The 283,596-nt window shown below is 32.8% G+C and overlaps 3 protein-coding genes across 11 annotated transcripts; all 3 read left to right on the forward strand.

Moving 5' to 3' along the window:
- The first annotated feature begins 5,668 nt into the window (after nucleotides 1–5,668).
- Nucleotides 5,669–177,393, forward strand: LOC143244846 (receptor-type tyrosine-protein phosphatase S-like). 8 transcript variants are annotated; one of them, XM_076490246.1, is made up of 46 exons: nucleotides 5,669–5,838; nucleotides 7,848–7,987; nucleotides 23,808–23,985; nucleotides 24,778–25,032; nucleotides 35,550–35,681; nucleotides 36,378–36,530; nucleotides 37,793–37,933; nucleotides 39,304–39,474; nucleotides 50,292–50,426; nucleotides 52,247–52,384; nucleotides 65,116–65,244; nucleotides 66,229–66,340; nucleotides 77,846–78,006; nucleotides 79,946–80,073; nucleotides 80,566–80,752; nucleotides 82,458–82,534; nucleotides 83,274–83,502; nucleotides 83,843–84,051; nucleotides 85,950–86,061; nucleotides 92,684–92,899; nucleotides 98,678–98,800; nucleotides 99,488–99,741; nucleotides 103,480–103,549; nucleotides 104,629–104,735; nucleotides 105,598–105,802; nucleotides 107,134–107,230; nucleotides 113,431–113,689; nucleotides 119,233–119,281; nucleotides 119,431–119,569; nucleotides 120,598–120,758; nucleotides 121,480–121,607; nucleotides 121,779–121,866; nucleotides 122,156–122,232; nucleotides 131,559–131,595; nucleotides 137,606–137,703; nucleotides 138,141–138,257; nucleotides 142,717–142,865; nucleotides 143,149–143,284; nucleotides 155,548–155,697; nucleotides 156,105–156,204; nucleotides 158,814–158,890; nucleotides 160,309–160,449; nucleotides 161,520–161,645; nucleotides 162,537–162,694; nucleotides 165,747–165,882; nucleotides 174,864–177,393. In XM_076490246.1, the coding sequence occupies exons 1-46, from the start codon at nucleotides 5,772–5,774 to the stop codon at nucleotides 174,945–174,947; spliced, it is 6,336 nt and encodes a 2,111-aa protein (XP_076346361.1). In that variant the 5' UTR covers nucleotides 5,669–5,771; the 3' UTR covers nucleotides 174,948–177,393. The 8 variants fall into 8 exon arrangements, 6 of the variants coding, with proteins under 6 accessions (XP_076346361.1, XP_076346362.1, XP_076346365.1 ...); XM_076490247.1 differs by having other exon boundaries at nucleotides 120,601–120,758; XM_076490250.1 differs by lacking the exon at nucleotides 92,684–92,899.
- Nucleotides 177,394–194,409: 17,016 nt separating this feature from the next.
- On the forward strand, nucleotides 194,410–196,935 carry LOC143244844 (U3 small nucleolar RNA-associated protein 6 homolog). The gene is given in 3 exon segments (XM_076490242.1): nucleotides 194,410–195,070; nucleotides 195,072–195,278; nucleotides 195,280–196,935. Coding segments are annotated over 3 exon segments (1,803 nt in total). The 5' UTR covers nucleotides 194,410–194,614; the 3' UTR covers nucleotides 196,420–196,935.
- A 7,504-nt stretch (nucleotides 196,936–204,439) lies between these two features.
- On the forward strand, nucleotides 204,440–270,426 carry LOC143244845 (low-density lipoprotein receptor-like). 2 transcript variants are annotated; one of them, XM_076490244.1, is made up of 21 exons: nucleotides 204,440–204,736; nucleotides 208,038–208,148; nucleotides 212,927–213,049; nucleotides 217,084–217,209; nucleotides 227,070–227,186; nucleotides 228,529–228,774; nucleotides 241,432–241,551; nucleotides 242,125–242,253; nucleotides 246,281–246,400; nucleotides 246,506–246,634; nucleotides 249,515–249,686; nucleotides 252,632–252,850; nucleotides 257,443–257,561; nucleotides 257,786–257,925; nucleotides 258,283–258,424; nucleotides 258,630–258,776; nucleotides 259,384–259,452; nucleotides 263,032–263,157; nucleotides 265,232–265,431; nucleotides 266,001–266,141; nucleotides 267,341–270,426. In XM_076490244.1, the coding sequence occupies exons 1-21, from the start codon at nucleotides 204,640–204,642 to the stop codon at nucleotides 267,383–267,385; spliced, it is 2,838 nt and encodes a 945-aa protein (XP_076346359.1). In that variant the 5' UTR covers nucleotides 204,440–204,639; the 3' UTR covers nucleotides 267,386–270,426. The 2 variants fall into 2 exon arrangements, with proteins under 2 accessions (XP_076346359.1, XP_076346360.1); XM_076490245.1 differs by lacking the exon at nucleotides 259,384–259,452.
- The last annotated feature ends 13,170 nt before the right edge of the window (nucleotides 270,427–283,596 follow it).

The raw sequence follows: 283,596 nt of genomic DNA on the forward strand, positions 1-283,596 counted from the left end.
ACAAGCATAGGTATTTAAAATAAAAAAAAAACTTTGAGAATGGTTTGGTGGAAGATAATTTCTATTTTATTCTCTTAATAAATATTGAATTTTATAATTATCTCAAATATTCTCAATTGGTATTGGTACTTTGAAGTTTGCTGAGTTAGTACACATATATTTAAGAGAGACACACACAATCTATAGAATATTATTCTTGTACATTAGTCCTTTTAAGTCATCCCAATGTGTTTCAATTTTAAGGTTTGCTACGTTAAAACTAAAGTTAACATATTATGTATTGACAATCATTAAATTTCAACACATGCTCTTAATGCATTTGAAAAACAGAATATCTATCAATACCATCTTTTGTTTTCATTGTACATGTTGTTTTCTACCAATCAGGTTTTAAACAGAACATAACTTTGGCGTGATTCGCTGAGTTGTTTCCCTATAAGTCTGGCCACCTTGGGAGTACATGAAGCTAACCTATAAAGTGAAGAAAGTTAATATAGAAAATATTTACTTTAATGGATTATTATGAAATTATGCACATTATATGCAAACACACTCATATGCTTTACAGTATATTTAAACCTTTTTTTTTTTTTTTCTGAAGGTATCATCTTCTAACTTTATGTCAAACTCTTCAAATTCTTTTTCCACTTGCCATTTGGCATTGGCAAAGCAAGGCTGTATGTTGCTATTGATTGGCCAGAATGTGGTCCAACTTCATCAGCACTTTTACAGAAGGTCTATTCATGAAAAGACCTGTTTGACAACCCTGCACAACAATTTTTTTAAAAGTTTTGCTGATTGTGACAGATACCTGGTGGGTATGCACAAATATAGTTTTGGTTTTGCTTCATCATGAAGGAACTCTGAGAAATAGACAGTTAACTGTTTACCGGCAATAACGTTTTTAAATGCGTTTATGTTTCTAATATGCTATTAAGTTTAACATAATTAAAAGTGTTTTGCTCCTGATTTTCGTTTGTATTCAATGTCCGTTACATCACGTTGCAGAGTTCAACAGTAGTCAGCAAGCATTAACGGATTACAGTTGCCCTGATATCGTTTTTCCATTGTAGCAATGTCCTGGTGAAACTGAATATTTCGATGAAACAATACGTGATGGACAAATTTGGATGTGATTTTCGTGATCAGCAGCCAAAAATCTATCAGGAACACCCAACAATGTTCAAGAAGCAAAAACTTTGTTGTGCAGTGTAATTTGTCAAATAATATTTGATAGTGTTAAAACTACACACTATTGGCACAAATACAAAATTTTAATAGTAAATTACTGCTTATAAAATAAATGCAAACTGTACTGAATGTTTACACTCTTTATGTTTTTGCAACCTGTAGTTTTGATGAAGTTTGGACAATGACTTTTGATGGGTTGAGATCAAAGCCTGTTGGTTGGGTACATATAGTCTCTTTGTAGGCTGAGAATGAGGGCTGCTAGTGGGGTGTCATAGTAGCAGATGAGGTAACAAAAACTGGAAGCAAGACCAGCTGCACTTTCTTTACAGTCAATTCACCATCTGAAATGCACAATGAAAACACAAATGTTGGTAATGCTGTAGTTCAACTTACACATTTCATCATATTTGCTATATTTTAAATCACTATTGTGATTTATTCATTCTATAGAATTTAGAAATGACTTAAGAATTCATTCAGATGTTTTACTTTACATTATTAGTATTACACTCTACTTATAAATTACATTAGTATGATACCATGCAAAAAATTATATATTTTGCTTATTAAATTGATTCAAAAATTCAACAAAAATTCCCATATCAAAAACACACAAAAACATTTTGTTTCTGTATGCATTTCATATTACTGGTAAGTTTCAAAAATATTTATTAAAAAATCTTAGATGGATAAAACTAATAAATACATACTCATTTGGTTAACTGAGAATGAAATTTTAAATTTTACATACGAGAGTGGAAAACAACAGTCTAAAGACATTGAATATTTGGATAAAGCTTCAAAAATTAGGAAATGGAAACTACAGAAATTTAGAAATAACTGCAATACAGATATTTTTACTTAATTCTTTTTACAATAAATCAAGTGAAGTAAATAATAATGACTCACCATGGTTCATCTGTACAAACACCATTAGTTTGTTAGAAGTGAGGTGGTTGAAGTTTTAAGTACCGCTTTGGCCCAATTGAGCTTGTGGTCATTATGCCATTTGCTTTTGTACAATATCACATTAAGTTTGAAAAACCCATGACCGATGTAACCATAAAATTTAATGATCATATTCGTATGCCAAAATTCCAAGTGATCATCAATAACCAAACTCAACCATCGCTGTTTTATAATCTTATTTGATAACTTCTTCTATTCTAGCTGTGTATATAGTAAGTAACACATGGCCTGCACTATATAAATTTGTTAAAACTCACCAGCTATAGATTAAGGAGTTATTGTAAGTCAGTACCAATGGTTTGTTACAGAATATTTTTCAATAGATTGGAAAGAGAATGTCAAAATGTATTTTCAATTAATTATCTTTAGTTATCCAACTATATTATAATCTTGCAATGACTTTAAAAAACCTTATTTTGAAATTCAACTTGATAGTACTGAAACAGCAGAATAACAGCTTATTTCAGTTGTTTTATCAGTTCAAACAGTAAAGGTTACAATACAGCAATTAGTAGTTTCCTTAGACATCTATCAATATCTGGAAAATAATAATTTCTGTTAATTTTTACTCTCTCAATCACATCTTCATCTTCTTTCTCTCCAATGTAAGTTCACCTTGGTCTCAGAAATTACTTTCCCACAATCACAGTTTAAAACCTTACAGTAAGTGCAAAATCGAATAAAAAATAAGCACATTCAAAACATACTCCACAAAATATATCATAGTAGATGGCACTCAAAATGCAGCATGGAGACTTACTCTGTGGTTACTACATTACGCTTTATCAAAGTTTATTTCATTTCTGAAACATCCATTTACTCATAACATATGGCTTTAACATATAGATGTATAGACGATCCAATTAATTTGAATAGTTACAATATTGATAAACGTAGTTTTAATAAACATCCTACTTAATTAGAGATAGAAAACAGTACAGTATGTGATACTAAAACGTCTTAAATTGATTTGGACACAAAAATAGTTGTTTTGTTACTATAGGTATATTTTAATAAATCATAAAAATTTAAAAAAATTTTCATTACTTACTGGTAATTTTATTTTTATGTAATAATTTCACAGTTACCTAAAACTGTAGAATTTGTAACAAACTAGAATATTTTTATTTTCCCTTATGTACTATTAGCTATAAGTCTAATATATGTTTCTTGCCAAAATAGTTTATTCAAAATTTTAATAATTTAAAGAACATATTATAGCATGTTTAAAAACTGTTCCAAATTAAAACATAAATGAAGCTTTCCATTACATTGTAAAGAGTAAATTTTATGGAAACTAAGAATTGAAGTATACTTGATGTATAGATTAGCTAACTAAAGAAATCTACCTGCAAGCAGAGCTGTGAGATTAAATCTCATCCATTTTCAATTTTTACTTCATCATAAAAAAATCCTAATTTCATTGAATGATGCACCATCCTTGACAGTTGTGATGCTAAATCACTTCAAATAAAATTTCACCACTATGTAAATTTTAAACTTTACAAGCTGGTTAGCATGTCTCAAGAATCCTGCCAAATTCTGTCTTTTATATCAAAAGAGATTAAAAAATTGAAACTTTTGACAAATAATGTGCAATATTGGGAGCATCTACCCTTGTCTTATCTTGGTTTTCATTTGTTTTAGAAACTTTTTTGGATGGCTGATGTAATTACTCAGAACTGGTTATACGTATGAGCATACTGGCTGTGGAAGAGGTTGTATGATTTTTTTATACAATTACAACAGTTAATTCCTGTTTTCTTTTCAAGTTCATCTCATTATGGTTTTAGTTCAAGCATCTGAGGGCTAAATTAACAGCTTCAAAATATAGATTTTTCTATGTCAATTCAGTATTTTAATTTTAATAATCTATTTGTCTCTTTCAGTAAGAGTAGCTATCATCTCAAAATTTCTATACAAAGAGAGTGACAGTTTTCAATAAGGGTATATTTTGAACTTCAGAACTTGAAGATATTCTTAATTTTAAATATTAATTTTGTTTGACATGTAAGATTTGAAATTACTGATTACAACTGAGATATGGAGTATCCCTGATACTTTGTGGATCCTACTTTTGGAAATGTCTTTTATACTAATAAACATTTCACTATCCTACTCTGTATTTCCTATCTATCTTTCTGTATATATTTAATGTTTAAGTATAGCATAGTTTCTTAATATCATAAAATTCTCTAAGGTAAAAATATGCTCTTTTATTGGGTTTTCTTTCCTTTAGATATTAAATGAAACTTTGTTTATTTTATCTTTTTGCATATATACACACATACTTATGCAAATACAGAAAAAGAAAATGCAAACACTTGAAACCATTTTCACATTAAAAATAAACTGTTAGAATTAAATAACATGCACAACAATGTTTTGATTCATTTTTTCGCATATGCATGTTTTATACTTATAGGTACTGAGTTCAAACTAATTATAGTGCTTTTGAGAAGTGCTAAATGTTTCTCATACTGGTGTAAATTCACAAGAATAAATAAATTGTTGGTTACAAAGTGGTGAAGAAAATGTGAAACAACAGATATTATTAGTTTGGTAAGGGAGTTACAGGAAACTGTACCCTTATATAGGATTAACTGTGATGACTTAGCAGAAGTCAAATTTAATTTTTAGTCTTAGGTACATCACAATTCTTTGTCATTTTTATTTCTAACTGCTTCTGCTTGTTATAATTTTACACAACCATTGTCATTTCTTAATGTATACCAAACTGTGCTATAGTTTATATTACTTACTTTTTATTATTTACTTAAATACATCTGCTTTTAAAAGCATATGAAAAATAACCATCAACAAAACAAGTTAGAAGCATATACATATATCCATTTCATTGTATAAAAGACATCTTATAAGTTCTACATCTTTTCTCAAAATTATTTTATTTAATGTGAAATCATAATATAGCATAGGAAGGTTTAAAGTGCAGTGGAGAATTATTTTGACAAAAAATGTCTTTTTTGCTCTCATTTTAAAAATCTTTAGTTTGATTTAACAAGAGTCTGAGCATAAGAGACTTAAACCTTAGTATTTTTGGCAAAATATTTAAAATACTATGTTCATTTTATCATGAAGACGTAATCTTTGTATGAAAAACATTTTACTAAATAATTGTTTATTTTTTATACTTTTTCCTTCCTCTAATTATCAACTTCTAAGACTTGTAAAAATTATATATTTAATAAAAATCAACTTATGCTTTTGTAATACTCTTTTTTAATTACCCACAAGTATAGATAAGACAAAATTTTGTTTTTTTCTGTAGTAGTTAAATTCTTTGAGTTGAACTCCAAACTATCAAATATTTGCAGTATATGAAGAAAATGCATAAGGTTTGTTGACACTGTTAAGTGTTTTCAGATTATCAGTTTCTAAACAGTTAGTGTCTAACATTGTGATTTCCTGTCCTAAACATAGATCTTAGTATAACTAGCCAACAGGAAGTTAGTAGTTTCTACTTCCAGGATGTGGTTGGTGCCCTTAAAGACTCCTTTACAAAGATTAATCTACATTTGTTGTTCTATGTTTGTATTGAATGCTTTGACTTTATCAGTTCAACACAAGCTTGAACGTTTGTTTAAGAAACAATGTTACAAAGTGTACAACTTTTTTCATTATGTTTATGTTTTGTGTTATTTCCTACTTTTATTTCTGGTAAGTATACTAGTTATAGAAGCTTTTAACTAGTGTAGGTTATTCTGATTCAAAAGTAGTATTATAATTCATATTTCGTTAGTAAAAGTAATCTGTTATTAGTAAGTTTTTTATTTCGTACAAGAAAGCATTTTCAGGTAATTTCTGATATTCTTTTTTTTTCTACTTCTTCTATATGTAAATTATTGCTGTAAATATAAGGCTAAATTTCTAAATGTGTATTGTATGTTCAGTTAAGAAGAGTTAAAAGGATGGTAGACAGATGAGTTCAAGGAACAAAGTTTATCTTACAATGCCAAGGCAAGTGAAAGACATGGAATTAGGTACATTAGGAAGCACTGAAGTAGAACTGTTTCATATCTTATAACTTTCTAAATTCTTTTAGTAAACCCAAAATTATCAAAGTGACTTACAATGAATAACTTTCAAATGTTCTCAGTTCTAGCTCTGATTATTAGCCACTTAAATAACAGCACTAACCAGAGATTAGATGACATTATGTTGTATAAGATTTAATGCCTGAAGACTTTTAGAAAGGAGATAAATAGTTAGGATTACATCAGACACCTCTCATGACCCTCTTGAATAGCATTTTCATGTAAACTATAAAGTAGTATTCATGACTTGAACCATTTTAAATTTGTATTTTTTTGAAATGTTGCAAGCTCTAAGAGTTTAAATTCTAAATCTGTTAGAAAAGAGAATATTTATATAACAATATGTATGTATAACACAATATTCAGTTAAACCAAAAGAAAATACACATTGAAATAAAAGTGGGATTTTTAACAAAATGTTTCTGATTCCATAATAATGTTGAGTTCAGTTAAAATAAGTTTGAAACTGTGTAAAATAGTTACAATTTTTTTATTTAAAATTACATTAAAGTGCTATAAATATATTCAGTGTAATTAAATGTTTTTTATTAATTTGTTATTGACTCTTTCTTTTCTAGACTAAGTGTAAAATAAAATGAGATTATTGTAATGTTCATGTCATTGGTATCATATTTCACACCCACGTCATCAAAATATGTAATGTAAATATAAATTTGGAAGGATTTTATCAACTATGTAATATTTTTGCTGACTAAAAATGTATTGTACCTCAATTAATTTTTTGGAAGTTGTTTTAAAAGTAGAACAAAATTTAGTATTGAATTATTTTTCTTTACATAGTTAGAAAAGTTTAAAAGATTAACAATGAATTAATTCAGTCGTCTCTTGAAATTAAACATAAAACATTCGCTTAAAAACATTCTAAAAAGAAAATATTAAAAGTTATATCAATAAAGCTTGTATCATTTTAGGTTATAAATTTCACTGTATGATTACATAACTCACAAAAACTTTCAATAAAATCAAAATTTCGGAATAGTAAAGTGAAATGAGTTGTTATAACTGCTTTAAGATTTTAAAAATTCACCCTTTATTTTCATTTTATCATTGTGCATGGAGTAGCATTATATAATGAAGCACAGTCACACATTAATATAAAATAAAAAATAAAATAAAAGTTTACATCCACTGTTATAGGAACAAGAAGTTTTGACACTTGTTGCCTTATACTGACTTCTTGTTTGAACAATAGAAAATGTAAACTTTATTTTATATTACTCTATACAGTATTGTGTATTTACTTGCTATAAAACTGTAATATGCTTTGAAAGTTAAACCTTATTATATGTACTTTTAAGAAACAAAAGTTTTATGTAGTAGTTGAATACGTGTTTTTGAATTTCTTTATTAATAGACAACTGTTATTTATATAACCACAAGTTATGTTTTTATGATATTTCGTATCAAAGATTGTGCATTTTAAAAATATTTTAGTAAGTCATCAGTTGAATTGAGATTACTATAACTCAAATAATTATGGTTTAATTCTCTATTTTGATTATTTGTTAAAGATTTTGTTTAGAAAATATTACTGATTTTTGCCTGTAATTTTTTAAAACATCATTAATAAATATCTATTTTTGAAGACATTTGTTCATTTTTTTTCATTAGGACAGTTTGATGCAAATTTTACCTTGCGAAATGTATGGGGACGACTTCCATTTGAGCCTTCTCGTTCATTGATTCAGTGCACGAGTAGTAGTGGACAGCCAGAAAAGATAAAGTTTTCAAGAACCATAGATGTTGGAGAGGTAATTGTTTCAAAGCTAGTTTAGGCCTGGCATGGCCTAGCGCGTTAAGGCGTGCGCTTCGTAATTTGAGGGTCGCGGGTTCGCGCCCGAGTCGCGCCAAACATGCTCGCCCTCCCAGCCGTGGGGGCGTTATAATGTGACGGTCAATCCCACTATTCGTTGGTAAAAGAGTAGCCCAAGAGTTGGCGGTGGGTGGTGATGACTAGCTGCCTTCCCTCTAGTCTTACACTGCTAAATTAGGGACGGCTAGCACAGATAGCCCTCGAGTAGCTTTGTGCGAAATTTCAAAACAAACAAACAAACAAAGCTAGTTTTTATATTTAGTTTTAATAGTAATTTACGTTATTATATTATTTTATGTTAGTTGTAACATCATCACTACCAAATAAAGAATTTCAAAAATTATCCTTAACTATTCATAATAGTTTTTAAAAATATGTATAAGAGTATTTCATTTCTTCTTAAACGTCCATAAGGTGATGAAATACATTTATTCTGGTTAATGTTTTTCACAGAAATGTAATGAAAAATAAGCTTTTGATATGTTATTTTCCCCCATCACAAATACTTTTTCATTGATTTGTATATATTTGTCCAATGTATATATATGCACATTTTCTGTTGCCACTAGCCTTGATACTTCCATCTACTCAAGTGTGTATTCATGTGAGATATATACATGCTATCATGCAAAATCTCGTATAGCAATCCTCCATCAACTTCCATGTGACACAACTTCTATTATTATTAGTGCCTTCTGTTCTGTGCAGACTTTTATCACTTCTTTATTGTCGATGTGACTGACAGGATTTTTTTTCCATTCATGTTTTCAAACTGACTTTTTATTCATTGATTAAGTTTACTGTTTTTTATTTAGCTGTTTATTACTTTACACTTTACATTTTCGAAATTTTACAGTTTTACAAATTATGTTTGGAGAGCAATTTGTATTCTTCTCTTTCTTTACAAAGGCATTTGTCACATATTTGGATCCTATGGAGTGGTGAGTGTTGCCTGACCAGGTATACCTATTCTTATATGTACACTGTATCATCTGTGTATCAAATACAACCACCAGTGAGGTGGGGTGTTCTGCAAGACTACTTATAGACATTCCTTGAGGTATGTTGCTTCATAAATATATTTATATCACATTGTACACTCATGACTAAAGCAGATGGAGATTGTTGCCTATCCCTGACGGTCCATTTACTGTAGGTCACTTGATTAATCTGCTTTTTAAAATTAGGTCACTGTGTCTGCTGAAGAGTTACTTCTAACTATCCAACTTGCTCTTTATTTCATTCTTCTAGTATTTTATTCTCCACTTAATTGCCCTTGGTAATATCTGTCATGTGGCACTCCCCAGCTGTGTCATTATGCTCTCTTTCTTAGTACTGTGTATAATAACCTCATTCAGATAATATCACCAATTGTTTTAAACAAAGCAGTCACTAAAGGGTTTCTATGAACATTTATGATACTTTGAGCATTATTAATTTTCGTTTGGTAAGCTGGTATACAGCACGAATACCTGGACTATTATTTCCAGCACAGAAGCAAATCAGGTCTCTTGTATCCCACATTTGATATACAGTGTGACTTAACAAATGGGGGGAGTCATCCTCAGTTGAGACCATCAGAGATCTTATTCGTGGTGATACAGATAGAGACATATATTTGGTTTGGTGGTATTCATTCAGAGGGATCTGAGGGTACAATCGTGAGTGATCCAAGACATTCTGAAAAAGATGTAGATTTACTTTTTCCTGCATCTTTCTTTATTCTGTTGATTTTTCAAGGAGGCCATTTTGAAATTAACTGTCTCAGGTTCTTTTTCTTCAGTTGTTCCATTGAGTGTATAGTATTTTGTGTATTTCCCCAGTTGTTTTTGAGTTTGCATCTTCCTTAATGGCTGAAGTTGTGGGAGCAAAAAGTTAGTTCTCCTTCCATCCATTGACGTTGTATAGTATGCAGAGAGGTTTACTGCTCAGTTATGTGAAGATACAGTGATGCCTTGTCTTCTATTGTTGTCACAATTACATGATTTAGCCTACCACCATCAGGTTGAAGCATATCATGATTCTCAAAGAATACATCTGCTCCTGTAATTGCGGCATTCTAGAGTAGAATCTACAGCTAATCTGAATAAATTTTAATTTTATAGGATTCGTCTCATTCTACAGTGCTGACGTATTTATTATCTATTTAAACTTTCTCGGAAGATTTCACAATTCCAAAATTAATTGATGACAAGTTGTAATATGCATATTGGTTTGATTGTCAGCTTGTACATTAATCTTTGTTGTCATTCATGTCTCAACTTTCTTTGGTCCATGGAAGAATCATAGTTCTATCCTTATTCAAGGATCCTCACATTACTCCTTGATCCACTGGTACGTAAAATAGATTCTGTTCACATTCTAAGGTTCCTCCACTCAGTCAGAATACCACTAATGGTGTTTATGGCTATTATCTGCCTTTAGGATCTGAGAGGGTTCAGATCCGAGAATTCCTGGATGTGTCGTAAGCTAGCCACAGATATTTGGGTACCACGAGTCCTTGAGTCAGGATAATTCATTCAGCTCACATCTTCATAACTATTATTTACCAAACATTTTGATATTTACACCTCTTGCAGATACTCAGATTTTGGAATTTCATTCTGGGGTTATCAGATTTTTTAGTCTGAGAACAGTGGATAGAGTCGTGCCAGTTCTTCGTGGGTTTTACTCCCATCTCTTTGTTGTGCTCAATTAGACAGATCATTGATATTTTCCACATATATATCAATTCCTAAATTCTCAAAGGTTCACAAGTAAGTCATTTCTCACTTTGAGTTAACATTTATTTTCTAAGATCGTAGATGTCCATGTTTGATTTTGCCAACTCCTATCCAAATATTTCATATTGTTTTTATCCCATCACAATTGGTGTTTTGTGCACATGGGTCAGGTGATGCAGTTTAGGGCTCTGACCTTTGGACTAGCATCAGAACCATATGCGTACTTCCAAACTGTATGAATTTATTCTCATCACTTCATTTCATAGGCCTGTGCACACATCATTCCATGGATGAATGGTTACTGCTGTCATCATCTTGTTAATTTTCAAAATGCCACAACCCAATTCTACTTTCAGAAACAACAAGTCAAGTTTCATTGTAAAAGCTGACATATTATTCTTGCTCCAACACAATATATCATCTGTCTGATATCTTTTTTCATCATGTATATCAGTGAGGCTCAGCAAACTCCCATCTAGCTCCAAGCTATGGAATAGTATGCCTGAATCTTACTCACCACTCCTTCTCCCACTGAACAAATCATTCTTTCTCTTCTGGGAATGTGGGCACTACTCGGATCCATTATGCCTTTGGCATTATAGAACAAGAGATCCTTTTAATAGTCTTGATGCAACCAAGGTATCATAAACATCAATTCACTGGATTCTCCGGTCCTTTATTTGAGACCTTTCTCTTCGATATTGAGGGGTGATCAGATCAGAACAATACCAAGATAGGGGTTCTTCTACCACCACCTCATCAAGAGATCTATCTCTTTACATATGTCTCTCTTTAGCAATGGGATGCTAAAGATTCATCTAAAGATGCTAATTCATCTGATCAATATTTCTCACTTCCATGGCTGATTGATCTCGATCAATTGTTATTTTCAGCAAAGTTCTTGAAGTGCTATGTTCCCGTACTGGTGCCTTTAAAGATGCTAGACAATGTCTTTTTATTCATTGAGATCTTTCAGCTTTCTAGGATTTATCCATTGACGAGGTGGGTACAAAATTGGCTTATATTGCTTATATTTGGCTTTCTCTGAAGGCGAGGAGTCTTCTGTGAGTCATGTCTCATCAAGTTCGTCAGATTTGTATGTTCTTAAAGGCCTAGTTGAATAACACATTGAAGCACATTATGCAGGCTGGTATGTGGACCTCCCCCAATTCTTTTATCTCACATTATTTGCATTATCTGGCAGTATCTCCCTCTGAGAGTTTTCAACTGCATCTGTAGTCATTTTAGCCACATCTGCTACATTATACAGAAAGGTTAGTTTTCATTGTTTTTTTTCCTCTTCCTTACTTTCCAGAATCACATAACTGATTTTCACAGGATCCCATTCTGTAGCAAGTATTGCCCAAGCTGATTACTTTTATTAAACCAATTTTGCAATAGCAACCACTACTTCAATATACTTTACCTAAGCTGCAACAGAATCAGTAGAAATGAGGTATTTTATAAGACCACTTAGACACTGACTGGGTATTGTTATTATACTTTGTTGGACAGTCACCCATGAGTTAAACATAAAGATATTCTGAGATGCCTGCTGATTATTGAATAAATCAGGGTCTGTTTTCTTTTAAAAACTGATGAGCCCTGGTTCACTTGTGACACTGTTTTCAGAGCTTTTTTATTCGTGACTCTCCATTGCATATTATCCCCAGATCATATGAGTCCTTACCACACTAAGTTTCCTGTCACTGGGGTGGTGAACAAAAGTTACTCCTCCAATTTTAAAGAAAAGGACGAAGTTATGAGCCCTTCTATCCGAAGCCCTGGATTTTTTTCAGGTTTTGTAAGAGAGGAACTAGTTTATGTGAGAACCTACTCATAATAATGGCTCAGATTTGGCTCTTGGGTTGGGCTTAGTGTGGCCATTCTTTTTTATCACTACTGTTTCAGTGCATTGCTTTTAGAGGATGGTCCATTGTCTCCTCTTAATTCTAAAGGCAGACTGATCACATCCTAGGTTCTTAATTGAATACAGTTTTCTTCACATCCTTCCCATGATTCTGGAGAAAATTGGAATATACCTTGCCCACTCAGCCGATGAAGGAAGTTGTGTGTTCATCGTTCCAGTGGGTATGAATTCTGTTTCCTCAGATTGAATAAAGCATATAGGATTCTGTCATTCCAAGTTTGGGGTTGTTGTCTTTCGTACTTTTTCAGAATGAGAGTAGGTTTGTCAACTTTAATGTTGCTCACCTTTTCGTCCTGATTTTGGTGGCTTGAAACACGTCTACCTATGACTACAAGTTTGGATCTAGTCATAAGCATATAATGCACTGTAGTCCAACTGCCTTAGCCATTACTGTAGGATATAAGGACCATGGCATTATAACGTTATTCCCAAGCGGTGAAACCTTTATTATCTCATTGGGGTCTGCCCAGTAGTGATAATAAATAATGTAAAAGTTTACCTACAATGCATGAATTAAGTTCCAGGTAAAGAGCGTACATGTTCTGGATGTAGTGCAGTTCCCCACTAAAGTACTAATTTCTAGATTATGATATGCCCACGATCCATACGGAGCTTTCTATATGGAGAGCACTTTTTATCTTATCGATATGGATTATAGCTGTAGTGTGAGAAAAGATAAATATGTTTTAGTAGTCAGCATTTTCGTAAATCGAAAATGTACTCTAATAATGCTTATTTCCTCTCACACTCTCCCACCCTTCCTTCCCACTACAAACTGGTGTTAGAGACTGCAGGTTGAGTTAGTCTCCATAAAGTTTTAACATTATCTGAATGAGGTACTTATATACAGCAACAGAATAGTGAGTGCATCGAAGCTCGTGGAAAATGTTATATGATGTATATCGCCATGGGCATTTAAGTGGAGTAAAAAAGACTGAAGCAAGCAAGAAAAATACAGGAAAGTGACTAGGTGGGCAAAAAAAAAACCTGACAGTAACGTAATATCTGTAGTGTGAGAAGAGGTGCCATTGGACATACATTCTTGATTTAAGAAAATGTTAATTTTGTGATGAATTTACTGATACATATTTATTTTAATATAGATAATTGTTTTAGATAAATATATATTTAGAAATACGTGTAACTTATATTGCTAAATGTGTATTTCAAAATTCCCACCTATTCCCCAAATTTGTAGAAGATTCTCGAGTGCAAGAATCAACAATATATCTTTTACAAAAGCACTAGTGTATCGTTTGGCTAAATGAAACTTCTAGACCCTTCCCTTAACGTTTATAAACCGACGCGCCGAGAAACAGTTTATAATGTTGGTTTCCTACAGTTGGTGTAATATGAACCTAGGAAGCTACAACTGTGATTAATACTTATTAATAGGAAAATTACAGATATTTGACCAGGTTTATTTATAGATTTCGAACGTTACAAAACATTCAACTTCAGTGAATTCATATTGGACATCAATATTTGAATGAAAATATTACATAACTTCAGTGGTGAAAAGTCAGCCAGTAAATGGCGTGAAACCAGCTGTGTCTTAAGTTTGGTTTGAATTTCGTACAAAGCAATACGAGGGCTATCTGCGTTAGCCGTCCCTAATTTAGCAGTGTACCACTAGAAGGAAGGCAGCTAGTCATCATCACCCACTGCCAATTCTTGGGCTACTCTTTTACCAACGAATAGTGGGATTGATCACAACATTATAACGCACTCACGGCTGATAGGGCTAGCCTGTTTAGTGTGACGGAGATTTGAACCCGCGACCCTCAGAATATGAGTTGAGTGCCTTAACCACCTGTCCATGCCAGGCCGTCTCTTTTAACTGAATTGTATCTACGCTAACTTGAAATTAATTCGGTCATTGTAAACCCTCATTAATATATCAAGGATGTTCCAGAACAGAAAGAGGACTTAATATTACTTGTAAGTTTGTAAACTCTTTGTATGTAAATCCTTGTTTGTATTAGTTATTTATAGCACTTGGTATTATAAACTGTATTATTATTTGTATTAAGAAAAAATGTAGATATCAATCTCGTTTGGCGAGCATCGTAAATTTCATACATCTCTATTTTTAATTAACTTTTGAATTAAAATTTAACTCAGCTTCATGCTATTTGAAGTCATAATACGTAAAATAATAAATGGAAGGATCGTCTGAGATAAATTATAATATATAACAACTTTCATGTAGTAACTCTTTAAGATGTGGAATATTGCTTAAACTGTCATTAGCAAAATTAAAAAAGAAATAAGATTTCATATCCCGCCATCTCACAATCACCAGAAATAACGCATCTTTTACCACTCCTGAAAGGCTGTAATCCCATTCTTATCTTACTTTTAACGTATTAAAAATATTAGTGTTAATTTTTACTTTTTCATCCAAATTTTGCATATACCCTTTTCAATTTCTTAATGTCATGTGTGATAAACTCTTTTGATTTTCTATATTCAGAAATAATCTGCTTAAGGTAGCTAATACTTGAGCCTTTAAGTCTTTGTATATGCCACTAGCATCGCGCTTTTTTCACCTAAAATGCATATTATCATATGAATTGTATTAGTGTATGATGTATTCATCATGTGACAATAGCCCTCCACTAATAGGATAGCAATGCATTCTCAATGTGCAGTAGATCCCCACAACTACTTGCACTCGAAATTAACTTCATTCTTATCCTTCTCACTGTTTTTAACTAATATGTTTCTTTAAGTTTAAACTAATTAGTTTCATGAGATTTGCATAATCTGTTATTACATATTATAATTTATCTGTGAACGTTTCTTAGATTTCTTGATTCTCTTCCTGTTGACAATAATTTTAATTCTCCAAATCTTTTTGTGAAATTTATTATGAAGGTTTCTATCTTATTTTCCCTTTCTTCTGTGTCTGTTGATTCCTTCTGTTCCTTGCTAAATTACACTTATCCTCACGATTGTTTGGTTTTTGTCCTTCTCCGAGCAAATAAACCCATGTTAATTTGTTGCTGGGTCAGCTTTACTCCTACTCTCAAATGTCTCGTCCTCTGTTACTCTACGATTTCTTTGTCACAATTTATGACCATTCCTGTTTTCTTTTCTTGGATTTCCAATTCTCAGGGTCTTTTCTAACTACTTGAAGGACTTAGTCCATGTCCAGTAACACACTATAGGGCTCAGTTTCCCTTTTTTTTTTTTTTTTTTTTTCGTACTGATCTCCTTCAAGTTTCTATTCTCTCTTCATATTCTATTGAAGCCGTATACCCTGATCCTGTTAATTTTTTTCTATGAATAGCCAGTCCTTTTCAGTACCTTGGCTAGGGTTTCATCTTCTGTCTTGCTCCTACTTGATTGGTTCCTCTCTTTTGGGAACCTTCTGGCTTTTTGTTTTCATCATGAAATCTTCAGGGTTGTTTTTAGCACCTAGGAGATTATAAAAAGCTGTCAAACACTATATGTCTTTCTCCTACTTAATTTTTTTCTTGTCTCGTAAAACCTCACTAGTCCACTCTTTGCCTATCTTCTCCTCCAGAATTCTTACACTATGATTCTGATACTTTTTCTAGGAATCTATAATCAGTCCTTTTTAGTATCTTACCCATGGTTTCACATTCTTCCTTGACCTTACTTAGTTGATTTATCTGTTGTTGAAACCTTATGGACATGATGCTCTTCTTGTTGTCCTTACTTTTAACCTCTTTGGCCTCTGTTTGGCTTCTTTCCTTCACCATTAAGTCCTAACCACCACTCATCCCATTACTTCTTAGTTTCTCATTTCTCACAACCTTACTAGCCTACTTCTGTTCTTCGACCCTGTTAAGTATTTTACATGTTTTTCGATCCTCTTTTGTTTCTCACTTCACTCCTTGCTAGTATGGGTTGGCTAGTTAAGATTTCAAAGTCATTCCAAACTAAGACACAATACTTGATTCACTTTGAATTATTTTTTTATGTCTGACTTAGTTGGACTTAGCTTTGCCAAATTCTTCTTGGAACATTAAGTTTCTAGCTACCATGATTCTTGTCACTCCTTTACATTCTACACAAGAAGTTCTATCCCTTCTGGAACTCTTGTATTTCTAATACATTTTGTTCATCTAGGCTGATCTCAATGACATTTCTTCAATGTACATTAAGTGACCAGTGTAACATCTCTAATAATTCTCTGTCCACACTTTTGATGCTGCCAGTTTATCTTCTGGAGGATATTTAATAGTTGATTGATTGTGCCAAAACTATAATAAGCATTCCTATGCTGGTCCCATACAAATTTCCGTCACATCTCCACTGCATCTTTTATGAATTGGGGTACAACTCTATGATACTACATGGCCTTGGGAATTTAGCCTTCTATGAAACATACATTACACATTAATGTACTGTAACTCTTGGTTACCCATAGAGTATGTTCAAATTTTCTACTTCATCTTTCAGATCATATGGTTACAATTCACCCCAGCAATTCTACAGTCACTTCCTATAATAATTGTTGTGATGTGACATGCTCCAAAGGCCTTTGCTTATCTACATTGATCTTTCTGTTTTCGGACCCATTCATAACAAGATCGTCCAAGAGCTTGTCATATCTCAGGGATTTTGAGCTTGACTCTCCACCTGAGCAAGCTATTTTATATGCAGTAGTTACTTCATTGTATTTGACCTTGCTGTGCATACCAATGATCAGTACCTTTGTCCCTACTCTCAATGCCAAACTCATCTTCTTTTTATCACTGATACTTCATCCTGTGGATACTTTCAGCTAAGACTAGTTTAATTTTTTTCTGTATGTGTCTTGGCATTAGTTTGCAAAACTCCTTCTCTGGTCCTCTTGGTTGCGTCTGTTTTTGGGTCAGTACTGATTCCCTTTTCAGCAATTACCATCTAGGACACTTCTGCCTTCATCTTGGTCATTTTTGCTCCAACTTCATACATTTCTCCTTTGTCCAGGAGTGTTTTCCCTTTATATCCATACCTGAGATTTGTTCAGTCCCTTGATCACAAGTTAAATTATTCTGGTAAGGAAACCTTCCTTTATCCCTTTCATGTTGCTCATCTGTTCTCTCTGTTTTAATTTTTGTGTGAGAATATCAACAAAAGTGGTGTGTTTTGCACTGTTGGTCCATTCACCACTTTATCACCAAGACATTCTACTGGTACCCGTATTTCGCTTTTAATATATGTTCATTCAACCCAAATTTGTCAGTTCTTTCCACTGCAAACTAATAGACAGCCTTTTAAACTACATTTTATTCTTTTGCTACAATGTCTAGCATGGTCGTGTGGTTAGGATGTTCAATTGGCATTCTCAAAGTCGTTGGTTTAAATTTTCATTCTACCAAACACAGGAGCATTATAAGTTGCTGGTGAATCCCACTTTTCATTGGTGAAGAGTAGCACAAGTGTTGATGATGGGTGGTAATGACTGACTGCTGTCTGGTCCCTCTAGTCTTTCACTGCTAAAGTAGGTATGGCTAGTGCAGATAGCTTTGTATAAAATTCCAATCAATCCAAATCCTTTACTATATTTCAATCTTTTCTTTCTTACGCTTTGTTTTTGACCTCTTAAATGCATTTTCCTCCTCATTTGGTTATTTTGATCAACTGAAACCTTGATTTGATTCTACATGCGCATACTCAGGCCCTGTTTGAGCCCTTGGCCACTTACTCTTTGTAAATATCTCATTTAAAAACTATTACTATTTCGTTTTTGCTTTTGATTGTCGCAGATCTAATATTTATGCATACTATACCTCCCATACTTTGTTTCACATATTTTACATGAGTTTAGTCCCTGGCTGCTCGTTTCTTTCTGAAACCTGAGTGGCTCAGAAGGAAAACTTAACATTTTCTCCCATATCTCTTACATTAGTCTTGACTCTCTGTGATTGTTCTTACCCTGACTGATTTTTAATTCCAGTTTAAACAGTTAGGTGTACTTAGCATGCACAGTCAATTTCATGGTTTCATCAATCAGTTTTATTGGTACTATTTTTTCCTCATGCATCTCTCATTCTCTGTGCTTACCAGATAGATTCATTAGCTCACCTGGATTGTCTGTCCCTTCCTGGATGGAGATGATCATCAGATGTATCATACATCATCACACCATATCCACACTTTACCCACTCCCGAGCCTTGCACTTTCAGTGACCCTTGGACAAAATAATTTAAGTTTGAATACGGACTACGTGCAACACTTTTGTCGTCATTCTCCAGTCTATTCAATATCTTTAACAGGTAAATTCCTTTTTTATTTCCTTATCTGTTCCTCCATTTATACCTTGGAACCTACCCAGTGACTGGTGTTGCCTCTCAGGATATATCTAATTCCCTAAATCCACATGGAGTAAAGAGTAACAGAAAATATTAAGTTAATTTGCCCTGGTTTCTAAAGTGTCCACAATTCTTAAATTTTATCAATCCCACATTACATGAGTCAACATAGTTTTTTTAACTTATAGTCACCCTCTCTATGTATCTTCTATTCCGACTGACTGACAGGCATTGTTGGGCTTCTTAAGTCACATTAGGTCTATCCAACAGTCTTGGCTGAGGCTATTTAGCAGATATTTTCAAGTTACTGTTACTTAATTTAAAGGTAGCAAGAGACTTACCTCGGGAGGTTAGCAGAATCAACATAACTGGTCACTTTCAACCTTAAGACATCATGTAACCTATCATTGAAGAATACTACTATTAACATTCTTGCACAAAACACAGCATTATCGCTATGTCACGCAAAAACATTTAAGTGTTATTTCAAGAGAAAGAATGAAAACGAATTAAAGAAGCTAGAACAAAACCAACTTAATAACTCTTGTCTCCATGTTATATGAAAACTGAACATACACCAAAATAAATGAAACTTTTAAACAATCTATATAAATAATACTTTTGTATTTGTATCTCTGGAGTTTTTGTCACAAACTTGTCGATCAAATGCTAAAAAGTTCATGTCGTTAAAAAGGTCTTTGTCTGAAGAGTCTAGATTGCACATTCGCCTTTCAATTCATAATATACCTTACCAATATTTTGCTAAGTCAAACTTTTAACGCAATGAGTATGCTACACTATACACGATGGTCCAATATCCTTGTCATCACGTGTTACGACTGGCTTCAATTTCAACTGTAGTTTTTTTTATTTGCAAAGTATTTCACACAAACAACATTTAATTTACGTGTAATTTCTCACAAAAAGTGAACATTACTCAAATTACAATTGTTATGGACTTTCTAGACTTATTTAGTTCTAAAATATGCATACTCAGTTTACTCAAAACTATATCTTTACCACTAGTATGGATATTAAAACTTTAATTAAAATACAGAACAACGTTTCGACCTTCTTTGGTCATCTATATCACTTTGTGAACATGCATTCAGACATTTTTGCTTATCCAGCTAAGTTAACCTTCAGTACAACTTGGCATTTATTTTACTTTGTAATAATTTAGTTTAGGTACACTTAATAATTTTCTATAAACATCTTTTAGCTACCTTTTTCCCTGATATGTGTTTTATTCTGTTTTTTGTGAGTTACTTTGTTTAAACTCATAAAACTGTGTCATACACCGTGTGCTCATAATTGTTTCATACTTTGTACGCTTTCATAAATGTTATTGATTTACTATTTACGTCTATTTTTATTAAATAAAATTACGTTTGTGTGAGGTTGTTTGTTTGACTGCTTACTTTGTTTCTTAATGGACCATGTTTTATTGATCTATCAAATAATACCTGCAAGAAAGCATTAATTTAAATGAAGTGCGTGAAAATGATAGAATAAGGAAAAATTAATGTGAAGGGCATAAAAACGCTTTTAAGGATTACAGCAGTATTAAAAGGAGATAGAAAACGTATAGTATTTTCATACACCACAGGAAAAAAGAATATAATAAATAGAGTTAGATTATTTTTTCACAACTTTCATAATCTTTTCTTGTTGTTGTTGTTATTACTTACAGATGTTCATGTAAGGCATTTTAATGACTTGGGTACTATCTCTTTTCTTCTCTTTATAATGTATGTTATATTATTTGTTTTCTTGTTCAACTGTCTTCAAGTTGTCTAGAAAAAATTTCTGTCCTTTCTAGTGTCTCACTGCATTTCTATAACTTTACGACTGACATTCATGCAAATACAGTGATCTCAATAAGTCAGGAAAGAATCCCAGAAATTAATAAAGAACCTTTAATTATATTTTAGCTAGAATAACTTAAATAACTAATCTCCAGGTCTCTAAAGTTAATGTAAACTTTGTATATGATGACGTTTTGAAAGTCTATTGCTGTTTATTTTCAGGTCAGTGTATGTATGGTGCTGTTTGTCTTTATAATATTCTGGTGAATTGCGAAGAGTGTGTTATGTTTCATTGTTTTATTCATGTTTCTGAGTGTGGGAGAAATTCCTTGAAGATTCAACAAATGGTAGCTGCAGGTTACTCACCTCTAATCCAGATTCTGTGTTTAGTGAAGGTTTTATTGTACTATTGTAAAATGATTCTTTAATATTTCATGTATTCCAAAATTTTTTGTGTCGTTTGTTCAATATTTTTTATCAGTTTATTTTGTGTCCAGTTGACATTGTGTGTTCTGCAATGACAGAATTTTATGTTTTAATTAGTGTTGTAATGCATTACATTCGTTTATTCTAGGCACGCACGAGTCTTCTCATCATTTCTGCAATCTTTGTTTCATTGCAAGAACATGGAATTTCATAACTGACGTCATTTTGTTTCTCATTTATGAATGTCTCACCAGAATGGATCTTGATGTCTTGAAAGATTTCTATTGGCCGTTTGTGTTGAATTTCTTGGGCGATGCATTTGAGTTTTTTACTGAAATTTTGCAGTTATGGGAGGTAAATCAAAGTATTCAAAGAAATGAATGCTGCATAAGATGGATTGTTTGTTTGTTTTTGAATCTTGCGCAAAGCTACTCGAGGGCTATCTGCGCTATCCGTCCCTAATTTAGCATTGTAAGACTAGAGGGAAGGCAGCTAGTCATCACCACCCACCGCCAACTCTTGGGCTACTCTTTTACCAATGAATAGTGGGATTGATCATCACTTTATAACGTCTCCACATCGGAAAGGGTGAGCATGTTTGATGTGACAGAGATTCAAACCCGCGACCCTCAGATTACGAGTCGAACGCCATAACTACTTGGCCCTGCCAGGCCTCATATGAAACAACAAGCAAAGTTAAACATCATTTTAAAGTTTTCTTTTGATATTTATCACACAGGCTCTCTTCTTCATATATAAATGTCATCAAACACATGTTGTGTTATACGAAATGACTGCTTTTGTAATTGTGGGCTACATCTTTGCCAACATGTAAGGTAACAAAACTTTAATTGTAATCTCATAAATCAATATTGCTTTATATAATGGTAGCTTATTATGTTTTTTTTTTTTGAAATTATGTACTTATGCGTGTAGATATATATATAATATATATATGTGTGTGTTTGTGTATTTTAGAAAGGAGTTCTATACATTCACTGTCACATTAAATTCATTCGTTTGTTTTCATATATCCTTTTAAAAATATGTTTTGTAAAAGTATAAAATAAAATGGATGTAAAATGTTTAATTTACTTGTCTGTTTGTTTTTTGAATTTCGCACAAAGCTACTCGAGGGCTATCTGCGCTAGCCGTCCCTAATTTAGCAGTGTAAGACTAGAGGGAAGGCAGCTAGTCATCACCACCCACCGCCAACTCTTGGGCTACTCTTTTACCAACGAATAGTGGGATTGACCGTCACATTATAACATCCCACGGCTGAAAGGGCGAGCATGTTTGGCGGGCGCGATGAGGATGCGAACCCGCGACCCTCAGATTACGAGTCGCACGCCTTAACACGCTTGGCCATGCCGGGCCTTACTTGTCTGTACATATCTATATGAATCGGTGAATTCGAAAGGGGGCCCAAGTCCACAATTTTTCAAAATTGAAATATTATATGTTTAATGATCTTTAAGAGACAAGCTATCTAATTGTGTGCATAAAGATCCGAAGTTCACAATAATGTATTGACTATTCACAGCATTTAAAATGCATTGAGTGTAAGAGGGGCCCAACTCCGGGACTTGGGCCTCTCTTGCATGTATTTAGCTTAATGCCGTAGGTGGCAGCTCTAGTCATCCAGGATGGCAGCGCCCATGCAGCATGAGTTCGATTCAGGTTATGAAGAGATTAGGCAGAAAAGAAATCGTAATGAACAAGAATGGGTCAGAAACAAGCAAAAAAGATTACGTGCTGATGGCAAAGAATGATATGCTTGATATCCCACCTTGGTTAGTTTTATAAAAGGTCAGTCAGAAAGGATGGAGAGAAGTACACAGTCAGCAAATACAAGGTGTTCAGATTCAGTGCAGATTTCAGAAACGACACTGAAATTTCCGAAAATATGTCTGCTCAGGTCACAACCAGATTCTTCCTTTTAAAGCCCACGGTCAGGATTGTTACATACCCAGAAGAGCCACTCTACAGTGAGCAACTTGGTGTACAGACAGCAAAAGTAAAGGATGTTCAAAAATTTGCAAAATATCTTTCACCAGTGGCTCAGCAGTTCCTCAGTAAGTTAACAGTTTGTGATACTAAGGGTGAAGATGAGTCTGACTTTGAAGATTAGATACCATTAGAATGATGTATCTCATTGATAACCTGTCCCCTTTCAGAATGAAAAACTCATTTTACTGGCAGTTATCATGTATCAGAACAATAGTTTGGATATAAACTGATCTTAAGAATTGTTAAAAATATGACAGAATAAGAAATAAAGATATCCTCAGATGAGAAATATGTGGTATGTCCATTCTCTTCAGATTTTACTTCTGTTTAATTCAAGAAAGGCCCAAGTCCAGAGACTTTAGTTTTCCAACCCTCTGAAATTAAAAGAGTGAAGTGTTTCATATTATAGCATTTGTAAGCTATAAACTGGTGCTATATCTGGGTAAAGTATGAATCAGTTGGCATAGCCTCCCTTTAAGATATGCAATTAAGTTGATTTCCTACAAAAACATATTTCTTGGACTTGGGGCCCCTCTTGAATTCACCGATTCATATATTTAATTGGTTTTCAAATGTTTTGGTTTGTAGGGTCTCAAGTTACCAAAATATAGTCAACAGTTTCTTCAAGGTGCCCCTGTATATTCTCGTATACTTTTCATGCCCAGTGGAGATGCATTATCAAGATTTGGAGCTTATGACTGTGAAGTTACAAGTGGGGGAGTAACAACGAAAATTACAACATTGAAATTACCTCCTGAGCGTATTGGTGAGCAAAAATAACCCAGTTAGGCTTGTGTATTTATAATACTACAAAAACAAAAAATAATAAATAAACTGAAGTAAATAGAATGAATTTTTCATTACTAATACAACATATTCCTGGTAAAGCTATTCAGCAGAAGAAATGTGTAAGAACATAATAATCCACTGGGAAATTATATGTATAAGTATAATAAAATAATTATTTAAACTTTTGATACATGTATGTAATCATATATGATTTGTATTTTTTAAATTGTTTATTTATTTTGGCCATCCATAATCAAACATTGTGAAAATTAATATATACTGTGTTTAATGTGACAACCACTAAAGGCATCAACTTACTATGATTCAATATAAAGTTTATTTTATTTTTGTTAACATCTCATACATCAAGTATTTTTAGTGAGTATTAATGTCATATTGACTTAATTATTAAAACATGTATACATACATATTTTGTGAAAGTGTGTAATTGAGTTAAAGGAAGAAAATTAATTTTAATAAGGCCTGTAGTCAGATGGTTTTTACTTTTTCTTGATTAAAAGAGCTTAAATGAGAAACTTTTCAACACACACTCTACAGTATGCCAAGAAGTGTTTCTAGGTGTAATATTGTATGCCTAAACTAACATTTCAATAGACTGATAAGTTCTGTAGGCCAAGAACTAAATGGAATTAAATGCCAAAATACTTGTAGTTTTGGTTTCTTAATATTAAAATAAATTAAAATTTGTCAAAAGATGAATTTCATAGCAAATCTTTAAACAGTTTGTAAGGAATAATATGCTCAACAGCTGAATTTGAGCCAGAGGAGACATACCTTGTAGTAAATCAAGGTGAAGAAGTGCATCTCATTATGAAAGAAATGAAACCTTTCAACCTATCCATAAGATGGCGTTTTAATGGGGGTGACATTATTGAAAAATGGAATGACCAACTGAAAATCACAATTCCAGCTGCCTCACTTGCTGATGCTGGAATTTATGAATGTTATTATGAAGGCAGAAGAAATGAGTTTCTTCATGGAATTTTACGACTTATCGTTCGAGGTAATTGTTTGTCTTATAAATGGTTTCATAATTTTACAGTTCATGAAACTGAACTTTAAATTGAAGTGTTTCTCCTTAGGTTCAGTTCATTAACTTAAAAGTTAATGAGTTACACTTAATCTTATTCTTTTCCAAATATATCTTCATGTGTACTAAACAAAAGAACCTAATAAAATTTATATTGGATTCACTTTTGCAAATTTTAATCACAGTCAATACCAATCAAATGAGATAATGCAACAAACATCTTGATCAAGTAATCAATCTATTGTGCAAGAACTTAGTTCTTTTCTTTGGACACAAAAGGTATCACAGGTACTTGTACAAATTAGCATAAGTTGAAAGTTTTCTACCCCATCCTAGTTGTAACAGTTGGTAACATATATAGCTAAGGCTTTTTTCAGGTCAAACTGATTTCCTTTAGAGCAATAACAAGATATTCTATAGGTTAATTGTTGCAAAGTAATTTTTAGTTCTCTGAATACCCGAGTTTGTAAGAATTAAATTAAAAGACAATGTAAGATACAAAATTACAATTTTTATAATAGCATAAACACAGTGTGAATACTTGCTTTATCCAATGGATCATTGTTTGTATGCTTCTCCCATATTTTTATCAGACATACTTCAGTCACTTAAAATTGAACTAATCCTGCACTGTAAAGCCATATTAACTTCACTTTCTTAATTTTCATGACTACAATATGCACACTGTTCACTGCAATTGCATAAACTATAGATGGAGTGTTCTGCAAAATTATTTGTATGTTATTTGATATATTTGATTCATAAATATATTTGTTCTGGAATAAACTAACCCATGAACTTCGTGACTGAAGCAGAAGGGGATAGTTGCCCATCTTTGCCATTCCATAAATTGAATAAATCAGGTTTGATAAGTTTTTCATAATAGAGTTTCATGGTCATCCATTGCACTATCTTTGGTGTGGACATTTCCATGGACTCTCCACCATGTTTTTCCCCCTTTTTCTTCCAGTAGAGTGTAAGAACTCTCATCATTTTCAGTTCCAAGCCACTGCAGTGGTGGAAGGGTGGCATCTTCCTGAATGTGATAGTATTGTAAGATATAAACAATAATTAATTAATTTAAGTAAGAGTAGGGTGATAGTGGTCTGCTAGTGTAAATGATGATATGTCCTCCAATCTGATGCTTCATCTCTGTATGCTTCATCATGTTTAATTTTTTAAAAACTGTTTACAAAAATGCAAGTATGCACTAATGCATGATAAATACTCTTTAAGAAAAAATTACGTTTCAATTTCACTTTACAAAAAATATTACCAAAGATATCTACCACATAATTTTCACAGGAAATCAAAGATTCTGTAACACACGTCCCCAGGTGGGACAGGGGAAAGTCTTCAGATTTACAACACTAGAATCAGAGGTTTGATACCCCTTGGTTAGCACAGCAGACAGCCCAATTTTGTTTTGGTTTAAGAAAACACAAACACTTTTTAAGACACATTTATAACCATGTTATAATGAGAAAATAAAATATTTTTTAAGAGAAAATAATAATTATAATACAGAAATAACCACACATCAAAAAAAAAATATTTTTCAGTGCTAGGTATGAAATAAAAGAAAACAGAATTCTTTAATGTTGAAGGAATTAAAACTAAAATTAACAACACAAGACAGATTATGTAGAATGATGTTCCACTGATATATTTACAAGTATGTGTGTTTGGAAAATAAATACTTAAACAGTCAAGCAAAGTAAAATGAAAAGAAAAGCTGTGAGATTTGGGTGCTCATTATAGTATTTTACCTGTGGATTCTTTCACTTTATGCAGTGTCTGGGCTTGTTTTGTTCATTATGTGATAAATATTAAAATGTATTAAGGAGTTTTTTCTGAAAGTTCCCAAAAAGTATTTTTAGTTTTTAAAAGGGTTGTACAACCTGACAATGCTTTTTTGTGGATGAACATTTTATTGAGCATAAAAGTTCATGTAAAATTGGAAAAATTGATACTTACAGTGGACTTAATAGGTTGTGACTATACTAGTTAGTTTAGATAATTTGGTTAGGCTTTTACAACTTTCTATTAATAATTTATCTACTATACTACTAATTAAGTTAAATTAGTGCTTTACTACTATAAGGCTGGAATGCAAACCTCAGAAGGTAAGTTTATCCTCTCTCCAAGTGGTACTACCTTATTTCATTGTTGTTGTTTTTTCTATCCTTTTATTTTGGAGAGAAGTCACTTTCCCATATCTCACTCTCCTATCTTATATTTTTATATTATTTTTTTAATGAATTTCTTTGTTTCAAACTGGCAAATGGAGGTTAAAACTAATATATAGGGTATCATCACCATAATGTAGTTCGTGCTTCCACAGTCATCTCCAAAGCATAGGTCAAGGGCACATTTTATATCCCACATTATTGCTTGTACCCTTGGGATCCTTTTATTTATGCAACATTGTTAATTTCATTTTGTTTCATTTTTGTTTGGGCTTGTTTTTTTTTTATATACATATACACACACACACACACTAAAGGAAATAGCAAAAATAAAATAAAATAAAAATGCATCGTACAGAATATTAACACACAGTTTTTTATTCACCATTTAAACAAATTACATCACCAAATGAAGGCATATTTCATTTTTATTTTCACTTATAAAGTACAAAAAATATTAAAGTCTGACTATATAAGAATGATCTAATTGTCTCCCAACCTACAGCTTTTTATTTTTGACTTTCTTGTCTTATAAAACTTTCTTGATTACTTCCTAGTATTTACAAGATGAATTCAGTAAATCACACCAATAGGTTCACTTCCAAAAACTTATGTATCAGTGCAGGACACTTTCTGTGGTCTGTCAAGTTCCCAGTGTAGATCTACCATAAACATTTTTCCTCCACATCTTTATTTTTCCTCACTTACTGCAGCATTAGATGAAACTGCTATTATAGAGCTTATTACCAGTATAATATTTTTCTTTACAATCTCATATTCAGCTGTTGTAAAGCCAAAAGACCAGTACATTTGATTAGTACTTAAGGGTACTTCTTATCGTTAATGAACAATATGTATTATTTTATGACACTTAAAGTAGACTTAAAGTTTTGGGCATATTATTCAAGAAAATGGCATCTTTGGTCTTACATAGCAAAAGTCCAGATTGTAGATATAATGAATGTAAAAAGTCTTTTTATGGGGCAGTTTTTGGGGTTCATTGTAACATAAGTTACAAATAGAATTTATTTAATTTCAGGTTATGCAATCATGGGTTAATCACACAAGCCACCAACTCAAAGAACTTACTTTTGAAGTAAAGAAATTTACTTGTAGACTGGTTAACTTAATCACAAAAATTACTTTAATGAAAACATTCAGGTACTTCTTCAAAGTTTCCAAACCTATCTTGAAATAACTTTACATCAAAATTATTGAATTGATCATTTTGAACACTAACTTGCTCATTAATAAGACCCTCTGGAATATTTATTAAAAATTGGATTCTAGTGATCAAAATATCAACTAAGTTTATATATTTTTATTTAAATATTAAAAACTCTTCTGTTTACATTCTATCGATGTAATTAGATCTTCAGATGAAAATATTCTTATTTTTGTGAACACCATGCATCATTTATTAAGTACAATGTTGTACAAGATAGGTATAGCAATAATCATTTACAAGAAATTTGTTTGATGAATCTTTGTTTTTCCTTTGGAGAACAGCCATTCTGATATTTCACAGGTAATCTTTGCAGTTCAGAAACAGTTGGAGATCTATCACTTTACCGAAAATCATGACATTTTACATTAGATAATTGATATAATTGCAATTTCTAGTGCTATGCATTAAAGTAAATATCTTTTATCTCTCTTCCACCGGATATACAACCTACACTTTGAACAAAATATTCCAAACTATTTCATTCATCCATAACACACCATCAACAGTCCAGTTTTTGTACTTTTTAGCAAATTTCAGTCTCTTGACAAAACTTAGAAATTAATGTAGTTTTTTTTAACTGCTACATGACCAATTATTCCATTTTCACTTAGTTTTCTTGATACATTTTATCTGAAAATTTTTCTCTTCTTTAGTACATAGTTATTTATCACATGCTTGAGATCAGTGGCAGTCTTCCTTCTATCCTGAAGGCTACATAAATGAAGATACTTAACATTGGTATAATTGAGTTTAGATGTTTTGCCTCTTCCTTTCATATTTTCAGATTTATCTGTGCTGGTTTAATAATCTTGGATGTACTTGACAGTGTTTGTGGAGCATATCAAGTATGCAGCAATTTGTTGGAGAGTCTAGTCAGCATCATGTAAAGCTTTTATGTAAACACATTGCTCTACTGACAATTCTCAATGCTTTTTTTGGGCTGTAGCATGACAAGAAAACCTAATATATGGTGTTAAACACTATTTTTATCTATGTTTATTTATGAAATGCTATTAAAATTATTTATTCTAGCATATATATGCTCACTCATTGCTAGCTTCTTTCCAAGATACTGCATGTGGTACCATGACAATTATTTTAGACCATAAATTTGACCAGTACATTCATTCAAGCAGGACTCTTATGATATGCCCTTGGTACAAGTACATGATAATTCTAAAGAATGATAAGTATTCTCACCCTGGCTTATTTAGTTATCAGTAGGGATTGGTGAAGCATTGCCATAATGTTGAAATATACATTCTGTAATGGTATGAAATAATTTGACTCATAAAATAGAAAGAATGACAAAATATTCTGCTCTACTAACACTGTTGTACAGTACTGTAGATCATTTATTAAATACATTGTTAGACTAGATGGGTATAGTAATGACCATTTACAAGGAGTTTACATGATGAATATTCCATTTTTCTTTGGAGAACAGCCATACCAGTATTTCACAGGGGAGTCTTAGTAATTCAGGAACAGTTGGAGATCTGTTTTTTGTGTGTGTGTGTGTGTGTGTGTGATTAACCACAAAGATATGCAATGGGCTATCTGTGTTCTGCCCACCTTAGGTATCCAAACCCAGTTTCTAGTGTTATAAGTCCATAGATATACAATAGTGCCACTGAGGAGCTGAATATCTGTATCCTTACCCAAAATAATTGCATTTTACATCAAATAATTGTTATGATTGCAATTTCTAAACACATTCCAGTTGCTAAATTCTACACATGATTCTTTCTGTGTCATTGGTACTTTCACAGACTTCTGTCAAATCAAGATCATAAATGCTTATAGATTGATATGACTCATGAGCAACAGGGTTATTTCTTCTTAGCCATTTGCTGGTGTTTGTGGAGTCATTAAAGCCCTTTAACTCATAATGTATGAATACAAACCACTTAACTTCAGTCTTCTCACATATCTTTCACTTGTTGCTTCCCATTACAAATTATGTTATTTGTTTCTCATAAACATTATTTCCTCATTATAACCATGATGCTAAATATCATAAACATTCTCTCTTTTATCAACTAAATCATGACTGTTAGGCACTTATATAAAGAACTGTTAGTTTCTGTTTCTTATCTTGCAGACTAATATGTCCATCTAATTGAATTATATAAACCTCATTTCTCTCTTTTATTCCATATTTGGTAAACTTGTTGACCTAACAGTTTCCCAACCACATTTGTTTCTAAATTGGTTCTTATGTTGTTTCTGATGTCCAGTGAATTTACTTCAAATTTTATTAAACAAATTGTTGTATTCATTGGTGTTTTTACTAAAATTTGAGTTTCTATAATTTCCAAAACACTCATTATTCAGTGAATGTTTTAGTAAGATCAGATGAATTCTAATTCTTCAGAAGGTCAACCAGGTATGTATGTTGAGAAAGCAACATAACTGCTTGCTTACAATTATTAACTTTGTCTGAAAACTACTTTTAAAGAAACCAAAATAATTGAAGAACAGGCTTAGTGAAGCAACATATCTATGGGCTTCATGTTTACTCCTGAACTATTTGCATGTAGAGGACATATCCCTATTGCCTGTGAATTTCCCTGCTGAGTCTCCATTCAATCAATACCCATAGTTGTGCTGCACCTTTCAATCTTGTGACAATGACCAACACAGTTTATCTTTCAACCCAAAATTATTTCCTTCACTACCATCTCATTGTGTTGTAAACAGTGTCAGATTCCAGTAAGAAAAGGATGGGTTTGAAACTTTAGACTGGTTTCCATACCAATAAGATGAATGTTAGAACCACTAATATTTTCCTCATCTTTTCATTGAATATTTCTCCAAATACAAGTTTAGTATTAGCTAAATGCGACCTACAAAGTTTATTTCACAGGTGTTATTTGCTGCCTTCCTTGGTAGGTAGACATTATATTCTTCAACTGATCAGGCTAAGATTATCTTTCAGTCTGTTTAAATTCAATATTCCCTATTTTACAGGTAATGCCAGGCTTACCCAGAGTGACTAACTCTACTGCATGACTGTTCATTTTCATTCAAGCAGAGGAGATACTGTAATCTCAAGATAACACTTAATTCAAAACTGAAAAATACTGCTGTTTACTGAAATAGTGTTAATAAAATAAATACAAAATTATGCACTTTTAGAATATTGCAGTCTGCATTATTGAGAAAAAAAATAATAAATACTATAGTGAGATAAAAATAACTGTTATATTCATAAATATTTTTCCTGTATTCCCCTTTTCAGCCTCATGCTTGCTTACATAAACACTCCCAGTGCAGACCTCACAACTGTTGAAGGAAGAAAAATGCAAAATACCCTTAAATAAAAAAAAACAAAACACTATGCCAATCACATTGAAATACTCTTCAACAAAGAACAAAATACAATATTACAAAAATACCCTTAAACAAAGAAAATACATAAATTCAAATAAACTCTTTAACATAAATGCAAGCTTTTACTACTTATGTAAAACTTTCAACAATGAAACTACAATTTAAATAAGTTTTGAAATGATTTTCTTCAAGAGCTTATAGCCTAACTCTTACCACACTATGAAGAAACAAATTAAAATATCATGTATAAGCATCACCATACAAATCTTTAACAGCTATTAACATCAAACAAAACTATAGCTTCACAAATGCAAAAATGCATGTTAAAAGGCATCACAAAATATAAATCATACAACCATATTAAATAAAATCCCCTTTACAAAATATAGCAAATAAATGCACTAAGAGCTCTTAATCCTACCTTTTGTACACTGGTGAGAGTGCCATTCAACATGGTGTTATGTATTTGATGTCAGAATTATCAACCATTCATTTTACTCAACATTTATGATTTAGTGACAGTTCCTGATAGAGAAAAGTAAACACCAGGTACACTGTACAGGGATGCTAAATAATTTGTAGATATGCAGTTTAGAGGTTGTAATGTGCAAACTTTATGACAGACAAAAGTATTTTTACTTTTCACATAAACATTATCTTGCACTCCAGATTGTCAAAGTTTGATTCAGGCTGATTTTGTCAATTCACTAACATATCTTGAGTACAAACATGTTTGTAACACTTGATTTTTTGTGTACAACAGACTCGTACATTTTATTAAAAGCTTTTCATATTTCATGTCAATACACTTAGTAAATTCAGAGTTAAAGTCAACTCTAATATACATTTGGTCAATGAAGTAAAGCATTAAATGAACAGGAAACACTAAATAAACTCTTACAATGAGGAAAGTAAAATGAACAGGAGAAACTCTAACAGCTTATTTAAACAGGCACATATGGGGTCCCTTTTTTTAAAAACAGGACATATCCGAGATATATGTACAGAATATAGTAAAAGATACATTTAAGAGTAAATATAAAGCCTTGAGTGGCAAAATGGTAAAATGAAACAAAAGACATGCCCTCAACATAAATAACTGATATAGCTTCAAGATGTGAAATACAAAATAGAAAATATTTAAATAGAGATGAAATATGACTGATATAATAAACATATAAAAGAAATTTTAAACACTCTTTACCACATACATATTGAAAATACAAGCAGAGACAACAAATTTTACAGCTAAAACTTTCTGACATTAATCTTGTCATACATAAAACAAAAATATGACCTTTTATCATTGCTCATTTTAAGTTTGCAATACATATGTAAAGGATAACTAACAAATTAACATGAAGAAGAAGGATATTTCTCTTTGATAAAAACAACAATAAAAACTCATGAATGTAAATGGTACCATATTTTATTGTTTCTGTTCTTTGTTTGAGTTTCATTCTGCATTGTAAAATTATCATTAGTAAAATTAAAAAAGAAAAAATCATCATCCTTTAACTCTAGTCTTTGAACTACAGGGGAATTTTGAACAGAAAATATCTGTGCAAGCTGGAGATTCCTTCACAGGGCCTCGTTTTGGCCATAGTAAACCCCATAATTGATGGACTCCTGGGGTACATCATATTTTGGTTAGGACATGACTGTCAATATCAACCATAAACTCTTGGAGGCTTTGGCATACAAGATAACTGAACATCACAGGCCAATCAAAGACAAAATAGCCAGAAGCATTATGTAGCAATCTCAGCTTGAAATAAGCAAGATTGGTGAATTCTAATTAGTCAAAAGGTCAACTAGTTATGTAGATTGAAATAGGTTAATAACCACCTGGTTACAGCCATTGTTTCTCTTTTTAAATACCTACAGCTGAGTAATGTGAGGGTTACCTTTGTCAAGTGTCTTTCTTGTGAGGGATTGCATATGCTTATGCTCTAATCTCCCATAGAACTTTTAGGTCCACAAGCTCTTTGGTTCTAAACTTCTGCAATACATTATAGCAGTGCTGCTTTCTATTACCTTTCCCAAGACAACTAACGACACATTAAAATTGGAATCTATGTACATATCCTGACTCAGATTAGGCAATTCCACCCCTTCTGACCATAGGAACCCTCTAAAACCTTCATTGGTCTGTAATTGCAGTTAACTTCATATTATGCTTTCTAATTTATATCAAAAAGTGAAATTTTCAAATTCTGTACTATAAAGGGACTTCTGTCTGTACATTTTTTTGTGGAGTAAATTACCCTATGGTCATCATGAAACTGTTCAGAGTTTAAAGGTGTGTACCAGATGGATTCAAAAACTCACTCATAAAAATTAATAAATGAATGAACAGATACACAAGTTATATCATATATTGAAAATAATTACACTAATATGAAGAAGCTAGTCAGTTGTGGTGAATTTCTAGCAAATTTTATGCCAATGCTTAGTAGACCTGCCATCCCTGTGAAACCAACAAAAAAGTCACATATGGCATAGACAGGGACATTTTCTACTTACTAGTACATTGCAAGAGTTGTAGGCAAGGACTGTTTCAAGATGCTATTGTTTTTTCCTGGGAATTGCTATTTATGTTAATCCACCATATTTAAAGAATAATTTTAAGTTTGCTAATGTCATAAAAATTAATGAGAAGCATTGATTTATTATGTAGTGTTTTCACTAGACTGAAAAAAACATATTAATGCAAAAACATTTTGATTATATTATGCTTATGCAGCTACTTTCTAACTCAGCCAAAATGTGTTTTGTTTTTAATATTAAAATATATGAAATTAGTCTCTTTATAAAAGCATAGTGGTAATGCTTGAAAGATATTTGAATGAAAGAATGGATAAAAATGAACTATTTTTTTTTCAATTACTCAAAATTGAAAATAAAGGTAAAGGTTCAGATGTGGTAAAATTTAGCTATAAATTATGTGACTTTTATGCATAAGTTCTTTTCAACTAGGTAAGGAACAAGGTAGATAAAGTTAATTATATTTATTTTTGAAGTTAAATATCTGTTTCCCTCTAATGAAGGAATAAAACTGCAATACCCATGGGAAAGGTATTTCTTTTATATGCATTATATTTTCACATAGTTGTGAATACTATCTATAAAACTAATGTTTTGTATTTTATGATGCTATTTTTTTGCATCATTACTGCTATGAATTCAGAACAATATGTTAAATACATGTATATGTAATATTTAACACTTTTATGTAAGAGTTTGGTATGCTGTATTCTTACGAACATGTGTTTCTTCAAATTGCTTCTGTTCCTCTGAAATCTAAAAATAACATTAAAATAATGTTATGCAGTAAACATTTTTTTACTTGTAAAATCACTAGTTTTTCATGAAGTAAAAATATGAAATGAAAGTGTGTGTGTTTTCTTGTAGCAAAGCCACTTTGGGCTATCTGCTAAGTCCACTGAGGGGAAATGAGAGTAATCTATTAATATTTCCCTGAAACAAATAAAATAATTTCTTAACAGTCTCCCATGCTGTCTCAGTATAATACATGAATCAATATTTTTGTAATGAGCCATAATTAGGTAAAGTTCTACAGATAATATTTTTGTTTAGCTAACAAAGGAATTATTCTCTTACCTTGTATTGTTTTGGTTAACATTGTATTTTTAATAAAATATTTTGAGATACTTAATTTATGCATAGTATATTAGCAACTTGAGAAAAAATTCTCAAATAAACTTGACATTCAGGATGTCAAGCAGGGAAATATGGTCAACTCTGTGATCAGGATTGTCCTGTATGCTATAATGGTGGAATTTGTCATGACTTGTGGGGAGCATGTGTTTGTCCACCAGGATTCACAGGATTACACTGTGAAAAAGGTAAGTTCATATAATTTTTGTTTTTCAAATTTATGTGAATATTTCTTTCTGTCCTTTCTTGTTATATCACTAATTACATTGACAAAAGAGCCATATTAATTTGTTTCAATACCAAACTCCAGATTTGGATTTGTTTATATACGTATGGCAGGCAAAATTTATTTTCCATCACTTTTAGGTTATTGTGTAAAGTAAATTAAATGTGGTCAAAACAGAGACTACAAATGGGAAATATATTTAGTAATAAAGATCTGTTTATGAGTTAGATATCACTTTGTTATATGCAATTTAGTAGAGCAAAGTATAATACATTTTCTGAATTGTAACATAAAATATAATTTCTCACAAGCATATTAGTGTAAAAGAAAAGATTATTTTCCAACAATTCAGTCACAAAAGGGAAATTTGTTTAAAAATAAGAACATAAGAATTAGAATTACTTATAAAGGGAAAGACATTTTCAACTCATGTTAACTGCTTTACTTAATCATGTCCTCATTTATTTTAATGAAATATTGTAAACTAATTTTTTATACACTTTTGCATTCAATATGTATGTCTTTCAATATTATAAAATCTGTGAATTTTGTTTTGTGACAGTACATATATTCTCCTAGTTAGACTGATATATTAAAATTAGCTGACAATTTGAGTGACAAATCTTGTTAATCTCAGTTGTTCCTATTATTATTATAGCTTGTGGTGGTAATCGCTTTGGAGCTGATTGCACCAAGATTTGCTCACAAGTCGCAGATGTAGACAGTGGTTGTGCCATTCATCTCTTCTGCAAACCAGATCCATATGGTTGTTCTTGTGCTCCTGGCTACAAGGGGCCTAAATGTGCAATAGGTATTCAATCTGATACATTTACTTCATTGCTCCATTATTTCTTGATAAAAAAAACAAAAAACTCCCATATTTCCTGATGCACTTATATATAGTTTGTAATATCAGTGATAAAAATGGCTTCCTGCTGCTAGTCTGTGTGGCAGGATGTGTTGTTTCCTGCATGATGTTTTGGGATGATTTCTTTTTATGTTTTAAAATGTTATTCAATACATACATCTACATAAATGATTCAAGATTTTTTTTTCAACAATAATTATAAAGGTGCATAATAATAACACACAAGTTACATTTGTGGTTTTAATTTTTTTGTCTACATCTCAAAGTATTTTTGGGTTATTACATTATGGCATTGTGAAAGAGAAACCTCATTATGGGAACTTATACCCATTTTGTTATTTTTTGCTAGGCAGATATGGTTTACTTGCATGATGTAGCTACTATAATGAATAATTTATTGGACAAATGTACATTGAAAATCTAGAATTTTCTCAAAGTTATGTTTTCATAAAATAATTTACTAGTGATTTTATATTCTTAGGATATTGTATTTGACTTGTTTTATTAATATTTTGATTTTTAAACTTTTTTGTATCTCCATAATCAAATATTTGTATAATGCAATTTAAACAGAAGTTATGTGATGTAATACTTCAAATGTGAAACTTATGCCAACTTTAAAGTTCCATTTTGTTTTGCATATGTAACTGATGTAAATTGTTATTGTGGGCATATAATTGTGCATGTTTAAATCTAATATCACGAAAATTGTCATTTACTTGGCACTTTATATTGCTTAACACTTGTTAAATTATTAACTGCTTAAAGGACTGAATCATAAATAACAACCATAGTTTTCAAAATATAAATGTTTTTGATTTTTTATTCCAGAAAAGCAAAACAAATGAAAAATTATGTACTAGTAGGATAGAATGGATTAGTGAGAATAATAAGTGAAGTAGATTCTTCATTTATGTAAGATTTATAAAACATTAATAATGTAATTTCACATCATACTGAACTTTTTACTTTGTTAAAAAAATTTGTTTTTTATTGTGAGCATTTAGCAAGTTAACTGTATGGAGCCTTTAAAAAGCAACTGAAAATTGAATGCAACAGTTATTTCCTTCCTTAAATAGTTTTGTAGTGATAACTATATGACAGTATAAACAACATGTGCCATCTGTTGTTCAAGAGTTAAAAATTGATGATGTATATTTTCTTTAAAAAATCCTTATTAATAGTCAAGATTTATTATTTTTTAGAATGTAAACCTGGTTGGTATGGAGCAGACTGTAAGCAGCCATGCCATTGTGCTAGTGGATCAAAAGCTTGTAATCGTATAACAGGAGAGTGTAATGGTGGCTGTGACCATGGTTGGATTGGTGAATCATGTCAGATACGAGGTATAACTAGTTATTTATTAGGATTGCTAAAATGCTCTTTCAAAATGTGATAAAAAATGTTGAATCCAGCTATTTTTTCTCATAAGTAGTAAATTATTTTCTACCCACAAGTCTATTAATATATATCTAGAATTGAAGAATGTTTATTTAAAAGCATTTTTAAAGTTATCAGTATAAAACATTCATTTTGTAAAATGAATTTAATTACTGTATATACACATTTTCAAATCTAGGATCAGTTTTTGTGATAAAATATAAACGTATAAACAAACTTGGCTGACAGTTCTTTTGAGCTTCTTTGATTTAATTCATACAATTACTTAAGTAGTCTAATATGATGGGAAAAAAAGGTTTTTTTGAGCAAAAATACTCTACAATTCCTGATATTTTCACTATATGGCAATTAACTGAAATCGTATTTCTTACACTTGTTATTTTATCAATACTTTGTATCTAATGTTTTAGTATTTTGTGAATTCAGCATGTAATTTTCTGTAGATTTATGGGTTTTTTTGTATCATTTCATTTTAGTTTATGAGTTTAACTTTGTAATGTTAGGCCACTCTGTGATTTTTTCTGTTTTTTTTATATGTCACACTTGTTTTTTATAACTGGTTTATAAATGCTGTCCTTTTGTTTTTTTCACTGACCTCTGTCTATGTTGTTTTATTATTATAAGGCTATTTCACATATATGACACTGTTTACTCTTTTAATGATCAATCCATAATCATCCATTATCAATGGACTATTAAACAAGAATAACAGTTGATCATTTTTGTGGCACTTAGTATTTTTTTAAAATATATTATTTCTTATTATTAGTACTTTTTATTAGTCCTTTGAGAACATTCTGTCTCTCTCACTTCTTTTCCTAGAGATTTCAAGCAATGAACTTAGCTTGTTGACAGTGCTTTCTTTGGTTATCCTTACCTACTGCTTCTGCTCTTGGTTAGTGGGTAATCTTTTGGAATCCATCATATCCCTTTTCAGTTTACAAATCTTATTAATATTCCATGTGTTTTTCGATTCTATGGATGATCTTTTTATAATATTATTTTAACCCATAGTTATTTTTGTTTGGGACAATATTTTGAAAAGCTATTGGATTTTCTTTTACTTTGTAATGTTATAACTGCTGCTTTTGCATATTTACTTTTATTAACCAATGGCTCATTTTGTGTTCACTCTACTTTGTTATTCCTTTGTTTTTCTGTGTATAGTACTTTGTTAACTTTTTTGATTTTATAAGTAATATTTTCTGGGAAGTAGAAGGATATATCCAGTAAAAATTTAAATATTTGTTTATGTAATGGTTAATAACTATATCAGGTTTTGAAACTAAAATCTGGAACTCATATATTATTATAGATCCATCAGTACCTTTTCTTCCAAACAACACAAATATTAGTTGTCCTGTTGGAAAGTTTGGAAAAACGTGTGACCAAAAATGCCACTGCAAAGATGGTGTAACTTGTGATAGCTTAACTGGTACTTGTCCTGGGAAGTGTGAAAATGGATGGTCAGGAACTTCTTGTGATGGTATGAAACAATATTTGATATAATCTATAAAGTAAAAAGTTGGTCAGATGTTTTATTCATTTAATGCCCAAGTATTTTTTAGTGAAAAGTAACAGCAGAAAACCTTTTCTGGAATAATATTTTTCACATGCACAAAGGTTTATTGCTCTGGAATAAATAATGGTTTCTGTTTTAAAAAATGACTATACAGTAGTACAAAGGACAGTCAGAGAAATGTGATTTTTCTATAAAAAGAAGTACAAGTTGAAATAATCAATTGTTTTTATATCAGAATGGTCATTCACAGTTGTAATGAAATATTATTCATGGGATATTACTGTTATTGTAAATGGTGAATGGCATTATTAACATTTAAAATGTCATATAGTATGCTTTCAGCAATACCTTTCATGAATTCTTGTTGAAAACGTTTTTTGAAGTCCAAACACTTTCTTACTGAATTGGCATTAGTCTTCACTAATTAAGTTGTTATCCTTTGATGTTTGTGATTTTGTAAAAGCAAAAAAGAAAAAATATTATAATATACTTTGAAAACAACTCTCTATCTGTTTATAATGTTAAGTAGAAGTCCTAGCAGACCTCTGGTGCTACTGTGAAGAAATCCAGTGTTTACTAGTTCAAATTTATAATAGATTTGCCAGATGTAAGAATTGTGAAGATAATCCATGGTTTCAACTTTTTCAGAGTGTTCATAATCGTCAAGGATCAGTGTGAGGATTCCATCTACGGTTATGTCGCTTTTGAAGAATGTAAACTCTTTTTACAGTTGTGTAGTCTATAGCTTCAATTATGTGGTTGTGATGATTTTTGCATGTTCTTTCTAAGAGTGAACAAACTTCAGAGGAACTCCTGCCTGTGGTTTTAATCAGTGTGATTGTGTTGATTAAAAAACTATTACTTTGTGCTTTATTGGTATTACTGTGTTTATTAATGGAGGCATACATACTATAAAAAAGCTCCATTTTTTTACTTCGTCCATAAATTTTTTATCCCTAGAGAATGAATGTACTGTACAAGGTCTCGTATTAATGGTTTCATAAGTTTTTTTTTTTTTTGGTGAGAAAATTAATATATACTAGGAGGTTTCTTGTTTCTAGTTTTACCAGTATAACTATTACTTTCAGAGAAGGAGCATATTTTTGAAGAGCCCCAGACTCTGGGTTCATTTGCCCTCTAGTGGCTCAGCAGTATGTCTGCAGACTTACAACGCTAAAAACCGGGTTTCAATACCTGTGGTGGGCAGAGCACAGATAGCCCATTGTGTAGTTTTGTGCTTAATTCAAAACAACAACATCTGGGTTCATTTATTTCACTAAATTCCTGCTTGGTCCCAATTAATATGAAACTAGGAATGATTATGAAGGATTACTCTTTCTTTCCTTATTTTGTGGCTTTCTTTTTCTTGTGCATATTACATACTAGTATAAATTTTACAATCCTTGTATCTGGGACTGGAAATCCATGACTGTACACACTTGACTCTTTACATCTTATAACACTACACTGTCTGTATGTACAAACACATGATGTTACAAGTGTTTGAATAACAATGTATAAGAAACAACTATTATTTTAAACTTCAAGGGTTAATCACACAACATTTTGTGATTGACTTTAACTGCATGTCACTCTTGGTATGTCTCAGTAACTTGACTTTGAAATACTAGACTAGTTACAGTCCACCTATATTTGCACCTTTCCAAATTTGTAGATGCCTGCCAAACTCCAAAGAAAGGCTTTTATTCTGCAAAATGTTGTGTTGTATGTTTTGAATTCATTTTTATTTATTTCTTTTTTAACGCTTACTGCTCTGGTATTGAAAAATTCCAATACCATATGTTACCTTTTCTCACATATGCTGCATATGCAAAAATATTGTTTGCAGGCCACAAATCTTTTACTCCCACGTACCCCACAGTTATCATAGTTCATCTGTGTTTCGCATGCAAGTTGTCATTTTCACTCCACCAATAAGAATGTGGCACACTCTGCTGATGCATTTGACTCTCTCTATTCAATTCAGGCAAAGTATCACTTCTTATTAGGCAGTTCTGTAGTCTAGAAGTGTTTTGATTTTACTCTTATCACACATTTTTATTTTTTAAATTTCTCATACAAAATGTAAAGAGCATTTATATTATTTGCTACTGTTTTGTTTTTTAAAGTTTTCAGTGATAACCTCCCAAGGTTATTCTTATTTTTTAATTGTGTAATTTTTCCACTTTTCATCATTTGAAATGAATAATAAAGTTAAGCTCATCACTTTGAAAGTTCTACCATTTGCAATCAGTACAATTACACAGTCTTCTGGTAGGGGCAACTCAACTTAGGAATTTTTGGCCTTAATTGATAGAGAGATTGAACATTATTTGTGTCATCTTCTTCTCCTGATAGTGCTTAACTTCCACTTGAACCTGCTGAATTTTGACAGTCTATTTCCTTCTTTTAATTATGCTGCACATTTCCTGGGCAATCAGCTTGGCCCCAATTCAACCTATTTACCTCCTCTTGGATCTAAACATCCACCTACATGTTTGCCATGTATGGTGACCCGTGAAGGGGATGAGAGAATCCTGGTGGTTGAGGGGTCTAACCCCAGCACATCACTTTGGCCTTGAATTCCTCTAGACAGGCTGCCTTGGGTCAATCGGCTGATCCACTTGGGCTAGGATCATCCAAGTACCACTGTTGGATGTTCTCAACAGGTGTTGTGAACATTGTATCTGATGCTGGTGTTTGGGTATAGTGCTCACGAAACCCTGGCGTTGCTGCAGTGTCTTTGTATGGCATTGTAGTGCATCCTCTCATAGGGCTTCATGGTGGATGGGGTCAGTGGGCACTAAAATATTCCTTTTTTTATTATGGATCCTCCAAATAAAAACTTAAATGAAATAGTGAAAAACAGTCCATAGGTAAATGACCACCTTTTGAAGATTCTGAGCATCAATCTTCATTATCTGTAACACCTGTACCTCATTTTCTTATACTACATTCTCTTTCAGACAAACCTTTAGGGCAGATGTCTCCCTTCTTCATTCAGAAGGGACTAGAGGGACTTGTTGGCTCTCCAAATTCAGTATAGAAGCTTTGCTCTGGTGTCATATTGGTAGAAACATCTACATCTCAACACAGTGAACTCTTCTTGCATTCAAAGACGATTGGGGATATACCTATTGAGGTTATGCCTCATGCTACTTTCAATTTATCAAGAAAAGTTATTGTTGAGACGGACTTGAAGAACATCCCCAAGTCAGAGATTCTTGCTGGTTTCTCCACCCAAAGTGTTTCTGCAGTGAGGCATATCTCAACTCACAAAGATGGAATTATGCTTCCGACCAGTACCCTCATTCTGACATTTACATCACCACGTTCACCTGACACCATCAAGGCAGGTTATCTTAATTGCAGGATATGATTATAAATTCCAAACCCTCTAAGATATTTCCAGTGTTGACTGTTCAGTCACTCGAAGACATCATATCGTGGTTCCTTGATGTTTGCTCATTGCGATGGCATGGACTGATGCCTACAAGGGTGAAACAGAACCTTGTTACATCAATTACGATGGCTCTCACTTGTCCTACTTTTGGTCTTGCCCTAAATAGTTGGAAGAAAGAGTTGCAGCATTTGAAAATGATTAAAAACATTACTTAGCCTGAGGCTTGGAAATTGCTGTACACCACTTCATCTCAGACATATGCTGCTGCACTACATTTCATTATTACAGTGGGAGTGTAGATGGATCTCTCTGTACCTCCAAAAGAATCATTCTCAAACCCAATGGAAAGGTTAATCCATGGTTAAAAAGTGATGAATCAACTTCAACACCCATCTCTGTCCCTAACATACATTCCAGCAAATCCCAAGATCCACTTTCTTTGGTTCTGGATACAGACATTTCCTCAGGTACATCTTCTTCCACCCCAAGATGCAAAATGATCATTCATTCACAACTACAGTCACTGGAATCCTCTTCCAACAGCAAAGACCTACCCAATTGACTCAGGGCAGGATCCATGGAGGTTGACAAACCTCTCTTGAATAAAGACAGTAAAGAAAAATACATGGTCATAAACAGAATGGCTCTCCACCCAATTTGCCTATACACAAATAAAATTGGTGATTTTGATACAATGGAACTGTCAAGGTTTACATTCTAATCAGGATGACACCAAAGCACTGATTCCTTCCCACCGTCCTGTATGTCTTTTCTTACAAGAAACATTTCTGAAACCTGCAAATACAGTCACCTTTCAGCAGTTTTCTTTGTACAGAAATGACAGGCTGTGTGACGGATGAGTGTATGGAAGGGTGGCATTGTTGGTTGACTAGCATGTGCTTACCCTGTCTTTACCATTCGACACACCCTTGTTTCCGTGTTTCCTTGGGTCATACCATCACTGTTTGTTCTTTCTACCTGTTGTCTGGAGAAACCTCTGATCAATTAGACCTTGATACTCTTGTTAAATAGTTGCCATCTCCCTTTATAATCTTGGGGGACTTTAATGGACATCATCACCTCTGGGGAAGTGCTGATATTGATAGGAGGGGTTGCTCCATAGAGCTTATGCTCTCTGATCACAATCTTTCTCTTTTCAATAGCAGTTCTTATACTTAATTTCATGCACATGGTCAGTCCTTTACTGCTATTGATCTCTCAGTTTGCTCCCCTTCACTATTCTCCCACTTTTATGGTGGTTTGACAATAATCCATGAGGCAGTGATCAATTTTCTGTAATTTTGAGAAAGACAAGCCATGGTTGATGCCACCTGACCTGCATGCCCTGGTGGAAGCTGGATCAAGCAAACTGGCCCTCTTTCACTGCTCTTGCAGAACTTTATCCTGCTATCGTCTATAAGCCATCAATAGACAACTGTGTGGCAGCAGTAACTGACTGTATTATACAAGCAGCTGCTCAATGTATTCCTAAAACCTCAACACATTTTCCATGATATCCTTGTCTGTGGTGGAATTGTACCTGCAACATGGCATGGAAGACTCAAAAATGGCCCTGGGATACTTTTCATAAGTTACCCACACTCTCTCATCACATTTCTTTCCAGCAGACCTGTCCACATGCTCGGTAGGTAAGATGTCAAAGCCAGAAGGAATCTTGGATTAAATTCACAACCAGCATATCTTCTACTACCAGTTCCAAAGTCGTATGGGACAAGATTCAAAAGGTCAGTGGGCAATATAATTTTCTACCAACTCAATCTTGCTGTCTGATGGCCATGAAGTAGCTGATACACAGAGCAACACCAATACTCTAGATGAAAGTATTTGCTGGGTATCTAGCACTTCTGCTTCTTCCTCCACCTTCTTAGCCATCAATACTTGTGCAAAGTGATCACCTCTTTCCTTTTGAGCTGATTGTCTCTGTGACTATGATCGTCCCTTTACACTGCTGGAACTCAAACTGGCCCTTCATCAGTTTAGCAGTACATTAGTTGGACCTGATGATGTGCACTTTGAAATGCTGCACCATCTATCTCCTCCTTCTCTTGTTATTCTTCTGATTGTTTTTAACCATTTCTGGAAGGAGAATGTTTTTCCTGATGCCTGGTACTGGGCTATTGTCCCACATTTCTCTAAGCCTGGGAAGGATCCCAAGATTCCTTCAAACTATCGTCCAATTGCTTTGACGAGCTATCTCTGTAAGACCTTAGAGATGATGGTTAATACTCATTTTGTTTGGTTCCTCGAATCAAATAACCTCCTTTTGCCTACTCGGTGTGGGTTCTTATGACAGCACTCCACCATGGACCACCTGATTCGACTTGAAACGTCAATCAGAGAAGCCTTTCTCAAACAACAACATCTATCAATATTCTTTGACATTGAGAAGGCTTATGATACAACATGGAGGTATGGTATTTTGCAGGACCTCCCTGTGTATGGGTTTGCCTATTTTTATTAACATTTTTTAATGGACAGGCAATTCCAAGTTTGTGTGGGTTCAACACTTTCCCGTTTTTTGCACAGGAACTTGGAGTCCCTCAGGGCTGTGTCACACTTTTCATAATAAGGATTAATGCTGTCACTGAACAACTCCCTCTTAATGTTGCAAACGGGCTCTATGTCAACAACTTTGACATCTTATGTCAGTCATCGAACATGAGGTATATTGATTGGTAGCTTCAAACTTCCCTCAATATTTTACTGAAGTGGACCACAGCAAATGGCTTTAATTTCTCTCTCTTTAAAACCATTTGCATGCACTTTTGCCACCAACAGGGTATTCATCCTGATCCTGAACTCCATATTGGTGAAGTTGTGTTGCCTGTGGTCCCTGAACAAAGTTTCTGTGACTTATCTTTGACTGTAAGCTGCCCTTTATACCACACATAAAGCAGCTGTGGGTCAAATATACAAGAGCATTGAACATTCTTCATGTCCTCTCTTCCACCACTTGGGGAGTGGATCGGTGTTCTGTGATAAAGATATATCATGCACTTATTTGATCAAAACTCGACAAGGATTAGTGGTCTATGGCTTTGCCAGGACCTTGGCCTTAAAGATGCTGGACCCCATTCATCATCGAGGACTTTGGCTCTTTCCACACTTACCCAACTCAGAGCTTATACATAGAATCTCATGAACCTTCTTTGCACCTCTGCATCCCACATGGGCTAGTGTTTTCCTTCCTTGGTGGGCCATACATTTTCAGAATAGATGGTCTGCCATTGCTCCTTTTGGCCTTCGTATCCAGACGCAGTTGGATGAACTAAGTCTGTCCTTGGATAATACTGTTGTATTCACTGGTCAGCCCATCCCACCATGGCTTCTTACAGTCCCCAAATGTGACCTATCTTTAAGTCGTCTGGTTACATGCAGAATTCTCTGTACAGCTTCTGTGTTCACTGCTGAACTGTACGCCATTTCTCTTGCACTGAATCACATAGAAGCTAAGTAGTACTCAAATTGCACTATTTATACTGACTCACTTAGTTCTCTACTGGCCCTGTAACTGCCTCTCGTTAGCTCACACCCTGTTCTTGCTGATGTTTAAAACTGACTGGCCCATTCCATCCAGTTTTCTGGATACAGGGCCATACTGGTATTTGCGGGAAAAAGTTCACCGACACCACAGCTAAATTTATCTGCTCTGGCACTATCACTGCTATGCCTGTTCCATACATGGACTATGGTCTTGTATTCAAGGCTCAGCTCTGTGCCTGCTGGCAGTTGACTTAGAGTGAGCAATGTGAAAACAAGCTTTTTCAAATAAAACCCTTTATTGGACTATGGCTGTGTTGCTTCCGTTAGAATCAGAAAGAGGAAGTTGTTCTAACGAGACTATGCATTGGTCACAGTTTTTTAACTCATTGTTTTCTTCATGTGACTAACTCTGCTGTTTGAACTACCCATTAATCATCCTGGCAAATTATAAGTAAAATTTTGTTACAGGTCTTTTGAAACTTTTATTACTTTACTTTTGAAAATGGCCATAATGTCAAATAACTCAGAACCAGGACTGGAAAGGCCAACTTCAGGTGACTGAGAGTAGTTTTTGAACATACCTATTAGTCTTCCTGGCAAGTTATGATAATTACAATTTTTTCTACAGAAAGTCCTTTTCAACTTGTATTAATGTAATTTTTATCTTACTGCTGTAGACTAGATGTAATAATCGGTTTTAATGCTATTTATGTTTTTTTTAATTAAAAAATTAGACATTGTTTTGTTTTACCTTAATTTCCTTTTATGAATTTTGCTACTTTTACTTTAATTTTAACTTTTTACCAAATGTTTGGCACAGAGAGCATAGATGCTTTGCACCATAAACCAATTAACCAACCAACCAATCAGTTTCTGGATATTTTACATTTTACATTGTAGCCCTTTCTCACTCTAAGGTAGGCTTGTTATCTGGAATTGTAAATAACCAAGGTAGACATCTCAAATGCATACCTATGTATTCCTGTTTCTCCTTGATGCAAATGTTGTCTTTTTATCCATCATGTGTATCAGTTTTGCACCCAACCCTTTGGGCTTGCTTTGATTCCATATGTCTTTTGTTGAATGGTCAAAGGTTCTGCCCAACTTATGTATGCTTTAATGATGTCCTTGCACCACTACATTGATGACAGACTTCTGTTGGCTTATTCCAAAATTGAGTCTTCAGACCACAACTATCTCCTTCTATCACAAACTGTTCAAATGAGGTGTATTATCATGTTGGAGAAATCTTTACTATTCCCTACCCAATATCTTGTCCAACTGAGGGTATTTTTAAACTCCTACCTCAGTCAGACCAAACCTTCTCCCTCTTTTACTCCATTTAATGAAACTTTTAGTTCTCTGTACCTTTGGTGCTGCCTCTTTCATTGCTTTGTGGATGTGAACTTCAGTGGAAGCACTTGTCACCTTTGGATCAGACACATATATGGTCTCTTTAGTAGGTTCTGCATGACCTGTAAAATACTGCTAAGAATTCCTAGAAACCTCCCATAACCCATCCTTTTTCCCTTGTCAGTCATAGGTGTTAGTGGTTGAATAATACCCACACATTGTTGGGTGTACCACTTCTTTCTCCTTGCCTTGGCTTGCATCTCTTTATTGATGCTTTTTTACATGGTTTGAGACATAAATGGATGAGCAGGAGGTTTCCTACCATATTCACACCTTAGAACTTTTGTCTGTACAATGGCCTATGGATCATTCTATTTCTATAATCAGGAATTGACATTTTGACAATCATACAATGATAACTTATACCAACCACCCAGGTAGCACCTTTACTCCTTCCCTTTCAGTAAAACTTTGTATCTACTTTTTTTAGCCTACATGCTTGTGATAAGTATTCTGGCACATCATCTTCTGGATGGTTTGAACTTCAGGCAGACCATCTTTCCAGACTGGACAAAATTTATTCCATGGAGTGGTCCATTGATCCTCAGATTTTGCAGTGGTTGGGCTCACAGTGGGGTAGTCCTAATCTGTATGTATTTGCCATTTTCCTTAGTTCCAAGCTACTTCTTCTTTTATTTGATTTCAGGTTTCTCATACACAAGCCCTAGCTGGCAATGCACTTAGCCATGATTGGACTGACTGATACCTTTATGATTTACCATACAACCTAATTTCTTTCCAAGGCAATTTTGATCATCCATGCTAATCTGTGTCAGGATCTTTTGATTGATCCTTAATGACCAGCACAACCTTGGGTCCTTGACTACATCAACTCCATACTGCCCCTCTTTTGCCATTTCCTCTTACACCTCTACATCAAACTTGGTCACTTGTATTTTATCCCAACATTTCTACCCTCTGTTTTCACATCTGACTTTTGTCAGGTCTTTGGCGAGGAAATCTGAATTTTCTTGGCAGGTCACATCCTTTTAAGCTTGTTCCATTCAAGTTTCTAAATGGCAGTTTCACAAGATAAATAGGATAACTTATGTCATTGGTAATGAGATAGGATTTTTCCCCTTCTCGACTCATCATTCCTCTTATTACAGATTTTCTCACTTGGCTGTTTGACCATGGGACTTCAATCTCATCCATCATATGTATTGAGCAACGTTATCACACACCTTCCATTTCCCTTAGTCCCATTTAGTGCTTACCTCCTCTACCTTCTCCATGTTTTTGTGTTCCTTCTAGATTTGTAGAACTCCTCATCAAGTGATCATTCCATATGGAGATCTCAGTATGGTTCTGCACTGCCTTACTCTACCTTTGTTTGATCCTCTGTCCTCCTGTTGTTTGTTTCATTTGTCCCTTATGACCTACTTGATATTCCTATTAATCTATGAGCATCATTACACTAATATATTTGTCATCAATGTCTCACAAATTCTGTATCATTCCACATATGTTCTTCTTTATCTAGATCAGTTTTTTCATCCCCAAACCTTAGTAGCTCATGGAGATAATTCTTCTTTCTCACCAATTCTCCTTCCTTCCATCTTGCAACTTTATTCCCAGTCTCATCCAGCACTTATCAACTGGATGTGTCTTTGGTTTTTTCCTGGTGACTTTCCTTTGTCATACATCAAAGAAAATTCTTCAATTGGCATATGCAAATATTACTCATACATTCATTTCCCACTATCTGCATGGGATGGTTACATTTTACACCTGTTGCCATTCTTCAAACTTTGGTGAGACTGTAACTGGGTGAGTTATCTTTGTTACATACGTTTTTAATTTCTTTTAGGGGCATGTTTTTTTTTTCTTTTTTTTGTCAAGGTTTCACTCTGTAATCAAGCATTACCCATCCATATATACTTAATATATCATAGATTTGTGCAGTGCAGCTTTCTTCTGGATGCTTCTTTTTATCCCTTGCATCAGAAGTTATAACTTTTCTATGTTGAAAATACATTTTTGATTAGAATGTACCTCTATTCACACTTCCCACCTGTCTTCCCCATTAAAAACTAGTGCTTCTTTTCCCACCTGAGCTCAAAGTGATAGTTTGGTAGAATCAAACAGAGAAAGGTACCTGCATCTGTAGTATGTGTCTCACTCCTATTAGTAAAATTGTTGCATAATGATTTGCATTCATGACCCAGCTAAACTACAGTAATGATGGGGTATGTGGAAGTGCAAGGCTTGTGGCATGAGAAATAAATTTGTATATAGTTGGAAGCACTGAATGAGTGGAAGCAAGTAACTGGTGGAAATGTATTTTGAGTATAGGAAAATTATAACATCGAGAAACTTAGGATAATTCTTTATCTACTTTTTCTTGATATTTTTTTTCCTATATCCATTGATTATGTAGTTAATTCAGCAAGAATATAGCAATGTGTTTTAGAAAAATGGAAAAATTAAACTCGCCTAAGGGTATTTTATATTGTAACAGAATGTGTGGAAGGGCAATTTGGTGAAAACTGTGAGAACACATGTCATTGTGAAGGAGGACACATAAACTGTGACAAGAATGGCTTTTGTATTCAAGGTTGTGTAGCTGGTTGGACAGGATTTACTTGTCAGCAAAGTAAGTAACTGATCAATAGAAAATGTCATATTCATATGTATATGGTAAAGAAGAGCTTAAAAAGTAATCTTTCTTATAATAATAAGTGAAAATAGGAATCAAATCTATGAAAGCACCTTTTTTATAACTATAAGTAGTCAGGACTTCATAACGTTTAAAATTTACTCAACTAACAGAAAATATTTATTCATGAAAACTAATAGTAAATTATTTCAAAGATATTTTAGTTTTTGAGTTCAATAATGTTGGAAATTTTTAGTATATTTAGTGGACTATACATAAGGCTACAAGTATTTTTTAAATATTTTACATTTAAATGGTTTAGTCCAGATTTATTTTAAAAATCAATTATACACTGATTTAATTGCCTGCATATTCTCTTTTGTAGACTTTTACTACTGAACTTTTTCAATAAATTATTGAAATACAGAACAATTTAATATGATGTTGAAGACAGTTTAGCAAATACTTAAATGCCACAAAAAACTGTATGAGACTTCATGCTCTGGTACTGAACAAAAGGCCTCATTGTCAGTGACTTAAAACCTACAAAGCATAGTTCAAATACTAATGATACTTTATTATTTCAAGAAATTTATAGTGGATTACATGGGAATGAGTGGTATATAACTGCCTACTGTTTTATTGTGAATTTTTAATATGTTCATTATCTTAAAAAGGTTTTATAAACAGTTTATCAAATCCATCAGAGGTATTGACATGCACAATTTATATGATAGATTTGGTATTATACACCATCTAAATGTATTAACTGTGCACAGTATTTCTGACATATTTTATATTATATGTTATATGAATATATTAACAGTGTACTGTAGTTTTGATAGATTTAATATCATAGAAAATCTAAAGGTATAAACAATGTACAGTAGTTCTGACAGATTTGATTTTATACATCAACTAAATGTATTAGCTGTGCACAGTGTTCTAACAAATTTGATATTATACACTATCTAAACACATTAACAAAGTACAGTATTTCTGACAGATCTGATATTATATACCATCTACTTGTATTAACAGTGCACAATACTTCTCTTAAGAAACAGTATTTCAACTGCAAAAAAGCAATTATTTTGAAGATATACTACTCTAATTTTCTCAATTAAAATTTTGATTTCACTGATAAGGTATATTTTAGTCAAAAAATGATATTTTATGATCATATATATATTGTGAATTTCTTTTCATTCACACTAAAAGTAAATTTGAAAAGTAAATCTGTGATGACAAGGTCTAATGCTTTTTTAATTAGTTATATTTGCTGTTGTAGCCTGCAGTTTTACCTATTCAAGTCTATCAGCACATTTTGGGTTGCCAGTTTAAAGTAGAACAGTTAGGCCTCTTATAATAGTGATTACAATAGCAATCTGTAACGTTTGTGTAATTATTAAATACGTAGTCTAGTATATAACATGGGAAAATGATTTAGGTACAAACTCTAACATTATTCATATACCTAAGTTATTTTAGATTACTTTATTGGGGATGGAAAATAACTTTAAAATTCCAAAAATGTTATTTCATTTTGCACAGTTTGTCTGCTTAACACTAATATATCACATTTGCCAACATTTATAGTCTGTTATACATTAGAAATTTACATTATACTATAAGCATTCTGGCAATAGTAAAGCTATTTTACATAAGACTTTTGAATGGCTTGTATCTATAATTGTTTGTGTAAAAAGTTGTATTTCTGTTTTGTAAAGCAAAATAATGTGTTTATGTTCTATAACTTTAGAATTAGAATATCAAACAATGACTGTTTTAACTTCCATGTACATTTGACTTTTAAGAATGCAACCAAGGTTGGTTTGGACAAAACTGTGCTTACTCTTGCCATTGTAAAGAAGGTGTTAAAGTTTGTGATGTGATTACTGGAAATTGTGAAGGTGACTGTGAAGCAGGATACATGGGAGAAAACTGCCAAACCTGTGAGTATGATCTGACACAGTTAAAAGTACTTTTTTCTACTTTATTGAGCATATGCATGCATGTAGTTAGTAACATTCTTGTAAACCATATGCACAAAATCCAGAAACCTGTGTTAATCTTTTTTGGCTAAGCAAATGATTACATACCATAATGATTGCTAAGTAAGTAGATACTGGTACTGTTGGCATGCCATTCCTGGAGTGAAGTCATACTAATTTCAATAGTGATACAGAAATTTGTACAAGTTAGTAAGTTGAAGGCTTATCTCCATTAGAAAAGTATAACAACATCATTGGATAGACAATCTATGATTATTGGATACTGCAATTGAAATTTGAACTGACTTGAAAGTTTGGAATCATTATATTTCTTGCTGCTCTCTTTGTCTTTTTCAACTTAAGTAGCTAGACTTTTCAAATATGAACATTTAAGTCAGTTAATATTTGTTAAACAAAATTATTGAGCTGCACTATTTTTTTGTATAAATAAATATTTTTGTTTTATCCATTTGATTGTGTTTCCTTTTTCTTCTGCTCTATTTTTTGCTTAACATTTCCTCCATGTGTATTGTGTTTACAATTTTTTTGCTATTCGTCTCATGTACTTGACTATCACATTCACACATATAATAAAGTGCAAACTGACTTTTAAATAGTTATCAATAAGATAAATACTGAAAAACATATCAACATAATTATATTAAAAAGCCATTGCATTTTAAACAGAAAAGCAACTAAAGAAATCTGCATTTTTTCTTTGCAGAGAATGGGTTGTCAGTTTATTTTTACTTTCAAATAAGTACAATCTGAGAGTTACATATTGTTATATTATTATGAAAATGATAATGTAAAAGCTGTATGAACTATGCTTGAAGTTTGTTTTGATGACATATTTGACAGAAATCCAGCATAATTATGTTTTAAAGATTAATGTAATCAACAAATGAAGAAAAAAGTTGGAGTAAGGGTTTGAAGGAAGAACATCCAGAACTTGATTAGTTCAAAAGCATGATTAGTATTGAATACATAATGAACTAATGAGTGATTAATATAATTAATATTCATTTTCATAAAATTCTGATGTGTAGGTTTAACCCTTAAGAAAAAAATACATCTGTTTAAAATTGCTGAAAGTAAGGACTTGATTCATGTATTAATACTGCAGTTTAAGCTGTATAAAGTACTGTTTTGAATAAATTTAATGGTTTTATATAAGTATAAACTAAGTGATAAGCATGAATACCCAATGAGGTATGTGATGAATATCATTTTTGCTGAATACTTTATTTAATGTGAATTTTTCTTAAGAAATAAAGTCCCTATGTACTAATGTGTAAAAGCATTTTATACATGAGTTTTGGGGAGAAAGAGACTCCTTTCTTAGGCTTGCAAATGTATTTTATTCTCAAGGGATAACTATTTGCGAAAACAACAGTACAGATTGAATTGGTAGAGATACAATCACAAAAATCATGTCAGAAATAATCTAAACTTAGAACACATCAAACTTATTATTTTGATATGGGAGTCATAACTGTAATTCTGTAACCAATCATTCTTAAGTAATTGATGTTGGTTAAATAAATAATGAAAAATGCATATCATAACTTTTGAGCTGGGATAATTTAGTTTAAGTTAAACGTTTCTTGAATTATCATCTGGCTGCAATTGAGTAACTGAGTAAATGACAAAAACTAATTTATATCGTAGTATTAAAATAAATTTGATGTAGTATATATTATTAAACTCTCAATTTTTAAAAGAAGGAATTAACAAATTTTAATCTAAAAACATAGTATATAAATAGTATTATTGTAACCCTTTCATAACTTCAAAATTGATGTATTTTTATCCAGGTAAATTCATATAAACTTTTCAAAATTGTATTACAGATATCTGTATTTAGCTAAATGTTAAACAAAAACTGGATGCACCGAACTTTTTTATTACTTAATTTGTATTATAAAGCTAATATGCATAGTAGGAGTCAGCCCAAGTCAGGAACTTACTTTTTAAGTACTATATATTAAGTAAGTGAACACAGGGGTGTGTTGAGCTAAGGATTCTTCTACAGTAGGTGTCTGTGATGTTAAATTAAAAAATGTGAATGAAACGTATGCAATTCATTGTTTTCAAAATAATTAGTTCTGTTCTTCTTGTCAAAGATCCACTTAGGTTTGTTCAGTTGCTTCAGAATTTAGTTGACAAGCCAAACTACTTTTTTCTGTTTTCATCTATAGTTTACTTACATTGTCATTGAGTTACCATGGTAGTATCCTGTACTTGAAAAATTGTCTGCTCCTGTTTTGTATTTCCAAAAATTGTCTGCTTTTTCTCAAAGTCTACTCAGGCTGGTTCAATTGCTTTAGAATACTCTTTGATGAAACAACATACTCTTCTTATTTCTCACAAAATTGTTAATCTCACTGTAACATATCAACTGTTAGGCCTTTCACTCCCACAACATTTAACTTTGCATTTTAACTTTTTCCTTACTTTACTCTCTTCTGCTTTTTTTTTCATCTGCTTGCCACTGTTTGAACATTTATTGCTTAGGCCTTCTAGAAATATCTATATCTTTGACATCAATTGATTGCAAATAGCATTTGATAGCTATTTGATGAATTATAAACACAATGTACAATTCCTTCCATTTGCATAACCAAACATGTAATAACTATTGCCTTTAAAACAATTTCATTTAATTATTTTGTAACAAAAAATTAAACAATTTTGAAATATTCACTTTATACAAAGACTATTTTCAATTTGCATACTATGTCTTCTTATATAGTCTAGACCAACATTTACATTTTCTTTGTCTGTCTCTCCTAGCATGTGTCTCTAATAGGGCTTCTTCATCACAGGATCCTTTGTCTTCATCTTGATCTTGTGTTGCCTGAGATATGTCTTTCCTAACGTATCTGTTTGCTGACTCAATAGATTTTGTTCCTCTCTCTTCTACTTAGCCATTAGTTTTTCACTTAGGTTGATGTCTTTGTATGTCTCTTTTATTTCTTTTTTGTAATGAATCTGACCAGTTGTCGTGATTCTATTTCATCTGGTATCAGGATCAATAATGATAGTCACTCTTTTCTTGTTTCTCACCAGCACTACCTTTGTAAATAGCTCCACCTACTTTATGATGAGATTTCTGCTGTTGCTTGCTGTTAATGAACTTACCCTCCTTTTCAATGTGTTTCATTTTATAACAAACATTGCATCCACCCACGTGTTTGTCATACTTGGCAACCCATAAAGTGGAGGAGAGGATCCTGGTGGTTGAGAGGTCCAACAATAACACACAACTTTGGCCTTGAATTCCTGAAGATGGGCAGTCTTTGGGTGGCCCCCTTGGGTCAGTCAGTTAGTCCACTTGGGCTATGGTTAACCAAGTACCAGTGTTAAACATTCTCAATGGGTGTTGTAGACATCATGTCTGATGCTGGTGTTTGGGTATAGTGCTCATGAAACCTTGGCATTGTTGCAGTGTCCTTGTTTGACATTGTAGTGCATTTCTTCATCTGGCTCCATGGTAGGTGGGGTCAGTGGGCACTGAAATATTCCTTTTTTTATTAAGGATTCTCCAGATAAAATTTTAAATAAAATAGTGAAAAACAATCCTTAGATAAATGACCACATCTTGAGGATTCTGAGCATCAATCTTCAACATCTGTAACACCTGTTCCTCATTTTCTTATACTACATTCTCTTTCAGACAAACCATTAAGGCAGATGTCTCCCTTTTTCATTCAGAAGGAACTAGAGGGACTTGCTGGCTCTCCAAAGTCAGTATAGAAGATTTGCTCTGATGACATATTGGTAGAAACATCCACATCTCAACACAGTGAGCTCTTCTTGCATTCAAAGATGATTGGGGATATACCTACTGAGGTTATGCCTCATGTTACTTTGAATTTATCATGATAAGTTATTGTTGAGAGGGATTTGAAGAATATCACCGAGTCAGAGGTTATCGCTGGTTTCTCCACCCAAGGAGGTTTTGCAGTGAAGTGTATATCCACTCGCAAAGATGGAATTATGGTGCCGATCAATGTTCTCATTCTGCATTTACATCACCACATCCACTTGCCACCATCAAGGCAGATTATCTTAATTGTAGGATATGGCTATGCATTCAAAACCCTCCCAGATATTTTCACTGTTGACTGTTTGGTCACTTGAAGACTTCATGATGTGGTTTCTTGATATGTGCTTATTGCAATAGCATGGACCACAATGCCTATAAGTGTGAAACAAACCTTCATTGCATCAATTGCAATGGTTCTCACCCATCCTACTTTTGTTCTTGCCCAAAATAGTTGAAAGAAAAAGAGGTGCAGAGTGTGAAAATGATTCAAAACATTACTTAATATGAGGCTTGAAAGTTGCTTTACTACTTTCCACTACTACAGTGGGAGTGCAGACAGATTTTTCTGTACCTCCAAAAGTATCGTTCTCAAACCAAATGAAGAGTCTTTTGACTTCCATGGTTAAAAAAGTTAATGAATCAACTTCAACACCCATTTCTGACCCTTACATACATTCCAGCAAATCCCAAGTTCCACTTCCTTTGGTTCTGGGCACAGGCACTACCTCAGATACATCTTTTTCTAAGAGGCAAAATGATTATTCGTTCATGTCCTCAGTCATTGAAATCCTCCTCCAACAGCAAAGACCTACCCAATTGACCCAGGGCAGGATCCCTGGAGGTCAATAAACTTCCCTTGAATACAAACAGTAAATAAAAAAGACTTTGTCATAAACAGAAGGGTTCTCCACCCAATTCGCCTACACATAAATAGAAATTTCCATCTTCATACAATGGTTTATGTTCTAATCTTGATGATAACAAATCACTGATTACTTCTCACCATCCTGTATGTCTTTCCTTACAAGAAACATTTCTGAAACCTGCCAATACAGTCACCTTTTATCAGTTTTCTTTGTACAGAAATTACAGGCTGTGTGATGGATTAGTGGCACTGTTGGTTGATCAGCATGTGCTTACCCTGTCTTTGCCACTCGACACACCCTTGGAGGTAATAGCTATCCCTATTTACTTTGGTCATACCATTGCTGTTTGTTCTCTCTACCTGTTGCCTGGAGAGACCTATGATCAATCAGACTTTGATGCTCTTATTGAACAGTTACCTTCTCCATTTTGTAATACTGGGGTACTTTAATGGACATCATCCCCTCTGGGGAAATGCTGATATTGATAGGAGGGTCTCTCTGTAGAGTGTATGTTCTCTGATCACAACCTCTTTTCAATACTGGTTCTTCTGCTTATTTTCTTGCACCTAATCTGTCCTTGACTGCTATTGATCTCTCAGTTTGCTCCCCTTTACTATTCTCCCATCCTTCTTGGAGGGTTGAAAATAATCCACGAGGCAGTGATCATTTTCCTGTAATTTTGATAGAGACTGGCCATGGTCAATGCCACCCGACTCGTGTGCCCCAGTTTAAGCTAGATCAAGCAAACTGGCCCTCTTTCACTGCTCTTGAAAAAGTTGTAAGTCATCAATAGAGGACTGTGTGGCAGCAGCAACTGATTGTATTATACAAGTAGCTGCTCAATTTATTCCTAAAACCTCAACACGTTTTCCACGATAACCTCATCCATGGTGGAATCTTGCATGCCACATGGCATGGAAGGCTCACAAACAGGCCTGGGATACGTTTTGTAGGTATCCCACACTCTCGCATCACATCACTATCCAGCAGGCCTGTGCACATGAACTCTTGACAGAAGAACTCTTGGATTAAGTTCATAACTGCCATATCTTCTACCACCAGTTCCAAAGTCATATTGGACAAGATTCGAAAGGTCAGTGGGCAATATAATTCTGTCCCTCTTTTGATCTTGCTGTCTGATGACCAAGAAATAGCTTATACCCAGAGCATCACCAATAGTCCAGGTGAAAGCTTTTGCTGGGTATCAAGCACTTCTGCTTCTTCCTCCACCTTCGTAGCCATCAAGACTCAGGCAGAGCAATCACCTCTTTCCTTTTGAGCTGATTGTCTCTATGACTATAATTGTCCCTTTACACTGGTGGAACTCAAACTGGCCCTTCATCAGTCTGGCAGTACATCAGTTGTACCTGATGATGTACTCCATGAAATGCTGCACCACCCATCTCCTGCTTCTATTGCTATTCTTCTGATTGTTTTTAACCAGATCTGGCAGGAGAATGTTTTCCTGATGCCTGGTACTGGGCCATTGTCCTACATTTCTCTAAGCCTGTGAAGAATCCCAAGACTCCTTCAAACTATCGTCCAACTGCTTTGACGAGCTATCTCTGTAATACCTTAGAAAGGATGGTTAATGCTCATCTTGTTTGGTTCCTCAAATCAAACAACCTTCTTTTGTCCACCCAGTGTGGGTTCTGATGACAGTGCTCCACCTGATTTGACTTGAAACATCAATCAGAGAAACTTTTCTCAAAGAATAACATCTTGTATCAATATTCTTTGATATTGAGAAGGCTTATGATACAACATGGAGGTAAGGCATTTTGCAAGACCTCCACGTATATGGGTTACATGGCCATTTGCCCATTATTATTATAATTTTTTAAGAAACAGGAAATTCCAAGTTCATGTGGGTTTGACACTTTCCCGTTCTTTTCTACAGGAACTTGGAGTTTTTCAGGGCTGTGTTTTGAGTGTCACACTTTTCAGTGTAAAGATTAATGCCATTACTAAACAACTCCCTCTTACTATTGCAAATAATGTGCTCTATGTCAATGACTTTCACATCTCATGTCAGTCCTCGAACATGATGTATATTGAGCAGCAGTTTCAAACTGCCCTCAGTCTTTTACTGAAGTGGACCACATCAAACAGCTTTAACTTCTCTCTCTCTAAAACTGTTTACATGCACTTTTGCCTCCAACAGGGTATTCACCCTGATCCTGAACTCTGTATCAGTAAAGTTGTGCTGCCTGTGGTCCCTGGAACAAAGTTCTTGGGGCTTATCTTTGACTGTAAGCTGACCTTTATACCACACATCAAACAGCTATGGGTCAAATGTACAAGAGCACTGAACATCCTTTGTGTCCTTTCTCCCAACATTTAGGGAGTGGATCGATGTTTTATGCTAAAGATATATCTTGCTTTTATTTGATTGAAAATCGACTATGGATCACTGGTCTGTGGCTCTACCATGACATCAGCCAACAAGAGCACTGAACATCCTTCGTGTCCTTTCTATCCACTCCCTAAATGCTGGTATATCCTCAATCATCTAAATACTAAGGATATATCGTGCTCTTATTTGATTGAAACTCGACTATGGATCACTGGTCTGTGGCTCTACCAGGACCTCAGCCGTAAAGATGCTGGACCCCATTTATCATCAAGGACCTTGGCTCTGCACCAGGGCTTTCTGCACTTCTCCAGTTTGCAACTGTTTTTACTATATGCTTCAAAACTTCATTCCTTACCAGAGCATCCCACCTATGGTTGTGTCTTTTTTTCCTCGGTGGGCCATATGTTTTTAGAACAATCTGCCATTGCTTTTTTGGCCTACAAATCCCAGTGCAGTTGGATGAATTGGGTCTGTCCTTGGATAACATTGCTGTATATACTGGTCAACCCATCCCACCATGGCTTCTTACAGTCCTCAAATATGACCTATTTTTATGTCATCTGAGTAAAACAAACACTCTTGATTGGAAATACTGTCTGTTATTTGCTGAACATCTTTCAAACCATCCTTACATTCCTAATTATACAGATGGTGTGAAATCAGGTGACTGTGTAGGCTCTTACATGGTTTGTTGTGGCTAGGTGGTTGTGTGCAGAATCACCTCAACAGCTTCTGTGTTCACTGCTGAACTGTATGCCATTTCTCTTGCCCTGGATCAGAAAGAAGCGAAGCAGTACTCAAACTGCACTATTTATGGTGACTCGCTTATTTCTCTACTGGCCCTGGAATTGCTTCATGTTACTTCACACCTTGTTCTTTCCGATATTCAAAATTGACTGGCCCATTTCTCTGTAACATCTACTTCTATCCAGTTTTTCTGTATATTGAGCCACATTGGTATTCGCGAGAACAAACTTGTTAACATTGCAATTAAATCTATCTGCTCTGGCACTGTCACGACTGTGCCTGTTCCATACATGCACTATGGTCCTGTATTCAAGGCTTGGCTCTGTGCCATTTGACAGTCGACTTGGAGTGAGTAATGTGAAAACTAGCATTTCCAAATAAAACCGTCTATTGGACTTTGGCTGTTTTGCTTCCATAAGAATCAGAAAGAGGAAGTTGTTCTAACCAGACTATGCATTGGTCACAGTTTTTTAACTCATAAAATGCCAAATCAATCAACCAACCAAACATAGCATCTCTTCAGTCTGTTAACCTACTATCACCTTTGCTAAGCTCTTGCTTCTGATTAACTATCACTGGTATTGAATTTAACTGATTATTTTTGAAAGGGTCAGTTATACTCTATCCATGGGCATTTATATACTGTTTTGCCAACTTGGCCATCTCCTCTAATTATTTTGGTTCTCTCTCCATCAGGAAATAGTATCATGTCTCTTGAACACGTGATCATAACTGTTCTCATACCAGTTGGTCTAACAGTCCTTCAAAACTATTGTCACATTTGGCCACATCAGTTCATTTTGTGAACTACTGCTGTAGACGTGCTACAAACTCAAGTACAGTATCTCCAGGTTCAGGGTTGACCTCTCTGAACTTCCAAGGAAACCTTCTTCAATAAGTTCATATCATTTCAGTAAAGCCACTTGTAATTTGTCATAATCCATGGCATCTTCTGATATCATGCCTGCATGTACTTGTAGGTCTTTTCCTGTGAGGTAAGACAGACTGATCACTGACCTTCATCCAAGTTCTGACTTGGGGTGAATATTTCATATCTCTTCAGGAAAGTATCCACGTCATCTCTTTTTTTCATCATATTTTGGCAGGTTGGATCAGTTAGCCCTGACTCCATTGTCATTCTTGGGTTCTTTATCCTTCAGTTGGATGTATTTCAATCATAGTTTATGCTCTTATTCTCTATGGTCTCTCCCCTCTGCCTTTTTTCTTCTTCTTCTTTTTCAATTTGTGCTCTTATTCTTTCTGTCTTTCTATTTCCAGTCTTTCCTTTCTTTTTGTTTTCTTCTCTTTCTTTTCTTTCTCTTTTCATTGTATAATAGTGTCTGTAGCTTACCAACTGTCAGGAACTTTTACTTTTAAAGTAGTATAAATTAAGTAAATATATTGGTGTGATTGCCTGAGTTTTCTTCTACAATAAGTGTGTGTAACTTGTTGGTGTCAAATTCAACAAAATAAATTAAGACCACACACTCCACTTGTTTTCATAATAATATAAACTGTTCAAAAAAATTAAAGGAACAAGTATGTTTTCTTATATAATTTATCTCATTGTTTCAAATGTGATAATATTTGTATTTTTTTAGATAAATTGCCTCATTTCAGTTCCATCTGTACCCATTTTTTAATGTGTAATGAACGGTAAAACATAGAGAAATAAATTTTTTTAAAATGACCAATATCACCAAAACTGATATCTCATATGAAACAATGCATTAAACAGTTTACATGCATTTATTCAAGAAATATTTGAAACATTCAATATCTGGTGTGACCTCCATGGGTTGTGACACACTCCTGACATTGACTTGGCACACTTTGAATCAGTCTATTGATGTTATCTTGGGGTATGGCAGCCCACTCATCTATCAGGGCTTGTTAGAGTTCCTGTACATTCTTAGGAGGGTGCTGACATTCAATAACGTGCCTTGACAACATATCCCAACAATGTTCAATCAAATTTAAATCTCGAGATCTGGTGGGCCACTCAAAAGTCTCTACTCCTTTCTCGTTAAGAAAGTCCATACATAGTCTGACGACATGGGCTCATGCATTAACTTGTATGAGAATGAATCCATTGCTGACAGCACCAGCAAAAGGCCTCACAATAAGTTCCAGAATTTCATCTCTATATCATCTTGCATTCAGAGCACCCCTGCCCAGTATGAGTAAGCCTGTGTGGCTACCCAAACATATGCCTGCCCAGACTATCACAGAATCTCCTCCATAAGAGTCGACTTGCACAATGTTACAGGCAGAAAATCACTCTCCTTGGTATCTCTACACTCTTGCACGCCCATCATCATGAGACACAGTGAACCTGCTCTCGTCTGTCCTCAGCACGGTGGCCCATTGACAAAGTTTCAAGTCCAGGTGCTGATGAGCAAACTCCAACCTGGCTGCATGGTGTCGTGCTGTTAGAATAATGCATCTTGCAGGCCATCAGGCCTTAAGGCGTCCTTTGTGCAGATGATTGTGAACTGTTTGGGTTGATACACAAGTTCCAGCGATCGAGGCGTAGCTAACCTGTCCCGCAGAGCAGTAGTCATGATGTAGTGATCCTCTCTAGCTGTTGTGTAGCAATGACGACTTTGACCTGGTCTCCTGCCATAAGAGTTTGTTTCCTAGCAGCATCGCCAAAATCGATTGATGAAGCTAGTTGACACGCTGTGCCACCCTCCTTTTGGTCTGGCCATCCTCCAGCATCTGGACTGCCCTAGCCACTCTTTTCTCTGTCAAATAGTGCCTGACTGCTTAGGTACACAAGATGAATGTACACACTGACAAAACAAGCAGTAAAAGATCCATGTTGGTGTTTGTTTCAAGAATTAACGAGGAATGCATAGTTTCACATAACAGCCTTATATAGTTGTATTCTCCTGTAGTGAGGTGAGTTTTGTTTGAGTTGCTTCAAATTTCACTCTAAAGCTTAAAATATACACTTGTAAATGAATGGATATGTTTTTCATTCATAAATTTAGTTATGACAAAAATATACTGAAATGTGTACTTCTTTCTTTAATTTTTATGAGCAATATATATATAATCAGATCAAGTTAAATGTATGTAAAAATTCCTTACATTACGGATGCCATAGTTTTATCTTGAACACTATATAGTTTTTTCTTTCTTGTCAAAAATCCACTTAGGCCCATTCAGTTGCTTTAGAATTCATTTGATAAGCCAAACTATCCATGTATAGCTCACTTACATTGTCATAGATTTACAAAGGCTATATCTTTTTCATGTGTCCATTAAATGTGTGCCTTTTTTGAAAGTCCACTTAGGTTGTTTGAATTACTTTAGAACACCCTTTGATAAGACAACTTATTATTCTTATCTTTTACAAAATTGTTAATCTTTCTCTGGCATACCAACCGTTAGTGCTTTCACTCTCATGACAATTAACATTGTGTTTGAACTTCTCTTTTCCTTGACTTTACTCTCTTCTGCTCTTTTTTTTTTTCTTTGTCTACTTGTCACTAATTATACATCTATTACTTAATCCTTCTGGAAATCTCTGTATCATCAACATCAATAGATTTAAGTCTTCAAGTTGAGATAGATTTATTCAAAATATTTTTATGCATATTCTGCAAATAACTTTGTTTATTCATTAAAAATTGTATTTAAGAATGTATAATCTGCATACTTTGATAAATTTCTTTTATGTTTGTAGCACGAGAAACAGAAATAGATGTATTGGTGTTCCCATTGTGGGAAAGTATATATAGCTTTCAAACTAATATTAGATGAGTCGATAAAAAGTATCCATTCTATAGAATGATGTTTATTACCTAATAATTCCATTTGTGCATCAACATGTGTAGAGAAACATGAAGTATCTTACTTTCTGTAGTGAGAAACAATACTTTGATTGCAATTTTGGAAATTAAAACTGTTGTACCTGGAGCTAATAAATTATATTGCTGTAAAAAGAGCTAAGAAGTTTCCCTTGTTGCTTTGATAGAGACAATTCATGAACCAAATCATGTGACTCTTCTAGTGTGATCAGATGAGCAGTTTATATTGAGGTACCATAGTAATGGAAGTACTAGATGAAGAGGGTGAAATGATTTGTTGTCTCTTTTGTAAGGCAACTCATCTGTTTCTAAGTTCATTGGAAGACCATCCCTCTGAGGTACTTGTTTAATTACAGATATGACATCTGGATGTTTAATGTATTGTTTTCTTTAGTCTGAATATCCAAAAATCACAATCAGTTTGGCTCACACCATATCATAGAAACTGCAAATTGCTTTTGCTCTCTTCCTGTTTAGCCACTGTATCAAGCCAGATGTGCAAATTCTACAACACACAAGCTGAGTTCGATATTCTTCTTGGTCACCAGTTTTACACCTAAAATAATGGTAGTAAGCTACCTTTATCTTACATGTGATGTTTAACTTTTCTGAAGCTGTAATATATTTTTAACAACTGTGCCAGAAACTGTGGATGATTTCTGCAATTTCAGACTACTTGAACTGGATGTACCCAACATTTTAAATGATTTCTTGAAAAATATTAAAGAATTTAAAGGATACAGAATTAGAGTTTAAGATTTTAAAAAAACAAAGTTTTGTAGAATTTTATTATATTGCAGTTATGATGCAAGGAGTAGAGTTGCAACTGAGAAGCAATACTGTCATTTTTTCACAGTAACGGAAGAAAGACATTTTACCTCCAAAAATATGAAAGATATATTAGTATATTTTGTATTTATAATAATTATATTTTTTTGAATAACTAGGTGTTTAAGCAAGTAATTGGAGTTCCAATAGGAACTAACTACTTGTATAACAAATTTATATCAATGTATTTGCATATTTATCTGAGAAGAAGCATCCCTTATCATTGGAAATTCCTTTTGTTGTAGTTTGTCCTAATACTCACTATGGTGTCAATTGTAATAAATCCTGTGCATGCAAGAATGGTGGCTACTGTAATCGAATTGATGGAAGCTGTGTATGTGAGGGGCAATGGAAAGGAAGCACATGCACAGAAAGTAAGTTGTTTTATAGTTCTTGGCATTTAAATTAAAAGGACTTATAAGAATGAGCTATTATCATTAGAGCTCTGAATCACAAAAAGGTGGTAAGGAATAATTAAAACACAAATTTAGTAACCTATTTTCTAAGATTATGTGGTAATTATTTCAATATACCAGTTAATGTTTTTTTCTATACAATGTATAAAAGTACTTAATTCAGATTTCAAGTGAATGTATCAACAGTTTAAAAAAATAAAATACTTGTTAATTAGAATATCAACTCTTATTTTGAAAGTGTGGGCATTTACTTCATTTAAATAATAAACTTTTGGTTCCTTTGATGTAGTATTCAGGGAAAGTCTGTCAGTGATGTTGAGAATGAAGCTGAAGATTTATAGTAATAAAAATAGTTACTTTGAAGTATTAGTGATTGCTCTTATTTTTGTTTTATCTATAAATCACAAGTTTCAAGACTTATCAATGTGAAAAAAGTACAAATAGATAAGCTACAGATATATGATAAGTAAAAAAACATTTCTTGTACCTCAAACTATATTCTTTAGAGTACTGTTTGATTCATATCATTTATAGATGTTTGATTTCATACCTGTCTGATATTTGCACATGTAAACAATATTATAAATGGCAAGTTTTTTTTTCTTTTTGTTGTATGTATTATTGCTGTATAAAACAATGCAGTATTAATTCCATTTCTCTTTATTTTTATTAAACATCTCAAACTATAAAAATAACTTTAAATGAGAAAAAAGTGTAACAAACTGCCTAAATAGCTTGTTTGATATAACAGTAATGTTTTTGTGAACTAGGTTATGCTTCTAAATGTGCATATGACACTGTGTTTACATATGAATAATAACCCCAAAAGTTATTTTCTCATTTATATCTGTGCAATTTTTTGTTACTGACAAGTTTCCTTTCCATAAAAATAAATAATATAGTAATTGTATAACTAACAATAAATATCTGATTCTGTCGTAGAGAGCCCACAGATTGTTGCAGCTCCAAATGAGGAAGTAAACACTGGGCAACCAAAATCTATTTCTTGCACAGCTGAAGCTATTCCTCCTCCATCTATTCAAATCACATCAAGGTAAGTGTCACATACACGCACACATCATGATCAAATTTTTACTGTAGGACTTTGAATGAACTGTACTTATAACTTTTCATATTGCTTTTCAATAGAATGTGGTATAAATAAGAACAGAATAAGCAGTTATAATCAGGTGAGAAAACAGTTGCATTAAAAATGTCAAAAAGAAACAATTATATTTTATAAATATACCAAGATGCATAGATTTTATTAGTATCAGTTCTTAATAATTTAGTTAAATCAAATAGTTTGAAATACTATGGTATTTACAGGTAAAAATTGATTCCCCCATATTAGATATGTATGGCTGTTTGAGCTAATGTGAGTATTATGATATAGACGGTTTAAGTATATTCAACATGTTAACCAAGTTATTTTTAGAATTGATAGTTTATAGCATGCGTGTTAATATAACTGTGTATGAATCATGTTGTGTAGTTGAATTGTTGTGATGCATCATAATATCTAATAGAATGTGGAATGTTTGAAACTGCTGTCACATGTAGATGTGTGTATACATGTATGTATATGTGTCTATATATATATATACACACACACATGGGCTGAATAATTTTCAGTTTAGCAATATAGAACAATATAGTGGTGATTTTTAATGCAAATTATCAAAATTTTTCTTATAACCGAGTACAGAAGAATAATTTGTCTTGTAAATTCTGTTCTAAAGTAACTGAACCAGACTGTGTGAACTTTGATGAAAACGTTACATTCAAAGTGTAGCTACATTTATTATCAATGTATTTCAAAAGCTTGGCATCAAAATATAGTTTATAATTAAAATTGTTATAGTATATAACTTTACTTTCTTAACTTTAAAATCAAAGTTTTAACTAGATTCACAGTCTCTAACCCTCAGGGGTACATAACTTTATAGCATTGTGATTTAATTTTCATATATAGATTTTTTTTCTCCAAATTATTTAACCAGCTAGAAACACATGGTAAAAGATACTGATAAGCCAGGTTATAGCTTTTCAACCTCTTCTTTCTTTAATGAGAAATAACTGTATTTGTTTAACACATAATAACATGTTCTTCTGTACTCGGTTATAAGAAAAATTTTGATAATTTGCATTAAAAATCACCACTATATTGTTCTATATTGCTAAACTGAAAATTATTCAGCCCATGTGTGTGTGTATATATATATATAGACACATATACATACATGTATACACACATACACACATCTACATGTGACAGCAGTTTCAAACATTCCACATTCTATTAGATATTATGATGCAACAATACTCAATTAAAGCAATGAAAACATTCTGAGTAGAATGAAAAGATCTGAGTAGCATGATGTTGAATCACAACAATTCAACTACACAACATGATTCATACACAGTTATATTAACACGCATGCTATAACACAGAAGAATAATTTGTCTTGTAAATTCTGTTCTAAAGTAACTGAACCAGACTGTGTGAACTTTGATGAAAACGTTACATTCAAAGTGTAGCTACATTTATTATCAATGTATTTCAAAAGCTTGGCATCAAAATATAGTTTATAATTAAAATTGTTATAGTATATAACTTTACTTTCTTAACTTTAAAATCAAAGTTTTAACTAGATTCTCAGTCTCTAACTCTCAGGGGTACATAACTTTATAGCATTGTGATTTAATTTTCATATATAGATTTTTTTTCTCCAAATTATTTAACCAGCTAGAAACACATGGTAAAAGATACTGATAAGCCAGGTTATAGCTTTTCAACCTCTTCTTTCTTTAATGAGAAATTACTGTATTTGTTTAACACATAATAACATGTTCTTCTGATACTCCCAGTTCCTAAAGGAATTTCTATAATTCTCCCTGGCATTTGGATATGTTCATAACCTATAGAAAGAGCAAATTGTACACTGCATAAATCTCAGGATTATATGTTGTCTTTGTGTCTTAAAAGTCAGTTAATTTGCCATCAGAGCTTCATACATTTGGACCATAGACCTAGCTCCATGGAGAGAAATCAACAAAATAATAACCTACTTATAAGCTAGTTAGAAAGCCAGATAACTAATAGTAATTTTTGTACAATCAAATCTAGTAAATTATATTCTTTTTAATTTTCTAAAATTCATATTTGACACATTTATATTATGTTTTGACACTCAACACAGAAAAACACAAGTTATAAAAGCAGGTCATTCAAGATCAAAACTGAAGTGTTTGTTTTTTATGTACATTTTTTATTTTTTGTAATTAAAATGAAAAAATTAATTTCTTACTAAGTAAGATAAGAAAATTTAAAACAACAAATAAACCATTCTTTAATCATCTTTTTTCAAGTAATGCATGAACAAGGTACACAGTTTAGACTTACATCAGTTTGTTTACTCTACTATCCCACCTGATGATTTACTGCTTCTTACAATAGGTAGAAACAGTACAAAGAGTAATTAAAATGAAAACAGTTGTTGAAAGTTATGAAATATAAAGCTCTTAAGATACATAATTGTAACTGTCTGTAATAATTTGCAGTCATTGGATCTGTTTGTTTACTTTGCTATCCAACCTTGTGATTTAGTACTTGTTATAATAGCTAGAAACAGTAAAAAGAGCAATAAAAATGAAAACAGTTGTTGGCAGTATAGAAATATAAAGCTCTTAAGATAAATAATTGTAAATGTCTGTCATAATCTGCAGTCATTCCAATAAAATGTAATATTTTTGAATTTATTTCATAGTTTACAGCTTTTGCCACAATCATTGTTTGGGTAGAAAAAAAACAGGTAATCTATAAAATTTTACAGAACTTACGATATTAATTTAGAAATTTCTAGAGGCTGTGCAAAAGAAATATGACACTATGCTCAGATTGACTTAGTGAAAGTTTCATAAATTCACAAACTGATCCTTGGTGAAGATATTTTAATACAAAATCTGACTTTCTGTACAACAGACATGCAATGTCTAATAAAATCTTGCCACATTTTGTGAAAGTTGTTAAAGTTATAAAATCTAAAGCTCTTAAGATAAATAATTGTAATTCTCTGTTATATTCAGTGTTATATTATGTACAGTTTCATGGTTGCAAGGTTGGTCAAAAAGACCACACCTGCACTAGTATTTAATGGATTGATATAGATCTTCTTTGGTTGTAAATTCGCTAATAAAAAACTGTGGGGGAGGTATAAACCTTTATTATACAGACCTTTGACCAACACCACATTGAGACTTCCTAAACCAGTGGTTTCCAACCTTTTTTATGCCCTGCACCCCTAAACAATTTTAATATGTTCTTGCACCCCTTACAGTAATTATTTAAGAATAAAGGTGAAGGTGGCCAAAACAAATGTTATCTCGCACCCACTGTCCTAAACGATGGGGTTATATTTTAGTAGGCAAACTCAATGATTCTGAACTTGGAGGAATAGTTGGTCTCTGGTCCAGGGCAGTAGAATAATGAATTACTATCAGCAACTTATGAACTTTGTCAGCCCCAGGCTTCTTCACGATCCATAGTCATGCAGTATATCTTCTAGGTCAGAGAGGGTCATGACTGTTCCACGGTTCACCTTTGTATGACTTGATGTTCACTTGTAAGGCACCTGTTGTTGAATTTCGTCCAGTGGTACCTCCAGTTTCTTTATCACCTTTTCTTGGATGGTTTTAACCAGACCTGGGATTAGATTAAGTTGACTACTAAAGGCCTGGAATATGCAGACTGTCCTATTCAGTTTAAGACTCACCAAACACCAAAACATATTGAGGACTCTCAGTGATCCATACTTCCCTCATTTTGAGGTTGATCCTTCAAAAAAGAACTTGTATATTTTATTTTACAGAAACCCTTGAACCAATTCTAGCAATACATTACATTTATTAACAAAACTCCATGAATAATGACAACAAAAACCGTAATTATCTTATGTATTGAGTGAGGGACAATGTAATTATTATTATATCTTTTTAGTTGAGTAGATAATTCAGTAATTAAAGCACTTGTCTTTAACACTGATAACCCAGGTTCAATTCTGAGATTTTAAACATTTTTATCAGCACTTTTCAGGCTTTGGTTGCATTATAAGCATGACAGCAAAATACTATTTTGAATAAAGAGTTGGCAATGGTTTCTATGATTCTTTTGCCTTCACTCTGGTAAGTACTGTTAAATTAGAGACAGAAGAAGATAAATCAATTTACAAAGAAAACAAATAACTGAATTTTAAACCATTTTATTTTTTAATTAACAATGATAACAGTAACATATGCAAATAACAGTTACATCTATAATGATGAACAACATACAAAATTAGGTTGCAAATTCAAAGTTTCTGATATGGTACATTACTTTCCCTCACATAAATAGTGATTTTCGTTCATTGTTTATAATAAAGCTGCTCTATATGTTCAAAATTCCTTTTGTATGCTACAAGCCTTGAGCTTCCACATATCCTAAAATCAACATGGCTTATTTAATTATACTAAACTTATACTACTTTGGTAATGTTATTGTCAACACATGACATACATTTACTTAGATTTGTACCCTACTTCTTGTTAGGGTTTTTAAATTAACGTTTAGTGATATATTTTTGTTCTACAGTGTTAGCTTAGGCTTAACATGTGTCATTGTAATTTTAAGCTTACGTGCCATTCGTCTCATTAGTAAATCATAAATTAGGTTAAATATATTGTTCCTTCAACAAATCCCATCTACTTATTTTTGTTATTGTCAATATACACTTAATCAGTTTTACAATATAATGACTTTTTCATTTTTGCAGTTAATTATATTTTATAATTCTTCCAGTTATTTTCATTTTTAAAGATCCTGGGCCCAGGGTCTGCCCAAACTTCTCCCACTATTGCATGCTTTCCTTCTCAAATTGCCAAATGTGCTTGTAATGACACCTATTTTGAAACTTTTCCTCCATTTGATTATGAACTGGCTTTCCCCAGCCTATACTCTAGAGTCTGCTAGGCTTATCTCAGATTTTATACATGTTTCACAGTTAATCTCCAGTGGTGTATTTATGTAAGGGCTATAGGGGGCTCAGCATCAAGGTACATAGTCTTAATGGGAGTCTATTGATAATTTTATTATATGTAAAATTACATGGGATGTAGTGCTCACAAAACCTTAAATTACCACTGCCCTCCCTCTTTTTCTAAACATTTTTTTTATGCTGTGCCTTTTTGTGTCTCTTTTGAGAGAGAGTGTTGGCATGCCTCACCCTCAATTGGCTTTGGTTCATTTTGCCTTAGCTTACCAACAGACAGATTGTTTCTTTGTTTGATTTTTGCTTGCTTCTCTGCACTTCAAATCTCTGTTGCTTTTATGAGGGTAGTATCTGTTAATCCTATCCCTTTCTCCCTGGTCAAATTTTTCAGCCTTCATCTTACTCTGTCACCTCTCCTATTGAAATTGGCCACCATACACATCTTTTTCTGGGGTATTCCATTTAAGCTTTAATACTTTTGTGATATACCTTCCTCCTCCTTCCCCACATGTTGAGGCTATTGCCGACTTTGGCTCTCTTCCAACTAATGTGACTTCTTTGCTTTTTTGGGTCTTCTGAAGTAGGATGCTGTTTTGTACCAAGTTTGTTTCACTTTCACATCTAATTGAGACTTTATAGGTGGCTCTTTATCTCTGCTGGTCCATTTTGAGAGGGGTGTTACTCCTGTAACTTCAGCATCATTTGGAATATCTGTATTACTACATTTTATTTTTTATTTTTTTGGTTACTTGTTTGTCTGTCTCTTTACCCATTGCATTCTTTATTCATATTCCATGTCTGGCATATTTCCATCATTTACTTCATACATTTTAGATTTTCTCCATTAGTAAAGTATTCTCAATGCTGTTTGGAGCTCTATGATTGATATGCTAACCTAAATCACTTCTTGTTCTTTCCCTTTTTTACTGCATTGTATTTTATTACACTCTGAGGGTTTAATCTCCAGGACTGAGGATGTTCACAATCAGCTCTTCCATTTTTCATCACTTGTGGCACTGTCTTTAGTTTGTTCACCATGGAGTTGGGTACTAGATTCGTGCCTTGCCATTCAAACTTATTTCAGAACTGTATGTCTTTGTCTTCAGCTCCTCATCCATTTTCTTGACTGGTGATGCACTTAGACAGGATTTGTACATCTTTATACCTCTATTTATGTTTTCAGACTGTTATATTTATGGGGTAATTTCATTCATTCCTGTCACTCTGTGACAGGTCTTTCTGATTGCTTTTTTTTGGCCAACACAGATCTGGTTTTCGGAGCTGCTTCAATACATTCTCTTTTTGTTCTTGAGTGATTTTCCCTACCCTCCACTTTAGTGGTTAGTGGGCATGTTCTTATTGTTTCCTTCCCTTTCCCACTTATTGATCCCAGTCAGATATGATTGGTCTTTTATGTCCCATATCAGATCTGGGTTGTTTTATTACCTTCAAAGCTTCTTTCTGTTGGTTAATTTTCTTGTTACTTTATTCCCTGGCATCATTCTGCTATTTGTGACTCTTTACTTCCTCCCTTACCCTTTGGATTCAGATTTTGATTCAATTGGCCTTTTGTTTAATATCTCTTTTTCTCCCCATAATCAATTCCTGATATCTTCATTCTGATCAGGCACTATCCCTTTTACATGCATCTCACACTCATTGTATGTTGGAGGTACTTCTTTTATCAAGCACTGGGACTACTCTTCATATATATGTTTATCTCTGATCTTCTGCTTCCAGTAGCTGCTTTCTCTTCACCTGGATACCATCTTTCACCTTCCACCATCCTTTACTCTTCATTGAGACTGGAATTGGGCAAGATACCATTTTCTCTATGTACCTTGTATTGTTCAGGTGCATGTTCCTTTTTTCTTTATGGATCCTGTTCTGTGGTGAGTGGTGCCTGTCAATTTATACTTCAACTAGTCAAATCTGCAATGTAAGGCAAAAAAGACTTAGCAGTTTTAATTTCCATGGTTATTAAATGAACTATGCTGAGATGGAATGTTCCATAAGATTGCTTATACATTTTTGTTGCAATGTATTTGTTTTGTTCCTTTGCCCATTCTGGATCATACTAACCCATGGACTTTGTGGGTAAAGCACAAGGAAATAGCTAACCATCCCTACCATTCCATAGATTAAATAAATCAGGAGTGATCTACTTTTCAAAACAGTGTTTTTCATGGTCTCCCATTGCACAGTTTCTAGTGTTGATATTACTCTGGATTATCCACCACATTATCTCCATTTTCCTTCCAGTGGAGTATGGAAATTCTTACTTTTCAGTTCCAAGCTACTGCAATGGTGTATCATGAGGTATTCTCCTGAATGTGATAATGATGTATGATACAGAAAATGATAAAACCATTCAGTTGAGAGTATGGCAGCAGTGTTCTGCTGGTGTAGATGGCAAGATACCCCCCACTCTAATGCTCCATCTCTATATGGGTTTATCTGATGTAGTAGCTTTGGATAAAGTCTTCAAAATTGCAATTCACCCTTTTGATTGGAATTTCTCATCCTACTCTTAGAGTGGCTGTGTTTTGGGTTCATAGTTGAACTAATCAACACAAATCTTCATACATGTGTGGCAAGTGTCTCTGTTTCTTTATTCATTTATACTCTTGTTCCCTCCACCCATGTTGTGGATCATGATGATGGAATTACAGGTTAATACAGTTCTTCCTCTTATGTTATCCATTGATAACTTTCTTATTCCATGGATGTTGGATTTGTGTTCAGTGTGATAGTTTACATTACAGAGGCATATTTACTATACTGATCATCTAGATGTCAGGCTTCCCATATCAGTCAAACAATTTATTACATTGTTATCATATGCTCTATTCATAGATCAAGGGAAGGAGGCTCCTTCCAGTCTAATGAACTTGAGATGAAAGCAGCATGACATTCTTTTCTGTCTCCACATGGATGTCAGTTCCTAATGATTGGATTTTGAATCGTAGTTTACTCACCTATGGTATGATCCTCATCCTACTCCCACATAATGTCAGTTCATGGCAGCTAGGTGTTGGATGCAGTTGACTTGCTGTGTATGGTTCATTTTGCTCTAATCACTTTACACCTAGAAGCACTCCTATTACTCTCACCCATATTGACATACTTGGTTGGATTAAAATTCCAAAATTGTGTGATTTTTTATTTCTGTCCAACCATTGTTCTCTCCCATTTGGATTTGCTCCTTCCAATTTCTGCCCATGTGTGTGACACCCCTTTCCATACTTGGCAAAATAGCTGGTACAAAAGTAGTCTAGTTTCCCACATATTATTCACTACTGTGAGGATCTACTCTTTTTGATGCTTCTTTCTTTTCCTTGCATTAGTCCTTCCACCTATTCAATGTGAGATTCTAGCTACTTATGCAAAAAGATGTAACATGCCATATTGGAAGTTATAATATTCCCAGACTGAAAATGTAATTCCAATAGATACTTACTTCCTTTCACACCATTCCTCCTCACTGAGAATTGGTGCTTCCATTTTTCTGTCAAACATCAGTGATAGTTCAGTATGATAGAATGTGCAGAATTGTATGCATCAGAAAGGTGTATCATGCTCCTATTGGTGGAAGGCTGCCATATGATTATTTGCACGTGAGATGCACTTGAACCATATTGATGTTAGTGTACATAGGAGCTCAAAACTTATACTATATGAAAACAATTTTGCGTAAAGAGGGAAGCACATAATGAGAATATTTATTTATGGAAGTAAATACCAATTGGAAATTCATTTTTAGCATAGGAAAATTATAACATTCAACACTGTGTTATGAAGAATTTTTGTATACTAAAACAAGATCACACTTTGGTAAAAAAAATTCAAATTTTTACCATTAAAATTAAACATCTTTGAATATTCAGACAGACAGACAAAATAAATTTCAATCCAATCACATTAATGTTGTGTACTACTGTTTTAATTTTACAAAGTTATAGGTCATATTTTGATTACACATGACATCACATTTATTATAAAATTTGTTGTGACATTAGTTTCTTATGATGCCAGTATAGCACAGTGCTGTTATATAATAAGTCTGAGTAAATTTTCATAGGAACTTCTGATGAAAGGGCAAAAAAGATGAATTTTTCATTCCCATGATCTAATGGATCAATGGAACATATGGATTTACTATGGTATAATAATTCCTGCAGATTTCCTTTAAATATATATACAGTTGTGCTGCAAACATTCTTCTGGCTTTAATAATTTTAATACATCCTACTAGAACTTCATTCATTGATAGCTGAGTTAAATTCTCTTTTTTAATCAAAATTATTACTCTATATTGAAAAAAAATTGTGCAATGAAATTTAATACTTTAAGTGACTTAAAAGAGCAAACATGGAACTGGCTTATTAAAATCATTCTACAAGCATTTGCACTTAAATGATGAATTGATACTCACCAGTACATTATATTCTTGTATCTTATATTACCAAATTCTGAACAAACTGTATTTTTCACAACTTTTGAAAAACATTACTCATTCAACACTTTATCAACATGTGATTTCAAAAGTACGTTCCACAGTAATCTCGTCTTTTCCTTTAGTCAAGAAGAAGAATGGATCTGTCATTAAGATTGTTTATAATTAGTTTTTAGAAACAGTTCTGTTTTAAAAATTTGTTTTTAGGCATGAATTATGAGGTAGTAAATTGAAAAAAAACCTTCAATATTTGATGTTCATTTTAGTACTTGAACTGTGTCTTTTCAACTTCATGCAAGTTCCAGTTTAAGACCAACTTGATGAAGAAAACAGATCAAAGGAAATACTTGCTGAAGGAATTCTTTAAATTCTTCACTCAACATTTGAAACCTTTTCATAAATGTAATAGTAAATTATTTAAATTTGATTACTTGTGCAACACAACACTACCTATCACATTACTTAATGCATTACTCAATACCACTTTTTAATACAGATAAACAGTAATCACCTAATGATCTATCTTTAAGATAACACAATGTTTAGAGATTTTCTGTAAAAGTTTAAAAGGAGGTAAGTCAGTCTTCTTAAATAACTTAGCTTTCACAGTAAAATTCAATAGTGGAAATCTTTGATAAAGAAATTAGCAACAGAAGTGAGATTATGAGATAAATCATAAAAGATCTTATAATGTTATGTAAACTTCTCTGAAAGTTAAACTTATTTGTCAAAAAAATTGCACTGAAGAAAATATCTCTAAGTTTATACTTTTCATGGCAGAAGAAACACACACAGCAGAAAACTAGAAGTAATCTCCCTATATACATGCTGAAAGCATCATTGCTGACCTTGACTAATTCAAGTTGTAAAAAAGCTTTTGACATTAGAATTAATTCTTTGCCTTAAATTAATTCACAGGTGTCAAGGCATACTGGCATGATATTATGAAAAGTATATTTACCAAACTTGCAAAACAACTTAAATTAAAGGCAAGTGAAAATAGTGAATTTTAAAATACAGTTGACATCCAAAGGTGTTTTTAATGGTGTCAGTCTAAATACTTCAGATGCAAGGGTAATTGTTGTCTTCCGTGAGCAGTTTGGAAGTAAAAGCTATACACCAATGTTGATAAAAAAAAGTGGACGTGTTCCTACAAAGTATGCTGAGTGAATAATAATGAGATAACAGATGTTGATTTGAAGACAAACCTGTATGAAACTATAGGGGTCATGTTTTACATAATCAAATTATGATACAATAAATAAATGTAATCCAAGTAAAACAATACTTATTAAAGATACAATGAAATGCTTACAAGTTCTCCACAAACAAGTATTTCCAAATAAAACTTTATAAGCAGCTTTAGTTGTTATTTCTTTTTATCAGAAATAAGTATAAGATAACTGCATTTAAAAATCTCTCAATGCAAAAATCTGATGTTAAAGCAAATTTCAATTATATATACATAGTTAAATTTAACCATGAATGTTGTATACAATATACTTAGTAATGAAATAGTGAACTGGTGTCAAAAGGTGTCTGTTATTCCTGGTATATTAGTTTGTGGGAGTGGTTTGAAATACACAGACTGAGGTAAGGTGATATGTAGGTGCTAATCATAGTTGAGTAGAATGCCACTTTAAATTAGAGAGGCTAGTGCAGATAGGCAAACAAATTTTAGGCAAATTTTCTTTTTAGTGGTACTCCCATAATGAATCTCCTTCATCATAAACTTTACTCATACACATAATACTTTGCTATTTTGTGGATAACAGTATTAAACATATTAATATACTTTAGGTAATAAAGTTTTATATATGACCATGAATTATATTCATAAATATAATTTAACAATTTATGAAATTAAGTAAAACAATCACATATATGTGTGATTATTCTAATCACATAAACACTAAATAGATGTTCCTTGCTTGTTTTACTATCATTGTGTATAGGGTATAAACTGTACAGTGTGAATACATGCCATACGTATCAAATTCCAGTACATCAATCTTTATTTAAAACATTGTGCAGCTGATATATATATATATATATATAATCTTTTCTTTTATAGTAAAGTACGTGATATAAACTCTAAAATTCATAAACTGGCTAAGAATCAATATAAAGCAGTTACCACAGTCACTGCAACAGAAGCTGGTAATGTGGAATTTTTCTGCATTGCACGAAATGGTCATGGATTCACCAAAACATCCTTCACCTTGCACGTTATTGGTGAGTCTTTGTTTCTTACTTTAATGCATCATTTGTCATACTTTAAGGTAAATATTTGGTTAATTGTCTAAATTTTTGAAACATGTTAACACATTAAGTATATCTTATGAGCTACTTATTTACTTGTATTGAAGACTTACTAAAAACTAAATAAAATATTCTCTTTCACCTATGGAATTAATTTTCAAAGTTTTAATATTGTGTAAAATATGCTATGGTTATTTTTTGATAGATTGTTCAGAGAGAGTATTCATGATGAGACTATGGTAAATGGATAGCAACTGCCTGTGGTAGAAATACAAGTGTAGAGGATTACATTTCAAAAGTCTTCTGCTTTTATTTTCAGGGCAGTGTGTGCTGACTAGAAGACTTAGTAGTTATTTTAGGTTTATTAGAAAATCTTGGGGTGCTGAGAAATTAATGTCATTTCTCTTCATCCCCTTTTCTGGCTTTTGATAGTTTTGATAAGTTAACAGTGGTTTTTCTAGACAGTTCATTTTTTTGTGGTTCAAGCATGGAGAAAAGTGGAATTCAGATTCCCAGTAAGATGCAACATGCTGCAATGTCTTTATAAAATCTTGAATCTACCCAACCAAATATAATATGATTAGCCTCTCAACTCCTTGTTTAAACCCCAGTTGTTACTTGTACAAAGAAAGCAATTCGATGCCATTACAAACACACTTCTTAACCCTAGTAAACAAATACTACAACAAAGGTCCAAAAATAGAAACAACCTATTCACCAAACTTGGCAATGTTGCAAAAAATAAAAAAACTCGTGGACCACATTCATTTCTACCTTAAATTACATTGCATCACAAAACAGACAACACTCACTTTCAACAACCACCTTGAGCATTTTACCTTGTGTCTTTCTCTCCTCTCCTTATTTTTTTTTTACAACACTGACCAGAATGATCAATGGACCAAATTTATTCATGAATAATTATATGTATTGCATCTAATTCATTCAAGTTGTGGTTATGTTATTTAATTCAGTAATATGTTTAATATGTTCAATGTTTAAGAACTGTGTAGTTTATATTTTATGTTTATGAACTGTATAGACAGAGTATATTGTACATTTTGTATGTGTGTAAAGTTAATTACAGAGCAAATGATTGTTGGGAAAACTGTTACATGTAACTGACCTTTGTGATACAATGAATTCTGATTTTGGTCTTGCACTTTTTCTGGGATAAGGTGCACTGTCATACTTAATGTGGAATGGAACTCTGCTGTTCAGGTCTACTGCTCATGACTAGTTGTTCAATCATCAAGATAGTAGCTCCAAAACATCACTTGTGAAATCACCATCAAGAAAACAACTGCCCTTCTGGCCTCCCTCTGCTTTTTCTCATGCTTAAACGTTGGTTAAACCACCTGTCCAGAGAAAACACTATTAACCTGTTAAAATTATCAAAAGCCAAAAAGGTGGCAAAGAGACATAACATTAATTACTGAGCACCTCCAGGTTTTCTAATAAATCTAAAATAACTCACAAGTCTTCTAGCATGCACTGACTTGAAGACAGATGGTGGAAGACTTTTGAAACTTTGTTGTCTATATTTGTGTTTCTACAACAGGCAGTTGCTGTCAATTCACCTTTGTTTCATCATGCTATGGGCAATTCTTTATCCACTTAAGATTCTGGTGCTTTTAATGAGGTTGATTTTAACATATTCAAATATCACACAGCAATAAAAGTAGTTTACCTATTTGTAGCTTAATTCGTTTAGGAGATACACTTTTATCCAGTAATAAAATAGTTAAATCTTTTATCAGTTAAATGTTTCCAAACCAAAAATGTTCAGAAAGATAAAGATCACATGAAAATTAGAGTCCTACCTGGCAATAAAATTGTAATGGGTAAGATATTTCAGAAATTTCCACTGTGGTTAAAAATTTTCATTTTTTTATTTCATTAATCATTCCAGATCCTCCTGTGTTGAGGGAGCGACCAAAAATACTTGGTGTGAATTCCACATCAGTAACTGTAGGTTGGCATCCATGGGAATATGAAAAAGATGAGGGTGGAAAAAAATCTGATAGAGTTAATTATATGGTACAGATATTAGATTCTTGTACTTAAGATGAAACTGTTTTTTGTTTTTTAAATCAGGTGAACTTTAAAATAAAAATAATGTTAAACTAAGTGATACAGTTTTGAAATTTTTGAATATGAAGAATTATTTATGTATGCAAGAACCACAGTGTAATGTAAATTTAGTTTTTTAATGCACCTAGTAATATTGTTCTATCAATTTAGTGCTTTGTTAAGTAAGTCTGCATTGTTTTTGTATATAGTATTAGACCGATTCAGTGAAACCATAATAAAACACATATAAGTGGATATATTACTTTCAATCCTTCTTTTTCCAATTTAAATGAAATTTGTTTTTGAAATAAAAAATGTTTTGAGAGGTAAATAGTTACTACAAAGATGAATAGCCTGTATTCTATTATCTGACTGTATTATTTTACTCAGTTAATTACACACTACAGATATCAATTTTTGTAATGGTTAATTGCTTTTTATTTGTACATGCTTATTTAGGTAGTTTATCATGAGAAGAAAGATATTCAGTGGCAGGAAACAGACATCTGGCAATCAGGATTAAGCTCCACCATTCCAAACTTGCTGCCTGACACAGAGTATGAAGTGGCCATTAGATGCCAGAGAGTAGGACATGGGGGGGAAGGGAAACCTGGCCCGAGTTTTTCTATTCATACACTGTGTGGAAGTAATTATTATGCAGAAATTGTGCTTAATAATACTAGATTAATAAGCAATTGAAGCTTTTAGCTAACTAACATTGTAATTCATAAACACAGCTTATGTTACTGCCCCCAAAGTTTTATTACGTCTTGCACAACTGCTGTGGGAATTCCTGTGCATGCCACAAGACTTCAACAAACTCCCATCCATACACATGTCTGCATGTACTATGCCAACCAATGATGTAATCATCATAGTTCTATGGCTCTTCACCAGTGGGAGTGCAAAATGACTTTCATGCATGGTAGCTTCTACAAGCACTAACACATTCTTTTCTCAGCACTACTTGTGTTCAGACATTTGATATTTCCTGTTCCTTTTTAACTGTCTGGCCCCTTAATTGTTTGCCCATTGTTCTTTAGTACTTTTATTGCTAATGCTGTAGTCATGCTATATACACTCATATGTTACCCACCTTTGTAACACGTTCCCACTGTTATTGGATTTACCCAATATCTTTTACAGTAAATTGCTGTGATTTAGATATAATATATGAATGAATAAATAACAACAAGGTGAGGAAGAGTAGTTCCTGCTTATGAAGGCTGAAAATCTCCCATTAGATGTTGCTTCACTAGGCAATCTCTGGTTTTGAGGAAGATAAATCCTATGGGCTTTCCCTTTTTGTCACTATTTTGTAAAGGAACAAATATTTATAATTGATATTGGCTCCACCACCATTTTCTACATGGAATACTAGTTCTTAGTGGTGCAGTTTAGTGAGTAGCATTTTCCTTACCTGAAAATGTATTTCAGATAAACACTTACCTTTCTGCACCACCTTTCCCCTTTCTCCTCTCTTCTGGTGTGTTTTTTTGCCTTGTCAAGAATGAACCAATGATTATGTACTAGTTTTCATGGAGATTATTGCATATGGAAGTCGTTGTTTTCCTATTAATGGAAGGCCACAACAATATGACAGTTGTGACATAGGGTGGTACAATACATTGAGGGATGGAAGTTTGTTCAAGACTTGTTGCATGCAAAGGAAATTCCATAGCAATTTCATGAGAAGTAATAATTTTTAGTGGTGCAGAAAGCTAAGTATCTATCTGTAATACATTTTAAGTAAAGAAAAATGTTAACTTTTGTATACTCCATTTTCATTTTGACATTTTATCCTTTTTGTAGTACTGTATTCATTCAATTTAATTGAAATAACACACTCAGATCTCAAACTTTTATCCTGCTACATCTTATAACTACTCCACTCCTTTTGATTTTCATGGCAATGTTTTTTGACACATCCTATTGTGTTAGTGAAAATAATTATACTACAAGAGTAGTGATCAGTTTAGACTCATCAATGAAAGTCTATTTGTGTCTTAAGTTTCTTACTGCTTTGATACTTTTAGTCTTTCACCTGTGTAAAATTTATCAATAATGTGAAAGGTACCTGCTAACAAAAGTAAATTTTTAGTTAATATTAGGCATAATTTACAGACAAGGTGTTATATATTTTAGTATCCTTCCAAAAAAATTCAAAATCATATTTCTGTAATATGATTTAAATAATCCCCAACAGAAACAATATATACTAACTTATTTACTGAAGAAGCTAGATTATAATTTTAAAATAGATGTTTGAAGCTGAATTTCTTTCATAAAATTATATTCTAGGTGTTTAAACTTGTTTTTTAGTTAACATAAATTTGTTGTTGTTTTTTGAGAACCAACTTCCAAAGGAATTCCACATGACTTTCTAGCTGTGGCGGTGAATGCTACATCTATTCAACTTACTTGGAAGGTAGGTACTGAAAACATGTGGAAGATATAAAGATAAGCACTTTTGTGACAGAAGAAAACTCTTAATAAGTAAATAATTAAATTCTAGTAGACAAGAAGATACATTTATTTAGAGGATAATTGAATTTAAATGGAATATATGTTAATTTTGTATGGTTGAGTGAATATAGAAAATATAGACATTGTCATTATATGGGAAAAATGTAGTAATTAGAGGTATTAAGGTATCATACTTCATATTGTTTTTAATTAGAATTACCAACTGTTATCTTAACCTCAGTTAATTTGAAATATTGGTAAGAATTGCCACTTTTTATTTGTTTATATTTTAGTTTAGTTTTATCTTCATAGTTATGTTTTCATTAATTATTTATTAAAAAGTTTTAATTATTTATTTATTTATTGACAGTTTTCTTATTCAAATAAGATAGTATTGTCATTATAATCTGAAAAAATAAAGTGTTAGATTCGCTTACCTTTTATTAATTATTAAGACATTAACATAATTTAACTTTTATTTAATCACTCAATAGCTAATTAATTATTAAGACATTAACATAATTTAACTTTTATTTAATCACTCAATAGCTAATATGTTAAGTCTAAATTAAAATGATGTAATTTTAATTGTGACAGCATTTTCAGAAAAGAGCAAACTGATATTCATTATGTGGACAAATATTTGAATATCTGAGGTTGTAAGGAGCATAATCATAATAACACTGTTTTGTCATACTTAGCACCCAATGCTGTCAGAACTACAGTGCCGTCTGTTAGCTTATCGACTGCGGTTCTGGAAGACATTAGATAATGTTTCAATGCAACATGCTGAGATAGCTAGCTCTGTAGAAAGATATGTGATTACTGACCTTGCAGCTTCAACAAACTACACATTTCAGCTATATCCACTTACTTCCATTGGTTTAGGTTTTTATTATGCTTCTGTGAATATTACCACACCAGAAGCAGGTAATTCTAAACTTAATGAATGGCTTTAGTGTCTAGTTTTTTAAAAAAATGTTATTATTCTTTGCTATTTTCTAACTGTGTTTCAGAACTCTATAGTAGAATTTCATATATACACCAAATGGTTAACTTTTCAAATGATAATATTTAAGAGTAAAAATATGACTTAAGTAACTAAATCAATCCCATAATTACAGAAGAAGCTTTATTCTCATTAGGACATAATAAATAAAATAAAACATAAATCCTCATACGGTGTGTTCAGTCTTTAGTTTCAAATTAGGTTGCTCTTTATTATATAAATTTTAAATAAATTTGTGATTCATTATTTCAATTTTTTTAGTTCCAGGTCCTGTTCAAAATCTTATGTACCATCATTTATTTAATCCACACAACCTATTATTAACGTGGGATGCCCCATTTGAAAATACTGGTTCTCTTAAAATTTATTCAGTCAAGTATGGTGTTACAAATATTAAAAGCTGTGGAAATTCTTCATTAGAAGCAACTGATCCAGGTGTTTTTACAGCTCTCATAACTAAAGAAAAACAGGTATTATTGCTGAAAGACCATTTAAAAGTAGTATTTTGTCTGATTTGTTTTAATTCTTTTTTACAGAAAGGTGATTGTTAATCTAGTTCAGTATCTTTATATAAAATGTTAAAAATAATGTTTTTTTAGCAATTTTTAACAAAATCCTTGAAAGAAACATATTTTAAGGTTGGTAGTTTTTCTAAATTTTCAAACATTTCTTAATACATTTATAATCAGAATAAAATCTTTGATGAAAATAAGAGATATAAAAGAGATGAATTGTATTAAGAACAAAGATTTTGCTGGTATGAAGATGGTAGATCAAGAAATGTTGCTCAATGTTAAAAGGAGGAAATAGAAATCAAGATTTAAATAAAATTATGATTTCTTCAGGAATGAAAAACATATTATAACTGAACTCTGACTTCCGAAGCTAAGCTTAAGCATGGCCAGGTGGTTAAGGCATTCGACTCATAATCCGAGGGTCGCAGGTTCGAATCCTCGTTACACCAAACATCCTCTCCTTTTCAGCCATGAGGGTGTTATAATGTGATGGTCAATCCCATTATTCATTGGTAAAAGAGTAGCCCAAGAGTTGGACGTGGGTGGTGATGACTAGCTTCCTTTCCTCTAGTCTTACAATGCTAAATTAGAAATGGCTAGTGTAGATAGCCCTCGTGTAGCTTTGCACAAAATTCAAAACCAAATCAAACTAAGCTTAATAGCACATTGTAAAATGAATGACTTTGGATATTTACTTTCTGAAAAACAAACAATTGCTCCAACACCAAAGGTAAAAGGCAGTAAAAATATTTGATGAATTTTAAATGCTTTATTTTATGATACTTCAATGACTTTTTAAAAATTTTGAAATTATTGCTTAAAATATTTTTTTGTCGTATACCATAAACTAAAAGCTGTAAAAGGTCAATGAATATCAAGTGGATCATTATGTTTTTATATGTTATCTCATTTGTATAAATCTTACAGTATTTTTTTGTAATTTATTTCTTGCAGTTCTCTTTTAACCTTTGTACACAGAATATTTTAATATGTGTGTGTGTGTGTGTGTATAATGATTTTATATTGTTTTCTATTGACAAAATTTAGGTAATTTCTTTAAGTTTTGGAAAAAAAAATTGCCTTATTTACCAAATTAAAATTAAAAAGTTTTTCAGTATTAGGATGATAAGGTCTTATTTTTTCATATTATCCTTAAATTTTCTGTTCAGTTAACAGAATATGCACATGCTCAGGTCATTGGTCCAACCTGTTAAATGTAGTTTCAAATTTACTATGTACATTAACATAATGTGGCAAGGTTTTAATAAAATGTACAAATTTGTTTTACCCTTCCTTCCCCAAGAAAATCAGAAGAGTTACAAAGGTATTTTTACTCAGTATATGTCTGTGAATTAATTATGTTTTTTTTACTCAGTTTTTATATTTGTGATTACCATTACAGTTTTTAATTTCTATAAAATAACATTTAAAAAAAATTTCATGCATATTCCCCTAGAATGCCCTAGAATAACTTTGTTATTTAATATCTATTTATTTATTTATATTTTTTGTATGCAGAGTAATACTTATATATTGACACCTTATTTCTAGTGTTAACATTTGCAAACGTTTGAATTGTCAAGTTCACTTAGACTTTTTCATTATGACACCAAAATTTGTTTCAAAACTGAACAATATTAGATATTTATATAATTTTTTCTTACAAATTTTGAAGTCACATTATACTATTGGCTGTCAAAATTTGTAATTATGCAATTTGTGGAAAATAGAAAACTATTAATGTATGTATGTGTGTGCATTTTTCTGTGTCATTATGTTTTCTATATATACAGGATAAAATAAATTTCATCTTATTATATTTATCTAAGGAATGATTCTGATTCTGTGCATAGATAACCCTGAGGGGGCTCCTCCCCTACTCCAAGTATTATATAACAGTCTCTGCTAGTACATCAGCTGGATTTGGAGATATACAAGAATTATATGCTGACACAAAAGAAGCAGGTTAGTATAACTCTCTGTATCAATTTTCATAGTGATGCGAGTATATGATCTTTTCCCTTACATTTGTACATTTTGCATGGTCTGTCCATAAAATGGCCCATATAAACAGTGTTCTGACTCTTGTTGAGTTTGTTGTATCCCAACTGGCCTGAAGAGTTCTGAATTCTGAGAAATGTGTTAATGGTAACAATTTTAGAAAAATATGATGGTTGGAATACTATTATTATACAATCTTTTAATTCTTAAGATTGGTAAATGATTAGATAAAGAATTAGTGTTTCATAATGTAATAGGCCTGATACTTTTATTGTCACAATTGTTTCATTATATTACCATATATCAGTAATTAACAAATATTAGTCAGGAAATGAATATTATCTCTAGAAAATTGGAATATAATTTGTCCATTTAAGGATTGATTAAATACTTGATAATATTTCTATAACATAAACAAAATGAGTTACTAAGAAATATTGTCTATAAGGTCCTTATTTTATACGATCACTCACCTCTGTATGCATAAAGTTACTTCCTTCTTGAAGTTATGCTAATCTGCCTTAAAGAGTTGTATGCCTTCTCCCTCCTGAAATCTCCCACTTAAATTTCACATAAAACGTGAATTTGTGCCACTGCATGATGACATATCATGAAGTAATTCCTTTTACCAATAGCAGTATGGCACTCTTCTTTATGGAAATGCTCCCTCTGCATTCACACATGAAAATCCTTGTTCTTTTCCTTGGCACATAGTCGAATTAAGATGTTTCTCATTCCAGAGACTTGTCAGTGTTCAATTCTAGCAAGTGTTTTTGTTGTCTTCAACTTACAAATGAGTGGATTTACAAGTTAATGTGAATTCTTTTTATAATGAAGTGAGTGAAAATAATACATACAATCACCAATTTTCTAACAATTGACAAAGTTCTTTATTTGTGAAGGACATAAAAGTCATCTAATGTATTGTGGGGTCCATATTGCCACCAGGACACTCTTCTTCTATACAAATCTCTTCCCAAGAATTTCATACTGAAGTCGAGGAGGATGAAATTAAGCATCACAGATTATGAGTATCTTTTTTCACCTATTTGCTCTACTTTGGGTTCCTCCATGCCTTTAGAAGAATGAACTTAGTCCCTTTCAGGCTTCCAAGAACTTATTATTCAAGTATATACCATTTTTTTCACTTTCTTTCTTTACTTAAAGAATCTTCCAATCTACTCTTAAACAACCCTTCACCTTCATTTTTAGAACAAATTTGTTCTTGGAAACATCATGCTATGCCTGATAGATACCTCTCTTTTTGCTTACAGTTATTCCCTTTCATTGCCTGTCCCACCCCTGTGGCTTAGCACTATGTCTGTGAACTCACACTGCTAGAAAATGGGTTTTGATACTCGTGGTAGGCAAAGAACAGATAGCCCATTGTGTAGTTTTATGCTTAATTCCAAACAAACAAAACTTGCCTGGACTCCCAGCCTTTGTAGTCTTTTGTGTTGGACTGAGGAGCAGACTTTTTGTCAGTCACTTTCCATATTCATGTATTTCATACTATCTCTGCACATGTAGCCTCCTCCAACTTTTCTTTTTTCACTTGATGACATTGTTGTTGAGACCTTTTCAGTAGATATACCATATTTTTCCATGTCCATTTGTCCTCCTCCTTCATTTTGCTCCCTTTCTTAATTATAAAGTCTTTGGCAGGGTCCGTGATTGTCTGTAATCTCGAGCTGAAACTGCTCATCAGTGAGCTTCCCTTTCATCTGTAGTTTCATATTCATCCCAATCTCATTCCTCCATTCCTATCCTCCCAACCTCATCCAGCCTTTCCTATCATTCTTTTCCAGTATCTCAGCCTTCCACTCAACATCTCTTCTGTAGTACTAGCCACTGGTGGGTATCAGGTCAGTTTAGACCTTATAAGAACCTGTATATCCCAGTTTGGTCACTTGTGATCTCATTCAAGACCTAACTCAAGATATTACTTCTCTCTTTTCTACCAACCCCTAATCTTTCATCTTTATTTAGATCCAGTCTGTCTTCAATGTCTGGATAGTACAGTCTCAGATCTGTTGGAGAAGCAAGCTATAGAGCAAGTTCAAGATCTTTCTCCCTGCTATTATTCACACTTCTTTATTGTCCATCAATAAACTGGGTACTAGTGCCTAATCATTGATCTCTCTTCCACCAACTATTTTTTTATTGTTCATCACACTTAAAAGGATAAATTTGCTGGTCATTCCAATCATGCCAATAAATGATCATGGAAGATGTGGTGAATGCATTTCCCCATTTTCCATATATCGCTGTCTCTATGAGGATCAAGTCTATCAGTTTCAGTCCTTTCATTTTGCAATTTATTAGCCACATATGTTTTCAGTCACATTATGTGGGCTTTTGCTCTTCTGCATGAATGGTTAGCTTCTCCTCTCTTTCTCTTAAGATGAATCCTCAGATGAAACTTCCCTTCTTCTTTATGAAGATGCCAATTTGATATGAGTGGTTAAGATTTCCAAATCCTTTCCAACCTAATATATTATTGATCTTAGGAAACTTTGGAAATCTCACATCATTTGTGCCCAACCTTCTCCTCTATGCTTAAAGGATCTTGAGAATCTAGTCACCAAAGTCTAAGCCCCTCCTTCTCCATTTGTGTGGAAGATTTTAATCTTTTTAATCTTTCCTTTCTACTCCTTCATTTCCCACTCCTGTTGCTCTTCCACTGACTCAACATATCAATGTAAATGATGGGCTTATTACTACTGTTCTTTCCTCAATTGTTTCCCCCTTTATCTACCATATATATGTGTTTATTGACCTGAACAGGAACTGGGCTGTTTGTTGCTAATACTCTCAGTATTATTCTTCTCCTCCTTGCTTCAGGTCATTGTTGTTTTGATAATTATGCCACTTACTCTTCCTGGGATCATTTTCTCCTCTATTCTTACCATTCCTTCCTGCCTAAAACTTCAGCTACTAGAGAAAGTGGTCCCACTTTTTATTCAGTTTCTCTTTCCTTTATATAACAACTAATAAACAACTAGTCTGAGTCTCTCCACACCAGATTTGTCTACTGATACATTCTCTAGCAGCTCACTATCATTGACTACTAGAATAGATTATCTGGACTGACATGTAGACTACCCCCCCCCCACGTCTTTCTTGCGCACTCTCTTCAAAATTTGGTTTCTTCAGTTGACTTTAACCCTTCAACAGGGGAGTGGAATCTACTAGGTGACTAGTGTTGCCTCTCAGAGTACACTTACCCAAAACTTGCATCAAACTGGGATAACAGAAAGTGCTTGTTTAATCTGCCATGGCTCAGTTAGTGTCCTCTGCAAGATGGGGTATTCCACAAGACCACTGGAGTTTTATGTGTGGTAATTCTATGGTCCATTCCAGATTGTATCTATTCCATGAACTATCATGAAAAAAGCCAGTACTAGAATTGTGTATCTTCCTGCTTCTCTGGCTAGTGCTTACTAGCTTTTCAGAATAGGGTTTTGCTATTAACGACTGCATTGACTCCAATAAAAGACTTTCTTGAATGTGCCAAATAGGAAATCAGGCACGTTCTCTGGATTTCTCCTATGGAAATTCTGTCCTTCTCTTTAAGTGGGACACAGTTACCTGCCACTGGGGTGATGGACCATGAAGAATCCTCACCAGTTGGACTAGAAAATGATTTCCTCACATTTGAGAAGTGAGGCAGGAGTGTTTCCAGTGTGCAATGTGGATCACCCGAATTCCTATAGATAAATCACAATCTCCAAGTGGAAATATATTCTCAAGATGGCTGGCATGGGTACTAAAACTTTAATTAAAATAAAGTACAGAATAACATTTTGACATTCTTTGGTCATCTTCAGGCTAACAAACTACAAATCTGCAAGTGGATTTTGGATACACATCACTAGCTCTTGCTTATATCTCGATCATGGTTACTACTCCTGCAATGGCATGGGCAAAGAGTTTACCTTGTATTAGATGAGTTATATTATGGGTTTAACCCTATGAAGCACCTGCTACAGGGTATCATACCTCATGGGCTACCTGAGTTTGACTCTTGCTAAAGGGAGGCCCAACAAGGTAAATTTAATGTTGGTCCCTCCCCCATCTCAATGTGGAAATCTAGCTTTCTGTATAGGGAGATGAGTGACTATATTGGAAATTAATATTTTTCTTAATTCAAAAAATATTTCTCATAAACACCTCTGTAGGTGTTCTCATCCATAATTCTCACTTTTGCAGTGCACCTTTATTTGCTTTCTCTTCAAGGATTTAATATTACTTCATACAAGAATGTAGAGGAAGCACTTGTACAAGGTGTATCACATTCTTATTGGGGTAGGGTGTTGTTGTATAATACATCATCACACAGTAGTGCAAATTCACGTGCTTCACATGAAATGTAAGTAAGAGTTTTGACAAGGGTGATGGCATACAAGTCTTTCAAGTAGATTAGCATGACTTCAAGAGGAAAATAACTTTCTGTGTATAGTGATGTGTATCTATCAGAAATATATTTTTAATTAACAAATGTATTAAATTCAGTTTAAAATAAATTAGTTAAATATTTACTGTTGATATTTTCAAAGCAATATTAGTATAATTTTCTAAAGATACACTTAGCATACAGCTACTTGATCTTTGAAATAAAGATTTGATGGCATTGTTTGTGCAGGGATATATATGTTTGTTTTGGTATAAAAATGAGACATAAATTAGTGTAAAAATATATAGAAGAAAATTCTACTTATGAAGAAAATATAAAAAAAAATATGACTGGCTAATAACACTATGTAATAAAATCAGTGATGATGAGAAAACCCACTTGTAGAGAAAATTATATATATAAAAACGGCTGGTTTGGGTTGAGAAAGTTTTTTATGTAGAGGAGCGAACTCTACATAAAAAATTTTCTCAACCCAAACTAGCCATTTTTACATATATAACTATGTCACAAAATTTTACTTTTTCTTATTACTAGGCAGAAAGTGTTATTTCCCAATTGCTTGTGCCTAAAGTAAATGGAAAAGACCTATTTTTCTCTTCAAACTTTGCTTATGTGACCTGGGTAATGAAATTTTCAAATTTACCCATTTTCCAGAATATTCCAGCTAGATTCAGTGTTGAATAGCTGACAGAGAATTTTCTTGAACTTACAAGAATTTTCAAGAATGTTGTAGAACTTACAAGAATTTTCAAGAATGTGGTAGAACTTACAAGAATTTTCAAGAACCTTTTAGAATTTTCTAGAACTTTCCATAGTAATATATATATACAGGGGCTCACCAATCACCACTTCAGTTTAGTTCTAGCTGCCTAAGTGAATACATAGATTTATCCAAGGAGGTTTTACCAAGTTTCCCTGTTATCTTTGTCTTTAGGACAGCAGGGACACTGCAGAGCACTACAACAGGAAGCACTGGCCGCAACAGACCGAGTTCTCTGTGAGAAGGCACAATGTCAAGTGTAAGCTACTGGTGGACCTCCAGAAGGTGTCGTTTCCACTATTGCACATAAAATTGAGTCTTATGAAACAGTTTGTCACAGCTATTGATAAAGAGTCTGCATCCTTCAAGTACCTTTGAGACTTCTTCCCTAAGCTGTCTGAGGCAAAGGTCAAAGCTGGTTTTTTCATTGGACCACAAATAAAGAAGATCTTAGAGTGCACAGAATTCCCCAAGAAGCTCAGTAGGAAGGGAAAAAAGGCTTGGAACAGCTTTGTCACAGTGGTTTGAGGCTTCTTGGGCAATCACAAGGCCAAAAATTATGCAGAACTGGTTGAGACTCTGAAGAACTACAACAAAATGATCTGCAGGATGTGCTTAAAAGTCCATATCCTTGACCCTCATCTTAATAAATTCAAAATGAACATGGGAGCATACTCAGAGGAGCAAGATGAGTGCTTCCACCAAGATATACAGGACTTTGAATGCCGCTACCAAGGAGTGTATAATGAAAACATGATGGGAGACTATATTTGGGGGCTGATATGTGAAAGTGAATTATATTACAGTTGCAAATCTTGAAAAACTACTCACTTCTAAACATTTTTGTACAACTTTAGTATAAATACATGTAAATCTTGATTCATATGTTGTTTTATTCAGACCTCATGCAAATGAAAATGTGCAAATTTGCCTGTTTTTACATAGAAAATAGGTTAATTTCTAAATTTCATTATCTAAGTCACAAAAGCAAAGTTTGAAGGGAATAATGGCCATTTTCTGTACTTTTACAACATAAGCAATTAAGAAATAACACATACTATCCAGAAACAAAATGTGTGTTATATAGTGTAATCAAAGTGGTGATCTGTTAAATCAAAATAAATGGAGAGAATTTAATGGTAAAAATAAACTGTATTGAAAAACAAGGTAAGTGAAAGGAACAGTTCTTGATAAAAGAAAGAAGAAATAATTTTACTTGCAGATGTTGAGAAAAATACTGAAACAAAGATGAAACCCCTGAAACATGTTCTGGCTCTTTGGAGAACAGTAACAAATATGTTTTAAAATGCCAAAACGCTCTTTACATTTCACTTTCTCTGATCAGTAGTATATGGAAATGTAAAGAATACTTTCTTATATTTTTGGTTTTATTTGTATTTTAAAAACAGTGCCAACTGGTGTTCCTCAGAATGTTCATGCTATAACAGTAGGTAAAACTGTATTAGAGTTCCACTGGGATTCAATTCAATGTGATAAATCCAATGGAAAGATTATTAGCTATGAATATGCTCTTCAACATGTCACTCACTTCAGAATAAACAAAACTAGAAAGAAAAGAAAAGCACTGAATGGAAAGTGGGCTGTGCCAGTAACTAAAACAAATGGTAAGACATATGTCTGCTTGCTTTAAACAGGAAAAAGACACTTTAATATTGTTGCTAGGTGATATTCCTTCATTTTCTATAAATAAGAAGTGAAGGAATATACTTTACATGTCTTTTCAACTGCCATTTTTTAGTTCTCTTTTGAATTATTTTATCTATGATGTTAATTCACACCCAATTAAGATTAACTGTAATATTATTCTCATGATAAAACAAAATGACTATCACTGGATGGTACTGAGATCCTTGATAAGCATTTGTGGTAATATATAATTCAGTTTGTCACTTTATGTAAATGAGTTCAGCTGATGTTTTGTCAAGAACATAAAATGTGGCAAGTTGTACTGTAATTTCATCATTTGATAGCAAATAAAAGAAAATTTAAGACTGATAAGTCAGACACTTGAGAGCATGAAGTTTTACATCAGATATTACTTGACCTATGAAAGTTCCAAGTTATAATTAAACATTGAGTTTGAAAGTGGTGTGTTATCAAATACATTTTATAATAAACTATAAAATTAAGTGTTTCTCTTGTTCTTTTTCCTATCTTTTTAGGTGAAGATTATATAGTTGAGTTAGAAATTTGGTGTTCACTTATTTGTAAATGTCTGAGCTAGGTATTTTCAAATTGTGAACATATTCTGTGAAACTTCAAGTAAATACTTTGTTTCCTTTTAAGTATCCTGGTATTAGCATTTTGGTAACCTTTACTGTAGAATACAAGATTTCTTACACCAAAACACTAATTTATTTGTTGTTGGATCATTAACTAACTATTCAGTAATTTTAGTGTATCAGTAAGATATGATGAACTAAACAGTCTGTTTAAGCAGTTTTCAGGAGTTAAATATTAAAAAAATCTTAAAATACTGTACACTCAAATTAACAAAGATTTCTAGAAATTATATATGTGAGAGCATTTAGTTTCACAGTTTTTCTTTAATTGCTGAACCTAATTTTAATTGCATTTTGTCAGAATCTCATAAGTATAATATATTCTTCATATAAATATTTGGAATTTCAAATAGCTTTGCCAAGCATTGGTATAAGTTATATATGAGTAATTACAAATGTGTTTAAAAAACTTTGCAGTTTGTTTCATTTCCCAGCAGAATCATTTGTCAGAAATTAAAAGCAATACCCAAAAAGAATTAGTCTTTTATCTGAGCCCAAAATAATAATAATGTTATATTTTGTACATGGATGTTTAAAATTACTGATTCTTTTTTATTACCTTTTATGAAGGTACACCCATAAACTATCGTGCTTCAACCTATCTCTATATCATCCACCAGCGTGTGGGATTTCTAAAAAAAAAATCATTTCTAAACTGAAGTAGAATTTGTTAAATCAGTTTTATATGTGAATAAATCTCAAAGAACAATTCTTATTGATTTTATAGAATAATGGAAAATGATTTTTTTTATTTCCTTAAATCTTTTTTCTCTAGTACCCCCAAATGTGCTAGGATAGTATGCACTAAAATGAGTTATGTGGACAAGTTTTTGAGTCTTTTATGAAACCTTGGTTTATTAGTCTTGGAATTGTTATAAGAAAATAAATAGCTAAAGCTGAAAGTTTTGTCTCAAACACTGATGACTTATGCGTACAGATTTAAAACTTCATGCTTTAAAGTTACCTGTAGATAGATAACTCGTGTACAGAAAGAAGAAATTGTCTGTGTTTTTTCAAGGTACAAAACAAAATGAATCTTTAAAAGTTTTTTTTAAGAGCTCTAATAAATATAAAACCTGGAAAAATTAATTATTAGGTTGTTTAAATCATTATTCAATATAAGAATATGCTTTCTAACTCTTCATACCTTTAAAGATTTCAATGTAAGGTTTAAAAAACCAAATGTTCTTTTTTTTAATAAGTTCTGTCACATCATATTAATTTTTTATTTTTATATTACTTCTCATATATTGTATGATTACTTGTATAATACACTCTTGCCATTATCCTTAGTCTAACCCCATTAGAAATAGACCAGAGTTCAAGGAATATGTGTAAATGTTTAAAATATTTAAATACTCAAATGGTCAAACTTGTATAATACATAGTTAAAATACCAATCCATAGTTATAAAAGGCACTCCACATGTTGTTCACTTCATCATCAGAAGTGTGAAAGATAAATGCTGTGCAAATATAAATACAAAAATCCACAGCTATTAGTTTACAAATTTCAAAAAGATCACACTCTCTACTTATTTTCAGAGTTCTTAATTCCTTATTCTTACTTAAGATTAAACTATTTTTATTGTGTTTCATTATTTCTATGGTTTCTCTGATATTTCTAGTTGTTATATTATGGTTGAGCCAGAATAAGAGTTTTTTCTCACTGAATGAGACAGCGTGTGTAATTTGCATGTCCAACTTGTGCCAAGTTTTCACACTTGTTTTTAACATCTCTCCTATGTTCATTTACTCTAAGTCACTAAATTTTAAATTTCTTCTCATTTGACCAATTTATACACTACTACATTCACATTTAATTTTATAGGTACATGTTTTCTACATTAAAATAATTTCATCTTTAGTATTTCTTACTATCCCAGTACTGTATTTATATAAGCACCTCATTTAGATAATGTTATCACCACTTTTCCACTACAAACATGCTCTAATGGATTTCCCAGTCCTACTATTATCCAGTACTTTGACAATTTTCTGTGTTAGCTGATATTACAAAAAAACAGGAAGGTCACTGTTATTCATAGTGAGATGGACAAATATATTTGGTTCTTTGATATTTTTCTGGGGTCTCTGAAGCTAAAATTTAGGGAAAACCTCAACATTCTGATGAGAAATTTAGTGCACCTTCTTTTAATTTGTTGGCTTTTCAGTCCCCCTGTAGAACACTGGTGAATCTCCAAACTTACGGTACTTAAGTCCAGGGTTTGATTTCCTACAATGGACACAATAGATAGCCAAATGTTGCTTTATTCTAACAAAAACAAACTTCATTGACCGAATATGATTCAACGGTAATCAACACAGCCTTTAAATGGCATAATAAAACAAAATGGAAGCTGCCTTGGGATCAACTGTCTTTGGTTTGATTTCTTCTTTTCGTTCATGAAGAGGGTGATGTTTGGATTCTTTCCCTGGTTGCTTTTGAGGCTGTACCTTGCTTGATGACCAAAGGCTCTGTGGGAACGATTTTTAGTTTTTTCTATATCCACAGACATTGTACTTTATGCAGGGAAACTACCTTCTCAATTACATGAATGGACAGTTATGCTTTATTTGAGGCAGTTGTTGTTATTTTGTGATTTAGCCCACTATCACCAAGTGGAAGCATTTTCTGACTCTCAGGTAATACATTTACTCCTCAAATTTCAAGGTTCTAAGGCAGAGTTTGTAGTTAACCTGAATAGATCAATGTTTCCTGTTGGGATAGGGTAAATCTACAGACTTACTACTCTAAGATTTAACATTTTGTTTCCCTTTTACTTCACTTTTTCAGAAGATACTCAGGATTATCAACTTATTTGATGATGAGGTGGAATAATTATCAGCATGCATTTTGATTCAATTGTTGGCTTCTACATTCATCTCTAGTGTTGTTGGCATCTTGAATTTTATTGGCTCATACAGAGATCACAGTTCTTTTCCCTATTCATGGATTCAAACACAGAACATAAATTTCTCAGTAAACTGGTACCCTGAATAGATTCTGTCTGTATTCAAGAGTTCTGCTGCTCAGTCACATCACCACTAGCATCATCATTGATTATTGTACACCTTCAGGATCTGTGGTGACTAGGCTCTGAGAATTTCTGGACTTGTGGCAACCTTAAACCCAGATCCACGAGCTTTATAGGCCTCCGAGTCAGGATTATTCATTCATTTCACATCTTCAACACTATTACCCACCCAACTTGTAGGGTTTCCTTCTTCCACAGATTCATTTAGTTTAGAATGTAGTTCTAGGTCTACCAGATTTTGGTTGGTCTGGAGGTAGTGAGAGAGTCATGCAACTTCTTTCAACATTTTATTTCCATTTGTTGTGGGGCTCAAGAAGACAGGAGATTGGTGGCCAGTCACCAGTCTTTCTTATCTATATCAATATGTGGATTCTTCAAGGTTCCTGTGTTACTCATTCCTCAGTCTAAGTTGATATATTTTACTGGAATTGTGAATGTCCAAATTTCTCAGCTCCTATCTGCACATTGCCATAGTGGTGGTGTTCCACTACTATCAACATTTTTATCGTTATCTTGTGAGCACGCCACTCCATAAATGGCTGGTTACTGCTGGCACCATCTTGTCAATTGTCAGGACATTACATCCTGATTCTGCTTTCTGAAACAACCAAGGTAAGGTTCATTTTCAGGGCTGAGATGTCTATTATTGCTCCAATTCAGTATGTCATCAGTCTGGATATTTTTTTATTTTTTATCTTGTTTCTCAGTTGCACATAGCTGACATTGATCTAGTTCCACTCTATGGAACAGGATGCATGATTTTTACCTTTCCATCTCCCACTGAACAGATGATTCTTTCTCTTCTGGGAATGTGGGCACTACTTGTATCCCTCATTAATTTGAGATGAGAGCACAAGAGGTATTTTTAGTGGACTTTGTTACCAAGGGATCATAAACATCAATTCACTTGATTCCCCAAGTTCTTATTTGGGATCAATATATTCTTTAATATCAAGGGGTTGTTAAATTGGGACACTACTAATATATAGGTTTGTTTATTGCTGCTTCATTTACAGTTCCATCTCTTCATGAGTACCTTGCTTCAGGAATGGGGTGCATATATTAACAGTTAGGAATTACATGGTCTATGCATGGTTGGTGAGGCATCTCCACAATGTTTTTGCCCTTCTTGTTCTTCAAAAGGAAATGACTCATGGTCTTGACATATGAAGGAAAAAAATTGTCAGGCTTCACTCTAATAATTTCATTGTCGTGTTTTGTGTTTTTCATTGAAAAAGCACTTGGTCCATGTCTCCTTGTTTTTGAATCTCGGATCTTCTTTCTACTGGCAGTTTCTTCTCCAGCACCTCAACTTTGGGCTTTGGCAATGGATACACCATGGTACATTGATTAAGTTCAAAGTGAGGAGCATACCTGTTCTGTGAAGTTTCCCCACTAGGTTGCCAGTCTTTGATTAACACATCTATGATCTATGTAAATGCTTTACATATAGATAATGCCTTCACTAGCCCCTTCACCTTATCAAAGTATGTTTCTAAAGTTATCATTTTTTAAAAATCTAAAATGTATTTCCAGTAATACTTACCTCTCTCTCACTCTCTTGCCCTTCCTCCATCCTAAGAGCCAATGTTGTAGACTGGGATTGCATCAGTCTTGAAAAAGTAATAACATTATCTGAATTGGACATTTATATATAGTGCCAGGACAGAGTATCAAGGGCAGTTAAGTGAGGTATAAAAGATTGAAGCAAATGGAAAAGCAAAGCAAACCAATGCTAGATGAGCAAAGGAAGAAACACTGGCAGTCGAGTAATTGCTCTAAATGTGAGTGGAGGTATTATTGGAAATACATTTTGATTTTAAGAACATTTAAATTTCAAACCTAGAAGGGAGATAAGAGACTGAAGATCTAGCTATGAGTTCTCCATTTTAATTGTGTATTGTACAATGTTGGTCTTTTGAGTTTTCTAATACTACATTTGAAATGTTAAAATTTCTAGCATAAACTGTAATATAATCCAAAATGAATATTTAAATTCTGGCATTATTTCTTTATCCCCTTCATGAAGTATTTTTTGATATTTACATAAATATTTTCTTCAGGAACGACTGTACTTTTGACTGGTCTTATCCCATTCCAATCATATGCTTTCATTGTTCGAGGATGTACAATATCTGGTCCTGGTCCCTTCTCCAAGAAAATACTTGAGAAAACTGCAGAAGATGGTAACTTTACAGACCTTTATATAAAAAAAATCTACCACACTGTTTGTCAATGAATAGGATATTCTTTAGTCATTAATTTTTTGGTTGATGAATAAGATGCTTTCCAGTTATCATGTTTATTATCACAATACTTGGTCTGTGTAAAATGTGCTCTGACAATTATCATGGTGTCTAGATCAGAGATTCCCAACCTTTTGGCACTTGCAATTTGAAAATGTAATTGATGAAATAAAATTAATGTTATCCCAAGCTACTTCTAACAAGGCTATGCGACTCCCCTGCCAATGCTACGAGACTCCCCTGGGGTCGACCCACCAGTTGGGAACACCTGGTCTAGATGATAGAAATATCCAGATAATATATAAACTTTTCTTGCAGTTACTAATTAATGTCTAGACAGTGCATAATCTCCTGTAGCATCTGGAGAAATATAAGAGAGTTCCAGTGTTTTATAGTGGCCAAGTATAATTTCAGGTATCCCTAGTATTTTTTTTTAGTTATTTATTTTTAAGTCTAACATTACAGTTTGATGTTACACATTATACACTAAGTGTTTTAAGTTAGAATTATATTTTAATGTTGTTTTAATTGCATGAATTATATTATAAACTTTTTATTATAACTCAATTCTATTTTATTGTTGTTATACTTTGAAATTACACCTATAACATTTATATTCTGTTTCAGTACCACCAGCTCCATCATTGTCAATCATGGCAAAAAGTAATCAGGATATAACATTGAAGTTAATACCACCTAACCCATCACATGGAGTGATTCTACAATATACGTTGGCATACTGGCTAGCAGAAAATAAATCTTTTGACACAAACTTTATCCTAATAAACAACACAGACAAGAAAGATGATGAGAGTGACTCTGGAAGCATTAAAACATATTTGCTACAGAAGTTGTTACCCTACACTCAGTATTCAATGAAAGTGAGTAAGAATTTTTTGTAGAATTAGAAAATAATCTGATGTTTAGTTAAACCTCATAACTTGTGTTGCTTTTGTCACATTCATTATTTCTTAAAATAAGAATATCTAAAACTTAACAATGGAATGTCAAAATTCCCATCTGTTTACTTATAATTGATTATATATATATGTAATTGTCAAATTATAAGTCTAGTATTTTAGGTACAATAACCACCTTGACTATTAATGTACTAGTTTTGATCAGTTACAACTCATAACATTATCTACATGAAGCTTAACCCATTGACTCCTGATTCCCACATAAGGTATGGTCCACCTCCAGCAGTTGAATGCAAGTATGCTGTATATACTATTATGGCTTGCTAAAATTCCAGGTACATTTAGAGTAGTCACAGTGAATGGGTTAAATGTCTTCTGTGCATAATGTTATACAAATGAAGCTAACATTATCTTCCACTCATAACAGTATCTACATGAATCTAACAATGTCTTCTGCTCACACCACTACATACATGAACTCACATTGTGTTCAGCTAATAACAGTAAATGCATGAAGCTAACAATGTTTTCCATTTATAATAGTATCTAAATTAATCAAACAACATCCTCTGCTCTTAGCAGCATGTTCATGAAGCTAACAGTGTCTTCTGTTGATAACAGTACATACATGAAGTTAACAGTATCTTTTTATACAAGTGTAACTGCTATCTTAATGTACAGGATTGTGCAAAATTATATTTCTTATTTTAAAATTTAATTATTAACTAAGAAAATACAAACATGCAATTTTCAACATCTTATATCCCAACTCAAACAGTTTTTATTGACACATCAGTATACTTCTACCTGTGCACCATTACTGGCTTTCAGCAGCTTTAATGAATAATTAATTTCTGTTCATGTTTGGTACAACTTGTCCACAGTTATCCTGGTCTTTAGCTCTAAGATGTTTGCTATTAGTATACAATATGCAATATCCTTAACATGTCACATTACTTCTTTCCTGTACTGGTGTCTATAATTATGCTCACCACAAAACCAAATGATGCTTTGAATCTTTTTTTTTTTTTTTATGATTGCCATTTTACAGGATAACACTATTTACTAGAGTGAAAACAAAACATTACAGTATAAACTCTTTAGTTGGGGTATCAGATGTTGAGAACTGCATGGTTGTATTTCCTTAGTTTTTTAATTATTAAATATTAAAATAGGAAAGATAATTTTGGAATTATAAAATATACCTTGGCAGTTAAGAAAATACATTTTAAATTGTAATATGTGGAATATGCTTTTATATGACTCTCAAAAGAAAGGCTTTTTATAAATAACTGCAGTTATAAAATGACAACTTTCTTTAAATAACTGCAAAGTTATTTTGGAGAAACTGTTTGGCCTTTCACTGCTAAAATTGCTTGTGAAAACTGTAAACAAGCTTTAATGTATGATGGTAACATATATGATTCAAAGTATGTGACAGTATACATATGTTTTATTATTCATCACTAAATTTGCATGTCAATTTTGGAAAAAACTTAACCAAGTAGTAGTCGAACTTGTATATCCAGAGCCAGTTCTGGGACATTTAAAGTTATATGTCACTGTAGATGTGTTTTAACTTTTAAATTCCATCTTTATATTTGAAAAAAAAATATCATACTATGTTCATTCTCAAGTTTAAAAAAAAATCTCAAATCAGCTTGCAAACATAGTTGGTTACACAATAGATTGTTTGCATTTAATATATTTTGCCTGTATATGATAATATTATAGATGTTTGTTTTAGAACAAAGAACTTTATTTGTTTAAGGTTTTTAACCGTATGCCCCCCCTCCACTGGCACAGCAGTATGTCTGTAGACTTACCATTGTAAGCTTTTTATGTAACTACAAACAACTGCCATTAACCTTACACAAACAGTCATGCATATAATGTTGTTGATTGTGTTATGTTAGGGTCTGGCCAGGTGATTAGGGTGTATGACACTCAAATTATGGGTTGTGGGTTTGAATCTCCTTTCCAAATGTGTTCACCCTTTCAGCCATGGAGTGTTTTAACATGACACTGTCAACCTCACTGTTTGTTAGTAAAAGATTGCTATATAGTGATGGTCAATCCCACTATTCATTGGTAAAAGAGTATCCTAAGAGTTGGTGGTGGATGGTGATGACTAGCTGCCTTCCCTATAGTCTAAATTTGGGATGACTAGCTCAGACAGATTTTGTATAGCTTTGTGCAAAATTCCAAACAAAACAAAACAATTTCATTATTTGTAAAATCATCTTTATTTAGAAACATTTTAATATTTAATTCTGTAGTAAAATATTCATACATGCTAGTTATTACATAAGCATGATGACTGAATATTTTAATCATATTTACTTCAAACAATTCTAGAATCCAGCTGTTAATATTAAAATATATATTGAAAATGTTTTTCTGATGATACATCTCACATTTGCTATATATAAACTCAAATGTCTTTTTTGCTCTCTCTATGGGTCCATTCCTTATTCATAACTACATTTTCAAAGCACCAAACTTAAGATACAGATACAACTTTGTGCAGGAAGTTACACAGACTATGTCACTCCTCCCTCTCAGAGGCTGTTTTGAGGCCACAAATTGAGGTCAAAGAGACCATTATAGCAATTTTTGGCAAACTGGTCTCAAGTTGAAAAGGCTGGATGGATTTTTTGGTAATGTGTGATCAAAATGGCTCTCATTTATGTTTCTTCTATGTGAGAACTTCTAATCATTTTATCTATGATCAATTATGTGTTAAAATGATATAAAATCTTAATGGAGCATTCATTTGTTCTCTTTCCATCCCTCTCTGTTTCTTCTACACATATATACCTATTCTCTAACTCACCTTAACTGAAAAAGACGTGCTTTCTCTTAAACATATGCACATACTCCCTCAACTGAAATAGGCTTGCTTCAGCCTTGTCTTTGGTATTATTTGAGTGTACTTCCAAGAATCAGCTATATGATAACTTTACAAAAAATTATTTTAAGCAAATTTTTACTTGCATTCTATTGCAAAGAGAAAAGAATATATCACTTCTTCATTAAATGAAACAATAATAAAGTCTGAGTATGCTGTAAACAACACTTGACTGCAGAGCATAATGATGGACACCAAAAGGTAGGTAATTTTGTTTCAGAAATTGAAATGTCATGTGAAACAAATGTAAAAAGCAGGAGCAATGTACCTGGTTTTGCTTTGATTAAAATGGCATTAGCAAGTTTTTATTTTTTGCACATTTTTATTTTTATTTTAATCAAATTATTGAATGAGGTAAAAAACACATTGATTTTTTTTTTTTTTGCAATAAATCATTATTAATATAGTGCATTTATTCAAGATTTAAAGCTATTTTCATTGAAGCAGTATGTATACCTGAAACTCAATAGACAATTACTTATTATAATGGCATAGGAAAAAATTTGAAAAATATGGTGCTAACCTTAATTCCATTGCAGTTTTACCAGTTAGAAAGTGTATTCTGGTATCACATGGAAATTGAAAATCCACAATGGCAAATTATAGTAATTTCAAAAAAAGATGCCTTGGAATTATTGCTATCTGATCATCATAACCTTTACTTTAAGTACTTATTTTTGCTTGTAATTGTAATAATCTATGTTTAAAATGTATTGCTAAAATTGAAATTGTTAGTAATTTTATAAACATAGGTTAATTCATCTTTTTTCTATTTTTGTCTTGTGCAGGCTCGGTGTTCTTCTAGGCTAGGCTGGGGAGAGTGGAGTAAAGTTGTTACTGTTTCTACTGAAGAGAGTTGTAAGATTGAACTTTTACCTTTTGGCAGCTCCTTAAATATGTAGTTTAAATTACTTCCTGTTAATGTTTCGTAGTGACAAAAAATAATAATTTATGCAAAAGAACATGAAGTATTTTAATAAACTAACATCAAAAATATTGTTAAAAAGTCAAAATATTATAAATATAATATCCTAAGCTTGGGAAACATGAAACAATTAATCATAGACCAGAAAAAATAAAACTTCACTTATTCATGAGGAAGTTTTCTCTGCAGAAAGTGTTCAAAACCATTATACTTGCTTATTGTGAACTGTAACATATGATTGATTGTTTTGTTTTGTATTTTATTGCAGTTTATCAGCTGCTTTACTCAGAATTTTGTAATTGATCACTGGTTACATCTATCTTGTAGTTCCTAAACTGGTTTTTTGTTGTTTTTTTTAACATCTCATCAACTGATGTGTATTGCTATAGTTCAACAATTAATCAAATTTATTTGTTTTAATACTTCATTAACCATTTTACTGTGCTTTTTTAATATAATTTATTTACTTAATAATTGATTGTGTTTTTGTTCATAAATTTGGTATGTGTATCTGTGGTTTAAGGTTATTGACTGGTTTATTTACATTTTTGTTGCAGTTTTCAGTTTTTTCATTGTGTGTCTGTAACATTTTGATTATTTATTGCTATATAACTTTTCAGAATTTGTAGTGCGTACTGAATGATGTTAATGTTTTTGCAGTAACCTTAGAAAAAAAATATTTACTCTCCAGATAATAAAAAAATAAACATTTTTGGCCCTGAAACTTTTTATTATAGCCAATGCTTCACCATTATGGCTTTATCAGGACTAGTTGTGCAAAAAATGTTTAATGTAAAAATACACTTTAAGTTATTAAACTTATTAGCAATGTATTTTATATTAGTAACATAATGTTATTATCTGGAAAATACAAGTAATTTTCTTTCCTAATTTTATTGCCAGAATAACTTTTCATTCATTCTTTATTACTCCCAGTTCATCAAGTTGCAAGTTATTTTTGATTTTTAATTCATTTTCTGATGTGCATTTTATGTATGTCTACATATTTCAGTGCCTGGACCTCCCACTTTCATTCATCTGTTATCTAGGACAAACAACAGCTTAAAAATTGGATGGTCACCACCTGATAATCCTAATGGAGTCATTGTCTTGTATCATGTGAGTTTAATTATTTTTTAGTAACTGAGATAGAGATATGCAAAACTAATAATTCCAACATTAATACTCAGAGTTTATTTATAAAACAGTACTAAGTCTGGTTTTCTTGTATGGCTAACTTTGCAATTTATATTACTGGCATCTAAATTTCACTTGTAACATGTTGAAACCAATTATTAACCATTTACAGTTATCTTGTAAAATTTTGATACCTCTAATTTAGTTTAACTTGACATCTACAGCTGACTAGAAGAATGCTTCTATGTAGGGCAGATTTGTAAGAAGCATTTAACTAAGGAGTGCTTCTGAATTGTTGCCTCTTGAAGCTTACTTGTACGAGTTAGTTTACTAGTAAGCTACTGCTATTTATAGTTTAATTGTAGTGTTCTGTCATTTTAATATAATGAAGTAACTCAGTTTGTACCATTGAAAGTTTAATTTTGAAGTATTATCACTACTAATTTTCTTATAAACTTGTACAACTTTCAATGAAACGTGAGGTTTTGTCACTTACAATGAGGTGATTTGAGTAATTGTTTCAGTTGTGATATACTTATAAACTACTGTCTGTTCTAGGTAACCAATAAAATAATAATGTAGTCTTTAAAGGTTCAGTCACATGCAATATATTTGTGAGCAAGTGTCATATAGAATATTATTGTGACATGTTACTGCTAAGCATACAGATTATTTAGAACTTAATACTTTGTTGCTACTACATAAATACTTCTAATGTGTTAAAATGAAAAATATTTAAGTTTTCTTTGTTTATTCATTTACTATTTTTTGTGTTCCCTTATCCAAGATTTTCATTATTTTGTAATTTTGCATCTTAAAACTGATCTCTATATTGTCTGGATAGGTGAAGTATCAATCATTATCTACAGCTGATCCTCTGTATGAAGTAAAGGGGTCATTAGCTGGGTCCTCCAATGTTAGTTTTACAACAAGATCATTTGACCTTACTGGCCTTCATCACAGCACAGAATATCGGTTTCAGATTTGGGCTGTAACTCAAGTTGGTTTTGGAAAGAAAGCTGAAGCTGTTTATTGGACAGAATTTGATGGTAACATATTTCTTAAGATATTATAATAATAATAATACATATTATGAGACAAAAATACTAACATGGAGAGTAACTTTATTGCATTATGGTCAATATAAAAAGTGAAGTGACATGTCACAAACACATCTTTGTGTTTACACAGCCACATTTTAACTTCAAAATGTATATATTTACCATATAAATGATTAGCAGGTTCTTCAAATCATTTCTATTTTAAACATGGTGCCTGAAGATAATTATCTGACAAATCAATAAAGCTATTTGTTGTGGCTAGTTTTAAACTACTTAGACAAAAACAAATTTTGACAATTTTTGTAAATTTATATTATCTCTATCTATTTATTATTTTGGTTTCTAAGCAATAGGTGATTCAATTGCACAGTGGTTTGTCTGACTATTTTTAGCAAATACATGTAGACTTAATTGTTCTATATCTATAGAATAATTTTCCCATATACATATAAATGTCTGTTTAGGGTTTTCTGCAAGCCAACTTTGTAGCTAACTTGTTAGAAGTTACTTGGTCTCATGGTTAAGATACTTGACTGCAATCTGCAGATCATAAGTTTGAATCCCATTACCAAACATGCTCACCCTTTCATCTATGTGGGACATTATTGTGTGACTTTTAATATCACTATATGACTAGAATAGTCCAAGAGTTGGTGGTGGGTGTTGTTGACTACCTGCCTTTCCTCTAGTCTAGCACTTCTAAATTAAGAATAAATAATGCCATTAGCCCTTGAGCAGTTTTGTGCAAAGTTAAAAACAAATTTATATTATAGAATAACATTGTCTAGGTTTAGTTAACTTTAAGTACATGTTCATCTTCTGTAAGAACTTCAGCTCTGATATCTATGTAGTGTCTTTATAATTGTTTGTTTACACAGTCATATACATGCATGAGTCAGCATTATTATGTACATATTTAAGTGTAGTACCTGAAATGATTAATATTTATAATAAAGTAATTGACACAAATACGAATACAATTCTCTTTCTTGGCCATTTCTTTCATAAATTATCATCACATATGTCACATATAAACTTATTGTATTGTTTTGTTCTTATAAAAATATTAAAATTGAAAAGTTACAACTATACATTTCTTTATGGTAGTTTAGATTTTAGTAGCATCAATCTAGTGACAAAATGTCTTTTTAACTTTGAAAAATAATAATCTGTACTCTTGTTTTCTATAGACATTATTATATTTGAAGATAAAAAAAATTTGTACTTCTGTGCATCTGTAAGGTTAAATTTGTGGTTTTAATGCAGAGTTTACAGGCATTTATATATTTATATGTTGTTATGTTTTTACCTCTGGACAGAAATGGATGCTCCACCAAATCCTATTGTTCTGAAAGAGCATGTGACTGATAGTACTGTGTCTATTGAATTCACACCTTCAGATCATACTGGAGTAAGGTACGAAATGAAATATTCTGAGAATTAGAGTGTATCAAAACTCTAACATTTTCATTAATTTACTGTTTTTTAAGAAAAAAATATATATACAAGTTTTTATCTGGAATTGACAAATCAAAGTCAGGAAAGTGACATTCCCTTTCTTCTCTTTGTTAAAGTTCATTAATAAAATAATGTAATATATTTGTATTAAAGTCTAAATTATTCCTCACTTTTGTACATATGCTCGTAGATTCCATTCAGTTGTACAAATAACAACAAAATAACATTATTTTAAAAACTTCAGCAACAATTCTATAAGGAAAATAAAGATTATTGCAATATTCCTTACACTTTTGTGAGAGTGTAGCTGCTTCCTCTGTGTGTATACAAACAGAAACAGAAGATGAAATATATTATTTTAAAATGATTTTGAATATATAAATCAGCAAGTCACACGAAAACTACAATAATATCAATTTGTGGTTGAATAGCATGTATCAGAATTACATTTTGACATTGCTTGGGATTTCATAAATAGTCATGTCATAAACACATTATTTATTTAATCTCTCTGATGCAGGATATTTATACAATTAGATCACAAAGGTGAGTCCTTATCAGAGATTTAGAATTTCTATAATGGGAATATCTCTTTTACTTTATGGCATTAGAAAATAGAGTAATATGGATGGATTTGGAGTACCAAGACCTTCCTGAAAGAGATCTAAAACAAGTCAGACTTTAGTAGGAAGATTGTGTCATTTTATAATAGGTAAGCATTCATAAACATAATACTTACTGGCAAAATCTCTCAGCTTATCTGACACTACAGTACACAGAACGTAATCATGAAGGATCTCCATTTGGAAAAATGACACAAGTTTTTTCTTATCTGGAAAATTAAATGGGTCCTCTTGCTGTTCCATATGAAGACATAACAGTCATTTCATTGGATATTTATGTGATCAGACTGTTGAAACAGGCATTGGAAAACAGTTGTCCTTATATACTAGCTAGCTTATGGAAAACATGCAGAGAGGAGACAAGGGTTTGTTTTGAAGTGACAGCCTCATGTGATTGAGCCTTTTTGCAATGGAACTACAGTGCAGGGCTATGTTGAAGATACATGGTCATCAAATAGAGCATGACCATATGTGGTGACATGGACTGCAACAATATAAAAACTCCAAAATTGTTTTAATATAAAATACTATGTGTGTGTGTGTGTGTGTGTGTAGCATAACTGGTGTTGGAACAGCTGTTTGTGTTATACAGGGTGGTTGAAAGTTTTGTTGTCCATTCTTAAATCTTTTCTGTGAATATTATATTTAACTTGCAGCATCAAAACTTGTTGGTTCTTTGTCATGCATAAGAACTATTCACTTCTGAACAGATAAAAAAATTTTGAAATAATCGTCATACTGCTCTTGACCAATTGACATTTAGACCACCCTATATACTAAACGTGTAAATATCTGTGATGTAATTTGTGCTATTGTAACTGAATTCTTTGTATATTGCATATACGTGTATTTCTAAAGTATTGGTAATATGAATATATTCAATCTTACTTTAATTCTCTGTTACACATAAATACATACTGTAGTATTGCTAACATTCATCCTCTATGCATTGCACATAAATATTTATGTACAGCAAATGCTAGAACTATTGCATGCTTTATACATATAAATACACACATGCACACAGTGCTCTAAGTGGAGAGTGATGCAGAAATATACATACCCCTACTTCTCTAATTTGACATTTTGTGTACTCCTACTTCTTGTGCATCTTAAGAACTAAGAATTCCAAACAATGAAAAACACTACCACCATTTTATGCCTAAGTGTATTTCTACTTCTGAAATCCCAATTCAAGCACTACATATGCATGTCTGTTGTCTGCAAATATTTTTTATCTTTTATTCCATACTCTAAAAACACATATATTTAACATAGTAAGATAGTGTTTAAATTTGGATGCAGTACCAAACCAGAACCAATAAATTTTAAATGTGAAATTAGCTGTACCCTACATGTTATTTATAGTCACATAACTTTTATCAAGGATGTTATTTGTTGTTCTTTGAAATAGTTGTGACTGTGCTCAACGTCACTGAGCATGAGATTACTCTATAATCTTAATGTAAAGTAGAGTTACTTCTGGATTCTTGTAATTCATTTTGTCAAAATAATTTGACATGTCAGATCAGTTTTCACACTTTCAGAGAGATTTTTTGCAAGCATGGAGAATGTCAAGAATGACCTGTGCTGTGCTTTGCTGCATCTTCTGTCTTTAATTGTCTGTATTTTTTGTGCACTGACCAGTCTTTTAATAACAGTAAGATGGAATTTTTTATACAGGCTAGTCTTGTTTTATTTCAATAACCAAATCCTCAATTTTTTTTATTGCAGTAATCATATACTCCCAAATTCTATAGTCTATCCTGAAATACACCTCTACATGGCAGCTGTTGTATGGTGTTGTCAGTCTTTAGAATTGTGGTGGAATATAGAGAATGTGTTATGATTGGTTGGTTTATCCCTATTTGTGATTGGTGGAGAGACATCCTGTAGATTAAACCAATGGTAGTCACAGGTTGCTTACCTCTAATCCAGAATATCTCTTTAGTGAATGTTTTATTGTATTAATGTAAAATGATTCTTCCAAAATTTGTCTGTGTCAATGATTTTCTCAATTTATTTATGTTCTTTTAATATTGTTGCATGTCTTCTTCCCTTTCTCTAGTGTTTGTTTTGTTGCAGAAACGTGGAACTTCATAAATGACATTTTTCTGTTTCTCCTTGGTAGGTTTCTGTGGTTTATCACTAGAATGAATCTTAATTTCTTCTATGAATTCCACCAGATGTCTATGTTAAAATTCTTGGCTATGCATTTGAGTTTATCAATGAAATTTTCCAAGTAGGGAAGGTAAATGGGAGAAGTGATAGTGTTTTCCTTATCTTTTTTTCTGTTATGGTCTTCTTGTTAGTGTTTTTATGAAAGAAGATATATAACCATTCTATTTAAAACACACTATTATGCTTTGGCCTTCTGTTTCAATGTTTTGTTGCAAATGCTTTCTACTCTTTTGTTTAGGCATTGGATTATACCATGTTTTATCAAAGTATGTTAAGAGTTAGTCTGTTTTTACTGTTGCTCTATTTAGGGCTACCCTGTCAAATACTTTTCTCTCTACCACTTCCAGAATGACTCTTTTTCTATGGTTATTTCCCTCCCTTTCTAATATTTACATATGGTCTATCTTCCGTGTTCATTTGTTCTGTCAGTTTGGGATCTCAGTGTTGTCCTTCATGCCCTGTCAAGTTTTCCCTTTGAACCCTTTGCAATATATTCCCAATACCATTTCCCTTAAGACCTATTTCTTTCAATTCTGGCATAAGATTGTTCTTGTTCAAATATATATGTTATTAATGTTTCCTGCATCCTTTATCATATCTTATATGTTACTGGTTGACCAGGAAGGTTGTTAGGCCTCTTCTCCTATTTCCTTCCCTGTTCTCACATTCACATCTTGATTGTTTACTTAGTCCAGTTCATTATCTGCTCTGTTATATAGCCTGCACTTCTTCCTTATTGTGGTTCTTTTTTCCATCTCTTTATTCCATATAATTACTCTGTTTCCTATTATCTTTTTCACTTATTATGCTTACTCATTGAGTTCATCAATTCACATCAATGGTGTATTATGATGTAGCCATAAATGGTCATCATCTCCATTGTGTTTGTTTACACCATATTTGTAATCTGTGCCATTAGCTGCATGTAACCTCCATGTTTTGGAAGAGATCATTCAGGCTGATATTTGAACAACTCCCAATATATTTGTCACTTTATCTGCACAACACAGATATCTCTTCTTCCTGTGGTGATTCTACACAAGTCTCTTCGCCTTTACGAGGCAGGTTTTTCCTGTATGCTGAATATTATATCTTGGCACTAAATCTATATACTTCCATAATATTTACTGTGGAGATGGGGTGTTTCTGTAAGACCACTGGCTGCATATCTGGTGGTGTGTGTGTGTGTATATATATATATTTTATTTTTCTTATTACTTTATTATATGCAAAGAACCAACACTTATGGGCTTCATAAATAAAGCAGATGGGGATTTTTGCCCATCCCTACTGATTTGTGATTCTTTTTCTGCTTTACAAAATAGAGAATTGCAAACACCTGTTATCCTGTCTCCAGTGTGTCATTCCTCCAGCTTCCCCAATACTTGCTACTTCAGGTTCTCAGTCTTTGGAGTCGTGGGTCATGGATGTTTCCTCTGGAGTGGGATTTATATGATAAAACAAATTTAATAGTCGTATGTATTCACTTTACAAGAAGTTATTGCTGTTATATTTCATATTATACAATGTCATAATATACTGAATCCAAAGCATTTCTCCCAGATTTATTTTTGCCCACGTAGACTGCATTTTGATTATGAAATAATAATTGTATGCATGGGATTTCAACTGGATGTCTATTGCAAAAATGAAATGCATTTGACACACTTAATAATATCACAAGGTGGTTCCTCTGTATGTTTTTGCCTGGGCATACCTCACTTAATCTCTAAATAATTCATATACTATATATGAAGCAAACAATTTTTTATGCAAGGTGCTTCAACTGGATGTTTTATCCTCACATGGACCACACTTGTCACATTACATCATATCACAAGGTGCTTCTCCCAAATGTTTTTTGTCTGGGCAAACCACACTTGTAATCTCTCAAAATATTTTATATTCAAGGAATCAGTCAGTCATATGCAAGATGCTTGAACTTAATGTTTTCTACCTGAATGGACAGCACTTGACATACTCCATAATTTTACAAGGCATTTTCCCCAGATGATTTTGCCCAGGCTGATCACACTTGTGAATCACACAATCTGTCATACAATATATGAAATGAAAAACACTATGCCAGGTGCTTTCACTGGATATTTTCTACTCAGATGGACTGCACTTGACATAATCTGATGCATACAAAGGTGCTTACCCCAAATGTGTTGCCCAGACTAGCTGACTCAACTTTTTTTTAAATAAATCCAAGGTGCTTCAACTGAGTGTATTTTGCTAAAGCATACTGCACTTGTTGATCTTACAATCTTATGCAAGATACTTCTACTGTGGATTTTGACCTGATGGATTATACATGGCATAATACGATGTATTTCAAGGTGTTTCCCTGGATATTTTTTATATGGATGGACTACACTTGGTCTATTCATATACACTTATGATTCTTTTGGCCCTAACCACATATCCTGATTTCAGGCACCTTATTCAAATCTAACTACGACTCTTTTATGTGCTCAGACTTGCTACATTTGTGGACATCTCATGTACCATCTGTTGTACACAGGTGGAATCTGTATTACATGGCATGGTACCTGTCTATTAAGTTCCACCCAATGTGCCTTATTTTGTTTGCTACTGGTCAAAGAACGTACCTGTTCCAAAAGTAGTGCAATAGCACACAGGTATGCTTCCTTTTATAATTTTGTTGCACATCTGTTTTCACAGTGGTTTTTCTTTGCTTGTTTGATTAGGTTCATACCTTCACTAGCCACTCCACCTTTGCAACGTGAGTTTGAGCTTTAGGCGAGAGGAAGTAGTACTGTTTTGGAAGTTAACATTTTCTTACAGTGACAATGTATTTCTGAAAGTACTTACCTACTCTCATCCACTTCCTACCCTCCCTCCCCATGGATTTGCTGGTAATTCTGGTCTGCCAATTTTTTGAAAGTGAGAATTGTACAGCACTGTTATAGGTGGCACATTATGATTGGTGAAGGATAGTTACATGATCAGCACATGTTGCTACAATGGTGCAAACAAAAGTGAAAAGGTATAAAAGACAGGTACACTGTTGAAAACTTTTAGCAGTGCTTAGAGGGTAAACAAGGTCAAAGTGTCTTTGGGTGGCTAGAGGTAAGTTCCTATCAGACATACATTTTCAATGTTAGAAAATGTTAACAAATATATATATACCTCGAGGACAGATGTCTCAGGTATACCAGTTTGTTTGGTAATAGGTAAAACAGAATACAGTAAAATTTGACAGTGAAATTAAAATTGCATAATATTGCTTGTTTGCTAGAAAGTTTTTAAAATCTTGTATATATTGTTTTGTTTTTTCAAACTGAAATAATCAATTTTAAAAATAAAATATTGGATTTTACTTGACAGAAAATATCAGATAATTGTTGAGGCAGCTCACAATACAGCTGGTGTGGATGAGATTAAACTCATGGGCTATAAAGGAAGTGTGGAAAATAACATTCCTTATTATATAACAGCAGAGCTGGATGCTTTTGAAGTTTCAAAACATGCCAAGTATAATTTTATTGTGGGTGATGGAAAAACCTATGGTGGGTTTACTAATGTAGCACTGAAGACTGGTGAAAGATACAACATCAGAATACGTACAATTGTCCAGTTTGAAATGGTAATTTTTCTAAAAGCTGTTTTAATTTAGTCATTTTTTTATAGTGTAACATATTCAGGAATTTGATGTCAAATAAATTGTACTAAAATTGTATGTAACTTCATCCTTGTTATTATCATATTGTTAAAATCATAAAGTGTAAAAGTTAATAAAAAATGACTTTACTTCCAAGTTATGTTTAAAAGTATTTTCAGTGTTTTACTTTATGGATACTGTAGTTTGGTACGTTGTGAATTAGATTTTGATTAAATTAGTTTTTTTTACAGATAACATAATTAACAATAATTTCAAGTTTGTACTTTTTGTAATTAAAAACATTTGGAATATTTAAAATATTTGAACAACAAGAACTTCCATCATCAGTCTTTTGAAAAAGAAATTAAAATTGTCTGATCATAAATTGTAGTACCCATAAGTCCTACAAAAATATGGTTCAAAGCTTTGTTCTTCCACAAAACACTCTATAAATTAAAATTAAATATTTAATTAATTATAGTATTTTTTAGTGAATTTGCCATTCGTTATGCTACTCATCAAATACAAGATTGTCGAAGAAGTTTGATTGAATGAAAGGCAACTGCCTCTTCTTGAAACACAAGAATAGAGGATGATGATTCCAAAGTATTCTACCTTTCTTCTTGAATACAGTATGTGTATTGTGTTTTCAGTCTATATAGCATTCTGGTAGATTGTAGAGGGCATGTTATGACTGATTGGTTTATCCTTGTTTTTGATTGGTGGAAAGACTTCCTTCAGATTCAACCAATGGTGGCCACAGGTTTCTTACCTCTAATTCAGAATCTTTTTTTTAGTGAAGGTTTTTTGTATTAATGTAAAATGATTCTTTAATTTTTAATGTCTTTTAAAATTTGCCTGTGTCAATGATTTTCTCAGCATATTTTGTGTCCAGTTGACATAGTGTGTTCTGCAGTAACAGAATTTTGTGTTTTAATTAGTCTTGTAGTGTTTTTAATGTTATTTTATTATTGTCATGAGTAATCTTCCCCTCTCTCCAGTGTAATTTTCATTGCAGGAATATGGAACTTGATATATGACATTTTTATGTTTCTCCTTGGTAGGTTTCTGTGGTTTTTCACTACACATTTAATGTATCTTAAATTCTTCTAAGATTTCCACTAGATGTCTGTGTTGAAATTCTTACTGTGCATTTGAATTTTTCAATGAAATTTTGCAGGTTGGGAAGGTAAATGGTAGTAATTGTAGTGTTTTCCTTGTTTTGTTTTTTACCCTGTTATGTTTTTCAGGGAGCTTTTGATTGAGGAGGAAGTGTTATCATTCTATTTAAAGCACTCTACAATCTTTTGATGTTCTTTTTCAATGGATGTTTTATTGCAAATTTTTTCTACTCTCTTGGTAAGGCACTAGATTATATTATGTTTTCTCAAGGTTGGATGGTAGTACTGGAAGTGTAGGTAGGTTTTCTGTATACAATTGTAATGATTTTTCTCTTTTTCTGCTGGAAAAGAAACAGAAACCTACCAATGAGAAACACAAAAATGTCATTTATGAGTTTCCATGTTCCTGCAAATACACATACATTGGAGAAATGCAAAGAAGACTCAAGACAAGAATAAAATAACATAAAAGCACTAGAAAACTTGTGAAAACACAAAATTCAGTCATTGAAGAACATGCTATCTCAACTGGACACAAAACAAACTGGAAAAAGACTATAATAATTTTTGAAGACAAGAAAAATTAAAGAATCCTTTTATATTGACACAATTAAACCTTCACCAACAGAGATTCTGCATTAAAGGTTAGTAACCTGTGACTACCATTAGTTGAATCTCCAGGAAGTCTTTCCACCAATCAAACACAGGGATAAACAAACCAATTATAACATGATCTCCACAACACACTAGATTACTAGAGACTGACAACACCATACACACTCTGACCTGAAGATGAAAGCCAGGAGACTTTTGAAACATAATTATCTACACTTATGTTTCTACAACAAGCAGTTGCTGTTCATTCAACCAAGTTTCATCATGAATACCCTGTCCAAACAATCTATCAAAAATATTGTGGATATTTTCATTAACAAGATCTGTGCAAGATATGTGCAGCATGTAGGATATATTCAACATAACAATAACAACATTTACAATGTTAATAACTGTTGTAACTCATAAATATTAAGCTTAAAATATTTTTAAGACTACATTATTTATCCAGATGTTTAGAAGTTTTCAAAAATAAAAAAAACTGTAGTATTTCAACTACATTTTTGCTAGTATCATAGTTGATGACATTTTTTTGCTCAAGACAGAGCTCATTAGGCCAACTAGGACACAAAAAACAGTATGGTCAAAAAGTTACTTATATAAGTCATTTGTTACATCATCATCATTCTAATATGAATGTCTTTTCTAAGCTGGCAACACGTGACTGTTAGTAATTTACACTTGTCATAAGATGTTAGTATTAGGCTTACTCTATTTTTAATAGAGTAATATATTAATATTAATATATTAGGTTGAGGAATAATTCGTGAGCATTTTTAAATAATTTCATTCAAGCATTACATGCAAGACTATACAATACTTCAATGCATGAACACATTACACCCAAAACATTTATTATGATACTTTATTTCATGTAATACCTAGGTATATAGTATGCATTGTTTTAAACGAAATTGCAAGAAATTAAATGCGAAAAGCAGATGGTGTCGAAAATGCTCGATTTTGTCCACTTGACATTCCATTTAATGAGCTGAAAATGAAAGCAAAAATTAAAGACATATGAAAATCAAACACACCATCTATTAGAGCAAAAAATTATCTACCAAATGACATGAAATATTTTGCGAAAGCGTTTCATTTATGAATATATTTTGTTAACTTGAAAAAACGCTCACGAATTATTCCTCAACCCAATGTATATATAATATACATCTTTTAATATATACACTATATAATATATATCTTTTAATATATACACTATATAATATATATCTTTTAATATATACACTATATAATATATATCTTTTAATATATACACTATATGTATATGTATAATGATATTTCAATCACATTATATCTACTATATTCATTGCTATTAGGCCAGATAGGACACAACAAACAGTAGTATTTATAAAACCATTTTCATAAGTCATTTATTACAACAGCAATTCGTATAGTGTTTTTATTAATACCTTACAACTTATAAGTGTGCTTCACCAGCTTAAAAATCATAAACAACTTAGGTATAGAAGCAAGTTTATAATTTACTCCAGGTAGAATTGTGTAATATCAAATTAAATATATGTATATGTATCACTGTGTATATGTTTATAGACAGTTTATTTACATAAAAAAACTATTTGTCATTCATTCCAGCAAGTTATAGGACACTTAATTGAAAATTGTTTTTGTTCTAGACTTTCTGTTTTAACTTTTCTGGGAAAGGCAAATGCAGAGGCAGATTAAGGAGAGTGCTATAAGAGCTATAGCCCCAGTTCTGAGATTAAAAAAAGGCCCGTTATGAAGTTTAGTTTTTTGTATCATAGTCTCAGTCACAATTATAATAGGCCAGAGATAAAAATTTAGCCTAAATCCTCTCTGACCCCTAATCCAGCCCTGGGCAAGTGCCAGAGCCAGGATGTATGTATCATTAATGTTAAGTGACAGGGTAGTCATTATTATTATGGTTCTTAACTTATCAAATTGTAATGCAAGCATTCACCTACTCTTCACAACATTTTGCCACTAGGTGAGTTGACAAATTTGTACATAAAATAGATTAAATTACTGTTTTGTACATACAGGTAGATTGTACTGTAATGTAGAAAATAAATTTTAATTTATCTATATTTCTACTTCAGTCTTAAGTAACACATGTAGCATGAACAAAAGGGTCCAGCAGAGGATGATGCACCCAGTGCAAATTACAAGGGCCCATGCCTCTAGGGGGCATTGGTTCAAGCAAATATTTTCTACATATACAATTAAAAATAAATCCTCCTTCACTCTCTTTTTTCAAAATAAGGTATTTGTATGTTGATGCTGCATTTTGGTGAGTCTTTCAAGGAGAAAAATAACATATACAATTGAAGAGAAGTAAGAGAGAAAAAGGGGCCAAAAATCAGGGAAAGCACCAGGGCCCAGTATTTTATTCCCAGGCCTCAATGAACAAAACTTGATATTGTTTTGTTTACTCTTGCACTAACAATAATGTTCTATATGATCCAGTTATGTCTGTGGTAAAATAGGAGAAAATTGGCAAAAGTTTGTGATGTAACATGTCAACATCCTTAGTGACACTATTAAAATTTTAATCAAAGTCAGTATGGCTGCCTCTTAGCTTCTGGAAAAATGAAGTTAGTTATTCATATTAGTGAAACTGTAACTTATTGTATCTTAAGCATATGCTGTAACAAATTATATATTTATAAAATTTTGTGTTGAAGTCCAATAATCACTTCTGAGAACATCTTTTACAAATCAAAAATAACAACAAGGACTATCCTTCATTCTGTATTTTAAGTCTCAGTATTTTTAAAGACAATGAAAGAAATATCTATTTTATACTTAGATAAGTTTCCATATAACCTGTGAATATAATTATCAATATTATTTTTCTTCAAATCTTTTAAGATTTCACATTTTTTTCTTTATAAAATTCTAAGTTTATTACTGACAAATAGTTGTATATATATATATATATATATATATATATGTAGGATATTAACTAGTATACAAAGGTGATAAGAAATTCATAGACATGAAAATTCTAAAACAGTTAACAACTGGGATCAACATTGCTTATTAATTACTTAGTTCTACTAGTATGCTGGCTTTTTTATTCAATTCATTATTGTTTTATAGTCCTGATTCAATCACCTATTGACAATTAACATATCTAGTAGTATTAGAACTATTTATTCATTTACAACTAACTGGAGTACCCATACCTTGGATGGAAGTTATGTGAATTAATAATTAATGAAAGGTTGCTTCCCTTATATGTAATACAATATTTGGTGAAGATCCATCAACAGGGGGCATAGTAGTATTAAAACCTGCAAAATTGCCCCAAGAAAACAGCAAAACTGAAACTTCATATGTATTTCCCCACAGACCTAATTAACGTCCATTTTTGGTGAAGATCCATACACACCCTGCAAAGTATTTATGTGGACATACAACAGAAAATACTTTTATATAAATTTGTGGGGTATACTAGAGGGATTTACTCATTTTGATTAAAAATTTAGAAAACACTACCTTTATACTTCATGTATATATTTAATCAACACTTTGTCTTTGTGACATCATCTGGAGTAATATATACAACTTCAAGGTTAAGATTATTCTTTCTGAATCTTTTATCATAATACATTTATGTAGATAATGTGTGTGTGTGTATACAACTTTATATTTTGTATTTGTATTTTGTATTCTATCTAAATTCATATTTTTTTTTTTCTAAATAGAGACATCAGCAGTAGTTTCCTCTCACAGATTGAAACATTTATTAAAGTTTAAAATTATAAATAATTATGTGTTTCACAGGAAGAAAAGTCAAGATCAGCTATATCATTTCCAGAGTCCTCAATTGAAGGTTAGTTTTTCTTTCTTTTTTGCAGTTAAATATCAACTCCATGTATAATATATCAAATATGTCTTTTAATATCACATATATTAACGTATAAAATTCAAATGTCTGTTTTTCAATTATCCTTTTATTATTTTCTCTTTTTTTCTCATTAGTTGGAAGAACTGAAGTACTAGAAAACCATCCTCAAATCCTTGGAGTTTCTATGCTTCATTTTATCTTCATAATTTTAGGAGTTTTTGTTGTGTTAACAATTCTTTTGCTGTTTCTTGGGCTTTTTTTTAGTAAACGCAAGTGAGTCACTTTATAATTTCCCAAATTCTAGTTACTTCATTGTGACTTTTTCTCACCTATAAAATATTATGTTCTTATTTCACATTAAACTTCTGTATTATTTAGCAGTAAAGCCAAAAGTTTCGAGAAAATGCAGATTTAGGATTCTAAACTAAAGACTAAGTTAAGTTGAACAAGAAAAACATAAAATAAACTAATCAAATACACATTTAGTTTGAAACACAATAATTTAACAAATACAGTGCTCTTTTACCCAAACTCTTTGGGTTACTCATTTTTGAATATTCTAGCTGCTGGGGTTGAGAAGAACATTGAAAAACTGCTATAAAAGACCAAAATTAAAAGTAAAATCATGAACTAAAACTGTGGAGATATCTGACTTAAATACTGTAACAAAAGAAGAAAGATCAAGTATCATAAAAGTACACACATTATATATTTTAACCAAAATATGTATGCACTTTTAAGCCAAGCCAGATGTTTAAGTTCCTGTATTTTATTTGTTTGAATAGGACACCTTTGAAGAATTCCATACTGAAATACACATGCTAGCTTGAGAACTAAGAGCAAAGGTTGCAATAAGTAACATTTACCTTTACAAAAGGATAAGCACATATACAGCTATAAGATATCCAATCAATAAGAATGTCATAAATCTTTCCAGAAATTGCATGGAAATATTTAAAAAATAAATACTATGTGAATATACCTAAATAAAGATGTATTTAATAGTAGTTATGGAAATGTAAAAGTAATGACTATTTCAGTCATTATACTTCTAGGGTTTTTCAACATATTATTTGATAAGACTTTTGAGAGCTTTTGTAATTACTAAGAATCTAGTGTTTTAAAACCTATGAAATCTAGTGTGGTATGGAATTATAATTAACAGCTCTAAAAACATTTTAAATAATTTGCTTGCTTTAATGTTTTTCAGTGTTTTTCAAAATACTCATTATAAATGTGTAATCAACTATGTATAATTTTCTTTTCAAAATATCACAACATGTGAAAAAATCTTGTCTTAGTAGGAAAAGTGCACAATGTCAAGAAACCACTAATGGCTTCACTAATCCTGGAATATCAGATACAGGGACCTGGTCTGTAGCTTATAAGGTATCTGAAGGTGAAGCATCAGACAGCCCTGTAGTGGAAACTTCCCAAGCTATAATACTTCGAAAAGGAAATGGTAAGTGTTTTAAAAAAGTGTTATTGTGTTATTGTAACACATATTTTATTGTAAAAAAGAAGAATGTAGGTAACTTGAACCATATTTTTATACTTCATATACAAAAATACAAAGAAATATCATAAATATATGTTTATGTAAACTTTGTTGAAAATTTACTTTTTATGTTTAATTGATCAGTAGTGGCATTTGTTTGCATTATTTTTTTTAGTTTCATAAAAGATTTATGATGTAAAAGCTTCTTACACAAGAATTACAATTTATTGTAAGTGCCTGAAGTTGAGAATTTAAAATATTTTGCTTGAGTCCACATGATAGATATTCTTACTGAACTGTTTTATCCCATGTATCATGGTGTTTTTAGCCAGTTTGAAATATTAAATTTAGGTGGGAAAAATCCTACATGTTACTCAATACTTCAATCTAGAAATCAAATTTGTAAAAACATTAATTTTATAACTTCAAGTCTCAAACATAACTTGTAACCTGAATTTTTATTAAATAAGCAACTGTTAGTTAATATAAATTATTATGAAAGTCTTGATGTGTTTGTACATATACATATTAGTTAGATTCAGATATACCCATTATATATGGTAGTATGCATAAGTGTAGTTAGTTATGAACATATGATGCATATTAAGCATCAAATAATGTTTGTTTTATTGGCATAAAACTATAGCTTAAAATCTAACACACTTTATTGTATTTTTATAAAAAGGACCATTTGCAAAACATGATAGAAGAAAGTTTCTCCACAGCCCTACTTCAGTTCGGGTACAAAAACTACCAGACTACATCTTTAACAAAAATATCAGAGTCACTTCAGGCTTTTCTGATGAGTTTCATGTATGTACTGCTTTGACTACTAAACTTCTTAATACTTGATTGAAAAAAAACACAAAAAACAAGCAAATATATAATGTTGCAGAATATATCTTTATATCTGTAACATTTGAATGAATAAGTTTTATGGTGGCTTCTAACATTTTAAGAATTCAAACCTTTGGTGTTTTTTAGTCACTTTTAGAGGGACAAACATCACAATGGACTGAAGCAAAAAAGGCTGAAAATATAAAAAAGAATCGGTATGGCAACCTTCTTCCATGTAAGTAAATTTGTTTGAATATAATTTTCTGTTAGAACACAGGAAACATGCTTTTATTAAGGAAGTTATTAGCAGTTGAGCTGTATTATTTATGTGTCTTTGTCCCTAGTGACACAGCAATAAGTGTTATAAGTCTGGAGGCTTATAACAATAAAAACTAGGTCTTGATGGGCATGGGGAGCACAACATATTCTGCTGGACTGCTTTGTGTATAACAACAAACATGCAAAAAATATGTATATTTCTTTTGCTTATTTTATCTTATAACACCAAATTTTATTATTTACAGATGATCATAGTCGAGTTATACTGGAGCCATTACCAGGGGTGTCTTCATCTGACTACATTAATGCAAGTTACATTGATGTAAGTTCATATATATATATATTAAATTAACTAGAATCTGCTATAATAGTGTGTGAGTACATATGTTTATGAACTTTTTAAAAGGTATTACTAAACTGTTTGCTGTATAACTTATGTTCAACAAATTTAACCTAGGAATTGGGTGTAGAATGTGCCATAGAATTCTTCAAAATGATTTTAAAATTATAGTCCACAGTAATTTATGTATACAATTTTGGTTGTATGCAAATTGCATGATACTTCTTCTCATGCATATAAACTATATACATTTTTATCGTGTAAACCTCAAAGGTGGTAATCAGAATATCTTTAATTATTATGTATTTTTCCTTGTTGAATAATTCTTTATCATATGGTGTTATGTACAGTCATGGAGTAAAATATAAATGAAATCAGTGAATTAAAAAAGTAAAAATGGTGTAGTAATAACAGAAAACATTTTTGTTGTAAATCCAAATCTACTTATAATTTATATTAATTCTTCAAACTAGTTATGTGTGTTGGAAGTGAAATTACACATCACTTGTAAAAGAAAGCAGTTCATAATTTTGATTTAGAAGTGTTTGTCTTAAATTATATAATAAATTTAGTGTCTAATTTTACAAAACTAGCCAGTTCCTTAGCATTATTTAAGGATGTATTGATTTGTAGTTCTCTATGCATCACTTAATAATTGGCAGGTTTAAATACACCAATCCTATAATAACAGCATCTCAGTGCAGATAGAAACAGTTGTTGATTATTATAAATGATCATGTCTAGCCCTATTTATTTAATTGAAGTACAGATTCAGTTCTTATCTAACAGTTACAAACTTAAATTCAATGTAATACTCTGTATTTGCATAACTTAAGTAGGTAAATAACATAGTTGTTTGCTGATCAAATTGATTGACATGCTTATGTTTAAGGAAATGTAAACACGAGAATTAGTTTAATACTTGGGTTTTCTTATATTTAACATTTATCTAACATTAATTATTCATTTTTTAAAGATAACTGACTTTATCCAGTTAAAAACTGGCATCTTTATATTTACAAATAAACATTCAAATACTAAGAAACCATAACTGAATCTGTTCATTGATGTAGAAATAAACATTTGTGGCTACATAACTAGATCTAGTTAGATCTACCTAAAACATCTCCATATATTTGTCTAGTTAAGGACAGAGATAGTAAGTAACTGACTGGTTGTGGTTTAATGGGTGTATATATTAGTGTTATTAAAGTCATGATAATTTAAGGATAAACCTAACGCATAGTCATTCAAGTTTCACAGGAACTGGAGATTCGTGGATCAAATGCTTGGAAAGACAAGTGTAGCAATTCGTTAAAGATGAGATGAAAGAGACAAAACTTAGTATGAAGTTGAAATGATAACGAAATGCTTTATTAAGCTATAAAAATAACACCTTAGGCTGAATTTAATACATAACCTCAAGTGTATTTATGGTGTTTCAAATTAAAATTTAATATTTTTTTGAATGCAGATATAAAATATATATAATACTTATTTTTGCCTGTCCTTAAATGCAGGAATACTTCATTTCAATGGATATAAACTACTTTAGTGGACATTTTGTAGAACAACCTATTAAAAACTTATGAAAGTTTTTCAAAAGGTCTATCATTAGAATAAAATTATAAGTTAATTTATTTGATACTGTTAAGTATGTTAAAATTTATAAAGTTTAACCATAAGCTAACATAAACTAAAAAGCATATACAAATTACAATTTTACTTTTTATTAAATATAAATTGTACTTGATACAGGCATAATTAATTTAGGCCTAAAACAAGTGGTCTTATAGATTTTGATGTCTGTAATTAGTATTCTTTTGTATTATTCTAGAAATCTTGTATTTAAAGATATACTGTTGCAATGAAGATACTAATCTGACTGCAAATATTTTGTAGGTCTCCACTAGTATTTGCATTATACAGTCCTCTTCTCTCTCTTCTTAAGTTTGTCCTCATGCCATCTATAAAATCAAAGTTGTAAAATAAATCCATTTATGATATAAAAGTATGATATCAAGTAAATTCTAAGTCATACAAAACAAACGCAAATGAAACATTTAAATTGAAATATTTACAGATTAATGGTGTATATAAAAAATAACTGGCAAAAATATTCTTTGTTTACAGATAACTATGATGTGAAAATATGAATTACATAAATCAAGGTATAAAACAAAACCTCTTGTAACTTTATAGGTTGAAGTGGTAAAATAAAATAGCAACAATATCAAAATTAAAAACTACTAAACATAAAACATCTTTACAAGTAGAATTAAGCATTAAATGGTAAAGTTTTCAAATAAAATAATAACAAAAAATGAAAATTGAACTCTTTTAACCAAAATGAAATAAAAAGTTTAAAACCCTGTAATCAAAATGAGGAAGTTATTTTTGGGCATTAATGATTCAGATGATTTTTCTACATAGGTATGCTTTAACATTGAAGAAGTCAATCAATAATCCAAGAATCATGCTCAGAATCCAAGAGGCTGTATTTCTTATAAAAACATGCATTTTTCGTAATACACAATGCAATATTTCATACGTGATTCTATGAGAATCAAGTAGGGGACAATCACAACGGGAAATGAATTGCTAGTTACTTACTATGTAACACCACCACTTCCATTGGTTATAGGTTTGTGATAGTGCCCAATACAATATGTTACCTCCCTTACAGAGCTTCCATCTATATGCAAAATGTTTTTCACACACCACAAACTTTGAAATTTCAACCTACTACACAATCCACATTGTTCACAATATTTTCACATGTAAATCGTCACAGGACAACCTTCGTCAAATAGGAGTGTGAAATAGCCTCCTGACACATGTGGCTCCGTCTATTCCATTCTACCTGTTACTTCTTATTAAGTAGACATGTTTCACATTGTGCTGTTTTTCATGCAATAATTTCTTTAATTTTATGTACTAGTACCTTTAATATTTTTTTGTGCAGTTTTTGTCTATATAATTTCATTTTGAGTTTCTGAAGTTCACATCGTGACTTCCAAATACTATTTCTAATGCTTTGTAAATAAAATTTTAAAAATATTTTTATGTTTATTTTACCAGTTTGCCTATAATGTAATGTTTTTTTCTTTTACTTAGTGTTTTCCTTCCAGGGGAGATGTCCCTTTAGGTTAGCACCTGCTAAGCAAATTCTGCATTTTACAGCCAATAATAAGACTTACTGGTGACTGTCATCTCCTGCCTAGTGACTTAGGTTGTATAGTTAGTAACTAGGAGTTGACACTATACGGTATTGAATCTAATCATCCTGTAAACTGTAATTCTACAGGACTTGTTGCTGATGATTCATGCATTTCAACCTATGTTCAGTCCCATCTGGAGTTGATATTATATGGGCCACTCCCAGCATCTCTTCAAGACCCACCTCAATAGGGCTGGGTTCCAGTATGCTGACATTGTCAAGGGTAACTTGGTGAGCATTATATGGGAAATCCCACTAAAGGTTTCTTTGGGGAGGGGAATGGTTGATCTCAGCAGTCTCAATGTATATCCATAACCAATAAAACACACTGTTGAGATAGAGTGTTCCACAAGATTGTTCATAGATTTTCCTCACAATGTATTTGCTTCATAAATATGCCTGTTACAGACTATATTAGCCCATGTACTTTTGTGGGTAAAGCAGAAGAGGATAGCTGCTCATCCTTGCTGTTTCTTAGAATGAGTAGTAATCTAATTTTCAAAATGGAATTTTTATGGTAACCCATTGCACTGCCTCTGGTGTCAGCATTCTTCTGAACTATCTCTTCCATGTTGTTTCACTGGAATGTGAGAGTGTTTAGCACTTTCCAGTTCCAATCCACTGGGATGGAAGACCATATAGACGTCTTTCTAAATGTTGTCGGCTTCATTCAGTAGGGAATATGATGTGGTGTTTTGCCAGTGTAGATGGTCATGATCCTCCAGTTATACACCCATCTCCATACACTAAGTCCCAGAAATTGTTATGTCCAGCTTCTGTAAAATTCTATCTTTATGTTGAGATTGTGCATATTTTTCAGAAGTGGTTCACTTCTGTGTGGTGGGATACAGAGGTTGACATTACAGTTAAGCTCCTGTGCAGTCCTGGAGGATGATGTTGCTTTTGAGTATGACCATTAATTTACATTTCATTTCTTCTTTTGGGATCTCTCATCCTACCATCACCTCGATGTCAGTTCCCAATGAGTGGTTTTAGATGACAGTTTTAACAACCACCATAAATCCTCACACATGTTTAGGTTGTGATTCCTAATCCTACCAAGATTCCTGGGAGTTGATGTTGCACTCTGGCTTCTGTGCAGTCCTATTCAGAGGATGAGGTTGCATATATGTTACAAAAGCAAACCAATGCTCTGAGGTGGGTCCCAAATGTTGATTTTGTGCTCCAGCTTCTTTTTCGTCCCATCCATTGGCTTGTGTTGTGCATCTTTTTAACAGACATTCCACCTCTGTGTGATGGGTTCCAGAGGTTGAGGTTGTGAATGTATGTGCTACAACTTCTGTGCAGTTCTGTCTGGAGGTTTATGTTGCATGAGATAAATTTGTTTCTCTTGCACACCATCTCAAGAGAGGTCACCGTTGTACTGCATGGAAAATATTCACTTGGTTTTGGATTTGATGAACTGTTGCATATGGATGTTAGGTTTTCAGATTACTGGTTATGATTGTAGATTTCCATGCGTGTACTTTATTTTGTAGATCAGTATAGAAATAGTCTCTTTTATTCTACTCAACTTGAGATGAAGATGATGTATTCCTTTCTTCTACTATGAATACTATGGGATAAAAGTATACTTAATGTTGTCTAGTTTTGGACTGGAGTTGACCTACAAGGTATGGTCTGAGACACCTTAGCTACTGTACACCATGGGGCATATCCAGTTTAATTTTCCTCAATTTCCTATTTGTGAATGGTGATCCTAAATTCATTTGTGAGTTCTGGGTTCAAACCTGTCCAGTTTTCTCTCTTTTTTTGGATATGCTCCTCCTGTTTTATACCAATATATATGGCACATTTTATCACTCATAGCAAAGAATATATGTGGTACAGAAATAGTAGAGCCTTACGTGTATATATCTCTCCAAATAGGGTGTTCCCACTTCATTGGCGTTTTTCAGAAAATTTGAAAAACTACTCATCTATAACCTGTGCATCAGTCCATCCACTGGATCAATGTCAGACTCCAGCTATATCTGTGAGATAAGATAAAATACTGTATCAGATGTTTTACTTTTTGTACATTGAAAACTTATTTCTCATGGGTGCTTCCTTCTTCTCACACTTCCCAATATTACTTTAAGATTAGGCAGAATCGATTAGAGCCAGATCTATGTGTCACAAGGCTGTGTTTCACTCCTGTATATGGAGGATTGTCATGTGATGATTTACTTGCTAAGACACTGTGAATCATGTTGCTTTTGGGCTTGGTGGGAATATCAGTGCTTGTGGCATGCAAAAACATTTTTGCATATAGACATGAGCACTGAACAAAAATACCTATATCTGTGGGAAAAGTTAAGAAACTATTTGAAATAAATTTTCAGTGTAGGAACATTATATCTTGCTGAAGATAAACTTCACACTAGGGATGTAATATAAAACTTAACATATATCATGAGGTTATCAGATTGATTTACACTACAGTTATTTCAATTCATATTGCTCTAAGATTAAGACACTTAAAAATATCAGCATCATTCCAATATCTGGTATAGTTCTTTTGGTACACTTATTCCCCCTATTTCTATCATTTATCTTTCTCCATTAAAGTAAGCTGCTGGATAGCCACCCATCTCATTGTCTGTACCTATCTGTGATGGCAACAATATATCACTGTTCTGCAGTGTTCTCTACCAGGATCTAAGCCATCCTACAAGTGACACAGATGGTGTTGAATTGTTGATGGCCCTATAATAGTTCTATTTCAATTTTGCTCTCACTGGAATTAATAACTAAGATGAATGAAATATCTCCATAGGATAAATTAATTAAGACTGGAGAATCATCCACAATATATTGTAGTGTCTGAAACTACCTTGTATAGTTTCAGTTCATTTAAAAACGAGATTCCATTTTACTTAATGCTGAAAACAGTATTACTACGGTTTAAAAATTGTCCATTAAATGTATACAGTACGACATAAGGCTAGAAAGCTTCAGACTTCTTTCTTATGCATTGGTTTGAGCTAGTTTATAATGGCTCATATTTTAGCAGAATCTTTAGACATTTCATCTCTATGTATGATATATTTGAGAATCTCTGTGGCGTTTGTATTAGGTGAACTTGATACAAACACTAAAATACCACAATTAGATTTCCAAATGTGGTGTGAAATGTAAAACCAAAAACCACAATTTCATCAGCATATATTAGATGTCATTCATACTGTAAATCATGTAATAAAATTTTCATCAATTGCTATAAATTAGCTGCACATTATAGAGGCCACATGGCATGATGCAAAATTCATAAAATCTAAAATCAGTTTTATCTCTACTTCCAGCATCTAGTTACATTTTCCATTGGTGATAAGTGATATCTGGTGAAGTCTATATACAACCTTGGTGTACCATCATTCTTTCATATAATTACTGTTCATGATAACAAAGAACTTTGAAGACTGAGAGGGCTTGGCAATGCTTTGTAGTTAGATTCATGGATTCAAATCTTGTCACCAAACAAGTTCACTCTTTCAATTTCAATCATTGGAATATGATATTATAATGAGACAATCAATCTCATTTTTCATTAGTAAAAGAGTAGCCTAAGAGTCGAAGGTGGGTGATGTTTAGTAGATGCTATTCTCTTAGTTCATCACTTTTGAATTAAAGGTAGCTAACACAGATAGTTTTCAAGTAACTATGCACGAAATTCAACAAACAAACAAAATGACAGTTGAGAGATTATGCCCTTTATCATCCAAGCTCTCTCAGCACTGGCTGTACCCTTAGTACTTCTATTAAATCTCCATATGCCAGTTGCTTTATAACTGTTGTTGTTTGTTATTAAGGACAAAGCTACATAAAGGGTTATCTGTGCTCTGCTTATCACAGGTATTGAAAACCAATTTCCTGCAGTATAAGTCTGCAGACATACCACTGTGCTACTGGGGGGATGCTTTATACAATTCACATTTCTAGTATTTATATGATAGTGGGTATTATTTGTTCTTTCCTAGCATATGTTACAAAAAATATATTAGCAAAATTCATCAGTAATGCTCCAAAGTTCTGTTAATGTTCTATTTGTTTATTATCTGCACAACCTTTGATCAGAAGCCTTAAATGTATTGGAACTGTGTATTTGTTTATTGCTGTAATACATCACTACCTTCCATATGCCATAAATATTATAATTCCACTTTGTATCTCTTCTGCTTGTTTATTCTAATAACAAACCATAACCAGAATGGGTCTTGCTCTTGGTGATACAACAATCTAAACAAGTTTATTTGGTTTAAAGCAAGTTCCAGCAGTTTTGGTTGCTAATTTAACCTTTGGACTTTCTTAATAGTTCACTTCATTCATCTGTAATTGAATCATTTTTCCTATAAGTTATAGGGCTTATAACTTGTTACTTATTCTTACAGGTGAACTGTGAGAATGTTAACATTGTAATATATATTACATACTCATGTAGACCCATAGGTTTGTGCATATTTCGTTCACATTGCTGCATTACACGTGCTACACAGGCTTTATACTAGCAGGCAACATCTATAGGAAAGCTGAACCTAAAAGTATGAATACTTGAACGAGTAACTGCTGTTATAGCTTTCACTATATTTAGTAATGGTACCAACACTGAGGTGGATTAAAGCTCCTCCATTCATTTCATGACAGACTCATTACCATTTGTAACGAGACACATCTGTAGATGTTGAAAGGAATGTTAGCTTATACAATGGTGACTGATAAACCATGAGATCAGTTAGAATTCTAATGATGTTTGCATCAACTACAAATTCTACCTTGTGTTTGTATAATTTTGCAAGCCTCACTCATCACTATAGCTGTCATACCAGTCACTACCTTTTTCTTTTATATCAGCAATTACACATGATATAGGGCTTACATTTTACATTTATAGAATTGACAGCATTTATGCTCTGTCATCTTTCCTGAGCCTGTTTATGATTATTCTGTGGACTTGGATTCCTATGTCAACCCAGAGAGAGAATAACTTAAACCAGAAAAGATTTTATTGTCCACAGATATTTATTCTGCTCATTTCATGAATTTAGATACCTCTCCATCCTCATTGTTGGCAGAATTGGCATAGCAAATTCTATCCAATGTAAACTTAATGCTGAAATGTACTCCCCATTAAAAACGTTTTTTTTTGCTTTTTTTTATGAAAAAAACCATTTGTATGATATATTTTATCTTTTCATGGAGTATCAATTTCTATAAACATTCTTAGAAAGAAATCTCTCTTGATTGCTGGATTTAGTTTGTTTAGTTTTTATAAGATACACTTTACAAGAAGTAACACCTACACTTGACAATGTTGGAATAAAAAAATTAAACTGATGCGTCTAATTTAAGGTACTTTTCAATAACAATGGGAAATTGCATATTCTTTAAATTTGTTTCTCTGTTAATTTTTCACATTTATAGTTTAGTAAACTATTATTTTAAGATCAAATTAAGAATAACTTTTGTCACAATTTAATTTTGGAAAAATAATCAGATATATAAACTTGAAGATTGTTCTGTGATAGATTTTTCTGGTAGAGTATTCATAACACATATATAGGAATGGATGGCAACTGCCTATCCTAAAAGAAAAAACATGTAGAGAGCCACATATAGAAATTTTTCCATCTGTCCTCTTCAAGTTCTGAAGATGAAGGACTTTTGAAACATCATCCTGTACACATGAGTTTGTGTTTGTTTTTTTTGCAATGAGCAGTTGCTAACCATTTCCAATATACTCATCTTAAAGATTGTTGTTTTAATGCACAGCATATGTACACATCTCTTCATAATTCTTCCTAATTTTTATACACTGTTTTGTGTTACTTGTTTTATTTTGTACACCTTCACTGCATTATTTCATAACTTTACAATGTAGCATTTCTGTTCGTGATTTTGAAATTTCATACTTATGTTACTTATTGTGTAACATAGTATTTGTAACCTTTTATAAAAAATGTAATACACTTGAAATATCATATTACATGAATATCAAAGACTATAAAATACACAAGAATTAAAGTGTTAGTAATATTTGCTTGTTTTTGCCTATCTTTTTTTAACTGAAAATTTTTTTGTGTATTTTCAGGGTTACAATAGAATGAAAGAGTATATTGCAACACAAGGTATTATCATAACCATGTATATATGACTTAAAGATATGCTTTGAAATTTATTGTCTGTGTATATGAAAAAAACTTGAATTTATATCAGTAAGACTGTGAAAAGACTCATTTGCATGTAAAGAAATGATCTGCACATTTGCTATTTGACTAGGTGTGTTGATACTAATAAATTTCAGATAATTTGTTTGTATGTGTATGTGTATCAAATGGTATAAATAAGCTTTAAAGGTAGGGAAATAATCCACATCTGTATTTTTATTTTAATGACTTTAAAATATAAAACAAAAATATATTAATAAATTGCATATACTAAACTAAAAAATAAATATATCCATTTTGTGTTTAAAAATATTTAGAAGAATGTAAGTATATGAAACTATTTAAAAATACAATAATAAAACAAACGGCTTTCCTTTTTCATGAATGAAATATACATCTTGGAACTTTGAGGCTCACAATAAAAAGTATTTTGGGGTATACATCATAAGATTATTTTTAAACTTTGTCTTACAGAATTTAATGGAGGATACTAAACAGTTTGGTATGTGTGTCTGAATTATTTTTGGTAATAGTGTGAGGAATTTATTTTTTTATTTCATAACAGGTTTAATAGTTAATTCTTCCTTCTCTATTTGAAATTTCCATATAGTGAATAAAATGATTTATTAACAAGCAAATAGGATCTAACAAGCATGCTAATTTATCTTTTGAAAGATATTACCAAAATGTTCATTATAAAAAGAAAAAAAAAAAGATATTAAATATTAATTCCAAGCTGGTACTTACCTTTCTTACAAGATTAGTTATTCTTATTCAGTGCTGCACTCTATATGAGAAGTTTTCTGATCACATGCCAAAAGCCTTCTGCTTCACCCCCATATTAGAATTGAAAGGTTCCAACATACTTATCATGTAAATAATCATGCATCACTTTTTCACCATTAAGAGCTCACATGACTTTTTCTATATTCCCTTACTTAACCATCACTTCTTGTTTGGTAATTTTAGAACTCAGATGTGCTCTTTTATTTCTTTAATGCTGCATGTTTGACTTTGTTTTCCTTATAAAGTGGTTATTTTTCAACTTGAATTATTCAACCAGTTTCTAATATCTACATTTATCAATTAATTCAAGGTATTTTATTTCTACACTCAAGTTTGGTGAAACCTTTCTCTGCAATGCATTCCCAAGTTAACCTTACCACTTTGGTTGGGGGATACACCAAAAACTAGTGTTTTTCTTGAGCCTCAGAAATGGGCAATCCAATTATGAATCTATCTGCTTTTAGATGTTGGGAGATCAAATGTTACATGGTCCAAGTTTTCTTCTCAGACTTTGCAAAGGCTTCTACTGACACTGCAGAACCTTTACTAGTTGACAAGGACTTTAATTATATTTTCCCACCTCCATAGTTTGCAAATCATTTCCATTCCCAACCTGAGGAGTTTCCTAGGAGTAATTTGTTCTAAATGGATTTTATGTTTCAGGTTTGTAATGTTCCATCCCTGTCACCTTTTATTCACCTCTCTCTTCTTTATTACATGAACATTATTCCATTGGCTTCACATTTACATGAGAGGATTAGCATTGCATACTCACTAAGTACTTTTAACTGTTTGTCTTTTCATAATATTGTGCTATCTATTCCATTCTAGATCAATAGTTTTTAGGCAACTTGTTACCTATTTGGGGTGCAACTCATGAATAATGTGTGTAATATACTTGCTTCTTACACTTACCAGCTTCTTATGGTATCGTCAACTTTAGTTCACATCTCATCTGGTATGAATTGCATGATTTCATTTCTATTAGGATCTTATCAGTCATGATACTATGTTGGTTCAAGCCCATTGGCACACCAACATTCCACCATTACAAATTTAGTTGCCTGTTTGTTTCTGTCACAGCCACTATTGCCTCCAATTCCCATTTCTTTCCCCACCTCTTATTTCTCCTTTCTCCATCCTTCCTGAGATCCTGTAACTTACCAGCATTTGTCAGATGCAGTTTGAGAATTCCTTTTATAGTTGGCAATTGAACCTGTTCCTCATACTTGAAGAAGTTTTCATTCATACCTTTTCATTTCCCCCATGTAAAGTAAGAATTAGCAACCAGGTTTCAATTTGTCTTGCCTCATATGCTTCATTTCACTATTTCAGTGTACCATTCTGTATTTTCTCATTCTGAGATGGGCATTTTCTCCTGGGAAGTGGTTAGCTTAACTGTATGTGTCTAGCATTTACCTACATATATTAATATCACCACAGTCTTGTCTTATATTTGGTATGTCCATCTTGGAATGGCTTCACAGTTTTGGGCCCTTCTCTAGGTCTTGCCTCGGCATGTTTTGTAAAATTGTCCAGGCTTTTGCATATCTGAGACTGCAATTTATAATTATTAAGCAGACAGACAGCTCGCTTATTTAAGCTCATTCCAAACAGGAATTGGCCAGTCACACTCAGCAGCTCTTTTCTGTGACTGAAAGCTTGATGGCAGGAGGCTGGTTGGTCACATTGGAGAATTCCTTCCTCAGAAACATTTATATCACTGTTCTTACAATTCTGCACATACATTGGCATTATGTCATTTCCTTCTTTTTACTGGCATTGTTTGGGAATTGTTCCTGTAGACATTTATATGGCAGTGGTACATACCACCCACCAAGGGTTCACCTAGTCCAGTGATTTATATTTCTGAACATTGCATTTGCCATTATTGCATGTAATGTGCAGAATATTTTGCACCCCAAATGGATATATCCAACAGAGTGGGTATTAAATCCCCTCCTTTTCAGGGATCTTTACCATCAGTGTGGTTCTCCTTATGAGGATGCCTTTACTATGGTCCTCTACACCAACTTGTCTCTGCTTTGGTGGCCTATACTTCATCCACTGGCTCAGATATTCAGTGCCTTCAGCTTGAATTGATCACATAAGTAAATATACCCTTCATTGGGTGATTTCTATTGTCCACTCCACTCCTCATTGAGTCTATCTGATTACTTTTACTTGGCTAAATCAATCTTGATTTCTAAAGTTACAATAACTGTTCCTCCACCTCTCCCTTGACAAGTTCCCTTTCTCTCTCTTCTTTATCAACCTCAATCATATGTCCTACATTCAAATCTTTGCTTTGTGCTTCCTCATACCTGGACTTCATCTGGACCTTCATGAAACAGTCTGATTTCCCATGTTGAGTCACATCCTTGTTAGCTAGTTCTAGCTGTCTATCTTCCATAGAAGTTAATCAATGCAGGTGAAAAGTATTCCACAATTGGTCTACTATCATGTGACTCACACTGATTATGTGGTAAAAATTTTCATTTGGCTCTTTGACTAAAGGCCTTTGGTCTCCTCTCATTCCTGACATCAGGCTTCCTGCTGGTACAGCAGTAAGTCTACAGACTTACAATGGTAAAATCGAGGGTTCAATTCCCCTTAGTGAACTCAGCAGATAGCCCAATGTGGCTTTGCTATAAGAAAACACACACATTCCAGCCCCATCACACCAAAGATGCTTGCCCTTTCAGATGTGAAGCATATAATGTGATGGTCAATCCCACTATTCATTGGTAAAAGAGTAACCTAAGAGTTGGTGGGTGGTGATGACTAGCTGCCTTCACTCTAATCTTAGACTGCTATATTAGGAGTGGCTAGTGCAGATAGTCCTCGCATAGCTTTGCATGAATTTGAAAAGAAATAAACCCTCCCTGGCATCCTAGTTTCATTCATATAGTTCAACATTCCCTTACTTTACCTCTGTAACCACTTCCATGTTTCCCATACAACATATTTCCTTCTGTTACTGAGAGATGTCAAATATCAGATTTATTTACCATTGGCATTTCACATAATCTTTATCTCCCTACTTGTATTCTCTTTTATCTGAATCATTTCTTTCTCCCAACGACCTCAGCATCTTGAAGAGGCTGTTCCTCTTTTTTCTATATCTATTCTTTCCATTTCCCATTTTTACCTACAACTGGATTGGCTTATGTGTCCAGTTAGGGATCTTCATTCTTCTGTAACCTGCATTGCTACTTTCTGATTTTTCACCTTCTACCTATACCAACTGGGTCTACCTTGTGGCACGATTGGCCTATTCTTCTCTACCTTCTTCCTCCTAGCTTTTGTTCTAGTGTCTTTCCATCAGATATGACACCTCATTCTTTTCTTTTATCCTTGTCTTTATTATCTGGTGGTGGACATTCTGCAATTTGGCATATGGACCATTTCCACCATGTTAATCTCATACTATTTCTGCCATATCATCGTTTCTTCTGTCAGGGTTTTATCTGAAAGATATTTTAGTACCTAACCAGGTATTTTTTAAATCCACATTGTACAGCCCATGTTTACTTGCACTTTATTTTCCATGGCTTTTCAATGCTCACTGTTGAGCTCAGTTGTTTTACAAGATTACTTGTATGTGAATAACCTCACAATTTTTGCTTCACAAATTTTCCCATTCTGTACCATACCACTCATGAACTTCAGTGGTAAAGCAGAATGAGGATAGCTGCTTATCCATGCCAGGCCTTAATTGAATAAATTGGTATGGTCTGCTTTTCAAAACATGTTTTCATGAAAACCTATTGCATTGTCTCAGGTGATAAGGATTCCTCTGAACTACAGAGCTGCTGTGGTGGTTGACCATGGAGGCAATCTCTGTAATAAGTTTCACACAGAGATTGCTATGACCATTTAGTGCCAAAAAGGCAATGGTTTTCTGCAGGTGTAGATGATGTTATATTTTTCTATTTGCAATAATCAATATACAATGGATTGAAACCTCTTTGACTGGGATCTTTCATTTTACCCTTCCATGGATGTCATTATTCCATGGGCTGATTTTAAATTCAGAGTGAACCAATCAACATAAGTCCTCACAGTTTTTGGGTTATCTATCATCCTCCCTCAATTTCCTTCTTCTGTGTTGTGGGTCACAACAGTAGTACATGGGATTTTTCTGGTTCTGTCCTTGGTTATTCCTTGTTCTCTCTTGTTACAGAGATGTTATTACTATTTGAATGATTCTGGACTGTTTCACGTTTGGAGGAGATGATTGCATGCAATAGACATCTTTTTGATACCAAATATAAAGTTCCGGGATCAAGATAGTCTTTGTGTCATACCTAGTAATCAGAGCAGTAGTTAAATCCCTAATACTTCGTTTTGAAATGAAGATGGTATGATTTTTATCATACCCTTGCTTAGATGTAAATACGCTATAAGGAGTTTTTGAGTGTAGTTGATTTATCAACTACAGTGGCCACCCTATGCTCAGGTGCACATCTTTGTTTATCCATTTTCTTACTGGTGGTTTGAGTTACAATATCTTTCTTTGGTTAGGATCACCTTCCTACCACATGCTCTCCCACTCACATGTGCTTCACTCATTTTCTGCCCTGATATCTTGCAATTTTCTTCATATATAGGCAAAGAGTGATGTAGTTCTCCTCTTCTGATATTCAGATCTGAATCCCATTTTCAGACATGTTCTTTGGACACTTTCAGAGAGTACTTCTGTCATTCCCTTGCATTGGTCCCTCTTCCTTCTAAATGCAAGATTGTAGCTAAACTTGTTAGAGGGGATATGTACTGTGTTAAAAGTTATAATTTTCCTATACTGAAAAAATATTTATGATAGGTGCTTGCCACTCTTCCTCCCCATTTTACTCTGTTGCTTATGTCTTCTGACAAACGTCAAAGTGATGGTTTATTTGAAGAATATAGAGGGAGTCACATGAGGAAGTGATGCATGATGATTTAATGAGAGACAAACTGGAATATTTCAATTATTATAGGGAGAGCAGAAGGCTTGTGTCATGCACTTAGAAAAGATTTACATATATATGACAGCATTAAACAAGAATAGCTAATCTTGTAGGAAGAGGTAAGAAAATATATTTCCATTATAGGAAAATTAACGTTTTAGTAAAAGAAAATTTAATCAAAGGTAAAAAACTATATTAAACAACTGCAAAATAATTTATTTTATGAATTTTAGGTCCAAAGGAAAATACATTCTTAGACTTCTGGAGGATGGTATGGCAAGAAAATTCTTCTGTAATCGTCATGGTGACTGGTTTAGTAGAAAATGGAAAAGTATGCCATTCTGTATTAATATTTAACCCAAACGTCACCTATAAACCACCATATTATTCACAGTCAATATGATTTACTCTGGATATTAATAAATGTTCTTCAATGCAGAATATATTGATAGCTTGCTTTTTTGTGTTTAATAATCATGAAATATCATTTATGTAACTGTAAGTTAGACATATGGATACAATCTTAAAAACTAGCCATAAGAAAGAATAAAGTTATTAAAATGCAACTAAAGTTACCAATAACTTAAAACCTAGGATTAAATGTGATTTTATAACAAAATACATATTATTCTTTTGTTTATCAGCCATAAATATTATAATAAAATCTTAATGTTGTAAAGTTTAAAAATTAAAATGTAACTATTTGGTAATTATTATTACTATAACTCAGCAGGAAGTATTTACACCTTGATGATTTTTATTTCACAGCGAAAGTGTGCTAAGTATTGGCCCGAAGATAGTATTCAGTATGGAGATTTACAAGTGCTGTTAATCCATACTGAGACATGCATGGACTTTATTATACGTACCTTCTTATTGAGAAAGGTATGTTTTTGTTTATAACCATAATCATTGTATAGAAAAGTTTATATGCATTGTTAGTTTAAAGGAAAAAATTACAATCACAGTACTGTTTAATTCACAAACAATTTTATACAGCAAGCTTAATCAAAACAATTATCCTATGTATTTAGAGAAGTCAAATATCCTAACAAGAAAAGATAGATTTTAAAATCTGATTAAGAAAATTACTAGGGAATTACTTAAATCTTAAGATTTAGTATTGTCTTATTATATATCAAGTTTCAGAAGCAAAGGTGACATTGTTTGATTCATATTTAATTTGGGACACACCTTGTGTATTCACATCTTTTCTTTTATGTGGAGTACTTTCTTGCTAACAGCACTCGCCAAGAGTTTGAAGTGATTTGATGTGACAGTTTTATCACAGTCTTGGAAACAATGGCAAAGAATGGCACTTGGATAATATACTGTATTTTGTGCATGCTCTTTCATTCTAGACCTAAAAGATTGGATTATGTGGAATATTTTTCAAATTTTGGACAGTTAATACAGAAAGTAAAATGTAGTTCAATAGATGAAGAAAATGTTGTATTTGATAATATAGATACTGATATTTCAGTTTATGCTCTTTCAGAATACTATATTATTTAATCGAGTGAAAGCTCAAAACAATTTATCTAAAGAATTTTTAGTTTTAAAATATCTTAGTTTGCTTGATGATTTAGTTATTCATAAAATTGATAAAGATAATGGTATAATAATTTTGAATACAGATGATTATGCACATAAAGCTTTAACTATTTTAAATAACACCAAATTTAAGAGATTAGAATCTGATTCTACAGTAAGAAAACAAAGATGTCTACAGAATTATTGTTAAAAATTAAAAATGGTTTATTATCAGAAGTTACCTTTAATGAAAATAAATCGGTTGGTTCTCATAATAGAATATTTTATGAGTAATATAAAATACTTAAATTAATTTGCCATGTTAGAGTAGTCTGTCAAGTATAGTATTTCCAGTTATAAATTGGCTTTTCTTTTTTTAGTGGGTATTTGTTAATCTTATGTAGTCAAAGAATTTATGGTTACTTATAGTTACGAGTTACCCAAAGATGTGTATGAAGCAATTTTTACAAACCTGTCTATATTACCAATCTAAACACTGAGTCTTTATGTACAAATTTATGTTAAATTAGGTTATTGAGTTAAGTAGTAATCTGATGTTTTAAGGGGTTAATTAAATTTGTATTTAATAAATTATTATAATTTTTCACCAGTAATTTAATATTCTTTTTAATGTTTATCGTTATGAACACTTCATAGGGTGTCTACAGGCTCAAGAGTTGCATTAGATTTTTTTAGACACAAAGATAGTTCAGTTAGGTAAACGTTTTGAAACTTTTATCATAAATCAACATTTACTAGACAATATATTTCCATTTTGATAGTTTTTTTACCTTCTGAATTTAAGAAGAATCTAATTCATAATTTAATTTATCAGGATCATAATATAATTAGCTCTTTTCTACACAAAAATGAACCTGTGGGTACATAGGCTGCATCCTGAATTAAATGTATGTGAAGTATATTTTATCTTTTACATCCATTTATGTTGAATAAAACTACTATATAAATTTCTGAAGTGAAATTATACCGCTTTATAGCTATTCATAGACTTTTTGTTTTTAGTTATAATGCATGAAACACATCAGGTGTTTCATTTACTTTTATTAGTTTAGTGAAATAATCATTTAATTTAATCATGACTTAATTTTTTTGTACACTTTCATACTGTTTTATCCACACATTTTTATCTGTATGTGTATATATATATATATATACATTTTTATCCATGCATATATACATACACTGCTGTCCAAAATCTTAAGGCCAATGAATATAAAGAGAAAATATGCATTTTGCATTGTTAGACTTAACCACTTATTTGAGTAGAGCTTTGAAAGATGAAAATAAGAAAAGGGAAAAATAAAATAAAAACTTTTCAGCATTTAATAAGGAAAATGTGAACACTATTAAATCAGCCTAAATATTAGTTAGTCAAAAGTTTAAGACCATACAAAAAAGAAGTCCTAAACAGGATAGGAAATGCCCAACAAGAGGTCTCAGTAGCGAGTTGCACGGCCGTCATTGCAAATAACTTCAAATATTCACTTTGGCATGTCCAATATAAGCATTTGCAAAAGGCTGTCTGGAATGATCCAAGTGGTGAAGATGGCTTCACGAAGATCGTGCATTGTTTGGAATTGACATCCATTTCTATAGACTTCCCTTGCCATCCACCCCCAAATATTTTCAATGGGGTTCATTTTTGGCAAACACGCTGGATGGTCCAAAAGAATCGCGTTATTTGCTATGAAAAAGTCCTTTCTCCTGCAGGCATTGTGGATTGCAGCATTGTTTTGCTGAAAGATCCAGTCATTTCCACACAAGCGAGGTCCTTCAGTCAGTAAGGATGCTATTTCCAACATGCCAATGTAGCCAGTTGCTGTTTGATGCCACTGTATAACTTGAAGCTCCATTGTTTCATGGAAGGAGAAAGTGCCCCAGATCATGATAGAATATCCTCCACTGTGTCATTTGGAAAATGTCTCCAGTGGGATGTCCTTATCATGCCAGTAACGTTGGAAGCCATCTGGACCGTCCAGGTTAAATTTTTTCTCATCAGAGAACAAAACCTTCATCCACTTTTCTACATCCCATGTTTGGTGCTTCTCAGCAAAGTTTAACTGAGCTGTTTCATGATATGGAAGGAGGCTTGGCCTTTGAAGACATTCATGGTATTTAAAGCCTTTCTTTTGTAGATGCCATCTTATTGTTCTTGAGCTGCATTCTGCATCCGTAAAGGCCTTAATCTGGTTCGACGATTGGCTGCTGTCTTGCCGGACAACTTGTCGAATCCTCCTGCTCAACGCCAGCAAAATTTTCTTGGGCCGACCACTTGCAATTCTCATTCCATATCCCTTGGGGTCTTTTAAGAAATTTACAACAGTAGTTTTACTATGCCCAATCTCACCAGCGATGGCATGTTGAGAGAGACCTTGATTTTGCAGTTCAACAATTCTGCCATGTTCAAACTCTGTCAACATTTTGGCATTTGCCATGATTTTACCCAATGTAACGCAGAAGATATCAGTGGGAGATGTTGACAACGCTAATGCTTGAACACAAATTACTAAACTTCGTTATGTGTTTACCAATTAACACTTCATTTCAGTATGGTCTTAAACTTTTGACCAGCTAGTATTTAAGCTAATTTCATAGTGTCCACATTTTCCCTATTAAATGCTACAAAAGTTTGTTTTTTATTTTCCATTTTCTTATTTTCATCTTTTGAAGCTCTACTCAAATAAGTGGTTGAGTCTAAACATGCAAAATGCATATTTTTTCTTTATGTTCATTGGCCTTAAGATTTTGACCAGCAGTGTACATATAACATGCTGATGAACATCTTTAAAAGTAGGTAAGCTTATTTTTGAACTAGTCACACACTTTCAAGATTAGACTCCATTCAGTATTTCTGGACATTTTTTGCTTTTTTCTTAAACTTGTAGTAATATGTTCTATAATAATACTAGGTATATAGAAGTTATAAGTGCCTATAGATGCTGTTTAAAATGTTTGATAATCATGATAGTCATGTGTTGTGAGTAATGAATGTACTCTGAGGAAGTTTGCCCTATTTCACAAGCACATATAGTAATTGACACTTTCAGCATTAACCACTGTTTATTTGGTATAGATATTTCTAGTATCCAGAAAAAGAAAAGACTTTATATTGTTCAATGAATTTATCAGTTGGTTGAATTTAAGTGTTTATATTCAATTCAATAAATAAGGCATTTTGTTTAACTACAAATTTGTGTAGTCTCTTTCCTCATTTCATTTGGATCAAATTTCAGTTTAACATCTTGAATACATTTTTTGTTAAACTTTAATTAAAATGGGTGCTGTAGGAAGTACCGATGCATCTGTAAATACCACATTATTAAAAAATGAACTAACTCTGTTTTAGGACTGCATCATGACTAATGACTAAAAATTGAAAAACTTGCATTAATGGTAATTTTGTCTCAGTTAATTACCACTACTGGTTAATTATAAAACTTTAATAAAGAATGATGACTCCACACTATCACGACTAGTGTGGCAAGCCATAATAAAGTTTTTACACCTACAAATGCTTTATATTTTAAAATAACCAGTGAGTAAGTTATTTTGATATGAATTCTACAATGTATCAAAAAAATATTAAAGTTTGTCGATAATATTGTTAATGAAGGTGCACACTTTGATATTGTTCTTGTTACTTAATTTTGAAATTATTTCTAATTTTTAGTAGCTAATGAAATTCTTTTTGCCTTCTCTTTTGAATATTTTAATTATAGCTTCTCAAAACAGTTGTAAATATATATATAGATTAATTGATTCTGAAGTACAGAGCAGTTATTGTTTATAGGAAAGAGAAACACGTAGGATTCATCATTATCAATTTTTAGACTGGCCTGATCAGAGGGTTCCTGCAAATGCTTCATCTCTCTTGATGCTTCATAGAAGAATCCAAACTGATAATCCTGAAAACAAAAATCCAGTTATTGTTCACTGTAGGTAAGTTTATCATAATTTTCATTTGATTAGATCAATTTTTTTTTGTTAAAAGTGGCATTTTGAAAGATAGTTTTATTGGGAAATAGGGTATATAGTCTTTATCCTGATATTGAATAGAATTTGAATATCAATAAACTACATTAGAAATTATTTATGTCAAAATGCACAGCTTTTATTTACTCTCCTGAAATCAGTTATTTTATAACATCTTATGCAACTAATACTTGAGTACATTATTGAAAGTAGAAAAATGTTTTGAAATTTTTTTATACTTGCATTTTAGTGCAGGTGTAGGAAGATCTGGAACTTTTATAGCTATTGATGCATTACGTAGCCAAGCTGATCGAGAAGGCCGGGTAGATGTATTCAGTTTTGTCAATAAAATGAGAATGCAACGAATAAACATGGTTCCAACTTTGGTAAGCATGTAGGAACATTGCTGACTTTATTCTTTATTATTTTTTGTCTTCTTGTGTTTTTGCTTTTTTTTATTGAGTCAAAATATGCATTCACCATTGAAATATTTAATACTTTTTTGTTGTAATTGTGTATTAATTGCATTTATGTGTTATGATATCCACAATCTAGTATTTGTATCTGCATACATTGTTTCTTAGAAATAGTTCATAGGATGTAAATTGGAGAACATCTGGGTGCACATGATCATTTCCAAAATCCATTTTATGTAATAGAATAATTATTTTTTGTTTCTAAATTTCAAAAAGTAAACTTCATATGAATTAGACAAGAATTATAAGCCATAGCTTGGTCAACTGAATCAATTGGAGACACTGATCAAATGAGGAAACCTTTTTAAGGTAATTTTCCAAATGTTCAAGATAAGCATGTTTCTTTTAGAAAAAGCATGGTAGCTACAAGAAAAAAAACAAACAGGATAGCTCTCAAAAGCTATAACAGATAAAATTAAAGCATTATAAATTTAACTGTAAATTGACTACTCTGCCAGGAGATTTGAAAAATAATAGAAAATCAAGAAAATTGGTCAAATTGGAAATTAAGAAATAAAAAATTTATATGAAGAAAACGTTGGCTGAAAATGCAAAAATTAGCAATAAGGACTTCTCTAAGGGCAAACAAATTGTTAGAATGATAGAAAGCTTTTAAAATGTGGTGCAGGAAGGCTCATATCTAATAATTATGAGATGGCTAATTTATCAAATTATAGTTTTTCGTCAGTTCTTACTAATGAAGAAGCATGTTCCTTATAGAAAACAAAAATGGTGGCTGCACATAAATTGAGTACATATGATTGTATATTTGTTAAAAAATTGTTGCTGTCTGATCAACTATACTCTTCAAAAAAAGAAATGCAAAAGGCAAAATTTGAGACATATTGTTAACAAGTTTATTCCGGGTAGTTCTGTATGACATGTGTGAAACTTTGCACATTCACTGCTGAACATCCAAAGTCTGCAAAGGTGAAGTCCACGCTCACTAGTTGAAGTTTAACGTCACTCAACGTCAATAACGAGTATGCCCCCCGTGAGCATCAATAACTGCTTGGCATCTCCTGCCCATGGAAGCAATGAGATGACGAATCACATTCTGTGGAATGGCTGTCCACTCAGCCTGCAAAGCTGCTGCAAGCTGAGGTAGAGTCTGCGGTTGAGGTTGTCGTCATCGCAGACGTCGGTCCAACTCGTCCCAAAGATGTTCGATGGGGTTTAAATCTGGTGATCTGGAGGGCCAGGGAAGAACGTTGATGTTGTAGTGTCTCAAGAAGACAGTGGTGAGTCGGGCTGTGTGAGGACGGGTGTTGTCATGTTGAAAAACATCGTTGACGTTCACCATGATGGGTTGCACATGGGGCATAAGAATCTCGTTGACGGTTGCATACAGTCTGATCGGAAATCCTACGCAGCCCTGGTATGGTTGAGGCAGTAGACTTCGCAGTGGTGGTCCTATCCCGAAGGTGACTTAACCGGATGTAGCGATCTTGTGCGGGCGTGGTCACACGAGGTCTGCCAGATCGTGGATGGTCACAAGTTGATCCATGTTGTTGGTGACGATTCCATAGCCTTGTGATGGTGCTTGGGTGGACATTCACAGCTCTGGCAACATCTGGTCGAGATTCGCCTGCTTCCAAGCGACCAATGGCGTTGTTGCGTTGTGCTTCAATCAGTCTTGGCGTAACTGTGTTGCGTGTCGGTAGCTTAACACTGAGCTATGGATTACATAAAGTTTACATTAGTCTTAACTTGTTAAGAAAATATGGTGACTTTGAGGAATGATTAATCTTGTAGGTAAGATAGTATTTTACTGTGAATTTTGGAGGAGGTTAAAAATAAGAAATATGAGCCACTTGCTTTTGCATTTTGAAAGTACTTGAATAATGAACAATTGCTAAAAAGTACTTGTTTTTTCAGTGAAGATGATAAAATTTATCTCATTAATTAGACCTATTAGTCTTTCAACAGCAGTGGAAAAAAAAATTAAATGTTTGATAAAAATGCTTGCAAAGTAATTTAATGAAGTAAACACTTCTGATGGATAGTCAGAATAATTTCAGTGTGGTTGAACTAATTTTGCTTCACTAATCTTTTATCATTCTTTGAAAATGTTTCTGCTTATTTAGCTGAGATTATGGATGTGGATTTGGTGTACCTGAATTTTCAGAAAGCATTTGACAAGCTACTTCATAAAAGATTTCTTAAAACAATCTTTGTAGGTGTTTGGGATTGGTTGGTTTATTTGATAGAAAATGGAATGGATGGAAAAATATAGAAAGTTGTTATAAATATAGTTTAGTCAGATTAGAATAATATCTCAGACATAGTACCTAAGATCTTAGTGTTAGGACTTTACTTTGTATTCGTTTATATGAAGAGATGGTCAATAAATTATTTTAAATCCTACTTCCCTAACATTACCAAGAACATCTTAAGAGACTGATCAACTAGAACACCAAGATGCACACCTTCCATGGCATTTTAGGGTTATTCCTATCAAAAGTAAATTCATAATTGAAATTATGGTACTCCTCTTCTTATAATCAAAAACCATCTGCCATTTGTAGTTTAACTTACAAAATAATCAAAATCATTTTGTTAAGCCATATTTGGTATATTTTTGCTAGTTTTGGACTCCTTGTCTTAAGAAGAATTGTAGGAAAGTGTTCAGGAGAGTGCTACTAGAATAATACCTGTGATCTAAAGGTTGTATGTCATACAAGGACACGTTAAGATCTCTTAAACTGTTTCCTCTTAAAAAAAATACAATTATAGGGGACCTGATTGAGGCATTTAATATTGTATAGGAAAATGATAGCATTTGTGCATCATATTTTTTCATAATTAAAGGTGAGAATGTTAGGGTAGAAGTCATGTTCAGCTAATCCAGCATTATTTCCAAGGCATACTCACCTCTCTTGCACTTATAGCTAATCTAATACTCGACTATGAGGGCTTCATCTAATGCTCATTTGAGCACAAGTCTTATTTTTTCTCCTTTGTTCTAGTCATTTATACCCCACTTAATTGTTCCTCATGAAATTTGCCTCATGACACTCTCCACCTACATCAATGTGCTTTCTATCTTGGAACTGTATATAAAATACCTCATTCAGATAACTATCACATTTTTCTCAAAAAGGAATCACTAACAGGTTTCTCAGTACTTCAGTTGTTTGGAGATACTTTGAACATTCTCTGTGTTAGCTAATTGATTTTTCTAAAAAAGAAATATTCCAAATTGGAAACTGCTTTATAGTATGAATTTATGGATTATTATTTCTGGTACTGAGACAAAGCAGATCTTTCCTATCCCACCTCTGATATCTAATGTTGTACAACAGTCGGAGAGGGGGAAAGAGTGACTATTGGTTGTGACTATCAGTTGTTGTATTCGTAGTAAGATAGAAACAAATAATCAGTTCTTCTGTGTTCCTCTGGGAGGTTCTGAGGTTGAAATTGAGAGTTATACTTGACTTTTTTTTGCCTTCTTTAAGTCTGTTGGCTTTTCATTCCCCCTAAGGGAGAGTTGTGAATTTGTAAACTGAGGTTCAGGGTTCAATTCCCTATGGTGGACATGGTAGAGTTCCCAAAATTGCTTTGCTCTAAAAGACAAATCAATGGTAATCAAAACAGTCTTCAACTGACATATGAAAACAAAAAGGAAGCCACTTTGGGATAAGTTGCCTTTTATTTGTTTCCTTCTACTTGTTGATTGATAGCCTTTCATTGAGTGCTTTTGAGCCTGCACCTTATTTCATTGTTTGTTAGTACTTAAGCACAAAGCTACACATTGGTTATCACTGCTTTACCCTTCACAGGTATCAAAACTCTGAAAGTCCATAGAATAATGCTTGCTACTAGTGGTTGCACCTTACTCAATGAGTAACAGGTCTGGAGGCAAATTTTTGTTTTCTCTCCATCCACAGACATTGTGGTTTATGCTGGACAATTTAATTCTCAGTTACAAGAAGAGATGGTTATGCCTTATTTGACATAGTTGTTGCAACTTTGCGATTTAATGTGCCACCTCCAGGTGGAAGTATTTTCTGGCTCAAGTAATATATTTTTTCCTTAAAGTCTGGGGTTATAAAGCACAATTTGTAGATAACCTGAATATATCAATGTTCCCTTATGGGACAGGGTAAGTCTACAAACTTAGTTGTAAATTCCAACATTTTGTTTTTTTCTAATGTTAACTTTGTTGAAAGTCTCAGGATCACTAATTGATAATGAGCTGTAACCATTGTTAACATGTGCATTGGTTCAATTATCAACTTCTACATTCATCCCTATTTTTGTTGGCATTCTAATTTTATGGTCTCTTGCAGGTCTTCCACTCATTTTTGTAGGTCCTGACCCCCCACACACACACAATAGCCTGTTGATACACTGGTATCTAGAACAAATTCTGTCTGTATCCAAGGGTTCTGCTGTTTAGTAGGATCACCACCAGCAGCACCAATGATTAATGTATACCTTCAAGGGTTGTGGGACTCAGCTCCAAGAATTTTTGGATGTATGGTCACCTTAACCATGGATCACGGATCATTACAGGTTCTTGAATCGGGGTTAATCATTCAGTTCACATCTTCACCACAATTATCCACCCAACCTGTAGAGTTTCTATCACCCAAAAGTTCTTTAGGGCTGTCAGAGTTTAATTGATCTATGGTAGTCAGTGAGTTACACTGTTAGGTCAAAGAAAACAGAGGGTTGGTGTCCAGTCATCGATCTTTCTCTCTTATATCAGTGCCTAGATTCTCCAGAGATTGTAAGTTAATCATTCCTTGGTCTGACTTGACATTTTTTTACAGTGATTGTGGATATCTACATTCATTATAGTCAGCTTCTATCTATAAACTGTCACGGTGGTGACATCCCACTACTATCAGCACTTTTTGTGCAAAAAGATCAGGTGCTATAGTTCTGGATTTTTACTTTTGGACTTGAATTGACTTATTAGGAGTCCTGACATATTGTACATGTTTTTTCTAGTCATCTCTATTCCATATCATTGTGCATACATCATTCCACAGACAGTTGATAACTACTGCCACCATCTCATCAGTTGTCAGAATACCACATCCTGATTCCACTTTCAGAAGAGAAAAACAAAACAAAGCAGTCTTCATTCTCAGAGCTTCAATTCAATATTTCATTAGTTTGTATACTTTTTTATTTTTTATCTTATCTCCCAGTCAGATGCAATTGACAACAATCTGATTCCATGCTATGGACTGGAAACACAGCTCTTACTCACCCAACCTTTTCCTACTTTCTTTTCATGGAACGTTGGTATTATTTGAATATCTCATGCCTTTAGGATGAGAGCACAAGAGATCTTTTTAATGGTATTTATGTGGCCATGGGATCATAAACATCAAGTTGATAGATTCCCCAGTTTCCTTAAGCAGGATCATTCTTTCATCTCAAGGGGTTAATAAATTGGGACACAAATATATGGGTTCTTTTATCACCATCTCATCCACAATTCCATCTCCTCATGAACTCCTTGCTTCAGGAATGGGGTGTATATAACAGTCAGGAATTCCAGGGCCTGTGCACAGATAACACTTCCCTACACAATGTTTTAGTCCTTCTTGCTCTTCAAAAGGCAATGCCTTACAGTTTGGGCTTATTGAGGGGAAAATTGTCAGACATCACTCTGATAATTCTGTTATGGTGTCTTGTGTTTCAACTCAAAAAGGCACTTGGTTGAGGGCTCCTTGTTTTCAAATGTTGGACCTCAGTTTTTTGGACCACTCTTATCTTATCACCATACTAGCTTGCCATGTTCCACAGGTGATGCCTGTAGTAGCAGATCAATTGTCATATCCTAAATACATTCTCCCAACAAAATAGATACTGCATCACAAGTTTCTTTTTTAATTGGCTATCACTTTGAAACTCTGATTGAGCATCCAACTAAGACAATTTTGTCTACAGTACAATTTGGTGAGGTACCTTTGAGTTTTGGCAATGGATGGATTCTATCAAGGCAAAACTGGACTACAACTTAAGGTCTTCCTTCCAATTCATATGTTACCCAGGGTACTAAATATGATTTGTTTCAATTTATTGTGGATCCTGTTGCTTGCACCAGTTTGACAGCTACACCATAGTTTCTGCTTCTGTGGTGCCTTCCAGAGTGTCCACTTCTTACTGTTTTTCCTAGGCCATCTCTGTGATGGCAGACATAATACACCTGGCCCACTAGAAGTAAAAGCTTCAAGCATAGAGGTTCTGCAGTCTTTCACATGGCATCAGGGTTTAATTTACAAGGTTGCCATGTATTTGTCTCAATCTTTTCTTAGTCTTGTAATGAACACTTACCAGTGAAAATGATACAGATATCAGCAATGGTGTTTTGAGAGGAGATTGAACCTACTTCAGTCAACGGTGCCAACTATAACTTTTTTTTTTTTTACCAGGTTCTTTCATAAGGGATTTTGCATTTTCCACGATCATCCTGTATGAGGTAGCTTTATCAGCTACCATTCAACACTTATAACAAATTCCAGACTCCTCAAGTCATCTTGAGTCATTCATCACAAATGACCATTCCAGTTACTTAACTATTAAGTATAGTAAGGCTACATGCATGCCCTTTCCCAACATCTGTTTGTGACCTGATTCTCATATCCCATTTATCATCTTTATCTGAAGATTTATTTTTCATTGCTTCTGACCTACAAACACTGCTGATCAGAGTGGTTTGCATTGTTTTGTACACAAATAACTTCCTCATTCTATCTGTGTCTTCCAACCATGACACTATCAGACAGGTATAGGGATAAATCCTTTTCACCAATTCATCTAATCACTATTTCTCTCTTCTATGTTCTATCAGCTTTCAATTATTGTCATGTTTAGTTAGGGTCTTGAAGGTTTTATTTCCTATGCTAATGCCTTTAGAGATGCTAGACAATGACTGAGTTCTTCTTGAAGATAAAGAATTTTCTGTAAGTCATGTCAAATCAGGTTTATCACATTTATTTATTCTTAATAGCCTGATTGAAATACACAATGGAGGACACTATGCAGACATGTTTGTGGACCTCTTCCATACTTTTATCCCATATTTGTTGGATTTTCTGTCATTATCCTCATCTGAGGGTTTCCACCTACACCCTGTAGCTATTTAACTGCATGCACTACATTATGCAAAAGAGTGAGTATTTTGTTTGCTACTTTTTAGGCTCCCCTACTTTGTCACAGCATCCCCGTCTGTGATAAATGTTGCCAAGGAAGATGTGCTTTTATCAAACCAATTCTACACTAGCAACCACTAATTCAAGGTATTATAAATGCAGGTTGTAACAGGTTCTGTAGAAATGAGGTGTTCGATAACACCACCTGGAGGCTGACTGGGTAGCATTGCTGGACTACCTCTCCTGAAATATCATGAGTAAAGCATAAGAGGATCCTGACCATCCCTGCTGATCATTGAATTGAATGAACCAGAGTCAGTTTATCTTTAAAAATGTAGAGAACTTGGTTCACCTATTGCATTGTTTTGAAAACACTTGTTTCTGAGGGCTCCTCAACATGCATTTACCTCCTAGAATCTACTAGTAGAGCTAGGGAGCTCTTACCACACCTAGTTTTCAGTCATTGTCACTCTTGAAGAAGAGGGTGAAATTGTAGTCCTTCCTATTCAGATTTCAAGGTCAGCTATCCAGTTGGATTTATTGTGGCCATTCTTATTGATCAATATTGGTTCAGTATATTGTTTATGAAGGAGGATTCATTGTCTCCTTGTAATGCCAAATTCAGAGTGACACCACCCTTGGTCCTTGGTTGAACACAGATGTTCCATGTTTTTCTCATAATTTTGGGGGCAAGTGGAAATTAATTTGCTCACACAGTTGGTAAGTAAGGATGAGGTCTCATAATTCAAGATCAAATGAGTTCTGTTTCCTCAGGTTAAGCAAGACATGCACATTCCCATCTTTCTGAGCCTGGATTATTGCTTTTGTCACTTCTTCATGTTGAAGAGAATATTTGTCAACTTTAGTGTTGCTTACCTTTTTGTCATGATTCTGATGACTTGAAATACATCACTCTGGCTTCACATTGGGATTTATTTGTAAGTGCCCCCCAGTGGCACAGTGGTATGTCTGCAGACTTACAATGCTAGAAACTGGGTTTCAATACTCGTGGTGGGCAGAGCCAGATAGCCCATTGTGTATTTTTGTGCTTAATTACAAACAAACAAACTATTCATAAGTATATATGCATATGTATAGATTGTGTTCCAATTGCCCTAGCCACCAGTGTGTGATATAAGAACCATGGCCCTATAATTCCAATTCTGGTTAGTGGAATCTTGACTTTCTAGTTGGAGCATGGCCAATAGTGATGAAATATCATGTAAAATTCCACTCACAATACATGATCTAAGTTCCAGGTGAAAAACATATCTGACTTAATGTAGTGCAGTTTACCCATTAGAGTGCTACTCTTCTCTTGACACACCGTGATTTATGCATGAATTTTCTGTTTCAATAGTACCTTCATCTTATCAATGTATGTGTTGGAAGTTAACATTTTCTCAAATTGAAAATGTGTTTCTTATAATGCTTACCTCCTTTCATGCTCCCTTCTTCTCCACTAAAATCCAGTGTTATAGATAAGGATTGAATCAGTCTTAAAAATGTTAGTGTTGAGTGAGATATTTATATACAGTGACGGGATAGAGGGCACACTGATGTAAGCAGAGAGTATCATGTGAGAAATATAGAGGTAAGTATTATTGGAAATACATTTTTCAGTTTATCAAAATTTTAACTTTTATTACAGGGTTGCTGGCCTTTAGAATAGTTCATATTCAGCTGTAGTGGATGAAGTTAATTTAAGAGTTTAAGATGATGCTTTATAAATATTTCAGTAGTAAGGATTGAATTTCATTGTTTTATTTTGAATTTAATTTGATGGATAACTATTGGATAACCTAGTTAGACCAAAAGATCCTTTCTTTATCCTTATATATGTATGTATGTATGTGTGTGTGTGTGTGTAATATTATTTATTTATCACAGCATGCTGAATGTGTACAATTTTGTAATTTTGGTCAACCTTTTATCATTAATTTTTTATCTAAACTTAAGCCAGTTTGATGAAAAGTAAATGAAAGATAGTAAGCTCAATTCATACATATTGAATTGTGGCATAATATTTTCAAGGATTAATTGAAGTTTCTTTTGTTTTATTAATGAAAACATAACAGCTTTTTAATAATTTCTAAAACTACAAGTTTTTATGTATTGTATGGTAATTTTTAGATTATTGTAAATCTGTTACGCTTTTTTGACAATCACATGAACACCAATTTTTTAACAAATTTGGCAACTTACTATTTGTGTTTTCTGTCATACAGAATCTCAAGATGAGAATAGTTTATTAGTGTTTTGATCTGTTTTCTACCTAGTGAGAGAAAAAAGAACTTATTTCTTCTTCTAGAGTCTCTATCTATCTATGTTTTAGTACTTAACTATTCACATAATTTACTAAAGTGCAATAAAACTGCCTCCTGTGTAGGCGATTGTCTACTGTGAGAAACAGTAATTTTATCTTTTTTGAAACTTCAAGGATTATACCTAAATTGAATTGAACAATCTGTGTGAAAAAAGTTTTAAAATTATTTAATTCTTACCTTATGTATTTTTACAAAAGACAACAGGGTATCCTATTTGACTTAAACTTGTGTACTATTAATATATAGTATGAACAGGAAACATTTTTTTTGGATTAATTAATAATTTACTTATGTTTTGATAGTAGAAATTTTGGTGCAGTATTTGACCAATAAACTCCTTCTAAATTCAATTGAACGATTTAAAGAGGTTCAATTGTAATGTGCAGTTCTATCATGATTCTAATTTAGGCTTTCTCTAGTCCTTCGAACACGAATGCACAAGCTAAGTAAATCATATATTCTAAAGAGACCTGGCATGGGTATTAAAATTTTAATTAAACTAAAGTACAGAAAAATTTTTTGAACTTCTTAGGTTATCTCAGGTTAACAAATATACTCTTCAAAAAAAAAAATGCAAAAGGCAACATTTGAGACATATTGTTAACAAGTTTATTCCGAGTAGTTCTGTATGACATGTGTGAAACTTTGCACATTCACTGCTGAACATCCAAAGTCTGCAAAGGCGAAGTCCACGTTCACTATGTGAAGTTTAACATCACTCAACGTCAATAACGAGTATGTCCCCTGTGAGCATCAATAACTGCTTGGCATCTCCTGCCCATGGAAGTGATGAGATGACGAATCCCATCCCGTGGAATGGCTGTCCACTCAACCTGCAAAGCTGCTGCAAGCTGAGGTAGAGTCTGCGGTTGAGGTTGTCGTCGTCGCAGATGTCGGTCCAACTCGTCCCAAAGATGTTCGATGGGGTTTAAATCTGGTGATCTGGAGGGCCAGGGAAGAACGTTGATGTTGTTGTGTCTCAAGAAGACAGTGGTGAGTTGGGTTGTGTGAGGACGGGTGTTGTCATGTTGAAAAACGTCGTTGACATTCACCATGATGGGTTGCACATGGGGCCTAAGAATCTTATCAACAGTTGCGTACGGTCTGATCAGAAATCCTACGCAGCCCTGGTATGCTTGAGGCAGTAGACTTCGCAGTGGTGGTCCTATCCCGAAGGTGACTTAACCAGATGTAGCGATCTTGTGCGGGCTTGGTCACACGAGGTCTGCCAGATCGTGGATGGTCACAAGTTGATCCATTTGTTGGTGACGATTCCATAGCCTTGTGATGGTGCTTGGGTGGACATTCACAGCTCTGGCAACATCTGATCGAGATTCCCCTGCTTCCAAGTGACCAATGGCGTTGTTGCGTTGTGCTTCAATCAGTCTTGGCGTAACTGTGTTGCGTGTCGGTGGCTTAACACTGAGCTATGGAAACCGTGAACCCGTCACTTTTATAGGGATTTTGCACATGTTGCACTTGCAGAACATGCAAATCTCTCAAACAAATTTATTGGACATGCATGCATTTTGGCGAAAAATCCAATGTTTTCCTCCGTTTTCAAAGTGCACAACTTTTATTGTCATTTTGGTCTGACAGTCAGTGCCTTCACAAGTGTAACATCACATACTCTGAGCTTGTAACGTTATTACATATATTTCTCTTTAAAATAACAAAAATATACCTTTTGCATTTCTTTTTTTGAAGAGTATATGTTAATTAAATCATTGACAACATCTAATATTAAGAATTTTCTGTAACTTTGTACTGTCTGTATATATTATACTGTTCTCCAGTATATTCAATTCTCTTTCTACACCAATGACATGCATAATAATTTTCTTCTCTATTTACAGTTTTATTAACATTGCTGCATGTAACAGTTTTTGGGACATTCATTTAAGAAATTTCAGGATTTTCAAGTTCTTATAACAGCAAAATTAAATATAAGGTCATTCATATGTAACTACATATTTTGGCCAAACTTAAAATATATTATTCATATAATTAACTAAAGGGCACTTTAAAAAGAATATCATTTTGACGTTATCACAAAACACACAAAATATAATTTTGAGATGCAACAGTAAAACAGTGCAGTATTATGGGAGAAATAAATTAGAAAATCAAGTAAATATTCAGAATTTATCTGAAGCTTCTGTCTTTTTTTTTTACCTTTTTTTTAACAAACTAACCAACCACTCTTCTTATGCTTTAATTGATTCTTCAAACTAGTAGTAGACTTTAATGCAAGTGAATGAATACCAGGAAAAGAACTACAGCCAATAGAAGTATTAATTTTTCTTGGAAAAGATTTTAAGTTCTTGGCACATGGAAAATTCACTCTCAAGCACTGTATAAACAGCTTACACAACCACACTGAATATACTATATAAGTTGTTCACAAAATAATCAACAATGAAAAAGTTAAATACCAAAACAATAATAAATGAATAGTCTTCTTTAAATTAACTTATGGCCTTAAGAGAATTATCTCAGTGCTAGAAGCTCATATAATAAATTTGTAATCTTAAAATTAAGACAAAGTTAATGTTGAAAACCACATTTAATATGAATTAATTATGAACTAAATTTTCAGGATTTTGAAGAACATTGTGTGTTAGTTGAACAACTAGTGAGGTACATAACTGCACCATTATTTGGGTATTTCCAAGTTATTCTTTTTTGTTTTTTTAAGAGGCTAAAAGGTTGTATATTGTTGCTTTTCTAGGAACAGTATATTTTCATTTATGAAGCTATTTCTGATGCCTTTCTGTGTGGCAATACAGTGGTAATGGCTGATCAACTTCACACTTACCTGCAACATATATTTTTTCCTCAGCTCAGCACTCAGATGTCTGAGTTGGAGCAGCAATTTGAGGTATCACTTGAACTGTATGATGTCTTTAGATTCTGTAAATAGTTTTATAAATTGCTAAAAGTTATAAGTTATTGAGATTTTTAATAATGATATTTTTTCCATTAGCCTCTTACCTAAATTTTTATGTAGCTTTTAAAATACTGTTAGCATAAGTAACTAGAAGAATTAAGCTGGGTATATTATGCAAAACAAAATAAGTACAATTGTTCCAAAATTTGTGATCTAAATTGTATTTTTATTCATCTTTATGCTCTCTCATAAAATATTTGACTGTTTTTCAATCCATGTGTAAGACTCCACATTCACAGTAATTATACCTATTCTCTTTGGGATTCAGAAATATTCTTTTCAGATGTCTGAGTAGTGTTATGATCCATGAATGTTTAATTACTGTACGTTATTTTTAGACTTTGTCTAAAATCCAGCGAAAGACAAGCATGAGTCAGTGCTCTGATGCTTTGAATGATATCAATATTTTGAAAAACAGAGATCCAACAATAGTTCCTTGTAAGTTATAGTTATTATTTTTAACTTCATAATAAAACATTTCAGTAAAGCTTACCTACTCCTAAATGATAAATCTCAGCAGTCTAATTTTAAAATGAATAAAAATATTCATGAAAATAAATAACTACCATAAAGAGAAATAGGTTTAAACTTATAATCTAAGTTCAAAGTTAATGCATGGCTTTTGTTAGTGTATTTTACTTGATGTAGATATTGTTTGTAAAATTTTCAAAAAAATATTTGTTTTTTAATACATTGTAGTTAGCAACCAGTAATGTGTATATGTGTGTGTGTAATTTGTTATTTTAACTTCAAACAAGCTGAAACAAAAACAAATTAAACAAAATATGCTGCATCAACTGAAAAGATCCCAGGGTGCAAACTACAATTTGGGATTATAAAATGTACCCCAGGTTTTGGAGGTGACTACGGAAGTATAACCCACATAGCAGTGGAGATACACCATCTATCAGTCTTAACCTCCATTCACCAGTCTCACATAAGAAATAAACAATAGCAATAGATATAGAATTAGAAATAGAAATTAGGAGAGCGAGATGTGGGTGCTCAAGTCCACAACATCCCACATCTATATTGCTTTTCACTGCCTGCAGATAGTTTTGGGAAGGTTACTGCTCTCCCACGCAAAGAATTAATTGAAATAAAAATAAAAAAGAAATAAATGAGGTACTACAGTTTGGGAGTAAGATGAAAATTTATCTCTTGATGTTAGCATTAAGCCCCCAATATAGTAGAAAGGCACTAACTGACAGCACAGCAAATGAACTATACCAGCATGAAGCATACCATCCAGCTGTCCAAACTAGTATAGCTCCAACCACCACCCATTCATCAAGTCTACTGTAACTACCATGTTCTAAACAAGGTGTACATCTGCATAAAGTAGTGCCAAGCTACTAAATGATTTTATTCTTAACTAAAAATAATTAGAAATTTTAAGTAAAATTTCTCTAATTTTTTATTTCTTTAGATTTATTTAATATGTCCTTGTATTTGCTACAGAATAATTTTATTTAAAGTTTCTTTATTAAATCCATTAACTATTATTTTTGTATCAGTATTTCAACATTACTGATAAAATATTGTAATTTATTACAAATTTTACAATATCTGAATAATTGCAAAGTTATACTGCTTATAACAGAAGGATATGGTACATTACTATTGAAACAGGGTTAGCCATAAATTGGAAAGGTAAAATATTTCCTATTATCAAAAATATTTTACATTGATATCCTTATCAATTATTTTAATTTCTAAATCTAAATAATGTATCAGATATTGAAGTATTTTCTATTTTTAATTCTATTGGATAAATAGTGTTATAACATTATTTCAGGAATATTTATACTAATTAAATCTTCTATATATCTGTAAGTTAAGGTAAAAATATCTGGATTTGTATAGTTTTCAATAAATATATTTTCATAATAGTAAAGATATAAATTAGCTATACAAGTAGAATTGTTAGCTCCCTTTGAAGCTTCTATTACTTGTTTAAAAACCTGTTTGTTGAAAAATATATAATTTTTATAAAAACAGAAATTTAATATATCTTTTATGTTTTTGGAACTAAATTTTCCTTTTTCCAGTTCTGTAAAAGGGTAACAAAACTATTCTATTAATGAATTATTATTAACACTTACATTTTTTATTTTATCAAGTAAAATATTGAGTGCTTTATTTAATAATATAGCCAGTTGTTTGATAATTCTTTTTATTGCATTGGAAATAAATCTAAATTTAATTGGAGATTTATGTAGTTTGGGAGTAGCATAAAGAAACAGTAAATCTACATAAGAATTTCATTTAGAATAAAGTTTATTATAAGCTTTAACGAAATTATTAATTACTGTACCTTTGGATTGGTTAACAAGTTTAAATATTTGTGTGCTGTTTATTTTTTTATCATAATAAATGCATAAAAAGTTTTACAAATGATACCATTGTTACAGTTAGCCTTATCAGTGGGAAGTACAACATATTTTTCTTGCAATTCTTAAAACTTATTTGTTAATTGATGAAATGATAAATTTATATGGTTTTTCTTTAATTTTATATAGGGTAATTTTATTTTTTATATTTCTGTATATGTACACACACATATATTTATAAATATGCATTTTTACAGCAGAAAAATTGTGGTCTTTTAATGCAGTTTTTCAGTGAAGTATCACTTAGCACTATCTTAGATTATTGGCTGTAATTATAATAAGCTGTTTAATAGAGGATATCATATTTAACTGACCTATTTAAAATTCAGTATTTGAAATACTTCTTTTCAAAAATTAATTATCGACTGTTATACAAGTTTTAAATGTATAAAGGAAACCATCTTCTGCATTTGAGTAATATACAGGGTTTATATGTTATAAGCATGGTTGTGTGAAATTTTATTCTGGAGAAAATTTGTATTTCAAAAAACTTGTATATGAACTGTTTAAAAGCTTAACTTTATGAAGTTTCATCAATAATTTTTAAAGCATTTCTTGTGAAGTTTGGTTTTCTTTATTAATCCTGTCTAAATATTTTGTTTGAAACTTGTTTAACTTGCAAGAATGTACAAACTTTGTTTATCTGTTTCATAGCAAATAGAGCACGCATCCAGTTGCTAACTCCAGTAGCAGAATCAAAGAGTGATTATATCAATGCTATTACTGTAGATGTAAGTTTCACCATTTGATTAAGACATATGTATAAAAAACATATAAAATTAACAGCTTACATACAGATATCTACTTCTGTAATATACTGAAATAGTGTTTGATGTTGTTAATGTAAATTTACAAAATTTCCATAACTTAAATAATTAAAATTATTAATATGTAAAAAATAGTCATATCATCATGATGTTATTTTTTTAACTGAGTATTACCTAATATTGTGATTATATATATACTTTTTATATAGCATATACCTAACCTGTAACAGTATTATTAAAACAATGATAGTAAATGATTTATGTGTTGTTCATTAGTTGTAAGCTGAAATTATAATATAGAGAGTATAAGCAGTAAATCATGGTATCTGTAATATACCATTATACAAAATTAAAACCATAATTTGTGCATGTATGTTACTTTGGCATATATAGATGTAAAGAAATCAAATTATATTTACTGATACTTATTGCCACATATCAGTAAAAAATTTTTTATATGTTAAGAATGAATTACAGATCCTATTTCATACAGTGTATTTACATTTACAACTGATATTCGTTTTTAAACCAGGGTGTTGTCTGCAATATTTCTTCAGATATAAAGATTGCATTTCTTCATTGAAAGTATCAAATGTAACTTATTAATTTACTTGTTCTTGTTGCAAGCAAGGTTATTTACATTATACTACCAGAAAGCTGCTAATTTAAATAAAAGAATATGTAAATTTAAGAACATCAAATAAATAAGTTGTATTGGAGCATGTCTTAGATTAGTCTGATGTAAGTATCTGTTCAAATTATCTTAAGATTTTAATAAACTTCCATGATGAACAGTCTATATATAAATAGAGCATACTGATTCATAAGCTGAGGCCAAAAATGAATCACGCTAATTCGGATTATAAATTGCATGTTGTTTAATAACATTATAGAAAGTTTTCTCTATTTACAACTATTCATGAAAATGTTTTGTAATACATAACTTTTTATTTAATATATTTGTCTCTGTGGTTGTTTAAATTAAACAATGAATTAATATTAACATTTTTCATCATGAGCATGAAAATAAGGCATTATAGAAGTATATGTTTGTACTATGAACATGGCTTATTTATCATGAAAATGCTTACTGTATGTGTAAAATGCAATTATAGTTACGCTATTGTGAAAAAGTAATATAAAAGTAAAAAAAATTATATTATAATGAAACATATAATAGACAATATGATCAAGGAAGAAGGACTTAAGGAAACTGAAACATTTAATATACTACAAAACATGCAATTTTGTAATTTGTTAGTTGTAACATGAATCAGTTATATAGTTCTTTAACATGTTTTCATCTAAGCCAATGAATATTTAACATAGTGAGTTTATTTTTGCTACAGTCAGTTTGTACATAACTTTTAATTTGTTTTTAGGGTTACAAGTGCAAAAATGCCTTTATTGTCACTCAGATGCCTCTTAAACAAACTGTTGTGGACTTCTGGCGATTGATTTATGATATGCAATCTTCAGTTATTGTAATGTTAAATGATCTTAGTAGAATTGAAAATACTATGGTAAGTAACACATATCAGTAGTGTATGTATGTTTATGTGTGTGTGTGTGAGAGAGAGACTAAATATCATTTGGGAATGATATTCTGAGCTGGTAAACAGTTTATGACGATGAATTATTGTGTTAATAAACAGATCTTGAAAATATATCCATATATGTTGTTTTTCTATGTGTGCAGTCAGTTCCTGAGCATGAGCTTCTCTCATTTCTGAGCAAGTTGTTTATGTATTTATGTGTTTGAGTAACTAGTTGTTAATGTTTTGAACATTGTTTGTACATAATGTTAATATGTGTGCATATGCACTTCTTAGGATATATTATTATTGTGTTTGTAACAATTAACTGTTTTGATTATTCCTTTGTACCTGAGTAAATAGTCCTGTATATTTAGGTTAAATCTCTTTGTTTTCATGGAAGACCTATAAATAATAAAAAAGATTTGACAGTTACAAAGTATGATTCTCAAAGAGATTAGTAGGCTGTGAAATTTTACTCTTCAATTAAATGTAGATATCATCGAAATTATTTGTGATCCGTGATTACGAGAAAACCCACTTGCTTTCTCTACCCATACCAGCTGTTTTAAATGTATAATCTAAATTATTTACTCTTTGTACTTACAACTCTAAATAAGTTGCTGAAAGGTAAGGAAGGACAGATTTAAGAGAAATTTCCATATTTGTGGATTGTATTTTAACTAATAAAATACATCAGTTAACAGTTAGGATTTTTTTTTAATATTGTAGAGTTACAACTGTAAATTTGTGCATTAGCACTTGATTATTCAAACTAAAATGTTCTATTTTTTACAACAGTTATTTGACTTATTCTTTTAAAAATGTAAAAATATTTTTGTAGCATTACAGTTTTGTTCAATAATTATTTTACCTTTTGACAGACTATTAAATTGGTATCTATTTGCTAATTAGGTATACATGTGTATACTTATGGGAATTAACAAACTTCACACATTATTTAGTTTAGACCTTTAAAGATACAACTGTATTATGTATATATATATATGTATGGTTTGCTTCAAAAGCCTTGTTTTTTAACCATTTTTACTAAGTAGAACATTGGACAGTATTGGCCTAGTGAAGGTTGTGCAACGTATGGACCATTTGAAGTCCAAATTGTTGCATTTGAAGATCATGGTACACTTATAGTGCGAATTATGAAACTAATCAACCTCAACCAGGTAACCTTGAATCTAGTATTTAATCGATAGTTATATTATAGTGTATTCATTGTTATTACTAAACTTCACAAATAACATTAATTATAATTTTGCCAAGCTAAATCATTTAAAAAATCCTTGATTTGCTTTTATACAATTGTCATTTTACGTGTATTGTATAATTCTTGTGCATTTTATTATTATGTATTGTTAATCTTTCCTACTTGTGTAAAGGAAAAAAGTTTGCAATGGATACTAAAAAAAAATGTGATGACGTGTTGTGATTCTACAATGTCAAATAATTGTCTCTGTTTCTATTCTGCATTATTATGATTAATGTAGATTTTTCTTCATAGTAAATAATTATAAATAATTGTTTACTTTAGGCTTTGTTTCTACAATAAGCTGGTACTAATTTGTGGGCATGATTCAACAGAAAATGGCAACTAATGCTATTGAACAAATATCTTTTTAACAGATTAATAGCAAAGAAATCTCAGAAAAAGAACATTTTGTAAAATATTATGTTTAATATATTACAGACTGTATTTTAAATAAGAACACACAAATTAGCAATACAGTAAGTTAAAACTTTCTTCATAAAAAAAATCCAGTTAAATGTTCATTTAAGCAATAAAAAACTGCATTACTGTACCCAGATTTGATTACATTAGAGTTATGACAGAACTCCTCCTTCAAACTTATTAACTGGGTTGATATTAAACAAAATATAAATGACTTGAAAGAGGGTTATAAAATGGATTATTAAAGTGACCATGTTGTTTATTATATGAACACTCTCAGGTGAAATTAATTTTGTAGTGTGTGTTCTGAGTGTACAGGGCTGTTTCAGTTTTATCTTTAATTTTATTATCATATAAAGTTGTATTCTAATGTTTGGGTTCTTTTCAGCCTGATGACAATCCACAGAAAGTCATTCAACTTCAATATATGGATTGGGATCAGGAAGAAGTATTGCCAACTAGCACTACATCAGTGTTGGCATTGTTAAATCAAGTTGAAAGATGGTACCGACGTACATCTGGTGGACCAATTGCTATACACTGCATGTAGGTTTTCTTCTATATTCAAGGTGGAATTTTTTACACATATAATATTCTGTTTAATCTTTGGTCAAGGTATGTCTTTCAAAACATTCAGTATTCTTTACATGTTCACAAGAGAGATCAGTAGTTGTTGTTTTTCTCAATAGCTTTAGTGAATATTTAGAAAAGGGTGGCCAAATGTTTAAATGTTGGAGAATACGAGATATGAAAATTCAGAGGAAAATCAGATAAAATTGTGCACCCCATACATAATGTCACTATAAACTCTTGTTTCAAATAAACTATGTTATTAGTAACTGCAAACTTAAGAACCAACATAGAAATACATAGTAATTTAGATTTTAAGTGAGATTGACTATTTCCAATATTCTTTTACTTTCCTACAATGCAAAATAATAGGCTAGGTTAAGATTCACTGTTGCAATGCCAAACTGTCCTTCTCCAGTCACTGTATCAGAAGTTCACTCATGAGTTCTAACCACAATTGAATTTCTTTAACAATCTATAAATCCACTATTGCCTCAGCTTTCTTTCTTTAAAGTTATGTTCCATCTTTTCTCACTATACATGCAAAATATTTGATTTAAGGTTGAAAAAAAATGCACTTTTTCAAGTGTTAAAATGTAATCTCGATACAATACATACCTCTTCTCGCACAATAAGCCTTCTCAATGTTCCACTGCTCTTTAATGTAATAATTTTTTTTTCTCACTTGATGAACTAGCCTTTATATCCCTTGAATTTAAGCTGCCCATTTACTATGAATAGAACATGTGATAGCCATTCACAAAAAAGAGCATGACACACTCTCCTAAAGCAGCTGGCTCCCTCTGTATTGGCACAACATATGTTGGTTGAGTTTCTCACTTGGTTTCAGTTTTCAGATTTTGTTTCTTTTTTTCCCACCATTTCATAGTTTGTTTGTCTTTGATATTTGTATGAATAATTTTATATTACAATTTCTTCTATTTGGGATGTTACAACCTTTCATTACTATTTTCTCACAACTTCTTGGGAATTCTGAATTTGCAATTTACCATAATTACCACCATGGCTTCTGAAGTTAATGATAACACATGCACACCTGTTACTCACACCTTGGGGTCAAAATTACCTGAAGGGTAGGTGCAAGTCGTAGTTCCTTGGAAGAATATGGACTATTCTCTTTGTCATTCATTCCCAACACTATCTCGCTGTATCATTCTCTGATAGATAGCATCTACCTTCTTTTGTGATTTTCTTCTTGTAATTTCAGCTATACCTTCTTGGTAATTCAAGTTACAAGTTGTTTCTTTTCTTTGCTTCTACAAAGCTTAGGGAACTTCATCTGCCTTGTAATACAGGTTGTGCAATGTACAATTCCCTATTCCTAGAGTTGAGCAGGCATTCCTTATCCTCCTCATAATGCCAGTTGCATGATGTTTATTCCATGCTCTTATGGTTGGGTTGTGGTGGTTATTTTTCTGCTCATAATACCAGGTACAGGATGATTACCTATTCTTGCAGTTGAGTTGAAACTCATTACAGTCCCATAAGTTTGGGTTCAGTTTGTTCTACTTCCTATATCCCACAGTTGATTTTAAAGTTTGTCTGGTGAATGTTTTTTGCATACTTCCTCTTCATAATTCCAGTTGCTTGCAGTATAACATTCGGTTTACTAACAGGAGGTGGTTGGTATATATATTATTCATGGTCCACTTGCTCTGACCACTATACACTGTTCATAATGATTTCAATTGTACATGAGGCCCTCCACCTTGTAATACGGAGAATGGGATGTTAAACGTGTTCTGTATAGTTGAGGTTGAGTAGATACCTAGCAATATCTAAATGAATACCTACATCTTCATAATTCTGAAACCTGGCTGTTAGATTTCCATTTGTCAATGTGCATTTGGAATTACCTCTGTGTCCAATTACTTGTGATTCTTATACTACCAAAATCAGATTTCCAGTCACATTTCTGAGGTTGAAGATGGAGAGAGATTCATACTGATTTGTATTTACACTAGATACATTGTTTATGAGGTCTTTCTTTTACCCACTTCAGGCCTTGATGCCACCAGTTTCTCAACACTACACTCCTTTGAGGATGAAGAACATACCTGTTCCAGTAGTGGTGCAGCCCTTATGTAAACTTCTATTCAAATACAGAACACATCTAATTGATTTTCTATGGATGCTTTGTGAAAAGCTCTCTTATTTTACTTTACACCTGTTCCTCCACCTTCTAAGTGTGGTATTCTAGTTATTTTGTGAGAAGGGATATGTATTATATTGGAAGTTATAATTTTCTTGCACTGAGAATGGATTTCTGATAAATACTTACCTCCTCTCAAACACTGTTCTCATCCCTCTTTCAGTGTTCTTCTAATTCTTGCAGGCCTAATGTCAAAAGTGACATTCATTTTAACTAGTACAGTGTGTGTCATGCTCCAATTGTTGAAGGATTGTCTATGCATGATAAATGAACAGCTCAAACTAGTGTATCAACAAGAAAAAATTATTTCCATTGTGTTAAAGGGTAGTGGAAGATCAAGAAGATTTATTTTGTAAAAAGAAATATCTGTGTAAGAAAATGATAACATTTGCTTTTTTTATATTGTGTTATGTTTCTAATTTTACTTGTTATCTAGATAATTTAATGTTGTATAAGTAGACATGTATCTAGGGAAGGGGAGTCCAGAGTTCTTGACTTTCACCACATTTTTCACAAAATTAGTAGTTATTCTTTGATGGATTAGCAGTCCATGGTCTACAGAGGATCTGGAAACCTTCAATTTTAAAATACATTAACAACTAATTTTGTGTGACAATACATACTGAAAGCTATCCCCCATATGTCTGTCTTAGATTTGAATACCATTAGTCTTTAGGCAACTCCCATCTAATCCCACAAGTTTTTTTTAATTTTTTGTGAAAAACACCATTTTATTTATAGTAACTTGACTTCATGACTCTTACTATGTATTTCCTTTTGTTGTGCTCTGTTATAGTGAATTAAAATTATCAGTTATGTATAAATGATGATAAGATCTCATTTTATTACTACCAGGAATGGTGCTAGTAGGTGTGGCTTGTTTTGTGCCACGAGCTGTATTTGTGATCAAATAAAAACAGAGCACCTCATGGACATTTTCCAAGTAGTCAAGTGGATTCGCAATAATCGACCAGAATTTATTTACTGTTTGGTAACTATTTCACATATGTTTCTTCTTATAACAGTTAATAATAATAATAGTTGAAAACATTTTTTTTCTGCATTGAGTATTTTTTCCTCGATATACTTAACTAAAATAAATTTTGATACTCTGTCTATTCAAACAAATGGACTGTTGATTCTGTATCTTTCACAAACAAAATATGAGTGTGATGTAACAAGTAAACATAAAAGAATGAAAGAATTTAACTTTTTTTTTTCCAGTGCTGTGATAACTTGTGTATAGTTTCCTAAATAATTGACTAATTAGCTTCTGCTATACATTGCACTCCAAATATGTTCCATTATTAGGTTTTGGTATTAGGATAAATCACATTCACTGAGTTGTAAGTTAGCAATTTATTAATCATCTTCTTAAATGGTACAACCTCCTCTCACCAAAAACAATCTTGATCCAGGTTTATCCTCTAAGCATTGCTAAAACATTTTAATAAACAGCACACCAGTTTATACTTCATTTTTGCACCATTTCAAGATGTATTGGTCATGTGTGATTATTCTCTACCAATTATAATGTTCCATCTATATTAGTGCAACTAGCTCCCTTTACTAATCAAGCAAAATCCTCACTTTCAAGAATTGGCATTCTATTGTATAGACATGTGTTTTAACTCATTCTCCATGTGGCTACAAAATTTTGACTGTGCTTTATCACAAATGTATATCAGTTTCAACTTTAAGTTTTGACTTCTTGTATTTGATTCCCATTTTTCTACTCATTCGTCAATCTGCACTTGTTCATTTCTGTATCTTATGCAAGGTATTTTCACTGGATGTTTTCTCCAATGGACTAAACTTGGTATAATTTGAGTATCTCAAGGTGTTTCCTCTGGATCTGGATGTTTTTTTTGTCCAGGCAGACAACACTTGTCGATCTTGTAAACCTATGCAAGGTGTTTCCACTGGATGTGTTTGCCCAGATAGACTGCATTTGGCCTATTCATTTACAATTTACAGCCCTAGACACATATATCACATTATCAGGCACATCACAATTCCTAACTATCACTATGTCCTATGCTAATGCTAGCTACATATGTGTACAAATATGAGCTATCTGTTGACAACAGGCTGATTCTGAATTACCTCACAAGTTTTCAACAGACAAATTCAAAGTGCTTCCTCTGGATTTGTTGCTTACAATATCATAGACAAGGCATTTCCAATGTATGTTTTACCCGGTTGGACAGCATTTGACATGCTCCTGTTTTCCAAGATTCTACCTTTGGTGCATTTTTATTTGAATCTGTTGTTGATTACACACAGGATTTTTCCCCGTATAATGCTCTATCACTTCATAGTTAAAGCACTTCTTCAGAATGGACGTGTACATCTTTTTTAAGGCTATGGTGCCTGCCTACTTCATTCTACTCCATATGTATTACTGTGTTAATTACTTGGTGAAAAGCGTACTTGTTCCAGAAGTAGTGCTATACCCCACAGATGTGCCCTCTTTTGTTATTATGGCACACCTGTTCTTTTAAAGCAGTTGTTCTCCACTTAATTGAATTGTGTTGTGCCTTCACTGGTCCCTCCACCTTTGCAACATGGGATTTTTGCTTTGAGTTGAGAGGGGGTAGTACCATTTCAGAAAGTAACATTTTTCTTACTCTGAAAATGTATTTCTGATTGTTACTTACCTTTACTCACTTACTTTCCACCCTTCGTCCCTAATTCTAAAAGTGAGGATTATAATGGAATAGTAGTGTGAGCTCACTATGCTAGTATAGATGGAACAGTATGATTAGCAGAGGGTAGTCACATGATCAACACTTATTCTGAAATAGTGCAGAAGTGAAGAGGTTAAAAAACTGGTGCACTGTAACAAAAAATTTTTAGCAGTGAAGTTGAGAATACACACAGTGGTTAAGATATCTGACCTCTATCACAGTTTTAACTATAAGTGGGCTAGAATTCTTGTACAATAGGTGTCTGTGACTTTTTGGTGATAAACTCAAACAATAAATGGACAGCATAAGATCTGATTGTTTTTAAAATATGTTCAAAACAAGAAAAAACATGGATAAAGATTAGTTACACTACAGAAAATAATAGTTTTATCAAAAATTCTAAAGCTCTTTTTCTTGTCAATGGTTCACACAGGCTGATTCAATTAACCCCTTAAATGTGGAGTTTTATGAAATAAATTATTAACCAATCAAAATTTAGTAATCAATTGAGTGCATTCTGCAGGCTGTTGATCAAAAGAAATTAAAACTAACCATATGGTATATCCTGCAATTGCTTGTTAGCTTACAGTTGCACCATATGATATGTTTCAGAGCTAAGGGGTTAACTTAATTCCTAAATAACTTGATACAATAGTCAAAAGTTGTAAACTAACTACAAGAAGGTGACCATAATTGTTTTGGAAACAATTTGGAAAAAGGGTCTGTTTTTGAAGTAGGACTGATACATGCTGATTTGGTTTATAGAAATGATCCCTTTATCATGGTGAAAGAGAATCAATATTAAGTTTTTGAAGGACAAATTTAAACCCTTTACTGAGAATGCACAATTTTCTTGTATGTTGTTACCATTAACAACAAAGTTTATCCAATTTTCATTTTTGATTTCAATTGTTTCCATGAATTTGCATTCAAAATTTGTATCATTCTCAAATTATATGTGTTATTAGTCTGAATTTGAGGTTTAATGTCCCATACTATGATAATCCTATAACAGGCAATAATGCATTTACCACAATTTTCCAGAGAATGGGGTTGACTTTATCTGAAAGTACAAGCCTCAGTTCACTGGATGTTAGTCTGAGGTTCAATTGGTGATTTCATCTTGTTTACCTGAACATGTTTCTGGACAAAATTTGAAATTGATTTTTTCTGGCAACTTACTTTATTCATCACATTCTGCACTCATTCAGGATAGTTCACCTCCCACTCCCTTTTTGCAATTGGTTAATCAGGTTTGTTGTGTTTTGATATCTCTCATGTAGCCTATGATTCCTTCCCTTTTTATTGGGTGATATTCCATTATCTAATTTTTGTTTTTCTTCTTTCATCAACATAAGTGTTCTTTCTCAGAGGTTGGATGTTGGCATACCTGGACCTCCTTGTTTGTTCGATCATCAAGCCTTGGATCCTGATGTTTCAGTCCACTTTAACTAAGCTTATTTTTCAAGTTTCTTATCCTGTCCTCTCTTTTACATTACCTTTCCTCCTTCCAGTTATTATCTGAAACCTTTCATCAGTCTTTTGAAGCCTTTACAAATAAGCTCAGAACACTTCTTTGGTTTGCCATGGTTCATTTATTGTTTTCTACTCTGTCTCTCAATACCTGGCTACTGTGTTGTTGTAGAGTGATGCAATACTTGAGGGAGTGCATATTCCCGACAGGATTTCTATCAAGGCCTCTTTCTTTGTGAAACCATGTATGGGAGTCATCCAGAATCTGTGGAATTATGGATCAATGTGGCAAGGTTACATTCTTCCTTATCTTCTCTGGTCACACATTTGTCTTATCCCTCCCAGGACTCTTCTGCTTAGTCTCCCACCATAGACCCTTACTTTCTTTCAGACATTCCTGCCCCTATCCTCATTTTTCCTTCACAATAGAACCCCACAAACTGCTGAGACCAGAATTCTACACTTTTCAGCTTTGTTGGGCTAATTCATGACAGAATTATGGGTTTTACAAGTTCTGTTGAATGTTTTTCTGATCTCTACCACCTCTTTGAGATATTTTCTTTCTCAGTTGGTTTACCAAAGCTGTTCAAGACCTTCTGCACAAAGAAGCTTTCATGTAAATGTACCCCTCTCAACCAGAATTTTATTCCCATCACTTCATGTTCCCAAAGAAGAGAAGATTGATAACCAGTTATTGATATGTCCCAGTTGAATTCCTTTCTGGACTCCCTCTCAATTCACTAGAAAGTCCTATTTTTCAGTGTTTTTCCTAGGGCTTTTGATGATCGAATTGTGATGGATGCCTTTCTTCTCATTCCTATTGCTCTTGAATCATGTTTGTTTGTTTTTTTGGTCCATCCCTGAGGTTTGGATGCTCCAGTTCAGGGCACTACTATTTGGTCTGTCATCAGCTCCTTATGTGTTTTATCAAGTGGTATGCATATTTTCTCATCACCTTTACTTGTTGAGTATTTGCACTCCTTACTCCATTAAAGACTAGCTCCTGCTTGCCTTTTATATTACCAGCCGAAGGTCACACATGTTTACCTTTACAAGAAGCATCAAGGGTGGGTTTTCTGATCAAGTTGAAGAAGTCCATTCTTACCCCATAGAATACTATATTCATTTGGAGGTTTTTCTTCAATTTCACCATCAGTGAGGTTTACCTTTCTCCTGTTTCCCTCAGGGATATGGAATAAGCAGTCACAACAGCCCTCACTTTATATTCTGTCCTAGATGGCTCAAGAGGTTCTCTCTCTTTTGGTGATGTGGGTTTCCTTAGAAGCTCTTATTCTCTTGGGTCCCCCACTAGTACAGCGGTAAGTCTACGGATTTACAACACTAAAATCAGAGGTTCAATTCCTCTCGGTGGACTTGGCAGATAGTCTGAGGTGGCTTTGCTAATTGAAAACACATACACACATTCTCTTGGACTTAACTTATGTGCATTCACTATATGGGTGATTCTTGGTCAGTGGAACTTTCCATGGATCCTTTTGATCCATTATATTACTCTTACTTCCAAGATCGGGGCTGACCTTTCTTGGTGGCTCAACATGGATGACACCATGATAGGGGTTCCATTTCCTTCATCTTGTTCAGATTTACCTCTGTTAATGGACACATCTTTGTCAGGTCGGGGACTTTCCTCAACTCTTGAGAAGTTTCTAATCTGTGGTCTGTCAGTGAGCCTGCCCTCCATATCAGCATTAACTGTTGGCAGGTTGTCTGCCTTTTACCCATTTTATTCCTCTTCTGTGGGAGAGGGAGGTTATGGTCTGCTCTGACAATTCCAGTGCCACAATTATATCATCAAGCAAGATGATACTAAAATCAGATCTCTGTGATTTCAGACTCTAGATATTCTTTTCTGGACCAATGGCCACCACATGATGGTTTTAGCTTGCTACAATCCTGGTACTATGAACCTGATTGTCAGTTGGTTATCTTGTCCCAACCATATACCCCTCATAAACTGGTCCTTTCATCCACAGGTCTTTTGTTGGGTGTGTTCTTGCCTGGAAACACTTCATATTGATCCATATAATGCGTGCTTGAATCTCAAATAACAAACTTCCTTCTTTTTGGTCTCTCATTCCACACCCATTAGCTTTGGGAGTGGATACATTCAGTTAGGATCAAAAATGTCTTTACATCTATGCTTACCCTCCAATTCGACTCCAGTCCAGAGTTGTATCCCTTATCCAGACCATTCTTTGTTTAGTCCTGCTTGTTGTTCTGTGCAGTTGTGATTCCCTCTGCTTTGGCCCTTAACTTGCACCACATCCACTGCTTTTACCCCTGTCCTTGTTTTCTTATTAATCAACCTCAGTCAGATATAGTTCATCCAGATTTCACAGTTGGCTTTTGTCAGGATCATTACCTCAGCCAACAGTCTGACTACTCACATTATCTTTTTCCTTTTCCAAACCATCAAACCTTTTATAACCACTTACCAAAGATGTTGGTCTAGCTTCTGCCTTTGGCCTTTTGGCCATGGCTTTCATCCTTCTATTCCTTATCTTTTCCAACTCCTTACCTGATTGTTTGAGAAGAGCATGTCTATTTTGAAAATGTATAGTTATTGGACAGTTATGTCAAACACCTTTCATTCCTTTCATCTTTTTTGACTTCCATGTTCCTTTGGTTTGCTGGCTTGTGATCTTAACATAGTCCTTTATGTCCTTTACAGTTCTTTCTATATTGCCCTCTGCCCTGACTGGTCTGTCCTCCCTAAGACCTGTGCTGACCTGGAATGTGATTTGAGTTTCTCACCCATTTCCTTACCTTCATTTTCTTATACTCCCATTCCAACCTGGATAGGCTTCTTTCTTTGCTCCTTAATATACATATTGTCTTTTTTTCATGGTTTACATTCTTTACTTTTTATTCCCTGGAACTTCTCAGTTTTCTGTGATCTATCATCTGTTACTTTCACTGATGGAATATTTGAACATTTCCATAGTAAGTAGCTATCTACATGATGTTTATTTGCAACAAATTCATCATCTAACAGTATCTTTGGCTGCTCACATTCACCTTCCTTTTGAGGAGATTATTCAGGTTGAAATGTAGACTACTCCCAATATCTTCATTGCTCATTATCTGCACAATCCCACTGTATCTTCTTCTGGCAGATACTGACTTCCTCCTGTGAAAATTTTAAAAATGTCTATTTGCCTTTGGCTTTCATATATATATTTTCTTTTCAGCATCCTTAATCTTTGATTCAACAATGAAGATATCATTCTGTGACAAATGTTTCTTTGTCGGGTATGCTTTGCCACAAACATGCACTAGTTTTGAGTTGCAGTATAACAGTCACTGTAGAAATGGAATGTTCCTGTAAAACCAATAGTTGCTTGTCTACTGGTGTATATATCTGTAATAGATATAAATCTATTTCTATCTTTGCTTGACCATCACTCTTGAAGTTCAGGAGTAAAGCAGAATGGGATATTTGCCTATTAATGCAATGCTTCAATCAAATAAATTGGGGTTGGTGTGCTTTTGAAAATATGGAATTGCATTGGACAGTCTCCAGTGTGGTGTTTCTCCCCACCACATTTTCCTTCCCTTTTTTCTTATATTGCAGCATGGAAGTCTTTACCAGTTCCCAGTTGCTTGGGTGTTGGACCATGGAAAATTCTGAATGAATATAGATATTTACAGGTAGTTCTTGATTTACAAGAATTGGTCTCATAAATCAAATGCTATTTCCCATAGGTTATACATGATGCATGCAATCCCAGTGGGAATGTCATTAGTCAAGCCTTGATATACTGCCTATGCTCACTTAGTCAACATAATATATTTAAAAATACATCAACTCCAGTGTGAAGCATGATAAATTGAATTTAATTACTTTGTCGTATGACCAAACAAATCCTGCGACTATCTGGCTACTGCACAGATAACTGCAACATTATTCTCATTGTAACATCACTTCAGCTATTGTGCATTGCACTGTCACAGATATTATTGTAATAAAGCATTTGCATTAGCTAAACCTTCAATCACATATTGAGCAAATGCTTCTGCTTGTATCATTACAAGACACAAATTGCTCAAAAATTGTTAATTTGAATTCACAATCTTGTAAATCAAAAAATGGTATTCTTCCATCAATCTTGTTAATCCAAAAATACATAAAACAAATTTGTGTAAATTGAGAATTACCTGTAATTTACAATACATACCCATTATTATCCATTTAGCAAAAAGTTGCTAAAGCTGGTTTTCTTCCTTCCATTTTCCCTGAATGCATTTTTGCATGTGGACAGCAATAGACAAAATACATTGGTGGGACTAGATCCAGCCCATGTGGAATTCTCCTCATAATTCTGGATTCAGGGTGACAATATCCTGTTCCTAGGGCATAGTGCTGTAGATGTCTTTTCTTATTAAATCCAGTTTCAGGAGATTCCTTCTCTGTTTTTGTAGTTAAGTTTGGAAGACTTCATCTGCCTCGTAATACCAGCAACAGGATGTCCATGCTCATTTCCTACAGTTGGGCAATTTGTTCCATTTCCTTTTTGTAGTACAAGATACAGGATATTTCTGCCCTGCATTTGTGGATGAGTAAGTTATTATTTTGCCCATAATAGTGGCTACAGCTTTATTTTGTTCTTAAGGTTGAGGCAAACCATGACCCCATGGTTCCAGGTTTAGTTTGTTGCACTTCTCACTCATACAGTAGTTTTGGGAGCTTGTCTAGTAATAACTGGAAGTACACTTCTATTTCATAATTCTAGTTGCTTGATGTATGACACTGTTTACTTTCTTGTTACTGCATTTTTTCCATCCTCGGCCTTTTGATGCCAAGGGAGAGTTATGGAACCTTATCTCTTTTGTTCAGGCTGGGAATATACCCGCCTAATCTTATTTATATATTGATAGAGCTTGCATCTCTCAGAAAGGGTTCTGCTTTTGGAAGTATTTTCCTTTTCTACACATTTTGTATTTAATTCCCTAGTTCCTGGGAAAAGAGAATACCTGTTCCAGAAATAGTGCAGTACACCATAAGTGTGCTTCATTTTCATCTCCAAACACACCCATTCATTCTGGGCAGTTGCTTTCCACTTTGATATTTGTGCACCTTCACCAGTCCTTCCTTTTTTGCAATATTGGACTCTAGCTTTATGTGAGAGGGGATAAGATTTTACTGGAAAATAATATTTTTTACACTGAAAATGTATATCTGGTGTTCTTATTTTGGTATCTGCTAATTCTCAAAAGTGATGATTGAGCTGGGATGTCAGGGGGAGCTAGTTACATAATATGTATATGTTTAGAAATGGCATGAAACTGATGGGGTATAAAGACTGGTACACTGATTTCAAAATTTTTAGCACTACTTAGAGGTAGACAAGGATCAAAATAGCTTTGTGAGGTTGGAAGAGATAAGTGCTTATTGGAAATATGGAAATGCATTCAGTGTAAGAAAATGTTAACTTTAATTACCCAGCTCTAGTTACCATTTACCTCTAAGGTTATCAGTACTTTTGAAAATACCGTAATGTGTCTATAAAACTATGTGTACTCAAACAATAAATACTGGGAATACAAATAATATTTCATAATTAGGTACATGTTAGTATTAAGGCCAGATGTTTGTATATCATTGAATAAAAAGCAAGTTTTTGAAGAGGGATGGTGCTTAAAACAATGATCAGATAATTAATATTAACCACTAACACTACTTTTATATTCTAAGTTTATTCATTGTTTTTATTTCAGTTCTTTCATTATTATTATTATTCGATATAGAACATTTTAATGTTTACTATATTGCTATGTTTATTTCCAGGAACAGTACAAGTTTTGCTATGAAGTTGCCTTAGAACTGGTGGACTCATTTTCTGTATGTGGAAACTTACAACGTTCTACTTAGATACAGAAGCTTTTTTGAAAGTAAAAATGATTAGAAAACAGTCATTAAAATACTTTGTATTTCTTGTCATCAAGTTACTATAGCGAAAATTCAGAATTTACTTCACTTGTAAAATTTGGGTTTTCCAACTCCACCATTAATTCATTGGTTATTTCAATGCCCTGTTATTTTACCTTGTATGTTAATAAATATATTTAGCTCAAGTTTCTGTTTTGATATAAATAATTCTTGAAACAAGTGATTATTGATATCAAAAACATGAAGTATTATTTCATTTTTTTAAGCATGGCTTTAGTTTTTCAGCTAGAATAAGTCTCTTAACATTAAATGCAGGGCCATTTTGCTAATATGAAAAATAATGAGGCAATATTTCATGTTTATTCAGTAATCTAAGTGAAGGAAACCAAAATCCATGTGTTTCACACAAACTATGAAACTCAGGTGTGAATATTACCTCCTAGAATCCTAATAATTTCTTTTTTAACAAATTGCATGAAATCACTTGTTGTAGAACTTCTCATTCATTTTACTATGTTAAGCATCATGATTTGAAGTATGAATCACATAATGCTATGTTTTACTATTTTAATAGATTAGATTTTTTGTCAACTGTTTCATATACCTATTTGGTGCTTCATCAGGAAACTTCCAGATGAATAGTTTTGTATGAATAATTGAGTTCAGTTTTCTTAATAAATGCTAGTGTGATATCATGCATCAAATTTTATTATTTAAAAAAAACAGTTATAAGAACTGCTGTCTCCAGAAATGTTTCTTTTGTATTTTTGGAGAATAGTTGTTATTTCTATCCTCAAATACTTTTAAGGGAAATTAATTTTTGATAATTGTCATATATTTGTGTATATATTTTACTGGTGCCTAATGTTCTCCATTTTCACTTACTATGAAAACAAATATCTAAATACCTTTGTCAGGAGATTCACGTATAACTATTGTTTAATCAATAAACTGTGACCAAAGTAGTGAAAGCACAATAAATGAAAGGTAAAAAGAAAACATTTAAATATATAATTTGGTTTTTAATTTGCTTCTGAGCTTATTTGTAAAATTGCTTTTCACTTACATATATATATATATATGTGTGTGTGTGTGTGTGTGTGTGTGTGTGTGTGTTTAGATTTAAAATCAAATAAATATGTAATTTGGAGAAGTATTAGTGGTGCATGTGTGCCTGTTTTATTAACTTTTAAAGGTTTTCTCTGAAACCTTATTTATTTCTGATTGCATTTTCTTCACGTTATTAATGAATAAAAGTACTACAAATATGCTTTAGTGTTGAACCACTTTATGTATTACAAATAAAACCAGTACAATGTTAAATTATGCAAACATGAAAATCAGCATTAATTTTTAATAATCATACTACCAAATAGATCCTGTATTCATTTCATTTGAAAACAGGCTAAACTTTCCTTGAAGTATGTTTTGAGAAAGCTACTGTTGTTTTTTTTTTACAATTTTACCATGTATAAAGTTCTATTGTATGAAACCAGTCATAGTTTGGATTAATTATGCATATATTATGTTGTGTAACATTCATTTACTTTCTAAGTTATTAAAATGTACCATCATTAGCTTTCAAATTGTGATATTTATGTATTTTAAACCATATTAAACATAAATGAAAAATCCTTGTAACCAAACATGGACAAACAGGCCGTAGTTAGAATTCAGAATTTATACCAATTTTTCTAAATATTGTGTGCTGTGCTTAGAATGTAATATGCTACTGAACTGAAATATTAATTTCATTTTATATTTTTCTGTACAGAGAATGTTATGATTACTTAGTTAAGTGTTTCTTATGAGCTAGAAGTGCTTGTCATGTGATATTTCTCTCCTGAATGGAAAACAAAAACGTTATTTTGGAAAAGTGTTCAAAGGTTGTGGGTATAGAATAAGTATGGACTGTTTGTTTTGATAGCAGTTTCTCAGGCTAGTTGTAAGAACAAGTTCAATAAATCATTCTGTGTATTTGTTGCTAATATTTAATTACTAGTTAAGATATGTCCCTCAAGATTGCATAATGAATCACTTTGTTTTTGTCTAACTACAGAATTAATTTACTAATGGTCAACATTCTAGTGAAATATTACATCAGTTGTTTTATTTTGTATCAATATTCACTATAAAAATAGGTAAATTATTACTTGCTGGTATCATCATGACTTTGGATCCCATTCATAAAAGTATCTTAAATTTTCTTTCAGTTTCAGTAAAATGTTACCGATAAATAATTCATATTATCAATGTCATCAGAGCTTGATGTGTTGCCACTAATACTTAAGTGATGAACTTTTGTTAGACATATGATTGGATTACATGTTAATTATAGAAACATAATATGTTTAATCAATATTTTTACAGTAGAGAAAAAATTTGTAATTCATGAATAATCAAATAAATTAGAGTTTATCCAAAATTATTCAGTGAGTGTTTAGTTTTTAATTTTGGTGATTGGAAGATGCTAAATATTGATTTGTAGAAAGTATTCACATAAACACTGAAATAAACAAGCACCTTGTAGTTCTCAAAGTATGTAGAATCTTTTTTTTTTAAGGTTGTCTAAGATGTGTCTGAAATATTGTTTTTGAGCAATAACTAGAATTCTGTCCTAGATTTGGATAGCAGTATAGAAATAGGTATATTTTCACAAGGGGCACCAGAGCATTGCCACTTCAAAATTGATATGTGACTATAAACAACAACACATCTTCTAATTGTATCCCTGTTACTATAACATCTTAATTTGTTACATCTCTTTACAAGCTAATTTCTGTGTTTTAAAATAAAAAAGTGCAACTAAAGCAGTGATTCTGTGACATGTTGTATTTACCGTTCTGTATTTCCACTCACATATATGGTCAGTTCAAATGACAGCAGTAGGCCACTCTTTTTTTTTTATTATTTGTGGCAAACACAGAGCATGTTTGAATGACAAATTTAGTCACCCATTTCTTGATGTGTGGTAAATAGAGAACATGCTTCAATATTCATGGTCAGTCATGTAATAAGATGAACATTTAGAAACACATAAGACCTAAATTCATATTTAGTAAAATTTATTAACCTTCATAGTTCTGAATATGTATATTTAATGTGGAGATGGTCATCTTACCTGTATATTTGCTTCCAAGCTAAAAATACCAGAAAACCAAAATTATTGTCTAAAATTCTGTAGTCACCACAATGCATAGTTACTTCTTGCTTGACTGTGAGTCATCTTCAGTAAGAAAAATGAGTGTTCTATCTCTTTTCAGACCATTGAGAAAACTGCATAAACTAGTCTAAACCACATACATGTATATACTGTGTGGAATATATATAATGCTAGGAAAGTAAAACTTCATGCAGAAAAATGAAATATAATAATTGATTTTGTTTGCATAAATTTTGTTCACAATATTTATTATTTTTGAAGCCTGTTATATAGTAAAATATAGAAAGTTAAGTTTAAAACTTATTTGCTCTAATGTAGAACATACTACGTGTAGATAGGCATTGACCTTTTCCACCATATGATCAGGTGATATCTTGACTTGAAAACTTTATCACCCTTATTTTTTGCCAGAATGACCAACAGTGATGTAGGTAATACATGTGTCCCAAGAAGAATAGCATTGAAGAACTTTGTATATAATAATATATCAGTAGGGATTTGTAGATTTCTGAAAGCTTTTAACCTTGAGTATATGTGCTTTCTTTAACACACACGCATTTGTTGTTTTTTTTGTATTAAATAAAGATTGTTTTCAGTGTATTATACTCTCTGTACAATCTCTTTCTTTCTTGTAACTCAGTCAAACTAAGAGACTAGAGTTTTAGTCTACAGTATATTTTCTACTTGAACTTCCTGTTATTTTGCAAACCTTATCCAAATACTTGAAGAAAAATCAGTGAATATGTAAATATCCCACCTTTGTAGTATAATATATGTTGACTTTTCAGTCTAATAAGTTCCAAACCATGAAAATTAGGAGTGCTGACAGTGTTGAAACACTTCTGCCATGATTTGTAGGGATATTGCACATCCTATGTTATTATTATAAGTGTAATTGTAAACTTTACTAGCTTTATTAATATGGTTTCTGTCTAGTGTAATCAAATTTTACTCTGGTTTTCCAAATGTCTAGTTCCTATCATTTACAGAGGTTTACATTTTTTTTCTATTTTAAATTTAGTAACCTCACTTTTTAAACTGTTCTAACATCAATTAATAAATTCTATAATTTGTCGATTGGTTGGTTGGTTGATTTAGTGTTTTATGGCACAAAGCAGCTAGGCTATATGTGCCAAACATACCGTAAAAGGTTAAAAGTAAATTTACTAAAATTCATAAAAGGAAATTAAGGTAAAAACAAAACAAAGATTTTAAAAAAGACACATAAATAACATAAAACCAATGTTTACATCTAGTCTACAATGTCAACAGAAAATCTACAGTAATTCAAGTTATAAAAGATTTTCTGTAGCATAACTAACTGTAATAATCATAACTCACCAGGAAGACTAAATGGTAAGTACAAAAACCACCGTCAGTCACCTGAAGTTGGCCTTTACAGTCCTGGTTCCGAGTTATTTGACATTATGGCGATTTTCAAAAATGAAAGTAATAAAAAGGTTTTAAAAGATGTGTAGCAAAATTACAATAATAACTCTCCGGGATGACTAACGGACAGTTCAAACAGAAGCGTCAGTCACCTGAAGTTGACCTTTCCAGTCCTGGTTTTGAGTTATTTAATGTTACAGCCAGTTTCTAATTTCAAATCAAACTAGATGAACTGTGATTTTTAAAATGGAGCCACATTAAAAAGGTGTAATATGTAAATTAAAAAAACTTAAATGGCATTATAAAGATTAATGGCCTTTAAAAAAAATAAAAACTTTACCAAGGTGGACAGTGTCACCATCACCAATAACACTGTCTAACGTTATGGACAAACCTTAGGACAGAACATATTTAAAATGGTGCCCTCGTTGAGAGTCGTAAAGAGGACAAGAAGGTAAAATGTGGCTTATTGTGATCTTGAGTTACACAAACTACACACTGGTGCATCAGTTCCAAATAAAAGAAAACGATGAGTTAAGAAACTGTGACCAGTGCGTAGTTTAGTTAGAACAACTTCCTCTTTCCGATCCTAATGGAAGCAATACGGCCAAAATCCAATATAGGATTTTATTTGGAAAATCTTGTTTTCATGTTACTCACTCCAAGGCAACTGCCAGCTGGCATGGAGTTGAGCCTTGAATACAGGACCATAGTCCACGTATGAGACAGGCACAGCGGTGATTATGCCAAAGCAGATAAACTTAGCTGCGGTGTCGACGAGCTCGTTCCCACGAATACCAACGTGGCCCGGTATCCAGAAAAACTGGATAGAAGTACATGTTAAAGATAATTGAGCCAGTTGGTTTTGAATATTGGTGAGAACAGGATGTAAACCAACGTGAAACAATTCCATGGCCACTAGAGGAACTAAGCGAATCAGTATAAACAGTGCAGTTTGAGTACTGGTTAGCTTTATGCGATTCAAGGCAAGAGAAATGACGTACAGTTCAGCATTGAACACAAAAGCTGTAGAGGGGATTCTGCGTGCAACCACTGAACCACGACAAACCATGGCAGAGCCCACACAGTCACCTGATTTCGAACTATCTGTATAAATAGAAATGGAAGGATGATTTGAAAGATGTTCAGAACAATGGTACCTCGGTTCTCGAACGACTCCCTTCTCGAACAATTCGGTTTTCAAACATATTGTTTGAGAAAAAAATGTCTCGATTGTCGATTATAAACTCGATTCCTGAACCACCGAATGACCCTTCAACCATTTTCAGTCAACACCAAGCTTTCCCAAAACATTTTACCTGCACCTGTCGCTCAGTCCACACCCCCGCTAAAATATGCTGTGAACGTTCTCGTTTTTCTTTTTTTTTTTTTGTTGTTTTTCTAAATATTCTGATTAAATAAGCCACCATGGGGTAAACAAGGATAAGCTGCAAACCAAAAGCAGCTGAAAGCAGCAAACCAAAAAGAAAAGTTGTTAGAACCACAATAGAGGTGAAAAAAGATCTCATAGCAAAGTGTGAGAGTGGTGTTTGTGCGTCTGACCTTGCTACACAGTTTGGTAGGGCAAAGTCTACAGTCTGCACCATGCTGAAAAATAAAGAGGTCATCAAAGAAGCTGATGCTGCAAAAGGAGTTACAGTGCTTACAAAACAAAGATCACAAAGAATGGAAGAGGTAGAAAAACAGTTGGTGATAGCATTTCTGAGACCATCATTTGTGAGAAAGCAAAGCAGTTGCATGCTGACCTCCTGAAAAACACCCCTGGAACGAGTGCTGATACAAGTGATGCCTTTAAGGCTAGTAGGGGTGGTTTGAAAAATTTAGGAAGAGAAGTGGCATACATAGTGTGGTGAGACATAGGGAGGGTGCCAGGCAGAAACAAACCTCATTAGACAAGTTTTTAGTGAGAAATAGGTCCAGTGAGTTTCAAGCAGGTTGTGGCAGTACAAAGAAAAAGAACCCCAGAAGGAGAGTTACCTGACATTTTTATAGAAGGTAACTCTCCTTCCAAACAATAATAACTCTCCTACTCTCCACGTTCCTCACCACCTTTCACTTATGCCATCAGCTCTCCTCAGCACAGGTAAAGTGAGTTAAATTTTCATTTATTGTTTTTCATTGTGTTTTTAGTTTTTGTGGTTGACTTTATATATGTAAGTATTATTATACAGGTATAAATAAGCAATATTTTTACTTAAAATGCTTCATAATGCATAATATTTTGAGGTCTGTAATGGATTAATTTAATTTACAGTATTTCTTATGGAAAAAATTGATTCGGTTTTTGAACAGCCTTCTGAATGGATTAAGTTCGAAAACTGAGGTACCACTGTATTTCCAATTGGGAGTGTCTACTTTTCTCAAATGATTTAAAGATAGGTCACAATTAGGGACTGTAAAAAGACACGGTGGGATGGGCTGACCAATGGATACAGCAAGGACCCAATTCACTGAACTGCATCTGGATATGAAGGCCAAAAAGAGCAATGGCAGATTGTCTGTTCTGAAAAGGTATGACCAACCAAGGAAAGAAAACACAACCCTATGTGGGATACTTTGGTAAGGAACGAAGTTTCGAAGCATATAGTAAAGACAGTTGCAAATGGCAGAGATGCAAAGAAGTTTCATGAGACTCTATGTATAAGCTTTGAACTGGGTAAGTGTGGTGAGAGTCCTTGATGATGAATAGGGTCTAGCACCTTTAAGGCCGATGGTCTGGCAGAGCCATAGACCAGTGATCCATATTCAAGTTTTGATCAAATAAGAGCACGATATATCTTTAGCATAGAACGTCGATCCGCTCCCCAAATGGTGGAAGAGAGGACACAGAGGATGTTTAGTTCTCTTGTACATTTGACCCATAACTGCTTGATGTGTGGTATAAAGGTCAGCTTAGGTCAAAGATAAGCCCCAAGAACTTTGTCTCAGGGACCACAGGCAGCACAACTTTACCGATACGGAGTTCAGAATCAGAGTGGGCGTTGGCAGAAAAGTCCATGCAAACGGTTTTAGAAAGAGAGAGAAGCTAAAGCCGTTTCCTGTGGTTCACTTTAGTAAACGATTTAGGGTAGTCTGTAGTTGCTGCTCAATATACTTCATGTTCGACGACTGACATGATATGTGAAAGTCGTCGACATAGAGCCCGTTTGCAACAGTGAGAGGGAGTTGTTCAGTGATGACATTAATTTTATACTGAAAATGGGACAATCAGGACACAGCCCAAGTTCCTGTAGAAATGAACGGGAAAGTTTCGAACACACACGAACTTGGAATCTCCTATCCATTAAAAAATTTTAATAAACCTGGGTAAATGGCCACGTAACCCATATATATGGAGGTCTCGCAAAACGCCATACCTCCACTTTGTATCATAAGCCTTCTCAATGTCAAAGAATATCAATAAAAATGTTATTTGAGAAAGGCTTCTCTGATTGGCGTTTCATGTCGAATAAGGTTGTCCATGGTGGAGCCCTGTCATTGGAACCCACACCGGATGGGGAAAGGAAGTTGTTTGATTAGAGAAACCAAACTAGACGAGCATTAACTATCCTCTAAGGTCTTACAGAGACAGCTCGTCAAAGCAATTGGACAGCAGTTCGAGAGAATCTTAGGATCCTTCCCTGGCTTAGAGAAAGGTAGAGCAATAGCCTTGTGCCAAGCATCAGGAAAAGCATTCTCCTGCTAGATCTGGTTAAAAACAATCAGAAGAATAGCAAGAGAAGCAAGGGATAGGCAACGCAGTATGTCATAGTGTATATCATCAGGTCCAACTGGTGTACTGCCAGACCGCTGAAGGGCCAGTTTGAGTTCCACCAGTGTAAAGGGATGATTATAGTCATAGAGACAATAAGCTTGAAAGGAAAGAGGTGATTGCTCTGTCCGAATCTTGATGGCTAAGAAGGTGGAAGAAGAAGTAGAAGTGCTAGACATCTGGCAAAAGCTTTCACCGAGAGTATTCGTGATGCTCAGGGTATCAGGTACTTCATGGCCATCAGAGAGCAAGATCGAGAGGGGGATAGAATTATATTGCTTACTGACCTTTTGAATCTTCTCTCATATGACTTTGGAACTGGTTGTAGAAGATATGCCAGTTACGAACTTAATCCGAGATTCCTTCTGGCTTTGACGTCTTACCCACTGAGCATGTGCACGTGCCTGCTGGAAATCAATGAGGTTTGAGTGTGGGATACCGACAAAAAGTACCCAAGGCCCGTTTCTGAACCTTCCATGCCATGTGGCAGGCAGGATTCCACCATGGACAAGGAGAAAGTGGAAAACATATCGAAGTTTTAGGAAGAAATTGAGCAGCTGCTTCTATAATACAGTCAGTTACTGCTGCCACACAATCTTCTATTGATGACTTACAAGTTTTGCAAGAGCAGTGAAAGAGGGCTAGTTTGCTTGATCTATCTTTCACCAGGGCACTGGGTTGGGTGGCATCGACCACGGCCAGTCTCTCTCAAAGTTATGGGAAAATGATCACTGCCTCGTGGATTACTGTCAACTCTCCATGAAAAATGGGAGAATAATGAAGGAGAGCAAACTGAGAGATCAATAGCAGTAAAAGACTGACTAGGTGCGTGGAAATAAGTAGAAGAACCAGTATTGAAAAGAGAAGGGTTGTGATCAGAGAGCATACACTCTACAGAGCGACCCCTCCTATCAATATTAGCACTTTTCCAGATGGGATGATGCCCATTAAAGTCCCAAGGATGAAAAAGCGAAACAGCAACTCTTCAATGAGAGCATCAAGGTCAGATTAATCATATGTCTCTTCAGGCGACAGGTACAGAGAACAAACAATGATGGTATGACCCAAGTAAACACGGATGGCTACGGCCTCCAAGGATGTGTCGAGTGGTAAATGCAGAGTGGGCACATGCTGATCAACCAACAGTGCCACCACTCTGTGCACTCGTCCATCACACAGCCTGTCATTTCTGTGCAAAGAAAACCACCGAAAGGTGTTTGTATCAGCAGGTTTCAGAAATATGTCCTGTAAGGAAAGGCATGTGGGATTGGCAGGAAGCAGTCAATGTTTTGATGTCATCCAGATTATAACGTAAACCTCGACAGTTCCATTGTATCAGGGTGGCCATTTTATTTACGTGTAGGCGAATTGGGTGGAGAGCCCTTCTGTTTACGTCTTTTTCCTTACTGTCCTTATTCGAGGGAGGTCTGTTGACCTCCATGGATCCTGCTCTGGTTCGATTGTGCAGGTCTTTGCTGTTGAAAGAGGATTTCAGAGAGTGAAGTTTTGAACGAATGATTGTTTTGCATCTTAATGTGGGAGAAGAAGATATATCCGAGGAAATGTCTGTACCTGGAACCAAAGGATGTTGATCTTCAGGTTTGTTTGAGTGTATGTAAGGGGCAGAGATAGGTGTTGAAGTTTATTCATCAACTTTTTTAACCATGGAGGTCAAAAGACTTTTCATTTGTTTGGAGAACGATTCTTTTGGAGGCACAGAGAGATCTATCTGCACTCCTATTGTAGTTGTGGAATGAAGTGCAGCAGCATACGTCCAAGATGAGGTGGTAGACAGCAATTTTCGAGCCTCAGGATAAGTAATGTTACGACTCGTTTACAAATGCTGCACCTCTTTTTCTTCCAACTGGAAATATCTGAGAGGGTTTGGAATGTATGCCCGTACTCTGCAATTAAGATAACCTGCATTGATGGTGGCAGGCGGACGTGGTGACGTAAATGTGAGAATGAGGACATTGGTCGGCACCATAATTCTATCTTTACGAGTGGATATACGCCTCACTGCAGAAACTCCTTTGGTAGAGAAACCAGCGAGAAACTCTGACTCTAGGATGTTCTTCAAATCCCTCTTCACCATAACTCTTCTTAGTAAATTGAAAGTTGCATGAGGCGTAACCTCAATAGGTATATTCCCAATTGCCTTTGAATGCAACAGGAATTCACTGTGTTGAGATGTAGATGTTTCTACCAATATGTCATCAGAGCAAAGCTTCTTTACTGGCCTTGGTGATCCAGCAAGTCCCTCTAGTCACTTCTGAATGAAAAAGAGAGACATCAGAGAAAGGTTTATCTGAAAGAGAATTTAGTATAAGAAAATGAGGTACAGGTGTTACAGATGTTGAAAATTGATGCTCAGAATCTTTAAGAGGTGGTCATTTACCTATGGACTATTTTTCACTATTTCATTTAAGTTTTTATTTGGAGGATCCATATTAAAAAAGGAATATTTTGGTGCCCACTGACCCCACCCACTATGAATCCCTACGAGAGGATGCACTACAATACTATACAAGGACACTGCAGCAACGCCAGGGTTTCATGAGCACTATACCCAAACACTAGCATCAGATACAATGTTCACAACACCTGTTGAGAACATCCAACACTGGTACTTGGTTGACCCTTTTCCAATCTTGCAATTACCTTTTTGCTATAATCCTTTTTCTGCACTTCTCATAATTTTTGGAAGTTCAAGTAAGATATTATTTTATTTTTACCAAACTAATCTCATTTCTAAAACCAATTATAACAGTTTCTACTGCTGGGTAGTTTCATTTGTTGAGCGTGAGTTTTTAAGTATTTACAAAGTCCAGTTCACTTGTTGATAATGGAAAAAAAATAATAATTTTTTAAACGTTCCACAGTTTAATAATTATGATAGGTCTAAATTTACAAATAAATAATGTCTTAGTACAAATTTCTGTTACTGTTCATTTCTTAGTATGCATAGAACTTCTTATATGTCTAATACTTCGGCAAAAACATGGACTTAAATTTTATAACACTGACCCAACAAGCCATCTCTTTCAATAATCAGCCAAAAACTCGTCTAGTCTCATTTAATATGCTTTTCATATCATGCATCTCTTGAAAACAATACTCCCTCTGGTTAAAAAAAAAACTACAAATGTCTTAATTGAAAAAAATATAGCCGAGAATATTATAACACCCTCTGATATTCATTGATAACAAGTAATAGTTTACTTTATTTGTCTTTCAGTGACTTTATACTGAGGTGGATAACCAGTTACGCTGTCTTGTTTATTTGTTTTTGAATTTCGCGAAAAGCTACACTAGGACTATCTGCACCAGCTTTCCCTAGCTTTTCAGTGTAAGACTAGAGGTTTATTTTGAATTTCGCACAAAGCTACACAAGGGCTATCTCCAACTATTCATCAGCACCCACCGCCAACTTTTGGGCTACTCTTTTACCCACGAATATTGGTATTCATTGTAACATTATAACGCCCCTACAAATGAAAGGACGAGCATGTTTGGTGTGACGGGGATTAGAACCCTCGACCCTCAGATTACGAGTCCAGTGCTTAACCAACTGGAAGACTAGAGGGAATGCAGCTAGACATCACCACCCATCGCGTACTCTTGGGCTACTCTTTCACCGACGAACAGTGGGATTACGCTGTTGCTGATCAGTTTTTCATATTTTTTTCCTGTTACTGTATTTTTATAATGTGTTTTCGAAAATGTGTACACTATAAAAATGAAAGCATCTTGTAGGTGTTTAACAGGCACCCAGATATTTTGGTTAATTGAAGGTTTTAACATAATGCCAAAGTAATCACAATGATATGTATTCTAATTGCTGGTTACTTGGTTGGTCAGATTTTTCATTACATTCAAAGAATATTTAGATAAATCTATTTTACTGGATTCTTGGATCTGGGTTATTATGAACCTATGCTTTGAGACTGGCAGAAAATTTCTAAGAAATATGTAAGGGTTTTGAGTACTGGTATAACCTGATGGAATTTCATAAAGATCAAAGTTCAAACACTTCTTGAAATTTTTATTGCAAATAAATAAATCATGCAAAATATAAATTATTTTATAATTTTGAATATAAACATTAATATAATAGAGCAGGCTAATATGGGTACAGAAAACTTTATTTAAAAAGCACAAAACGTTACAACAGTCAAGCTTTATGACACACAAACCGAATTATCTTGAATTATCCTTTAAAAATTAACCTAGAACACCTATTTAGCAGAAATTATGAATACAGAAAAACACTGGATCAGCTATTTCAAAAAATAAGTAGTTACGACAAAGGATGTAACGCCAGCACTATAAGTTTATATATGACCAATGATAACTTGTCACGTATAATATGCTGCTACGTTTCTATATAAAATTAGAATCAACCAAATTAAAAGCAATACGCTTAACTTATGATCTTTTCATTCATACTCCTGGCACGTACCTTCACAAAATCAGTAAATCAACCTTAATTCAAAGTTGCTTTACAACCCTCGCTAATAAATACTATAACAAGCACGAAAACAGGAATAACTTCTATACGACATTCATCAAAATCGCAGAAACACCTGACGCATAGAATACATTTATTTCTACATTCAACTACATCACTTCATCAACTACCTTAAAGAGTTTTGTCTCGTCCTTCTCCAACCGACCGGACTAACAATGGACTACCACTGTATGTATAACGTAAAATGTGGAATTGTTATATATAACATGTTTAAATAGTTAGAACCCATCAGTCTTATGTCTTTATTCAATAGACTGTTGTTAGTGATTTAACATTGTAATATGTAATTATAAAATGTCATCTGTTCTGTGCAATTGTCATTAACAAGCAATAGACTCTGGTTCAGGTCTAGTGTCGTTCCCAGGACAGAGTGTGTTAACTTTCAGAGGCAGGAATTGATTGTCTGGTGTCGCTGCTCGTGACCTATTGATCTCATATGTCAGACTGAAGCTTTATTTCCATGTCACTTCTACAACAAGAAAGCAAACATACTTTCTGTCTATTTTTCCTTGGCCTCTCTCGCTTTACAATGGCAAGTCATCAAAGCACAAGCAAAATTTTACGGAAGCCGTGGCTCATTTCCCGAACTTTAACGACCACAATCTCTAAAATTATCTACAAATCAAGAAGAGAAATAACTTTAATGTTTGACCAATCCCAGGTTATCAAACCTAAATAACTACCACGCCTAGACTTGATTTCAGTTTGTACCTGTTGATGCCTTTATTAGCGAAACCACGGTCATTTGTTTCTTTTTAAATTTTGCTCAAAGCTTTAGAAGGTTATCTGCTCTAGCCGTCCCTAAATTAGCAGTGTAAATTAAAGGGAAGGCAACCAATCATTACCACCCACCGACTACTCTTGGACCACTCTTTAACCAACTAACAGTTGGATTGACCATAACATTATAACGCCTCCAGGGCTGAAAGGACGAGCATGTTTGTTGTGACAAGGATTCGGATCTGCGACCCTTAAATTATGAGTCAAACGCCTTAACCACCTGGTCATGTTGAGCCGCCATTGCCGTAATAATGATGTATATGTGAAAGTACAATTGTCTTGTTTTTCATCAATTCTGTACATGAAGATTGTTTACACATTAATCAAAAAATGTACTATAAACTAGTAGCGACAGATAAGTTTTTGAAACAGACTGTAGTTATTAAAAAAATCATTTATAATGTCAGCAAACTCCAATCATCTAAACATAACTTGAAAATATAATAGGCTTGTAACAGAGACATTGCAGAAGTAAAAAAAATATCTTATTAAAATATTTTAATCTTGTAATAAAGACTGACAACAATGTTTGTCTGAAGTAAAATCGATATTTTCTGGAATTGTTTTCGCATGAAAACTAAAGACCAAAACCACGAAGGTTAGTCTATGTGTCAGTAGCGTCGCTGTGCTTTCCAGTTAAAGAAGGAGGGATTTTTAAGGAGGGGCCATAGGTCATTAAAACAAATAAAATATTATACTGTTTGTAGAACTTTTTTTTGTGAAATGATACAAAACGAGATTATTATATATAAAAGTTGGAAAATAATATGTGATCAATATGCCAATATTTTTCAGGGGAGACGGGCCCCCTCTCTACTAAACCTCTGCAATGTGTAAATCAAGGATCACTGCATGTGCTTAAATGTTACAATATTCATCCTAAAGTATTATAAAATGTTAATGTCACACAAGAAGCTGGGGAGAAATTTCAAATGGGGCCATAAACATGTTAGCTATTTTCATTGAACCTTTCTTTAAAATCATGTATAGTACCAACTCCTCTGTTTCATATTTTGAAAGAAATGTTGTATTTACCCATAATGATTAATACTACCCACCATACCAGTTACACCCATTCAAACAAAACTAAAGCTATACACTAAAAACAATATCTATTCTATTGTTGAAGAACACTTTTATCGATGTTTCTGCATAATTTACAACATAACAGTAAAAATTCTCTTTAGTAGAACAAGTGTCATTCCAAAAGAATGGCAAAGAAATATAGACAACTAACAGGAGATAAATTAATTACTTTTTTAATCATATCTAACATGAAATCCGCAAGTATACAAAAGAAAGGATAAATTCTGAATAAATGTTATAACAATACAAAAAGAAATGGGAAAATGTGGTATATTTTATATACCACAAGTAGTATAGGATGTGCGTGCACACGAAGTTCTTTAAAATGTTGCTTGTCTTAGATACAGTTTTATGACACTGTTTTAAAGCAGATCATTTTTGTAATAATGTTGTTGTGATCATTTTAACCCTATAGCACTACTGCCATTTTAAAACTCACCTCAGTGCATGTTACTAATTTACTTTCAACATTTAATTAAACCACTTTAATATGAATGTATTTTCATGAAATCACTATTATCCAGTACGTTATAATTAAATTTTTATGTTATCTAGGGTTTTATTTATTTATTTTAAAAATAAATGTTTATAACACCAACTAAAACTGCACTTGATTCGCTCGCGATTACAAGACTAAATTTTACGAACTATGATACTGTGATAAAATAATATAGACTGTCGGCATGAAAGATCAAATTAAAGATCCACCTAACTTTCCTTATTGATCAGGAAACTTCCAAGAATTTCTCGATAGGCACTTGACATCCTAATATTTCTAAGTTTATGGCCAGCCAAGATTACTTAGAAAGTAAACACTTTATTGCTAAATAACAGTTTAAAGCTCAATGGCATGTTAATAAACAATAAAAAGATAGCATTTCGCACTATTCAGCTATTCACGAGAACAATAGACTAAGCTTTTTTTCTATCTCATACTGATCCATATACTGATAGAGGTTTCATTATACAGGGTGTTCGGAAAGTCACTGTGCAGTTTTGTATGTTACTAAATATATAAGTGCACAGTGACTTTCCGAACACCCTGTATAAAATAACATCTATCAGTATACTGATCAGCATGAGGTACAAAAAAGCTTAGTCTATTGTTCTCGTGAGAGGTATACAGTGCTCGGCAAGTATTTCTCGCCCTATATGTATTTACAAAGTTATGAAGAATAATATGTCCAGGACTCCTTTTACAGAAAAGGAGCAGACAATGCTACTAATCCTTGGGATCTTGGACCTGGCATCACATACAATGTGGTAGAGCCTATGAATGAAGGGGTATTGTTGGCCAACACATCAAACATGGGAGATCTTTCCATATTCCTCGTCAGGCTAGTTCTGAACTGTCCAGAGACTAAGCAGTCTCTATTTTCATTGATAGGTCTTCCAGAACTCAAATATCCACTAAACGTTTTACTCTTGGAACAGTGTCAATGTTAACATCATTGATCCCACAAGTGATTCCGTTGCTGACAACAACACCTCTGCTGATGCCATTGAAAGTTAAGTCAGTGTCATCGATAAAGAATTCTGAGCCTCTTGTGAGATGTACAGTCTGAAGGTGTAAGATTTTGGTACATCGCCATGACACATGTGTGCACGTTTGTTGGTTGCACTACATTCAAACACTGAAAAAAAAACTTTCCAGAGCTTTGATTCTTCTGAGGGTCAACTAGTACCCATGAAGATTCTGTTATTTCATTTGTAGCTCTGCATTATGCTTTATGTCTTGGTATTTCCTTTCCTTTTTCCATATGTATTTACAATCGTAATGAATTTATGTTATACATTTATTTTAATATCTATGTTTGTTTGAGTTCAATACATATTTAGAAATGCATTTAACGTATATTGTTAAATGTGTATCGCGAAAGATCCGCTTGTTCTCTAAATCTGTAGAAGATTCTTGAGCGTAAGAATCAACAATGTACATTTTGTGCATCTAAAATACTAGTGATTGCCAGTATTATTGGCAGATGAATTTTAGAGAAGCTCACTTAATGAGTATAAAAGATCGCAACAGTAACACGCGGGGAGACAGTATAATATTATTTGTCTGCTACAGTCAGCATACTATAATTCTCGGAAGTTATAACTGTGATAAACACTTATTGATTATAAACTACAGACATTTAACCAGAAATGTTTAAAGGTGTCGAACATTAAATACCATCCAACTTCAGAGAATTAACTTCAGCTGTGAGAAACCTTCATGAGACGAGACAAGAAGAGAGGTAGCATTCGAGTGAAGTAAGTTTACACTGATATAAAGGTACATTTGTTTATTAAAATATATTTGTGTTAAGCAAGAAAATTTTGTATATCAGTATTGTTGGGAAATATCTTAAATTTGATACATATTCACACTCAATTAACTTTAAATTCAAATTACAATTTCCGGTTATTTGAAATCGTAATACGTAACATAATAAATCAGAGATTCATCCGAGATGAATTATGATAGATAACACAATTTTGTGAAATCAAATCTTGTTAACAAGTGTACTTATACATATATAATACGGCTGACAATATTTGCATTTGTTTATTGCTTGAACATACATTATTTTTAGCGTATGTCAGTTGTTTCTTTTATGTTGATTAATGGCGTATTTTTATGTTCAAAACGTTCAATTTTGCGTTGTGTTTAAATTTTAATGTATAAATATTTTTTTCTTTACTAACGTATAATGATGCATTTTAATTTCATTTTACGTTGTATCGAAAAATATATATGTAAAACAGCAGGTATGAGTAGAGCTTTCTTTACTCATACCAGCCGTTTTCTACGTATATATTTTTTCTCTACAAATGAGTTTTCTCATCATCACGGTTTACGTTGTACTGTTGTACAGAAAAGTTTTGCATTGCATTGTAACACTGAAATGTATAGTGCCACTAATAAAGGATATTTGATTTTATAATGCTACTATATCTTTAATAACATTTTTCTTTGTATTACATAACCAGTGTAATATCTATTATTGCCATCCGTGGTAGCACTAGTCACTACATGAAACGTTCATACACAGGATTGTAAGCTGGTTAACTGATGCGTAGAAATCTTTCGGGAAGAAAACCAACTGGTCAATCCATAAATCCAGTGAAACGTTATTGTAAAGCATCCAAAAAGTAGGTCCATGTATTATGTTTTGTCCTCAACTTTATAAATATTTATTTTCATTTTGTATTACACATTATTCGCAGTCTATTTATTCTTTTACTTTAAAATCAGTAAGTTTTAACTCAGTTCAGAAATAATCATGATTTATTCTATTGACCCTTCCATTATAAAACGGAAGAAATCAGTTTAACTTGAAAAATTGCACAGTTGTAGGTGTGTGTGCGTTTTTTTTATAGCAAAACCACATCGGGCTATCTGCTGTGTCCACCGAGGGAAATAAAATCCCTGATTTTAGCATTGTAAATTCGAAAACGTACCGGTGCCGCAGCAAAGAACCAGTTGTAGTTGTGACATTGTTTTTATAATTATTTTTGTGCACTTTCGGTGATTTGACTCTTCCTTCCTGACGAAGTCAGTTAGAAATAGGAGAGATAAACAGTCACACATTCAATAATATGGCATCCTTCGAATTTCCAGCCAGTAAACCTAAACTCACTAACTGAATACTCTGGGGAATATTCGCGAACTAGAAGCTACCAAATATTAACATTTAATTAACATATTATTTTATCACTTCTTTTAGGTTCCAATATTATTTAATACCCATAAATAAATTCCACACATATCAATATATATTGGTCCACCAATTAATATATTTGTTCTATTACAAAGGTTTTAGCCGGCATGGCCAGGTGAGTTAAGGCGTTCGACTCGTACTCTGAGGGTCGTGGGTTCGAATCCCCGTTGCACTAAACATATTCCTCTTTTCAGCCGTCAGAGCGTTATAATCTGATGTTCATCCGTGATGACGAGAAAACCCACTTGTAGAAAAAAATATATAAGTAAAAACGGCTGTGTGGGTTGAGAAAATGCAAAATTAAAGAAGCCTTACTTATACAACAACTCAAGACCAAAATAAACCAATACAAAGAAACACCCTTAAACCTTTTTTAATAAATATAATAAAATATCTAAGCACACCCTCTATATTCCTACACTTAATTACACCCCCCTTCAAACATGTGGTCAGCTATCAATCAGTTACCTCTTTCTTTCTTTGTGAACCTGACGATGACCGTTGCTCGCTCCTCTACATAAAAAATTTTCTCAACCCATACCAGCTGTTTTTACATATATAATGTGATGGTCAATCCCACTATTCGATGGTAAAAGAGTAGTCCAAGAGTTGGCGGTGGACAGCGATGACTAGCTGCCTTCCCTCTAGCCTTAAACTGCTAAATTAGGGACGGCTAGCGTAGATAGCCCTCGTGTAGCTTTGCGCGAAATTCAGAAGCAAACTATAATAATGTAGGCCGATTTGAAATTTTTTTGTTTGTTTGTTTTCTCGGGACAAAACTCATATCGGGCTATTTCCTGTATTTATAGTGGGAAATTAACCTCCAGATGTGAATGTTATAAATTCGTAAACTTGCTACTGTTTCACTAGGAATATTTAAATGTAAAGAAAACCTCTTTAAATCATTTACATTAAAAATCAGTGTTATCTAAATTTTCACAAAAAACAAAAATATATCTTGCGCAAATTAACAAACTTAAAAATTTTAGATGGCGTTAAATATGCTTCATATTTGCGTTTTCGAAACAGTTGCGGTTTCTTTTTATTGTGAGGTGGTTATATTCAGGAGAAATGTTAGACGTATTTAATGTTTTTAAATATTTAGAAATTTGTAAAAATAAATGTATTTGCTTCAACAGGTAACTTTGATAATAAGAAGTAATAAGTAAGACTTGAGTTTGTTTAATTTAGTATAATACTAATAAAGAGAAGAAAAATAAGATGGCTGAGTTTGTTCAAAAGCACGTGGAGAGAATAATTCCAGAGTTAGAGCAAATGGAAAGAATTGGGTTATTCACTAGAGGAGAAATAAAGAAGGTAATTCGTAAACGCAGGGCAATGGAATACAGACTTCAGAGTAGGGTGAAGACTAAAGAGAATTACTTGAAGTATATTCAGTATGAAATAAAATTACTTAGTTTGATTCGGAAGCGGCGAGAGAAAATGAATTGTTTCTATAAAAAAAAAGAAATTGATCAAGCAATTGCTGTTCGGATTACAAAACTTTTCAAAGCAGCCATTTATCGATTTCAAGGTGATGTGAGACTGTGGTTGTCACATATTGAATTTTGTAAGAGAATGAAGTGGAGTTTCTCAATTAGTGGAATGTTTTCAAGAATGTTGCAAGTACATAACAAAAATCCTGCTGTATGGTTATGTGCTGCAAAATGGGAATTTGGAAGAAAATAATGCACCTGAAAATGCGCGTAGCCTTTTGCAACGAGCTATTCGTTTTCATACGGATGTGCAGCTACTGTGGCAAGAATATTATCGAATGGAGTTGATATACACTGATCAAATTCGAAAAAGAAGAGAAATTCTTGGAGTGAAGGATACAACTGATGTAAAAGATGCAGTATTCCAGGGTAAGATTGCAATGGTTGTTTTTTAACCAAGCAGTTAACACCATTCATGATGTTGAATTTGCATTGTCTTTTCTTCCTATTTGTTGTGAATTTGACTTTACTGAAGAACATGCAAACCAGATAATTAATCATGTACAATCTAGGCATGGAGATAAGGAAATAGTGTGGCATGTAATGGCAAAAAGAATTTTGGAAAAGAAAAACGTTTCTAGTCATGTAGGTGAAGGCTTACCAAGACATAAAGCTGCTAAACAATTGGAAACTGAAGCATTTTCAGTTTATGAGAAGGGTTTACAAAGTGTTCATACAAGAAAGATGTGGAGTTTATATCTACAAACAGCATTAGAAAGACTTCAAAAATCAAAATCAGATAAATCTCTCAAGAAAAAAATTGGGAAAATATTTGAACTTATGCAGCGGGCTTCTGAAGAAGACCTTTTGGCCCAAGACTTGTATCTTGAATGGGCTCGACTCTTGAATACTTTTGATAAAGTTGAAGAGGCCAAAGAATTGTCTATCAGAGTAGCTCAGAAGTGGAGCACAAATACAGATGTTTGGCTGTTTTGTCTTCATCTTCATGTTCAGTCTAAAACAGATAAAGAAACTGTTTCTACTTTGCTTAATGATGCAATTAAAAAAGTATCTGATAAAGATGCTCTTCCAATTTGGAAGTTTGGTGTAGAGTGGACAACAATTGCCTGCCCAGAAAAATTAAAAGATCTTTTGGAAAATGCTATCAGTGTTAATTGTCCTGTTGTAAGCCTTCCAATGAAGGAGTTATACTTGGAGATAGTATCATTAAAAGATGGTGTGTCTGCTGCCAGAACTTTGTATATACGATTGAAAAATATAAGACCACTTTCTTTAGGTTTTTTTAAAAAAATGATCAGCATTGAAAATGCACAACTAACACCTTCAGTCAAACACCTCAGAACATATTTTGAAGATGCCATACTGGATTTTGGTCAGATAGATGTTGACCTGTGGATAGATTATATTCGTCTTGAACTTTCACATCTAAAAGGCAAACCTGAAAATTGTGGAAAAGTGTACTGGAGAGCTGTCAAGAAATTAACTCCAGCAAAAGCTGATGATTTTGTTAACCAATTCACAATGTTGCAGACTGGCCATGATATTTCTCAACCTGAGTATGAAGACTGAAAAATGTTTTATGTAGTCATTTTGAAAATAATTTTGTACTTCCACTTATTTATAATGTTCCTGCTAATAGAGATCATGGAATTAACCTATGCACATGAATGTGTGTATGTATACATCATGAAGGGGTAAAATATGTGGATATTTACTACTACATTTAAATACATACTTCAAACTTTGTCTTTAATATCACCTATTGTATATTTGTAAGAAGAATATAATTTCTACACTTTGAATAATTTTAAATGTGTTAAATGCTATGCACCATTTCATTTAGTTTGGGGAGTATAGTGATTTTATTTTGTGAGGTTTTCTTTAAAATGTTTGCTTGTCGGTGTGATTATTGTGAAGTGTTTTGGTGCATACTGTTCTTCAAGTTATAAGAAGTTACTTACCCTGTTTAGTTAAGAATATGGATTACTAGATTTCTTGTTTTAATTCTTGGCTGTAAACATAATTACAGATATGTATGATCTATCTTCAGGTATAAACATAATAAAGATAGCATTATGTAAAGAATTTTTGCAGCAACTCTTAATTTAAGCAAATTCTAGTGTATATCATTTATTCACAACTGTCTATGTACCAATGGTTTTCAAACTTTAGGTTCACATATCATTTTCTTTTTAAAAATACAAACCTATGTTTCTGGTGTTGGGTGTAGTCAGTGTTTAGAATAGTCCCTTCATACATTGTCAGCTGTATATCTGCATCAATGTAGGTGTGGGCATTGTACACTGGTCTCCACTACTGCTACTACACAACTCTTGCTTATGGCTCCACGTGGCTGTTAGTGCACCCTGGTAGCCACCATGGAACCTTGCTTCGACTGACATGTTGAACTAAATAAGAGTATCAGCAGTTCTGTATTGTATTGTCGTACATGGGACATCACCCCATTAGTGCACAAAGAGTGAAGGAACCTGAATGTAATATGGTTAACAGTTCAGATAGGTAACACATTCAGGGCACATTTCTGATGGAAAAGGACAAGTGGTCAGTTACCTTGGAAAAGTCAGAGCCTTACTAAGTATGATCCCATAGATAGTCATGATTCTTAGATGTAGAAATGGAGGTGAAGTTGGCACTCCTGAAACCAAACCTGTTGCTCAACATGATATGGAAGAAGAGTTTGGTATTATGGAAAATATGCCTCGTAATTATGATGGTGATTGCCCAAATCCATCAGGAAGGTAATGATTTGATGGTATAAGGTGGAGAACCAGGGACCAGACCACATGAATAGCTACAGAAAATGTGATGCATGAAGTGAAACGTAAATGAAGGTGTATTTATGCCTTACTTAAACGAGGTGGACAGAGAGTGAAAAGATGTAGCATGGTAATCATGTATTAATTCATTTAGGAGGAGAAACAAACACATCAGTGGAATAGGAATTCTGATGAAGAAAGCAATAGCTGGAAGTTTGGTGGGACACTGGCCAGTATTAGAATGATTTATGCCAAAGTTAAAAGGTATTTTAATATCAACATCATACAGATATATGCACCAACAAATGATCACAGTGATGAGAAAATGGAAACATTCTATGATGAACTGAATCAAGCTATGGAATATTTAAAGTATGGAGAAATTGTGATTGTTATAGGAAACTTCAGTGCCAAGGTTGGGAATTAAGAACATCTAGATATTGTAGGAAAATGTGGGCTTGGTAGCAGAAATGACAGAGGAAGACAATTATTAGTAACATCTGGTTTCAATACCCAAAACATTGATTGTACATTTCAAAGAGCCCTGGAGATACATACTGGAAACAAACAGGTTTTATCCTGGTAAATCAGGATGAACAGATGAATATGCATAGGCTACCATAATTTCCAAGCCTCAAACTGGGACAGTTTCCAATTTTATTAAAATTATCTATTCATCTGTTCATCCTGCTTGTACTGAGATCTGAAATATAAGACTTCCAAGATATTTACATCTTTGTATACTTAACACATCTTGGAATTTTGTATCAAGTTATACCATAATTTTTAAGAGACCTATTGGTACATCTCAGCTGTCCCATTCTCTAAATTAAAATTATCAAATAAATAAATTTAGAAAATAAAAATCTCAAAGGTGTGTAAAAGGTGAACTAGTGATGCCAATAACATTACATAATAATTAGGCACAACAAGAAACCTATTAATCTACTAGGTTATCCCATCCACTAAAGTAAAAACTCTCAATGTCATCCTTTATTACCCATATAATAAAAAATGCATTCATAACCTAACTCCACTTAAACTTTAATGCTGCTACAAAAAAAAAGGAATACTGGTAGTTCATACATATCTCTGACATTTATTTAAATACAGAAAGGCAAGGAACATCAAAATTTCATTGATGTTTCACTGAACACTATTTTGTGACCATATTTTTCACTTGAATGAACTTTCTTCAAAAAATGTTTATTAGTTTTTATTTTTTCAAAGAACTCTGCAACTCAAGTCAATACTGAGTTTACAATGCAATGATCCTTTAACTGCTGATTCATTCATTAGATCTCTTTCTTGAGACCAAATGCTATTCATCACTGAAAATACTATTTCGACAAGGGCAGAAGTGCCTGGTAAACAAAAAATGTACTCCATAACTTGCCTAAGATTAGGTACAGAAATACTTTGATCTTTAAAGTGGTTGAAAAGTTTTACCCATTTTTTTTCACAACCTATATCTTTTGCTTTCCACTCGTCATATTTTTGATGACCAGAAGGATTTAGCAAGAACAACTTCATCAAACCAATTATCAACATTGATTGCAGCATTTCTGAGTGTTTCATTAACTTTTACAGCAGCTGCTTCTATGCCAGGCCACACAAAAACAGTTTTTTGTCTAAATAAAGTATTCCCCACCACCAAAACTACTGTTTTCCCACAGTTCAATATAAGACAGGCAGCAATCTTAAAAACTGGTAAATTCCTTCCTAATCAAGTCCATCTAGCATTTTCTCTCTTCCTTTAGCACACTGAGTATGTTTTTTGCACCAAGGGGAATAAAGTTATTATCTCGTCTTTCTTTCTGTTTGGTTTTCAACTTCTTATGTTCTGTAACAATATCACATGCAATTGCTTTTGTTTTCTCCGTGGCTAAAATCACTTTGTTAAAACAAGTCTAGTTGTCCATCAACAAACCATAGATACATTTCTCCACATTTACTCAGAAAAAAATATTTTTATCAACAATGGGTACTGTTCTTGTGAACAAAAATATGACTTCAGTCCTTCATAAATCTGGAGAATTCTCTCAACAGCTAGTAACAAAGAAATCGAGTATTTCCATATTGGAGAACCTTCTTGTACCCCATTTCTACAAACTCTCAGAATTCTTTTAGGTGTGTAACATGCACGGTGTAAATATAGAAATACTTGTAAATTTTGACCACCAAGCTTTCCACTTCAATAGAAAGCACATCAACTGCAGTTTGGAGACAGTTATGCATAATATAAGCACTATAACTGACACCCACAATATTTCTGTCAAGTTCCTACTTCAATCTACTATATACACTGTTTACCCCTTTCTCTTTACACCTCCAAAATTTGTATTGTAGTTGTCACCATAATAAGCAAAAATTTTTTTTTGATAAATCGTATTTTTAAAGTGAACACCAAAAATTCGTCAAAATGTCTTGTGTCACTCTAGAAACCGACTGAAAGTCTAAATGTTTAACTTTTACTCCTTCCTCTGGCAAGAAATATTGCACCATGACAGATATAATTTTGGCGTATTTTTGGTTTGAAGCATCTGCTGTAAGTGAAACGAACTGGACCTCCATTAAGTCTCTCCTCAATTCCTTTGCTGCTAAAGGAAAAATTGCATTCAAAATAATAGCCTCATTCTTCATTCTGGCAGAACTGAACTTTGGTTCAAATAACTTTCTTATCAGATTGGAGGAGCAATTAGCTGTTTTAAAGTTTTTGTTATAGACAGCACTGTGATAAGCAAAGGTTGCTTCTTTGGGAGCTATTAACAAGTCAGTCTCTTCAGGTACAGTTTTTTTAAGAACACATCAACTCTTGATCTTTGAGCAACTACTGAAAGACTAGCTGCATGTTTAGCACTTTTTACGTGGTCTTTTATGTCTGAGTGGCCACCATGTGAAACAGAGAACTCAGATGAACACTGCAAACATTTGACTCTGTCTTCCTTGCCACACATTTTTTCATGAACGGATATTCTTTTTGCAATTTATTGTTGAATGTGCACTTTCTTTTATCAACTTTGGACATTATGACTAGGATTAATTTATAAAATGAAAATAATTCAGCATGTACCACGTGAAAAATATAATAAATACTGTAATAAATAAAGCAATCATAAAGCACAAACATTTATTCAAATAAAGCTTTGCATATGCTGCCGCTCGCCACTTGTGCAACTGCCATTACGCGCGTACCCTCAATAGCAGCCCATTGATGAATCATTATAGTTGTACAGGTACCGTATCGGCTCTCTGTGAATTTCGTCCGATGCAATACCTTTGAAAATTTGCAAGCTACAGCATTATGACTCCTTCTACGCATCAACTAATAAAATGAAAACTTAAACATTATTTTTTGTCAACACCAAGTCAGGAATGTATGCAGATTTTAACATTTTCCGTTTATCCTTTTTGGAGTTTATACCTTTGCATCAAAGACCGGAACATTCCGAGACAATTCAGTGTCAACCAAAACAAATTATTAAACCGGACGGGACACCGAGACAGACTCCTCAAACCAGGACGTATGGGAAGTCTAAATATGCATCATCTTGAAACACGGTAACAATATTGTCACAACCTCGCAATTTTTTAATGGAAAAATTGATACTAGTAGTGTAACAATGTTAAAAAATTTTCAGGGGATCTGAAGTTTGAAAAAAAAACAATGGTACAAGATATCTTTCTTGATACAGGAAAATAATTGCTTGCTTAATATCAGTACCTTACAAAAATTAACCGACATTTTAAGTTTTCAGTTGAAGGGCAAATTTTGAAAGCAGTAGTGTTTTTTCCTGTACATATTAAAGTTTACAATAAAAATATATTCTAAAATTTGTTTTGCTTCAATACATAATCTCTATGAGTAATATGCTATATTTTAATTTTTTTTACAGGAGTAACTGGTATTTTTACAGTGTTATATTTGTATTTAAATATATTTACACGGGGAAGCATCATTATGTAAAGGTAAAAAAAAGTGGATTGTCTTTAGATGAAGCGAATAACAATGTTTCTTTTATGAAATTTTCAAATATATCATGTTCAAGGCAACGGTTATGTTAAAGTATGGTTTTGATACACATCTTTTAAAACGTAAATTTTAGTGGGTGATAACATTGACTTTAAAACGGAATAGAAACCTTTATAACCCAAGCGCTTTCGAAAGGTGGACCTTTCTTTTTCAGGGGCAATCTGGAATCCACATTGACTTTAAGTTATTGTTGGACTAAATGTTATTCTTGAATTCGTATTCTACTATATTCATCACATAAATTCAAGTTTGTAGCAGATGTGATTAGACAGTATATCTCTCACTGTGAAGTTGGTTATAATAGCTACAAAAAATTTCATTATTCTGAATACAAGTTCTGTTAATGAAATGCAAACAACCAAGCTAAATAACGCATAAATTGATATGGATATACAATGTTTTGGTTTTTAATCTATCACCATACATACAAACTTGATAAATATTAACTTTACCTAACCCAATCTACATAAAAACACCAACAATGGTCCTACAATCAAAACTCGTTTGTTGGTTATAACTGTGATACATTAAAATGTATAAATAATCCTGGGGAAATTGTGAGACTTTTGCTTGACAAAGCCAAACGTATTGTGTAAACAGTGGCGTCACTACGGGAGCATTGGCCCACGCAACTTTTTTTCTTGACTACCAGCTTGTCCCTCGTCTAAACTTTAATCTTACATACAGCGAATGTACTGAGTATAACAAAAATATTGAGGGTCGCGGGTTCAAATCTCTGTCGCACCACACATGTTCGCCCTTTCAGCCGTGGGGAGTTATAATGTACGATCAATCCCACTATTCGTTGGTAAAAGAGTAGCCCAAGAGTTGGCGGTGGGTGGTGATGACTAGCTGCTTTCCCTCTAGTCTTACACTGCTAAATTAGGGACGGCTAGCGCAGATAGCCCTCAAGTAGCTTTTTGCGAAATTCAAAACAAATCAAATAAATCAAGTCATTTGGCGAACACAATCTAAACATCTGACAAAGTTAGTTAAATGGAAACATTTTATAAGTGATTTTGTCTTGTCATAACTAAAATATTATAAACTCCAGTCATCCTTTAATTTATTATAGCAGCGTCTTTCTGTAGCAATGTATTAAACAATAACTTTAAAAAACTTTCCTTTTACAAAAAAAGAGAGAGAGAGAGACTGAAATTTCTAATGTCTTCTTTGTTTTGGGCATAAATGATGTTTTTTTTTTAATATTCTGAGCTAATGAGTTAATTCTATCTGCAGCTTTTAATTAATATAAAATGTATATTTATTTTTACAAATGATCAATGCTTTTAGAAAAAGAACATTTTGTTTTGTTTGTTTGTTTGGAAATTTCGCACAAAGCTACTCGAGAGCTATCTGTGCTAGCCATCCCTAATTTAGCAGTGTAAGACCAGAGGGAAGGCAGCAAGTCATCACCACCCACCGCCACCTGTTGGGCTATTCTTTTACCAAGGAATAGTGGGATTGACCTTCACATTATAACGCCCTAGCGGCTGAAAGGGCGAGCATGTTTGACGCGACGGGAATGCGAACCCGCGACCCTCAGATTACGAGTTGCACGCCTTAACACGCTAGATTAGGGACAACTAGCCCTCGAGTAGCTTTGTGCGAAATTCAAAAAACACACTCCAGCGAATCTAGTCTATCACTTCAAGATAATGTAATTTTGCACCAATATACGAAACAAACTGAAATCAACTTGTCGTAAAATTATAACACATATCACTTGCGAATTTTTTTATTTTTCTCAGCAGAATATGTAACTGTAATGAAGATAAGAAATAATCCATGAAAGACATATGGCATGTTTGTTTTTTTAATTTGTTAATATATTTCATTTTTGGGTTTGTTTGTTTTGGAATTTCGCACAAAGCTACTCGAGGGCTATCTGTGCTAGCCGTCCCTAATTTAGCAGTGTAAGACTAGAGGGAAGGCAGCTAGTCATCACCACCCACCGCCAACTCTTGGGCTACTCTTTTACCAACGAATAGTGGGATTGACCGTCACATTATACACCCCCACGGCTGGGAGGGCGAGCATGTTTAGCGCGACGCGGGCGCGAACCCGCGACCCTCGGATCACGAGTCGCACGCCTTACGCGCTAGGCCATGCCGGGCCTCATTTCATACCGTTATTAATGAATTCAATTCTTCGATAACCTTGACATCAAATTAAGGAAATAAAAGTGTACTTTATGCATATTCGTGTAAAATTCGACCCTTCTAATTGATAACTTAGTGAATTCTATTCTAAAAAAAAATAAAAGCAGTCTGAACCGTACCCACTTGAATGACGTATATTCATTGCCGGGGGGGGGGGGTTATGGAGCGTATGAACACAAATAATTATCGTAAAGTTCACTAATGTTTATAAGTTTACACTGAATTTACAGAATAATTCAGTAGAATAAAACTTGAAATGTTTTTATTTAAAATTTTTATTTTACCTTTTATTTAATACAAGATAATACTTGCAGGATTTCAGTTTTCTTGAAAACCACGTGCTTCACAATTGCACGTTTGGTTCTATGAAGAAAAGTAGTTCTAAGTGGCGTGATTTCCCATAGGCTATTTTGATCATTGGTGATACCCCTAACATAAATATCTTTTAATAAATGTTTTAGAATTATCATTAACAATAAGTAAATTTTATACTGGTATTTTTAATTGACATTAGAGATTCTCTATTGGCGATGCATACATATATATATTATATTTTGTAACGAAATGGAATATCATAAAGAAATATTTGGGAGTAGAGTGAGTAATTGGAAAACCACATTGTGGAAGAAAATTACACCGCCCAAATACGTCTTTTTATAACATCCAATGATTGCTACTGGTGGGGAGGTACTTTCAATGCTTATGTGTAGTGTGTTAATATAGCCGGCGAATTGTAACGAGAAGATAGAAATAATTTGACTGTGTTACGTTTTAATTGTTTATTAATATAAGTTCTAGAAAGAACAAATTTATTATTATGGCTTCAGCAAATAAATCACACGTATTACATAAAGTAACAGTTGCAACCTACGTTTGTTTTGTGATTATTGCTTTATTTATACAGTGGACGCATGGTAAGTTATAACTGTGGTGATGCATTAAATTCTAATGCCGTTTATCACTTTATGTACCAACGTCGTAACCAACTAAATAACTAAAGTTACAAATTGAAACATTGACAACAAGAATAAGGCATTATATCGTTAAAATTACTAATGATGAATATTTATATAAAAATATGATGGGGCGACCTGAAGCTGTGACTGTAAGAAGAATTTAAAATTAAATTTTGAATTTGATGACGAGGAACCCAATTTTTAGAATATAAAATAAAAGTTTGAAAATGACTTGATTCGGTAATGAGTTTGGAGGTAACTTGACTAGGTAATGGGTAACTTTGTTATAATAAACTATAAAGTTTTCTCTCGTACACAGTCAAAGCTAGTGTTAGTCATTGCCTAAATAAAGTTCAGAAACGGCTTAAAAATGGATAGTGTAAGAAACATTATACTTTCCGAACGTTATTTTCTAAAACATAGATTCTTTGTCATCAAATAAGGTTAGGCTTATTCTAATTTATCAATATCATGTATATGTACTGGTAAGAAGTTTCTAACATTAACCGGTTAAGTGACTTTTGGTGCTATATGTTACTGTTATATTAGTTAGTTGAATTAGTAAATTAGTTGGGGATGATCAATTTCATTTACTAATTGGTTTACTATTAATTCTTAGTGTTTTCATGATGTTGAAATAAACATATAGGTTCAAGAATTCTTGGTGTAAAATTATAAGAACCCAATAAGTATCACCTGAGCACTTGGAAGTACTTGGGTTAAAGAGTTTTATAATTTAGTATTTATATTGCTTATTATAGTAATACTATTTCTTTGTTAGTGTTCTAATAGTAATATACTATATAACAATAACAGTATTCTACTGTATACAGTATTAGTATTAATGTACATACACTGTCATTAATAAAATTAGTAGTCTATACTTATACTAGTAGTACTGTATTAGCAGTAGCAGGTCTAATGACTTATTTACAGTATACAGTACAAACTGATTCACTAATGAAGCCTTAACTTAACATCAGCTTGTAGACTGAATTATTTTAGGAGATGACTGAAAATGCATTTTTCTATTTAGCTTTTGCTTAAAATGTAAAAATGCAGAAAAATGTTAAAAATAGGGACCTATAGTGTGTTGCTGATACTAGCAATCAATTAATATGCATGTTTGCAGTTTTCATCACTTATTTGCCAAAGTCAACTTCCTCTTTTCTTGAAAGACTGTATTCACTGTAACTTGCATAAATGTGACATAGTATATGTTATATTGGAGGATGATTGAAAAATTTGAGATTACGTGTAAATAATGTTAATCTCCACATTTTTACTAAAGTTGACAACTTTAGTTATTAAAGGATTGGAATCATTACATTTAGGCAAAATGTAATAAAGTTGTGGACAGTAAATCTATTGAAGAAGACAAAAACTGATAGAGAACAGTTTGTATTACTTTTCTTGTAGTGATTAATCCAAGGAATAGTTTACCTTCAGATAAAATAGTACTAATGTGTGTTAAATTGAAAGGAGATTGTATTGGATATTTTAGAGAAAAATGTTAGATAAGGAACAGGGTTGTTTGGTGTGTGGTGGTGGAAAATGTCATATTCTTGATAGGCCAGAGTGGCTGTTATTATCCCTTGGAAAAGAAACATACACTGGATATATGGATGTGAATTGTAATTTTGCTTAAAAATGAGGGTTTGTGGGAAAATTTTCATTCAGTGTTGTACCTAGAGCATAGGATATAGGGAATACTAAGTTGTTTAAGGTGTGTGCAGTATATTACAGATTAGGTTGTATTGCTCTTATTTTGGCTCATCAAATCTGTAAAATGCAGAATTTCATGAATAAGCTTACATTTTACTGATTAAGTCTTTCTGACGCATGTGTGAGTAATAAACTTGACTACACGTTAAACACTTCTAGAGGACCACTAATGTGGAATTATTCTACATACATAATAAAGCTAAATTTTATTACATTGATAATCCATGCATGTTGAGTAACTGAGGTGTTAACATACTTGTAACCAAGTGCAAGCCTACTTGTGCATTTTATTGTATTTTTTTTCACTTATTGCCAGTTTGTACAAGAAGTAAACAGAAGACAAGAGCATTGTTGGTGTCATTTACATTGCACTGCTGCTGAGTAATAACCACAAAATTACTGCAGTAATATAACCAAAATGAACCTCTGAATTACTACAATATTAACATCGGAGTACTACTACTAGTAGTGATTCATCCAGTTGTGATGTTTTGGTTTAGCATTACTATTATACATGTTTCATACCACATTTACATTGATTATTTGAAATTTTACTTTGGAAATTTGATAGGTGTACAGAATTATAACAATAACTTGTTTAATCTGAAAGCAACTAGCAACCATTGTAATAATATCTTATTTCATCAACTGAATTTAGTTTTCTAGTCTTAGTAGCATTTTTCAATATGAAAAACAGTAAGGCTCAAGTATTTCCCTCAAAATTGGTAACCTGCTGAAGTATTGTAATTATTACACTTGTCATTAAGACAGTGTTAACATTACACACTGTTCAATTCCTTAAAATTTTTTGAAAAAAAAGGAGAGTTAACAATAATATTTCAACAACACTGTATCTTCCATATTCATTTGCAGTTCAGCTTTGAAAATATGTTTGCAGAATAAAAAGTGGTGATGTAATAAGTGGTAATTATATTGTTCCAACTTCTACTGTGTTGTATGCTAGCTGCTCTGATGAATTATATATGGAAGAAAGTATATACAGAAATGGATATAACAACTTGTGCCTCATATAATAATCATTCTTCTTGAAAATATCCCTAAGGTAGGGAGTGAAGAATGTAGTATTAAAAATAAAACTGGCTTCTAATATCTGATGAATTGCTAAGAAAAGGAGTTTACACAATAAGTGCTGCAAGTAAATATTAATTTTAATGTTTGAAAACATTTGAAAAAATTGCAGAATATTTATACATACATTCATCATTATTAACATTAACTATATGAAATAATTGATACATTTAACAGTTAGTTTTAGAAAAGAATGTTGCTAGTGCCTTTAAAAGGTAAGGTCAAGGCTTGTTATATGTACTTTTATTTTTAAAATAAGTGTTTTGGTTGGTTAAGAGTAACATTCTCCAACTGAAAAGGATGTTCAATCTTAGCATAAGTAACAGTGATAGTTCTGTTTGTAACATGATAAAATAGTTCATGATACTTTATTGGTAGGAAGGTGTCAGTGTATGAGAAGTAACAAGTGTACTAAATTATAAAAATAAATCTTGATATGTAATAGGTCAATGTTCATCACACCAGTTTATCTGTGCTAATGCAAGGTGTATTCCCATGACATGGCACTGTGATGAAGGTGATGATTGTGGAGATGGTTCTGATGAAATAAACTGTGGTAAGTGTATTTAATGTTTCTTTTAGTATGCCTGAGCTACCTGCTTGAACTTTTTGCATGCAGTTGGCTTAGTATAAGAAACATGGGTCAACCTTTAATGTAGTATATGTATTTCACAAAATTTTGGTAGACTTTTAGCAAAATTTGCAAGTCTTTTGTATGCAAAAAAATCAGTTTTTTAAGGAAATGTTTTTACTAAAGATTTGTTGATGAAGATATTGAGTGTTTCGTTACTAGTCTGAATGTGAAGTGATTTTTCATATTGTGATTAAAAAAATTCTTCATCCCAAAACTTTCAGATATTATGTGTAATATCTAAAATCTGAAAACAAATCAAATGTTTGTTTGCAGTAAGGCCGAGGTTTTTTATCTGTTGTTTTTGCTATCCAAACTAAGTATGTTTTGTCTAAGTAGTTGAAATCTCATGACTTTATATATTATTTTTATTATATTGACTTTCCAGTCATGCATGGCTAACATTACAGGACTTGCACTGATGCAGAGCACATGCACTCACATTAGTATCCAGTAATATAAAACTGACCTTCAGTGTTTACGAAGTTACCTGTCTCTGTTGTGCTTCAGTGGACTAGTATTTGGTAAAATAGTCACATTTTGTTATACATTATATATGTAAAAAGATTATTATTATTGATGAACAAGTTCTTTATCTTTTTAACTAAAACATAGAACAGAAAATAAGTATGGCAAACAGTTGTATCTTCCAGTTATGACGATCTTTATACGTGTTTGCTGCAGGTTACTAAGTCTTTTCAAATTTTGCATGTGAAGGATGCTTTATATAAACACATTTGGAGTAACCAAAGAATCAGAAATAACTAAACCACAGACTTCTACAATAATTTATCAAGCTTAGTAACTGAGCTGTATTTAGGTCTAAAGAAAGTGTATGAAACTTCAAGCAGACTGAAGACACAACCTATCTACTTGAAATTTTGGTTCTAAAGAATGAAGTGGCTTCCTAGCACTTTAAGAAGGTTGGAAAAAATCATTCTGAACTTTCAATTGATTATTCACATGTATATTGAAGTTTGCCCCTGAAGAAGAAAGGTCCACCTTTTGAAAGTGCTTGGGTTGTAGGGTTTCTATTTCACTTCTATTTTGACATAAGTATGTATAAAGGACTGTGTCCAAAAATGGAATCTGGTGAATGTAGCCCCTGTGATTCAGTACATACTCCATAGCTCAAGAAACAGAAAAGTAATTTTCATATTTTATATTCTAGCTTGTCAGTACTGGTAGTTTTGTGCAATTTGCTGATGGTGCCCATATTTGCCATGTAGATACTAAGAGTAACCCTTGCCCAGGTCTTTATAGATTTTCTCCTAATTTTGAAAACAATATGCATGTTAAAAATATCACTGTGCTCATGCAGATATTTTGTTTAAAAAAACAACTGACAAATATGTAGTAATATAAATGTACCTGCCTATTTTACAACAGATATTAGCTTTAATATTTCTTTTGAATGTTGAGCTGGCAGAGAGAAAGATTCTGGTTTTAATTTTGAAGGACCAGTTGATAATATTTAATTTCCAAGCTGTAATAAATCAGTTGGACATTCAATTATTGCAGAGGATAATGTGGCAGTTGGACATCCAGTTGCCATATCTAAGTGTAGCTTTGATTGCTTCATTCTGATATCAAAACATGAAAATACTTTAAGCCAGCCTGTTTGAACATCTTCCAAGTGGGCTAATCTTAGTGAAGTGGTGAACAGTTGTAAAAGGAGTAACTATAAAACAAATCTCAAGACAAAAACGTGGATTGCTTCAGTGCTATTATTCTCAGCATCACATAAAAAGTATAAGATTTAAATAATATAATTATTTCAAGCTCAATACTAAATGTGTATCAGCAAAATATTATTGTACTCCCTTTCTAATAATGGATCTTGCATTGGATAACTATCATAGTAATTGATCTCCAGTAAAGCATTGGTTTTCCTGGTTTGAACCAAAATAAGAATGCTCAATATTGCATGAAAGAATATCAAGATACCAGTTTCACCATTGCAACAATTACCCCTTAAAATTAAAATTCTGGTATTAGTAAAGTTCATCAATTTATTTTTCTCAGACCTGAAAGAGAAAAACAGTGTCTTTGGAGTGTTGAATCGGTAGTTAAAAGGAAGTATTGATTGCTAATTCAGACTTGTATCATTTGCCATACAAAGATAATGAGTGTATGATAAATGACTATAACTCTGCAGTGTTTAGTTTCAGAAGGTGATATGGATCTGAAATTTGTAGAAATTGTTTAAATCGGTATATTACAAATGCTTCTATTCAAGGATGTTAAGTTCTGGAGAAAAAGCAATAACCTCAACAGAAGCCTGCTGAAATTGCATTGAGACATTTAATGCTTGTAAAGATAGCCTGTTGGGTGGATTGAAATACTACAATTACTTGTCTCACATGCAGGAAACACTTTAAAGTAAATGAATTAATTCAAGAATATTCCCAAAAGATGGAAGCATATAACAGCAACGGCTTGGCATGGTGAGGTGGTTAGGGCATTTGACTCGTAATCCAAGGGTTGAAGACTCGTAATTCAAAATTCCCCGTCACACCAAACATACTTGCTCTTTCAACCATGGGGGCGTTATTATGTGACTATCAATCCCACTATTTATTGGTAAAAGAGTTGGCAGTGAGTGGTGATGACTAGCTGCCTTCCCTCTAGTCTTGTACTGCTAAATTAGGGACAGCTAGTATGGATAGCCCTTTTGTAGCCTTGTGCAAAATTCAAAACAAACCAAACATAAGAGTAAAGCAGTGGTTCACTGCATTATGTTACTACCAAGGCACATAATGCTGTGGAAGAATTTGAAGATGTTATTCACCATGAATGAGTAAATGTGTATACTTTTCTGGGTTGCAGTGTTAAAACAGGTATTTTTGTTAATGGGTGTGGTAGTATTGGCACAAATTTTTAAAAGAAACTTAGTGTGGGTTCAATCAACAACTGGTTGTTGCATGTCATATTAGTGGGTTAACTATTCATTGACTGCTAACATTGACAGTGGGACATAGGAAGACACCATGATATTTGCCCATGTTTGAAATTTGTGCATGAGTAGTTGTTTAATGCTACATTATTCTTCACTGACAAGATATCCGTGGTCAGTAGTGTGACTTTCACATACATACATACATACATACATACATACATACATAATACATCATTGCCTAACTTAGGTTTTTCAAACTGAAGAAGCTGAAGATGGATGGTGTGGTTGATAACATTTATTGATTTTAAAAGATCTTTTACAGCTTCTGCCAGTATTTGGAAAGTCTAATGTATACTCCTCTCTCATCAGAGACTACTGTTTCAGTTACAAATAGTTAAAAAATATTAGTTGTTGTGTAATGATGTCTTTTAACACTATCAGGGCTGGGTAGACCAAGGACAGGAAAATTAAATGCTCTTTTCTTATATTAAAAAGAAAAAAAAAAGTCAGTTATGCTTTGCCATTTATCAAATTAATATCCAGCTTTGAATAATTAAAAAATCTTGATGTGATAATTTTTACTTTTTATTTGTTACAAGTTCTTTTGTGTATATTAAACTTAATTAAAATTCTGGTAATTTATAGCAATTAAATCTTATGTATAACGAAAAGTATGCGTGTATAATTTAGGATTTGAAACCTGTTTCAGAAGTATGTTTTCATTAAAAAATAAACAAAAATCACACATTGGACATATTTGAAGAGAAGTTTTCTTCCAAGAGAAAAAGTAGGTGGTAATCACCATCCACTACCAACTGTTGGGCAACTCTTTTCACCTATGAATTGTGGTATTGACTTTCCTGTTATAACATCTTCATGGCTGAAAGGTTGTGCATCTTTGGTATGAGGATTTGTTAACATTGAATAACAAAGACTGGGTATTGCATTGTTCATAGTGCTTGGCTACCATGTGGAATTCTCGCACTCAAAACCCAGTTGAGTTAGGATTTTATGTTCAGTTTTTATTATATTTATTTGCATACTTAAACAAGCTCCTTGAATGTTTGGAAAAATATTGTTGCAGATTAAAGCAATTATCATATTATGTAAACACAGTGTGTATGTCAAAAATTTAACTTTTTATTTCAGTGTATAGTGTTACAATACTTTATTACTGTTTCTATATCATGTAAGGGATTTTTAAAAATGTAGTAAAAATTATTCACAAAACTTCATTAAAAAACATATTTTTGTGTATTTGATTTTTACCCAAAAATTCTTTGCCATTATAATTGATAAATAACCATAATTGTAGCAAATATATTAAATTCTATTTCAGATTAAATTGGCAATTTGAGATATTGATTAACATTTGAATTAAAAGATGGCATGTTTACAGCAATAAGCCATACCAGTTTCATTTTAATTGAACAGAACTTATAATATAAATTCTTAACTAAAATTTTGAATAAAATTAACAGTTCAGAAACAGTGCAACAGAGGAAACTGGTTAACATGAGAAGGAAAATGTAGATGGATAGCATAACAAAATAAAGCTCAGCAAAAGTTAGGATAATTGAAATAGAGGGAAAACAATTGACACTGAAATGAAAGAGAAGAAATTTATGCTAAAAGACATGCAAATAGATTCTTATTTTTTCCAAACTGGTAAAATACAATTAGAAATTTTTAAATAATTCTGAATTTCAATTAGTTTTGATCATATTATCATGATGGTTATTCTCAAAACTTTTATACTTAATAGTTGTGATAAATAATGAGAATTATTTCCATTTGTTTATAGAATTAAGAACCTGCTCATCAACAGAATTTCAATGTGACAACCAAAAGTGTGTGCCCAGCAGGTGGCAGTGTGACAATGAAGATGACTGTGGCGATAAGTCTGATGAAAATCCAGCCCTTTGTAGTAAGTTCATGTTTCAAATTAAATATAATTTAATTGTTACATTATTTTTTTGGTTTTTGTTTTAATTTTTCAAAGAAAAAAGTTACTTTATAAGAATCTTGTTTTGTTATGTTTAAAATGCTGTGCACATGTATAGACCTGTCAATTTTTAGATATGTAAATGTGAAAAGGTGGAGTTGGTACAGAAAATTAATAAAACTGTTCAGATACATTTCATAACTTGTTCAATCTGTGTATATTTATTCTCATGTTTCTGTGCTTTTCAGATTTAAGATATTCCAAAAGGTTGGAAATAAGCTAAAAAAATTGAGTGATCTGCATCCAAATTCTAAAGCATTTATGGTAATAAATTTTTCATAATGTACATTCTGGTACAGAACTTTACCTCTCCTCACATGTATAGCTGTTCTCTTTCAGTGCTGATCCTGATATGTAAAAATGTTTTGGGGCATCATAAGCATTGAATTCCAACATCTCATGAACAGTGTGGTTCTCTGCATCTTGCACGTAAATCATTGTGACAACCCTCCACTAACAGGATAGCAACACCTTTTTGACACATTGTACTCCCTTTGTATGATTCTGCTGAACTATCACTTTTTGTCAGGCAGTGATCTAGCACAGGCATTTTTCAGTTGTGCTCTCTTCATGTATTTAATTTTTTTCTGTGAAGAATGACTTAATTATGCTTTTGCTACAGTTTTTCTGTAGGCTTTAGCAAGGATGATTTTCCTTCTTTTTTTTCCTCTGGTTTTGAATTCTTCACCCTTTTATGATGATTTCTGATATTCTTCCAACTACTTCTAGTACCCTTACATAAGCCTCAGGTTGGAGGGTCTCAACTAAAAATTTTTTAGTTATCTTTTGCTGGGAGATTGATTGTCATATGAGTTTACCTCCTCCTACTTCATGGAGCTGTTCTCCATGCACTTGCTGCTGCTCCTTTTTTCTCAGGAGATTCTAACTTTTTGGATTCTGTGAAATTACTTATTTCCTTGGTTTAGACATATGTTCTTTGCTTGACTAATAGAATATTGATCAGGATCCCTTGAACATTTTGACAATATGTATTGGTGGTCAAAGGCAACACATGACAGGTTTACTGCTTCTTTCACTTTGTTTGGATTTGCATTTATTCACATATGCTTCTCTATACTGTTGGAGGTGTGTGTATTGTGAAGTGACTCGCAGAGATTGATGCTTTACCAAGCTTCTGTGTAGTTCTGTCTGAAGAATAAGCTTCCTTATCTGTTACAGAAGAAATCCACTTCTGTGTGGTGGAATATAGAGGTTGACTTTATACTTTAGAAGTTCATCCCTCTTATTTGGGATTCTTTGTCCTACAGTCATCTGAATGTCAGTTCCCAGTGAGTGTTTTTTGATTAAAGAAGGCTAGTCAATATCAGTCTTTGTTTTAGTTGTGATTCCTCAACCTAACTCATTTTGTAGTTTTGCTTCATATTCTTTATATCTGTGCAGTGTGCCCCAGAGGTTGATGTTGTTCACACGTGCTCTCAACTTGTGTAGTGTTGTTTGGAACAAAGCTTCTTCCTCTAGTGCTTTGCCTTGGAGAGTTTCTTTTACCTGATGCCACTTGCACTGTGGAATACCAGTCAGATTTGATGTGAGATACAACATTGGCACATCCTTTCTGTTCGTTTAGACATTGGGCTTCTGGATAAGAGTGGTTTGAGTTAATGTAACTTTTTATTTTGTCAACTATAAGTCTCTTTTATTGAATATAAATTGTTTTTAGTAATTAGTTGGTAAGTTTGCAAAATAGATTTTATAATAGGTATGATTATTGAAGTAAACAGCATATTAGTTGAGGTGAATTTGGTTTTGTTGTTCTTAAGTCATCCAGCATTTATCAGTTATTTGTAGTCACTTTCTTAAATCTTGGTAGTTGTATGTTGATGTAATATAAAACATAATTTTTCATTCTAGTCTTTCTTATTTGTAAAAATTCATGTAATTTGATTTATCTGTGTGACTGGAGGTTTTTTTCCGTCATAGCTTCTCGTATAGAGAATTATTGTATATTTTATCTGTTTTTTGTTAATTTTTGTATCAATACAATATTGAGTATCATTTCTTAGACAAGCTTTGCTTTTTCAGTTTTATTTTAGGAGAATATAAAACCTTAAGTTATTACTTCAGATGGTTTTTGGCTATTAAATGTAGTCACTCATCCTTCTCACACTAGCCAGGGACCATTTCATTATTTTCATTTGGATCACATTAAGTGGTGGATATTGTCTGATGAAGTATGTTTCTTTCCAAGTCTGTGCTAGCTACCAGTGTCTGAAGCATTGTTTCTTGGGACTTTCCATTCCAATCCCCCCCCCCCCATATTTTTCATTATGGATCATGGGAGTCCTTGCTACTCCCAGTTCCTAATTGAGGGAGTGGTGGATAAAGATCTATTTCTCCTGAGTGATTCTTGAACTTCCACTCAAAAAGAGGGCAAAGCAGGGTGCCCTCCTACCAATTATCTTGGATGGTTTTCCCAGATACACAGTGAGAGCAGAACCAGCCTATGTGGGAGCTTCTTTGTAATTCTGAGTCACAGATGATACTTAGCTATCTGGTTGCTATAGTCACTGTCTTGGATCTAGCTGTGGGTCCACACTCTTGTAATTCAAGTGACGAGACAGGAGAATTTGTCCACTTGGTTGGGCCTGGAAAAATCTAGTAAGTTGTGTACATTATTTCATGAAGTGTGGGAATCTGTACATCGGCTGGCCAACTGACTTTGACCAGATGTGACTAGTATTTCAGGAGCTAGTAAGAGATAGTTCTGGAAAAGATATCCTGGAATTTTACAGCCTTGAAATTAGCCTTTAGATCATCTGGGCAAATTGGAAGTAGAAGTATTAAAATAAATTTTTTTGTTAAAGGGAAATGTTAACCTTCCAACTGCAATAATATTAATACCATGTAGGGATGATTTGTACATAACTGTATTCTCTATATTTTCTTGTTTGCATTCTTTTCTTGGCCATTACCATTCATATGTCATTTTACTTGTACAAAATGTTTTTATTACTTTTGTAATATTTCATTCTCTGTCTGAAAGTTATATGTATAGGATGTTTGGAAAGTCACTGTGCACTTATACTTATTAACAGATACGTTTAAATATAGAATACAGGAGGTAAATATGAATGACAATTATAAACAATGTTGAAAGTGAATCCCATTGGCATCAATACAGGCCTGGATCCTTCTTATTTTGTTTCTAAACACTGCTATCAGTTGCTGGCTTGAAATAGACTGAATAAAATATGATTACAAAACTGCATAGTGACTTTCCGAACACCCTGTATAATAAAAGTTAATGTTATGCTTATTCATTTTTTGTATGTTTTTAACTCGTTCACTTCACACACGGTGGAGGGGTTGACTCCCTGAAGACATACATTGTATAATGTAGAAAGTATTTAGCATTCTACATCTTGGTCTTTTATTATTCATCTATATAGGGGGCAATGATAGCATAGTTTCTGCAAGAACTAATTTTTTTTCTTAACTAGTAGTTATAAGTAAGTGATGGCATTGTGCACTGTTCAGAAACCGAGTGGATTTAAGTTTAAATTGACCCTAGTGATGAAAATAGTTGTAGTTATCTCAACCAAAAAGAAAGATGAACAATTTTCTAGGTTTGTTACTTTCTAATTTGATATCTTAGAAATGGTTTCTTGTTTTTGAGTTTATTAGGTGGAGAAACAAATGAGTGACAGTTGTCTTTTAAAGTAAAACTGTCATTATTGATTTTTTTTAGCTTCCATATTTTGTGTACTGAGTACTTGAGCCATTCCTTCACATAGTCTACCAACTCTGTGATGCATAATCATCCAACAAGGTTGAGCATTAAAAGAAAACAATAAAATTTTTGTAGATTTTAAAGTATTTGTATGCAAACTGGAAAATAATAGTGATGTTAAGTGACACATCTAATAAAAAGTAGTTGAAAAATTTAGCATATTAATTGTTATTCTGCTGAGATCTTTGAATATTTGTTATTACTATAGGTAACAAAACATGTGGACCTGAGGATTTTGCATGCATATCAAATGAAGGTATTTGTATACCTAACACATGGAGATGTGATGGCCAGTATGATTGTCCAGATAAATCTGATGAAAATACCGATTGTCGTAAGTTCCTTAATACATTATTATGTAAAGAAAAGTATTTTCAGTCATTTTCAAACAATTCTATGCATAAAAAAATTTTTTTTTTTGGATTTGTGCTTACTCAGTAAATTAAAAATAAGTAGACTAAAAGTTATTAATTCATTCAACACTGGGTCTATATCAAATGTATTTAGGAATATTTAGAGATCATGTAAATGGAATTGGAGATTGCTGGAATGAAGAAAAGTATTTTTAATCTTAACATGAAAATCACTTGGCATACGTATTAGGGAAAAAAGATTTGTGTGTGAATATATCAAATGTTTTTTTTCCTAATCCACATACAAAGTGAATTATATTTTTATGTGAAAAATTTATAATGCTTATTGAAAGTCTGCCAAATTTTGTGAAAATGTATATACACTGCATTAAAAGTTGGTGTCAAAACTGTAAAAACTTCAAAGAAACAAAAAATAAAAATATCATGATTGATCAAATCCACTGAGGATTTTTTGAGAGTTAAGGCAAAGCAAAATATTAGCCTTTGACTTAATTTGGTTACAAAGCAATAAATTATAAAATCGGATCCCTCTTGCCACTGTAACTTATCACTTTTTTAGAAGGGCCCAGCATGGCCAAGCGTGTTAAGGCGTGTGACTCGTAATCTGAGTGTCACGGGTTCGCATCCCTGTCTCGCAAAACATGCTCGCCCTTTCAGCCGTGGAGGCATTATAATGTGACGGTCAATCCCACTATTCATTGGTAAAAGAGTAGTCCAAGAGTTGGCAGTGGGTGGTGATGACTAGCTGCCTTCCCTCTCGTCTTACACTGTTAAATTAGGGACGGCTAGCGCAAATAGCCCTCGAGTAGCTTTGTGCGAAATTCCAAAAACAAACAAACAAACTTTTTTAGAAATTGCCAAGAGGTCTCTGATGTTTAATACCTTGTCATTTGTAATCTGTTTATCAAATGACATTGTTTTCTGTATAGAGTTTTTGTTTTGCTTTCAGTTCAAACCTGATTTCAATGGAAAGCACAACAAATAGCTTAGCTAAATGTTTCTTATTTCATAGATGAACCTAGAAATTATGATAGTTATAGGCATTGTTTTTTTTTATGTATTCTGTGCTCTTTAGTGTATTATTTAATTGAATAAAACAATGCTTTAGTACCATTTCTGTTAAAAAAAAAAGAGAAAAAAGGATTTTCATCAGTAGTCAACACCAAAAACAGAAAAAAAAGACCCAGATAAGCACTACATGTTGTGTTTTTCATATGTATTTTGTAGTTATTATAAAGTAACTAAAATGTAAGTATTAGATAATTTTTAACTTGGGTAAGGGTAGATTAATTAAAATAAAGGTGATATGAATTACATGTATACCAGATGATTTACAACTTGTTGGGTGAAAGTTTTTGTTTGACATGGTTTGAATGGCAATAAAACTATAAAATTTAAGTAAAATCAATTGCATAATGTTATTTAGGATAAACCAATGTAATTTCATATTACAACTCTTTGGTGTGGATACCGGTACGTGGTGAGAGGACCTCCGACAGAAGGTTCTTTACTTTCAGTTTACCTCCTCTGAGATAAATCCATTCATGTGTTTATTGTGCATGGTGACCTGTAAAGGGGAAGAGGATCCTGGTGGTTTAGGGGTTCAGCCCTAAAACAGCACTTTGGCATTGAATTTCTGTAGATGGGCAGCTTTGCCCCCCCTCTGAGTCAGTTTTTGCTGTCATGTCCTTGTTTGTCATTGTAATGCATTTCCTAATAGGGTTTCATAGTGGGTGATCTCAGGGTGTGCTTAAATATTTTTTTATTATGAATCCTCCCCAAATCAAAATCAAAATAACAGAAAAACAGACCATAAGTAAATGACCACATCATGAAGATTTTGAACAGAAATATTTAACTTCTTCAACACCTGTGCCTCATTTTCTGATATTACATTTTTTATGAGACAAATCTCTAGGGCAAATTTTTCCCTTTTCTTTTTATTCAAAAGGGACTAGAGGGGCTTGTTAGCTCTCCTAAGTCAATCAAAAAGCTATGTTCTGAGGGACATCTTGGAAACATCCACTCCAAAACAAAACACAATGAACTTGCATTCAAAGGCCATTGGGGATATACCCATTGAGGTAACTCCCCGTGCAACTTTGAATTTTTCATGAAGAGTTATTTTTGAGATGCATTTCAAGAACATCCTTGAGTCCGATATCCTCGATGGTTTCTCCATCAGAGGAGTTTCTGCAGTGAGACATATCTCCATTTGTAAAGATGGAATTATGCTGCCATCCAGCATCCTGATTTTGATGTTTACATCTCCATGTCTATCTGTTACCATCAAGACAGGTTATCTCAATTGAAAGGTTTGGTTATTTGTTCTGAACCCTCTTGGATGTTGACAGTGCCAGTGGTTCAGTCATTCAGAGACATCATGTAGTGGCCCCTTGATGTGTGCTCATTGCAGTGGTAAGGATTATGCTGCTTATGAGAGCAAAATGTACCCACATTGTGTTTTACTGAGGTAACTCTTGCCCTCTCTTGATTTTGTTCTTGCCCCAGGTGGGTGGAGGAAAGAGGTACAGTGTTTGAAAATGGTTCAAAAAATTCTTACACCAAGACTTTAAAGTTACTGTTCACCACTCTGTCTCAGACATATGCTATTGCACCCCATTCCACTGCTACAGTGGGAGTACAGACTGATATCTCTGTACCTGTGAGAGTTGTTTTTAAACCACAAGCATAATCTTCTTTTGTCTGTGGTTAAGAGAGTTAATGAGTCAATATTATTACCTGTCTTTATCACCACCATTACTTATAGCGGCTCTTTGGATTCAATTCCTTTGGCTTCTGCTTTTAGCATTTCTTCAGGTCAGGCCCAGCATGGCCAAGTGTGTTAAGGCGTGTGACTTGTAATCTGAGGGTCTCAGGTTCACATCCCCATTGAGCAAACATGATCACCCTCCCAGCCGTGGGGGTATTATAAATTGACGCTCAATCCCACTATTCCTTGGTAAAAGAGTAGCCCAAGAGTTGGAGGTGGGTGGTGATGACTCGCGCTCTTCCCTCTGGTCTTACATTGCTAAATTAGGGTCAGCTAGCACAGATAGCCCTCGAGTATCTTTGTGCGAAATTAAAAAAAAACAACAACAAATTCTTCAAGTCCAACATCTTTACCCATGTGTTTGCTGGGGAGGAGAGGATCCTAGTGGTTGAGAGGTTCAATCTTAACACACCACTTTGGCCTCGAATTCCTGTAGATGGGTAGCCTTGGGGGTGGCCCTCTAGGGTCAGTTGGCTGGTTCACTTGGGTTAGGGTCATCCAAGTATCAGTGTTGGATGTTCTCAACAGGTGTCGTGGACATTGTATCTGATGCTGGTGTTTGGGTGTAGTGATCACAAAACCATGGTATTGCTGCAGTGTCCTTGTTTGACATTTTTAGTGTGTCCCTTCATATGGCTGTATGGTCGGTGGAGTCAGTGGGCACTGAAATACTTTTTTATTATGGATCCTCCAAATAAAGACTTAGATGGTAAAAAAACATTCCATAGGTAAACGACCATGTCTTGCAGATTCTGAGCAGCAATCTTTAACATCTATAACACCTGTACCTTGTTTTCTTATACTACATTCACTTTCCGACAAACGTTTAGGGCAGAAGTCTTCCCTTTTCATTCAGGACGGACTGCAGGACTTGCTGACTCTTCAGAGTCAGTTAAGAAGCTTTGTTTTGGTGACATATTGGTGGAAACATCCACATCTCAACACAGTGAACTCCTCTTGCATTCAAAGGTGATTGGGGATATACCTATTGAGGTTACGCCTCATGCTACTTTGAATTCGTCATGAGGAGTTATTGTTGAGAGGGATTTGAAGAACATCCCCAAGTCAGAGATTCCTACTGGTTTTTCTACCCAAGGAGTTTCTGCAATGAGGCGAATCTCCATTCGCAAATATGGAATTATGATGCCGACCAATGTCTTAGTTTGGCATTTACATCACTGTGCCCACCTGCCACCATCAAGGCAGGTTATTTTAATTACAAGGGACAGCCACACATTCCAAACTCTCAGATGTTTCCAGTATTGGCAGTTTGGTCATTCAAAGACGTCATGTTTGACGCTTCCTTTTGCAATGGCAAGGACCACGATGCCTCTAAGTGTGAAATGGACCCTCATTTTGTCAGTTGCGATGGCTCTGACTCATTCTATTTTTGTTGTTGCTTTTAGTGGTTGGAAGAAAGAGAGGTACAGCTTTTGAAAACAATTCAAAACATTACTTACCCTGAGCTTGAAAGTTGTTGTCCACCACTTCATCTCTGACGTATGCTGCTGCACTTCATTCCACTACTACAGGGGAGTGCAGACGGATTCCTCTGTGACTCCAAAAGAATCATTCTCAGGCCAAATGAAAAGTATTTTGACCTATGTGATGAATCAACTTCAACACCCACCTCTGTAACTGACATACATTCCACCAAACCTCAAGATTTATTTCCTTTGGTTCCTTGTTAGGGCATTTTCTTGTGTACATATTCTCCCAACCTTAGGTACAAAATGATTGTTTGTTCATGTCTTCAGTTGCTGCAATCCTCTTCCAACAACAAAGATCTGCCAATCGACCCAGGGCAGGATTCATAGAGGTCGATAGACTTCCCTGGAATAAAGACAATAAAGAAAAAAGACGTGGTTGTAAGCAAAAGAGCTCTCCACTCAATTCACCCACACATAAATAAAAATGGCCACCTTGATACAAAAGAACTGTTGAGGTTTATGTTCTAATCTGGATAAGATCAAAGCACTGATTGTTTCCTACCATTCTGTATGTCTTTTCTTACAGGAAAAATTTCTGAAACCTACTGATACAGTCTCCTTTTTGGCAGTTTTCTTTGTACATGCTGTGTGATGGATGAGTGCATGGAGGGGGGTGGCACTGTTGGTTGATCAGCATGTGCTTACCCTATATTTGCCACTCGGCACACCTTTGGAGGCCGTAGCTATTACTGTTTCCATGGGTTGTACTATGACTGTATGTTCTTTCTACCTGTCACCTGGAGAGACATATGATCAATCAGATCTTGATGCTCTCGTTGAACAGTTGCCATCTCCTTTTCTAATCCTGGTGGACTTTAGTGGACATCATCCCCTTGGAGAACTGCTGAAGGTGATGGGTGGGATTGCTCAGTGGAGTATATGCTCTCTGATCACAACATTTCTCTTTTTGATAGTGGTTCTTATACTTATTTTCATGCACCTAGTCAGTCTTTTACTGCTACTGATCATTCACTTTTCTCCCCTTCACTATGTTCCCACTTTTCATGGAGGGTTGATAATAATCCACAAGACAGTGATCATTTTCCTGTAATTTTGAGAGACACTGACTGCAGTCGATGCCACCCAACTAGCATGCCCCAGTGGAAGCTGAATCAAGCAAGCTGGCTCTCCCTCACTGCTCTTGCAGAACTTGATCCTGCCATTATCTGTCAGCCATCAGTAGACAAATGTGTGGCAGCAGTAACCGACTGTATTTTACAGGCAACTGCTCAGTGTATTCTTGAAACCTTGACACGTTTTCCATGATATCCTTGGTGGAATCCTGCCTGCTATGTGGCACAGAAAGCTCAAAAATGGGACTGGGATACTTTTTGTTTGTATCCCACACTCTTGCATGGCATTGCTTTTCAGCAGGCCCATGCACATGCTCGGTGGGTAAGATGTCAAAGCCAGAAGGACTCTTGAATGAAGTTCACAACCAGCGTATCTTCTACTGCCAATTCCAGAGTTATATGGGACAAGATTCAAAAGGTCAGTGGGCTATATAATTCTGTCCCTCTCTTGATCTTGCTCTCTGTTGTCCAGGAAATAACTAATATCTGGAGCATTGCCAATACTTTAGGTAAGCTTTTGCCTGGTATGAAGCACTTTTGCTTCTTCTTCCATCTTTTTAGCCATCAAGACTTAGACAGAGCAATTACCTCTTTCCTTTCAAGCTGATTGTCCCTAGGACTATAATCGTCCCTTTACACTTGTGGAACTCAAACTGCCCCTTCATTGGTCTGGCAGTACATCGGTTGGATCTGATGACATACACTATGAGATGCTGTGCCACACTTGTCTTGTTTGGTTCCTCGAATCAAATAACCCCCTCTCACCCACCCAGTGTGAATTCCGACGATAGTGCTCCACCATGGACCACCTGATTCGACTTGAAATGTCAATCAGAGAAAGCCTTTCTTAAATGACAGCATCTTGTGTCAGTATTCTTTGACATTGAGAAGGCTTATAACACAACATGGAGGTATGACATTTTGCGAGACTTCCATATATATGGATTACATGGCAATTTGAACATTTTTATTAAATTTTTTTTAATGGAGAAGAGATTTTTAAAGGCCATTTATCTTTTTAATGCCATTTAAGTTTTTTCATATATACTTTATACCTTTTTAATGTGGCCCCATTTTAAAAATCACAATTCATCTAGTTCAATTTGAAATTAGAAACTAACCGTAACATTAAGTAACATGAAACCAGTACTGGAAAGGCCAACTTCATGTGCCTGATGGTTTTTGTACTTACCTGTTAGTTTTCCTGGCAAATTACAATTATTAAAGTCATGCTACAGAAAGTCCTTTACAACTTGAATTACTGTAGTTTTTCTCTTGGTATTGTAGACTAGATGTAAATATTGGTTTTATGCTATTTATTTAATTATTTATTTTTTAACTTTGTTTTGTTTTACCTTAATTTCCTTTTATGAATTTTACTGGATTTACTTTTACCTTTTTACCAGACGTTTGGCATAGATAGCCAAGCTGCTTTGTGCCATGAAATACTAAATCAACCAACCAACCAATCCTCCAATCAAACATCCTCTTGTCACCCACTCGGTGTGGGTTCTGATGACAGTGCTCCACCATGGACCACCTGATTCGACTTGAAACATCGATCAGAGAAGCCTTTCTCAAATGACATCTTGTATCAATATTTAACATTGAAAGACTTGTACTACAATATGGAGGTAAGGCAGTTTGCGAGACCTCCATATATATATATTGGTTACTTGGCTATTTCCCCATTTTTATTAATTTTTTTTATTGGACAGGCCTTTCCAAGTTCATGTGAGTTCAACACTTTCTCATTCTTTTTTACAAGAACTTGGAGTCCCTTAGGGCTGTGTTTTGAGTGTCACACTTTTCAGTATAAAGATTAATGCCATCACTTGTCTATGTTAAAGACTCTCATCTCATGTCAGTTGTCAAACATCAGGTATATTGAGCGGCAGGTACAGACTGCCCTCATTCGTCTACTGAAGTGGTCTACAGCAAATGGGTTTGACTTTTCTCTCTAAAACCATTTGCATGCACTTTTGTCAACAATTGGGTATTCGCTCTGATCCTGGTCTCCATATTGGTGAAGTTCTGCTGTCGGTGGTCTCTGAGACAAAGTTCTTAGGGCTTATCTTTGACCGTAAGCTGACCTTTATATAATACATCAAGCAGCTACAGGTCAAATGTAGAAGAGCACTGAACATCCTCTGCATCCTCTCTTCCATCACTTTGGGAGTGGATCGATGTTCAGTGCTAAAGATATATTGTGCTCTTATTCAATCAAAACTTGACTATGGATCACTGGTCTATGGCTCTGCCAGGACCTTAGCCTTAAAGATACTGGACCCTGTTCATCGTCAGTGACTTCGGCTCTGCACTAGTGCTTTCTGCACTTACCCAGTTCAGAGCTTGTACACAGTCCCATGAACTTTCTTTGCACCTTTGATGTTTGCAGCTACTTTTACTATATGCTTCAAAACTTCATTCCTTATCTAAGCATCCCATTTGAGGTTGTGTTTTCCTTCCTCGGTGGGCTATGCTTTTTCAGAACAGTCAATCTGCCATTGCTCCTTTTGGCTTTTATATGCAGTTGCAGTTGGATGAAATGGGTCTGTCCTTGCATAACATTGGTCAGCCCATCCCACCATGGCTTTTTACAGTCCCCCAAATGTGACCAATCTTTAACTCATCTGAGAAAACCAGATACTACAAATTGGAAATACTGTATTTGCTGAACATTTTTTTGAACCATTTTTCCTTCCTATTTATGCAGATGGTTCAAAATCAGGTGACTGCATGGGCTGTGCTGTGGTTTGGTGGTTGTGCACAGAATCCCATCTACAGCTTCTGTGTTCACTGCTGAAGTGTATCCAATTTCTCTTGCCCTGGATCACATAGAAGCTAAGCAGTACTCAAATTGCACTATTTATACTGGCTCTGGAATTGCTTCACATTAGTTCACACCCTGTTCTTGATGATATTAAAAAATCGACGGGCCCATTTCTCTTTAATATCTACTTCTATCCAGTTTTTCTGGATACCAGGCCACACTGATATTTGTGGTAATGATGTCCTTGACAATGCAACTAACCCAGCAAAATAAATTTACTGTGAAATCAAGTTTACTAGGATAGTTAGTTGATAAATGGGTATGAATTATTGGTGTAAATTTCTAAATATATTGGTTTTTTATAATTGTAGTAAATTGCACCACTTTTGCCTGAATCCTATGCTTTCTTGCTCTGCCTGGTAGTCACAAAACCCTCACAGGCTTAGTGTGCTAGGACATTCAAGAAGTTGCTCAACTGAGCATAAAATGAGAAGTTAGATGCCTCTCACTTATTCCATTGGTCACTTTTTCTTGCTCTTCTCACAGTAAAAAGAAAGTCCAGTCTTCTTCTTTGCATCATCACCTGTGATGATTATAAGTTATGCAAAACTTTGTGTTTTAATATCTTTTAAACTATAATGTATGGGCTGGTGTGGGCATTAACATTTCTACTAATAAAGCAGAGAACAATGTTTTGACCTTAGGTCATCTTCAGGTTAACAGTTTTCGGGATTATTAGAATGTAAATAGGTACAGGATTGTAGAGGGTGTTGCAATAAATGTAAGGTTATTAATTGGTATTTGCATAAAGGTGTTCCTTTATATTGGTTTAATTTTGGTGTTTGTTATTGTATAAGTAGGGCTTCTTTGATTTTTACATTTGTTTGTTTCCCTACTTAGTATTTGGGTTTTCTATGGTTATATTGTGTTTATTTGATTTGCAGTGTTCAGAAGTGTCTAAAAATGTAAATATCTTCAGTTTCTGCTAGATTTGTTGAAAATATTTTAGTTTCATGAAGAAAAAACATCATATTTAAAGGAAAGATAGCTTACTAACACTGTTTTAGATATAAAGTTGGTGACAAAGGGTATCATTGAGCATCACATGTATATCATATACCGTTTGCACATATGGTGTGACATAGAGCTAAATAATAAGAGGAAGTATGGCATTTGCAGTTTACATGATATGGTATGAACCTTAATATCTGTCACTTCAGCATGACTAATGTTTCTGGATGTTCAGGCAAAACTAAACAGTAAGTTAAATATCCAGATGCAAGGAAACCAGTTCATCATGGGGATGGTCTTCCAGTGTCACATCCATATGCAAATTGGTAAATAGAATTGGTAAATTCTTCACTGTCTGTGAAGAAGACAGTGGTTTGTTTTCATCCATCTAGTAATTCTATTCCTGTAGCACCTCAACATAAACTGCATTACCTAATGGTACAAGAAAAGGTGAATGATCTTATTTCTTAGTACTCAATTTCATTTTGTTGCAAATTTTCATGTTTTAGACTGTATGATTGAATTTTAATTGTGTTAAACAATGTATGTAAACAGTGGATATTTCTTGGGATTTTTCAAAGAATTCCAAAGTCCATCTTTTCATGTAAAAAGCAAAGTAATGAATTTTGCTTTAATTTTTTGAATTTCCATTGCATTGAAACCTCTTATTTGTTTTCATTCTTGCTGAATTTTTTTTAAGATGGGGTAACTTGCACAGCAGAAGAATTTACTTGCTTAAACAAAAAATGTATCACATCACGTTGGGTCTGTGACCAAGATGATGACTGCGGGGATGGTAGTGATGAAGTGAACTGTCGTAAGTCTTGATCAATAATTTGTTTTAAAATATAGATTAACCTTGTGGGAACTGCTGATTCCATTTAGAATAGAATAGCTTTGGTCAAACTTTAATATTTTTATCATAAAGGTTAAAATTTAATCAACTCGTATTTTAACCATAATCATTAAATGTTTGTACCTATTTATATTTTGCTTTTAGCAATTTTGCATGTTTTATTTAAATGGAAACATCTGTGTCATAGTGTTACTGTTATGTTTAATGTGAGATTTGTGTAATCATTGAGCTGAACCCAACTTTTTGAATGTTTTTTTTCATATACCACAAACATTGTGACTGAAGATGCATTGGTATTTATGATTTGTTTTTAGTTATTTTGTGAAGTGAAAAAGGTTTTACATGAACAAAATTTTACTGAACTTTCAGGTCTATTATTTTACTTTCAGATGCTATTAGTTTAGATTTTGCTAACGTGTAAAAAAAATGTTTTTGCACATAAAGATGCATCACTGTAAGAATTAGTCAGTAAAGAGATAAGTACTTAAAAAAGGAAACTAGTGAGATTGAAATACCATGTGTAAGATAAGCCATGCAATTTAATTACAGTGGATTATTTGATATGCATGTTAGTTTTAAAATCTAAAATTCATGTTAAGAGAATATAGCTGTATGACAAATAATGAGAGGGGGATAGTGAAATTAACTCACGCTATTTTATTTCTTTTGCATTTTGAATATGTTTGGGTATTATTACAAGGATTGCACTTAAGTTAATTTTCTTATTTTTGACATTACTATCTTCAAAAAATCTGTGCTAATTTACTTTAACTTAGAAATAAGCAAGTCTTTAGAAAGAATAAACTGAGTTTTTTTGTATATGTAGAAAGGAAGTCTGAATAATTCATCTTAAAAGTAAAAGGAACAGAAAAATTTATTGTCAGTAGTTTGAATTTTTAATTTTTTCATACAAAATGAATGAAATTTATGTCAAAAAATATAATTCCACATCAGAATGATGTTGTTAGATTTTCTTGTGTGCATAACACTTGCACAGGTTCTATAGTTTGAGAAAGCTATTATTTGTGAAATAGAGATTTTTGAGTAATCTATAGGCTAAATGTAGCAAATACTTAGAACATGTTTCAAAGAAACAAATAGCTTTTGTTAAGAAATTATGCTGTTAATTTGCTGGTCATTGTGGTTGTATTCGAGGTGATACAATAACCTAAATTACCAATATTTGTCTGTGTATATGCATGCATACATGTTTCAAATAATATTAGTTATTATAGTATATCATTTATACTTTTACAGTGTTATGCTTTTAAATTGCTACATTATTTATATTTTATCTTTCCAGCAAATGTAACCTGCTCTTCAACGGAGTTCATGTGTGACAATGGGAAGTGCATACCAGATCGCTGGCGCTGTGATGGTGATGTGGATTGTGTGAATAGTACTGATGAGAAAAATTGTCCTACAGAAGGCCTTGCCTCACCATGTAAAGATCGAGAGTTCATGTGTGCTAACCATAAAGACTGTATCCACATTTCCTGGCAATGTGACGGAGATACTGACTGCCCTGATGAATCAGATGAAAAAAATTGTAAGTTCAAAGTTAATTATGGTATGTTACTAAATGGTAATGTGAAAGAATTATGTAGAAACAAAATATTGAAATGTTTGATTTGGAAAAATTTGTTTTTGCAGGGTGGATAAGTTAATCTGGAGAATAAAGTCATTTATTCATTTAAATAAAAATATTCTCATGGAAAAGAACAATAAAGAAATGTGATATTGAAATTTGTAGATCATGATAATTAAAAAATGAAACTGCACTTGAACAACATGTAAAAATCAAGACATGATCATCAAAGCTCAGTCTAATGAAAAAACTGATTTGAATGCACAACTTTCAACTTCACAAGCAAAAATATTGCATAACTAGTCTTATTAAGTATTCAGTTAAAACTGGATTCTGTCAGTGTTTTTTTTTTTTATTAAACAAATGTATGAAGTGGACTCTTTACCGTAAGTGTCTGATTACTTGGGATAAATGTCACCAATAAATGGACAGCACCCAATCCACTTGTTTTAAAATATTCAAAATAAGTCATACATACTAAAATATATAACTATCTTCATGGGCTTGGTCAAATTAACTGACCATATAACCTCTTTGAACCAGTGTAAAGTCTTTATAGTTTTGATACCACTAAATTTTAATGTAGTATATATATACACATTACCATGCAGAAGTGTTAGAACAAGAGAATATTTTAGCTTTCCTCCATCTTATGGGGGTTAATTCTTCCATACCATTACAGAATGTATTTTTCAACTGTGGTGATACTTCGTGGAACCCTGTTGATAATTGAATTTGTCAGGGTGAGAATGCTTCTTATTTTTCAGAATTCCCATATACTTGTACTAAGTGGGTAAAGGAGCAGTCCAGTAGCTGGTTGTGGGTGATGATGACCTGATGTCTTTCCTCTAGCCTTACACTTCTAAATTAAGGATGAGTAGTGCAGATAGCTCTAGTGTAGCTTTGCACAAAAATAAGACCAAATAAAACTGATATTTATCATTATAAAAGTAACTAAAAGGTAAATGTTAGAAAACTTTTAGGTTAGATTAGGTAAAGAAAAAATTTTTCTCGGCTATGCTTGTGAATATTTCATTCTCGGACTAATTTCAATACCAGGCAGCTCACTACTGGTCTTTTCTTTACTAGGTTACTTCACTACCTGCTAATTTTATCATAATCTCCATTGCATATCTTATTTAAGATCATAAAACTTCATGAGAGTTCATTAGACAAATATTCTCGTCAGTAAAATATTAGAAATATGTTTATTAGAGAAATGTTCCTTCAGAATAGAGGCACTTATTTTGTAAAACATTTTATTCAAAATGGTAAGATTTGAACTTTTTAAAAATGATTCAAGCTGTGAGCAATTCCATGAATAAGCAGAGTTTATTTGCTGAATCATAAGCCTGTAGTCTAGCCATTTCAAATAGTTAAGCTGTAATGAGTCATAAATAATGCTGAATCTCTTTAAAATCCAAGAAATAGAATTGTTTGGACTTGAGATTAAGAAAATTCTAGATTTCTAAGAGTTCAGAAGTGTTCTAGATTTGAGTTTTGTTTAGCTCACCTTTACACACACGCACATGTGCACACACTCTCACACGCAGGAGAAAAAACGAAGTACTACATTGAAATATGTAGATTCTTGGCACCTGTCAGTACTTGCCTTAGTAATGACAAAATCTCACCATTGAATTACAAATATTGTTGAAAATATTCAGTAGACATTCTTTAACATGTTTTGTTTTTTCCCTTTTGTGATGGGTTGAGGCCATGTTATAGTTTGACTTGTGTTAAATTTTATTAATCTGATATTTTATGAATTTCTGTCAGAAACTTTGGAACCAAACTGTAAATTATAATTGAAACTTTAATGATATGTATGAGTTAATTTCTTAATTTAAAAGTAATTTATAAATAAAGGTTAGAATAATGTGTTTATGCATGCTTTGAAGAAAGCTTTCCATGAGGTGGTGGATCCTAGTACATGGTGAGGAGACCCTTTGGAGAAGGTTCTGTCTTACCTCAGTTTACCTCTTCTAGTTTCCAAAGATCCACCCATATACTTGTGTTTGGCATCCTGTGAAAGGGGGGAGGAGAGGATCCTGGTGGTTGAGGGATGTTAGGGGCATTGCAGTCTCCAATTTGGCACTAAATTCCTGTAAATAAGTGCTATTGGGATAACTCCCTTGACATCAGTTAGCTAATCCTGTTGGACTAGGGTCAACTGAGTACCAGGTGTTGTGGATATCGTGTGATGCTTGTGTTTGGTTATGGTGCCACCAAAATGCTGAGATGGCTGCAGTTTTCATGTTTCATATTGTAAGGCATCCCCTTGTAGCACTTTATAAGGGGTGGGTAAATGGGTACTGAATCATTTTGTTATGGATAACCCCACTACTGATTTAAAAAAATTTGGGGGGTGGGATGTAACTTGTTAATTGGTAAGCAATCATGTATGGGAAAACTATTCTGCAGTCACCTCTTCCAACTTTTCCTGTACCTGTCTTTTAAATTCTACATTCTTTATTTGACAAATCTTTAGATGTTTCCTTTATACATTCAGAAGGGATTAGAGGGAGTTCCTGGTTCTCCTTAGCCCATCAAACAGTTGCTTTTTGGGGACATGTTGGAAAAATCTACACCAAATCATAGTGAACTCCTCCTGAGGCTGATAGCCACTGAGAATATATCTTTTGAAATTACTCTCAGTGCTTCTTTGAATTCCACATGAGAAGTTATCATTGAGAAGGATTTAAAGAACATCCTCAAATCAGAAATCGTTGTACAGCAGAAACCAGTAACATTTCTCCACTTCTAAAAATTGAAACTTGCAGCCTCTCAGTGTTCTCCTGACATTTACATTGCCACATTCACGTGCATCTGTCACAGAGATGCCAACTATTTCAAATGACTGAGCGTAATGATTGTAGACATAGCCTGTACAGATCTCGTACAACCACTGGATGCAGTTTTGGGTCATCCATTTCTTTGGATCCATCTGTGGCTAAAGTGTAAACACTGTTAATAAGTGTGCTTGAAATCATTTTGTCATCTTCACAACCCAACATTTGTACAATGGCTGTAGTTTTGGTTCTAGCACAGCCATATTTTTTTGCAATATCACAGTCTGGGAACATTTTTCTGAATAGATATCCTGCATGATCTGCTACAGCTCGGGGTAAATTATGAGCAATGACGAATTGCGTGAACATCACTTCTGCATTTATGGTTTCATATTCTGAATTCTTACTCATAAATATCATTATCTGCATCGTTTTGTCTTCGCCTCAGCCTTTCGTTGGTGATATGCTGATTTTGTATTTCTAAAACAATCGCTTATCCCACCATGTGCCACAGAAAAATCGATGTGACAAACTGTACAAAACGCATGACTGTCACTGACTTTTGATGCAATGACCAAATATTTTGCACTATACTCTTTCCTAATTTTTGATTAACAGTTTTAGTCCTTTTAGATTTGCCATAAACAAAACAATTTGGTGAACAAGGCCTCTGTTTTTCCATCTTGTGAACAATCGCAGTTGTTTCTATGCTGCTTAGAAAACAAGAAATACCCATCTACGCGAGTGCTGATTGGCTGACAAGCACTGATGACGTAACTATGGATTCCCACATGTACCCAGTATGAAGAAGCACTTATACTCAAACTATTGGTAGACGTCGGAGATACAAATTTTTTTTTATTATTTCAAGCACAAACATGATTATTGCAAGTAGCCATTTGGACTGTCTTATTATCAAAATTTATTTGTATCTCATTAGAAATTTTCTTTTCACCCCTTTCAAGCCCTGGGGGAACAATTTATCACTTTATTGTATAGGCCTATATAATATATAATAATTTGGGAGTTGCAACAAGTAATATTTGTCTGTATGAGCATATAGTCATAATGAATACACCAAATTTTAATGGTTGGCATCTCTGCTGTCCCCCTCGGTGTGGATTCCTGTACGTGGTGAGGGGACCTCCCAGGGAAGGTTCTGTTCTATCTGGTTACCTTCTCTGGGATCTAAACATCCACCCACGTGTTTGCCGTGTGTGGCGACCCGTGAAGGGGAGGAGAGGATCCTGGTGGTTGAGGGGTCCAACCCTAACACACCACTTTTGCCTCGAATTCCTGTAGACGGGCAGCCTTTGGGTGGCTCCCCTTGAGTCAATCGGTTGGTCCACTTGGGCTAGAGTCAACCAAGTATCAGTGTTGGAAGTTTTCAACGGGTGTTGTGGACATTGTGCCTGATGCTGGTGTTTGGGTGTAGTGCTTACGAAACCCTGGCGTTGCTGCATTGTCCTTGCGTGACTTTGTAGTGCATCACCTTGTGGGGCTCCATGGTGGGTGGGGTCAGTGGGTACCGACATTTTTTCTTTTTCCTATGGATCCTTTAAAAAAATTTAAATAAAATTTTGAAAAAACAGTGAATGGTTAAGCGACCACGTCTTGAATACTCAGAACAGCAATCTTCAACATCAGTAACACACGTACCTCATTTTCTTATATTACATTCTCTTTCGGAAAAACCTTTAGGGCAAATGTTCCCTTTTTTTTTTTATTCAAAAGGGACTAGAGGGACTTGCTGGCTCTCCAAAGTCAGTAAAGAAACTTTGATCTGGTGACATATTGGTTGAAACATCCACATCCCAACACAGTGAACTCCTCTTGAATTCAAAGGCAATTAGGGATATACCTATTTAGTGGTGGATTCCTGCTTGCCACTTAGCACGGAAGGCTCAAAAGCGGGCCTGGGATACTTTTCGTAGATATCCCACACTTTCAAACCGGGTTGCTTTCCAACGGGCCCGTGCACATGCTAGGTGGTTAAGACGTCAAAGCCAGAAGGAATCTTGGATTAAGTTCACAACCAGCATATCTTCTACCACTAGTTCCAAGATCATGTGGGACAGGATTCGAAAGGTTAATGGGCACTACAATTCTGTCCCCCTTTCGATCTTACTCTCTGGTCAGGAGGTGACTTCGGAACATCGCTAACACTAGGTGAAAGCTTTTGCCGGGTATCTAGCACTTCTGCTTGTTCCTCCACCTTCCTGGCCATCAAGACTCTGGCAGAGCGATCACCTCTTTCCTTTCGAACTGACTGTTTCTTTGACTATAATTGTCCCTTTACCCTGGTGGAACTAAAAATGTCCCTTCATCGGTCTGCCAGTACGTCTGTTGGACCTGATGATATTCATTATGACATGCTGCACCATCTATCTCCTGCTTCTCTTGATGTCCTTCTGATTGTTTTCAACTGGATCTGGCAGGAGAATGTTTTTCCTGATGCCTGGTGCCAGGCTATTATTTTACCTTTCTCTAAGCCAGGGAAAGATCCCAAGATTCCTTCAAACTACCGTCCAATTGCTTTGACGAGCTGTCTCTGTAAGACATTAGAAAGGATGGTTAATGCTTGTCTTGTTTGGTTCCTTGAATCAAACAACCTCCTCTCGCCCACCCAGTGTGGGTTCCGTCGACAGCACTCCACCACAGACCACCTAATTCATCTTGAAACATCTATCAGAGAAAGCTTTCTCAACCGCCAACATCTTGTATCAATATTCTTTGACATAGAGAAGGTTTACGACACAACATGGAGGTATGGCATTTTGCGAGACCTCCATACATATGAGTTATGTGGCCATCTACTCATGTTTATTAAAAATTTTTTAATGGACAGGAGATTCCAAGTTCGTGTAGGTTCGACACTTTCCCGTTCTTTTGTACACGAACTTGGAGTCCCTCAAGGCTGTGTATTGACTGTTACACTCTTCAGTATAAAGATAAATGCCATCACTGAACAACTCCCTCTCACTGTTGTGAATGGGCTGTATGTCGACGACTTTCACATCTCATATCAGTCGTCGAACATGAGATATATTGAGCGGCAACTACAAACCGCTCTCAATTGTGTACGGAAGTGGACTCAGGCGAACGGCTTTAATTTCTCTCTCTCCAAAACTGTATGCATGCACTTTTGCTGCCAAAGGGGTATTCACACTAATTCTGAACTACGTATCGGTGAAGTTGTGCTGCATGTGGTCCCGGAGACCAAGTTCTTGGGGCTTGTCTTTGATCGTAAACTGACCTTTGTACCACACTTAAAGCAGCTTCGGGTCAAATGCACAAGAGCACTGAACATCCTCCGTGTTCTCTCTTCTACCAGTTGGGGGACAGATCGCTGTTCAGTGTTAAAGGTATATCGTGCTCTTATTAGATCGAAACTCGATTATGGATCAATGGTCTATGGCTCTGCCAGACCCTCGGCCTTAAAGATGCTGGACCCCATTCATCACCAAGGACTTCGACTCTGCACTGGGGCTTTCCGTACCTCTCCAGTTCAAAGTATATACATTGAATCTCATGAACCTTCTCTACACCTTCGCTGTTTGCAACTATCTTTACAATATACTTCGAAACTTCATTCCTTACCAAAGCATCCCACCTGGAAATGTGTTTTCCTTCCTCGTCGGGCAGTACTTTTTCAGAACAGACGATCTGTCATTGCTCCGTTTGGCCTTTGCATCCGGGCACAATTGGATGAATTGGGTCTGTCCTTGGATAACATTGCAGATTCCACAGGTTGGCCCATCCCAGCATGGCTTATTACAGCCCCGAAATGTGACCTTTCTTTCAGTCACCTAAAAAAGGCAGATACTCCAGATTGGAAGTACCGTATTTTATTCAATAAATATCTTTCAAACAATCATTTAGTTCCCATTTATACAGATGGTTCCAAATTAGGTAATTCAGTGGGCTCTGCTATGGTTTGCTATGGGTCAGTAGTTGCGCACAGAATCCATTCTACAGCTTCTGTGTTCACTGCTGAACTGTATGCCATATCTCTTGCCCTGGATCATATTGCAGCTGAGCAGTACTCCAACTGCACTATTTATACTGATTTGCTTAGTTCTATACTTGCCTTGGAATCGCTACACGTTAGCTCACATCCTATTCTCGCTGATGTTCGAAACCGACTGGCCCATTTCTCATTAGCAGCTACTTCAATCCAGTTTTTCTGGATACCAGGCCATGTTGGTATTCGCGGGAACGAGCTTGCAGACATGGCAGCTAAATATGTCTGCTTCAGCACCATCACTCCTATGCCTATTCCATACATGGACTATGGTGTTGTCTCCAAGGCTTGGCTCCGTGCCAGCTGGCAGTCCACTTGGAGTAAGCAACGTGACAACAAACTTTTTCAAATCAAACCCAAAATTGGACTTTGGCCATCTAGCTTCCGTAAAGTTTGGAAGGAGGAAGTTGTTCTCAGTAGGCTACACATTGGTCACAGTTTTTTAACTCATCATTTTCTTTTATCTGGAACTGATGCACCAATGTGTAGTTTGTGTAACACTCAAATCACTATCAGCCACGTTTTACTTTCTTGCCATCGTTACAATTCTCAACAACGGCAATATTTTAAACATATTATTTCCCAAGGTCAGTCTGTAACATTGGACAGAGTTATTGGTGATGGTGACTCTGTCCACCTTGATTATGTTTTTAATTTTTTAATGGCCATTAATCTTTTTAATCTCATTTAAGTGTTGCATATTTATTCATTACACCTTTTTAATTGTGGTTCCTTTTTTACAGTTTTAATTTCTCTCCTTCAATTTGACATTGGACAATGGCCAGAACATTAAATAACTTGACACCAGGACTGGAAAGGCCAACTTCAGGTGACTAACGCTACTGTTTGAACTATCTGTTTGAACTACTTGTTAGTCGTCCTAGCAAGTTGTTATTATACTTTTGCTGCATATCATTTCAAGTTTTTACTAGTTAACTTTTTAGTACTGGCCATATTGACTCATAACCCAGAACCAGGACTGGAAAGACCAACTTCAGGTGACTGACGGTGGTTTTTATACTTACCTGTTAGTCTTCCTGGCAGGTTATGATCATTACCATTCTGCTACAGGTAGTTCTTTACAACTTTGTTGACTGGATGTCAACATTGGTTTTTATACCATTTTCTTTTTTAATTGCTGTTTTTACCTTCATTTACTTTTACAAATTTTACTCCATTTACTTGACTTTATCTTTTTACTGGACATTTGGCTACTCATTGTTACAATTTTGCTATGTATCTTTTAAAGCTTCTATTCTTTTACATTTTGATACTGGTTGCTATGACACATAACCCAGAACCAGGACTGGAAAGACCAACTTCAGGTGACTGACGGTGGTTCTTGAACTTACCTGTTAGTCTTCCTGGCGGGTTATGATCATTACCTTTTTGCTAGAGTAAATACCTTACAATTTCTTATACTCTGCCTTCTATCTTAACATTGTAGACTAGGTGTCAACATTGGTTTTATACTTTTTTGTTTTACCTTCATTTCCATTTATGTCTATTACTACATTTATTTATTATTTTTTTATTTTTTTTACATTTTTACCGAATGTCTGGTGCAGATAGCCTTGCTACTTTGTGCCATAAAACACTAAATCAATCAATCAATCAACTCTGCTGTCAGTACAGGGAATTTCAAGGTAAGGTATAGCTCAGTTGACCTGATCAAGTTCTGGGGAGATTAAAGGATCACTTTATACTGAAGAAAGTCATTATGGTTGCAAACAAAAATGTTCTATATCTAGTTCTCTTCATTCTAAATGCCATTTTGCTTCAGTGGAACTGTTAAGGTTTGCATTCTAATTTGGATGACATTAATGCTAATACTTCAGGTTTTCCTTTAGCCAGTGGTCAAAGGGACAATCATATTTTTAGATTTACATTCAACATTATATTGAACTGTTATCTTACAAATTTATTTCAGTGAGTTTAGAATTAAATTATAGATTATTATTGTTATTATTAAAGTTATAGCAATATGTATATATTACTTAAGTAATTAAACTAAAAGTAAATTAAAAAAAAACACAAATATTGATTTTTGTTATGTAATATGTTGAATGCAACTTGGATTTAAATTAGATGTTTATCATGACCAAACACCAAGTCAGTAGCTTTTTACAAATTAGAATCTTGAATTACCAATATTGAGAAGATAGAATATGAAATGGAAGCCTCCAACTTTTTCTGTTTTGTTATTTCTATTTTTAGAAATAATTCCTTGTGTACACCTGCTTCACTCTCGAAGCTATATAACCAATTAAAAACTCTGAATTACTTCAATTGATTTTCTCAGCCTTCCGAAGATGGAAAGTTGCCATGATTTTTTGTTTCAAATCTCAGTAGTAAGTTTGATAAAGTACAGTAGAATTCTGCATTATTGATAGAGTAATTTGTAGTTTCAAGATGCAGGTATATAAAATCTAGTTTTGGTTTACATCTTTTATATGCAAAATTTAGTAAGGTGTAGTAAGCAACACATGGCATTACAGGCAAGCAACCAAGTAAAAAGCTCTTTTCAGTTGTAAGTGGTAGGAATCATTGTTTTATATATTTTTGTATTTACTGTTCTACATTTTAAGAAAAATAACAAATTTAAGAACTTAGTTGTAAATAGTAATAACATGTATTCATATGCAATGTATTGTAGCTGAAATGTGACTATATCTTACAAATACTGGTTTATTAAAAGAAACTGAAGACAGGTTGCTTTGTAAAGGCAAGTTTTATATTGTGTACATTAACATAATTGCACATGTTGCATCATTACAATGTGTAATGTTAGCTTGGTACAGCTGAGAGATCAATGAAATAAAAAAAAAAATAGATATAATGTTTTGAGATTTAAGCTCTTTCATTTGTGGTTTCTTGTTATAATTTTTTATTATCCTAAATCAAGAAAAAAGTGTAATTTATATTTATTTTCTAAATCTTTGTTTGTATGTGTTTGGTTAAGTCAGTGAAACCTGTACAAAGATACAATCATGAAAACAACAGATAAAAAACAAAGCTTTTTTACAAAATGTATGATAATTACCTGAAGATTATTAGGAGTGTATAGGTATTTTAGTGCAAAATTTTACAATTTCGTGATACACAAAGGTAATTTGAATCTTAAGATTATTCTGCATGAGGGATAGTAAGATTAAAAAAAAATGTACAAGCTAAATTTTACTTAAGAAATCTTATAATTCTGTGTATGAAAGCCTTGTAATCTTTACTAATAACCTGCAAAATTTTGTGAGGACACGCATACTATATTAAATGTTATAATATGAAAACTGGACAAGCACAAAATAGTTTTGAGATCAGTCCCTGTCTGTCTAGTTTTCATAAGGATCATATGAAGTTATACTGTTCATCTGTTAGTGTTGTCACAGCTGTGCTTGTCTCGTATTTGGATTATGGTGAGGTAATCAAGGCAATTTCGTGCCAGTTTGTAGTTGATTTGTGGTGAATAAATTTGTAAACTTTTCCAAATCAAACCTTGTATTGTTCTTTGTATCGCTTACATAAGGATCAGAGGGAATTATCTTGTGTAAGCTATACATTGGTCAGTTGTTTACTTGTTTTGTTTTTGTTGGACTGATCTGCTAATATAGATTTTGAGACTCTTGCTTCCATGCCATTGTTACGGCTGCAAGTGGCAGCATCATTTTCAACGTATTTTTTCCGAGTTTTTACCCATGATGCTAGGACAGCGTTACTGTTAGTGGTTAACATGGTCCACATTAATCAATTTTTAGGTTTTTAAGGGTCATTGGTTTTCATTATTTTTAAGATTTGTTTGGCTTGTAGTTTTTGGTTTTTCATAGTTTTATTTCTTGTAAGAAATTGTTGCTCGTTTATATTATCCATTTTTGATTTTTAAGCATTACCTTGTCATTTTCTGTTTTCTTCTGTTTGGCTGCCTTCCTTTTATGACGTCACATCAAATGGCTTAATCATTTGATAATTAAACACAGCCTTGGAAAAGTATTAAAAAAATTTTGAATATAATTGGAATAAATAAGCAATTGGTGGTGTAGTTTATGGTTTTACATTGGAAAGTTGCTAGGTGTGTTAAAGGCATTGAATAGGAATGCTTGAAGATTTGGGAACAAACTTCAGAAATGTGAACATGTTTTTAGTGTAATTAAAGATTATTTGTGAAATTTTTTGTGTGTTAAATTGTGTTTTGTAAGCTACAGAAAATATCCAATAAGCTTAGTTAGCTGTAGTGAATGTGTGGTAGGCAGTGGCTAAATATTTTGATCAGTCTGTATTTACTGAATATACTTTTTGAAGCAGCATGCACTTAATCATAATTGCAGTCATTCTGAATAAAAACACTACTACCATTATTAGTGATTGTACATATTTTTTTTGATTATCAATTAAATTTATTTAAACAGTCATTGGGGGATTATTGCATATTTAAAAAAAACACATTTTAACATCAGGAATTCAGCAAATATGAAATGTTGGGGTTATTTTTTTAAAACATTTGTAGAAAGTTTTTTTAAATATGCCAATAGTGATTGTCTGGGGAAACCAAAGTAAATAAGAAAACAGGTTAAAACTTAAATCCTCTATGTAACAGTTATAGTTAGCTTCTAATATTGGTGTGGTTAAAAGCAAAACAAACTTTTATTATGCTACTGATGCAATTATCCAGCTGTTCATTATTTGTGGTTTTTCTTACCCACTGAAGTTTTATCAAAAAAATTGGGTTATTATAGTTCTAGATAATAATTTGCATGTTTTGGAGAAATTGTTGCTTGGAAACTAACTTTATTTGCACAAACATAGGTGTCGACTGATTCTTTGGGTGTTTTTTTTTTTGTGCAGGATCTGGTACATGTTCAAATTGTAGTTTAGCCAGTTTAAGCCCATCCTTTCATCTTTTATTTTTAGCTATTAAGACAAACATACAAAGTATTTATAGTTTGGTTAATTTTATTTGATTACCAATTTAAGATATAGTATACAAAAACAAACAATATACACCCTAAGAGTTCTTAAAGGTCTTGCTCAGTTTCAGTTGTTTGCCATCCTCTGCTGCATGATAGGCATTCTTTAACCACAGATGACTGTTAGGTTTTGTTGGTTAGACATAAATAATCCACCTGAGATGTTCATAGAACTTTGCATCTGATGTAAGGTTGATTGATGAGCTGGCATCTTTTTTTGTCTTCCCTCTCTTTGGTTTGAATTGCATTTGTGATTGCTTTTATGAAGAACTCTACCATTATTTGCTCATCCATGAAATTTTTGCAGGTTGCCAGAATATTATTTTGTTCCTACCAGTCATCAATGTCAATGAAATTCATAGAAATTGAGCTAGACTGGCTGACACGTGGCATTTATGATTATAATTTTGTGATAACCTGAAGACAGACATTTTTAAATTTCTAAAACTGACAATTAATGCAAATTCTGTATTTATAAAATACTTTTCTTCATAGAAACTACATAATCTGTAGAAAATCAATCTCAAGTTTAAAACAGCTTCATTCAGTAGTTTTTGTTCTTTGAAATGCTGTATAACTACACAGATGTCAGATCAGTGCACCCTGTTCTAGAATTTAAGAATAAATTTTGTTGCTAGTAGGCCTTGATATAAGTAAATTTTTGTTTTTAATGAAGTCAGTAGTAGTCAATGTTCAGCAGTCATTTTGTATGGTTTCTGGGAATGTGTTTTAAGATCTAATAGTTGACTTTTTTTAATTTAGCATTAATAAAATTTCATAACTGACCTTATTAAAAATAGAAGTGTTTTATCTAAACTTTATTATGTTTTTCTAAACTTTAAAGGCACAATTACATGTCGACCTGACCAGTTTCAGTGTAAGAACCATCACTGTATTCCTGGACATTTACAATGTAATGGAGAAAATGAATGCTCTGATGGATCAGATGAGGAGAATTGTCCAGGTTAGTCATTTTACATCACACTCAAGCTTTGGTATTTAATTGAGTATCTATAATATTTTCTTTTTATATGAAAAAACAATTGTACATATTTATTTCAATTGTATATATGCATTTCATTTGCTTGCTTTATTTGTAGGAGTTGATAAAGATCTCACAGCTCTTAATATTTATGTATCTGAAGTATTGTCATGTATGAATTACAATGAAAATTGTAAATATACCAAGTTTACTTGAAAAGTGTTAACTGTAAAAAAAAAAAAAGAAAAAAATTAATTTTAATTGTATAGAATTTCTACCCTCTTATAAACAAAACAGAGTATTAGAAGTATAAGATTATGTAAGTTAGGACCCACTTTTTATTTTAAAATAGTTTGTTAGCAGGGTATTTTATCTCCAAAGAATCTTAGGAATTATTAATGCTTGTTTTACCTTCCATAATGTATGAATATACTTGTGAAACTTTTTATGGAAGAGATTAAAACTATTTAAATAATCAATGTTTTAAGAAAAGGTAACTAGTCAAAAGAATTTGTTTGATCAAGATAGTGTGAAAAAATCTGATTTGTTTTCTAGTGTTACACAAGTCATGTGACCCAGAGACTCAATTTGACTGTGGTGATCATCATTGCATTCCTATAAATTTAGTATGTAATAACAAGAATGACTGTGGGGATTGGGAGGATGAATCTGACCATTTGTGCAGTAAGTTTATGCTATAGAACTTAAACATACAAACTTAGAATTTTTGTATTAATAGTATTATTTTGCAGAGAAAAAGTATACATTATTTTATGAATGCATCATAGTTATTTTAAATGTATGTAAATGTAAATAGTGCAATAAACACTAAATTTTATTTTGGTTTTAACATGGGACCACATGACCTCTTTTTATTCGTTTTAAAGCCTTTGCAAATTTGATACTTCTAACTTTCAGTATAGTGTGCATATCTTTTCAAACCTCAGCATTATCTCACTTAGTATTATAAGTCTTTAACATACAAAATTCATATTTTTTTTAGTGAAATATTTGTAATAAAATAGATTTGTCTATAAATGTATTGAATATTTGTTTGAATAGTCAGTGCAAAATAATTTTCTTGTTAAAACTAGAAATATTTTTTCATATTTTAGAAATCTGAAACTTCCTTTGTGTGTAATCCCTCAGACATCCTAAATACATTTCAAACATATTTTTTTTGTTTTTCAGTAAAATTTGACATATAATTTCTGAATGCTTGTAAAACCAAAATTTAGAATTCATTGCCCTTAAACCTACAATGGTATAATTTATTTTATAATTTTTTTTTTCTTTTTAAGTTTATAGTACACATACAAATTTTAACACTAATTCTGTAAATGTACCTCAATGGTGTTTTAAAATGTTACATTATATCAACTTGGCATTCCCATCAAATTTTCCACAAAATTAGTTACCTACAGTAAATGAAATGTGTGTATATTTACAAAATGTTACCTATAAACTTAGTGTATTTTTTACTTGCTTACTGCCAAGTTTTACCGTCTTAGGAAATATGTATTTGTTACAACATTTTTTTAGAAAATTAAAAGTGGATTATTGATGTAATGTATTTAGATACAAAGAAATTTTCCTTCTGTGGTGTTTATTCTCAGGATTCTCATGTTATACAAATGCTATTCTGTTTCACTTTTCCATTATAGTGTGGGAAGTTTTATTTTTAACCCCCTGACTGTTGTCCAAATAGATTTTGTAACTCTTGTGAAATATTTTTACAAACATGAAACTAATAGATAAAACATTGTAGCTTGACATGAACTTTTCTAAAAGTAGGTAGTTCCATAAAATTAAATATTTAATTTGTATTTTTTCTGCTGTTTTAGTATTAAAACAAGCAAAAAAAGTTATTTAATGTAGTTGTAATGCACTCACTCTGAATAACTAGTTCACTTGTAAGGTGACTTTTAAGTATAAAATTACTGTTTATTATACTACAGTTTTTGCATTTCATTTGCATAATCTCCAGAATCTCTGAAATAAATATCTAAAGTTTTTTAAGTTAAATGTTTATTTTTTATTTTCCAGTATCTTTATCATATAAATTCTAGCTTTTTATAATCGTGTACCATCCATTGAAAATTTTATGAAATCAAAGTATGCACTTATCTTCATCAAATAGTTTTAAAATATCTTCTTTGGGTCATGTGCATAACCTACATCTTTATCTTTTCACTTAATTTATTTTTAATGTTTTATTTTCTTTCCAGTTTATGTATGTCAATATGTCAACCAATGCTCTCGACTTATCATGAGCAGACTTGGGGCTCAGACACATTTGCTGATTGCAAAATGATGTGTGTGCACACTTTTATTTTTATAAACATTCAAAAGCAAGCTAACTAGGCAAAAGCAAAATTATTAAACCTTTCAAATGTGAATTTTAGAGTTCAAATGATACATAATTTGCTGAAATATAAAAATAAAACCAAAATACAGTTTAATTGTATCAATCTAAGTATAAAACAAAGTGTTAGGTCTACCTGTCTAAACAGTAGACTAACCTTTTTTTACTTTGCATATTCTTACTTGTATGCTGTAAATGTTTCTTGGTCAAGTTCAAAAATTAGCATGAAATCTGCTATTTCTGTTGGTTATAAGCATACCATTCAATTTAAAATTCACTTAACAAGAGAGGGTTTACCTTATAAGTAGGTGTGGCTTATCTTTGACTCTGGAAGTTTTTGCATCAGGATTTTGTGTGACTAGTTCATGAAAGTACTCAAATTACTTCTAAAGAACTTCAGGGTTGTACTTTGATCATCAGAAGGAAGGCAGACTATGTTCTTGCACTTGTTTCTTCTGTATGAGCACTTAAAGTTGAGATAATTAATTGTGTTCGTGATTCGTACTGAAGTTTTGTTTTTTACAGGTTTCTTTAGAAGTAAAGGACTAAAATATCTAATATAGAACTCAATTAGTATTTGCTTAATAATTTCATTAAAATACATTTATATGGTACTGTGCAAAAGTATTAGGACAAGAGTATATTTTGTCATTATTTCCACTTTGTGGAGCTAGTTCTTCCTTGCCATTACAAAATATAAATTTCAATACTGTGGCAATGCTTCACTGATCCCTATTGACACTTGAATAATCTAGGATGAGAATACTTGTTCATTTCCTAGAATTTCCATATACTTGTATCAAGGGCATGTTATAATGGCTTGAATAAACATACTGATCAAATTTAGGGTCTGATATAACTGTTTTGTGTTAACTTTAAAGAAATAAACTGGGAAGGAACTAGCATATTTTACTGGTATATGCTAGAAGAAATCAATTTAATAGCACTTCACAAATAAACCTAGATGAAAAAATGTATTTACCACAATATCTTAAGATTTGTTGCCATGCAAACAAGCATAAAGAATTCTTAGTAGAGCAGAAAATTTACATAAATTCTTTACATGATGCTCTGTCGTGGGGTTTCTGACAAATTACTGCAAATTTGATGCTTCCCAAACATTATCAAGTATACCCTTGATTCTGAAACTCAGACAGGTAAATTTAAAAATTGGAAAGGAAAGTGCAGAACACCTGAGCTTAATGATACTGATGTTAATGATCTTTGTGTTTACAGCCTTTGGGACAGAAGAAAGGCTGCTGTGATTTCAAGCATGTGATAAATGACTTTGTACCAAATGTCAAAGTGTCCAGATCTAAAGTATCAAGAAAACTAATTGAGTATGAAATATTTATTGGTTTAGTAGTTAAAAAAAACCTTTTCTTTTATCTTCAAATATTGTCAAAAGTTGAAATTTGCTAGAAAGTACAAAACTGGACTGTTGATGACTGGAAAAGGGCATTATGGATGGATGAGTTCAAGTTTGAAATGTATGGTTCAAAGAATAGTTTGAATATGTTGTGGAAGAAAGGTAAAAGATACTTCAATGCATAACACCCACCATGAAGAATGATGAAGGCAAGGTGATAGTTTTGGGGTGTTTTTCTGCTGAGACAGCAGGAGATATTTGCAAAACAGAAGGAATAATGGAACAGTGCAGGTACTATTAGTTACTGATCTGTCATGATATACCCAGTGGTTTGCAGATTATTGGTAAAGGATTCTACTGCCAAAAAGATAATAATTCAAACACTCATTCAACCTAAGCAGAACTTACTTGGATGAGAAAGTAGCTGCTGGAGTCATTGAAATGATGCAATGGCCCCCATAAACTCTGAGCTCAACTTAATTGAACTTATCTGGGAGTTGGTAGATCAAAATCTTGATAAATCAAAAGCTCCTACCAAAGAAATTTTATGGGAATGTATTAAAAGGCATTTGGAATAAAATCCCAACAGACACTTTGATTAAATATGTTGTAATAATGCCTGAAAGACTAGTTATTAAAACAAAAGAGGGACACACAAAATATGAACTTTTTGTTGAACTTGAGCATTTCTACCTTAATTAAATTTTTGATGTAATTTAATTACATGTACATAAAAGGATTTAATAATGGTAACATTATCATAGGATTAAGAAAATATTTAAGGGACTTGTATAAAAGAAGAATATAAACCACTGTGAAAATGTAAAAGTTCCATCAGCTGTTTTGAAACGTAAAGTTTGTCATAAAACTTTATTTGCCAGTTTCAAATTGTGAGAAACACAACTTAATTTTTAGTAATGTTGATTTTACTATAACTTATTTTATTAGTATACAATCTTTTTGTCTTGTTATTTTAGATCGTAATGGATGTGAAGATAATAATGGAGGATGTTCTCAAAAGTGTATCAACATGGCTGCTGGTTTCCGCTGTTCTTGCTATGAAGGCTATAAACTTGTAGATAATAAAACCTGTGAAGGTAAACATGATATACTAAGACTTTTATAATAATTACAAGTTTGTAAAAGCAGCTTAAAAATGTTTTGTAATTTTAAAAATTTAAAGGTGTTTTACTTCCCACTAGATATCAATGAGTGTGCAATACAGGGATCCTGCTCACAAAGATGTGTGAATACCAAAGGCAGTTATAAGTGTGAATGTGTTGAAGGTTATGTTTTGGAGCCACGTAATCATCATAGGTGCAAAGTGTCAGGTAAGTGTGAAAAAAATGTTTTGAGGTATGATTTGTTATGGTATTAGCTTATTTGTCCTACAGCTTTAATCATTATTTGGACTGGTGGGTGATTGCTCTCAAATTTTAAAGGTATAGTACAAACTTGTGCAGTAATGTCCAGTTTATATATATATATATAAATATAAAAAAAATATATTGGACTTGGCATAGTATTTCTTTTGCTTTTTTTATTTTTTTCAGAGTCAGAGACACTTTTTTGACTTGAAGATGAAAAATCCTTATTTTCTGTGTTGGGGTTGTTTAGTAGTTAGTATGCTGTACTATTGATGTGAGAAACCATGGTTCACATCTTTGTACAAAGTGAGGCAGATATCATGCTTTGCACTTTGTGGCTGTTGGTTGCATTTTCAGAATGATCATATTCCACTACTCAGTTATGAGTGTGTGGTTTGGGTGTTGCTGATAGTTTCATTCACTCTGGTTTTAGTTTTGATAAAAAATAGAATACAACAAACTCTTGTATTGGATCATTTTTTAGCCTTAGTTTTGGCTGTTTTTTAAAACTCAGCTTCATTAGTAGTTATTCAAATTACATGTTGTGCCATCATAACATGTTGGCATTGTGAAGGTTTGGAATAATGAAACCACAAGTGAAAAGTAAAATCTTATGAAATATAATTTTATTTCCCAGTGAATGATCATTTATTTGTAAATAAACACAAACCCATACTTTTGGATGAACTGAAATATTTTTAAAAGATAGAAAAATGCATTATTTTAAAATGACTTCTTGATGTTACATAGAAATAAAAATTGAATTTTTGTTTGTTTTTTATTTGTGAAACACCAAATGAACATCACATGTTCCAAGTATGAGTAAAAACCTATTGAAAAAATATTAGAATTATAAAGTTAGATTTGCAAATGTGCATTTGACATCTGGAAGGTCACATTGGTTATGGTGTTTACAGAGATGCCAACCATTGCGATTTTGGTGTATACATTACGACTATATGCTCATACAGACAAATGTTATGACTCGTTGCAACTCCCAAATTGTTATATAGGTCTATACAATAAAGTGATAAATTGTTCCCCCAGGGCTTGAAAGGGGTAAAGAAATTTCTAGTGAGATACAAATTTTGATAATAAACGACATTAGATAAGTTAGATAAGTTAACATTTTTATTGGACAACAAAATGAACTTATTTTGTCTTTTTCTTCAGTCTGCAATTCCTCTATTTAAGCAAGCCAATTCGATTTTGCAAAAAGAACCTTGCATACATATTATGCATAGAACTCTGATTACAAAAGTTAAAAAATATACTTGTCAGATACATCAAGCCAGAATATCTTGAAGGCAACATTGTTGAATTTGATTACAACAATGAATCCTTACACAAATCTGATGAGGCAGTTTCTGTTGTAAATGCTGCCAAGGAATACATTGTTAAATATGAAAAGGACCTGGACCTGATCAGCTTCTACACCAGTGTCAAGAAATACTATATTGCAGCTACAAATTACATGATGAAACATTTCCCTCTAAATGATTTTCTGATTCATGCAGAGGTTGCTGATCCAAAACTAAAAGTCAGCAAAGATTTCTCTTGTCTATGCTTCTTCACAGATGTGTATCCTGTCCTTGTCAGTAGACATGAGCATGACACTATTGACAAGTTGGAAGGGCAATATTTGAACTATCAAATTGATACTTTCTCAGAAACTGTCCTTCAGTTGAATGTTGACAAGTTTTGGGTTCAGCTGTCTACTGTTAAGGATGGAAATGGCAACCAGAAGTATGACATTCTTTGTAGGGTTATGCTTGGAATTCGTACAATCTTCCATTCTAATGCTGACAGTGAAAGGATATTTGGTTTAGTGACTAAAAACAAAAGCAAGTTCAGACCAAACTTGAGCACCTCAGTTTTGAGCATTATTATAACACACAAGATATGTATGCAGTCAAATGAACAATGTTGTTATACATCCCAACCATCCAGACATTCTCATGAAAGCAAAGGCTGCAACAGCTGCAAAACTATTACAATAAGTGTCTCAAACACGATATAAACTAGTTCTTACACAAAGGCTTTTTCTGCTGACTGTTTGTGCATGTTCAATGTTGTTTTACCAGTATGTTTGTTCCTCTGTGCTAAATAAGACATAATTTCAAAAGAATTTTTTAAAATTTATTTATTAAATACATAAAACAGTCCTAAATGAGCAAGCTATAGCAGTAATAAATAATAAGTTATAATAATAATAATAATAATAATAATAATACTAATAATAATAATAAACAGCTTAGAGACCTTGGTTAGGCCTAGTAGCTGGAAATGATAAAGGGCTCTGTCTACAATTATTAGGCTCTGTCATTTGAAATCGTTGGCATCTCTGTATTTAAACCAGTAAAACTTAATAAAAATTATAATCCATTGTTTTCAAACTTTCATGAGATAAAAGTTAGTATAAATTTATCTAATGCTATATGTCAAACATTTTCTGCTCCTGATGGTTTTGTTGTTTATTATACTCAGTTTTTGTTGTCACTGTCTCTTTTTGTAATGTCAGTTATTTCAACTGTACTCTGTGCTCAGTTAGTAAATTAAATGATGACAAAAGCTTCAAACTTTTACCAAAGTATTTTATGGCTACAACAGTTTAGCAAGAATTTATTTAATTCATAATAGATGAATATGACAAAGGTTGTAATGTTTGATAATCTTGTTGTCTTTGCAAGATAAGTTTACTGTATGCTTTTTGATTTTACTTTTCCCCCTTTGCAATTTATTACTAATTCTTATGTCCAAAAATGTAAAACTTTATAGATATTTAATATGCATGTGTCAAAAAAAAATGTATTGGGAGCTAGTGCTATTTTTTTTTATTTGCAGAAGGAGGTGCTGTATTACTTTTCAGTAATCGCCGGGATGTACGAAAACTTGACCTAGAAAGCCTAGAATATAAAGCTGTTATTAGCAATCTTCGAAGTGTGATTGCATTAGACTATGTTTATGATGCAGGGATTTTGATATGGTCAGATGTTGCAGAGGAGTGCATTAAGAGGTGAATAAAGATTGACTTTGTATTAAAGTGTAATTTTATATGCAACAAAATTGGCTTTGCATTAGAGTATAATTTTATATGCAATATAAATGTCTTTGATAACTGCCAATCATAAAATTACATCCTTTGTTTTCAGTATTTTCAAGGAACATGTGGTAGCCACAAATAGATATACAGGGTGTTCAGAAAGTCATTGTGCAGTTTTGTCTGTTAATAAATATATAAGTGCACAGTAATTTTTCGAACACCCTGTATATGTAGTGTGCTCCACTCCTTTGTAAACTTTCTTTAACAATTCTTATTCAGATATTGTGCTTCAATAACCAGGTATTAATTGGAAAGACTTAAACTGACACAGCAAGATTTTTTTTTTTTTTTTGTAAATATGCTGTTGCTGTTATACTTAGATCTGCATTTTTCTGTTTTGTTTGAACCTGCTCATTTTAATTGTCTGACTTGTCTTAAATACTAGTATGGATAATTCATGTACATTTAAAATATTCTGATAATAGTAATTTATATTTTGTTGGACCATGTGTTGGTCATTTTTCCCAATTTACTGAACAAGAAACTATGATATTCAGTCCTAATTATTGTTCTGGTAATTTGTAATTAAACTTTTTTTTTTTATAGCTTGTAATGTTTTGTGAATGTTTTAAACACTTGTCACATTGAAAGATGACACACTGTATGCAACTGGCATTGCACTTTGGCTTATCCCTATTGTGATGGGTTTTCTTTTGTCAGTGTTCAAAGGGAAAGTTGTCATGTTTGTAGACTTACATTAAAAAAATTTATTGAAGTACTATTATGAATGTATGTCATTAAACTTGGTATCAAATTATAGATTATAATTAAAATGTTGGTATTTTACCTTAGTTAATTTCTTAAATTTAAAGTAAATATTTAGAAAATTCATAAGTTTGTTTTTTATGTGTTATGTATTTTGAATGCAGCTTTTGTTCGTAGGTGTTTGGGATGTGCAAGTACAAAGTCTAGTTTCTTAAGAATTAGAAGCTGAAACTACAGATACTTATGAGCTAGAGTATGAAATAAGAGGCTTTTCTGTTTTGTGAAATATCACTGTCTACTGTATTCCATTTTTGGAATTGCTTATGTACAGCTGTTTTACTTTATCGTATTTAGTCTAGTAAGTCTCATAAACTAATGTGGAATATTATTCTTTAATAGTACTTAGTTTGGCCTACAAAAACATTTTACTCTTGATTTCCTGAAAGATAATACTTTTGACACCCTAGAGTTAAGTTGACAAAAGTCTTGCATGAAGTTATAAGTTATCTTATCTGTTTTTCAAATATTTTATTAGGAAAAAGAGCTGAATTCTGTGTTTCTGGGTAGGAAGTAAACCATAGATTATAAAATTTTTTGCCTTACTGTATAAATTAGCTAAATAAGTACAGTTACTTGCTTATAAACTTGTATAATTTATAGTTAAGAGAACTACAATCTTAGAAATCTTACTTTATATTTTCAAAAATAATTATTTTGGTACAGGAATGTAAATAATCATTCTTACATATCAGAATGTCTGAAAATAATATGAATGCTTTGTGCATGTATAAATATATATATATTAAGTCATTGTTCTTACAAAAATTTAGTCTACACACATAGTGACATTTTAGATAAGTAACAGAACTATGAAATGAGCTTTATATTCTTGGTTCTTCTGTTTTATGTTTTAGACATGTTAAAAGAAGCAATGTCTAATGTCAATGATGATAATACTGAGCAATTGACACAAAGATGCTATATAACCCAAGCATTTTCAAAAGGTGGACCTCAGTGATAAATGATGATTTAATAGATCTCTTATGTTTTCTACAGATTTGTAGCAAAACTATTATACAGAATTTTTAGATGTGGCATGTTATTGAATGATTCTGCTTTCTAACCAAGTGAATTTGAAAATACTACTAATTTATCCTGGAGTACATTTGTATACTTGTAATAAATTTAATTTCATGCATGATAGAAACAAAACTACTTGTAAATTAAACTTTTGTCACCTCAACTATTAATTTGTTTTATTGTGAACTACAGAAATTTTACATGCTAAAGCTAAATATATTAATGCAATTGACATAAGTCTGATATTTAATCGTATTTTGATGCTACCTAACTGATTGATTAGATTGGTCAGAGCCCACTTGTATCATGTCTACATGCTGGAAGAACACAGTGACTTTATTGATGTATGATGTTTAGAAAAACAAGTCTGTTTAAGAAATCTATTTAACATAAAGATATAATACTGTGACACAAGAGCTTTCAAAAGGCAGACCTTTCTTTTTAAGAAACAAACTACTATTGAAATACTTTAAGAATACTGTGTTTAGATGTATTCTCATCAGTTCTCTGACATGAAATAGTCTTTGAACTAAGTGTAGTTATTACTTTCTTGATTAAATTAATTATGAAAATATTAAATCAGATTCTCATATGTAAAATAGATGGCTTTGTCATTCTACTAAATAGAATAATAATTTGAAGTGGATGAATATGGTGTTTTTCAGAAACTATACATGAACTGCTGAATAACTCAAAAGAAAAAAAAATCATGTTTAACAATACCTTACAATCATTGAACTGTCAAATGGGGAAAAATTATACTTTCACTTTTTTTATTATTGAAAATTTATATTTGTAAGTTTGTTTGTTTTTTTTCCTTTTTGCCTTTATAAGATTGCTCAGTGGAATATTGCTGCTTAAAAGTGCTAGTTATCAGTAGTGATATGCCTGGTTGTTAGTGGAAATGGAGAATCCATAATCCAACATTTAATAGTTTTAATACATTTCATATTTTTTTGTGATATGTTAAACTTATGAATTAAGTGTCTGTATGTGAAGAAAGAGAGAGATGTTATCTATTGAATTTGCTAAACTTTCTTACAGTTCAACTGTTTTTTTTTTTTAACTTTCAGTGCCCCAATTAATACTGGCAGTCCAGTAACGATACTTGTGAATAATAATATTGGCACACCTGATGGAATTGCCATAGATTGGATTTATAACCACATTTATTGGACAGACACAGAAAAGAACACTATTGAAGTGGCAGATATGCAAGGAAACCTGAGAAAAGCTCTGATTGTGGAAAATCTTGATGAGCCTAGAGCTATTGTAGTGAATCCTTTGGATGGGTTAGTATATTGTATGATACTTTTAATAATAACTTCTGTTGTGATAGCAAACCTTCTCATTAATGGCTATAAATTTCCAGTTTTATGTTTTGATAGGTTTTTCTCTGTGCAATTGGAAAATTTGTTTATTTACATGACTCAGATAAAATTATAAAAGGAGGCCAAAAAAGCAACAATTATGTGAAAGTTAAATTTTTTAATTATTTCATTTAAAACAAACATTAATAAAACTTAATCAAAAAAGAATTAAAACCACAAAATTTTAGGTGTGAATTTCTTTTGTTATTCATTCAGTTACATTGTACATACAAAGAAAATAAAGCTTATTATTGAAAATTCTATTCTACTTTATTCTTAGTTGTCCTTGAAAATGGGTGACAACCCTTCTGTAGAAGCTACTTGGCATGTAGGCCTGCTATTAAGAGTAAAGTAATTGAATAGTTTATGTGTGGAATATAAAGCTACTTTGAACATAAGAAAATTCATATCACATAATCTAGTTATTTGTTTTATGTAATGAAAGTATAAATTTTGATCAAACCAATGTTTTTCTCTCATTTAATTATCAAATATTATTCTATGGCATGAAGACTTGCTCTGGAACTTTTATATGTTGAAAGAGTAATGTGATATATTTTCCTAATTCTATAGTGAAAGATAGCTTTTTGCAAGAAGTTATATAATGCAGGTTACATTCCCACAGTTTGAGACTTGAATGAACATGAGGAGATATTAAAAGATATGGTTGTACACTGCAAACAAGAACAATGTAGATAAACATGGTGAGATACAAACTATGAAGATTTCTACATTGAAGAGAGAAAGCCACTGGTTGTAGATTACAAGAATGCACAGTACAGATAAATCAAACTTAATGAGATACAACCTGTAAAAACTATACTTTGGTAAACAAGCAAGCATTTCAGGCATTTCATGTTTTAATTCTCTTCATATGCAGCACTTGTAGTGTAAATTGTGGTGATGTTAATTTTTTGAAGTGACATGTATTTTAATTATTTGAAATAATTAAGTAATTGTAAAATGAAATATGTATATTTGAATATTAATTTTTGTTTATGGAAGTTAATTACTTTAATAATATACTTCCACTTTGGAATTTCAGTTGCATGTTAAAAAAAAAAAGCCAGGTTTTAAGAAGTTCCAGTTATCACACAGTTCAACATCTAACTTGTTAAAAAAAAAAAAAAAAAAAAAGTGTAAAATATTACTTTAAAAATATATATACACTTTTTCCAAACATGAGTACAATATAAGAGAATATCAGCAAGTATTCTAAACATACAAAAGTGAAGGGAAATAAATTTCATGCAACAAATATTTTGTATTGAAAGTATGTATACAAATATTTGTAATGTTTTTGTAACTATTTAACAAATTGTTACAAAAGCTACTTTGCTTGTTCTAAAATGAATTTGCAGAGAAATTCACATATTAAATTACCACCACATTTCTCAAAGTAAATGTAGATGTTGGCCTTTATTAGCAGTTTAGGTATTTTGCAAAATTTGAGGGGTACTTGAACGTAGCTTTAAATTTAGATGTAATGGGATTAATTGAAAGTTATTCTAATATTTAAATTCTTAATCTTATATAAAGTATTTCTAAAATTAGCAACAATAAGAGCTTGCCACTAAAAAGTCATTTCAAAATATTCTGAATGTTGATTTAATTTTACAGGCACTATAACAAATGATCAGTCTTTATCATCTCTGTAAGGGAACATATCTGACCTTCTAACAAAACCATTAAAATGTTTCAAATTTGACAATAATACCATGGTAATTGAAACTAGTTGCAAAATATAAAATATATGTCATGTTTTCAAAGGATTCCAACTTATGCATTTATTTAGGTTATTTCAAAACTCTGTTATCTGAAAATTTAGTTTAACAAGGTTGATAGTGGCATTAACAAACAAGACACTTGTTTACTATTTAGTATCCATAATGACAGACATCTTTGAATCATTAAAAACAATTCTACAACAGTTCAGTATTTAATTTTACACCTGCCATTTCTTAGTGAGTTTAATAATTTTGAAATATAGTGTTTATAATTTAAATTAGTTGTCAGTTTTAAGAAAATGTGCTATAAATGAATCATAGGTTTTCAGATTTGAGTTATTTAACTATAATACAAATTGACAATTTTATTATGAATTTTGTGACTAAATATTGTATGTGGCCAAGTTGAATATGTATGTGTTTTTATTTCAAGATATAATCTTTTACTGAAGTTTATTTATGTGAGATGAATAACTTTTACATTTTCTATATTCTGGTAAATTACATAATCTTGATGCTCATAGTTCATTTAAATAACACATTTGTTTGCCGTATCAGTGAAAACAAATTTATATGAAATACCTGACACTTATTTTTAAATAGGATATTTGTGGTTAAGTAAAAGAAAATATAAAATAATTTAGAAATGTCATAATTTGCACAGAATAACTTGTAATTAGTTGGAAATAATTACAGAATATTGTTTGAGGTTTTAGCAACCAAGAAATTGTTGATTACGTAAAAAAAAAAAAAAGCCTGATGTACCTTTAAGTCAAGTGAAAGTTTTTTAATCAAATAGTGGGGGAAGTGTTCAAATATTAGTAGGTAATTCCTGTTTAGTGAGTAAAATTTATGCATATTTTCCATTATCTGTATAGAACATGGTTTATGTATTGATAAATGAATTATATTTATATGGGTCAAACACTCATTGTATTTGTTGATTTGCATTCAAACTGTTATTGAACAACTATTTTATGGATTTATGTCAAGTTTGGTATCAAATTGTAGATTATAATTAAACTTAGTCTTATACATCATTAATTTCTTAATTTAAAACTAAATGAAAAAAAATACTAAATTTATTTTGGTAGTTCAAATTAGATATTTGTGATGTCTAGTTTCTTGCAAACTAGGAACACAAATGACTAATATTTACAAGAGAGAATGTAAAATAAGAACATCCTATTTTTTTCTGTTTACTGAGATATTACTACATTTACTGAGTCAAACACAGTAGTACCACTCACCTTTCCATTTTTGGAAGTGCTTACTTGTACCTACTTTTTTCTGTGATGTCAATAGCCAATTTAAAGCTCAGAATGTCCCACTAGTAGGTTTGTCAGCCTCTTTGAAGTTTTTGGGCAACAAACTATTTATTTTCATACTAAATTTCAAGCAATAAGGTAAGACTTTAATGTACTCAAAAATTCATATTTTTTAGACACAAATACAGCTTAGTTACTGAGCTTGATAAATTATAGTGGAATTATTTGGTATTGATGTAGTAAGTTATATTTGGCTATTTTCAAAATGTGTATAAAAACCTAACAAAATTACCTTGTTTCACATCCTCCATATGTGAAATTATAAGGCTTAGCAATCTGTTGCAAGCAGCAAAGGAGTAGAAAGTTGATAACTAGAAAATATAATTGTTTTACTTTTTTATTGTTCTGTATTTTAAGAAAATTAAGTTTAAGAACTTGTTTATATGTAGTAATAACAATTATATGTATATGATGTATTATAACTAAAAAGCAGCTGTATTTTACAAAATGCTGGTGCTTTACAATATAGCAAAGACAAAGTCACCTTATAAAAGTTAATTTATATTACTGGATATGGTAACATGAATGCACATGCACAGCATCATTACAGTATCTTTGATCTTGGGCAACAATGGCTGAAAGGGCAGTATAATAAAAATGATTGTGTATAATGTCATGAGATTTAATCTATTTATACTAAACATTTGTGTTTTTGTGTTATTTGTAATCTTTTTAGAATGAAAAAAGCAAAATTTTGGTTTATTTTCTAGTTTTTTTATTGTGATTATAAGCTTCATTAAATTGTTTTATCAGCTATTTTCACACATGAATCTCTGTATAAGTTCAAATCAAAGTTTTTATCTTAAAATATACTGTATTTATCTGGAAGTTATAAGGGCTTTGCATCTGAAATTTGAAAATTTTCTGATGCATTAAAGTATGTTTGATCTTAGTTAATTATTTTGCATGTTAGGTAGTGAACATTCATAAAGAAAAATGGCATGAGATAAACATTACTTACAAAAAATTTAAAACTTAATATAAAAAAAAGTTATTTTGTATATGATAGCTTTGTAATATTTACTGATAATCTGTAAAATAATGTGAAGATATGCTTACTAATTTAAAAGGTATAGCATAAAAACTGTAACTAGCACAAAATGATTGAAATTGATCAATGATACTGAGTCTGTGCTGAAATGGTTAAGGCAAATGAATGTCCATGTTATAAAATGCTAGAAAAATAGAGAAAGCATTTCAGCATTATACAAAGCATCCTCTATATTGTATCTTATTTTACAAGCACAGATATAATTAATTTGTAGTTTTAAGGTAAATTTCATTTCAGATGTATAGGTTTTAATTAACTATTTCAGCCAACTGGAAGCTTAAATAAGTAAGGATTTGTATTTCCTTCTTAGCTTAAAATAAACTAGTATATTAACTCCCATGTGCTTTGTGTAGCATTAGCTTAATACACCTTTTTATGTATAACATGGTCTTGTATTTCTGTAATTAGATGGATGTTTTGGACTGATTGGGGAACTCCAGCCAAGATTGAACGTGCTGGCTTGGATGGATCACATCGGGAAACTGTTGTCACTTCTGATGTTCAGTGGCCTAATGGACTAGCATTAGGTATGTAAGCCTTTATTATGCTTAGTTTAAAAATGAAAACAATACTTATCTGTAAGACAGAAGACTTGTACAATTAATTTTTTAATATGAAAATGGGGATTTTTTTTAGTTAAGGAGAAAAAAATGAAACAAGCTTTATAGAGGTAAAAGGCAAAAACAGAACAGATTTTAATAGTCAATTGCATCTTTAGTTTGCTAAAACTATTGCATGTTTATTTACACAGATTTAGTATCCAGGAAAATATTCTGGGTTGATGCCAAACTTCATACACTCAGTAGTGCAGACTATTCTGGGGATAATCAACAAGTGGTTTTGTTTTCACCTAAAGATCTTAAACACCCTTTCTCTGTTGATGTGTTTGAGGTAAATCAGTTTTTCTGTTTTGAGTAGTATTGACTTTGAAAATTTTTTGATGCATGAAAGTATTATTAATCTGAAATTCAAAATGACATTGCATGTTTAGATGGTGAAAATTCATAAAAAAAACATGAGAAAAATGTTACTTAAAAATTGTAAGACATAATAGTAAAAAAATATTTTGTATACAAAAGCATTGTGATGTTTACTGTTAATTTGCAAAATTTCATAAGATAATGCTAGCTAATGAAAAAGTTAATGTATGAAATTTGTAAGGTGAAAAATGTTATTCTGTTTTATTTTTGAAAAACTGTCTTGGAAGTTTTGTGTTTTGTTTTTATCTTTGTATTCTGTTATATGCAGGACTGGGCATATTGGACAGACTGGGAATCTCAAAGCATCCACAGAGTTAATAAGTTTACTGGTAAGGAAGTGAGTAATGTGACTGTTGGTGTATATTCTCCCATGGATGTGCACATTTATCACAAGTATAAGCAACCCAATGGTGAGTAGAGTTCAAATTAATTTCAGTGTTGGCTATATCTTTACCAAGTAGTTTGCTAAAAAAAATAGTCAAGTTATTGTTAATAGAAAAGCTAATTGTATTAGGGTATTAAATCATTAGTATTAAGTAATTTGAGTTCTATGGAGAAAAATTTTGATTTCATATTAGCATCAAATAACTTTTTATAATACTTTACCAAAACTAGGTGAGAACCATTGCAGTAATCAGAATGGGTATTGTTCCCACCTCTGTTTGCCATCACCCATCCTAACTCCAGATACTCCAAAGTTCAGATGTGTGTGTCCCGATAATATGGAACTTCAGAGCGATCAAAGAACCTGCATTATCACAGGTGGATTTCTTTTAGTTTTGTTTAAATATTTTAAGCAATCCTGGAAGGAAAGCAGGATGAATGTTTTGTTTAGAGTGACAAGTATCAAAGCAAGAAATGTTCCTTGAATTTATAGTTTGTCATAAATTTACTAAATGCTGGAATGGAACAAATTTGCATGCTGGATGATCAGACAGTGCCAGAAGAATAACTACAAAATAATTTTATCTCTGGGCTTCACACAAAAAATTAAGTTTTTTTTTTTTTGGTGTACCCATGCAAATTCTAATTTATTTATTTATTCAACTTTAAAAATGTCTAATGGTAAATCTTAATTTGATTTCTTTTCAATATTTTTTGTTAATTAAGAGGTAACATGTTTTTAAAATGTAAACTGTGATGTTTGTAATGTTTTAACAGTAGAGCAATCCAAACTTTACAGATATTCTAGTTGTAAAGTTTAATTTACTGTGCTGAGGAAACAATTTAAACAGTAGTAAGTGAAGCCCCTTCAATGACTTGTCTGTTTAACAAAAGTTATTGATGTTATGATTGTCAGTATTCTGAACTATTTTTGCCAAGTCTTGTTTTGTGTAATATTGCAATTTACTTGTTACTGTTCTTCTAGCACCAGCAACAACACTGAGTACAAATACTACTACTACTATCTCTCAGCCAATTGCATCCTTATCTCCAGGTACTACAAAAGTGCTTTTTTTTTCCAGTTAAACTAGTTGTGCTTGTTTCTTTATTTAATGATATATATACTTGTCTAGCATAAAAATAACATTTAGTTACTTATTACTGTGTGTGTGCACACATGTACTCATACATTGTAATGTTTGGAAAATTAAAATGAATAAGAATAATGAAATAGTCTGTCAATCACATCATATTTGTTTTATCTAATTATAGTGAGGCCTTTCTTTCAATACTAAGGCTCACTGGGAAGGCTTCTATGAGGTGGATGTAGCCATGGTCAAGACTATGCATCATGTTAAAATTGTCTAACAACTGTCTTGGTGTAAATGAGTTTTAAGTCATTACACTTTAGAATTGTTTTATTTACATCAAACAGTTTATTTAATGTAAATTAATCATTTGATTTTTACTTATTAATTGGAAGAACTGGCAAACCAGAAAGCTGTTATTTTTTATTTTTTTTTGTGTTGATATCAGTGTTATTTCCATCACGTATCTATTGGAATACATGTAAAAGCAATTAACTTCCGATTTTCATATAGACTGGTTAACTACTAAGGAGAGAAACTATATACTAGCTATCAGAATTAGTCCCAGTCTGTAGCTGTAATTGATTTGTTTACATTTTCAATCACATGTGTATATGACATATTATTGGTTATGAAAAACAGTATATTTCTTCCATACCCACTTTTGGCCTTAAAGCAAATTAAGGATGGGAAAAATTAGTAAGTCTTAAAAGAAAATATTTACTGTCTCTTTTGTTGTGTGCAAGATTTTGTGATATACTGAGCAGCTTTTGTTTTTATTATTTGAACTGTCAGTCCAGCTAAGGTTCCCTTTACATGCTGATTTTTGAAGTTTAAATATCTTAATCTCCAACTTTCTCAAGTTTTATGACAGCAAACTTGCTTATATGAAATTTTTCAGTCAAATTTATCTTATGACTACTTAAGTGCATACAAATGCTCGTAAGTTCATATCTGTATTGTGGTTGTAGCTTCAATCAAATTAGAAGGTTTGAGTGATGCTGCCATGACAATATGCCAAACCAATTTTTTTACTGCATATGGTTTACTGCCACAGTTGTTCCAAATCTGTTGTCTCAGCAGATCAAAGCTATCTTGGATCACATTAAAGCAGCAACTTGATACTGATGTTAGATTATTGGAAATTAGTCCAAAATTATTGTTCTTCTCTTTGGAGAGATTAAAACATTAATAAATAGAGGAGGACTAGCACAGATTGAAATTTTACTATATTAATATGAATTAAGGTTTGGTAACTACACCACATATATATCATTTATGAAATGTTTTGATAATTGTAATAGCTAATTGTTCTACCACTAGATTAAAACTGATTTAAGGGTCTAGGCACATGAGATCTGAAATGAGAGAATGTTGTAGCAGTCTAAATGCTACATTTGTGTTGATAACTTCCCCAAACAAGTTAAAATAAAAGGACCAGTCATGTAGAAATAGTTTTTTAAAAAAAGAACAAAGTTATGAAAAAGTCAAACACTCTGGAGATGTAATGAAATGTGGATAAATTTAGAAAAATATTTTGTTTTTACAACAGTAATATGACTGTAAAAGGGGAACAGGTTTTCTTAATTTTTCCTAGTATTTGCCCAATTTGACATTAGATCTTTAGGATAAGACCTTTTATATAACTTTTTTTATCAAAATTTTATAGACTGAACATTTTTTCTTACTTTACTACTTATGTACATGTCAAATGTTTTGATCTGATATATTACTTCTACCATATTTTAAGAATATTAAATGTGCTTAAAAATTTGTAAATGTTACTAAAAATACATTGATTCAGCTATTCCATATAAGTAACTCAGTGTAAGCTACATTCTGATTGTTGGATTTATATTTAAATTTCAGAATAAGTACCAATTCAGTATTGGTCCTTTTCTCTCCAGATATGATACTTAACTTGTTTGTTGATAAATTTCTGTCTCAGGTAGGTAAAATTAGGCACACTATAGTTACTAATCTTTAAGAATGTTGAATTCTTTAACTTTTTCAATGCCACCCAGAATGGTATGTCTGTGGACTTTTACTGCTAGAAACTGGGTTTCAGTACCAGTGGTAGGCAGAATACAGTGCTTTGTGTATCTTCATGCTTAGAAACAAACTATTTCAACACTGGCTTGATCAATTTGACTTACTACATGACCTCTTTGTACTCATTTAAAGCCTTTTTTCAGATTAAGGTGAAAAGTACTTTTCATCTCAGATTTCCTTTGTGTAATCCCTAAATCTTCCTAAGTACACTTCATGTATTTTTTCTCAGTAAAACTTTATCTGTTATTTTCTCTAACTTAAACAAGATCAGCCAATTTGATTGACTGCGTTTCAACACACAAAATTTTTCTTTCTAGACTATCTTCATATTGTAACATGAAACTGCATTTGTTTATTCTTTAAGCTCAAAACAGTACACATGTATTTATAATTAAATTTTGTTGTTTTATTGCCCTTCGATCTGTATCTAATCTAGTATCCACATAATCATGAGTTGTAAATCATTTGGGGAATATGCAGTTGACATTATATTATCCAGCTCCTTATGTGCATGCCTTGTGAAACATTATTTTATCTAATCTAATCTTAACCAATTTAAAAAGACCTATTTTTGTATTTCAGTTAGTTTTATAATAATAAATAAAGAATAAACAAGAAATAAAGTAATTAGCTTTTTTCTTGCTATCAGTTGTTGATGACACTTAACCCTACTTTTTTTTATACTAGGGGTAGTAATGCTTCTAAGAATATAGAGTAATAATAAGCAAAAAGTATAAAATTTTCCTCAACTTTCAATATTTTTCTGGCTTTCTAACTGCAACAAATTCATCCAAACTAGTTAAGTTTTTTTTACAGAAGTGATGCTTGTACTCTGAGTGAAATTGATGATTATCTGCTCAGAGCACAACATTACAATGTCATTTGATAGATAAGATTCTTGACTCTAATGGTTATAGATAATTTATAATTAAATGTAAGAGAGAACTATTAACAAATTATGAAAGGATGTGATAGGTAGGTGTGGCAGCATAGTTTTGATTTTCTATTTGATAGCTTTATAACCAAACAAAATTGAAGGTTATAAAAATTATTTGTTTGTGTAATGATAATTTTATACTGAATATTTTACATTTTGGTACTTTTTTAATGGTGGATAAAATAGAGAAGATGATGCCTAGAGAAAACGAGATGTGTCACACTAAGAGAAATTCAGTATTTTTAAAATATTGCCTTGGTAAAATTTTTATACTCTTAAAATATGGGCTATTAGCTAATATTTTATGCTTTACTAATTTAGCTCATTTACCTTGTTAAAGTTCTGTTGTTCTGACTCTACTTTTTTGAAAGCAATAGTGTATAAAGTCATTAAAGCACTGATTGTTTTTTGAAAAAGTATGGATAATTAATTAAAACTTTTTGAACTTTCTTTTGCTTTATATAGAAAGTTGATGTTTTTTGGAACATAATTTTTAAATTTGCTTTTATTTTGCTAACAATTATGTATAGTGATGATATTTACTTTTTTTTCTTAGAACCTTCCTCTATACCTGTGTTGGACACTACTAATACATCTGAGTCTACCTCTGTTTCTAAAGTAACTGAAGATATAATGGATAATAACTCTTCCTTTGTGTACTTCTACAACTCTACAGATCAAGGTAATTGGCTATCTTTGTGTTTTTTTTTTAGGTGTATAGTGCTGTGTGTCAGTAATTTTGGGAATCACAATGGCATAATTATTAAATGCACATTTGTATACCAATATATCAAAAATATAATAAAAAATGTTTTTCATTATTTTAATAATTTTGAACCAGAAAATAGTATATAAAATGTTTTGTAATCATTTAATTTTACCAACAGAAATTGAAAATGTTAAATTTTTGTTTTGGTAATGCCTGTAGGGGACCTAAACAGCACATTATAAATTTATTTTTCTTATTTTCACTGTGGCTGATACCAGTGTCATTTACCAATAATAAGTAGAATTACAATTAAGTTGATGTTTTTATTAAGCTTCTAGAGGCAGTATAGGGTTAGTTTTTGCTTACTTTTATGAACTTGAATAGTGCTGCAGTGAAAACAAATGAGCACTGATGTTAAACTTAAATACAGAACTTTCAGATAAAATACAATCTTTAAAACAAGTCCTTGGCTTCAAACAGACATAACTAACTTTAATTAGTGTTAAACATTTATAAATGAATTTTTCTACACCAAGTAAAAACAGTTTGGAAGAAATAGTAGTTTACCAAAGTCATGCTTGAAGAGTAAACACATTTTTAGAAATATTTCTTTTTAAAGTTTAGTTTCTGGAAACATTGTATTCTTATTATTGAAACTGTACTGCTGATTATTTTTGTTTTGAGAGCTACATAAGTTTTTGTCTATAAGTGACTGCTTGAGGATATTTATTAACTGGTTGGCAAGTATGTTGGCCAATACATTTAATTGTGCAATTGAAGTATAAACATTACAACATCAGTTACTGGATTTTTGAAAGTTTGCATAATTGCTTTAGTGAAAGGAAGAAACATCTTGCCAAACAAAACAAAGATAAGCAAGCTAGAGAATTTAAATGAATAAATATTATTGCATATATAAAGTACAGGGTGTCCCAAATGCATATATCAAAGAAATTTGAATGATGTATTTATTGTTTGAGATAACAAAGTGCAAAATAAAATATCTTCTCAAGACTTGTAAGTTTCATTTAATACATTTCTACATGCTTTCCACCCTTAGCTATAATCAGTCTAATTTTGCATTCAAATTCTGGGACCACATTTTTTAAACACATGTTGGGATGAATAAGATAGCATCATAGATATAAACTTTCCATTTCTCAAGGTCCTTTGGACTTTTTAAAAAGAAATTACTTTAACAAACGAAAAGGATGAACTCAGGGAAACTCTTCAGAAGGTTTTCATCATACTTAAAAACTGGTCAGTTGTGAAATTGGCAATAAAACACATTCATAAGTAATAATGATAAAGTAAGTAGTAACAGTAATAATCAACTTCAGTGAAGCTTTTAGATGTTTTGAATTTGTTATCTCGAATAATAAACATGTTAAGTTTTTAGTATATTCATTTTGGAATACCATGTATGTCTTTCGTTCGTATGCAATAAAAATCAGTTTTATGTAATTTGTCACATTTTTATATTGTAATGTTTTTACAGTATGTATCCTAGTCAATTTTTTGTACATTTTAGGTTTTTGGTATGAAATTAGAAAAATTGTTTCATTAAAAAGACACTGGGACACTTGATTTCTTATGTTATTATTACCCTCAAATCTGAAAATAAGACAAAATAATTCAATTTTTACACATGGGAAAAACCCATTAAAAATTTATACACATTTTTCTTGCATATAAACCAGAATCTGTGTAAGTGTTTCAAGTTTTGTTCAGTTCAATTCTGTAACCATAAAGACTCAACCAGTTGAATCATTAAATTATGTCTGGAAAGGTAATGCATAAAAAAATTGATCTCAAGTATTTTTTAACATCTATTTGTTTCCTGAAACATGTTTTTGTAATTAGTGTGTATTTAACACCAAAAGAAGACTGAAAAACTGCCAGTTGTAGTTTTTCTTTGCATTATAAATTAACCCTTGTTTCATGATATTAAATATTTTCTGTTTGTGAGAGAGAAACATTAAAAACTTGTAAAAAGGACAATTTTGTATACATGATTGTTCTTAAGTTACTTGTTTATCTATAATAGGAACAGGTGTTTCTACTCATTCTTCTGAAAAGACAACTAAACAGTTAGAAGCTGCAACCTATTCTTCAGAAATATTGAATGACAGTAAGAAGCATTTTCAGGAAGAAGGAAGTGGAACATTCTCCTCAGAATCTGACACTGGTAGAATAGCTGGCATCATAATTGCCATTCTGGGAGGACTTGTCATCATCATTGCCCTGGTAAAGAATGAACACTTCGATTTTGTAATCCTTAGCATATGTTAAAAATTAACTAGAAATGTACGTAATAGATTTAGCTTTCCAATTGTTTGTGTATCCCTGCCTGTTTAGAAGACTTTCCTTTATGATAAGGGTTAAAGTATTTAAACGTCATTTTTTTCCTGTTGAATATCAAAATAAAATTGTATTTGGGTTAAAGTTGTATATTTTGACACCTGAAGAATTCACTATTTACATGATGTAGTTTTGCATTATAAATTCATTATAATGAAAAAATAATTTTTGATAAATTTTTGGTTCTGTTAACTTGCAAGTAATAATTACATTTATATTGAGGATGCTTATGACAGCCTGTTAATTTAAATACTTTAAAACAAGTTTCTTTTTCACTTATTTTTGTTTAAAAAAATTTTGGGCTTCTGCATTTTTGTTTTAATTTTTATACAAAAAGCATTTGTGTATTTCACAAAATATTCTTTAAGTTACAAGAAAGACATTTTTACTTCACTTTGTAGAAAGTAATTAATCAAATCCATTAAAAATATATTGTAAATGTACTTTTTTCACAGATTGCATTTCTGGTCTACAAGCAGTATATTCGAAGAAATGTGACAAGCATGAATTTTGACAATCCAGTATATAGAAAAACAACTGAAGACCAATTTAGTCTAGATAAAAATCAGTATCAGCCAGCAAAGTCATACCCTCCTGTAAGCATGAATTTTATTTCAACAGTTTTTCTTAACTACTATTGGCATATTTAGTGGTAGAAATGGTTTGAATAAGTTTTTTGTATTTTATCTAGAAAACACTCAAATTATCTTCTATTTTGGAAATGTTTCACGACCAAGGGAGCACTTTGAACTGGGTGATGTTGGTGGTAGCTTAAATTTTATACAGATGATTTTTATTTATCTTTAGGCCAAGTTATGATTGATAACAGAACGCATATTGCTGTGTAATGTTAGGCTGTATGATGCTTTTAGCAGTATGCCTGTAACTATTGTTCTAAAAGTAATTGTCCATGCACAGCAACAGCATATAGGCCTGATGACATCATACAGTGGTCCTAATTTGTGGAAGAAATTATTATGATCGTTACTGTGTAAAGCATTAAAACTTGTAGAACAATAGCATTTACTTTGTCATAAATAAAACTAATTTATTACATGAATATCCTGCTCTTATCTCTTCTACATCTTGAATGTATTTCAGAACAAGAGTTCTTGTATGCAGTTTTAAAACTAAACAAACAGTGATGCCAGTTAAACAAATTTACCTTTCTTGTGTTATACATACAAAACTATAAAATATTATTTCAAGGCATGAGCATATACATACTAGTGGAATTAAGTAAAATTTCTAAAATTTAAAATTCACATGGAAATTAGGAAACTGAAAAATGTACAAAAGGAAATTATCTCTTTATAGTTTGAATTTTTGAAATTATTTTATACAAAAAAAATTAAGTTAAACATACATCAAAACTTTTAAAATTTTAATATTGTAGATAATTTGAAGAGCGAGATCAGACAGAATTTTTCAAATGTTTGTTATTTTGTTCATGTTAAAACAAGATTCCAGGCTAATGTAAAGAAAATTTGTTTTATTTCATTCATAAAATACATATTGTTTTATCCAGATTTGCTCTGTTTACTGCTCCATGTCTTTGAATGTGATTATATTGTGTAGATATAATATTTATTAGTGTTTAAGCAATGATTGTGTGTGTGTGTTATGAATCTTCTATCTTCATTACTAAATATGGCATCTTGAAGTAATAAATACCATTAATGTTGCAATGATATTTATAAATAGAGGTTTATTCCTTTTTGCTATATAGCTGTTGATGTAGAAAGTTTGTAAAATAAGTATTGTCTTTAAAGAAAGATTTTAAAATTTTTTCCAGAGCATGGAGCCTCTGACGTCACCTGGCACAAATGAATTTGTATAAATCTTACTTCAACTAGTAGGCTAAAAGTTTCTTCCTTCAAGTGTTGGAACTGGTGATGTTCAAAGAAAGTTTTGAAATGCTTTTAAATGTATATAAGATTATTATTATATTTATGATCTAATTAATGCAGTAACTGTAAAGAAGTGGGAGCTGTTGGCTGATTTCACCTGTATGTAATGTTATGATTGCAAATGATCAAACTGTGTACTTTTTAAGATCTCCAGACGTAGCTAAATTAAGAAGAGAGTGAAGTAATTGCAAAATTAAGACATTATATTGTCACTTATTTTATTCTACTATTTGTTTTAGTATTTTGAAGGTGGTGTTTAGTAAAGAAAGTTTTGGTGCAATGTGTTAATGATGGGGTGAACATAAAGCTGTATTTTCTAATGAAAATCAAGTGCTGTAATTATAAGAAGGATTTAGTGTTATGTAAAGGAACAAATGCAGAAAAATATACCCTATAACATTGATAAGGGTAGTCTTACAAGTTATGTATAAAGTGTTTAACAAAGAAATTTGAAGGAATGATGCAAGTTATTTCTAAGTCTCATTGCAGGGTTTATTTTAAGTGAAGTTACTGGAAAATGGCTTGTATTTTAGTTACAAAAGGTAGATAATTGAATGGTCGTAAATTAGGTATTCACTGTGAGTTTTAGTTCCATTTTTGTACAATGATGTTCAGTGGGAGATAGTTTTATGGGAAAAAATTGACTAATCTAGTTCCCTCTTTATAACTTCTGTCAGTCTGTATGTGTATACACTGAGAATGGCTGAGCATTTATTTTGTTTTATGGACTGACCTCTTCACAACACTTTTGGATGCATATGTTTTAAAAGTAGTATTTTTCAATTACTGATTGTGTGACTAGTAATGTGTAAAATCATTATGAAATTTTGATTTGCTTTTTGCTTAGAGATAATTCTACATTTTTCATTTTTATGAAATGATTTTCATTCATGCAAACTTGGATGTTTGCCAACTTCTTTTAGAAATTGTTTAGGTACTCCATAGCATTGTGTATGTGTTGTTGGGTTGGGGTAAGTCATTTGGAATACATGGGTAATTTTTAGAGATTAAAATATTTTTATTTATTTTTTTTTCTTCAGAAGTAAAAATAGATATAAAAGTACAGAATAAATGCTGAGAAAGCCTGTACAGTTTAGTAGAACTTGTGAAAGGTACATTGCTGTGAAAATGCCTGTTCTTTGTCATGGAAAAGAGAATTAATGTGATACATATTTAAACAAAAAACTAGCAGGTTTCTTATAAATAGTTTGTTCTTGTATGGAAAACTGTGGTATAACCATTGTAAATATTATTAAATTATTTGTTCTTGTAGGTAACTTGCTGTCAAACTCTTGGTTTTCATAATCACAAAATTAACTATTTATGATTTAAATCCTAGTTGAGAAATATTTAATATTCCTTTTGTGTTCATAAAAATATTAAAATATTGTTTTTAGTTGCATTTTTCACTTTCTTACTCTATATTCACTTTTTATCCTGTTTGTTAAAAATTTAATATTTACACAATAAAAATAAACTGCATTTATTGTTAACTTGTAAACTTTGGAGGCTTTTTTTTTGTACACGTGAACAGCTAGTCTTTTCAGTTTGTCTAGGCATGTGTAAAATGATAGTTACAATAATTTACATAACAGTTGTTTAGCCAAAGAAAAACGTTAAATATTCAAGAGGATAATGTGATAAATTTTATTCATTAAAACAAATAGAATAATTTATTTTCAATGATAAACATTCATTAATAGGTCATGCTATTGAATATTTTATTTAATTAATATTATTAAACTATGGTTTGTTTTCTTTTTCGTCCATGAGGTAATTGATATTGTTCAGAAATTAAAGCTGTTGCAAAAAAGTCATTCTAGACCATTCTAAGAAATGTATCAAGGTTTGCTAATTAACAAAGTCTGGAAAGCAAACAAATTTCCAATATGTTGTACGTGAAAACACACTTTTGTTCAAAGTGGGATCTTCGTAAACTTGATAAAATATTTATTTCTGTTATTATTGTTTGTAACCTTTATTACCTACTGATAATTAGTGATGCCCTTAATGTTTCAGTATGTTTTGGTATCTGTTCTTTCATCTGGTTGCCAAGTGTGGAAATATATATGTTGTGTTGAATTTATTTTTATGTACTTTACCTGCAACTGGTTTTGGACTAGATATGTAATCACGGTTTTCTTCAAGGTGTTCTTTTGTGGTAAATTAAGCACATACAAGTGCATCTAAGTTTTTGAAAAACAAAATATCTTGAATAAATATCTTTTTCCGTTAGAAACAACAAAAAATGCTATAGTTATGAGTGTAATACGGCTGAGCTTGTTCTTCCAGAAATTTGTCGGTTTGTTCAGTGTAAAAGTTTTCCTTTGCTTGTATATGTATGAATTTTTATAAAATATTGTGATTTGCGTATATAACTGTTGTCAATAGCATATGGTTACGTGTATTACGTGTCATTAAAACATTTGAATTTGTTTTGATGTTCAATTTTTTAAAATGTATGATGAACCGTTTTCTTCAAAACAGATGATTTAAAAAGTTTCCACAGGAAATTTTTAAACTAATTATGGAAGGTATTTTAAATGCACTAAATTCTGTGATAAAGAAAAACCTAAAATAAAAGTATACTTCACGTTTGGCATTTAGTTTGAAAGTATTATCTGCCATAATAGTACCTTGTATACCTCTGGCGTAAATTAAATAAAATCGATAAAACTATATTTAAAGTAGTGTATAATCTTCCTTCGCAGTTTGATGGGACGATTTCTTGTGTAATTAAACTTGCATTTGTTGAAGTTTAAATGAACTAATTTTTATTAATCAACTAAAATTAATCGAAGTTTTAAAGAAAATCATTTATAACGTAATTTTATCCTTCATTTTCAGTATCAACGCAAATCATGCAAAACGTCAACTCTGTTATAATGCAAGCAGTGATGATATATGTGCGTAACTTCAAATTTCAATAATGTAGGATCTGTCTAGAGATAAATAAACAATTGCCACACAATTTTGATTTGTTCTAGAAAAATAAGTATATTATAAAAGCTAATATTAAGTTACCCGAAATTTAGTATGAATTTTTGAGACAAAACGTCCCAAAGAATTTATATATTATGATATATGGTAATTTGTACAAGACCATGTTTTATCGAAGACTATATGAAATATTCACTATAATTCTCCGTCTAATTCGGGATAGCTATGCTTGAATCATACAAGGTTTGAGACTTTTCCAAAACTACTTGTGAATTAAATTACGTACGGGAGACTCAAAGATATCGTAAAAACTGCATTTAATCTCTAATTACTGCTGGGATTTGCGATAGAAATTTAGTGATTCAATGTAATCTATTTGTTATGGATCAGGCGAAAGCATGACAATTACTTATCTTTAAGTGAATGGTATGTAAAGAAGTCGGCACATTGAAGCTTTGTAGAATCGTAAAGAAATTTTTATTCGCGTGTATTATGTTCATGAAATTGTAATTTGAATACTATTTTCTCGCCTTATCTAAAGTATTAGATGAAAATCGAACAAAATGAATAGTGAAAATATTAATTCAAATTTATCTTTTAATGAATATTTGCACCTTAGCGTCTTCGAGCAAAAAACAAGGCTTTGACACTTGCGATGGGCAAAATACGGATAGCTCATGGCGTAGTTTTGCGCTTTTCAACAAAGTTAAACATAAAGAAATACTTGAATTGTACTACAACGAAATACTGTAAACTCCAAAGTACATTAAAGAACTAACTGAATGAAAATATTAAGTAATGACTTATCCGTTTAAGAGACGTGTGTGTGTGCACATAAACGTTGAAATTGTTCTTATTCATAGTCACTCGGTGGGACAGCGATAATTATATGGATTTACAACAAACAAGTCATGGGTTCGATTCCTATCGGTGTACACATCAGACAGCCCAATGTGGCTTTGTTGTAAGAAAAATGCACCCTTTATTTATGTATGTGTATAAATTATACATACGAATTTTCTTGTCTACCTATTATTCAATTTTTTGATGGGAAAAAGTATTTGTGACTGGATGCTTAGCAAAACATTAATTTGGAATAAAGAGGAAATCGAAAATTTATCAATGCACGTTAGAACATCCACCTGGGTATATTATTTAATTAAGTTCACATTTTGAAAACTGGAAATTCTGTTATATTTTTCTGTTACAACTTATGAGTGAATGATGTTTCATATAGCAGCCAGAAAATTCGTGTGGTTTATCACTGTTTGCTCAATGGCTATTTGTGTATTCAGGTCGAACTGCATCGGTATTTAACGAAACTATCCACGCAGGAACAATGGCCGGATGTAGGTTTCCAGTACAGATTTGTTCTTTTTTCACAATCATATTTCTATTTTTGACGTCATTGTTGATTAATTCAAGTTATGTATTTTACTGCCTCTTAGTTGGTCGAGCTTGATTTCGCAAGATTAATTATTTCAGTTTACCGTGAAATTTTAGGTTAGAGTATATTGTGGATTGGGGTGGTTACAAGCAGATGTTAAAAATAGTTGTGGTATTTTCTGCACAATGCTTTTTGCACAGAGTAGGTAGGCCCACTAACTGAATGTTCAAAAGGTAGCACGCTAGGATTAATGTTTAAATTTGAAGCGCAGTTGAAATATTAGCTTTAAAACCTGACTAAAAATGTTAAAACCTCAGTACTTAAAAGGAAAATTTAACTTAAGTTAAAATTAAGAACAAAAACACGAGATGAATTAGCACAAATATATTGTATGCTTACAAAAATTGTTACAATTTGTTAAACTTCTGAAAAAATTAAACGTGTACAATAACTCTTGGTTCTAAGTAATTCTAAACCTGACTTACATGCTCAAACTCTGATTTATGCATAAAAACATCGATACTTTGAAAAGCCAAGATTGCATCAAATTCATCTCGAATACAAAATTCTTCTCAACTATGAATCGAGCATATCCCCCGACTCTTGTCCGATTTACCAACAGAAAGAGTGTAAATAATAATCCAGAAACTTATTAAACTTGTACACTGCTGGCCAATGAACATAAAAAATATTTTGCGTTGTTAGACCCAACCACTTATTTGAGTAGAGCTTCGAAAGTTGAAAGTAAGAAAAGGGAAAATAAAAATAAACTTTTAGCATTTAATAGGGAAAATGTTAACACTAGTTGGTCAAAAGTTTAAGACCATACTAAAATGAAGCGTTAATCGGTAAACACGTAACGAAATTTAGTCATTTGTGTTCAAGCATTAGCGTTGTCAACATTTCCTGTGTTACATTCGGTAAAAACATGACAAATGCTAAAACGTTGACAGAGTTTGAACGTGGCAGAATTGTCGAGCTGCAAAATCAAGGTCTCTCTCAACGTGCCATCGCTGGTGTGATTGGACGTAATAAAACTGCTGTTGCAAATTTCTTAAAAGACTGATGAATAGGGAACGAGAATTTCAAGTGGTTGGCCCAAGAAAATTTCGCCGGCGTTGCTAGGAGGATTCAACGGGTTGTCCGACGAGATACCAGCCGATCGTAGAACCAGATTAAGGCCCTTACAGATGCACAATGCAGCTCAATGACAATAAGACGGCATCTGCGAGAGAAAGGCTTTAAAAACCGTAAACGTCTTTAAAGGCCACGCCTCCTTCTACACCACGAAACAGCTCGGTTGAACTTTGTTGAGAAGTATCAAACATGGGACGTTGAAAAGTGGACAAAGGTTTTGTTCTCTGATGAGAAAAAATTTAACCTGGATAGTCTAGATGGCTTCCAACGTTACTGGCACGATAAGGATATCCCACCGGAGACATTTTCTACACGACACAGTGGAGGAGGTTACATCATGATCTGGGGTGCTTTCTCCTTCCATGGAACAATGGAGCTTCAGGTTATTCAGGGGCGTCAAACAGCAGCTTGCTACATTGGTATGTTGGAGAGAGCATCCTTATTGACTGAAGGCCCTCGCTTGTGTGGACATGACTGCATCTTTCAGCAGGACAACGCTACAATCCACAATGCCCGCAGAACAAAGGACTTTTTCATGGCGAATAACGTGATTCTTTTGGACCATCCAGCGTGTTCGCCCGAACTGAACCCAATTGAAAATGTTTGGGGATTGATGGCAAGGGAAGTCTATAGAAATAAATGTCAATTCCAAACAGTGCACGATCTTCGTGAAGCCATCTTTATCACTTTCAATAACATTCCAGCCAGCCTTCTGCAAACGCTTATATCGACCATGCCAAAGCGAATGTTTGCAGTTATTCGCAATAACGGCCGTGCAACTCACTACTGAGACCTTTCGTTGGGCATTTCCTACCCTGTTTAGGACTTCTTTTTGGTATGGTCTTAAACTTTTGACCAGCTCAAATTTAGGCTAATATCATAGTGTTCACATTTTTCCTAAATGCTAAAAAAGTTTATTTTTATTTTTCCTTTTCTTATTTTCATCTTTTGAAGCTCTACTCAAATAAGTGGTTGAGTGTAGCAACGCAAAATGCGTATTGTTTCTTTATGTTCATTGGCCTTAAGATTTTGGCTAACAGTGTATTTTGCATGCTCCAAAACGGGGACAGTTGAAGTCGGTATATGAGTAACTTTTTGTGTCTTAATTGGTAATATAGTAATTAAAATAACATTCAGATAGCATGTACTATAATGTTTTAGATGGATGACCCCTTAACTAATTAATGATATATATTCTTTTATTGACATTGTTAGAGAAAAACGAAGTGTTGTAATGTGATCGAGGAAACAGTTGAAAAGTCGTATGTAATTTTACACAAGTGAATCACATTCATGGAAATCAGGCTATCTGCTGAGTCCAGTAAGGGGAATCGAACCCCTAATTTTAGCACCACATTTTGTTATGCTTAAAATGTTGACTATTACAAGCCATAGGTTTCTCTAGCCCAATCCCGATATGAGAGTTTTGTTGACCGTTCTAGAATCAAGGAGAAACACGCAACTAGTATATAAATGGGTAAGAAGCAGCATGACGTATCATTATTGGATGATATGTTTGTGTATATACTTTGACATTTTTTTTCAGTATTAATTATTTGTCGCTAGCTATGGCAGCAAGAGGTTGTATAAATCACCCAGACATATTTTGTTATATCTGTTGTAAAGAAACAAAGGCAAAACATTACAGAATTCGTTAAAAACAACCGTATTACGCGCACTTTGGAATAAAACTTGGGTACCAAGGCGAGTCATAAGCTCTACACAAAGTTTTCACTATATGTATGAAAGAATTGAGGAAATGGGCTGAAGCTAAGAAAAAGCTTTTGTCTTTTGTGATTCCAATTGTCTTGCGTAAGCCTCGAAACCCGGGATAACTGCTATTTTTGCAAACTACAACGTTCGAAATAAAAAAGAAATTTCTTATCTGAACTTTCAATATGCTGTAAGACTTGTTGTTAATAAAGCTGATGTACGTGCACCTATTTACTTCACCAGAGACTTTTGATACAGTTTCATGAGATTCGGAATCTGATGTCGATAGAAATGATGATAGGTATTATTTTCAACCTGAAACGTCTGGTGAATCATAACTTTTTACATAAGGTAAACGTAGTTATTTGGTGTAATGTTTGGATTTCACGAAGGAATCTTTAGAGATTTTGAACCAAAATTACGAAAATATTTTCAATAACATGCTCGATAAATTCAAAGAATTGGGTTGTAATATGTGCTAGAAAATTAATTTATTACATTCACATATTGACTATTTATCTGAAAATCTCAGTGCCATCAGCGAAAAACAAGAGAAAATTTTTCATCAAGACATCAGAGAAATGTAGAGGAGGTGTCAAGGAAGGTAAAACATCAGCATGATGTCTGATTATTATTGGTTATTGAAATGAGATGCTCCAGACGCAATACGTAAAAGAAAGACCGCAACACGTAGTTTTGAAACCAATAAATGTAGGTTTCACATACATATACCCAAACAAAAAAACAGGATGAATCAATATGACTGAGGATGCATATTTGTTTTACATTAATGCTCTTGCCTTTTCTTCAGTTTATTTGTATTCTTGTTAACAAACATAAAAATAAAAAGTATTAATTGTGGAAAACGAAATAATAATTTCATTCAACAGTTTCTTTCTGCTTCGGGGCCCGGCATGGCCAGGTGGGTCAAGACATTTGACTCGTAATCTGAAGGTTGCGGGTTCAAATCCATATCGCACCAAACATGCTCGCCCTTTCAGCCGTGGGGGCGTTATAGGTGACGGTCAATCGCACTATTCGTTGGTAAAAGAGTAATCCAAGAATTGACAGTTGGTGGTAGTGACTAGTTGCCTTCCCTCTAATCTTACACTGCTAAATTAGGGACGGTTAGCATAGACAGCCCTGGAGTAACTTTGCGCGAAATTCATAAAAACAAACTGCATTACAAAACATTCTCTCTTTAACTAGCCTCCTTGATTATTATCCGTTAGGGTCTTTAGATAAGTCGTTCTTCGTCAGATGTCTTGCTCAAGTAGCACGGTGATTTATGCTTAGTATTGGTTTGTAGATATCATTTTCTTCAAAGTAACTTTGATTGATAAGTTTTCTATTCACTCCTCTTCTGGATACTCTAGAACGAACGTGTTCATATAATCCCTGTCGTAAGGCGTTGCAAGAGTTCTTTCGACCTTGACTTGATAACCTGATCAAAACGCGATCATCTCAAGCAGTAGTTCTTTGTCTCAACAAGAAACTTTCCTAGAACAACTCTTGATGACGAGAAACCCACTTGAAACAAAAATGTATCTCAGAGCAGCTGGTATGGATATTTATCGATAAGCAGAGAACAATGTTTTGACCTTCCTAGGTCATCCTCAGCTTAACAAAGAGAGTTTGCAACTGTATAGTATAGTATAGGGATAAAGAACACCTTTATAATCTAATTAATGACCTAACAATCAACTGCAATGCTCCCTACAATCCCGTACCCATTTATACTCTCGTCCCTGAGACGTGTCCGGCAACGGTCAGTTGCAAACTCTTTGTTAACCTGAAGATGACTTAGGAAGGTCGAAACGTTGTTCTCTGCTTATCGATAAAAGTGTTAATACCCATACCAGCCGTTCTGAAATACATTTCTAGAACAACATTTTCTGTAGTCTAATGACGTTTTAAGATTTTGCATATAGTACCTTGGAGATACCCTATTGTCTGTTCGTTTTGTACCATTACGAGTCTGTCGAACAATTTGACGCCTTCAACTTCTGGTACATGACGAGGTATGACTCTATATCAAGCACAGAGAAATTGTTTGATTGATTTGCTTTGAAAAGAATTATATCAAAAGCACAGCCTTCTATAGAAATAGGCCAGGCATGGCCAAGCGTGTTAAGGCGTGCGACTCGTAATCTGAGGGTCGTGGGTTCGCATCCCCGCCGCTCCAAACATGCTCGCCCTTTCAGCCGTGCGGGCGTTATAATGTGGCGGTAAATCCCACTATTCGTTGGTAAAAGAGTAGCCCAAGAGTTGTCGGTGGGTGGTGATGACTAGCTGCCTTCCCTCTAGTCTTACACTGCTAAACTAGGGACGGCTAGCACAGATAGCCCTCGAGTAGCTTTGTGCGAAATTCAAAAACAAACAAACAATCTATAGAAATAAAATGTGCATGTGCATTTTGACAAACAAATACTCAAAACAACTTATTCAAATCAGAATAACAACTGACCATATATTACCTTATTTGCTTCCACTCGAACATTTATTCAATAACTAATCCATACATGTAGACAAAATCTTCAGTAAAAAATTTCTATAGTTATGATATCGCCGTTACGCGTCCATTGTTGCTGGAATTCGTATCCAAGATGAATGGAACATCGCCCTTCAAATAAGCTAAAACTGGAATGCTAATCAGTGAGCAATTTTTCAGGTGACTAGTGCGTACTCGAATATCAAATTTCAAAATCAAATAACATTTCTAACTCTATATCAACAATTCCTTATCAAAATATGTTAGAATTGGTATTTATCATTGTGTAACGTATATCTAATGTAACTTATAAAGAATAATGAAAACAACTATTCATACTAGCATTTCTGCTAATTCCAAGGTGTTTCCCCTGATCAACCCTAAACATATGTTTATATTTGTTAAAAAGCTATCATCCCTTGTGAATATATTCTTAAGGGTTTGTTTCTCACATGATTTTAGGTTCTCTTTTCTTTCTCTGAATTTGATTAGTACAGCCTCTTGGTTCATATTATTTTATGAATTCAGAGCAGATTACTGAACAAATGTTGATGTTTATTTGTTGTTAGGCGCAAAATTGAACAACAAGCTATCTGTGCTGACATGGATATTTAAACTGGGTTTTAGCGTCATAAACCTTCAGATTTATGGCTGAATCACTAAGAACCCACTACCAATGAAACTCAGTTTTTAAAATGTCTACAAACAAAGATTAAATACCATTTGATAGAGCGTGTTATAAACTACTTATATCAGTGGCGGATGAATAAAGTGGTGTGAGAAGTAATTTAAGGTCTCGTGGGAAAGTCCCAGCTTGCACAGAGAAGAGCAATAGGACGTAGTAGAAAGTTCATAAAACTTAAGAATAAACCACAAATCTGAAATTTTTTATAGTTTTTTTTAGACTTCCTCTTTCTTTCTGAAAGTGTTTTCGTGTTAAATTATCTTTGTTTGAAAGTGTGTAAGTATTTTCTGTAGTAAGACGTTAGATACGCCTTATTAGATTTAGGGAGTACAAAAGCAATGGAAAAATTTTCCGATGACTCAAATGTGACTCGAATTTTATTTATTCAGTATTATTATTAAACTTAGTATCCAAACAATTCACACACTTAAAATAAATTATAATTTAATGGAAACAGTATACTTATCACATTTGTTTGTACATGGCAACAGTGATCCATTGATGTACCACATTCTCCCACCAATAATTCACACAGAACTTTGGTGTATTCCTCTTTTTTTTTTTTTAAGAACCACCGTTAATACTGGCGAAGCACTTTCTGAGGGTGGATGATTCTGTCTTTCTGTCTCAGTGCTGGTTGTGTCCGTGGTGCTTCAGAAAAGCCTGCATAGTAGTTGCTTTATAAGACGTGCATGTACAGTGCCACATGATGCTGGATAATACTAGCTTTTCCAACCAACAACCTTTTCTAATAAATACAATGGCAAAATCTGGCAGTAACCTTATGAATATTCTCTATATATGTGAACTTCGATTATATGCACAATATTTGAAGAGCAGTTTCAAATGTACTAATGACCATGTATTTGTTTGTTACTGTAGTGTAGCCAAAATAACACTAACTATTCCAGTTTCTTCTTCACGCACCGTACGTATTAACTATACAGTTTATATGTCTATTGCTTTGATATTATAATTACAAGCCATTACCAGAATGCATTCTGCTCTTAGAGATAAAACTGTTTGAACAAATGTGGATGAATTTAAACATTAAACTCTAAATCATTGCCATATCAATGTTATTTTTGTCTGAGACAGCTCAAACACAAGATTGGAAGTTGGTGAAAAGAGTCAACATTTTTCTTCTCGTAATGAAAGGGTATTTGGCTTGTTCATGACACATCACACTTTTGGTGTAATGGTGAATCACCTACTTACCGTGACTATGACCTTGCTACTGGAAGGAGTGTAAAAATAGATTGATAAACTTGGTACATCTCTTGTAGGTCTTCTCTTGTCACCCCTTAAGGAGTTATCCAGTATTGTGCTGGATGCTTATCTTCAGAGTTAGCTGTATCTACTATCCCAAGAGTTTGATTAATATGCTCAATGGTACCTGACTGGACAGGCCATGATTAAACTATCTCACTGGGTGGATAGAATATGCATATCTGAAATGCCTCTAAAAGATTATAGGATACTCAGCATGAACGAGAGGCTTTATCCAAGTCATTTAACTTTTTTTACATTTCTAATATAATTACTGCCAGAACACAGAAGTATTTCTTGGGATTTATGCCACTAGGTGTATGAGAGATTTATTTGTTAAGCACAAAGCCACACAATTAGCTATCTGTGCTGTACCCAAAACTAGGTATATAAACCCAGTTTTTAGACAAGCTGCGTCAGTGGATGGCAAAAACCAGAGAGATAAAAATAGCTTGAAGGAATTAAACAGATTAAACAATTAATCTGTTACCACTTCCAAAATAACAAGATACTAGTGGATAACACCAACTTTATGTTCGTTCAAGGTAAAGTTAGAGTGATCTCTAGACTTAACCTAGCATACAGGGTCTTAGTCTCTTCAGAAACTAGGATTTTGTAAATCTAGTATGTATATGTGGTAAGTTGTTACAAGTGAAATGAGACAAAACAAAAGAAAAATAAAATGAAACACTATTATTTAGTAGATTGACTAAAAACACCTAATCATCGTAATTAAATAATTACTAGAATTAAAGCATATCTAGATGAATGAAAATAATCAAACTGTATTTAAATAAAGTTTAGTTGTATTTAGTAAGCCATGTCTGAAATGATTTTACAGAAGAAATGCAATGTCAGTGCCCGCACTAGTACAATGTGATATTTGCTAACACATGATTTCCTTCAGAGTAATGAGCCCCAAAATGAAGTTTTGAGTGTTATTGGATAAGGGTCTACTTATTTCCTCAATCTATATCTCATCATAAGTTAAAATAAAACTCGCCATAAAAATTCTAAAAAAAGTTCAGGTTGTAATAAAAGTAAAATTTAACGAAAGACTTTAGGAAAAATTATGGGAAGAAAAATCTTATCAATGTCTTTGTTCAGTTACATTTTATATACAGCATCAAAGTAAAGTTAAAGTTGAAGTACAAGTCGAACTTGAAGGTTCGGTAAAATATCTAAAAAAACCTTCACCCTAAACAACAACAACAAATATTTGTGTTTATTACAAAACATACAACAATGTACACTGTAATTCAGAGTTTGCACACAAAACACTATTCTGCATGTGACTTTCATTCACTTTTAGTGTTGGGACAGGTGAAATCCCTGGACATTACCTGATTCCCTAACCAGAAAGACAACTTTTTATTCCCTTGTATGACGTGCTATATACCCTGCAAGAAATTAATTTAACTGTCAATTACCTGATTAAACCTTGAACAAAGAGAATAAGAAGCAAAGTTAATTACGTATTTACTTGAACGACTTTCCAAATCGAAACAGAACAAAAAGAAAGTACAGACACTTCTAAATAAACTTTATATATAAAGGGATAGAAGATACGTAGTATGATGATCCTACTGAAAACAACTCTGCTCTGAAGATCGCCAAAATTACATTTACAAAGCATGTAATTGAACAATAAACAAATAAGCATCAGAATACTGAAATACAATTTCTTCATGTGACCATTGTAGTTTAGTTTTCAATGCACAAGAAAAAGTAGACAAATTAATTCGTAAAACAACTGAAAAGTTACGTGACTACTCATTACACAGAAGGAAGCACACTGAATTGAACTTAACAAATAACCTGAACATTATTTACTAGTTTTAGAAATAAAACATAGAAAAAAAATTAAAAATTATATAACTATGAAGTTATACAATACAGAAGAGTATGGATACAATAATGGATATATTTGGACAACAAATAATCAAGTCGACAATGGCTATCTTGAAACTATATACTCGTTTACATGTACAGTAAACTCTCATTGTTTCGAAGTCGCTAGAACCGAATATATCACTTGTATCGAAGTTGTTGACTGGTCCGGCCAACTGTCCATATAAATACATAGTAACAAAAGCCCCTTGAACCGAACTGCATGTATCGAAGTGTCGGCTTGTAACGATGTATAATTATAGTCCCTAGGGTGTGAAAAGCATCAATATTACATCCTTTGTATCGAACCAAGTACGAAGATATTTATTTTTCTCTTCTTCCCTAAATTAATTGTCACCGCTGCCGGTTGCCGACCACCCGCTAGCAAGTGCAATTAGTCAGTCTCCGCGCAACAATGTATGGTGCCACCATCAAAATCTTACACTTGAGAAATAGCGGACTGCAGATGGGGTAGTAGATTAGCATAGCAATGTTTTTACAACAATTATGGTCAATAACACTTTAAACCCCTGCCCGCCCCAACTCACCCGCCCTCCCAGCAAAAATTAGCTTAGATATAAAATTTTCAGATTATGGCTTGAGTAGATTATGCATGGGCAGCCTGCATGCTGTGGCCTATAAAAGGCTAATCACAGTCAAATTAAACAGATCATTAATCATTGATCATGGCAAAGCGCAAGCTTGTATCGATAGAAACTAAAATTGCAGCAATAGAAGAAGTTGAAAAAAAAGTTAAAACAGAAATAGCAAAAGCATTTGATGTGCTTCTGAACACTTTGTCAACATGGTTGAAAAATAAAGAGGCCATATTGTCTTCTCGAGACAACTTTTGTCCCAATAGAAAACGCATGCGAACTGCAAAACATTCTTACCTAGAAGCGGCATTGCTTCTGTGGTTCAAAAATGCTAGATCAGAGAATGTTCCTATCTCTGGGCCTGTTATGCAAGCAAAGGCAAAAATACTTGCTGATCAAATGGGAATCACTGACTTTTGCATGAGTGATGGGTGGTTAACCCGAAACTGCTGATAATGATCTGATCACTAGCGCGCCCCTGACAGACAGTGATATTGTGGCCATGGTGCAAAATAAACAGACACCAGAAAATGACAGTGAAAGTGAAGATGACGACAATGAGGAACCCCCCATCCCAACACATTCTGCAGCCCGTGAGATGTGCCTGCAACTTCAGAGATATCTTGAACATCAGGCTAACGCAGGACAGTTTAGCTCTCAATTAAACATGATGGAGCGTTTTGTGACCAAGTGCCAGAGAGACAGCAGTTCGCAAAAAAGCATTGTGCAATATTTCAAGTGACTCCAGTTAGACGTTCTTGCTGGTGTTTGTATCCTGTACATTATAATTACATATGTCTATATTATGAATGTTATTTTTTTTTACATTTTTATTTTACAAGTGCTGTTAATTGTCCTTTTGAATTTAATTAAATGTGTTTTAAGTGTTTACACACGTGTGACTTCTAAGTCTTTAATCAAATTACCGGTACTGCAACAGCCGTCAGTTATAGGGCCTACCATTACCAGACTTGGCTAGTGAATGAAAAAAGAAATCCTTTTTAACGAACTTCTTTTGTAACGAACAATTCTCTTTGGTCCCTACGACTTCGTTACAACGAGAGTTTACTGTACATCACTGAATAATTATACGACTTGATAAGGAGAAAACAAGTATGAACTACAAAAAGCCAATGCATCAATAGTACAGCATTGATAGAAAGAGTAGAAAATTAAATTTTGGATTATTTCAATTATCAACCTTCAGAGGTAACTGTAGGATCAATAATTCCAAATGAACTGTTGAATAGATTTCATAAAACAACGTTTGATAGAAACAATAGAATAAGACGTTATGTATGACTACCCTTATCAGTCTTTTGAAGTAACTTCAGAATTTGTAAAAAGGATACAATCTCAAACTTTATTTCAGTTCATATTTGGTGTTTCCAAATACGCCCCTGATGAAAACTTCTCAGAAAATTTTGGATAATATAAAAAAAGCACTGTGCAAAACAAAAACAATTAAGGATAATTATAATTTACAGTCATTTTCTTCAGTTTTAATTGTTTAGTTATATTCCTATAATCTCTCAATATTGTTGAAATTGAAATTAAATATCTATATATCCAAAAATGTTACACAAATACACAGGCTTTTATAGGGTGGCCTAACTTTTTCACATGACTGTTTTATTTTTTTTGCTCATGAAAAGGCCGAACCATTGTTATACGAGGGCTGTTCAAAAAATACGCGGACTGTTTGAATTGCGCGGCTCCAGTTGGTTCCAGGGAACTCCGCTTGGTGTCGCTAGGTTTGCACAGATCAGCTGATTACGACGCCATTTCCCGATTGCAGATATCTTTATTTGTGTATTAGCTACGCGGTTTTAAGTGAAGTGCGATTTTTTCGTTTGGCGGATTTCAGAATTAATTATCTGAAGGAGCAACGACTTGCTGTGAAATTTTGTGTTAAACTTGGAAAATCTGCGACTGAAACTTTTGCTATGCTTAACACGGCTTACGGTGATGTTGCTATGAAGCGTACGGCATGTTTCAAGTGGCATGAACGTTTTAAGGATGGTCGACAGTCC

The sequence above is a fragment of the Tachypleus tridentatus genome, chromosome 2 (genome assembly GCF_004210375.1).
Source record: "Tachypleus tridentatus isolate NWPU-2018 chromosome 2, ASM421037v1, whole genome shotgun sequence".
Classification (NCBI taxonomy): domain Eukaryota; kingdom Metazoa; phylum Arthropoda; class Merostomata; order Xiphosura; family Limulidae; genus Tachypleus; species Tachypleus tridentatus.

What these genes read in the sequence shown, in the direction of transcription:
- LOC143244845 (XM_076490244.1), top strand. Translation starts at nt 204,640, where the DNA reads ATGGCTTCAGCAAATAAATCACACGTATTACATAAAGTAACAGTTGCA. An exon ending in TGAATCTGACCATTTGTGCA is followed by an intron (nt 242,254 to 246,280) that starts GTAAGTTTATGC and finishes TTGTTATTTTAG; the next exon opens with ATCGTAATGGATGTGAAGAT. An exon ending in AATTGCATCCTTATCTCCAG is followed by an intron (nt 259,453 to 263,031) that starts GTACTACAAAAG and finishes TTTTTTTCTTAG; the next exon opens with AACCTTCCTCTATACCTGTG.
- LOC143244846 (XM_076490246.1), top strand. Translation starts at nt 5,772, where the DNA reads ATGTTACAAAGTGTACAACTTTTTTCATTATGTTTATGTTTTGTGTTA. An exon ending in CAATTGTCCAGTTTGAAATG is followed by an intron (nt 113,690 to 119,232) that starts GTAATTTTTCTA and finishes TGTGTTTCACAG; the next exon opens with GAAGAAAAGTCAAGATCAGC. An exon ending in TTAATGCAAGTTACATTGAT is followed by an intron (nt 122,233 to 131,558) that starts GTAAGTTCATAT and finishes GTGTATTTTCAG; the next exon opens with GGTTACAATAGAATGAAAGA.